This window comes from Neurospora tetraspora (assembly GCF_033439725.1).
Source record: "Neurospora tetraspora strain CBS 560.94 chromosome Unknown B0H65scaffold_1, whole genome shotgun sequence".
NCBI lineage: Eukaryota > Fungi > Ascomycota > Sordariomycetes > Sordariales > Sordariaceae > Neurospora > Neurospora tetraspora.
In genome coordinates this window covers 1,310,047-1,579,696 of record NW_026944383.1, presented here as the reverse complement: position 1 = coordinate 1,579,696, position 269,650 = coordinate 1,310,047, and the positions used below count along the sequence as shown (strand labels likewise).

The following is a 269,650-nucleotide window of genomic DNA, read 5'->3' as shown; positions in this document are numbered from 1 at the left end:
GGCCATCACTCCTCCATCCCAACAGCATTCCAATCATCATCATGGTCCCCATTCACCACCACACTCCCCGCCCCGGTCCCCTCCTGATCATGAACACAAACCGTCTTCCGACGACCAACAAGCCCACCAAGAAGACCAGCAAAAGGTCCAAGACCAAATCACAGAACCAGGACAAGACCCAGAACAACAAGAACAATCACAACCCCAGCAACAACAACCCCATAAACAACACCAGCCCTCGCCATCAACGTCAGAACCATCACCAACCGACCCCAAACCCTCAACGGAAGCCAACAACAACAACAAAGGCAAAACCGCCCTAAACGAGTTCATCACCCGTTCCCGCTCCTCGACCCTCTACACGCCCTCGGACAACGAGCGGGATGAGCAGATCCGCATCGCCATTCTGATGCGGTGTCTGGACATGGAGGAGCGGTTTCAGGTTCAGGCTGCGAAGTATTGGGGTTGTTTGCAGTGAAAGGACGAGGTTACCTTACCGGAGGGGGAAAGGGGAGAGGGATGTGGACTGGATGTCGGTGGATGTTGGTGGATATGAAGTAACAAGCAAAGACCGCATTCTTGGGGCTTCTGTTAGCAGTTCAGAGGGTGACGAATGGTAGGTAGTTCATGTTTGAAGCGAAAGAAAATAGTTTGGACAGTCTCGCTATTTGTTTTGCGTTGTTGTCACAATAAGAGTATTTCTAAGAGTAAATATACATATATCTTCGAATTATTGATCTCGATTCTTTCAGGTGGCTGATGAAGCCACTGGCACCTCTTGATGTATAGGTTGGCCCCTTTTGTATGATATCCTACCGGCACTCCTCCGAAACTCGATGATAAACTACATGATACACCTGATTGGCATCCTAACACAAGCCTGCTAACGCCAGAAATTTCTGAAAACCCAGCTGCTGCCGCCCATTTAGTGACGTGCATCCGGTCCTTTGACTTTACTCTCCTGTAGAAGGACCTTACCAGAACGCCGTCCGATTCCTTCCCTATCATCCTCTGCCGCTGCTGCTCTCCCATTCGCCATGACATGTGTCAGCTCACCAATCCGAATGTTCACACGATAACCGGTGCCAAGCCCATTTGCATCTGCCGTCCTCGTGGGAGAGCATTTTGACCCTCCTTTGTCAGCTACCGCCGCCGTTGCCATTCCAGGGCTGCTCTCTTTTGACGCCTCTGTTCTTGCCACACCATTCAAAGCCCAATTCTTCTCATCCTGCGTCACTGTTTGCCAGTCACATCGTTCGCGGAAGTCGGCGCACCCTTGACAACCGCTGCCCATATATTTGACACAGGGTATCTGTAGCCGCCGGCAGCGGTCACAAGGAGGTTTTATCGATGCTCCACGCTCAAGTTTCTCTACAGCTCGTATGACGGATCGGCTGACAGCGTAGCGTTCCAAAGCACGGAACCCCCAGGACAGTTGTTGACGCGCTGGATCTTGCGGTACCGAGTTTTCCATATGGATCGAGCCAGTACGTTGCTGAAGGGGAGCCAATGTTCCATGCGGCGTCGTCGTTGCTGGTGACTGGACGATAACAGCCGGCGTTAATTGCGACTGCGAATGACTAGAAGATGCCAAACAGGGACTTGAGCCAGATTTTCCTGTATTATAAGTTTCCGCTTGTTGGGAAGCTTGCTGGGAAGCTTGCTGGGAAGCTTGAGACAGAAACTGCTGCAGTAAGTTAAGCCGGAGATCAGGATCGGGCTTCCGCTCTCTGTGCCGTGTCGGGGGCTGGTCCAACTCTGAAGAGTGCTGAAACGTATAGCGAGCTGCAATGGCAACCCTGCGGCCGCCCAGGTGATAGTTCAGTTGGCGTGCTTTGGCAGCTATCTCGTCTGCCTTTTGGATGATCCTGTGAACTCGGTCCTGAACTATATCTAGCGTGACCGACTCGATTCTTTCATCCTCTTCCAACGGTTTGGGCGGAACTAGGCTGAAACGATCCAAAGCACCGGACGTGATAAGCCGCCAGTCATCCTCGGTGATTTCGACGTCGACGTTTACGTTTTTCATGGAGAAGCGACAGGTCCGGCCACCACTCTTTATTGTGGAGAGATTGAACTGGCCAGGGTTCGAAGCCGCAAATTCGAGGATGTCCAGCCAGCTAGGCTTGTATGGCTGATCCAGTCCAAAAGGAATCTTGGGATAAACTGTGATTTCACCTTCAAATAGACTCTCCATAGCTCGTAGTAGACGAGGTGCATTGAGCTTAGCCCCTAGGTTTGCAGCAAGGCTTTCATGTCGATTGAGGACTCCTTGGATGCTTTTAGCTCCGGAGCCTGTACAGCAGAGTTCTCTTCATACCTTCATAGTCGTTTATAAGGGATATGACCTCGTTGAACACGCCGTTATCCCCACGAAGAAGTTTGAGGCTTGATGTCTTGATTCCGGAAGCGGAAAGGTAGTTGATAGGTGTAGCATTACCTAGTGATAATCAGTAAGGCAACAGGGATTTGAAATAGAGTTTCAGGACCCAATTCATCGCCAAGTGTCGGCTCAATGGATACTGGTCCTCTTCAAGTACAACATACCTGACTGTGGCGGCCGTGGTTGGGGTATGCGGTCAGGGCGAGCAAGGCCGGGGATGCCGTTGTCGTCTAGGTCTCTCTTGCGCTTAGAGGGGCAGGGCCCAGGGGGAGCATCCCCCGATTTCCTGTTGTGTACGCCTGCCGGCATCTTGCGGCGTCACAGCAGAACCAAGCAAAGGAGAAACTGTTTTGACTGGACACCGTGGGTCGAGTTACTCCCTGATAGTGCGGCTTGGGTGAATGTTATATATCTTCACCGGGTTCTGTCTTGATTCCGAATCGAACTTACAGATGTTGGCCTGGCCGTAGCAGGGTAGACTCGGGGGCTGCCCCGCATAAACAGGGCAAAACTGCGGTGAACTGCTGTAGTGTAGGTAGTGGTATCAGGGAAATCGGTGGTGGAAGTGCAGGTGCGTACAGAACCATGCGTGATGCAACCTGGTGTAGGAACCCGACAGCTGGAGGTTTGATAGTCGAGAGCAGATCGTGAGGTGAATGAGGCTATGCTTCCCTTGTGTTCGGGATTTGATAGCAGTCGGGGAACGAGCCAGGGAAACTTGTAGTCAGTGGATAGAGGGGCTGAGTGGTCAAGTATCCGACAATGAAATAGTAACACCGACTTTGCGCGGTTATCCCGGGCAAGCTTGGAGTTTGGTAGGACCTACTTTGGCCCGGCGAGCGGATATCTCTTGCGTCTTGGTTCAATGGCTCTCGGATGTTGCCGAGAGAAATCGAGTTTTTGTCAAAGCCCCTGGACTTCCAATTAGCAGTTATTCCCGTTGCTCAGGACCAAGAACCGAACGATGGCCAGCTGAAGTATTCCCTCAGCGTCCATGTTCATTCAAAACCGCAGCAGGTTACTGATATGCTGGGATTTTGACAAGCTCATCCAAAGAGACCAACAACCATTGCTGCTGCAGAGTTACTGAAAATCGGGGAACTTATTTAAAACGATCATGGGATGTGAGCGTAGTGGATGAGCAGGCGGGTCGTGTCTTCTCAGAAAATCAATATCGGTACTCATGGCACCCATTATTTCACAGTGTTTTTTTGGCGGGGTGATGACAACATCTGAAGAATGAAGAAAGGATGAAGAGAGATTGAGAAGTGAAAGGTGAGAAGTTTCAATCAAAGGTCGTGGTTGGATTCCAGAAGAGAAGCTGAAGGGAGCTTGGGCCACTCAATCTAGCGAGTCGCATCGCCAGTCCGGGGATGGAATTCTAGGATCCACACTACCCGCACTTACATCCGGATGGCAGCCCCACAGCGGGGTGCTTGGCAAAGCACAGTTGTGGAAGAAACTCAGCAGCAGCGACGGGAACGAGACTGGAAGCAGCAAGGCGTCACTCCAGCGGATGGCAGACGCCAAAACGCGACTGACCCAGACTGACCAACCCCACGACATCGCAACACCTTGGATCAACAATCGCATCACCGAACGACATCACCAACATCACAAACACACTTGACAACCCCAAACGGTCTCGGTTTTTAACCACTTCCTTTCCTTTACCACATCCGCCAGCGCAACACACAGCGCATACCGAACCAATTTCACAAACAAACAAACAAACAAAACAATGACAGACAGAGGGAACAGGGGCGGCCGTGGTGGTGGCGGCTACCGGGGCGGTCGCGGAGGAAACCGTGGAGGAGCAGGTGGTTCCGGCTCCGGCGCCGGTGGTGGCCAGGGAGGAGGAGGTGGTGGTGCTCAGGGCGGTGACCGCGGCGAGCGCCCCAAGAAGGAAAACATTCTCGACCTCAAGAAGTACATGGACCAGCGCATTACTGTCAAGTTCAACGGTGGACGTGAAGGTACGTCATATATCCGAGTCCTCTCAACAAGCTTTTCTACAAAACAAGCCACAGCCTTGTTTGTTGTTGTTTGTCCTTCTGCTGACACTAGACCCCTTCTTGTCTTCGACACACAACAGTTACCGGTACACTCAAGGGTTACGATGCGCTTATGAACTTGGTTCTGGATGACGTGCAGGAAGCTGTTAGAGGTAAAGTTGTTGCCTGCCTGCCTCCCTTCTCTGCCCGGCGCATTCGTTCTCTCTTGGTCAGTCGGTTGGTCAGGTCACTAACCTCCCTTGTGTCCCACAGACGAAGAAGGCAACGAAACCACCCGCCCCCTTGGACTTGTTGTCGCGCGCGGCACGCTCCTTGTGGTGATCAGCCCCGTCGACGGAAGTGAGGTGATTGCGAACCCCTTCGCGCAGCAAGAGGAGGAAGCTTGAGCAGAGGGAAACCCTCTCGTATGGAGAAAGAAATCATGAACCTGGACCCATCTTGATTTGAAACATCACACCAACCTACGAAATCTGAACGCCGTCCGTCACCCTCGCAAACCGAATGACGGCAATGGACGAGATAACGACTTGACGAAAGGAAAAGGGGCGGAAGATAAACTCCAGGACAGAAACCTGGTACGACTCAAACATTGTGACATGATTTGCGCCCCTTTCAAAGATGGGACGGTGCGACATGGGACATTTTGGTTGAGCTGGGTGATCAGACACCCAATGTCGAGCATGAAGGAACTCAAATCGGCCCCAGCTAGCAAGGATACCCACCAGGGGAGTGTGAGATGGGGAGGTACATGGAGAAAAAGAAGCCATACAAAATTGCCCCGGAAGGCAACACATGCCCGTCCAAGAACGTCCCTTGGCTCCAGGAACCGTCTAGCAGCCGTGCATTTTCCCATCAAGCATCTCCGAGTGGAATTAGAACGCTTGGGCAGATGGCTCGGAAATGGGCACGTTTTCTGAGTTTGTTTTCTAGTTCGCTGTCTAATATGATCTGCTCATCGCTGTTAACCACTTTCCATCTCTTAGTCACATTTCCCCTTCTCCTAAATCCCTCCTCTTCGCTTCCCTGGTAGGCCAAGCTCGCTTTGATCGGGCTGCCACATCCATTATTATCGTCAAGTCTTTCACTTGAGCTTCGGTCCCAAATCTTGGCCGTGGCCAAACACGTGGAGCCCAGTGAAATATTACGGCAACGCAGATGAGCACGACCGCGAACTCTGCTCCTTCTTGCTTCGATATCTTGGCAGAAAATGCAGTCTGAAAGGCTTTGGATGCTAGATGGTAGCCCCCGTCGTGTTGGGTTTACTTTCCTTTCCAAGCTCGCCATACGCACGATCCAACATCTGTCGTATACTCCTGTAGCTGACCACGAAAACCGTGGCATTGTCGCGACTGGTGAGCAAGATCTGTTCTTCGGAGCTGGCGTCGAGCTTGCTCAAGCAACTAAGGTAGTGATTCGTGTCGAGCCGAGCCTTTCCGTCGGCATCCACTTGGTGGAAAACATAATCCCTGAATAGCTTTAGGAGGAGGCGCTCTCCGGTTTCCGACCAGTTGTGCACTCCGCAGGAATCACCCCGCTCATTAACAACAGACAGTTTGAACATGAGGCGGGCAATCCTGCCATTCTCCAACTCCCTCATAAGATGAAATTCTTTTTCATCGGACTCCTGCATGACAAAATTGGCAAAGTTCGCGAGGTGTGTTGTCATTCCGCCAAGAAGGGTCTCAACCGTCTTGGTTTCCCCTGGAGCAGAAGGCTTGATGAGCCATTCCAAGACTCCCTTCAATTGTGTCGAATAGCGCGGCGCCATGGTAGCCAGAGCAGTGTCAATGTTGCTGAAATTGAGCGTCGGGGTGTTCGTGGCCAGAGCAAGAATGATTCTACCAAACTTGACAAAATCCTCTTGTTGCAGCTCCTCAATCGTTTTGCGATTGGGGCTGTCATGATGCAGTACATCGAGGATTGAGCACGCCGCAAGCCGAATGCGGTTGTTTTCCCAGATGATCTTGCTCAACTCCAGACAGCGGGCGGCCAGCTTGGCATTGTGGATGGCCAACAGCGCGTTTGCTATTTGGCACACATAGCTCCATAAAACGTTTTCAGGAATCTTGTTCGTATTCCGTAATCTGTTGTGGCCGTTGTTTGGTGGAAAATGATGGTCGTAGAGTGTTTCCGAAAGAGGGTGAAAGTCATAAACGAAGATCAGAGAGCTGTCGCCAAAGAATTCGGTAGTAAATGCTTCGTGTACGGTAACAATATTTGCGTTGATGACCTTTTTCCACTCCTTGGTAACGTTGAGGATGGCCTTTTCGTTGGTCAAGCGGTAACCTGCCAGAGCCGGGTTAGTGAAGTGTTATTCGCAGAGCCGGAAACTGGGCATTTCATTACCTTCGATACGTCTCAAGGCGAAGTGTCTCCCATTCTTGTTGTTCTGTGCTTTGTACATCCAACTAGGATAGCCAAAGCAAGTGGAGTTCCTCGTAGCCTTTGTATCGAGAGGGAAGAGCGAGTGCCAGCGATCAAGATTAGGAAGCCCGGAATCTAAGGCGGTTAGTGACCGATCTCCATTGAAGAGGTTGTGGACTCACTTGGTAGTAATTGCTGCATATGGAACAGTTTCTTCTGCAAGTTTTCTCGCCTATCCTTCGGGATGAAGAAGTCGTACGTAGTTCGCTGATAAGGTTGAAGGCTTGGACGATACAGCTCGGATGGTGGTTGATAGAGATGGTAGTTAGGTGGATGGACAAGCCCATTGCCAAAACCCGCGGGCTGATATAATCCTGCCCCAGCACCGGCCAGATTGTTTGGGTCGTTTGCGTATGGGTTGTATTGGCCCGTTGGCGGCATAGTTTGACCCAGTGAACTTATCGAGAAGGGGTCGCTGTAAAGACCACCGTCCTGAGTGACGTTTTGTGCCCCATTCTGCGATATCTGCCGACGACTGTGAGCAAAGGCCATCTGCCAACATTCGACATATGACTTACCGTGTTGCCGACATCGTAATTTTGCGGGGTAAACTCTCTGATAGCCGCTGGATTGAATATGGTCGAATCACCCGGTTGTTGTAGAGTCGGCGTGGATGCTATGGCCGAGTTAGACATTGCTTGATCATCCGTGTAGGCCTCAGAACCGCCCTGGGACACTTACTGCCAACTCCCCTTGGGGTGAATGGGGCAGCACTCGCAGCTTGGGAGGAAAAAGTGGACTTCTTTCCAGCTGGTTGCTGCTGGTTAGCTGGCGTAAAGGATGGGGATTCGACATTGAAGACTCTTCGATTAGAGTTGCTATCGCAAAAGTCAGAAACAAACAAGGCACACCGACAAACATATCCGCTCCATGACGTTGCAATCCCGTTCCAAAACCCAGGCGCATAACTCCCCGCTAACACAGCATGCAGAGGTAAACAGAGTTGGGATAAGACTTACAGGTCGGCCTGTGAGCCGGATGCCTTGTTCTGGTCATGGTTGAAGGTACATCCAGAATCCTCCCATCGGCAATGTCCGTAGATAACAACATTGCGGCAGAGTGTTTCCTTGGTGTCTTCAGGAGCAAACCGGTTAGCGGGACACGCCTGCGATAGAACGACGACCGAGACCGGGACTACGTTGAGGACATACCGCGGTTCTTTGCACGCGGCGACCCGACCTGCCTTCGGAGGTCGCCCGAGTTATATCGCGTTGCGGCCATAGTGTAGACGGACTATTTATTGTATTGGACTAGCAAAAGGGATGAACGAGCCCGAGACCGGTTTTACAACGCCTGCAGCAGAGCAGCTTAGCAAAAGCATATCTAGCGAGCACGGAGAGGTGGATATACTTCTTCACCCTCACGGATCTCTCCCATATTTCGGACAAGCCGACACCCATAGGGAACGGCGAAGGCGCCGGCGCAGAGTTATGTGGCAGCAAGCGGTAGCAGCGGAAAGCTCGAGATTTCGGGTTTTAGGTCGACGATACGCTGGCGAGGTTGGCGATGGACAGGGACGTATGTAATCGGATCGGATGGCACGCGATGGGCCAGTTGGAGATGCGCCACTCGCCGAGGGACAAAGGGAAGTGCTGGTTGGCAGATGTCGTATGCAATCCTGCTTTGAGGACGAGGGAGGTCCGGTTGGCGGCGCTGACTTTGACGAATCGAGTCCAAGGGGGTAAGATTCGGATGGTTTTGACAGCACGTTGCGGAGCAAAGACGGCGATGCGTGACCGTGACGACGGGAACCTGAACTGCTGGCCCTCGAGTGCCCACTCACATCTCCAGCATCAGCGAAGAAAGCTCTGAGGAACTGCAACGCGGCGGCGGGCTGGCGGGCTGCGGGCTGCGGACAGGGCACGGCAGCCGGGCGGGAGTCCAGACACCAGACAGCCATCGCTCCCTCCCACCCCACCACACCCACCTTGGCGACCCTGTTTCCACCAGGTTGCCTGCCCTCAGTTCCACTCGGCCCCCCATTCCCGACCGCTAAGAGGAAGGTTCCACCGCCGACAGCTGCCGATATGCGACTATCAGATCTGTGCATGATTGATTATGGACCTGCGTTAGGCACATAACCGTGGCCGCTGACCTCATCTAACTGACGTGGTATCTTTCACGCTTCATCACAGCTCAACGCGCAGACATACATATGTACTGTACACCATCAAGGTTCACCATTCGACCTCTTTCCTCCTTGGTCCAAGTCCCGCTTCTTCTTTTGTCTTCTCTTCTTCTTTCTCTCTCTCCTTTATTCCTCAATCGATATCGACTCAATTTGCAGTCGCGATCACGACCAGAGCTATACGTGTCAAGTAGCTTTCCCGACAACCGAGCATCGAGCATTAGTACCGAGGCCAGCTTGCTTGAAATCTGCTCCGTTTGATGCGCGGTCGAGGAACCAACTGATTACCAAACGACACAATTCGTCCACGATCCAAACAAGTGACGGTTTAATATTTTAATCACACTCCAGCTATCTACGCGACCGCCGAACTGCACACAATGGCAGGCGACAGTGCGGTGGACATCGGCCAGCTCTCCCCGGAACAACAGCAGGCCTTGCAGCAATATACAGATGTTACCGGGCAGGAGATCACGGATGCTATGCCGTTACTTGAACGGTCGCAGTGGAATGTTCAGGTAAATATCGACTAGAGGCCCCGGCTTTTCGACGCCTCCATGCACGCGCTGGGACTGACATCTGGCGCAGATAGCAATAGCCAAGTTCTTCGACGGCGAAGGGCCCGACCTGGTTGCCGAAGCCCAAGCAGCACAAAACGAAGTTCCTAGGGTTGCGGGTAGGCATGAGACATTACACGAAACCGTCTGGTCGGATATCGCGCACCAGCATGGACTACACGGCGCGAATCGAACACCACCCGCCCCGCGTGTGGTGCCCCCGAGGCCCGTCACGTACCAAGCCCCATCACTGATTTCATTCCTCTTGTCGCCTTTTCGGATGGTCTTACGGGTCTTTGCCAGTCTGTTTCGCCCTATACTCTACATACTGTCCTTTATTCCGCAGTCTTTGCGGCCCCATGCTCTAACATCATCACTCCGGAAATCCCGGCGGAGCTTGCTTCCCAAAGAAACGGCTGGGCGATTCAGACGGGAATTTGAGGAGTATTATGGCACGCATGATCTGACATTCTTTGACGGCGGACATGCCCAAGCTTTGGACACCGCAAAGAAAGATCTCAAGTTCTTGTTGACGATACTGATTTCACCAGAACACGACGATACCGACTCATTCATCAAAGATACGCTACTCGACCCGGAGGTGGTGGCCTTCATCAACGATCCCGCCAATAACATCATTGTTTGGGGAGGAAATGTGCTGGACTCTGAAGCTTATCAAGTGTCCATGGAGTACATGTGCACCAAGTTTCCGTTTTCATGCTTGGTATGCCTGACGCCGAAAGAGGGAAGCACGCGGATGGGAATCGTGAAGCGTATCGCTGGGCCTGTGTCTCCGTCCGTCTTCATTGCCGGTATCCGGGGAGCGATTGAAAAGTACGCGCCTGATCTTGACAGTGTGCGCGCCGAGCGCGCGGCACAGGATATGGCCCGTAACTTGCGATCTGAGCAGGATTCGGCTTATGAACGGTCGCTTGCGATTGACAGAGAGCGAGCACGGCAACGGCGGGAGGCAGCAGCTGCTGCTGCCGAGGCAGAGAGGCGCGCACGAGAAGAGGCTGAGGCAGCGGAGCGGAAGGAAAAGCTACGCCAGCAATGGAGGAGGTGGCGTGCTACGACTATTGCCCCTGAGCCTGATGTCTCGGTGAAGGATGCGGTCCGTCTGGCGCTTAATATGTCGCAGTCGTCCGGAAGGGGGAGAGTCACGCGGAAGTTTGCCCCTGAAGCGTCACTGGAGGATGTTTATGCATTTGTCGAATGCTATGACTTGCTCTATCCTGAGAACGATGAGGAGAAGGGAGATGTGGAAGAGAGCGTGGAGAAGCCTGAAAACTACGAACACAAGTACGCGTTCCGGATTGCGTCCGTGATGCCAAGGGAGGTTTTTGAACCTACCGCGTCGGTTACTATCGCTGAAAAAATGGGCAGAGGAGGCAACTTGATTGTGGAGGATCTTGTTGATGAGGAAGAGGAGGAATGACAGCCGCTTAGTCGGGGCTGAGAGCTTGCGGCATCTTTGTTGGCGAAGCTTTGTAAAGTAATGTGCATAAATGGGACCCTGGGGCCTTATCTTTGTTTAGAGGGCTTGTACATTCGGTTCCAATGAGTAGGATTTTTTTAAATATGTAATCCACTGCCTGAACTTCCCATGACCGAAGGCCAGTGTGCTCTTGTGCGAGTCAATGCAAGGCTGGACAAGTTGTGCACTCAGATGTGAGGTTCAAACGGTCTTGATCACAAGCAGCCAAGATCAAAGGACCCTCCTTGTCTCCATCACAGGCGCAACCCACTTGTACTGGTACCTCTTGGCTGGGCAATGAAAAGAGCCGATGTAAGTACCAGATACCTTGCCCATAACTCCGGATCGACACCAGATCGACAGCTCACACAGCTCACTGACACGACATTCTTCATGGATATTTGTTACAACTGCGTAGCGGACACCACCGGTACAGGTCTCCAATTCCACCCGAGATTATTCCCAAGAACGCCAGAACGGCTTTGGGGAAGGCCTTCACAGGCGATGAAAATTCCAAAAGCTTGGTTAGCAGGCACGGCAGGCAAACTTTTCCTGTAAAAAGTTTGAATATTTAGTGACTCCCTCTCGTCTGCAGCCAAGTAAAAGAGGTGGATCGATACGACCGTACCGCTTTAGTACTATATTAGTTTAGTAATGGTTGGTTTTAACCGTTTATGGTGTAGTTGGCTAAGGCCTCTATACCGCCTTGTAAAAGACGCTTGAAAAACAAGGTTGAACCCCGTATGAGGTCAGCACCTGGATCTATTTGGACTTATACGAAAATTACTAGCCAAAATACGTCCTAGTCTGAAAAGATGAACGCCTAAGACGAATATTTAACCCCTTTAAGCGGTTTGAATATATTACTATTATTTAATTTATTGAATATTAATAGCGGAGAATAATATAGTAGCTTTAATAACCTCTTCTTATAATCTTTCGATAATGTTCTTAAGCCGCCTAATAATAATAATAAATTATTTAATTTCTTAACCTTCGACGAAAATGAAAGCCAGCCTTCTAATTTCCTACCCTTCGATGAAAGCTAATTTATCTACCCGGTAAACTATAATTAGATTAACTATAGTTAACTGTCTAAAATCCATTATAATATTATAACGGCCTCCCTAAGTAATACCCAGCCGCCTTAGAGTATAGTATAAAATAGTATACTATCCTTACTTCGTCTTTAAAAGAGGAAGCGGCAAAGTAAGGCCTAACCCCTTAAGAAGAAGAAGCGTATTAATTAGACTTCTACTATAATTACTAGTGTAATACTTTAATTCCTTAATTTTAAAAGGAGGAAGATATTTAATTCTATTTAGTAGAAGGACTTTACCGAAATTTAGGAGGAGGTTAAGGAGAAATATAGGGAAGTTTGGGACGAATATATTTAGATTATATAATATGTTAAGATTAAATTTAATATTAAATAGTAGCGTTACTATAATTAGAAGGAAGTTTTTTCTATATTTAGCGCCTTACTTAATGCTAGTACTAAATTACTTAAAATATTTACGTAAAATTAGGAGGCCTTTCGTAAGCGGAAGAATATTAAGAATTATATGGTCAACTAGCTTATAAAGTAACCCCTTAGTAACGCGGATATATATTCTAAAATATTCTTTTGTACTAAGGTTTCTAGGAACGATATCGCTAAACTGGGAGATTTGTAGGTAAATAAATTGCTTAACGATAGTATTAATTTTAATAATAATAATAGTAATAGGGGGGAGTAAGGTTGTCACAGGCATTGCCTGCCTGTTCCTGTATATACTGGCTGTCATGTGACATGGTGGCTCTGGGTGGGTCCATGGGGTGGACCCACTGCTCTATGCCTTACATAGTTCTCGTGCGCACACAGGACTCTCTTCCTGTCCCTCGCACAACAATCAAAGTCTTAGCTCAGTGCTTGCTCGCGCCCCATGACACTTTGTTGTGCCTAACCATCGCGTTAAAGCGCAACAAGTGATTTCGGGTTGACCAAGCGTAGTAAGAGACTACCGCAGTAATCTGGTCTTCGCGACATCACATTTCGGCGATCAGAGTAATCGTCAGCAATCAATCAGAGCGTGTCCGACACCGGTCGACACGAAGCGAGAACCTCAATCAAGCACCAAGAACAGCATCAGCATTGCAAGCGCAAGTATCGCAACGGAGCGACACTCAATCTTTCCCTTTATTTCGTCACTCGATCACGACAAGATGTCTGGTCCCAGTGAGCAGCAGGCCTACGCCGGTCAAGTCGACTTGCGTGAGGTATTCCCGGCGTTGTTGGATGGCTTCAAGTGGCTCCAACTCGTCTGCAAAGAGGAGGCGACAGGCCTCCTGGTCTCTCGTGATTTCGCCGAGAAGGCTAGAGCTTCGGAGGAGGTGATGAAGCTTCTTCACTACTTCGACGTCAAGCTCAAGGATCTTAACAACGAGGTCCACGCAGCTAACACGGCGAAGGACATCGCCGCAACAATAGCTAAGAAGGAGGCAGAGGAGTTCAAGTCACGCGTGGCCACCCTCGAGAGCCTCAAGGCCCAGATGGCCACCCAAGTCAATCATCAACAACAGAAGTACAACGACGTCGTTAGAGAAAACATAGCCTTGCAGAGGAACGTCTCATCCCTGCAGTCTGACAACGACTCCTTGCGCGCTGTCGTCACTCAGAAGGAGCGCGACGTGGCTTCAGCCGAGCAGCAGTACACTGATATGCTGGCCGCCTCCAGGGCCCAGAACGATACCTTCGCGGAGGTGAATGCCAGCCTCAAGGAGGCTCTGGCTAAGGCTAGTCAAGCCAAGATCCTGCGTGAGGAACTGGATTATACCAAGCAGAAGCTCAAGGAAGCTCAGATCAATGCACAATGGAACGCCGAATTCAACAAGCCCGCCGAGGCGGCCAGCGACAAGAAGTCCACTGAGGCGACTAACAACAAGTTCCCCAAGGGCACCAGCCCCTTCGTCGGTACGGATGAGGACGTCTGGTCAGACATCTACAGCACTGGCGACGACAAGCCCGACGGCGCTGGAGGTGCCAACGGTCGCGGATACGGAGGTGGATTCAGTGTTGGAGGATTCGGCGCAGATGGTACCGGCCGTGCTGACGGTGGCGGCATGGGAGGAGCTGCTGCTGGCGGCACCGGCGCTGGTGGATTCGGCGTTAGCGGCATGGGAGGAGCCGGCGAATCTGCCGGCCAGAAACCCGGCATGGGTGGAGGATTCGGTGCCGGAGATGGAGGATTTGGAGGATTCGGCCCTGGCGGTCCCGGCGATCCTGGTGGCCCCGGTGGTCCTGGTGGTCCCGGTGGCTTCTTCATGGGCCCCGGCGGAACTTACCATTTCGTTCCCGCCCCCTCGGCCCCCTCCGACTCTTCTCGTTGTTGCGATCTGACCAAGGACCCCGAGTCTTTCACGGGCGAGGACACCGACACCTTCAAACGCCACAATCGTTTTGTCGCATGGTCCACAGCCATTCGCACCCGTTGGGAGGTCGACGGACACAACTTTCCCAACGAAAAGACCAAATTGTTGCACGCCATGGGCTGCCTCGGTGGCGAGGCCCATGTTACCATTGCTTCAAGCATCCGCAAGATCTTGGACAACCCTCATCACTCAGCTGCTTGGGACTGGCCTACTGGACAGGCTTTCCTCGACCATTTAGCTTCCCGTTTCCAACAAGGAGACGTGGTGGCAGTCGCCGAGAAGGCCTTGGCGCAGCTCAAGCAGGCCAGCAAGTTCGGGAACTTTAGCGACTTCGAGGCACAGTTCACCATGTTGGCAGACAGGTGCGGTTACGATGCGGCTACAAAGGTGCGCATGCTGAAGGACAAGGTCAGCAAGGACCTCCGTACTGCAATGTCATACCAGTACAACACCCCGGACCGTAATGATTGGGACGGCTGGGTAAAGCTGTGCCGCGGTCTGTCCAAGTCTCTCGACGACGCCGCCTTCCGTAACGGTGGCAATCAGGGCGGTGGCAACAGCAACGGCAACAACGGTGGCGGCGGCAACAAGCTGAAGGACCCTGATGCCATGGAAATCGACCGCCTGAAGATCAATGAGATCGACCAGGATGTCATCCAAGCTCGTTTCGCAGCCAAGCAGTGCATCAAGTGCGGCAAACCAGGCCATATGGCCCGCAATTGCCGTAACCAGATCAACTATGGTGGCAAGCCCAAGGTCACCAACGCCAACAAGAACCAAGGAGGCGGCGGCAACAAAGGAGCCCAGACTGGTGGCGCCGGCAAGCAGCAAGTCAGGTCCATGGCGGACACCTCTGCTCCGACGGAGACCGCCGAGACGGCTGCCCCGGAGACTTCCCAGCAGGGAAATGGCGAGCCCTCGGATTAAGACGCATTCGAGGGCCCAACGGGGAACAGAGTAAGGGTAAGAGGGAATCTTCAGGTAGTTCTGTCAAGAACATGAGTGTTCAGCAGGCTCTGGCTTACTGGAAAGGCGAGCCTTTGTCCATAGAAAGCTTAGATGTTTGTAGACAGAATGCCACCCTCTTATCCACTTATCTTTGGTGTCCCCAGCGTGGCAGTGAAATTAACTGTGTATCTTTGGTCGACTCTGGTTGCACAGGGAAGGCCTTCATCGATAGAACCTTCGCAGAAAAAGCATGCCTTTGGCTGCATCAACTCGACAAAGCACGACCTCTACATCTGGCAGATGGCGGCTTCAAGGAATGGGTCGAGCATTACGTGGAGACCACCATGCGAATTGGTTGTCACAAAGAAACGATAAGACTATTCGTAGCAGACCTGGCACAGGAGCATCCTATTATTTTGGGTTGGCCATGGTTACAGCTACACAACCCAGACGTCAACTGGGTAACCAACAAGGTCACCTGGAACAAGGGATGTGTTGGGAGCTGCATCGACAGGGCCAAGGTCATGAAAACCGCGGCAATGCCGTTGCCAGAACCAGAACTCCCAACCCCTGAACCAGAACCTCCGATCCCGACTCCGGAGCCGACGGTTGATTCGCCCCCGGAGGAGGAAGAAAGGAGAGTGGCCAAGGCGATGAAACGACGGTCAATCATCAACTCAAAGAAGCCTCAGCCATCGGTAGCGGACTGGGCATCCATCTATCTTACCGAAGCACCAGAGGGTAGCCAAGCAATGATGATGGAGGCACCATCATGGCCTGCAGCGGCCGAGGACTTCGAAGAACCATTCGGTCCAGACAGGAAACCAAGTAAAGTCAGGGCGATAGTGGAGGTCCGAGGAGGCCGCAGGGTGTGGACCATGGCGAGGCCGGAGCGGATTGGGCACGCTTACTCCCACAGATTCGACGCGGCAGGCCTCGAGATGGGACCTCTTGACCTGAAGGACTTCAAGATCGTCAATGCCGAGACCTTTACGCTTACATCAAAGATGAGGGGGGTACACATCAGCGCCACCACCTGGGCAGAACTTCAGGCGGCCCAAAAGGAGAAACAGCGCGTGGCTATGCCTACTCTTTCAGAAGACGCATGGCGGGAAATCATGCAGGGGAACGGTGAGCCCTACAAGAAGTTCTTCGAGAACCCTGAAGTTCACGAGTTTATCGACGTCTGCAAGGCTGAAGCAGCAGGCGAGCGGGTCTCGGCTACCTCTTTCAGGCTAGGGGAGACACCACGGTCATTTGTGAACCGGGTGTGCAACCTGGACGAGGCGGAGGAGCCGGCTAAGCTCGAGGAGGAACGGAAGCCCACCCCGTTGACAGACATCGATCGCATTTGTGGCATCACAGAGGAGGACGTCCAGAAGTTTATGGAGAAGTCCACAAGGCCGAAGTACACCCCAGAGGAAGTCAAGGCCAGGTTTTTAGACGAATACAAGGATCTCTCTCATGTGGCCAACCCCAGAGACGCAGACATCATTCCCGAGCATAGGTCATATGACCACAAGATCGAGTTGATACCAGGAAATGAGCTGCCATACTCGAGGGCGAGGCCAATGTCACCGCAAGAACTCAGGGTCATCAAGCAATGGCTTGACGATAACCTCGCAAAGGGATTCATTCGACCCTCAACGTCCGACGTTGCCTCCCCAGTACTGCTTGCACGCAAGCCAGGCGGTGGTGTGAGGATTTGCGTCGATTACAGAGGCATCAATAATATCTCTTTGAAGAATAGATACCCGTTGCCGTTGATAAAAGAGACTCTGGACGCCATTTGCAAGGCGAAATGGTTCACCAAGGTGGATGTGATCGCGGCATTCAACAGACTGCGCATGGCGGAAGGCCATGAATGGCTGACAGCCTTTATTACGAGGTTCGGATTGTACGAATCATTGGTGTGTCCGTTCGGATTATCAGGGGCCCCAGCATCTTTCCAAAACTTCATCAACGATGTGCTGTACGATATCCTGGATGTGTATGCCACGGCGTATCTCGACGACGTTTTGATCTTCTCGGAGACGTATGAAGACCATATTAAACACGTCAGAGAGGTGCTGCAACGGCTCATTGATGCAGGGCTGCAGATCGATATCGATAAGTGTGAATTCCATACTCAGCGCACGAAATACCTGGGTTTGATTATCACACCAGGGGGCATTGAGATGGACCAAGAGAAGGTGGAAGCTGTTACTCATTGGGAAGCACCGACATCTAGACGGCAGCTGCAGCGGTTTCTAGGCTTCGCAAACTTCTACCGACGGTTCATAGCCAAGTTTTCCTCCATGGCCAAACCTCTGTACGAGCTCACAAAGAAGACTGTGGAGTGGCAATGGGAAGACAGGCATAACCGGGCATTCGAAGCCCTGAAAGCCGCATTCACAACAGCCCCTGTACTGAAGATCTATGACTGGGAGAAGCCAACGGTAGTCGAGGTCGACGCCTCGGACTGGTCTTCGGGCGGCACTCTGTCACAGATGCATGACGACGGGGAGCTCTACCCGGTAGCATACTTCTCCGCCAAACATACGGCAGCTGAATGTAACTATGATATCTATGACAAGGAGCTGCTAGCCGTGGTGAAAGCACTGGAGGAGTGGAGGCCAGAACTCGAAGGCGCCGTACAACCCTTCGAGATCATCACGGATCACAAGAACCTGAAGACCTTTGGCACCACGAAGAAGCTCACGCCACGGCATATGCGCTGGTCAGAATTCTTGTCACGATTTAACTTCACGATCAAGTACAGGCCGGGGTCAACGAACGTACGACCGGATGCCCTGAGCAGGAAGCCAGAACACGTCCCCAGGGACATGACAGACGACAGGCTGCAGGCTAGAAAGAAGCCACTGATCGACCCAAGCCGCTTCGATGAGTCTTTCGGGGATATTATGGACACAGAAGGCGAAGGAGGGGAGTTCTACGTCAATGTTATGTCGGATACAGGAGAACCTCTGGTGATCTGTACATTGGAAGGGGAAGGAGAAGGCTACGATAGCGAGGACGGGGAGGATACTGGCACTGACACTGGTATTCACACCGATGACCTGATCCTGAGGTCCTATAGCAACTCATCGATGATAGCCGATATCACAATGGCCATCAAGAATGGTAGCCGTTGGCCGAAGCACCTGAAAAAGGTTATGCGCATCCCCTTTGCCGAATGTTACTTGGTCAACGACAGGGCCATCTTCAGGGACAGGGTGATCGTACCACCTGATGATGAGAAAACCCAGCTGGAGCTGATTCACAGGACGCACGCATCAGCACCAGGTGGGCACCCCGGCAGGGACAAGACCTTGAACATGATGAACAGGACGTACTGGTGGCCCGGGTTGACCACAGCGGTGAACACTTACTGTAAAGGGTGTCTTTCGTGCTCGAAGACCAAGCCGTCTAGGACTGCGCCTGCAGGCTTCTTGAAGCCTTTGCCGTTGCCCAATGCTCCCTGGCGGGACATCTCTGTTGACTACGTGACACCATTGCCCAAGTCAAGGAGGGGAGGCAAGGGACCAGCGTATCAGCACGTCGCGGTGGTGGTGGACAGGCTAACCAAAATGCGGCATTTCATTCCTTGTGAGGGCTTGACTACGGAAGAGCTGGTGGAGAAGTTTATTGACCGCATTTATACCCTCCACGGTCTGCCAGATACCATTGTGTCAGATAGAGGAGTGCAGTTTGTGTCTACCTTCTGGAAGCAGTTGTCAGACAGGCTGGGTGTTACGCTGAAGCTGTCTACGCCATACCATAAGCAGACAAATGGCCAGACCGAAAGAATCAACGCCGAAATGGAACAGTACCTTCGCACCTTCGTCAACTGGGCTCAAGACGATTGGGTAGATTGGCTAGCACTGGCCGAGTTCCAAGGGAACAATCTACAGTCTGCAACCACGGGGGTTTCACCGTTTTTCGCTAACTACGGGTTTCACCCTCGCATGGGGACAGAGCCCACGAGGCCACCACCCCCAGACGTATCACCAGAGCAAAGGAAGCAGATCTTCAAGGCAAATGAGATCGTGGAGAGGTTCAAGACAGTCTGGGACAAGTTGATCGCATTGTCAAGACAAGCGCAAGACCGGTACGAGGCGGCAGCCAACGTGAAAAGGACGGACGCCCCCAAGTACAAACCAGGCGATATGGTAATGCTCAACATGGAAAACTACGCCACGGGCCGGCCAACAGCGAAGTTGTCACCGAGATTTGAAGGACCTTTCCGAGTGATGAAGGCGGATTCCCACTCATTGGAGCTGTCACTGCCAACGAACATGAAGGTCACCCACATTGTCAACGTATCTCGAGTCAAGCCTTACGAGGAGGGCCTGCCAGGGCAGGCTGGGTTGGCCACAGATGTAAAGGCAAATGAAGGAATGGTGGTCACCAGAACGGATGACTTCGTGGAAGAACGGCGCTGGGAGTTCGAGGCATTGCTGGACTACCAGAAAGTCGAGGGCAACTGGTGTTACCAAGTGAAATGGACTCACCACCCTCCTGATTGGCAACCTGCGGCGAATCTGGAAGGCTGTGATGAGCTAGTCTGGAAACTTCATGATAGTCGCCCAGAACTAGGCCTCCCTCACCCTATCTTCAGGAAGGGGTTCAAAACATGGCAGAAGGCCAAAGACAAAGCTCCTGCCGAGAGCTCCCAGGCGTCACCAGGGCTCCCGTCACCAGCACCAGCTCCGGATAGACCGGTTCGGCGGAGCGCAAGACTGAACAACAAGTGAGAAATCAAAAGAGTTTCAGCCAAGCACGAACCCCACCATGAATCTCTAGACGTCTCGGAAGAAGGGTCACATTTGGTGATAGTTTGGCTGAAGTTTGGCTTATGAATGAGAGTCTGGGCGCCAAGCCGCCTCCTGCCTTGGCATGCGGGTTCGTAGCCCCCGATAGGGCGCATCTACGAGAACTGGGAGGAGGAACACTTTGGCAACGAAGATGTAAAAGATGGAACTTAGAGGATTTTTCGGGCGAGGGGGCCTTGTTTTGAAAGGGGGGTAGTGTCACAGGCATTGCCTGCCTGTTCCTGTATATACTGGCTGTCATGTGACATGGTGGCTCTGGGTGGGTCCATGGGGTGGACCCACTGCTCTATGCCTTACATAGTTCTCGTGCGCACACAGGACTCTCTTCCTGTCCCTCGCACAACAATCAAAGTCTTAGCTCAGTGCTTGCTCGCGCCCCATGACAAAGGTAATAGAGACGATAATGATAATAGAGATGACAATGAGGTTTAAGAGGTTGCTCTACTTACTATGAAGAAATTTATTAAGGTGTAATAATATCGGAAGGATATTAATCCTACGTAAACCCCGCTACTAGAAAGGAAGATTCCTTTCGTCGATGTAAGTTTTAGTATTACTAGTAGCAGCGGTAAAAGTAAGAAGATGGGTAATTCTATAATTGAATTATTTATTTTATCGATAGCGAAGGCAGTAGCCTTGCTATAAGCCCCTAAATTAGTGGGATTTAACGATATAGCCCTCGCCGTCGAAAATTTATAATATAAATTCGTAGAGTTAGAGGAGTAAGAGATAATGAATTATATTAATTATATTATAAAATATCCCTTCTTTATTGGTATATAATTGAAGTTGAGTAAGAAAATAAAAGAGGAGTATATTAACCGCTAGAAATATTAAATTGAATAGAATAGAATAGAATAGAGTATTAAGGTAGGGAGAAGAAGGGAGGGGAGGAGGGGTAGCTAATTTAATATTTTACTAAATTATTATACATAAATGGATTTATTATACTAAAATACTAGATTATAAATAATTATACAAATATAATAATTTTTAATCTCCCCTCTACCCTCCCCTCCCCTCCCCTCCCTACCCCTCCCTATACTTTATCCTTCTGCATATTATATTATTTCTTCTTCTTTTTTAAGTAGTCTTATTAATTATACTATATTAACTATAATACCCTCTATTTAATATAATTAGAGTATATACCCTTTATAACCTATCGCGCCCTTACTTTCGCTTACTTCATCTACTTTTACTCTTATTTATTCAATTAGCAGGATAATCGGTTATACTTTAAAATAAAATTATAAAGCGTAGTCACTGCGTATACGATTTATTGCTAGTTATTAAAATTGTCAAGCTGCAATACGAGCGCGTATAACCGTAGCACGACGAGTGTGTACAAAATGATAAAATAACTAAAGCTAAAGAAGGAAAGAGGGAGAGGTTAAGAGCTAGGTTCGGTTGTATACCTTTATATGGGATGAGCCCAGATTCTACTAGCCTCGACCGCCTTCCATATTTAATTTAATAATACATATAAATGCGATATGTAGGTCGCGGTGCTAATTAAATAGGCGCGCATGTTAATACCGTTGGTATAGCCAATTAGGGAGCGTATATTCTTAAAAAAGTAGGTCTTATCCTAGGACGAGTAGGGTCGTAATACTTATATCTAAAGTCGCGGGACTTATATCGTTACACTACCTTCCCCCCTGAATTGAGGTTCAACCCCAGAGCTGAAATAAAATAAAATAAAACTACCCAAAAGAAGAAAATTTTTTACTACAAATAGGAATCGAATATTTCCTCTAACCTCACTTCCTTGCTATCGCTCTTCTCCTTAATCTTATTTTCGAACTATCCTCTAATTTATTATTATTAACGTAGGGTTTCTTCTTTCCTACTAACTACCTAGTTAAACGCTTAAGTAGGCCTAGTATTGTTAAATTTACTTTGTAATATTCTTTTAATAATTCAACCGTATTACTAAAATTATTTATTAGCTAGAAGCGAGGGTCTGGGTCCTAACCCTTCTATTCTACCTAATATTCTAATTTACTTTTCGTAATCTTTAAAGAAATTACCCTTAATACTTCCTATTCTTTTTCATTACCGACTATCTCGCCTATTGGGTTCTTATTGCCTTATCCTAGGAGAGGGTTATTTAGGTAATGCTTTAAATGGTTAATATAATATATAGTCGCGCCTCTTCAACCCTCTAAGACTTCTAATTCGTACGAATAACCCTTTATTACCTTAATCTAGTATAGGATACGTATTTATTACTAATCTAATTTATTATTAGGCTGATCTATAATCTAATTTCGATTAATAATAAAATTTGGTCGCTAATACTAAAATCGGGCTCCCGCCTATACTTATTGGCTTATACTATCTATTACTATTAAACCTTTTTGATACTTTCCCTAGCTACTACGTAATATTATTTCAACCGATCTACTAATTAGTAAACCTCTTATTGGTTAATTTCCTTTTAGGTAGGACGAAAATATACCTAAGTCTCCCAATCTAATATATTAAATATTATATATCCTATAATCATTTCTCTAGGTAATAGTCCGCCCAAACTATTATAAGGAAACCTTATTTATATAATATCCAATATTAGGATAAATTTAGACCAATTATTATAATTATAATTAATACATAGTTTTAAATATTAATCGATATACTAATATAAATTTTCGATTTGCTCCACCATCTATAAGTATCTTAAGGTAGCGAATTTCCTAATAATATTCAAAAGGGTAGCTACTTCTTATATTATTTAGAATATAAATTAGGGACTCCTATTGTTAATAACTTCGATTAGTAATCCGAATAATCGGTATAAACCTTAATAATATAAATTTGCCGCGTCCTTAGCCGTTACCGTATCTTTATAAAGAATACTCTAATTAACCTTCGTAAATCGATTTATAATAACTATAATTATATTATAGCCGTGATAATCCTTTAATATGGATTTAAAATCGATTATGAAGGACCCGAAAGGTCTATACTCTTTAGCTAATAGGATAAAATATAATAATCTAAGTATCTTATCCCAGGGGGCTTTAAATACATTATATATTTAATAATTATTAATATACTTATCTACATGTACGGTTATTATTAGCTACTAATATTGTTTATAAAATATCCTTCTTATTTTACTACGTCCCGGGTATATTGTAATTACTAGGCAATAAATAACTTTAATAAATTTAATATAGAAATTATCTTCTTCGGAGACTATTAGCTTATTATTTCTCAATAATAATCCGTCTTTAAATAAAAAGGGTAAATCCTCTTCCTATACTTTAATTTAATAAATTAATAATAATTCGGTAGTGCAATTAATGTAAATTAATTAATCTACTAAATTATAATCCACGTTCAATTCTGCAATTACCACCTTATCCTCCCCGTCCGAATTAATTAATATATTCACTAGTTTATCGCTAACGAAGGTAAAGAAACTGTTATCGGCGGGTTTAAATATTCGTAAGGTAAATTAATCTTCCTTCTTATTTTTAACGGTTTTTAAGTCCTCTAATTTATGTAATAGCGTATTAACCGCGACGTTCTCTTTGCTTAGCTAATATATTATTTTAAATTAATATTCAAATAAAATTTCCAACCATCGGACTTAATAGTTATTAAATACTCTCTTCTCACTAAAATATTCGAAAGTTTAATAATTTATATAAATAGTAAAGGGTTTCGTACCCTTAAACTCTAATCTCTATTAACCGATTCCCTTTATTATTACTATTAATTCCTTATCATATACTAGGTAGCTAAACTCTGTAGAATTTATAGTTCCGGAGTAGAAGGCTACTATTACGCGAAGCGATGCTTCACAAGTGATGCTAACACAGAATGATAGAGTGAGCAACTGATTGCTGGACAGAGCAACAGTATGTAACGGTTGACGACAGTCTTATCAAAGGAAGCTGAAGACAAGCACTGTCGAGAGCCTCAACCTAGGACCTCGCACACGACTTCACAGAGTGTGAGTAAAATAGACGTTAGATTGATATGATATGAATTGATAATCTAGTTAACCTTAACGGAGGTTGATAGGGAGAGCACTCTTATATGACATGTCCTGCTCGATAGAGCAGTCCTACGTTCAATAGAGCATATGCCAAGACAGAGTGGGACATTCAGGCACCTGCCTAGAATATCTCATAATAGCTACTGGGTACTATTTTTAATCCTCCTCTTAGAATTGGCTTATTACTCCTACGTAAACGCCATTACTAATATCTATTTCGATTTTAATCTCTTTATTATAATTAAAGTAAGCTAATACCGGCGCGCTTAAAAAACTCTTTTTCAAAGAAATAAATACTTCCTTACATCGTTCGTCCCATTTAAAGGCTAAATCTTTCTTCGTAAAATTAGTAAAAGGTTTAACTTTACGGTTAAATTCTTAGATAAACTTCTAATAAAAATTATAAAAACCTAAGAATACCTATACGCTTTTTACTATAGTTAGAATCTTCCAATCCTTAATAGCTACCACTTTCTCCAGATCTATAGAAATATTATTAATACTAATAATAAAACCTAAGAACTTAATTTTAATTATATTAAATTCGTATTTCTTAATATTAATTTATAACCCCGCTTCTTTAAAACGTTGTAGCACTATATCGATATGTTTATTGTAATCTTCCTACTTATCGGAATAAAATAAAATATCGTCGATATAAGCGCTATAAAAATTGTTTAAATATCCTATTAAAACCTTATTAATAAATCTTTAAAAGGACGAAGGTCCGCTAATTAATCCGAAAAGTAATATTTTATACTTATAAATACTATAATGGGTCCTAAAATATTTAAATCTTCGTAATTGGGGTATATTCTAATATAATAAAATACTTATTGAATATTTACCTTCGTAAATACCTTCGCCTAATTAATACGAACTAACGTTCCGTTGATTAATAGTAATAGGTATCGTTCCTTCTTAGAGAATACGTTAAATTTTCAATAATCTATACAAAAATGCAAACTACTATTAGCCTTAAGTATAAATAGGATAAATACTACCTATAGTAATAAATTCGCTTTAATAATTCCTTTTTAGAGGTTATTAATAATATATTGCTGATACTCCTCTAACTCTTCTAAAATTATTTTATATAACGAATTATATTCCAAGTCCTAGGGGGACTTTCCTTCTTTGAATTCGATTTTATGGTTAATTTTATTTTTAAATTCGGGTAGCGTATGGGAATCTTTTTTACTAAAGACGTTAATACAGTTCTAATAATGCTTAAATAATTTCTTTATAATTAATTATCAATGCTCTTCGTCGTCTTCTAGAAAGATTAGAGTCCGGAGGGATTTAATAAGGCTATTAATTTCGTATAGACTAATTTCTTCGATAGCTTCGCTATATTTAATATAATAATTTATTACGACTATATTAACGAACGTATAATCGCGAAGGCACTTCTTTATCCACCTAAACTTTTATTCTAACTGATAAAATCTTTACTAATTGTAATAAGAATATAAATTTTTATTTTGATAATAAATATCCTTTACTAATTATTTTATCTCCGCAATTTCTATAACCGAAGTATATTCGTACTTAATACTGTTAAATAATTATTATTCTATTTAATTAATTTCCGAAACCAATTCTCCGTTAATATAGTATATAATATCGTAAATCTCCTTTAATTTCTATTCCGTGGGTAATTTACCCTTTAAGGTTTCTATATTCCGGCTCTCCTTTACTATTTCTTTAATCTCCAAATCCTCCTTCTTTAATAATTTAACCTAATGATCCTTCTTCTTTATAACCTTAGCTTCTAATATTTGAATACGTTCTTTAATAGCTTTCTCCTTCGCTACCCTATCCTTCGCTTCCAATTTATTAGCCTTAACCGCCGCTACAATCTCTACCTTCAATTCTTTGATACGAATATCCAATTCCTATTATTTAATATATACTTTAATAATCTCCTATTCCTTATCCTTAATTATTCGAATTGTAAATAGTACGTTGTTGGCTCTATGCTTATCTTCTAAAGCTATAAATTATTCGTACCTTTTAATGTTTTTTTTAAAAAAGGGGTCCTTTAATAGTTTAGGGTATTTACCTACTTTAATATTTTCATCTACTAATATTTTAAGTAACTTTTTTAGGAAAATAAATTAATCATTCCGATAATTAGGTAAAACGTCATTTTCGTACAATTATATTTTGCCGATAATTATATCCTTTATTATATTAAGTAAAATAATTATCTATTAATTTAAGAACTTATATCCTTATACCCGAATAATTTTTAATAGGGCCTAGGTAATTATATCGGGTTTAATTAATTTATAAGGACAAATATATCCCGGGGGAAAATCCGTTTTTTATTTTACTTTCAAATATTTAATTAATTTATTAATAAACTTTTAACTTACGATAATATATATATTTATTCCCGTATCAATAAACGTATCAAAAGTAAAAATAAATAATCCATTATAAATTATAATATATTTACCGAAGAAAGTTCAGCCCTTTCCTAAATAATTTCGTAAATCAAATTTATTAGTATCCTTTTTTCCTATTAACATACTAATTAACACTTCGCCTAGAAGGGAAATCTTCTTCTTTAAGCGTTTTAATTTTCCGAATCCTTATCTTTCTTAATAATAGTATCGGATGCTTCGCCTTCGTCCTTGCTAAATTCAATCACTTTATTAGAAAATTCGATTCTTATAATATAAAGTTTAGCGTTGGCTGTTTTATAGAATTCCTTGCGGCGAAAGTATTAAGAAATTATATAATTGGGTTCGTAATAAATAAAATATTTACCCTTAATAAGTAATTTACGGGTTTCGTCCTCGGAAAGCTTTTTATAAAGGAAGGACGAACCGGATAGATAATTACGAAGGGGGCTAAAAGTAATATCTTTAGGAGGCTTCTTATAATTACCGAATAATTTATTACGGCAGCCTTCTTATCCTCGGGTTAACTTATATAGAAATTCTTATTAAAACTTTAAAAGAGTTCGGCATACTATTTATAAATATAATTAGTATAGTAAATAGTTTTAGTATAATTATAGAAGTATATATAGTAATCTTATAGCGGAATTCTAATTTCTATTAAGAGTCGGGAATATTATAATAATTAATAAAGTAGGTAAAAGCCACCTTAAAATCCTTAAAATAGTCGATAGTATGTATAATTAACTATTTGTACTCTTTATAAAATTTTTCGTCCGTATTAAAATTATAATAATTCAATTACAAATAATTAATTAATTCTTTAATAGTTTTAAGGCGTAACTTATTAACGTCGGGACGAATAGAAAGATAAAAATATTTAAACGCTTATCCCGTCAACTTCGAAATAACGTTGCTGAAAACGGCTTTATTATTTATAAAATAATCCGCGTTAGCGTAGAAGCGATAGGTCATTTAAAAATACTATATATTGAAATCCAATTTATTTCTATTTTTATTAAAAAAGGTAAGAATATTTACCTTCGCGGTTTTACTTTTACGAAATCTACTTTTAAAAGAAAATATATTAGAAGGGGTATTATTTTTACCGTATTTATTTTAATTACTGTAATTATTAATATAGAAAATAGAGGGAAGATTATGAGGATGGTTATAGTCGTCGTTGTTATTATCGTCGTTATTGTCTAGATTATAATGTAACGGATTAATAACCTTTAACTCTTCGGGAATTATACCTATTAGGGTAATTAAACGAATTAAATTAGCGACTTACGCTTTAAAGTGGGTAATTTTAATATTGTATTAAATATTAATTTAATTAATTTCGGCCTTATAATCTTTATTAATAAATTCAATTTAAATGTTATAACGTTTCTCTATTAAGGCTAAAATAAATTTAATATATTCGGTAATAAAGTTAATAACTTCTTTAAAAAACTTATTAACGTTTCAATAATCGTAATAGAATTTATTATAAATTTTATAGAAATAATAGACCTCTTACTTAAATAGCTTCTTATTACCTTTAATTATAATTAATTATTATTTAAATTCGAATATTTAATTTAAATTTATTAGTTCAGCTTCGTTTTAGCTAATTCTAAAGCGGGTATCGACGTTTACTTAATATTCTTTAACTTTCTAAATAAAATATATAATCTATTTATTTATTTTAAATATAATATTATAGGTATAATATAATATTTAAGCGACTTCTTTAATAATATTAATAAAAGCTTCCAAGGTATATATTCTAGTACTAAATTTAATTTATATAGTATTAAAATTTTAACCTAAGAAGGTAAAAAATTATTAGAAAATTAAGGGACTATTTTAATTTTTAATAGCGAACGATAGTTAGCCGTCCTAAATAATTATTTTAAAATTAATAATACGATTACCCTAAGCGTCTCTATTCTTATTATCTAATATATTAATATAGTTAGTATTGTTTTTAATAATTTTGTTTACTTATAAAATATAGTAGCGGTTATTAATTAACGTGTATAGTTTATTTATCTAAAAAATTAAATTATTAATTAAATTATCCTAAGGGACCGGCTTTTTAAAGAGGTCAGTTATAATAGGGGAATAGGGTTTGGTAAATAGGTCTACTATTTAATTATTCAATTTCCTAGTATTAATAAAGATACGGCGGATTTAGGAATTACTAGTAGTAAAATTATCGCAGCGGGAATCCGATAAATTGTTAAAATAATTATAATTTAAGTAAATATAATAATAAAGGACATTATAATTAGTTTACTACTTATAGGGTAGGACGTATTTACGGACTATAGTTAGACTTGGGAAGCCTTTAATAAGGGACTCCTTGTAAACCTATTATTATTATTTACGTAGGAATTTATATTAAGGGTTAAAGGGAGAATTCGTTTTAAAAATGTATTTATTATATAGGAAATTATGTTTTAAATTGGTAGCGAATTTTCGTAGGTTTTTAAATTTAAGGTTGTAAACGATTTAAAATTTTTAAATAATGTAGGCTAAAGTAGAAGTACTAACTTTTATTTCTATAATAGTACGGAAAGAATTATTATTACTTTCGTAGTTAAGGTTTTCCTTTTTATTATCTTCTTATTTATAGGAAAATTCATCATCTTTAAAACGATTGTTATCGTCGTAATTAGCGGTATAAGTATTGTATTTAGAATTATAAAGATATTTGGTATTGGGGACGAAAGAACGGCCTAATAGCGCTCCCTAAGCGTAATTAACTATAATAATTAATTCTTATCGTAATTAATAATCGGGTTTAAAATTTGCGATATCGGTAAAGTAATAAAATTCAGGGTTTAAAAAGTCGATGAAGTGACTTATTGGTTTCTCAGGTTCTTAGGTTCGATGGGGATTTTAGTTACCTTCCTAAATAGATGTAATTAATTTTAATTAAATATTAAGCTGAAATACAGGCGCGTATAACTATAGTATGACGAATATATATAAAATAATAAAATAATTAAAGTTAAAGAATGAAAGACGGAGAGGTTGAGAGTTAGGCTCGGTTGTGTACCCTTATATAGGATGAGCCTAGATTTTGCTAGCTTCGACCGCCTTCCTTATTTAATTTAATAATATATGTGAATGCGATATGTAGGTCGCGGTGCTAATTGAATGGGCGCGTATGTCAATGCCATTAGTACAGCCAATTAAGGGGCGTATATCCTTGAGAGGGTGGGTCTTGTCTTGGGACGAGTGGGGTCATAGTACCCATGTCCAGGGTCGCGGGACCCATGTCGTTATAAAAATTATATTCGAAAAGCGCAACCCTTACGATTTTCTATCGTTTTTTTTTTTTAAATAATTAAAGACGTACTTTATAATAATACGAATACGAGTATAGCGTAAATTATATTGCTCTTTCGGGTCTTTTAGCTATATATTTATATTCTTTTAATCTTAAAGATAGTATTTAATATTTAAAAAATGAATTACGGTCTTTTGTTATACGCTAAACTTTGTATTTATTATATAATACTAATTTCGAAGGATGCGAAACGAATGCGAGAAAACTTAATCATAAAGTGAGGTATTATTTATCAACCCCTTTACTCCTGCCAATACGTATATAAAAGAGTAATCGAATTTAACGGTAGCGAATACGTTCTAGGTTATTTAACCCTTTCGGTTATATTACCTTAATTAATTATTTCCTTTAATAAATATAGTAACATAAGTGCCGTCGATCGTACTAATATAATTGTTAAAGGTATTTAAGTTAGAATTTAATTCGATATTAGAATTTAGGTAATTATTTGGTGGCAATTATATATACGTAGTGTATAACTGTTTAAATTGAAGGAGTATATCGTTTATAATAGCGGATACTGTATTTTAACTAATTTGGAAATAGTACGAGGTAGTTTGTTAGTTTTAATAATGTACTAGTATATATAGAAAGATTATAACTTTCTAATATAGTATTTAATATCGATTAATTACCAGATTAATATTATTTTGAAGCTATTGTACTAGTATATCGAAAGTACGTTGATCTATTCAAAAGAATTGCTAGAATTGTATTAGCGAACTATAGTAGATCTTATTAATTAACCGTCTAGTATAGTCTATACTATAATATATAGCTTTGGGAGCTTTTCTCTTCTTATTGTAAAAGATAATGTAGATAGCAATTATTATTATAAATACGAATATAGTTCGGTTAATATAACTCGGATTTATATCGACTAATATTGACGAATACGAATATATAGCGGTTATAGTATATTAAAGTTTCGATAATTAAAAACACAAAGTTCGAATACGGTTTAACCAATATAACGTTTATTAATATTGTAACCCTACTTATATTATATATTTGGCTAGGCTTAGTACCCGAAACGCCTAAAAACTTGTAAAAATACTCAAATTTACTTAAACGTTTGGGTCTCATCTACTTTTAGGATTCTGGCAGAAAACCGGTCAAAAATACTAAAATTCTAGGGGATTCTAGCGATCTTTGGCCATTTCAGGAAGGTGATATAGCCCGCATTAGCGTATACCTCTTTTAAATACCCTGGTTCAAGTTTGAGCAGTTTCTTCGAGTTTCTTGGTACCTAGACTGGTTAGTCTAGAAAAAAAATCGAGCTTGGCACCAAAACCCCCTGTCTCCCTCAAACTTTTTACAGAAAAAGTTTGAGCCGATCAGGGCCTTAACGCCGACATATCCATACACCTAACCTCGAGGTATCTCAAAACACGTAATAACAAGAGTTGGTAATGTATCTTTACCATCCACTAACAGTCCAAGCTGTCACTGGACCCTGAATCCCTCCCAACTGCAGATAATAGCCGCGCGTTGTCATTGTAAACTTCGGTTTCCCTGTGATCCCCTGACCCTCGTTACCCCCCTCAACCCCCGTCTGCAGGCTTTCGTCTCTCTCTGTTGGTCGCAACAATCCCCGGCCTTGTCTTACTCACCTGCCTGGCTGGGAACCCAGCAGTTGCATCTGCTTCGATAGTTCACCACCATTTTCATTGAGTTGCGATATAAGTTTAAGACGACACCGACTTGTCTCTCCGCCGCGCGGCCGCCCCGTTACCCAGACACGAGACACACATTACCGCGGAGTTAGACAACCTTCAACTACAATCGCCCTTACTCGATACCCAAGGCCCCGCCCTAGCTTGGGCGCGATTACGACAAGCAAGATGAAGAACTTCAGCATGAACAAGGTGCTGAGCAGCATCAAGAAGAAGCCAACATTCTCAAATGGTAAGCGCTGGTCAGATTGCGCTCTCTGCGCTAACGTCTTGGTGATCGCGGTCGTTTTGCGACCATCACTGCGGGAGCAAAATCGACCTGACTTTCCCCTTTACCTTACGTTCTGAAGCTTATCTCCCTTTATAGCAGGAAGCGGAAGTGGAAGTGGGAGTGGAAACGGAAATGGCGACGACGCGACACCCGATCCGACTGGTGATGGCCCTGAGGCGACGGCAGCCCGTTGTGTGGTAGGCTGCTCCATCATCCCATGAAACACGCCTGCCTTCCAGAAAGCTCAAGCCGCTGACTTGGGTCGTTTACCTTGATAGAAACAATTCTGCACGTCCGATAGCGGTAATTCGGTACGTTTGTTCTAGTCGCACTGTCAGTCGCAAATCCAACAGCATGTCCGGGTGGGGAGAGATGACCAGGAGCTCCGAGAGCTACAGATCCGATCTACCCCCGGCCCCGGCTCCTACACGCACACATACAGCCGCACATGTCAAGGGTCAACATCTAATATGAAGCAGGGTGATGAAGTCGCTTTTCTACCATCGATCGTCGAAGCGGCCGAGTCGTCGCCGGCCGCCGCCGCAGAATGCGCCCGCTTGATCCGGAAATACCTACAACGCGACTACTGGTCTAAACCCTCATTGCAATACAACGCCATCATGCTCATACGAATCCTTGCCGACAATCCGGGTGCGACCTTCACGCGAAACATGGATAAGAAGTTTGTCGATACCACCAAGGAGCTGCTCAGGTCGGGGAAGGACGGCAATGTTCGGCAGATGCTCATGGAAACACTGGACGCCTTCGAAAGCACAAAGGGCTACGATGAGAATCTGCAACTGCTTATCGAGATGTGGAAAAAGGAGAAGGAAAAGGCATACAGGGTCTACGGCGTAAGTGTCCCCCATTCACGGACACTCGGTAGCAGGCACAAAGTGATACCAAGCACATGCACTAACACAAACCACGCCCTCTCAGCACCGCTTTTCCTCCCCCCCACCCCAACAGTACAGCCCCTACCTATCACACCAGCAGTCACTTCCAAACCAGCAGGAATACTTCCAACGCACTCACCACACCCCGCGACTTCCGGACCCCGTCGAACTCGCCAACCGGCTCGAAGAAGCCCGCACCTCCGCCAAGCTTCTCGAGCAAGTAGTCGCCTGCACGCCTCCTCAAGAAATCCTTTCCAACGACCTGATCAAGGAGTTCGCGGACCGATGCACGAGCGCCTCGCGCAGCATCCAGGAGTACATGTCCGCGACGGACCCTGCGCCCGACAACGACACGATGGAGAGCCTGATCGACACCAACGAGCAGCTGCAGCAGTCGCTCAACCACCACCAGCGCGCGGTGCTCAACGCCAAGAAGCAGCTAGGCATAGGCTCCCCCGGCTCCGAGAGCGTAAGCAGACCGGGCTCGGTGGCGCCGGGAGTGAACGAGCAGAGCCGGCCTCCTCCGGCGGTGGCGGGCACGAGTTATAATAGTAGGAACGAAGGCGTCCAGGACTGGTTGGCAAGTAGTAGCGCGGCTGCTGCAGGCGGAAGCGGAAGTGGCCAGGGCGCTTCTGGCGCCGGCGCCAGCAGCAGCAGTAGGGGGAAAGGCAAGGCGGTAGCTACCTCGTCTGATGATAACTGGGGTTTGAGCGACTACAAGTACGAGCCCATTTCTGCGTCCGGAGCTGCCGCTGGGCCTTCGAGATCGCACACGGGAACGCCGTATCGCGACGAGGAGGACCCGTTCAGGGACCCGTTCCAGCCTGATTCCTCGGCGTCTTCGATGCGGCGAGTAGTCCAACCGTCGACGTTGAACACGACGAATGTGGGAAACAATGACGAGAGGTTGTCGTTTGAGCCATACCACCCTGGATTTGGTGGCGGTAGCAACAACAACAACAACTTGAATAGCACGAGCGCCGGGAAAAGCAACAATGACAACTACAGCTATAACTCATCGTCGGCCTACGATTACAGAGGAAATGGAGGAGGTTCGGGGTCAGGCGCTGGCGCTGGCGCTGGCGCTGGGAATGCAAGCAATTCGATACCAGAACCTGTCACGCCGGTTAGTGACGATGGGTTGTACGGTAGTGGAGATGTGCATCGCTCGACTGGGGTCCAGAGATGATGTGTTCAACGGTACCAGGGCTGCTGGCGAATAAATAGATGATGATAGCTACCCTTTCCTCTGCCCGTCGTCATCGATAGGCTGGGATCTTGGGGGAAAAAGCTAGGACAAGTTGGGAACAGGACGCGGCTCTGGGAGGAGAGCACCGGACGGAACGAGGGAACGTGGTGACGAGCTGGGTTAGGTCGTTCTTATTATTCAGATCTCTTCGATCAACCAATCCTTACGAGGATATTGCGCTCTCCATCTATCGCTACATCTACACCCCTTATATTGTCGACTTATACCCATTTTCCTGTCTTGCTCCGTCCTGTCGATCTGGTTTCATCTTCTGCCAAGAATTGCCTGCCTATTGGAACCCGAGCGCAAGTTTCAGATCAACGGCCTCGATCCTCCCGGGTCTTGAACCCTGATACTTGGGAAGAACTGATTTGTGTCGAATGTTTGCTGGGTCCACGACAGCATGACGCCTGAAGCTGTCCATTCTGCTGCGGGCCAGCATGAATTAAAGCAGCAGGAGCGCTGGGATTTGTGGACGAGTTGAGAGCAACCCAACGTTGCTGTTCTTGCATGAACGCATCGTGTTTGTCCGTTGGGCTGTCGATAAAGTTGCCGAATGGCCGAGCGAGGACGAGATCCCCTTTTCTCGGCGCATTTGTGGTACATAAGGAGGGGAATTCGATGTCCGAATCTGGTCGGTATACTCTCGTGTGGTGACACGAGCTCGCTTCTAAGCGAGGATATGGCACGAGAATACTCTTGTTGGCTTTCCTTGGCTCTTTCAGTCTCCCATTTTTCTTTTCCTAGAGTCGTTTTTGATCGACCTCGTCCTCTACCCTCTGACTTTTGCTCTTGTATTTGCAGGCAGACGGAGGAAGCAACACGTCACATCAAGTGGCCTCGTTGACCACTCGTCCCTTCTCATCACACGTACCTGGTCCGATTATGTACCGCTAATTCTCATTCAAATCGGATTTATTCCCCACACTATACTAGCCAATTACATCTGGAGAGAGGCCTTCACGGCGACGCCTCAACGGGGCATGCAGACCTCAGCAAACCACATAACTGGCCTGGACAGGAGGGGATAAATTCTATTTGAATGAGAATTAGCTACATGAGTCAGTCGATAAAAGGAATCCGGTGATACCACAACACCCCTAGTTTGCTTGTTAGCGCTCGGTTTTTGAGATTTACCTCCATACCCTGTCCTAGCAAGGAGCTGTTTGCCTTGTACAGGTACGAATGTAGATGAAAGTCAGATTCGGCTGCGTTCAAGGCGCGGCATTCGAACTACCACCCAGGGATTGGGCATGTGCAATGCGATCATCCGCTGTCCTCATCCTATCCTCACGGCGTTCCTTTTCCATGTCAAGCGCATCCCATTTCGGCACATCTCCCCTGTCGACATGTCCCAAAGCCCCGTAACTTTATCTTTGCTTCTGCGCCACTGCATTTGTGCTTGGTGACTTGAAGTCGTCCTCAATTCTTGTCCTCCCATACGAAGTATCGTCTAATTGCCGTAGTAGTGTCGTTTGGGAGGCCCGCAGAAGCTGAGCCATTTGGCAGAACGGCAGAAACCCCGAGGATCAACAACTTGGGCGCAGACGAAGCAAGGAGATACTGAGACACTGCACACCACTGCGAACCACAGAAGACGGCCTTTTCCTTGTCCGGTCAACGTTGTCGGGTACCACGTCCACATGCTTCTTTCACCAGCTCTCTGAACTAGCGGAGAGAGGACTACGGAAGTGATGTGAAACTGTGATGAAGTCTCTGAAGAGCTCTCGTCGACCAATGATTCAGCTTGGTGGGGGGGCTGGATGAAGGAGTGTGGTGAAGATACTCCACTGTACATGAGTGTCCTGAGTGTCTACCTACCTGTCGATCGAATCGATCTTGGTATCCTAGCCCCGATCCCCATGATCCAGAGAGTTCTTCGAAAATCGGACGAACCACGAGCGCCTCCGCCAAAGCAATAGCGTCGTGCTAGGTCAAATTGAGTGATAACCAAAGGATCGTGGCTTTGCAGTAGTCGAAGGGGTCATCTCGCCAAAGGTCCCGATGCAAGTCGCATGTCTCATGGATCAAACAATCCGGTTCTTCTCCGCATATGCTTTTTGTCGCTCCACAAGAATTCGATGTTTGGCGACACCTGCCAACACGGCACATTTGAGCAACGTGATAAGTTGTGCCCAGCAAGTCAGCAACCAGCGAGACAGCAGGTTACCCCTCGGGGCTATGGTAGCTCGCCAGTTGTCTTTGGGGAGTGCTTCGTCCCGGATTCTCAGCCGCGCGAATCCATCCGCCAGGCGACACGTATGTAAATTGACGATTCCCGCAAAACGCCACGATACTGGGCGCCGAGCAAAGAGGCTTGTCCTGTCATGACTGGGCTCGTAAGTCTGGAGGACCGCTTCCGAGACATGTAGGAATGCCTTGACATGCAGATTGCTAGATGCTGTGACTAGCTTCTTAACAGAGGTGGTCGGGTTTTGTGCTCTTGGATCTTTCGGGGTCGCTCACATATCACCAGGGTACCTGTCGCATGGTCCGTATGTGGAAAGCCGCGGTACAACCATGAGAAGGGGACCGGGGATGGTCAAGAGCTAGACCAGTCCCTCCCAAATCGTAGAGGGGCGGCCGAAGCCGGGGAACGGGAGATGTGAACTGGGGTCTCGTCCAATGTAAGCCCATCTGAGACAAGCCGTATCGTCAGGAACTGTCGGATCGGTCGGTATTGTGGGGAGACGTGAAGAGGTCGAGCTAACATCCGGTCAGGATAGAACCGACAGTCCGGGTCTAGGCTTCGATGTATCGCATCCGCAGATAACAGGTCAGCAACGTGAAGCGTATGTAGAGGAGTGATCACACCTGTAGATCCTCCTCTTCTCTTTGGCCCAGTGGAAGGAGACCGGGTAGCGAGCAGCAGCTGTGCCTGGATTGAGGTGGGTCGTGGACACGAGATAGTCGAATGACCAGACTGATGGATTCTCGTCAACTCAGGCGTTGAAGTTGCACAGAATGTGATAATATGATGGGAAGAAAGCAGAGGGACGGAAAAAGCTGATGTGACGGTCGACGAGAGGCATGCTGTCTCTCCCGAGGTGCAGTGACGTGTTGTCAGTCTGGGTTCCAACTTCCGGAAGTCACCTCATCCTGTCAAACACAAGTTTGTCACGGTACTTGCCTCCCCCCGGTCCCCCAGTCCTTCCCAATCGCCTCTAGCCGTTGTCCTCGTCCCTAACAGGCAAGCACGAGCCCTAGACCCCGACCGGCCCCTTCCCTTTCTGTCAGTGTCACTCAGTGCACGGTAACCACTGTCCGGGACTCGCCGATCACAACGTTTTGGTGGCCCATCTCTAAAATTTCATGTCACCCCAAACCAGGGGCAGCTCCGATGTCGACCACTCGCTTGACACTCCCACCTCTCACAGCCATTTCTTTTCCGCAAACATTGTGAACACACACCCAGCTTCTTCACCACCACGGTAGTCGTGTTCGAGTTACCCAAATCTGCCTAATCTCGACTTGGTACCCAAATCTCCATACGTGGCTTGGGCTAACGACAGGGTTCACAGAAAAGCGTTTGCATTGTCGATTGACATCTGCTGGGTGTTTCATGTCTTTTCTTCTTCTCCTCTCGGAAGCTGGCAGGATGGCTCAACGGTCGAAATGTATAATGTCGGGCCACCCCCGTCATACACTCGGTCTGCCGTTAGGATGAAGTCAACCAGAGCCTCTCTCGTGGACCGCTGTACATCTCTCTCTGTCTAGACGACATATGCTTCCCTACCGCTAACCGCGACTGAGGATAATCTTTCTTCTTCATCACTTCTTTTAGTTCAGTTGCCCAGATGGAGGAGCCATGCAGTACCCTCGCCTTACCTGGGCTCCCCAGTCACGTCACTTCTCTGAGGATCAATAATCTATGCACTGAGGTGCTATTGCTAATTTTTGAAGAGGTAGGTGTGCTCTCTAGCCCATGATGATTCGGCATGGTGTATACTGACTCTGACTTGGTAGCTTGATCCCCGGGACGTGGTAACAGTCTCTCGCGTCTGTCAGAGATTCAACAAGATTACGACGCCGATCATTTACCATACAGTCCCCTTAGAACGCCTCCTTGACGAAAGACATGCGAAAGATATATTGTCCCGTCGTGAGGAAAACGCGTTCACTCATACTCAACGGCTTCTCGTCGGAGGTGGCATCAAACATGACGACATCGAATATGGCGACATCAAACAGGACGACATCAAGCGTTTCCTAACCAACACAAAAAAGCTTCAGTCAGTGAAGTACACCTATTCGCCTGGTCGTGGCGTGGAACCTATGTGCCCCTGGAAACAAGTCTATGACATGGGAATCCACCTGAGGGAGGGCAACGCAAGGCTATACATTGACAACTTCACACTGACGAATCCAATCGATGAAGCTTGGAAGGCCAGAGGCTTTCCTCCGAAAGCTGACATCAGCAAATCTTTGGTTTCCCTCAGAATGGGCTCTACACAGGTGCCTCATTCTGAATCGGCTTTGCAGATTCTGAAGAAGCTTCTTCTGAGAACCCCGTTACTGGAAACATTCCACTACATTGACAGTCGAGCTCCGCGAGTTCCAGGACGACAGTTTACCTTCGAAGAGAATCAGCGTTTGCCACCATTTAAGGACCTCATGTTGAAAAACTACAACTGGAAGCATGACGCAGAGGAAGTCAAGTTGCACTGGGACTTTTCTCGAATCAGGTCTCTTGCGCTTCTTATGATACCCGTCTACAAGTTCCTCCAATCGGTTCCTTTTTCCGCCCTCGCTCAACTACAGCACCTTCATGCCGAGGACTACAGCGATCCCATCGAGTTTCGGAATAAGCCGCTTGCAACCGAGCAGTTATACAACCTTATCAAAGACCACATAAGGGAACTGCATACCTTGGACATTGCTTGCATCATTCCAACCTTTTCTATCGACGCACTTCTGGTTCATGCTAAATCTTTGAAGAGCCTGGCCTTTCGGGATCATGCTGAATCCAACAATCCACTCCAACACCGCCGTGTCTTGAACGCCGAAAATCTCACCATCCTTTCAAGGTCTCTGAATCTGCTAGAAACACTCGAGATAGACATTGACCACACAACGTTCCCGGAGGCATGTCTCTTGGTCCTCTGCCAGTTTCCCCGTCTGCACACCCTCGTACTACATACACAAACAGTTATCCGGCCCGTTTCCAATCACCGTCCTGGCCAAGACCCGGATCTCACGAGGGCCTACGACTGTTTTACGATACTTGTTAGGCAACGACCGGGACCAACCAAATGGCAACGCGTTGTGATTAATGTGGGTGGTTGGCGAGAAAGGGTTGTAAATCCTCGGGCTGGCAGAAGACCTAGGATAGGTCATAGGGAGACCTACACCTACTACGGAGCATGTGTTTCTCAGCGTTTTTTTGTCCTGGAAGAGTCAGCGTCCGGCGAAACGGACCTGATCTACGAAGAATTGCCACCAAGGGATGAGGGTTTGACTCACTTCCATGGTAACCTTAGGACCGGGAAAAGTCTTGCGATCAAAGTTGAGGAGGACTCATGACTATACATCTTTACTACGCCCGGAAGCAAACAACTCACGAGGTTCCTAAGGCCTTGCCTTACCCCATAATTTCCTTTGTTTTCCCCCTCCACAACCGAGCAAGAGCTGGGCGAGGACATGAAGGGCCTCGGAATTCTCCTTACACAATGCTGCTTCCTTTTGTCGTCGGTGGTGGCCTTCTTCGCATACGGCTGTGGAATAGAGATATTGAGATACCCAGGTTTTGTGCATGGAGCTCGGGTTGTCTGCCCTACGATGTGGATAAACCTTCCTTCCTTCCTTTTCTTCATATCCGCAATTCTTGAATCAAACAACTTTCATTTTCTCCGGATTGTTCTTCGAGACCCCTTTTACATTACCACTGTGGTTCCGATCTGTTGACCATACGAGATACTGTGAGCCTACAAAATTACGAGCTTTTGCAGGCTCCGGCCATGACTGCCATGTTCTGCGTATGCAGTGTGTAGAATCACCTCGACGTTCGTCGCATATCAAAGCTGAAGTGCTCAAGGCAAGTGTTCAAGCGACCACAAATCCATGAACATTTCAGATTCTCATGTGCAACTAGGGTTGCGAGATCTCAAGAGGACGAACATGACCCCGGCTTTCTATGTATTGCTAGTGTCTCAGTCGTGGATGGGGAAAGATTATGTCAAAGAGTGCCATCATTGGACGTTGGCATGTGACAATGTGACTTGATACATTGCTACAACCCAACTTACCCAAGGTACCTGCGCCAGTTCTTCCTGTCTACAGCGTCCTCCGCAGTGCTAGTCGGGATCTTCCAAGTCTCTTGGATATATTCAGTGCGATAACCTGGAATCCTGGCTTTGCAGTCAACTATTTAACAGCTGATAAGTGTGAACTGTGAAGGACGCCTAACCGGAAGCTAAAGAGGGAGAAACAGAATCTTCGCGAAGACGACAAGGGCCCGTTTTTATGTCCACCAGTCCACCCGGCCAGTCCACCCGACCAGCGCACCCGACCAGCGCACCCGACCAGCGCACCCGTAAACGTTCCCTAGTTCCCTACCCAGTAAGAGATCCCCCCAGTCCCCCAGTCGGCCAGTCCCGAGTCCCACTGATCCCACAAGGACCCCTACCCAGCACGTACGATCTTGACATGCCAATGTGACCAGGGGCGCAGGGGGGGTCTGAGATATTTGTCGTGTCGTGTGCCGGTGCGTGCCGTGCCGTGCCCTTGCCCTACGGACTTCCGGTCTAGACAAGGGGAGGTGTGGGAATAGCTCCACCGACCACCTGTCCACCGAACGGACCACCGAGTAGAGAAGTGGATGTGCGCGACGGGCATGCCCGGCGAATCGAAATCAAACGTTTTCTTTTGAGTTTGGTTCACATGTTGGAGTGGTTGTCTTGGGCAAGCAAGGTCGGGATAGGTATCCATCCGGTGGTGGTCGTCGGTATTTTAGGAAAGTTAATATTCGGTGGTCTATGTATGTTCTTGTCAGCACGCTTTCCTTTCGCCAAGAGGAAGAAATGAAACATCTATCACGCCATGGTTAGGTTATATTAGAAGTTCTTGCTCGTGGATGGGAAGCCGAAGCTGTTTGGAGGCGTCTTGAGTGCCTGGGTACATAGTAGTCACTGGTTACTTACTTGTATTCGTGGGTTCGGGTTGTAAGAACCTCGCTTCGAAGTTCTTCAAGTAGCACGTAGTTACCATAGCCAGTGACTGTGGGAACGAGCAGAGAAATGCATTAGTGTGAACCATCAGAAGCATTTTTGAACCGTCTCCGACATAGTTTTGCTTGCTCTGTGTATTTTCAGCTCTCCTTGTCGCCGGGCAGGATGATTGTGAAGCACCGGGGTGCGGGCGTCTCTCGATCATTGTGCACTACATCCATTCCAAAACGAAATTTGTCAGTTAGAGTAGAGTATCAATAAATTGCAAGTGAAAGAGCGGCGTGCTCATTCGTATAATCGCGCAATACTTGTTCTTGAGGTGGAAGAAGTCAAGTGTTAGTTTTATCGTTGGAAAGCATCGGTCTCGGTACGTATTATCAAGGGACCAATTGTTTGCATGTATACAGTCTCATCCCTTTTCGCACCGTGCATGCAGTAATTTTCCCTTACGCCCCCGGTACCATGACGTTTGTGGTGGTTCCGTGAGTAGCAAAATGTGGAGATTGGAAAATTCTTTGCCATGCAACGGGTACATCCGCCCTTCCGCCCCGAGGACGGGGAGCCCAGCGTTATGTTTTGGATTCACGCTAACTGAACGCTTGGAGCACCACCCTCCGTCCCGTTTCTTACAGGCTGACGAGGGTTGTAATGAAATTTTTGAGCCGATCAAGCACATTGCGATTGCATGGAAACGTCCCCTCTTTCTGGGACGATCGCACACCCCAAGTCCACTGCAGTCGCTCAATCTGACCCGCCGGTTACGGAGATTGTTGACTTTCCGTAAAGGCCCCAAGTATTTTACAGCATGCATTGGTTACATTACATGCTCGCGACATTTTCAACAGTTACAGTACCTCAGTTGCTAGTTGCTTCTGTCTAAAGAAGCATATCCTGGTAAAAGTTGCACTCCACGACTCTAAATGTTCGTAGAATTTTTCCCACGGCTGATTAATGGCAGGTAGTAACGGTCGCCGACGCATCCGGCACAACTCTCGCAGCCACGTTATGTATCCTTCCTCCCCATTGCTTCCCAATCCTATCCCTGGCGAGCCTGGCTCCAAGTACCAACTTAAAGGCATAAAGACAAAAGGTGCGTGGGCGTATTAAGGAGAACAAAGCTTACTAGTTCCCCACTTCGAAACCCTTTTCTTTGCATCGAACCATCCCATGTCGATCGACCCGCGACCGGGTAGGTCTTTGTCCCTTGAGCTTGAATCGGGAGCTTTCCCCTCAGTTCCAGCTGGACACCCCCACCCATCCTGCTGCCAGTAACGAGAGGATGATGGAAGTGGACGGTAAAAAAGAACTCATTGACCGAGCGATGCTTTCGTCAATAAGGGCAGGCAGGCACAATGAGTTTTGCATCGGATGCTCCCGTCTATGTGCATAGTTGCGGGCAGACGGGAAGGAAGCGGAAAGGAAGCGGAAAGGAAGCGGAAAGGAAGCGGAAGGGAACTCTCGGCCGTTGTCCACCCACCAAGCGGCAGACCCACAGTCGGGAGGGGCCACGGGACCGAGCCGCGCCAGGCAGACAGGATTCAGTCCGCGCGCGCCTCCCTAGGAACTTGGCCTGTAGCCAAAGATGGCAATACTTAATCAGACAAACATCTTAGCTGTAGGTAGTATATTTGTGGAAACGGGCTGGTCGAACTGATTGATGGTGGTGATCATGAGAAACGTCCAACTGCGTCATGTCAGCTGCCAACCTAGCCGCCAAGGTACCTAGCAAACATCAACGACGACATACAGAACAAGAACACTTCCCTACAACCTCGAACCTCAACTCAACACATAATAAACAATGTTGTCACTTATCATCTTCCTTCTCACGTACTACCAAGTAGGTAGTCACCCCGTTTATTTCGTCACACCAACCTGATCTGACCGCCACTTACTCGCGGAGTTGCAGAAGTAGTGGCCCAAGGGGGTCGACTAGAGGCAGGTATCCGTCATTCCGTCCACAGACGGTACAGAACCCGTGTCAGTGTGCAGGATCTTGTAAGGGTTTAACCGCTTACCGTATCAGAGATTCAGGGGTTCCGGGGTTAGGTAGGGTATGATGGAAACTGTTTTGCGTGTGTGGTCACCCGGCACTGGGCGGGCAGGTGGACAGCTACATATCCTGAACAAAGTTTGTTCATGCCATCCAGGTACCGTACAGAGAGGGAAGAAAGGGGGGGCTGGAGATCCCCGAGCAGGGGGCGGCACCTGGGGGGGGGCACTGGGGTGCATAAAGGTTTGCAATGGCTAGGAAGCTTAGAGAACATTCACTACAAACTACCTTGATGGTGGAATTCACCAAGATGGGTAAGTAGGAAGCATATCTGAAGTGCGGTGGAAGTGAAGCACAGCATTTGGATAGGCAAGACGAGAAAGGAAGACGGATGCACAAGATTATGCCCTCCAAGGAGTGCACCACATACATACTCGTCGTGTCGTGTATCGTGGAAGGAAGGGGTAGGGGAGTGAGGGTTTGCGTTCTGCCCGTGGACGGTTCCGTAAACAAGAGCATAGTCTCAAATAGGGCATTCCTTCCTCTCTGGAGAGGAGGGAAACAGTGAGGAGTGGAAGCAGTGTTACCATCACACTCCCGGTTCTTATATGACTGAAGGCAGAGTCAGAGGAGAGTCTTTTCTCATGAGCTTGGGTATAATTGTTGGTACTCAAAGCATCTAGCAGCTTGCCTGTTCGTTTGTCTAAGACAGACAGTACCGAAACGGACACATACGGTTGCTCGCATGCGTTTATAGTAATACGAGGAACTTTTGCGGCCCATTGGTCGCCACATATATAGCTTGGTCGGAGTTACTGGTGAGCTGGTGTGAACGGGATGTTGGCGCGCAAGAAGGCCTTTTGTGTGATATTACCTAGGCTGCATCTCTACGACTTGAAAGTTGAAAGTGGTGCTGATGATGATGATGACGATGGCATATGTCTCATGAAGATCTAGCACTGACCCGTAATCCTACTCTTCCCTTCTTCAATTAGCTCGACATATGTTTACCCAGAAGCATGGAACACAAGCCGATCTCCACTTGGGCGAGCCATTCAAAGACCTGTAGAACATGACCGACTCACGAGGCAGGAGTAGACGACGTGCCTTCAACGCTAAATTTCAGACTTATAGATAATAGCTCAAAGGCGCTGAGGATGCGATTGCAGTAAAGAAATAACTGATAAAACTGCCTCCCACCGAAAAGCATGCTGCCGACCATGAAATGGTGTACCCGTTGCGCGCCATTACAAAAAAAAAATCGAGTACAAAACGTGTAATATACGAGACAAACGACGAGAGCCACCTAACACCCATTTTAGCCTTGAGGCAGCCGGATCTTTTCAAGTACAAATCCACCCTCCCTCTGCTTATGGCGCTTTGTTCCCGAGTCGTGCGTGAAAGCAAAGCCAACCAGAGCCATACAAAAAGCAACCTGCTGCAGACCTTAACCACAAAATAACACAATGAGATCAGATCATCAAGCTTCCCCTCTCGCTCCCGCTCAGCGGGGCGATCATCACCCGAGAACATGGAAACCCAATGTCTTTCAAGCTACACCAAAGGCCTGACCCAGGCCCTCTAGGCATCGAATTGGAGCCGCTCTTAGCTGCGCCTGTTGAGCCTGCCGAGCATATCACGATCAATCCTGTTCGTGTCTCTGTGGGAGTCGTTCTCCAAAAATCGATCCAAGCTCATTGGGTTCGGGGCGTTGGGAGGAAGAATTCCAGGACGCGCGCTTGGCTGTGACGGAATAGTCGGCGCGGGGTTACCGGGGCTATTCCTGTGAGGAGTAGACGTCCTATGTGGCTCATAGCCACCCTCAGGATATTGTTGATGGTAGGTCGGCGGTGTTCCATTGCTGTGGTTGGAAGCTGGGGACCTGCGCCGGGGATCATCGTCGCGGGAGTTGTTCGGCGGAGGCAGCCGCATCGCATGTTCCTCATCTTGTGGGCGAGGTCTCCGGCGACTGGCATCTCTGTCATCGAATGGCGGGTAATGGAGACTAGGTGACTGAACTTGTGGTGGGGGAGGGTACTCTGATGCCGAGTGCGGATAGCCACGAGGCGGCGGCGGTTGCGGCTGTGGCTGCGCGGATGAAGGCAGAGGCTGACCATATGCTCCGTACAATGGCGTTCCAGGAGGAACACCGCCTGCCACCGCCGCTACGGGAACAAATGCCGTCGATGGATTGCTGCTGACAGGTTGGAAGATGCAGTCGATGCGCAGTTTGTCGCAGTTGGAACACTTGCCATTCGTCGTATTCTGGTACCCACTGCAACGGATCTGTCGAGCCAAAGAGTTAGCAAAAAGTTTGTGGAAAGAGGGGCAGTGGAAACACAATGTCATGTACTTGCCTTCCTCTTCCGGCAATACTTGCACGCAATCGAGGTCCGTTGACGCGGAGCAGCTTGTTGCGGCTGTGGAGGCGGGGGCGCAGGAGCACCAGGTCCGTATGGGTAGTTGGGCGCCGGAGGATAACGATACTGGTACACGTCTGCACCATATCCGCCGCCACGTCCCTGATGTGGCGGACCCTGCTGGTAGTACGGATCCGACGGCATGCCTCTGTCTGGGTACTGTCCCCTTTCATCATAAGGCCTTCTGTCGTCGTACGGCCTTTGATCTTGTGCGGCTTGAACTGGCGGCAGTTGGTACTGCGAAGTCGGCGGAGCGAATCCACCCGCCGGCGGATTCGGATTCGGCGGGGCGTATCCGGGGGGATGAGTCGCAGACATCGGAGGATAGCTACCGGAAGGCGGCGGATTTGGCGAGCCGTACCCATTATTCGGTTGGGCCCGTGCATCTGTCCAGGCGCCTCTGGGGTCGCCTCTGGGATCGCCTCTTGGATCTTGGGGGTACCTCTGTCCTGCCGCGAATCTTTGATCTGGGTAGCGCTGGTCGTGGGGATAGCCGTTGGCCGGAGCTGGGCCCGGGCCCGGGGCCGGGGTCGGAGCCGATGGGTGCATCGCCATGTTGGTGGTCGTTAATGGCGGCAAGGGATACTGCGATCGCCTCTCTTCGTCGTCACCCGGAGGCGAAGGATAGTTGGACTGTTCAGGTCCGTCTCTCGAAGGGTAACCTCTACCCGCCATCATGAGCCGGGTCAGTGCTTGGCTTTTCGAATCAAAGTCCGCTTGTCCGATAATGCACGGAAGAGCTTTCGTGTCGAAACAGAGCTTGATTGTGGCTACTAACGACTGTATTAGTAGCTGCGAGGAATGCGGTCGTGCTAGGCACGTTGAAGAGCAGTGTTGTGCGACGTAGTTGGCGAAGGTAGAAGCAAGTTGGGTGTTGGACCTGCAACCCCGTAACCCAAGTGGCGTGTGGTAAAGGATAGCAATAAAGCTGGGTCAAGCCGTCAAGGACAGCACATCGGCCGTCGCGCTTGTGTGGCCGAGGGAGTTGAAGTGCTTTCGTTTGGCAGAGAGAAAAATACCTTGGAAGGTGAACTGACTTTGTGTGTCCAGGCGCGATGACTTGGTAGGTACGACTTGTTGGTGACGAAAGGATCGTTCTGTCCTCAATCGAGCTCTTTTCAGTCCGACTCTTCACTTGTTTTCCTCTCGCCCCAGCGCAGGCGTAAAACGCAGGTGCAGGTAGGGACGGGCCGGGGCCGTGACCGATGACGATGCGCCGAGGTCCCAACTCAGTATCACAGTCGAATTAAGGGCTTGTCAGAATGGCTATTCTGCACTGGCCGATGGTTCGTTGCGACACAGATGGTAGCGAGAGAGAAGGAAAAAAATACGACGTAAGGAAAAAGTGGTGGCAGCGAAACGTGGCCGGTGACCGGTGTCTGTGTGGTTAGGTTTCTGCTAAGTGGAAGTTGCGCGCGGGTTGAAGAGGGAAAATTTGAGAGGTTGGATTGCGGAGGGATGATGGAAGAAGCGACGGAGCTGATTATTATTTCAAAAGGACTCGCCCGGCTTTTGACGGATTGGCATGGTTGCCCGCTGTGTTGGGTCACAGGCTCAGACGAAGACCAGTGCCACGGCAGCTTCCATTCCAACCCGACCGACGGTGGACTGGGTGCTTAGTGCCCGCTAGTGCCTTTTTCTGAGCTCTAGCGTGCAGGCTACCTGCGTTGCATGCGATGGGGCAGGTAAGCCGGACCGTTTAGCTAGACGTTACCGTATGGTAGCCAGGGAAGGTAGCACTGCAGCGCAGATACGGCAGCAGATACGGTGTGTGCAGTCATAATTGTATGTAAGATTCCGTATCCATGCAGTAAGTATCTCCAAGGTTCTGTCAAGGAGCGGGGCGGTACGTACCGCCCGGCCTAGCATGCACTGACCTTGGAACTGCGCGCTGCCCCTGCTGCTGACGCGGACTGGAGCAAGACCTCAGAACGGGTAGGCTGGCAGCCAATCTTGGCCCGCAATTCGCATGCTGCCCATCCAAGGTTTACTGTGTAGAAGACACTGTACAGTTATTGTAACGAACTCCACGCTCAGTCCACACATAGACACCTGTCCTTTCTTTAGATGCTACTGCGGCAAGTTTAGGGCGCCCGTTGAAAGGTCAGCCAGAGAGTTTTCAAGGAGTGGAAGATGAAGACGGGACTGAACCGGAATATGGGAAAGGGTATCAACTTGACCGATGTGTGAAGGCGGGGCGGGTGCTGCGCGCCGGGACTGCCCGTTTCGAACCGGGACGCCCAGGCGGTCCGATGCCCGCCGCGCGTCATCCGAGTCACATCGGACAACGACCTGACACGGGGACCAGGCGATATTTCGCGTGTCGTCCTAGGAGCATCGTGCTAATCCGAGATACCGACCGATACACCGCAAAATGATGGAAGCCGTAAATGCCATTCACGAAGCGGCTTAGGTTGTAGGCGTCCAAAGAGTGAGGGGAGGCTCAAGTATTCTGTTTTCCCATGTGACAACATGTTAAAGCTATGTTTTGGATATCTTGAGGATTCGTGACGATACGGCTTCACTCCTCAGGATTATCAGCAACAGGTTGTTATGACTTTGATGGTACCCCGTAATCGTACTACTCCACCAGACTGGACCCACGGGTGGGTTCTTTTAGAGGGCCCGCCCCGCCATACCCGCCCATCCTTAGCAATCTGGAAGCGACAACGGCATAATGCCCGATAGGTTCTCCCTCCACTCACTTCCGTCCTCATCTTCAGCCTACCGGAACGCCAACAGCCTGGTGTGGTTTATTATAGACATGATCGGAACGTAAAGATTCGCGGTTAGCAGGTGGTTGCAGATGGGGCCGCAGCTCCTCGCTTACATGTTAGTCGCTTTTGCCAAGAAATCGGGTTCTCCTCCTTCCAGTTACCAAAGTCCCACCCAGGGGCAGTCAGCATCTCTTGAGATACTTAGCACGCAGTCACCTTCACGCCCCGAAGCTACTATAGCAGTTATCTTGTTTACCCATTTACCACTGACAGTACGCGAGAGATAACGTGACGACAGGTTTGGGCCTGGGATACCGAGGACTCTTGGATAATATACTGCATCGGAGTACAGCTCGTATACCTAGGTACCTCGACCTTACATGTAGGTAAATGTATCTACCAAGGTCTGACAGTGAGCACCAATCTGTTTTCCATGTTCCAAGAACTTGATCATTCCGTACAGCGGTATTCCAGGCATCAAATCTCGGCCCGTTAGATCGCGGTCGATCAACCGGTACCAACAGCAGGCCGGTATACACTTCCAATGTCAATCTTACCTGTACAGCTCTTCATGCGACTTGGTGATCATGATCGTTTGATATTAGCTGATAAGATTGGGCAAATCCAAGTAAATGTGTCCCTACATCACTCCCATCATGCCTTTCTAGGATCAGGGTTCCATGTGTTTAAGACTAACCTTTATGTTCGAGCAGGGGAGCAGAATCCACGTCCAGGCAACAATTAATAGTCTACCTAAACTTGCGATGTGCTTAATGCGATATCCTCCAATTTCGAAAACAGCGAGGTCTGCTAACTAGAGGCAGGGAAAATTGGGCGTTAGTTGACTCTGATTCGGAATCTGCGTCGGGACGTCAGACGTGGCACCAACAGTCTCGGGAATTTCACTGTCGTGGCCCGAGACACGGAGGCGCTCATCCATTCTCATCAGAAACACACATCCACCCCCGACCCAGTCTTGGTGGGAAACGGTGTACAAAGGCGCAAACGGACCGTCAGACGCGCGACTATGTAGGTACTTCACTGTCTTCGTACGGCCTGGTGGTCAAAGGAAGACGGGCCCTCCAAACATTGCCATGTACAGCGTCATGCGGTGTAGCCTCGAGACAAGTGGGAGACAACGGCAGACGGGAGCGGCCGGGACATGAAGTACAATCCACACTCAACACCGTGAGATATGCATCTTCTCGGGATAGTGGCTTCGGTTGGCTGGTTGGCAAGTTGGTGGGCTGGTTGCTCGCTCTCCCCCCTCTTTTAGGGATGTGGTTGGGCCGTCAAAACAGGTAGTAGGTCACACCAAGGGCACAACCCCTTGCCCTCGGGGATGAAGATGTCATTAACAAAAAGGCCTGGAAGATTGCGCCCAGATGGGCACTGTCTCAAAGCAGCATTGCGAACGGCTTTGAGCCGTCCTAATGCCGCAACCGCCATGATTTCCAACACACCCGACGATCGCAAGTGCTCGAGCAGTCCCCGAAGATTCATTTTGATGACAGAAAACCGGACAGCGCTGGATAGCCCCAAGTTGGGTGGTAGATGGGCGCGGACTCGGACAGGCTAAATAGGGGCAAATACTCCATTCGATATGGCTTTCTGATGCTCAGAGCAATCTGGCCGGGTTGTCCTTGTCAGTCCATTCGTCTGAACGTACAGGTATCATGGAGCCTGACGCTGAATGCGTGGCGGCCCAGAGATGGAACCAAAGGGAAATGTGGCCGATAAGCAGTGTATGATCTCACATAACATGTGCACCGAGCCGACTCGAGCATGCCTTGTCGAAAGGCAGCACTCGATGTCCTCCGATTCGCGAACTCCCGTTTCCCGTGACTATAGTGCACCGGGTTCACCCGTCTGTTACGCCGTCCTGTCAAGTGAAGGGAGGCGCCTCTGCATGGCACGGTCGCAACTCCTGTCGATCCCAGCAGAACCAACCGAGTCAGAAATGGTGGTACGCGTCCTTTGCTACACGGTTCCCAAGCTCGAACCCCTCATATGGGGCCGTCACTAACCGCACAAACACCCTGTTGACCTCGAGTCCTGCTCACTCTTGTCTTTTCATCGTTGAAGTCCGCTCTGCGAGTTCGCTTCGAGTGTCTCTCCGGAGATTGTAGTGAAGAGTCTGGTGAAGACGAGGTAATATGACAATTGAAAGCGAGATTAAGAAGGGATCACCATCGGATTGTGGCTTTCTCTGCTTTTCGCTTCCACTTGGTAGACCTACTGCACCAGCCCCCGATTTCTTCTGAACCATAGCTCCTTCTTAACGAGTCAGATTCTCAGTAACAGCTTTGCCGCACCCCAAAGCACCTGCCGTTGTTAACCCTGAAGGGTTTTATGGCGTTTATTGCGCCGATCAAAATTTTCATCTTCTGTCACTGTCTTCCAAAGACGCAACCAAAAGTGAAAAGAAGTTATTCAAGGGGTTTCGAATCAAGATTCAAATGTTCACTTGACAGGTCCTGCCCGCCAACTGCACATGCCCTGTGACGAACTTCCAACGAGGCCAACAAGATTTCTTCGACTTGACACCAACGCAACGGCAAGCATTCCAGCTGCTCAAGTCAGGGTAGCCGGCATTTACAGCAGCATAGCATGCACAGGCGGGAAACTTGTTCACTCCCGCATGTTGAAAAATGCTGCCGAGGATTTGACGACAGCGACGTTCTTCCGAACACAACACGATTGGATGCTTCTTACTCCGGCCTTTTACACTGGTTTCCAGCGCACTGGATCGCCTCAGCGGCAACGGGCAAGCCACTCGCCCGTTATGGAATCAAGCCAGCCCACGCTAGGCAAACGATGCTGATCTCGAGGTCAACGAGACATTATACTTCACATCCCTACTTCAACGTATGCTACACAATTTCTTCGCTCAAGATATATCTTTGTGATGAAGTGAACTGGTAAAATTGGTAACATGTCCCTATTGTATTCCCAGATCCTCCCCCTTAGCATCACCCCCCGTCGCCTATTTAAGAGCCATGCCCTAGGATGCTGATATCCACTAGCCCCAGATTCAAAACATGACATCCTTGTCAGAGAATCCCAACAAGCCGCTTCGCATCTCCACTATCACGAAAGGGGGACCACAAAAATGCAAGTTCCAGGCTCTTTTTCGATACGGGGCCGTGTGTGCATCGGCTTTATTATGCCACCTGGTCTCAAGACAAGGTGGGTGTGAGAGTTCTTGGACCTCCTTTTCCGGTGTTTCCTCCCCGCTCGAGGATACCGACGGGATGTCAACATTAGAGGCTGCCATCTCTGAACTCTCCAAGCCATTGTCTCGTCGCCGTCTCCAGATTCCCCGCCATAAAGTAATCGCGGCCTAGGCCGGTTGGCGTCGCTCGATGCCTCCGCTGCAATGCACTCATTACATGCTGCAACGCTTTCAGGGTTCCAGAGATGGAGGGGAGCCACTCAGGAATGGCGCAAGATTGCACTACCAGAATTGGATGACTTTGGTTCCCGCCATCGGTTCGGGCAGGCCGCAGACCCTCTCCAAGAAGTGGGCGCGCAATACTTACCTACACTCCCTGCTAATGTCATGCCTCCCTTCCCGCACCCCGTTGTTGGCCCGTCTGCTGGATCCATGGGGTCATGGGGACGGGTTCCAGGCGGGTCGTTGTGCTCTTGAAACGGTTGGCTGAATCTCGGTTCCCAGATCTTCACAAAGAGAATATTATCTCACACAGAACCGAATTCAAGTGGTAAGGCCCAGATCGGCTCAAACTTTTTATAGTAAAAGTTTGAATATTTAGTAACTCCCTCTCATCTGCAGCCAAGTAAAAGGGGTAGATTAATATGACTATACCGCGTTAGCGCTACATTAGCTAGGAGGTAGCCAATCTTACTTCTTTTTAGTATAGTTTACTAAGTTCTTCACACTGCCTTATAAAGGATGCCTAAAAACAAGGTTAAACCCCGCATATAGCAGCATCCGACCTCCATTCGGGCTTACACGAAAAACACTAACCAAAACACGTCTAGATCCGAAAAATGAGCGCCAACGACTAATATCCTACCCCTCTAAGCAGTAACAATATTATACTATTATTTAATCTATTGAATATCGATAGCGGGGAGTAATATAGTAGCTTTAATAATACGCTCTTACAACCCTTCGATAATATTCTTAAGCCGCCCAATAATAACAATAAACTACTTCCCTTCCCAACCCTCTATAATGGCTAAAGTAAGAGCCAGACTTTCGATAACGAAAGTTAATTACTTTACCCGGTAGACTACAATTAAATCGATAATAATCAACCGTTTAATATCCATTACAATATCGTAATGGCCTCCTCAAATAATACTTAACCGCTTCAAAATATTGTACAAGATAGGGAATCCTTATACGCTATATTACCCTTACCTCGTCCCTAGAAGAGGAAGCGGTAACCCAAAGCTCCAACCCCCAAGAAGAAAAAACAGCGTATTAATTAGACCTCTACTATAACCGCTACCATAATATAATAATTCCTTAATTATAAGAAGAGGAAAATATTTAACTCTATTTAGCAAAAGGACTTTATTAAAGTATAGGAGGAGGTTAAGGAGAAGTGCGAAGAGGCTTAGGACGAATATATTTAGATTGTAAAGTATATTAAAACGAAGTTTAATATTAAATAGTAATGGTACCGCAATTAGAAAGAAGCTCTTTCTATATTTAGTATATTATTTAACGCTGATACTAAGTTTCCCGAAATATTTACGTAAAATTAGGAAGCCTTTCGCAAGTAGAAGAATACCAAGAATTATACAATTGATTAGTTTATAAAATAATTACTTAATAATGCGGAAGTATATTCTAAAGTATTCTTTCGCACTAAGGCTTCGGGGAACGATATTGCTAAACCGGGAAATTCGTAAGCAAATAAACTATTTAATAATAATATTAATTTCGTTCATATATAGTACCTATTACGGCGCTCGGAATAATAGTAATTATTATAGCGGTTATATTAATATTAAGAGGGTTCTACTAATTTTAAATAGTAAGCTATATATTAAACACTATTCTTATTATTTAGGCAAATACGTTGCTAATAAATAGCGTCCTAGCAAAATCTTCTTTCTCTTGTACGAAACGTACAACTTTTCTCCTTATAATTTTTTCTTATTTTATAATTGTAGCGGCTATAACGGTAGAAAATTCTGCAAGAATTCCTTTTGTAGCTATTTAAGTAAGTAGGCCCTATTATAGCTATTATAATAATTATTCATCCTAGTTTATTGGATTTATCATAATAGAACGTAATGTAATAAGGATAGTACAATTAATATAGGTACTAGTTATACAGTTTAATTAAGGTTCTATAAAGAAGGAAAGTTCTATTTAAAAAGCCGCTCTACCGGAAATGCGAGGTTTTAATAGAGGTTGTACAGATATAGCCACGGCGCCTCATAACAGCTCTAGTCGATGATTAGAGCGCTACAACCCGGGCCTTAGCCCTATAATACCGCGTATATAACCCGCCGCTAGTTCTCTAAACTATATTCGAAAGGCGTAACTCACACAATCTTCTATCACCTTTTTAAATAACTAAAAACGTACTCTATAATATTACAGATATAAGTATAGTGTAGATTATATAATTCTTTGGGGTCTTTTAATTATACGTCCATATTTCTCCAATTTTAAACATAATATTTAATATTTAAAAAGGGAATTATAATACCTTATCTTACGCCAAACCTAGCGTCTATTACGTAATATTAATTTCGAAGGATACGAAACGAACGTAAAAAAGCCTAATTATAAAGCGAGGTATCGTTTATCGACCTTTCTATTCTTGCTAGTACGTACGTAAAAGAATAGTCGAATTTAATGGTAACGAATACGTTCTAACTTATTTAACCCTTTTAATTGTACTATCTCAACTAATTATCCCTCTTCATAAACGTAATAATATAAGTACCGTCAATCGTACCAATATAACTATTAAAGGTATTTAAGCTAGGGTCTAATTCGATATTAGGATCCAAGTAGTTATCTAGTAGTAATTATATATACGCCGTATATAACTATTCGAATCGAAGGAGTATATCGTTTATAATAGCAAATACCGTACTCTAGCTAATCTAAAACTTGTACGAAGTAATTTATTGAGATTCGTAATGGGTCAGAACGTATAGAAAGATTATTACCTTCTAGTATACCGTCTAATATTAATTAGTTTCTAGACCGGTATAGTTTTAAAGCTATCGTACTAGTATATCGAAAGTATATCGATCCATTCGAAAGAATTATTTAAACTAGATAGCTGAACCGTAGTAGATTTTATTAATTAACTATCTGGCATAGTCTATACCATAATATATAGCTTCAAGAGCCTTCCTCTCCTTAGTACTAAGGATAACGTAAATAGTAATTGCTACTATAAAAGTAAAAGTAATTCGGTTAATACAACCCGGATCTATATCGACCGATATCGACGACTACAATTATATAGCGGTTATAGTATACTAGGGTTTTAACAACTAGGAATACAAAACTCGAATACGATTTAACCGATATAACATTTATTAATATAATAACCCTATTTATATTATATATCTTGGTATGGGAAACGCCCAAAAACTTGTAAAAAGACTCAAATTATTGGGTCTTATCTACTTTTCAGGATTCTAGTAGAAAATCTGTTAAAAACAATAAGATTCTGGGCATTCTAGCGATCTTTGGCCATTTCAAGAAGGTAATATGGCCTACATTAGCGGGTGACCTCCTTTCACTACCTTAGTTCAAATTTGGGCGAGTTTCCCAAAGTTTCCGCTGCCCAAACTGGTTAGTCCAGAAAAAAAATCGAACTTGGCACCAAAACCCCCTGTCTGGCAAACTTTTCCCAAGAAAAAGTTCGAGCCGATCTGGGCCTAAGATAGCCGCCATCAACAACCGGACCTGTGGAAGGGGGCCTTTCATCATTGTTACGAACAAGAATAGCGCTCATCGCTCAGACGGAATGTCTACAATTGGCAATCAATCATCCTGATCCAAGACGGACCGACAGCGTCTCGACCATGGTGGGCCCCAAGGTGGTTCAGACCATGTCTCTCCGTTCCCCGGCCCCCTTTTAGGCTCATCCCGCTGTTGTCATCTTCTTCCGGAGTCCGAGTCTGGCCTCCTGCAAGGTCCACTTTCTTCTGCACCTTGATACCGTTTTGACAGAAGTGTCATGCGCATTTTACATCTCAACCCCCTCACCCGCTCACCGTTCTGCAGCCACAAGTTTTGTTTCCCATCCAACATCAATTACGTCTACAGCGCGGTGTGCTCACAGGATCAAACTGGACACTGGCGGCGCCTAAAAACGGTCCTCTTAGGTGTTGGTGTAACGACGCCCCGGCGGCCGAGCGCATGCACCTGTGTTTGCTTACGATCTCATTTACCGAGACATGCCCAAAGTGAGACGGGAGGCAGGTTTTTACCTAGCAGGACGCTGCGTATGGAGAGAGAGACTTGGAGCAGCAAGTGGAAGCAACAAGCAAGGCGTCGGGCACCACGGCAGGGGTGTGTACTGTACATAGTGTACCCGTAATTTTCACATGTACAGTACTGTACTGGTAAACAATTTCGGTATGCGCATTTCAAATTGGCGTGTTGGTCGCTTGTACCAAGGTATCTTGACTGTTCTCCCGGTGTGCTTGCTCACAGTCCCCGAGTCCTTCTTGACAATGGAGGAAATGCCTTTACCGGTTTCCTGGAACCGCCTTCACCGATTGCAGAATGTTGGTGCGTTCTGTCATGTGTTAGAAATGAGAAGAAATGAGCATACGCTGACACCCCGCAGCGAAGGGCGACTGAGGGGAATTTACGCATGCTGGCAATTTCTTCCAGACTATTTGTTGATTCATCTCACCCTTCTCGACACCATAATCCGTTACCCATGGCGTCGAATGTGAGTGTCGATGATCTAACTACATTTACGTGAGGAAACAAGAAATCTCATATGCCTCACATTGAGCGCCTGAGGAGAACAACTTGAACAAAGCAACAGAATGTGCTAGGTTGAAGGGGAGCCGCCTTACTTATGTCAAGCACTTTGAGCTGCAACCAAGTTTGGCCTGTTCGAATGCCGGAAAGATGGAATGCGAAATGGACGGGGAGATGTTCCGGTTGCCAGATGACCACCGCTGTGGTTAACAACCGCCCAACTTCCTCCACAATCGGATTTTTGAATCTAAGGTACCTATGACCTAATCTATTTCTCCGTTAGACGACCAGCATCCTTTGCCGTGGCTTTCACCGTGAATGACGACGGGAAACTTCACCGGTTGGGTATGGCTGCTGTTACAGATCTACAATTCTACATTGCGGTCATGACACTGTGTATATGCGAACAGCATGTCTCCCGTTCGGTCCCGTAAATCGGGATACGTGGCCGGGATGGCAGTGAGCACGATGACGGGGTGGACCACGAGCTTTGGCCGGGAACCTGGGTATGAAAGTTATGTGGAATGCAGTGAGTTGACGACCGATGGAGGTGAGCACTTGCCCAGATCTCATATTCACGACATCTCACCTTTCCTCTCGATGGTCAGATGGCGGCCACCAATGCATAGAGACCTAATGGTGTTGGTGTCGCGGACATCGTCGAAGGAGAGCCAACACAACTGTAGGCAAGCGGCACAGACCGAAACAAAGCCCGCCAAGTTTGGCCGCGGGCGCGAGACAGAGTTGCTCTCTTCTTCCCCGTCACGGCGCTTGTCTGGCAGCCGGAAAAAGCGGTCTGCATGTCTGTAACCGGCTCAGACTGACCCAGCTAGCAACCCATCGCTTCTCATGTCCCCGGTAGGTCTGCGGAGGATCGCGACTCTCGAGAGTGGAATTCATTCATGTCTTAACAAAAAGTCAGGTCGCCGTCAAACTGATAAGCGCTGGCAGCAATGGCGCGTTGATGGGCATCAGTCATCACACATTGAGGGAGGGTTAGGGGCGATGTAGTTGGAAATAAACCAGACAAACCTGGCTCCTGGTTGCTAGCGCCCTTCTTGGCAGTCACGTGGAAAAACACTCCTGTACTCCACCATTCTTCCGCTCCTCAATCTGGCGGGCCTGGCGGGAACACCGAAAAAAAAAGTGTGTCGTTGCTCGTTAGTGCACCCACTTCCTCCGTCCTCGACACCCAACCGCGAGCATCGTATCACGGTTAGGAGAGGGTGTGGCGTCAATCTTTTCTTTTTTTTCTTTCCTTTCCTGTTTTCCAATCTCTCCTTTTCTGGAGACGACCATGGCCGATCTCCTTTCCCGGTACCTGGGGTCAGCCTGTCAGACCTCGTTCCTTCTCCCCGGGGTTGGCTGGGCGAGCTGGAGGCGTTCAGGCGAGAGCATTCCGCCGTCTGGTTGATGCACTTCATTTGACTGGAGCTTTCAAGTCCAGGGCAACCCCAGGTCCCGTCACGGTCCGCCCGTCCACGCGTGGGTGCTCTTCAGACTCCATCTCCGTCTTCCTCTCCGTTTCGGCGAAATTGAGAGCATCTTCTCGCCTAAAGTTGGTCTGTGTCATGTGCCGAGTCGGAGTCCTGTCCGATGCGTTACTATGTGCTGAAACAGATACTGATTGGTGATCAAGCTAGGTATCAGGTAGACACAAAGACCTGAGAACGGCACAGCGTACCAACAGACCGGGAATCATTTTCTGCGTGAGCAACAAGCCACCAACTTACGGCGTCTTCTGGTTGGCGTCCGGTCCGTGTTCCAATGCCGTACCAACCACCGTCGGGAATTACGAAGCTCAGCCAAGACAAGACAAGCCATGCCCCTAAAACGTTACCCAACATGGAGCCCGAGTTGGCGCTGTGACCTCCTCGAAGACCTTTTGTGCGGCCCACGCTGGCGGGGATGATCGAGCACCACGAGGTGACAGAAAAGTTGGGGTTCCCTGTTGGGCCACGTTGCATTGGGGGCCACAACTGTACCTTCCCGTTCCGCTTCTTCCCGGGCGTGCTGCATGTCCGTCATTGCCTCTTCTCTCCCAAGATGGAGAATGTACGGAAAGGTAATTGCCGTATCGTATTTACGAGCAACGTAAGATATGTCAAGAGGATGTACTTCGTAAAGCTGCCCTGGATGACTCGAAAGCAGCGCAGCACTTTACCGCAACACGCGCGGCTCCTGTACGACGACCGTCACCACTGCCATTCCTTCTCTCGCACGCCCGGCCACACACAGCAGACGGGCTATGAGGCCATTCTCTGAGCATGCTTACAAAACAGGTATCTTTGCAACCCAGAGATTATTGCACCGGCCGTGATCCAGTGGTCAGAAGACTGTCTCCACGCGCCCCATGCGGAGGGATACAATGACCTTGACGACACCAGCGAGAAAGGCCCGATTTCGCAATTGCTCGCAGAAGCCGAGAACCTCAGCTGCGACCTGGGATGATGCCACCGTTCGTGGGGCTGTGTCGCACACTACTGCAACCCGTCAAAACGTTAGCACCCTGCGAGAGACATGATTGGAAAACCCGGCAATGAGCGTTATCAAATTTCTGGTTGAGCTTCTGGTGAAGACCACTGCAGGGAGAACCGCGTTTGGACGTGCGGTAGGACGGAACGGGTGAGAAAAACGGGCGGGTTCGCCCGCCGTCCAAGTGACGCGGACAGGATGCGAGTCCATGCACATGGGAATGTGTATCGCCGAGTTTTGGGGAAGGCAGTCAGTCCCTGAAAAGATTCTTCTCGTCCCCGCCTCTTTATACGGTGGTCGTCATGCATCAAAAGTGCGCTACGCCGTACAATACACACTCCTGACACTCAAACCCCATGCGACGGATACCAGAGCACCAAATGTGATGAAAGCCGTCAGCACAGCTTGGTCACATTTTGTGAATGTCATGTCCGACAACCTTCGGCTTCACACAGGTTTCCTTGTCGCACTTTTATATTTGAGCAATTTGAGCCCTCACTCAATTCAGGTCGACGAGTCACAAACCGGTCGCTGTCCTTCCGGCTTCGTCTTTCCAGGTTTGCAATCGATCCAGGTAACAGAGAGCGAACGTCGGACTGTACAGTCGTACGGGGATTGGCGCTCGTTTGCCTAGCTAATGCTCAACTCGAGCTGAAAGGTGGAGAGAAGACGCCAGTCTTCTCGCCCACCTGACTGAGGCCGTCTAGCGATGGATAGGAAGGAGAGCATGAAACTGGCGAAATGGTACGGTACCATTTGATGCGCAGCCACGGCAGTAGATTTACCAGGAAGCGCTCGGATTAGGGAGGCAAAACGAGCAGGACCTATAGGGGGAAGCAATGCACCTTCTATCCCCATCCTGAGCGGACCGGACGGGCCCGTGAACTGTGACCATGGGCTAGTGTGAGGAGGACAGTTCCATCGATTGGTAGGGCAGAAGCAGAGTCTCGCAGGCAAATGGCGGTGTGCCTCCATTTCCGCCTGTCCATCACCAGCATCCATGTAGTTTTTTTTTCGCTCGCCATCAGTCATTCCGCCATCGAACCTCTGGATTGATCTCCAATGCCGTATCGGAAAGAAAAAATCGTCGACCACGGCTGTGAGAGGAACAGAAGAACAGGAGGATCCCAGGTGCAGTGAGCGCATGCAGTCTACCTAGTGCATGTTGCTGACTATTTCTTATGTAGGTGGCCAGAACAGAACATTTTCTACTAACATCCTCGGCAAGAGGGGTCAAGAGAGGCGATGGGGCAGGTCTTTAACAATGGGGATCCTGGACTCTCACTCGCATGAGCGACTTTTCGACGCATGGGGAGCCCAGTCATCTCACTGCTCATGAAGCCCAAGTGAAAAAATCCCGTCGCAAGCCGCCCACCCGTCCGCCGCCCGCCTGTTTTCTACGACTATCGTCTTCTGGCTAGAGGCTGGGTACCCGCCTACCCGGAGGTCGCCTGTGGTTGCACCGACTGGGAGACGGGCTTGATGCGGCATTCTTATCACAGCAGGAGTCTGGCACATACCGATGCGCTATGGGGCGTCGCGGGTGCCATCTTCAGGCCTGTCACTCAACCAAGGCAAGCGAGCGGCAGGCCCGAAATGTGAGATCTGACAGCTCCCGTTGCGCCGTCCGGGGCGGGCGCACGCGGGAAAATAGAATCCATGGCTATTTCCTTCTCTCGTGGTACCCAAATCTGGTCAGCATGAGACCAGTTCGCTAGCCTGGGAAGCACAAGAGGTCGGAATGGGCAGGATGAGAGGCACATCTCAATGATCAAGCCTCTGATGTTCAACGGACTAATCGATTAGGTACCCTCCATCAGGTTTCTGGTGAAGCCCAACCGAAACTGTGAGAGTGTGGAAGGACAAGAACACTGCAGGCGTCCGCGCAAAACTGTGCTACCCAAGAGTTCCACACCACTCGCAGGCACAATACAGACCTTGGTGAGTGCGGAAATGTGGCTGGCGTTGGGAAAAGGTTCAGCGGTTCGGCTCGAGACGACGAAGAGGAGAAACACTGGGAAACGAACGTCTTGCGCTCCCCGTCTGACCTCTGCGACAGGGAGACCGCATGTTGGAAACGGATCCCGGCCTCCCGAATTCGGTCTTCCGCCTTGACCGCTCGCTCGCCCAAGGCAACCGCATGTATCCCTACAGCGCATTTGCATACAGCAGGCGCGTATCGACGCCCATTATCACCCAGATACCTATCTACTGGTGTATTTCGGCAGGTGTACAGACGGCCAGCGCTCTGCAGCAGTTGGCAGGTAGTAGCAGGTGCAGAAGCAGTGAGGCCTAAACGCAATGGAAGCAAGGCGGCTGATTGTTTACTAGCAATCATGACCTAATCAACCACTTGCGAGGCCTGCCTATCATGGTCTCCGTTGATGGCCAATATGCTGCAGTCCTGGCCATGCTACTCTACTTTTGTCATCTCCCATCCTGCAAGCTGTCAGTCTTGGGACACACGTTACGGCGCGGTTTGGGCACGGCAAAAGAACGGAACTTTGCGTACATCCAAAAAGGGCCACTGGTCAGTTCCCCGTCTGCTGTTTGATTCTGTTCTCACAGGTGCTACCCAGCAGTGTGTAGGTTGTCTTTGAGCGAATCCTGCAGTCTTCCCGCCCTCTCCTCTCGGACTGGATGCCACACACTATACCTACAGCATACAACCCAGCGAGCCCTCTCAAATAGTTTCCAATTTGAGAGGTGGGTGAATAGCTCTGGAGGCAGTCTAGACCGACTGTAACTGGAGCAAACGAGCCAAGATGGTGTTGAGGACAAGGTAGCTCTGCCTCGGCTAGCTTGCTAGCCACACTTAGGTAGTGTACCACTGTTAGATTTTACGGCACGCTTCTGCGGTCCTGTGCGTTCAGTGCCAGCCAGGGTCATTCTCATACACTGCATTGTGCGTGATGCTTTCTGTTCCATTATCAAGGCTTGCCAGAAGTGCAGGAAACAGAGAAAACTGGATGACAGTGTGACGGATTGGGACTCGGAACGGAGCGGACACGGTTCAACCCGTATGCACATCTTGCTGATACGGGGAAAGACCGCACGTCCCTTATATTACGTATGACTCGGATACGTAGTGTTCGCTAACGAAGCTTTTCAACAATACTTGGTCCAACACGTCCGTCCTAAAGCGCCCTATAGCGTGCCGAGCGTGCCTATCAAGGCTCGAGCCAGGGTTACCGAGATCAACTGGAGAACAGCGTAACTCCTATCGCGAGGAGATATCAGGGGCTGCTGGACCGGATTCCAGTACTTAGGGGTTAGCGATGGCTTGGGTGGACCCTTTTGCCAACCCCCTCTTATAAAAAAGGGAGAAATTTTTGTGTAGGACAAACTTTTAGTTTAAGACAAGGCCCGGTTAGTACTATATAGAATTAACTATTAATGCCGCGTAAAGCTACTATTTATATTGTAAAATCGGATAACATTCTACACCGCAATACATACCCACTATTCATAAATCTCATCGTAAAACTATAAAATAGTAAATAATTTATCTATTTATAAATTAATAGATGAATTATTAAGCGTTTAATACGTATAGTACTTATAAATTTCGATAAGTACTTTAAAGAGTTGGGAAAAGCGCTTACTAAATATAGAAGCGCCCGTATATATTTCAATACTCGCGAACGTTTTAAACGCTTTAAAATATCGCGTAAGCCGCCGATTATTAGAAAGATTACTACTATTATTAAGGAATTATATACTTCTATATTTCACTATATTAAATCGTTAATTAAGTATAATAAATTAATTATTTCATTACGCTTAATAGGGAGGCCCCGTATATTAATACCCATTAAAGAGGATACTTTCGTATCATATATAACATTCTATTTCCAGGGAAACTTTCCTACATTATATTAAATAATTATCATAGTGGTAAATTAATCATATTCGTTACGTAGAGTTTTAAAAACTTATAATACGATGTAATTACTTAATTTCTTTAAAGATTACCCTAAATTAAAAATTACAATTTACTATACGGTTGATATTAAACAGCGGTTTTAAGAATTAAATAAAGATTCCGTTAATAAGTGGTTTAATAATTACAAAATTATATTTAAAAAAATACAATATTGATGGTAGTAATATTTAGAATTGTAATAAAATAGGTGTAAAATTAGGTTATATAGCAGGCGGGCGCGTAAAGATAATTATATTAAGAGAATTATTTGAGTATAAAGTAAGTTAATACAATTAAAAATATTACTTTACTAATTAAATTATATAGAGATAAATATTTACCGTTTTTCTTTATTTATTTCTAATTAGAAATTAACGATATTATTAATCAAAAGTCGGCTACCCTAATAGTTAGAAAAAATACAACTGGTAAAACTATCCTTATTTATATAATCTTTAAAACAGATTTAATAAAGGATTTTATTATTAACAATTTCGACGATTCTATACGGTTCGCTAAATTACCAATTAATTTTTCGAATACCGACCTTACTCTCAATTAATTAAAGTATTTTAATTAATATTCTTTCTATTTATTCCTTACTTTTACGAAATTAAAAGAAGAGGATAGCTATAAGTTAAGCAATAAAGGGTTTTCTTTCTAAAATTAGTTCGGGTATAATTAGTATAGAATTAACTATATTAATAAGAAGTTCGAAGATTTTAGTAATAGTGTCAGTTTAAAAAGGTTTTATAAATTAATCTACTATCTATTAATTATCGACGGATTTAATAATTATTATAGTATAAAAATTGAATAATATACTAATACCTTCGATATTATCCTAATAACTTTACCTCTTTATTTAATATATATAATATAATCTCGTAACGTTAATATATCTTCGTTCTTTAAAATTCACTATTAAAAAGTATTAAGGTAGTTTGTTCAACAGGGCGAATTCAACTTTACTCACGCTACGTTTATTAAATAGTTTAAAATTAACTTCGTCCTTATATTATCGTTTCGTCCCCTTATTAATTATATTATCCACGACCTTTTAACATATCCTTGATAATAATATAGCTATATATAAAATTTTTAATAGGTTTTTTTTAATATTAGGACGTAACTAATTAACTATACTAGAATCCTATTATAAATCCGAATAAAGTAGCTTAAGAAATCTAACCTCGCCCTACCTTCGTTATTTCTTAAGGAAGACCGCTTTCGAAAAACTACGAAAGTTATTATTTATATTAAAAATAAATATTATTATATATTTAATTCTCCTACGCGTATTTAATGTTACGCCGCTAAAGTCGTTATTTATAAAGCGCCGTTAACGTATAATAATATGTAAGAATATAACCGTTAGAATAGAGAGAAAGCAGCTAATTTCGAATATAAAATAAAGCGGCGGGTATATAAAATTCTTCGAAAGGGCGAATTTTTAAATCTTTTTAAGGAAGAACTTAACTAGAGAATTATAGAGAAGTAACGTAAAGAATAACTAATTAATAAAAAAAATAATTAATAACCGTTAAGGTATATAATAAGAAAATTTAGAAATAACTATATAATAAATAAATTAAAAATCTAATTAATAATAAAGGGAAGGTTATATAGAAAGTTTACTTTAATAATTAGAAAAAAGAGCTATTAAAAGATAACTATATACTGGTTTATAAAGAGGATATATTTAATAACAACGAGAAAGAGGAGAAGGAGGGGGGAGGGTTATTTATATAGGATATATAAGGTATACTAATACTAAAAATCTTTAAAAGGGTATAGAATAACCCCTCTTACTTCTTTTCTAATAATTCGGTTAATATTAATTTAAGTAATAATCTCTCTACTATTCAATACCCTTCTACTATTTAATAACCGCTAAAACCCCCATCTTCCCCTCCCTATCCACTTTAATAACCCACTATTAAAATTAATTTTTAAATAGCTGCCTATATTAATATACAAATTATTAATTTAATAAAGGAGCCTATTCCTAAATTTACTACTAACGTTATTATTCGTTTTAATATATAGATAATTAACGCTATATTTAAAGACGAAAATACCTTTATTAATAATAAGGATGAAACTATCCTTAAAGTAATATACGATAGGGAGGATGATAAAGAAGAAGAGGAAGAGGAAGAAGAGGAGGAAGAATATACTTTACTATTACTCCTATTAATTAATTACTAATTTTTTAACTTACCTACTACGTTAAAACCTTCCATACGAGTTGGGCTATTAATATTAATACTAATTGTTAACACCTCTACTCTATTAAAACTACAGTCTTTCGAATTAATACTATATTAAGGGGTTATAAAGTACGTTGAGGGTACTATAAGACCTCGTATATAGGTATAAAAGTAAACTATACGTATTAAAAATATATTAGTAAAAAGGGAAATAGTCGTAGAAGAAATAGTACCTATACTTATACTTATATTAGTACTTATATTAGTAGAAGAGGTATTAATATTTGTACTAACGCTAGAAAATAATAAAGATTGAAATTCTTTTATTTATTCACTTACTACCTAATTAAGTAATATACTAGACTTTAAATAGCTTTAAACGACGTTATATTAATATATAATATAGTACTTTATTATAGGGATGGGATAATTTATTAGTAGTTTACTATATAGGTTGTCCTAAACTAAAAGTTTATTCCACACAAAAATTTCCCCCTCTTTTATGAGAGGAGTTGGTAAAAGGGTCCACCCAAGCCATCGCTAACCCCCAAGTACCCAATCAAGCGAAAAACAAGACCCAAGGAATCGGCCCTAGGAACAAGGTAGCCGCATGAGTGTTTTCGACTGCGGACCGACGCGAGGGCCCATGCGATGCAGCTAGTGGGGACCGAACGATCCTCTTTTTTTCATCGATCACTCAATCCCTTGGCAGGTGGCCTTTCTTTCTTGGCTTCGTTCGCTTAGCTCCGCTCCGTTTCTTCGTTGGAGCTCAGCTGACTTGCGACTCGCTTCGTACCAAGCTTCGCAATGGAAACGGAGCGGTATTAAGGTATACGTAAATACGTATGTTAACAGGTATCATACGACGGTTATTTCACGTTTTTCTACTCGAACGCCTTTCGGTTTCCACACGGTACGTACCACACATCAAAACTCTTCACAGCCTCCCCGCGGACCTGAGGACCCATCGGGCGGGCAGTACGCAGTTCCCAGATTGCTGGAAACGCCATGATGTTCTGACAGACAAGACCACCTGATATGTCATGGTTGCTGTATGCGAGATGTCGGCGTTCGCAACTCATCACATCAGTTCACACCATCATTCTTGGCTCTTTGAAACCAGAAGTTAATCAAGCCAAACATCCTCTCGTTCATCATGCTAATATGGTAGTACAAAATACCTAGTACATACGCATGGTTCACTGCGGCGGGCTGCCGAAGTTAGCAAAGCAGTTGACAATTGCTTACACAGAGGTTGCCGTTGAGCTAACCTGTATATGTCACCACCAAACTTTCCCACATTACCAACGAGATTGACCCCGAGTGAGTAGCGCGGTGAGTGCAGGATCATGAAATAAAGTCCACCCTCTTGAGGTAAGCACTAGGTACTATTCCTTGTCTAGACCCCGGTCCATTACGTGCTGCTGATATTTCCCTCTTACTAATTGGGGTAGTATCTGGACGCATACAGCGACTTGCATGGATCTAACTGACTGCTAGGCGTGCTAGTGAATCCCATTTGTCGGTTCTGTTGGTTTCATTGCCGCTCCCGGCGCCGGGAAGAAAGGGTTCGGTTCGTCCTTTTTTTCCCCTTCGGCTTCTCTTCCATCTGACCTCTCATTGGTTGGATCACAAGTTTTAAGAGGTTACCGAGAAACTAACACCCCCCCTCCCCCTCCCTCCTCTAGCTCGATTCGTAGCTTTGTCCGTTTTTACGAACTGCTCCGGCTTTACTCCACACAAGTTACCAACGGACGGGGCTGGAGGGTAACATTCCAACCTCAACTTGTGTTTCCTCCTTCCGTGTGCCGTGCCAACGGGGCTTACGAGAGTGGAAATTCTGGAATAACGACTGCCTAGTATTTTGCATGGATCGGATCATAGCTACCGTGTTCCCTGAAATCCTTGTGTGCCGAGAGGATGCGATTTCTTCACTGGTAAAGAGGAATACCGTCATACACTTTTGTTGTGTGAAGGTCCTTCCCACTGGATCACCAGTCAACTCTGCGCTTGGAAAACTCCAGCAGAAGTGTAAACTACGGAGTACCTACTCGTCAGGGCTAGAAACGCCGTTCTGACCCCGTGCTTGCACGGGGTCAGGCACATTGATTCGCAAAAGTTTAGTACTTCCATCGGCAGCCAGTCTCGCCAGTTTAGGAGGGCGCCAAGGTACCCAAATCCCGGCAAAGCTTGGACCATACAAGCGATACTTCGGTCTTGCACCCAACTTGGCGTGTAGGCTGGGTATTTGCGAATCCATTTGCATTTGCGAATCAATGTGCCAGACCCAATGCGCAGCATTGGGTCTGGTAGGCGTTTCTAGCCCAGACGAGTATGGAGTATGCCTTTGCCCAAAGCTCACTGGCTCGATCTGGCGCTGCCTCCATCGGCTACTGCGTGTAAGCAACCGATGTGAGCGCTACAGCGGCGCCTATGCACAGCCATCAGTCGGGATCTGGGAATCGTGTTTGATTAACCCTCTTTTTCATGATGATGATTAAGTGCTAATCATCTTGCCAGTCTCACCATGTTCCGCAAGGATCGGAGTATGGTCCAATTCGAGAGTACCTTGCAGTGCCAGGAATTAAAATACTACTCAACCCTCAATGGGTGACTCCTGTCAAAGATGTGACGGATAAAAGTCATCGGACACGTGCGCCTGGAGTTGCACTTTGATCTTGCCGACCCTACATTACATCTCCCCTGGAAGCTGGAGGAGCCTCGAGCTTCTCTGCGGCCCTTTTGAGATGCGACTGGCTGGGGGGCTGGGGACTTTGGACCCAAGAGGATCGAACGCATCCCAACGGCCGGCCACGCCGTCAGCAGGCACCGCAGGCCAGCCAGAATTTTGGGTGGAACCGGGTGCGGCGGGCGGGCGGACGGACGGACGGGAGTCAATGCTACCGTACTACCGTATTGGGACCACGCTAATAAGCTAGTGTTCGCAGTTCCCTACAGGTTAACATGGTGTTGTGTAGATGGCCAAAGGTTGTGTCACGCCGAAAGAGTGATGATGCGCACCTTGTTCCCTACTGGAAAAGATGAGCTGACAGACCTGAGCTGACTACCCGACTATATGTATTAGCTTACATTTACCGTCATTTCTTCCCTCTCCATTCTCCCCGGAAAGTTCATCCCTTTGGTTTCCTGAATCTCTACAGCTTGCCGCTTCCACTTCTCCCAGATAGTGGAGTAAAACGAGATCGTGCAGCCAGATGACGGCGTTTCTCCTCAACAGCAAGATGACCATCGAAATCCCACAAGACCATGGAATAGGCGCGAGTGCCGTTCCTGGTTGAGCTGGTCAATCCAAACTTGCTCTGCTAGAGGAGCCACCTATCTGCCCTCCTCCTACCGACACACTACTGCAGCGATTGTGTTTCATCTGTTGGAGAAAAAAGTGCTCCCTGATGTCTGATCACTCGGGTCGGGCGGGGGTGGGGGATCCCATTGCTAGGTAAGACTGGTACATCAAGTCCGGGAGCTCTACAATTGGGTGACGGATTCGGTTCACAGCTCCGCTACACGTCTCCTTCACACTTGCGATGACCGTTGATCTTTTGGTCCCTTTTTTCCCAAGTCAATCACGTCGCCGGTGGGAACGGAAAACGGTACAGGGTTGTGGATGTGATGGAGAGAACTGTATTGGGATCCATGTCCGTACCGTTCGCTATGAGAAATGGTAACAGTGGAATACTTGTTAGCGCTAGGTTAGAAGTCTGACCTTAAATCACCGCCTAAGCAGGCACGTCGGAGATTGTTGTTTTATGACAACGCTTTAACTTTCACCAGCCTCCCTCTCGGAGTCCAAACGGTGGCTGCAGCCTACAAGTAACCAAGTTCATCACATTCTGCTCCCAAGATCTCACCCGGGAATACGGTTTAAAAACCATGGTGCTTCATCGGTTATTACCTGCCTATATCATGAATTGCTTACCATCCTTCATTCTCGCTTAAACTGCCAACCCGTGTCGTACGCGCATTGACACTCCCCGGGTCCTCCTTTCTCGTGGCCAATAAGATCCGAAGCGGCTACTCTAACCGTAGAAGTTTCTACGGATAAGGTGGCTCACCACATATTACGTTTGGTCTTATAGCACGCTGCACCATTACGGCACGGCAGCAGAAGGTGTCGAGAACATGAAGATGTCATAGGTGGACTACATGATGCATCTAACCAACTGTCGAGCGCCCAACTGTAGTTTGACGTGGGATGGATAAGAAACTGCGAAAGTTTGCGAGTGTTTGTCGGCCGCCGATGAGATTGTGAAATAGAAGCTCGAGAGTGTCATAAATATAGTAAAGAATATATTTACGTCCACAACGTAGTAGTGTATGCTCAGGATGCGTGCGGGGTCGGCTCGTTTTAGAAGCCGAAGCCGCAGAAGTCCGAGATAGAAGGGGGGCTTTCTAGTCCGAGGTCTTTTACCAACTCCCAAGTGTGACGACAATGAAGTGAACCAACAACCAGAAATTGCAGGGCTGTTGGTGTTGTATCATCATGGAGTTTCGGTTGGGAGGATTTTCATTTCATCCCGTACATTTGATGCTACAGAGTGCAGACATGCGGTCCTTATACGGAATGGTAATGCGGTAACATACAGTACGGAAGGCGCTAGTTTGAGTTTGTTTCACACTGTCTGTCATCTTTCTGTAATTTACCGTAAACTTACGGTACGTAACCCGTACAGCGGCGGGTCAGCGGCAGAACCCGCCGACTCCACCGTGCCCGCTTCCAGTTCTTGATCCGGCTTCGTCTCGACGACTTCACGACGACGACTTCAGACACACACCCTGCTACGCTAGGAGGCTGTTATAGCTACCACACGCATTGTCAACCACATCGACGTAAACCAGACTATCGACGAGACTACTTCACCTACCATGGCTTCAGAACAGAATAAGGAATACTTCAAGTAAGATACCCGAGGTCCCTGTTTGCTGGGTCAGGTTTGTGACTCAGGTCTATCCACCCACCCTTGTCTTCATCCTCAGGATGCCCTGCAGCTGCTGGTTCACAATTGGAAAGGAAACTGGCAGAAGTCATGATGAGCACGCGCGGATCTCTCGGGAGCAAAGACCATCAGCATGGGCAACCAGACGCTAAAGCCATATCTCTTATAGTAACGAAGCTGCAGCGTACGATGCAAAGCACGCAAAGACCCTGGACAGGATTGTCGAGGAGATCCAGGCCAGACTTGACTTTATTGGAGTCGACTGGGTAGATGAGGACGCCGATACAGGAAGCGTGAGGCTTCTGGATTATGCCTGCGGTACTGGAGTTGGTGAGTTTTATCCTTGGTGGCCGACGTGCTGGTTCTTGGAATGTCAGGGTATCAAGCTGTGAGGAAGACCGGAGAAGAGTCTTGAGTGACTTGGATATCTGAACGGCACAGTTGTGGGCTGGGCGTATTGGGGATGTCTGAGAAGCTAGCTCTCGGGTCTTACCTCAATGGCTTAGGGTTGGAGTGATTCTATACCCGCCCGACCTCTGGCTATCTTTTGCGCGACATCGCTAATCAGACGAACTATTGTAGTGTCTAGAGTGAGTTACTCCATTGTGATTGTCTCGCCATGGTTGAAGTGTGCAGAGTATTGCCTTAAGAGATCAGGTGTCCGACACGCAGTTTCGGTCTCCTTCATGTGGAAGAGTTTCAACATATTCACCACGTCTCTACCGCACCTATGATCACGGCATGTGGACAAACATCTAACAACGTCTCTAGGCTCTAGCTCCTTATACCACACAATGTGTCGGTATCGATCTCTCAGAGAACATGGTCGCTCAGTATAACGCCAGAGCTGAAAACCAGGTACGTACTGTGTTATCCTCCTATTTTGACACCGCCCGTAGGCAACGCAGAGCGTGGAACTGATCTTCGAGCCCCGATAGGGCCTTGCTCGCGACGAAATGTATGCCTACCAAGGCAACCTTCTAGACCCAAACGATCCCGATCCCAGGGAATTTTCCGGCTTCGACTTCCACCACTTCGACATCGCTGTGGTCGGGTTGGGCTTCCACCACTTTGACGATCCCGCTCTTGCGGCACAAAGGCTGGTCGAGCGGCTCCGGCCGGGCGGTGTTCTGCTGATCTTGGACTTTTTGCCGCATGGCAAGGTCGCTGATGTACGTCTGTTTCTCTTGACCTCCCTGTAGTTGACGTGGGAATATGCATGCCCGATGCGATGCACAAAAACTAGTAAGAAGCTAACAGATGTTGATAACAAACACAGGAACACCACGCTGCTTCGCATACGATCACGCACCATGGCTTCTCCGAGGAACAGATCAAGAAGATCTTCGAAGATGCTGGCGCCGGCAAGGACTTCGCGTTGGAGACTATCGGCATTGCCTTTAACCGTGCCACGGAACAGAGGCCCGAGGAGGTCCGCAGACAGGTCTTCCTTGCGCGTGGAACCAAGGACTAAGAGGAAGGAGGGCTTCATTTGGGAACACCATGTATGATAAGATGTGGTTGATGTTGAGGCTTAAATGTCAAAGTCATTTGCAAGACACCACTGGTTATCCTTGAAATTTTTGTGATATGAAAACTTCTCAGACGATGTATAATGACGATACTCAAGCAGAATTTTAATCAAGTTTATAAATACTTGCACGCATCTGGAATGAAGACAACGAACGAGTCATGCGGTGGCATATGGAGGATTGTTGGTAAATTTACCACCCCGACGCTGTCATCGAAAGCAACCAAAGCATGCATTACGGACAAGGGAAAAAAAGGAAGGAACAAAATAGTGAAACGAAAATCACAAATGCAAACGCTAACGTTGTGATAAAAGACAAATCTCAATTTCAAACCCAACAAAGGGAAAAAAAAAAAGATGGTCTCTCCCGCCGGGAATTGAACCCGGGTCTCGAGCGAATCGAACTAATGTTCAAGCTTAACAAGCTCACATACTGACCACTACTTGGGGGTTAGCGATAGCTTGGGTAGACCCTTTTACCAACCCCCTCTTATAAAAGAGGGGGAAATTTTTATATAGGATAAACTTTTAGTCTAGGATAAGGCCCGGTTAGTACTATACAAAATTAACTATTAACGCCGTGCAAAACTACTCATTTACATCGTAAAATCGAACAACATTCTATACTGTAACATATACCTACTATTTGTAAATCTCGTTATAAAGTTATAAAATAGTAAATAGTTTATATATTTATAAATTAATAGAGGAGTCATTAACCGTTTAATACGTATAGTACTTGTAAATTTCAATAAGTATTTTAAAGAGTTAGGAGAGGCGCCCGTTAAATATAGGGGCGCCCGTATATATTTCGATACCTACAAACGTTTTAAACATTTTAGAATATTATATAAGCCGCCGATTATTAGAGAGATTGCTACTATTATTAGAGAATTACATACTTTTATATTTCGCCATATTAAATTATTAATCGAATATAGTAAATTAATTATTTCGTTACGCCCAATAGGGAAGCCCTATATATTAACGCCTATTAAAAAGGATGCTTTTATATTATCACGGAGCGTGAGGGCACCGTTGGGGGTAGGGTAAGATATACGTTATTATACGAGGGAGAGAAAGGGAAGTGTACGTAGTGGACTAGCTATATAGGCGGGAACTCAGCAAGCTAGTCCGTGCGCGCGTACGTAAGGCTGCACGTAACTAGGATATATAATTAGTACGTAAGTACATAGCTCTAGGCCATAACACCAGCTCTAGTATAGCATATATACAAACAATATAGTATAACTACATTACAAGCTAGCCCTATAATATTATCCCCTCTTAAAAAAAGCTCGTAAAACTAAAAAAATCTATATATATATAAAATAATACCTTTTATTACTTCAATAATTCCATTTCAACCTTCTCCTCTATTGTTAATTCTTTTAATAGTACGCTCGGGTCGACTTCAAAACCCTCCTCGTTGTAATTTACGAAATAAACTTTTAATATACGCCTAGACTAAATATCTATTAATTTCCTTAAAATCCTCGCGAAGGCTACTTCCAAGCCCTCAATTTCCTATTTACCTAAAGTACCATCGAATAAGTATAATACTAATATAATTATAGCGGCGGTAATTTCCCGTTAAATAAGGCAGGCGGAGCGCCGCCGTAGGGGTCCTAGAACGGCCGGTGCTAATATTAGTACCGGGTTATTTTAAATAACGGTTAGGGTTCGAAATATTAATATATCCCAGATATCCGGGGGTATAAGTAAATTAGGGGATTCGTTATAAAAGCGTTAAAATATTTCCTTATAATTAATAACGTAATCTTTAGGCTCCTAAATTGGCTAATTATTACTTTTCTATTTAATTCGATAGTACTAGTAAAAATTGCCGCCGAACTAAGCATAATCGATAATCTTTTCGAAGTTCTATTCTTCCTATTCCTCGTAATTATCGGGTTTAATTATAACCCGGCCGTCGTTTACCTTTATATTTAACGATGTATTCCAACCGGAAAGACCTTTCCTAATTTATAACTATATTATAAATATATAGAATACTAAAAAATACTTGATATTTATCGGGAACGCGAAATATATTATATAATTTTTAATATACGCAACGCGGAAGGGGCCCTCCTATTAAAAGTAAAATTTCAAATATAAGCGCCCGTTAACAAAGTTTATTATATTTAATAAAGTTAAATCGCCAAAATAATACCTAGAGAAATCGACGCGTTTTTTATTAGTATTATCCTCGTATCGCTCCTATATATATTAGGTTTACTAAATTACAAAGTCCCAAACTCTTTAGAAGCGGTCCATTAATTCTAACGCTTTATAGTATTCTTTTAATTAAGCCGGTAATAAATTTAGGAGAAGTAATATATAGGGTTCAATACCTATTCTCAGATAGTAACTATAATTAGTAAAAAAAGGGTAAAATACCCGTTAATAAAAATATAGCGTTATTATTAGTAAATTCTATAATTAGTAATTATTTAACCTAGTCCGTTTATACCTAATTAATATAAAGTCGTAAGAACTATTCTATCTCTATATTAATCCGCTTGGTTTAAATATTAATTGAGGGGTAGAAAGCGGACGTTAACTTACAGATAATTAATAATCTCCTATAAAAAATAAATTAGAAACATAATATAGATTAGGTACCCCTATTTAATAGTACGCTATTTAGTAAGCCGTAAATCGAATAAATATAATTAATAAAGCGATTAATAAGCTTTTCCGCCTCTAAAATTACCGTTAGGATATAGTACTACATTTTAATTAAACAGTCAACGATAATAATAATATATTTAAAGGTTTAGCCAAAGTAAGTATTACTTAGTAATAGGGTAACGTAATCGATTATAATATCCTTCTATAGCGTTAGAAATACGGCTATAGGCTTAAAATAATTAGCGGAGCTTCGTTTTACTAATTTAATTTTTATATAGGGAAAGTATCCTTTATAGAAGATCCTTATATCGTTATATATACCCTCTTAGAAGAATTCATATTATAAGAATTCGTAAGTAGCGTTACAGCTAAGGTAACCCGCGCCCGGAGAATTATATTAGTAATTAATTAGCTAGAATTAGAAATCCTTATTATAAAGATCAATAATAACTTTATCCCGCCACTTTATAATACTATTAATAATATAATATTTAAAAAAAAGCCTACTAAAAACCCTTTTTAATAATCAATAACTATTAGCGTTTTACCCCGTTTATTAAATAAGAGATTAATTCTTATGAGAAAATAAAAGTCTTATAATTTGCCCAAATTAAATTATCGGTCGATTTATTATCGAAGTCATCTATACCTAATAAATAAAGGGAAAAATTAGCCGTAAAGTCCTCGAAATAACTATATTCGAACTATAAGGAGTTTCATGAAGTCCGTTTACGTATTACAAATTTATTATTTTCTACGTCGTCGGGGCGGTCGTTTAGTTTGCGGTTTAGTACGTTTAGGCGGAAGTTTTTAGAACTTAATATATATTTAATTAGGAAATTAAAACAGAATAAAAATTAGGACTACCACATATAGCGTTAGGTAAGTTATTTATTAGTTATAAAGGTTTATAAGTTCTTATAATTTATTAAAATATCGAATAGTTATTAAGCTCCTTCGAACTCCGGCCTCTATTCCTTTAAAACTTTAATAATAGCTAATAATTCTTTATTATAAACGTTATAATTATATTCTTAGGAAGTATATTTAGTTAAGAAGTAAACAATCGGGTAGAGGATATCGTCGTTATTGTATTGTAAGAGGGTACCGCCAGCGGCCTAATTAGAAGTATTTATTTCGATAATAATCTTTTTAGTCTAATTATAGATTTTAAATACGAGGCCCCTGGTAAAAATTTTCTTTAGAGATTCGAAAGCTTTTTAATAATTGTTATTCCAAATCTAAATTGTATTTTTCTTAATAAATTTGTAAAATAAGGTTACTATAGTTGAAAGATCCTTTATAAAACACCAATAGAAATTCGTAAAGCCTAAAAAGGATTATAGGGACTTTTTAAACTCGGGCGCCTATTAGTCAGTAATTACTTTAACTTTCTCTAAGTCTATTTTAATACCGCTCGGCGTAATAATAAAGCCTAAATATTTTATACGTAACGTATAGAATTTATACTTATCGATATTAATATTAAGGCCCACTTTAATAAACCTTTCGAATACGTTATTAATATAGCGCTCGTAATTTTATATATTATTAGAATAAATAAAGATATCGTCGAAATAAATAGTTATATAAACGTTAAGGATATTATAAAGGATATTATTAATATAATTTTAGAAAGCCCTTAGGGCGCCTTATAAACTAAACGGTATTATTAAAAATTTAAATAAATTAAATTATATAATAAAAACGGTTAGCTATTCATAACTCTATTTAACGCAGATATGGTTAAAAGTAGTAATTATATTGAATTTAATAAAGATTTTAACATAGCAAATCGCATTAAGGGTCTTTTTAATTAATAGTAAAAGGTAACAGGATTTAAGAATTATATTATTAATATTTCTATAATTAATGTATACGCGTACTCTGCCGCTTAGCTTCTTAATAAATAAGACCGCTATTAATACTTCGGATTAGGATGGCTTAATAAATTTCTTCTTAAAATTATTATTAATCTATTTTTTAATAACGTTAAATTCGTTAGAGTTAAAAGCGTAGCCGCGAGAGGTGGGCAATATAGCTCTCGGACGGAATTCGAACTTGAAATTATAAAATTGAATAGAAAGAAGGACTTTAATACCTTTTTATTTAAATATATTAATATAAGACTAATGTTATTTAGGGAATTTAATTTAGATTTAAGCGTTAATTTTAGGAAATTTATTAGCCTTTTTGTAAAACTCTATAATATTTTCCGATATAATCTTATTAATAGAAACGTTATTAATTACAAAGTAATCATTAATAACCCTCTTATAACGGGGAAAATCCTCCTCTTTACTAGTAAAGTAGATAAAGTTAGCTACCCTTATCGTACGGAGCGTATCCTTATTTCTTTTATTAATTAAAGTATTGATTTATTAATAGAAATAATTACTAAAGAATCGTTTATACTTCTAACCTCTCCCTTCTAATACTTCCTTAATTATATCTTCTATTAAACCGTTATTAATATCTCTAATGTCTAAAACTCCTCCCTCCTCCTCTACTTTATCCTCCTCAATTATTTTCTTAATATCTTCCTTTATATTAATTCGTATTATATAAATAATTTAGAATCTATACTTTTCAGCTAGCTAATTAAAATTTGATATAGGTAATTCCCTTAATATTATTAGGGTTAATAAAACCTTTAAAGATATCACAGAATCTAACCAGTATACAGTAATTAACGTTATTAGTACAGACTCCTTTAACTACCCAATAGGGAATTAGAGAAATACGGAGGCCAGTTTAAAACAATACAACGGCGAATATAAATACTTATTCCAATCCGCTAGGGATCTTACCAATAAATATAATTCCTAGGCAATTAATAACCCAACTCTTAAAGTAATTAAACTATTAATAAACGGCTCTCTTTACAATTACAGAAATAAATAAATAACGTATAGACTTTTATTATAATAATAATTCCGGTTCCCCTTCATCGGGGACTTCCTTATAAAAAGGCTTTCTATATACGGGACGCATACTAACTACCTTAATAGGAAATACATACTATTTAACTAGTAGTATATAACAAAAGTAAATTAAAATTTCGTAAAGGAAGTAACTATACTATTTGTAAGCGGGACCGAAACGAAGGGAATCGTTAGGCTAATCGATACTAAGAATATAATAAACTAACTAAAAATAACCCAAAATAATAGGGTTATCCTTAATTAAATCGTAAATAAATAGGTCGATAACTTCGTAATAAACGCCCACTTATATTATTAACTAGGAAAAGTAAATAATACTAGTTTTAGCGTAACCGTTAACGAAGTAAAGAAATTTAGGGGTCGCTAACTTAAAATAAGAGAATTAGTAACAATAAACGAAATAGCGGTTAATAAACCCAAAAGCAATACAACCGCTATTAATAAAAATAGAGTAATACAATTTACGCAATCTATAGGATAAGTAAATAGAAAAATTTAATAAATTAAAGTATTTGTAACAACTATCTATTAAAAGTTTATTTATTTTTATAATGAAATGGGCCAAAACAACACAACAACACAACACAAAACCAACTATATACTACAACAAAAGCTTACTATAAATAACCGATCAGGGCTATAATACTAGAAGTCATAACTAAAATAGACGAAGTAGTTAACGCTAATTATAGATAGAAAGGTTAAAGTTTGAAGTTTAGAGAGAAGAGGATTAAAGAGAGTAAATGAATAGGTCGTGAATAGTTTTAGAATCCAAAGAATAAATAAATATAAAGCTCACTACTCGATAGTTAATAAATAAAAGTGACCTTTTTCCTCAATAGAGAAGTAAAAAATCAAGAAAACGCTGAATTATTAATAAAATAACTAATTAAATATTTTACATAAAGAAATAACGAAAAGTAATTTAAAATATTTAACTAAAATATATTAAAATATATTTAAAAAAAATATTATTATTTCCTTATTATCATCCCTCTTTATAATCCTTTTTTTTTTTTCGTATTAATCCCCTTTTTTTTCATTATCCTCCTATTCTTGCATTCTTCTTCCATCAATCTTCTTTTTCTATCGACAACTTATTTAATTTTATTTATCAATTATAAATAAATAATTAGCCATCCAAACAATCCACATAATCAATTATCTATCAATCTCCTAATCTTTCCTATAATTCCTAATTAATATTAATTAACCAGTTCCTTTTAATCTTATAACCATACTCCTAAATAAAATACATTGCAGAAAAATCGTGAAAAGAATCAGCGCAAAAATCATAAGGCATACCACCCCAAATCAAAAATATTTAGCTATATAGGGATAAGCCCTTTATCTTCCTCCTCCTTATCCTATAAATTAGGGCTTTTAAACGCAATTTAGTTAGGAGGTTATATATTTCCCTAATTATAAATAGAATCGTTTTCGTCGCCTATAACAGGACTAACGAAATTAGGCTAATAAACGGGGATTAAATAGTAGTAACCACCGGGGCCGGGGGTACCGGGAGCTAGAGTACCTATAGCCAGGGTAGCGCCTATAACATTAACCTAATAGCTGCCGCTATTATAGGAGCGCTATTAACCGTAACCATATTAACCCTAGGCGGGCTACTAGCCACCAGTAGCGTTATTACTGGTATTATTATTATTGCTACTACTTTTATTCTTATTCTTATTCTTATTATAATTAGAGGGCTTAACTTCCTTCTTAAAATTAATACGAAAACGCTATTCGGCTGAAAAATAACCCTTCTTACCGTAGCGGGTACATATTCTGTTCTTTATACGAAATTTAAAAACCTTATTATTAATTATATAAAAGAATTGAATATCGGAAGCGGATATAACGTTAAAGTATATAGCGTTACCGCCTTAATTAATATTAAATTTAAAAGTAAAGGCGTTAGTACTTGTAGTAGTACCGGTTTTATAGAAGGGGTTAACATTCTTCTTATACTAATTTTTATTTTTTAAATTCTTAGCTAAACTACGGGCCTTAATAAACTATTTCTTATACTTATTATTAGCAGGCTAATTACTCTAATAAATAAAGGTAATACAAATACGTTCGTTAGTCTTCTAATAAAAATAATAAACCTTTATACTATTATTAAAATTATAGCAGTCGATAAAGAAAATAAATTTGTCCTCGAAATCCTACTACTTTATTCCGTTAATCATTTTAACTCCTCTAACTCGCGGCGAAAATAAACGACGACGTTAACATTATTATATTTCTTATCGAATTCGTTAAGTAATTCGAAGGTTATATTCTATTTAGCGGGCTTACCGGTAAGGACCTTATTAAATTCGGTTTCAATAACTTCGAAGGGGGGGCTTTCGATAGAGCGGGCGATTAATAAAAATTTAATACGCTCGATAATAAAAGTTTTTAACTCATTAACCTAAGCTAATTTAATACAGAAACGCTAAGCGTAATATTTAATAATACGTTCGATAGAAGTACCTTTACTATTGAAAGCAAGAAATATAATAATATACAATACCAACTTATAACCGCTATCGTCGTTGGAAATTATTATCTTAGGATCCTCGGGGTCCTCGTCGTTATTAAAGTCCTCGTCGGTAGGCAGAATAACTTCGGCCTTAGAGGCGGCGATAAAACGTTAATGAAAGTCGTTAACGTATTTAAAATACTTATCGCGTTATTTCTTATATACTTTCTTCGAATTTACGTGGAAGTCGGCGAATTCTTATTTCAAAACAATAATATCATAATTAAGGGTATTAACGACGTTAGAATAAATATCGCGGATAATAGTAAACTCGTCAGCGTAATTATTACAAAGGTTATAGATAGCCTTATTATAATTCTTAATTACTTCTTATACGTAGAGGAGGGTTTAAATTTAGATCGTAGCGATATTATTATTGTAACGTTTAACGTCGTATTAGGCGGTAATAAACTTAGCTTTATAAACTTCAAATTCTTCCTATACTTCTTAGGTTTAAATACGGGCGGTAACAATCTCGTTATAGAGAAGGCGGTTAAAGGCCTTAAAAGTTATTTAAAAGATAAGGAATTAAACGAAGCTAAATGTATATTCGGTAGTAATATCGATTTAAACTGCTTAATTGTTAAGAGATTCGAAGGCTTAAACCACGTTAGAATAATATTCTTAGTTAACCGGATTTAAAATAGCGAAGGAACTGACCGTAATAATAATAAAAAATTATTAGTTACCGGGGGAGCGTATAAAACAATATCGTTAAATATTAATCGCTAAATTAATACGCTGGGTAGGTAAAAGGGAAAAAGAGAGTACGAATTACTTAATAGCGATATTCGGCTTAATAATTTACTTAATTCGAAATTAGGATTGCGACGCGGGGTTTTAATTATATAAGGACGAATCTTAATTACGAATCGACAATATTAAATTAGCGACGTCGTAACGATTAAAATTGATTATAATTACTCTTCCCTTAAATAAACGCGCGTAGCGTAATAATAAAATATAATAAACTATTATAGAGCGTAAGGGCACCATTAGGGGTAGGGTAAAATATACGTTATTATATAAGGGAGAGAAAGGAAAGTATACGTAGAGGATTAACTATATAGGCGGGAGCCTAGCAGGCCAATCTATACGTGCGTACGTAAGGCTACATATAATTAGGATATATAACTAGTACGTAAGTACATAGCTCTAAGCTATAGCACCAGCTCTAGCATAGCATATGTGCAGATAGTACAGTGCAACTACATCACAGGCTGGCCCTATAATATATATTATATATAATATTCTACTTCCGGGGAAAGTTTCCCGCATTATATTAAATAATTATTACAGCGGTAAATTAATTACGTTCGTTACATAGGGCTTCAGAAATTTATAACGTAATATAGTTAATTAATTTCCTTAAAGACTACTTTAAATTGAAAATTACAACTTACTATATAATCGATATTAAGCGGCGATTTTAGGAATTAAATAAAGATTCCGTTAATGAATAGTTTAATACTTACGGAATTATATTTAAGAAGTATAATATTAACGGTAATAATATTAAGATTTATAATAAAATAGGTATAAAATTAGGCTACGTAGCGAGCGGACGTATAAGGGTAATTATATTAAAAAATTAGCTAAATATAAAGTAAATTAATACAATTGAAAATGTTACTTTACTAATTAAACTGTATAAGGATAAATGCTTACCGATTTTCTTTATTCATTTCTAATTAAAAATTAACGATATTACTAATCGAAAGTCAGCTACTTTAATAATTAAAATAAATATAACCAGTAAAATTATCCTTATTTATATAATTTTTAAAACGGACTTAATAGAGGATTTTATTACTAATGACTTTAATAACTCTATATAATTCGCTAAATTACGAATTAGCTTTTCGAATACCGACCTTACTGTCGATTAATTAAAATACTTCAATTAATACTCCTTCTATTCGTCCCCTACTTTTACGAAATTGAAGGAAGAGGATAATTATAAACTAAGCAATAAAGGATTCTCCTTCTAGGATTAATTCGGGTATAACTAGTATGGAATTAATTATATTAGTAAGAAGTTCGAAGACTTCAATAATAGTATCGGTTTAAAAAAGCTTTATAAACCAATTTACTATCTATTAATTATCGATAGGTTTAATAATTATTACAATATAAAGGTTAAATAATACGCTAATACTTTTAATATTATTTTAATAGTTTTATTTCCTTATTTAATATATATAATATAACCCTTCGACGTTAATATATTCTCGTCCCTTAAAGGCTATTATTAAAAGGTATTAAAGTAATTTATTTAGCGGGGCGAATTTAATTTTATTCACATTATATTTATTAAAGAATTCAAAATTAATCTCGTCCCTATATTATCATTTCGTCCCCTTACTAATTATATTATCCCCAACCTTTTAATATATCCTCAATAGTAATATAACTGTATATAATATTTTCAATGGGTTCTCTAATATTAGGACGTAGTTAATTAACCATATTAAAGTCCTACTATAAATCCGAATAAAGTAGCCTAAAAAATCCAATCCCGCCTTACCTTCGTTACTCCCTAAAGAAGACCGCTTTTGAAAAGCTACGAAAATCATTACCTATAATAAAAATAAATATTATTATACGTTTAATTCTCCTATACGTATTTGATATTACGCTGCTAAAGTCGTTATTTACGAAGCGCTATTAACGTATAATACTATATAAGAATATAACCGTTAAAATGGGGAAAAGGCAGCCAATTTCGACTATAAAATGAAGCGGCGGGTATATAAAATTATTCGAGAGGGCGAATTTTTAAATCTCTCTAAAGAAGAGCTTAATTAGAAAATTATAAAGAAGTAACGTAAAGAATAATTAATTAAAGAAAAAAAACAATTAATAGACGTTAAAGTATATAATAAAAAATTTTAGAAATAACTATATAATTAATAAGTTAAAGATTTAATTAATAGTAAAAGGAAGGTTATATAGAAGGTTTACTTCGATAATTAAAAGAAAGAGTAATTAAAAGATAATTATATACTAATTTATAAAGAAGATATATTTAACGACGACGAAAAGGAAGAGGAGGAGGAGAGAAGGTTATTTGTATGGGACACATAGGGTATACTAATATTAGAAGTTTTTAAAAGGGTATAAGGTAACCCTTCTTACTTCTTTTTTAATAATTTAGTTAATATTAATCTAGGTAATAATCCCTCTACCGTTTAATACCCTTTAATTATTTAATAACCGCTAGAGTCCCTATTTTCCCTTCTCTGCCTACTTTAGTACCCTATTATTAAAATTAGTTTTCAAATAGCCGCCTATATTAATATATAAATTATTAATTCGATAGAGGAGCCTATCCTTAAGTCTATTACCGACGTCGTTGCTCGTTTTAATATATAAATAGTTAACGTTATATTCGAAGACGAAAGTACTCTTATTAATAACGAAGACAAAGTTATCCTTAAGGCGGTATATAATAGGGAGGACGATAAGGAAGAGGAGGAAGAAGAAGAGGAAAAAGAGGAGTATACCTTATTATTACTCCTACCAATTAATTACCATCTCTTTAATCCGCCCGCTACACTAAGACTTCCCATATAAATTGGACTATTAATATTAATATTAGCCGTTAACCCCTCTACTCTATTAAAATTACAATCTTTCGAATTAATACTATATTAGGGGGTTATAAAATACATTAAAGGTATTATAAGACTTTATATATAAGTACGAAAGCAAATTGTACGTATTAAGAATATATTAGTAAGAAGGGAGGCGGTCGTAGAAGAAATAGTACTTATATTTACACCTATACTAATATTTATATTAATAGAGGAGGCACTAGTACTTGTACCAGCGCTAGAAAATGATAGATAAAAATTGAAATTCTTTTATTTATTTACTTACTACTTAACTAGGCAATATACTGGACTTTAAACAGCTTTAAACAACATTGTATTAATATATAATATAGTACTTTATTATAGGGATAGGACAATTTACTAGTAGTTTACTATGTGGGCTGTCCTAGACTAAAAATTTGTCCTATACAAAAATTTCCCCCTCTTTTATGAGAGGGGGTTGGCAAAAGGGTCCACCTAAGCCATCGCTAACCCCCAAGTATACTACGGAAGACTTGTGGATGTGGACATCCACCGTAGCTGATTGATGGTGGTGGACCGGAACATAGCCTCTATATACCCACAGCGACATAGCCCTGGCCATCTATGCCAACGACATCTCGATATTCATCCCTCGCTCCCCTTCCCGAAACCTAGGGGATTTTAAACTTTTTTTAGCTTATCCAGCTTTTCGTCATCTGAACACAGTGTCAGTAGATAAATGGCGTGTTTGACGAGAACTTAACAGACAAGGATGTCATGGCCATCCAAGCTTCAACCACACCACACGTTCAGTTATCAGAGAGAAGAAGACTTACCCTCAAAGTCAACATGGAAAGCACTACCCAAAAGGATAGCAGGTTCATCAATATTGTGATGCTCATAGCTTTTACATCGATCCTGTCAGCTTCCTGAAAATGTGACAAGGTAAGGTATCAATGGACAGATCGCACTCACCTCAAAGTACCAACACCACCGGCTTCCAGCAAAAACGAAGGTCCCTCATGCAAAGACAACCCAGTCCATCGCTGCGCAAAAGCACGAAGGATGTGTCCATGGGCAACAATCAACACATCCGCACGATCCGCATCAGGATCTCCCTTGGGCTTGTTCAGAGCGGGAGTGTGAAACCTCTCCCTGATGTCCTTGATGAGACGGTCACAGCGCGCGTTGACATCTGCGGGACTCCTGCAAAGGAACGACGAGATTTCCAGTGGTCAGCAATCATACTCCAAAAGAATTACGAGACGCAAGGTGAAACATGAAAGCAGTAAAGGACAACTCACTCTCCTCCAGGACATCCATCCCTCCAAATATCCCAGTTGGGATCGAGGCCTTGCTGTTTCCTCTTCTCCCTGATTTGCGGGCTAGTGATGCCCTCGTAGTCACCGTAATCCCACTCGCGGATGTCCTCAGTGACTTCAACCTTGGCATCGCATGGAACTGCCTTGGACTCGCACTCGCCGTGACGCGCCCATGGCAGCGGGCCTTGGAAACCGAGGTTTAGAAGCTCAAAGGTGCGCTGGGCTCTTTTTCGGGGAGATACGTATCTGTGTGTGTGTGTGTGGTGTTAGCTGGTGTACTGGCCAGTGTTGGCATCAAAGATGTGTTTTAAGACCGCCACGGGCAAAGTCAGCTGAGGAGTACCCGACTGCGGACTGGCTGGTTACACCAGTCGTTCAAAGCATCTTGGCCATATGCACATTCTGGCTCGTCTTTCCTTCTGCTACTTTCAGTGCAGTAAAGGGAAGTAAACCGACTGGGGCATTGTGTACTTATGTATCACGTACAAGAGGAGGAGACGGGAAACAGGGGAAGATCACTCACACATGAGCCAGCTTCTTGGGAACAATGAGGCGGTCGTCACCTATAAGTGCTTTGCCCGTTGCCTTGACACGCTTCTCGCCATTTGCTGTGAGCGGGATGTCGGTCGATCCCGTGTGACGGCCGTCGAGTGACCATTCCGTTTCACCGTGCCGAATGATGAAGACCCGGGGTGTTGCCATGCTTGAACTTTCCGAGTGTTGAGATCTAATTGGACTTGGTTTGTTTGACCCTGAATCTCGCCGATGGGAGTACTCGTGGAATGTTAAAGAGTGGTGTGAAGATAGTGAAACGTTGCTCAACGATGAAACCGCCGGAACAGCCGGGGGAAAGGGATGTAATGTTGCACTGAACAGACGAGGTAGAGTAGTACCTTGAAATACAGTCTTTTGACCACAAAACACTTTCAAAAAGCATCCAATCTCTCTTTTCGGTATCGTGACTTTGTGTGTTCGTCGGTGATCCCTCGCTGTGGTCGACAAAGTTGGCAATAAATCACAAATCAGGGAAGCACGAACACACCAATCCGCATCATCCGCTCCCATGTTCCCCGCCATCATTACGCCATAATTCCTGCCAATGACATCGCGCCCTTTGCCGATCTGGTAATTTCTTGAAATCGACGAAAGGGAACCATCCCGAGCAGCACTGCGCCAGTGCGCACTGGGACTTTTCAGCTTGTGGATTAATTGACAAGGCCATCATCAGTTTCTCAACATCAAAATTGGAACGAGTGCAAGGAGGTAAAGTTGAAAGACAAAGGGGAGAAAACAAGTTGTGATCCACTCCGCAGAAGAAGTGCAAGTTACGTAAACGGAAAGTAACGGGAACTTTTCACAGGCACGGACACAGTCCCGTCCCACCGGCCGCCCTTGTCCGACAGAAGAAGAAAAGGACGCTAAAACATGACGGGAAGTAAAAAGCGGCCCGCTCCATGAACGGCCCGTGGAAGCGGGAGACGAACGCTCGGTACGTAAGTTTCCAGTGTAGGATAATTGTTACAATACGCAGCGTGCATGGATAATGTGTAATAATACATGGCTCTTCGCTACACATACCGTCGCGTACGTAAACGTCCACGGTTATCTCTCCGTCACGGATGGGGCTGCACGGATTTTTTGATGGATCTCGAATTTTACATGTAGTGTAATGCTCGTAACTTACCACTTATTCTCATCAAATATGAATGCACGGTAATCACGGTTCACTATTTTCTGCCTATCGTATTTCTCTGTTTTGTCCACTGCATTACCCAAATTCACGATACAAACAAATCAGTGACGAATGGCGACGAGCAACACCACTTTATTTACCACTTAACCTCCTGATCATTCAGAAAAACATCATGTAACAAATCGAGTACCCGATTTCGGACTACCCGCGAGCGCCATCTTCTCTTCCTCCTCTTCCTCCTCTTTCCCGCTCCCACTCCCTCTCGCGTTCCCGCGCTCTCCTCATTCTCTCCTCCCGTTCAATCCTCACACACTCAAGCCTTAGCTCATCCGCCTGATACTGATAATGCAGTCCCAGGCGTCGCATCGTCTCTAGAGGAGACTGGTTTGGGTCGAGACACGCGAGAATGGAAGAAGGGCCAACGCCGCCAGCGTCACCCCACGCCATCGCCGGCCTGCTCCCTCCCCTTCCATCTTTTACAATGCTCATACACTCGAGCCGCAGCTCATCCGCGTGGTTCTGGTGATATTGCATCAGGCAACGCATGATTTCAACTGGGGTGTTTGGAGGAAGACAGGCGAGGATGGAGTTGGGAGGGCCGGGGCTGGCACCACCACCGAGAGAGAAAGATCGGTCGCTGACGATGTGCGTCCTCTGCTTCTCCCTCTGCTTCTCCCTCTCCTTCTCCTTCTCCTTCTCCTTCTCTCTTTCCCTCTCCCTATCTCTGTCCGGGTCCGTGTTGTTATCGATTTGCTGCTGTCTTTCGGGGCGAATGTCTCTCGATCCGCATCCGCATCGTTCGCGGGTAATCTGTGCGTTGACCACTGATGCTACGGCAGGCGGGAATTGTGGTTTGTATACACCCGATGGTAGTGCTTGCCTTGTTGGTGTTGCTGCTGCGGGTGGAGGGCTGAGGGGTGTGTCAATACCTGGTCTGATAGATGGAGAGTTCGGTGCATTGGCGGGAGGAGTGGTATTGGTGGTAGGATTGGTAAAGACAGTAGAACTTTCGTGCCTAGCTTGTGGTTGCTGATTTGGGCCAACCGTGACAGGTTCCGTCACTCTAATATTCTGCTCTCTTTGTGGTGGTTTTTTATTACGCCGTGGCGGCTGTGGCGGCTGTGGCGGCCGTGGTCTTAGTTCTCGTCCGCCCTTCTGGTGTTCCGGCTCCGGCTCTGGATGATGTTCAAGCCCTACCCCGATCCCAGCTTCAGACAGCAAATCCGACACTGATTCGGTATCCGATCTAGAAGCATCCTTGTCTGCGTGATGTGAAGGTTTACTGACAGCTTCAGAAACTGGGGCGGCCAGATCCTTCCCGCTGCCTGTTTCTTCCTTTCTGCTATCTGACGTGTTCGCAACAGCCGGGTTCTCTGCTTGTTTATTTTGTGGGTTTTGTAAAAAATCACCGCCATTCTCTTTCCCGGTTTTCTGAAAAGAGCAGCGACCGTTGCCGGTGTGGCGGTGCCAGCAGTTGCCACACCTCCTGCCAGAACCGTAGACGCAAAGCTCGAAGGGCCCTTTGCCAGCTAGGCATTCTTTACAGGGATTTTGGGCTCGTTCACCCGTAAGCTGAAGATAAGCTGCTCCAAGCTGGTGCTTTTCCGTAAGGTCTATTGTGTCCTTGTTCTTCCGTAAAGCAATCTCGCGTACCGCCTGTATCAATGTCAGGCTACTTAGCTCCGGATTGCTCATTGACTTCGTCGGCTTCTCTTACCTTGTATTTTCTCAGCTCGTTAATCCTCGTACTACTTAAACCAAGGCTTGCATAGATATCTTCAAGATCCTTGTCTGTGATAATACCTTGCGGTGGCTTCCAGTTCCTTGAAAACTTGGCGTTATTACCATTATTTTCTTCCGTGGCGGTCTGTAAGGGGTCCTGGAGATTGTCTTGGGTATCCATTTTGTCACGCTTTCTCTTAGCGGGCCGGTTGATTGGCAACGTTTCAGCGATTTCTTCTGCCAAAATTTCCATGCGCGGAACATTGGCGCCATCATCCTGAGGAGTACCCTCCGCAAGATCCTCATTGAGTGAAGCCATTGTCATACGCCAATTGTATAGCCTAACGCTTGTGAAGTGTTGTTCACGGATATGTAACTTAGTACATTGTAGAACACCGTAATTTTGTGAGGTTGAGAAAGTTTTCGATCGTTTGGAAAAGGAGTGTCGCACACCGGAAGACTGTTCTCAAGGTTGGAAAGACTGGTATATATCAGTGATTTTGGCTCAGGGGTACGTGAAAGAAACTGAGCTCAGGACAATGTGAGGAATAGACCAGATGTGTAGCCCTCCTTCGCAGGATCTAGAATAAACACGACTTGATTGGAAGTGAGTGATGACTTCCACAAACGTGTTGCAACACTATCAAGTTGTTTCAAGCGGCAAAACAGAAAACCATGCTCCTTGGGTCTTTCTGTCGCCATCGCAGTTTACAAAGCGCCCTGCCATTCCATATTTCGCTCAGAAAGACGAAGTGTCTTGGAGTGCTACCGCCTGGCCTACCAGGGGCCTATGGAGCCACAGGGCAGTTTCTGGCTTTCCAGTAACAAGACGGGCTTTCCATCACTACCCTCGTTTTCATCGTCTACATGCACTCATACATAACTCTTTCAAAACGCCTTCCAGATGCCAGAACCATTGCCTCCCTTCAAGAACGCCATTGTGTATACCTTATCCGCGCCCACTAATGCAAACCAGCCAGTAAAGGGAAAACAAAAGAAAAGCAAATAATCCAAGAGAACAGGGGATCTCTTCGAACTCCCTGGACCAAAAGGATCGACCGGCGGGTCGGAACACTCACTCATATCGCGCCTGTCTGACAACCTGTGCTCCCCACTCGCGCTCGCGCTCGCGCTCGCGCTCGTGCTCCTGGCGCATCTCCTTCTCGAGTCTCTTGGCTTCCATGCGAAGGTCGTCGGCCAGATCCTGGTGGTATTGAGCAATGGAACGCAACACCTCGGGGGAAACATTTCTGGGCAGATAAGCAAGCATCGGCTTGATGGTATCATGGTCGAAATTGTCGTTGACGTTTGCTTTGAAGGGGGTCGGGCTGGGAGCGTAGTTGTTGTCTCTCATGACCACGGGAGCTTGGCTGAGAGCATAGTCGTTGTTTTCGAAGTGTCCCGAGCTAGGCGCATAGTCGTTGTTCGCATTCTGTCCTTGAGTAGGAGGAGCCGGGGAAGCGTACTTGCTGAAGGCTAGACTTTTTAGCCAGTGTTCTGCAGCCGAACCAAGCGCCGTGCCCAGGCCGTGAATCGGCGGCTTGCTAACTTGAGTTTGACTCGTTATTGTGGGAGGGGTGGCTACAGGTGTAGGTTTAAGGAGAGGCTGTAGAGGCTGTTGGTAATGAGCGGGCAAGGGGATGGGCGCTTCGAGTTGGGTAGCTGTCTTAGTAGCCGCCTCAGTACAGACTTCGATAGTCCTTCTTCGCTTCTCGACGTTCTTTTTGGTGGTAGGTGCCGGTAGGTTGGGCTCCTGGGGGGGGCTCCTGCCGCTTTCGATGCTGACTCGGTAGGATATCGTCACTGTCGGTATCCATCAAAACACGATGCGTACAGCAATTTCCGTAACGCTTATACAGGCAATTTGCACATGCACCATCGCCAACCTCCGGGTGTTGAATACAACCGACGAACGGCCCTGTACTGCTCTTACACAGCTCACATTCTGCAGCAACTATTTTACTATTAATCTATACAAACACGGCATCCAAATTTTGGCGCACTGTCAAGTTTACCGACCCGAGATTTTTGCGGAGAATAATGTCCCTGGCAGGCTGAAGAAAGAGTGTCAGCATTCGAGCATGTAGGAGAAGCTGAGGTGTCCAGAGGCAGTACTTACATATTCCTTTCGCATAATCATCAGGTTCCTCCCGATCTTGCCGTTTCCTTTTTCAAAGTTGGTCAAGGCATCGTGGGCATACTTTGCCGTGATGATCTTGGAGGTGAGGGGCTCAATGACAACTGTAGCGGACGGCATCGCTAGGTAGGTGTTGTACTGCTAAGGGTAGCGAAAAATATTGGCAACTCTACTAAGATAGCGTGCTAACGTCGCTTACTGCACGCACGTAAGGTAGTGATGCCCGACAAGGTTACAGAGGCGCGACTGAACGCAATCTGATGCTGCGGTGATAGTTTTCAAGACCAAGAAGCTGGGTTTTGGCCTGAAAGCTTCAAGTCCAACGCTCGATCTCGAATTTCAAAGACAAAGAAGTGAAATGCGCCCAAGAAAATCAACAGATTGGACTGGGATCAATATGACTGTGGTGGTGACGCAAAGGTGACTCCCGTCGGTGATCGCAATGTGAGGTAACTAAGCGGGGCAGTTGGTTGTAGGGGAGTTAGATGCTGCGAGATAGTACCTTACCAGTTCTGGAATTTGGGTTGTGTAACGTTCGCGCTAGGTGTCAGAGCTGTCGGCTGCATGTGCTCGTCTGAACGTACAGTATCTGCACACAAAAGATGGGGGGAGTTCTGTACCTGACAAGGGTTACCCCAATTGCTGTTGAGACGATAATCCTTGTGTATCATCGCTTACACAATATCCAAATGTTATCACTTCCATAAGCTGAAGCCAGATATTAAAATTTGTGGCGTGTAAAGCAGTCTCGAAAGACGATATTCTTACCCAACTACTGTGTTAGCCAGCAAGCTTGAAGTACAGGGTAGGCGGGGTAAATCAGTCGACTAAACCGAGGTTGGGTCTTGGGGCGGACGAGCTAGACGAGCTAGAGCAAGCTATGCAACATCCCACCTCTTTTTAACCTTTCAACAACATCAATCCAAATCGCAAGATCGGAACGAAGCTACTAGCAGCTAGAAAACAGCTTTCAATGCGATACCTAGCCACTCTCCGAGCTCAGTAACCTCCGAATCCCCGCAAAAACACATCGCCCACCATGGCCACCGGACCAGCAAAGCGAGCCGCCGCTTCAGCGCTCAACAAGGCCACAAAAGCAGCAAAAGCGACCGCCCCGAAGCACTCACCACTGCGACCAGCGCCGACATCGCCAACAGCAGCAGCGAAGCCAACAACAGGAGTAAAAGCTTCAAGCCCTCTATCACAGGCACCTCCGCCTCCGCCAGCGACCGCAACGGCCCCAGTATCATCATCACCACCACCTCTACCAACAAATGACTTGACAAAAGAGGGATCATCCGGGGGAGCACCACCACCACCACCTCCGGGAGGAGAAGGAGGAGCAGGAGGAGGACATCAACAAGGAAAAGGAGGAGGAGAAGAAGCGCCACAACAACAGTCCCGTCCTCCCTTTCCCAAATGGAAGGCCGCCGTCTGGACCTTGGCCTTCACGGCCGTGACTGTGACCGGAACGATTTATGGTGCTGGTCTTAAGACGCAGAAGGAATGGAGTGAGGTATGTTCCCTTTCCCTACCCACAATCCCATCCCACCCCCCGTTCAATCATGACCCAAAAACCCAAGAAGCTAACTAACTCTGGGGGTAAAAAAAAACAGGAAAAACAAAAAGTCCAAGAAGCCACCGCCCAAGACAAAATCGAGATGCTCGTCAACCGCCGCGCCCAGCTGTTCAAAACCAAGATCGAGATCGAGCAGAAGCTGGCTGATGTCAGGGAGCGCATGAGGCTGGAGAAGGAGAAGGAGGAGAAAGAGAAGAGTGGTGCGGTGGCGATGCCGAGGAGGTGATGTGGCCGCCGGCGTTTCGTTTCAGACAACAAACAGACGACAAATAACGGCAGAAGCGAAAGGAAAAGGGGATGTAAGGCTGGCTGGTTGGGTTCATGAGTGGTGGGGGATCATCATTCTCATTGTTTTCGCCTTCCGAAGATCCGGTTTGGGTGGGAAATTTACGTCCGTGTGGAAAGAAAGGGAAAATGGATTGCCGGTATAAGAAAGTGAGAAAACGCAGACGACACGACTGGGACGGCGTGGAGGGATATGACAGATTCTCTTGAATTCGTCGCGTGGGCCATGGCATCTGACGGACGGAGTGGTCTCCCTCATCCATGAACGGACCAGTACTCGGGAAGGAAGGAAGGAAGGGGTGGTCGCAACAGTCTTACCCATGTGGTGGTGATGACCGGGTCATGTCGAGGCACTGGCGTGATATGGCGTCGGTGTCCGCATCACTAAAACCCCGATTCAGAGCTGGATGTTGTGGGGAGTTCGACATCGGTACGACGACAAGGAACAAAATACAGAAGCTCGACTGGGGAAAAACAGCACCGACCCGAGCATAATGCGCAGTGGATAGACATGTTTCCCCTGCAACACCACGCATGGCTTTGTAAGAGCACGGGGGATTCTGAGGTCCGTGTAGACGGGGACGAGGGCAAGTACAGAAATTCCAAGGGACAACAGACCTGAATAGAAATGTTTCATGCCCATGCGGGCCAGAGAATCTCCATCGCATCAAGCCACGATTGAAAACGAACGAGCTCTACGATTTGAAGGGGGCAATGAAGCCAATATCGTATCTCGCGTGTGGACAACAATGCAGTGGATATAGACAAACGAAGAACAACATGTATCATGTTCATGAAGCAATGGCCACAGCCCATACTACCTAGAAACCATTACTGCCAACTCCGCCTCGCTAGCATGAAAACCTAATGCGAAATTGCCTCGCGCCGAATAAGCAAAGGCTACGATATGCCCTACTGGGTTCCGTCGGCACTAGGAAGGGGAATCGCGCGGTAGAGCAAGATCAAAGCCGAGTGTGACTCTCCACCGCCAGCCAGAGCAGTGATCTTTTCCGCCTCCACTTCAGAGACCTTGTCATCATTGAACCACCACCACTTGCCGTCCTCCTCACCGACCTTGCCAGTGACGGGGTCCTTAATCCCTGTCTTCTTGACGTAGGCCGTATAATGTCCACTGTCGGCGCTGGCACCCTGATGGGTGATCACACCGCGAAGCTCATACAATCCAGACTGGTTGGCACCTTCGTCCTTGAGAAGATCTTGGTTGATCAAGGAGTAGAGCTCCTTCTTGGCAGCGAGCACTTCAGCTTCCTTCTCGGCCTCGAACTCGGCGTCTGTCTTGAAGGTCTCCTCTGTGGTCATCTCCACGTCACCGCCAGAAGGCTTCTTCTCGTCTTTCTTCTTGTCCTTGGATGATGATGAGGATCCCTGGGCGTTTTCACCGTCGATAGGGTTCATCTTTCTGCGCTTGCGTGCCCTTTCAATATCGTGCTCCTCCTTGCGCACCTCGCGGACCTTGTCCCTGACAGGAATAAGAGCCTTCCTAAGCTCGTCTGTGCAGAACTCGACCACATCAAGCTCGTGGGGGAATGTGACCTTGCGCATAATCTTGGCCTTCTTCTGAACCTCACGTTTCCAGAAGAAGCGCATGAAGTGCACGGTTAGATACTTGGGTAGCCTGGAGATTTGGGAACGCTTAGTGTACGTCGCTTCCCTATCCAGAACCTCCGACTTCTTCTCGAGCTTCTCCACCAAACCGTTAACAATTCCATCCCTAAGATGATTGGTCTGACCGTCGATATGGCAGTTGAGCTTGAGGAGACGCTCCTTTGAGGTTTTTGATTCCTCTCCGGCTTCCTTGGCGCCAGGTTCGTCGCACTCGAGGACGCTGGTGAGTTCAAGACCCATGTACTTGTCGATGAAGGATGCGTCTCTGGCGGCGTCACCCTCAGAAATCTTGAGCTTTTGCTTGAGTTGGGTTAGGATTTGTGACCAAGCTTCTTCCGCATCCTGCTGGGCATAACCGTGGCCGTCTCTTTCCCTCTCGGCAAACTGGGGGAAGGCGACACGGAGAGCATTCAGAAATGCGAGCGGAGGAATGCCCTCCTGTGTTTTCGACATCATATCGTAGAGGTTTCTGAGCTGCGACGTAGGGTCGAGCATTGATTGTTCGCCCTTGTATGACTTCAGAGCGTCGTTAAGCTCGGGGATGGAGCGGAGAACCTGGAGCGTCGAGTTGAGGTAGCAGGTGTTGCCGAAATTCTGGAGACCAGCCGGAGTCGCTCCCGCTTGTTGTGCCGCTTCGGCCTCGGTCATGTCCTCAACAAACTTGACCTTCTCGGTTGGTCGGACGATTGCGCCTCCACCCTCACCTGGGGTTCCCATCATCATGATCATCTGGCCGGGCTTCAGGCCCACCTTGCTCATATCGGTATCATCTTTGAGTTGACTGCCCTTAAGGAGCACCTTTTGCCGGTCGGGTTCGACGCCAGTCAGGCTGTAAAGCTGGTACTTGAAGACTTCGCCGGTCGCGGAGGTATCGACATCCACGTCGTATTTCTTTCCTTGGTGTTTCACCACCACTAGATAGAGTTAGTCATACAGCCCGAGGGGAAAGCCGCGTGTTTGTGCCGTGAAAGGTCAAAAGGGTAAGAGGCATACCGCTGATTGTCGACATATTTGTGTTGTTGTCCTGACGATCTTGGATGGAGTGTGAAGAAGTTACGGGCTTCCTCGTCGGCGACTTTGGTTTCGATGTATGGGAAGGCAGACAGCTTGGTGATTTGAAAGTTGTCGAAGGCGAAAGAAGACGGGACAGCGCGGGGCTGGCGCAGGGGCGGGATTGCGTAGCTGGCCGTGCCTGGACGAGCTTAGTTTATGCATCTAACGGGAAAAGTGCAACAAGCCACCTTGAGAACATGCTGGGCAACCGTGATGCGGCCCACTCAGATGGTCTGAATCTACCCCACTCTGTCCACATTATCCACCTGGCTGTCTCCACCTATCCACCAAGCCCGTCTCTAGGCTGGAGCTGAGCGCTGGCCTGCCCTGGCGAGCCTGGCCGGGCCAGCAGCCCAGTGGAAGCAGCTACGTACAGGTACCGCACGGGAGCGTCACCTTGCGGCGGGAACCTCAAGACCATACCGGACTGGTCCAGCACCCGACATCCAACCAACATCGGCGACGACGGCGACGAGCTTCACCACCACAACACAACTCCACGACACAGACCACCTGTACAGCACTACTTTTGCTGGTCGGAAGTCATCCAGCAACGGAGGGGAACTGGCCGCGCAGCTAGGAAAAGCACAATGGTGAGCACGCGCATCGACGGCGACTTGACCGCTGCCCCGACTATTCCCAGCCTTGTTGGTCTCTCTGCTCACACACGCTCAACCCATAGTCGCAATCACTACGTCCCTACCTCCAGGCTGTCCGGAGCAGTCTGACGGCCGCCCTCACTCTTTCCAACTTTGCTTCCCAGACCGCCGAACGACACAATGTCCCCGAGGTCGAAGCCCGGACTTCCCCTGAAGTGCTGCTTACACCCCTGACGATTGCGCGCAACGAGAACGAGCGAGTCCTTATCGAGCCCAGCATCAACAGTATACGCATCAGCATCAAGATCAAGCAGGCCGACGAGATCGAGCACATCCTGGTACACAAGTTCACCAGGTTCTTGACACAAAGAGCCGAGTCCTTCTTCATTCTCAGAAGGAAGCCCATCAAGGGCTACGACATCTCCTTCCTGATTACCAACTTCCATACCGAGGAGATGCTCAAGCATAAGCTGGTGGACTTCATCATCCAGTTTATGGAAGAGGTTGACAAGGAGATTTCCGAAATGAAGCTTTTCGTATGTCAACCATCTCCTCTGCCATAAGTTATACAGAACTGACACATTCCTTAGCTAAATGCGCGGGCGCGTTTCGTTGCCGAGTCCTTCTTGACACCAGTAAGCCCTTTTAAAGCAGCCCTCACAATGAGTGGCCATGCTAACAAGCCTCTTCCCAACAGTTCGACTAAGCGAGTATTCTGGACATCATTGGCGTTGCGTTTGCTGTTTCCGGGCCTGTATGGAAGGCTACTCCGGGATTTTCCCAACGTGAAGTCATGTTGGACGCATGTGGATGGCGCTTTTGGGAGGGCAAAGAGGAACACAATGGGATTACGAGCGCACCCAGATGCCATGGCACCAAATAATAACTCTCTACCGATACACCTCCGCGGGTGGAGTTGCCAACTTGTGCATAATCTACACCATCCACGCGGGCACAATTTTCATAATTCATTCTTACTACCACGTATCTTGCTATTCCCTCTCTGGTCTACACCTGGAAGTGCCGATCGACCTTCTTGGCCAATTTGCCTGACACTCAGCTCTTATTCTGCTTTGGGTGGAAGACAGTTGTCGATTGCCCTGCGCTGGAATGCGTGAAAGCAACCGCATTGCGGACATAACTTTGCATGATAACATGCGTCTACACTGTCCAAACACTCGTCCATGGCACGCAAAGGAGATAGACAATCAACCGGCTCAAGCTGCTGCGTGGACAGTCAAGTTCACCGTTACTCAACGACTTCCGGAAGACACACCGGTAGGGAGCGCGTGAGGAGTCTTGGACCTCTGATATCAAGCTACTAGTACTTCTGGCTGCTGACTGACCAAGGCCTCTTGTTGAATGGGAGATTCTTGTTGATGAATGAAACTTGGCTCACCCAATTTTCATCTGATGGAAACAGGCGGTATTGTGGTAACGTATGGCGCCCTTGGACAAACCACAACTGGACAGAAGTTGACTGATGAACCAGATTGTAATAGGAATCAACCTAGTTCCAGCCTAGTGTCAGCTACCCGTTTCAAACTTCAACGTGACTTGTATTGGCAGGCAAGACAATAGGCAGACACATGTCACTCCCCCTTCGCAAAGGCTCACCTTATTCAATCGTTTGGAATCTTTGGGCGGCATCCCCGGTCATTTTTCTTACTTGCACCCAACACCCGCAGCAGGTCCTTCGTCGATGACCTTTGAGCTTGCTGAACAACGAGACTCACTGACCGTTGTTTTTACTTACTGTCACTAACGAGCCTCGGGGGATCTTGGTTCTGCCACTGGAGGTGAAGGTAAGACCGCTTCAGATTCCGTTAGATTCCCAGGTTTCCAGTCAAATCTTGGTATCTATCCTCAACACCTTGACCCCCAGGGTCTTCGTCTGAACTCCTGGTTACGGGCGAATTTGTCGGCCAAACCTCCCCTCTAACACACGCAGCTGGCAGGCACTGGTAGGTTTGCGCAAGGCTTTCGCGTTCAGCCTTTCCTTACCCAACTTTCCTCATCCACTCTTTTCCCCCTCCACCAACCTGAACGGTCACAATAAATATTCCTCAGCAAAGACACTCGACGCAGTACTGGAACTTGTACTTGTCCTCTTCCGACCGATTACCTTACGCTGGATATTGGACCCTACAAGTTCGTTTGCTTATATCGTCCATGCGATTTCGCCAGGTATTCCACCCTCTTGCATACCTTGATCGACCCCGCACACCGAAACCGAACACAGTCGATCAGCCAACTTTCTACCATCGCTACCACGGTCCATCACCTGCGGTAAAAGATATTCAGGAGACTTGCTGTCGTCTCCTGTGCGCCTAGAGGTACCGCCACTGGTATGTGCAACCGTTAACCTCCATATCAGATTCGCTTCAGATGTTCCTCATATCCCCTCCTCCTTTCCGACCGCTAACCAACTGTCCTGCCACATAGGTCTTAGCGACACGGCCACGTGAAGTTCACCATGGCGGACGTCAAACACATGACGCCCAAACCTTCGGGCATGGCCCGGAACGCCGTCTCCAAGATGCTTGAAAAGGGCCGCCACAATATGGTGAACTCGTCGATCCAGTCTGTCGATTCCGAGGATCACGAGGGCCATGGTGGCGTGTCACTGTTGGATGACGACTCGCAAGAGGATTTCCCCGTCCAGCCTATCCAGTCTCCGCAAGCTGTTATGGCTCAAGATATTGACGCTACCCCCAAGGCCAGCGTTGCGCAAGGGAAGAATGGGAATGCTCCCAACACGAATTTTGCTAAAGAATTCCGCAGAAAGGATACGAAGGTATGGTTCCAAGGGAGACATTTTGGTGTATTTTGGTCTGATCGGTTTCACTAACTTCCATCACAAAGCGTACTGGTACTTTCGAACAAAATGGCAGCAATGGAAACAACAGAGGCAAACAGAACGGGTTCACCAATGGCCACACCCAAGGTCGTCAACAAGGAACTCCTGCTACCACTGGAGCTGCCTCTTTTGTCCACCAAGCTCCGATGGCCTACGCGGTTCAGTATCCCCAAGCAGCGCAACCCTTTCAACCAGTTCAACCTAGCCCGGCCCTGGGCAATGGCATACCACCTAATCCAACAAACGATGCAATGGCGGGAGGTCAACCTGTTTGGGCGTCATCAAACAACCACAACATCAATAAACAGCAGGCAGGTATCGCTTACCAGCACATGGGTATTGCTCAAGTCCAGTCTGGCCAGGGCTTCGTGCCCAACGGGCCTGGCGGCCACCCCGGTGTTAGTTCACCCGTTGGTCAGGCTGGATACCCGGTTGAATATGCGCCCATGGGCCACCCTTATCCTCAACATCAAATGGCCCCAATCGCCGATTCCAATGGTCTGACACCCTTTCTCCATAGTTCATGCATTCCAACTAATGGGTCTAACGGTCTTCCAGCCTTCGCTCAGTCGCCTCATGCCCAGCCCGTCGCGGGTGTCACCCAGTTGGCTCCTGGCCAGTTCTACTACGCCTATGGTCCGACGTTTGGAGGTCCAGGCTCCAATGTGCAGCCCCAGGGCGGCCAGCAGACCGGCGATGCTCCCAGGAACGAAGACAACCATACCGCAAATGACCCGCAGACCGACCTCGGCCAGTCTCAGGCTACAAAGACCCCTTTGCACACGAACAAGACTTCCGTCACGAACCCTTACAATCAAACCGAGCCACGTAACTTCGCCCCCCGCGCAGATTCACTTCCTATCCAACCCCCGCCTCCTTTCATGATTGGCACTGCTCATGCCCCTAACACCAACGGCACTCAAGCTGGTGTCGTCGCCGGCTCCGGGATTGATCCGTTCTCTCCGGCGGGCAACGATGAGCGGGCTATTGTCAGAATCCCTAACCACCATTCAGGGTATGAGACCCCGAACGAGAACTATGCGGTCATGCCACATATGCCCATTTCTGGCCCTCCCCCTCCAGAAGTGCGAGCTGCACGCTCAACGCAGCTGAACAGGCTCACCGACGGCCCGTCTGGTCTCCCTACCGCGGGGGTAGCCTTGCATCCTGACAACTTCCCTTTCATCGAGAGTTGCTCCCAAGCTTCGGCTTCGGATGCTGGAGTTGTCAAGATAAAAAACGTAAGTTCGCACCTACTATCTGTGACGAGACTAATTCTAATCGAGTGTTTCCACCCAGATTCCTTACATGACCACTCACCAAGAGATCAAGGCCTTCCTTGGTCGTAACTCCAAAATCCTGAACGACGCTCAGGAGCCTGTTCATGTCATTATGGAGCGTATCTCTGGCAAGACGCAAGAAGCCTACGTTGAGTTCTTCCATCAAGAGGATGCTATCAGAGCTGTCCAGCGCTTCAACCAAGCTGTGCAGAGAGGTCGTCCTCCTCGTATTGCTGATCGCCCTGTTGATGTGGAACTGTCGGGCCAGGCCAGTATGATGAAGGACCTCTTTCCTTTGGCGGCCGGAGTTGTTTGGAGGGGCGCCGAGCCTGAAATTCAACGTCCAGTTGAGGGCAAGCCCTGGAACACTTTCAAGGGCTTTGTCACGACCGAGGAGATGGCTATGCTGGTCAAGCTTGTTGAGATGCCTCAGCGCGTGAGTTACTCACCTCCCACGTTCCTTCGGGTGACAAACAGTACCGACTGACAATGCGTGCACAGGCTCAATACCTCAAGCACTGCCCCCAGCGCCCTTATGAGTGCATGATCTCCACCATCAGAAAGCTGCCTTGGCAAAAGTCAGATTGCATCACGATTCACCAACGCTGGGCCGTATACAATGCCACGATTCGTCTCATCGAGCTGCTTCACAACACCATCCAGCGCAACGACCGCGATAGTCACATCGCCCTCGACCAACGTCTCCTCAAGCGTCTGGTCAACACAGCCATGCTATGCCCTGGCTTCAGCGTCCTTCAAAAGGACAACATCGCCTTCACCGCTGGCATGGACGAGATGAAGCAGCGCGAGTTCAACCAACCCAGGTTCCCCGATCTCTGGACCCACCAGCTGTCGATTTGCCCAAAGCCTGGAGTCCCGCTCGATGTTCTCGAGTGGTACATTGCCATCATCCGCGAGGAGACCACCCGCTTTGTCCACCTCAAGCCTGTCAGCGAGAGGACCGACATTCTCAGCAAGGCCGCCAAGATGGACAGCAACGGCTACTTTGGCTTCCTCTGGCATGAGATCGGCTTCGCTGCTGGCGATGAGTACGATAACATGACTCTGAAGCAAGCCATGGAGAAGGAGATGAGAGCCATTGAAGAGAGCATCAAGCGTGCGCTCTATTATGGCTATCAGCCCAGTGCCAATGGCAGGCTCATGCAGTTGACGGCTGCTTAGGCTTCCGTGGTGGCGCTAAAGAGACAATGACGAGGAGTATTGTCGGTATTCTCCTATGACTGGGGGGTTTGGAACCACGGCCGTTGTTGAGGATTTGTGGGATCCATAATCTAGCTCGGCGGTATCATCATCGATCATTGTTTCTCATCTTCCTTCCAGCGGCATGCGTTGCTAAAGGGGATCGCAGTATTATCGGCATTATCATCATCAGTCCACCACTACCAGGTACTCATATCATGACGGAAGCTTAGCGGAATATCGGACATTCTCGAAGGAAATATGCTAGCAAGCCTGTGGGGTTTCCATACTTCTTCATCTGTACTGGGATCACCGGCTTGCCTGTTATCGGTCTTTTTCCCATTTGGTTTCCTTCCACGAGCATTAAGATACCCAACATCGCGATGGCGATATGCGCGTCATTTGCTTTTTATTCTTATTTTATCAGCGACCTTCATTTACGATTTGGTAGTCTCCTCTATCACTTCTGCTTTTCATCATCACTGAACGAACAACATTTGCAGCTGGACATTCACTGCGAGTTTAGAGAACAGGATTGTTGGTGGTCGGGTCGGCTTAGAGAGTTGTTTGTATTTTAGAAATTAGATATCAAATGAATGGTAGTGCATCCCACAATGTGTTCCTGTGCCTGTGAGCCGGCAATAGTCATGCCGTGATTGTGAACTGTTGAGTGAACGTAACAGTGTACAGAGCAAGCCCTGGATAAAATCAAAACAAACCCCTTTTTACCCCTGCTGTTTTCTGATTGCCTGATAAGGGAACTGGGTGGGCCTGCCGGTTGGGATGATGACGACAACCCGCTGATCCCGGGCACTGGTTCAGGGCCGGATTTTAACCGCACAGGGATGTGGAACTAGGGAATGGCACGAAGGCGGCAGGCGCATTGACTGGCAAAAAAAGTCGGGCGAACCATTCTTATCGCTGATAACGATTTTGCCGTTGCGGTCCCTCAATTTCCCCAGAAAAGTCCTGACCCGCGACTGCAAACCACACACCCGGACACCACCCGCACCCTCTCCTACAGCCAAAGTGGTACCTTTACGGCCAAAGTCGAGTTTGAACACCACTCCTGGATCACGGCGTCTTCAATTGCTGCGCAAAAACTTCAGACAAACGCACACAAGCGCCCATCATCCCGCTCTCTGATCGCCAGACTTGTTCTGGCTGATCACTGAACCCATCCACAGAGGAGAGAACGTCGACAAAAGGATCTACTTCACAATGGAGTCACTGCCGGCCACCAGGAGGGTATCCGATCCCTCCGACCAGCACTCCAAGAGCGACCACATCCCGCTCGTCGTATCCCGCGAAACGGGCGACATAGTACCAGAGTCACACCAAGCCGATCCGCTAGTACGGCCAGACAAGACCGAGGCAACACCCTTTGCAAAATCATGGGCGCACTTTGTTGCAGGAGGGTAAGCAAGAACCACTCCTTCACGCACTTGCGCCCCGTCAGCCAAGAAGAGCTCTGAGCTTAACACTCGCGCGCACATAACAGAATCGGTGGTATGACAGCCGCAGCCTTAACCGCCCCATTAGACGTTCTCAAGACCCGACTCCAGTCCGACTTCTACCAAGCACAACTCCGAGCCTCGCGACAATCGCACGCAGGAGTGCCCCTCAACCCGGTTCGCGCCGCCTGGTACCACTTTAGCGAGACCGGCCAGATCCTGTCGTCTGTCTACCGGCAAGAAGGCCCCCGCGCCCTGTTCAAGGGTCTCGGCCCCAACCTCGTCGGCGTCGTGCCCGCGCGCTCCATCAACTTCTTCACCTACGGCAACGGCAAGCGGCTGATCGCCAAGTACTTCAACAACGGACAGGAAGGCACATGGGTGCACCTCAGCGCGGGCGTGCTGGCGGGCATCGTGACCAGCACGGCGACGAACCCGATATGGATGGTCAAGACGCGGCTGCAGCTCGACAAGAACGTGGCGGCCGAGAGCGGAGGCGTGACGAGGCGGCAGTACCAGAACAGCTACGACTGCATCCGGCAGATCCTGCGGAACGAAGGGCTCCGGGGCCTGTACAAGGGCATGAGCGCGAGCTACCTGGGCGTGGCCGAGTCGACGCTGCAGTGGGTGCTGTACGAGCGCATGAAGACGGCGCTGGCGCTGCGGGAGGAGAAGATTGTGCAGAGCGGGCGCCAGAAGACGTGGTGGGACCACGCGGTCAACTGGACGGGTAATGCGGGCGCTGCGGGCGGCGCGAAGCTTGTCGCGGCCATCCTCACATACCCTCATGAGGTCGCCCGCACCCGTCTACGACAGGCGCCCATGGACCACGGCAAGCCCAAATACACGGGCCTGATCCAGTGCTTCAAGCTCGTCTTCAAGGAGGAGGGCATGGCCGGTCTGTACGGTGGTATGACGCCGCACATGCTCCGGACGGTGCCCAGCGCCGCCATCATGTTTGGCATGTACGAAGCCATCCTGAGGCTCCTTCATACCCCGTCATGAAGAACCGAACGATGATGCGAAAATCACGACGATTCAATCCCGGATTTGTGACGGCCGGACGGATGTTAACGAACCAAGAGGAACGGGGAGACAGACAGACAGACTCGGCCCCTCTATACTTGTCCTCCGACGTTCGCAAGGAGAACGAAAACGAGGTTGTCATATCAACACCTCAGATGTCAGCCAGCTATGTACGAATATTTTACCTTTCACGATGACGTCTAAAAAAAAAGCGTAGGCGTTACAAGCAACCCCCTTCTTCTCTGCCTGCTTCCCGCTTGTGCCCGGCAATCGACACATCAACAACCGGATCCTAATATCAACCCCCACTCTTCAAAAATTTCCCATCATTTCTTGTCTTCTTGTGGACACAACCACAACCACAACCACAACCGAACAAACAGCAGCGGCCAGGATCAGCGGGAGAGAAACAGGCAGAAGAAGAACCAAATATCAGTGTACGATAGTGTTAGAAGAACGACCAGGGCTGGCTGGGAGGGATTTTCGTTCCATCGGTCGGTCGGCTTGGTCGGTTGAGGATCGAGCAAGCAGAATTGGAGGGACAGTGCTATCAAAGAGCCTGAGGCTGGCTAGGTTACCATACTTAACCAAAGGCCTTGGTGCGGGTACCTAGCTGGTGGGAAGATTAAGGAACAGCGAAAAATTACTAGGGATTATAGGGATTAGAAGAATCAAAGTCAATTGCAGATATCTTGATCAGCATCTTCATTACCGTGGTTGTGATATGTAGGCAAAATAACCCAAGATATTCATTCTCGACGGCTAACATCATATCATCACAGCCATCCTCCTTGATGTCGCTAACCTTTTAACACATGTACACTTTGAGAATCATTCAAGGGAGGTAGCTTTTTGCCTGCTCTCCTCCATCCGATCTTTTCACTCATAAATACGGACAAGCCATCCTCTTTCACTTCCCTGCAAGCAAACTGCGGTAAACTTTCAACCCCATAATAATCACGACTCCTCATCACCATCACCCACCACCAGCTTACACAAAGCCTGCGTCTCAGCCCAACCCCGCGGAGGACGTTTGCGCAGTTTCCTCGGCGTTCGCACAGTCGTCGATTGTAGCTGTCTGTTTTGCGACTGGTGGTCCCGTTGCGATTGTTGCGGCGGCGATGACGATGATGAGGTTGTGTAATTACTAGTATTGGTATTGTGGAGGACAACAACGCTATGGTTATTACTGGCTAACGAAGAAGAAAAAGCAGAAGACAAGGTTGATGTGGACGTGGACGATGATAACGACGAAGGGGCGCTGCCAAAGCGCGGACGCGGAGTTGTTACTCCCCAGCTTTCGCGGAAGAGGAGTCACCATGCGTTACGGTCCCAGTTGGGGTCTGGTTTCCATGGGAAAAAGGTGGGAGATATCGTTGTTAGCCAAGTTCACGATCGATCGGTCTGGAGAAGAAGAGACACAGACGGGAGGAAGGCAGGAGGAGGAAGGAAAGAAAACATGGAACTCACCCTGCACAAAAGCAGCCAGCACCTTACTCCCCGTTTGCAAGAGCGGGTGTCCAACGACGATCTTGAGGAACTTCTCCAAACCCGCCCTGCGGCCCTCGATCACGTCGTCGCTGAACCGGTTGGTAAACACCTTGCCGGGAAGCGGGGGAATCGTCACGCGGGCGCTCTCCCGCTCCAGGATGTCGCGAAAGTACTCAAAGTCCGAGTAGCGGCGGCGCACCGTCGACTGCCGCAGCTTGAAGGCGGGGATGTTGGTGCGACATACGATCTCGTAGTCGGTATACATGTGGCGGCCGATACCGTGGGTTCGGGGGTTGCGGACCTATTCGAGGGTGAACACGTCAGTTGGGCCCTGTCTGGTGTATTTATACTGGTGGCCATTGTCGAGGATGGAAGTCCGACCAAGTGTAGCCGGGCCGTCCATGTGATAGAGCGAGCCGACCGATGGGGTGAGACTAGAACTAACCTCAATCTCCAAAAAGTTCTCGGGCGGTCCGTAGATCTCATCGAACGACTGTTGTCGCGTGTCCGGTAGGGACTGCATGATGGGCCGGTGCAGACGGGCAGCAGCAGCCGCTGCCGCCTTTGCTTTATCCGACTGAGAGCCCGTTGGGCTGACCGGGCTGGTGGGCGATGTTGGTGAGGTGGGAGAGGTCGCGCGCGCACCCGGGGCGGCGGACCCGAAGTTGCTGGAGGACGCCGTTTTCGCGGTTTTGGAAGGACGTCGGTTTTGTGGTTATTTTCGAACGCAGAGAGCTGGTTTCCCGGTTAAGATGGCGGGAATCAGCTCGAATCTCCTTGCTGTAGTCGGCGCTGGAGGTGTTGCTTTGTTGCTTTGTCAGAAGAGGACTTGGGTGACAGATGGATGAAGGAGCAAGGTGGCTTGGGCGCAATGGATGTGGTCGTCGTACGTCGATGAAGGTGGAAGAACTTACATGATACAACTTGGAGAGACCAGATTCGAAGGTGGGGGGTTGTCGATTGACGTTGGAGGGAAACGAGGTTACGAGGGGAAGCTACACCTGGAAATACGAGCTCACGAAGCCGTAACCACGACGCTATGAGGGGGAGCCCAGGCTAAAATGGGGACCCATGCCAAAGGTGGGGATGGGTTACCGTAAAATACGTTACACGTTACAATACCCATGCACCAGGTCGAGCCTCACTTGCTGTATCTAGTAACGTCGAGAATGCCTGCTTCATATCAACCATTAGTATCACGAAGAGATGGGGATTGAACAAAGCTAGATGATATATCATTATGTCCATACAGGCGCCGGCTGAGCCATTTTGACCAAGTGGTTATTTATAGGACCCCTGACTCTACGTATGTAAAGCATGCAAGCATCAGCCCGTATCGCATTCGCGAACTCTCCTCCCAGACATCTCTATAATCTACTGATTGTGTCATACTCACATGTCTGAGAGATCCATCAGGCATACTCTTCGTTCTCCCCTCGTTGTATGGCTCTGGAGTCGCCTGACAAGCTGTATAAAGTGCGACAAGGTTTGCATGAGCTTTCCAAAACGAAGGAGTATAGGTCGGCGAAACAATGATTTCCTCACCTGCGGTCCCGATCTCAAAAGAAAATGTAGTTCGTACCCTAAGCCCTGCATGTAAGGGCGGATATCTGGGTGTTGGCCCGCTAGGAAACGCCCATCTTCTCATCCAGCAGAAATTTCTCGGCACGCCTTGGCTTGAAGACGTGCTCAAGTGGCTTCAACCGTCAAACGCTCGACGAGACGATCAAGGGAACGTTCGATCTGTAAGACCCCTCACTTCTTGTCGGCAAACTTTTGATGGATGGCCTTGATCTGTTCGTCGAGGTTGAAGGTCTGCAACTGGTTGATATGTGCCTGGCTCCTGCCATCGGGATTTCCGTCGTAGCTGTGCATAGCCACCTTCTTCCTTCGAGCTTGCTCTTCCTCGGATATGGGCTGACCAGTTACTGCATCGAAAACATCGGTACGTGCGCTAGCCAGACGCTTGAGGTTGTTGGCAACGTCCACAGTTGAGAGGTTAGTTGTAGCAAATCTCGCGTCCGCCTTGGCTTTCTGTTCCTTCCACCGTGGATCAAGGAGTTCAACTAATCAGGGTGTCAGTACATCATTTCATGCGCAGGGATAGGGACATGACGGCTTGCTTACTTCTCATATGCTCATCCAGTTCGTTAAGGGGAATTTGCTGTTTGCAGTTAGGGCACAAAGCCATTTGTGAACCGAACTTGTTGGCCGCGCGCTGCGCTGCACGAGGAACATAGTTATCCTTGATCTTCATCGGCGCCAGTCCACCGGTTGGCTGCACCCGTGCCCTAGCCTCTTGTTCCGCCCGCGCTCTCTGGGCCGCTTCCTCCTCTTCTGGTCTTGAATGGCTCCCAACAGGTAGAGCGGTGCCGTATGCCTGCGGGGCATTGGGAGTATTCGGAGATTGGTATTGCTGTTGCTGGGCTGGTTGAGAAGGTGCCGCTTGGACTCCGTATTGTTGCGGGGGGTAAGCGTTATAGTTGGTGTCCTCGAAGGGGAAGGCCTCTTCGATCCGGAAGTTGGAGCTGATCGACATTTTGTTCTTCTCTTCTAGAGAAGCATACTGGAGGTCGTTGAGCGTCGTGGGAGGGGGCAAGTTAGCCTGGTCGTCTGATTCCGAAAAGACAATGGTCTCAACGACGACGAAGTCATTCCAATCGATACGAGCGAACTCGATCTTCTTCTTTTCCTCCTCCTCCTCTTTCTTGGCCTTTTCAGCCTCCTGCCAGATCGCATACTCTGCCCTTTGTTTCGCACGCGCCAGCACGTGGTACTTGTCGTCAACGTTCCGCTTGAGTTCGGCGATGCGTTCTTGTTGTGCCTGCTTGCCTTGTCCGTTGACACCGCCTTCGCGCAGGAGAATGGAGTACTGATCGACCATGCTCTGGAAGAAGTTGTGGAAGGTGTGGTTGGGTATCAGGAACTGGAACTGCGGGTTGCTGGCCTCACGCTGGGAGAGCTGTGTCATGAATGGGCGACCATTCTTTGCGACGAACATGGCGGTTAGTCGCACAATTTCCAAGTCTTTCTGGCTCATACGAGGCATACGGGCTGAGAACTGGAAGTCGGGCGGCTTGGGAGGGCCCTTTGGCTCTTCCTTGGCTGGAGCTACGGCAGCCTCGCCGACGCGACCAGCGGCAACGGCGGTGCCGCGTCCGGCCTTGATTTCTGATTTTCGCCATTCGTAGTACGCGTTGTACGGATCGCTCGAGGTCATCAAGAAGCTGAATTTCGGGTTCTTGCCATGGTTTTCGCGAATGCGCTGTTCGAGTCCGAGTCCACCACGCATAACATATCCGGCCGTTTTCTCGATCGCCTCGCGAATCTCGCCCGGTGGCGGGATGATAACTCCAGGCGGCGGCTTGATATTGTCAAGTGAAGCCGCCGTTGCGGAAGAGTCGCCATTCGTAGTCGCGGCCATTGTGTCGTATAGATGGCCGATAATTCGGGAGAAGGCGATGTGACAGTCGGTGTCGACTTTTGGATGATGATGTTTTTCCAAAGAAAAGATGGCTTTGCACCTTGTAGGGCGGTTTGACCAACTGTAATATGATTGGCCCGTGCGCGTCAATACCCACCCCGATTAAGTCCTGGCCTAGGCCGCCCAGCGCCGGTCAGAGCCTTACTGTACAATTGTACTTGCTACGTCTTGGTCGCGCTAGCCCGGTGTTTGTGTTGTACATGTCACTGATTGAAGAGTGAATCTTCAATGTTTTCTACCCACCAGATATGTTTAAACTTCCCGCCATCACGCTTCGTCTATGATGAGGTTAGGGTTAATGGTATACACGGCAGGCCAACCGCCGCTCACATGCGTCGGCGTAGGAGTATAAAAAGAAAAAGAAGCGCGGAACCGACCGTCAGACTGCAGTTCAAATTGGATCCAAGTGTTGGACCTGTTGGTGAGCTGTCAATGCCAATGGCGCCCAGAAACTGGGGGAGCTCGGCCTAAACGGCTGGCCAATGGCTTCGCTTGGTGGAGCTCAAATGAACTTCGACGCACGACGGGGGAGGGGTGCCAAGGCCCGGGACAGGGGCTGATATTGAGGCCACTTAAGCTCCATCACTGACCCTGCCACTTCCACTTCTCTTCAGGCCACTGCAGTGTCCACCTCAGCTTCAGGCAGAGCCACGAGATTCCACGGGTCCATTTGCGAGCGTCACTTGTTCACTTGTTCACTTTAGACCACATCCTGGGTTTGTGCCCCTTTCATAAGCTACCCTTTTTTTCCTCTTCCTCCACTTCCCTTCTCCAGCTTCTCACTGCATCAACAAAGGTCCAAGGCCAGGACGGATTTCATCAGGCCCGGGTCGTTTTGCACTCGTCTTCCCTTTCCTCTTTTCCATTCCTATTCTCTTGACTACCATTACTTACTCGTTCTTCCCCACGCCCAGTTTCCGATCGGCCCCGGAAAGTTCCCATTCCGTCTCGTCGGAACTACCCTGCATGACACGGGCAGCCCTTGTCCTAATGACAGTTTAACCTTCTTCGACTCTCGTTAATCTTTATTTTACGATCCCACCCACCGAAACCTTCTACAAGTTCCATCTCGATCCGAATCCGACTGCCGTCCTCTCGATAGTTGCGTCAACATGGCTCGCTCCGGCAAGAAATCGCCGGCGCCGCCGCCGGCATACGCCCCGGCCTATGCCCCGGCCTATGCCCCGCCGCCCGCCTACGAAGCCGTGCCGACCTCCGCGGCCGTTTCCAAGAACAAGAACAACAAGAACAAGTCCGCCAAGGTCAAGGACGACTACTCGTCCGAGGGTGTCCAGGACAATGATCCGTTCTTGCTTCCCGGGTCCGACTTCACGCTCCTCACTATCATCACGATTTTGTCTGCCATTGTTCGCCTATTCCGCATTTACCAGCCTGACAGTGTCGTGTTTGACGAAGTCCAGTATGTAGCCACCCTATGGGAGGATATTGTTGCTCGCTTGGCAGAATACTGATTAGATGTCTGCAACAGCTTCGGCGGCTTCGCTTCCAAGTACATCAAGGGCAAGTTCTTCATGGACGTCCACCCGCCCCTCGCCAAGCTCATGATTACCCTCTTCGGCTGGCTCGCTGGGTTCGACGGCAGCTTTGACTTCAAGGAGATTGGAAAGGACTACATTGAGCCCGGCGTTCCTTATGTCGCCATGCGCATGTTCCCAGCTATCTGCGGTATCCTTTTGGCTCCTACCATGTTCCTCACACTCAAGGCAGCTGGATGCCGTAGCACCACTGCCTTCCTGGGGGCTGGTCTTATCATCTTCGGTACGTCTGATAGAACGAAGAGCAATCGGACAGGCTACATGACTAACAAACCGGTTCTTTACAGAGAACGGCCTTCTTACCCAGGCCCGGCTTATCTTGCTTGACTCGCCCCTGATGATTGGAACCGCCCTTACTGCCCTCGGCTTCACTGCATTCACCAACCAACAAGAGCTGGGACCTGCCAAGGCCTTCACACCAAGCTGGTGGTTCTGGCTGGTCATCACCGGTCTTGGCTTGGGAATCACCGCTAGCATCAAGTGGGTTGGTTTGTTCACCATTGCGTGGGTTGGTAGCTTGACTTTGATTCAGCTCTGGGTTGTGCTTGGCGATTACAAGCATGTTTCCCCTCGCGCGTTCACCAAGCACTTCATGGCCCGCGCTTTCTGCCTCATTGTCATCCCTCTTACTTTCTACATGGCCATGTTCGGAATCCACTTCTTGTGCCTTACCAACCCTGGCGACGGTGACGGCTTCATGAGCTCCGAGTTCCAGTCGACTCTGAACTCGAAGGCCATGCAAGATGTCCCGGCCGACGTTCTTATGGGTAGCCGTGTGACCATCAGGCACGTCAACACCCAGGGAGGCTATCTTCATTCGCACCCCTTGATGTACCCCACTGGCTCAAAGCAGCAGCAGATTACTCTCTATCCCCACAAGGATGACAACAACGTCTGGCTCCTTGAAAACCAGACTCAGCCTCTCGGTATCGATGGTCAGCCCATCAACGGAACTAGCGCGTGGGACAATCTCCCCGAAACCCCCTATATCAAGGATGGCATGATTCTCCGTCTCTATCATCTGCCTACCCACCGTCGTCTCCATTCTCATGACGTTCGTCCTCCCGTTACTGAGGCTGACTGGCAGAACGAGGTGTCGGCTTATGGCTATGAGGGCTTCGATGGAGATGCCAACGACTTTTTCCGTGTTGAGATTGTCAAGAAGGAGTCTAAGAGGGGCGTTTCTCAGGAACGTCTTCGTACCATTGACACCAAGTTCAAGCTGGTGCACATCATGACGGGCTGTGTTCTTTTCTCCCACAAGGTTAAACTTCCTGATTGGGCCTCGGAGCAACAAGAAGTCACATGCGCCAAGGGCGGTTCGCTCCCCAACAGTCTTTGGTACATCGAGTCCAATGACCATCCGCAGCTCGGAGCTGACGCCGAAAAGGTCAACTATCGCAACCCTGGCTTCTTCGGCAAGTTCTGGGAGCTTCAGAAGGTCATGTGGAAGACAAACGCCGGCCTTGTTGAGTCTCATGCCTGGGATTCTCGCCCCGAGGCTTGGCCTATCCTCCGCCGCGGTATCAACTTTTGGGGCAGGCAACACCGCCAGGTTTACTTGATGGGTAACCCCATCATCTGGTGGAGCGCTACTGCCGCTGTTGTTATCTATGTCCTTTTCAAGGGCATCGCTATTCTCCGCTGGCAGCGCAGCTGCAACGATTACGCTAATCCCATCTTCAAGCGATTCGATTATGAGGTTGGAACCTCTGTTCTTGGATGGGCGCTCCATTATTTCCCCTTCTACCTCATGCAGCGTCAGCTCTTCCTGCATCATTACTTCCCGGCCTTGTACTTCGCCATTATTGCCTTCTGCCAAGTCTTCGACTTCGTGACAGCCAGGATCTCTCTCGTCAAGGACAAGGTTATTTTCAACAGACTCGGCGCCGTTTTGTTCCTTGCCTTGTCGATGGTCGTCTTCTGGCTGTTCTCTCCTCTGGCCTACGGTAACCCGTGGACCAAGGCTGAATGCAAGAGGGTCAAGCTTTTCAGCACTTGGGATTTCGACTGCAATACCTTCCTGGATAGCGTAAGTTCTATATTCCATCAAACCATACCCCCAAGACATATGCCCGACAGAGGGTAAAGAAATGATAGCCGGAGCCACTGGGTGTCTCATCCCTTGGGCAGGCGAAGGCACGATGGATAGCCTCAACTTTCAGTAAGGCTTCGGGCAGGAAGCGACAACTTACCACACTCCAAAGATTTGGCTGAAACAGCAACGACATACCCTTGGATACTAACACACCTCGCTTGATGATTAGTACGACAATTACTACGGCATTACCCCCACCAGCCAGAAGCCTTCCCAGACCCCAGTTCAGGGCACGCCTGCGAGGCCTGCTGTGGCTAACGCGCCTCCTCAGGCTCAGAAGCCTATTGCGAACCAGGAGCAACAAGCCGCCAAGCAGGAGCCTAGTGCCAACCCGGTGGGCCAGCGCATCCTCTCTCGGGAGGAGAAGGTTGAGTATCGCGATCAGGATGGCAACCTTCTCAACGCGGAGCAAGTCGAAGCGCTCAAGGGCAAGGTCGAGTTCAAGACCCAGTATGAGACGAGAACACGCGTCATCGATGCAAATGGCAACGAAATTCAGCTTGGTGGAAGCGGCACGCCTAAGGTTGTTTCGGCCCCCAAAGCTTCTCAGCCCGTTGCGCCCCCGCATCCGGATGTTCAGGGTACGTAAATCTACCGCCGTATGCTGAAACCTTGGGTGTCAAAGTACTAACGTCAATACTTCAGGCGTTGAGCAGGAGACTCCCAATGTTCCTGCTGCCGAGGAGGTCGTTCCCGAAGCCAAGAAGAGCGTCGACGGTGAGAAGGAAGCCGAAGAGAAGATTGCTAAGCCGGCCAGCGAGAGCAATGAAGCCACCGCGTCGCAGGACATCGAGCAGAGCGAGGACGTCAAGGCCGCCCAGGAGAAAATCCAGACGATGCTTGAGCGCATTCAGAAGGTGGCCGGCAATGTCGATAACCTGAAGAACAACGTCGCGGAGAAGGCTGGCGACAAGGTCGAGCAGGTCGAGGAGAAGGCCGAGCAGGTTGTAGAGAAGGTGCAGGAGGTCGCTGAACCAGCCAAGGAAAAGGCTGAGGAGAAGGCCGAGCAGGTTGTAGAGAAGGTACAGGAGGTCGCTGAACCAGCCAAGGAAAAGGCTGAGGAGGCTGCCGAGGAGGTCGCCGAGAAGGTTGAGGAGGCGACTAAGCAACCAAAGGAGAAGATTGAGAGTGTGGTTGACAACGTTAAGGAGAAGGCTGCGGAAAAGGCTGAGCAGGTTCAGGAGACGGTCGCCGAGAAGGCTGAACAGGTTCAGGAGAAGGCTCAAGAAGCTGGAGAGAAGGCCCAAGAGGTGGTCTTGGAGAAGGCCGACCAGGTCGAGAAGAAGGCCGAGGAGGTTGGAGAGAAGGCCCGAGAGAAGACCGAGGCGAAGGACGAGCTCTAGATCATTGCGGTGACTACTTGAAGCCATACGCATTTCTCAGATCCCATCTTTTCAACCATATCAAATCTATGTACAACATACATCAGGGAAACTCAATCTTCTGTAATGAAGGACCAAAACAAAGGCATAGAGATGGTTGGTTTAGCCAGATAGAGAGGTGGGAGTGAGGCAAGGGGCGAAAAAAAAAAGAGAGATCTAGAAAAACGGATGTGGGAGTAATGGGTAGCTCTATGGTTCACCTCCCTCCACACACGCACGCACATATAGCTTGACTTGCTACTAATTTCCTTACTGTCAATCAACGATGTACATCTACTCAGTTCACAATTTTGTCTCATTAAAATATTTATCGGTTTAACTCTGTTCCAGGTAGATGCCCCAACGGCCCAACCCAAGCTTAAACAGTATAACATTAAGGTCTGGTCAGGTCCGGCCGGTCGGACCTTTATCAGTCGCACAAAGTCGATCCCGGACAGGCGGGCTTACCTCCGGAGTCGGACTCGGACTCGGAGTTTGATGTCCAAACCCTCAGCCGCTTTGTTCGGAACGCCTCCGAACGCTTTGGCCCTTCTGTGTCTGAGAGTCTGAGACAACGTCCCTGGAATCCGGATGGGCGCCATGTGTAATCTCCGGTACTCGGGTCACGTAGAAACAAAAGGGAGTTGGCTGTCTTCGGTTTTACTACTCCCTGAGACAATGGGGTTATCCGTGGGTACCTCTATGAAGTTGAGGCAGCTCCCTACTGGGAGGGAAGTGGAGGTCTAGCGAACTATCCGGGAACGGTATTTTGACATAGTTGGAGTTTGGTGAAGTGGACTTGTAAAGCCTTTGAAAAGTTCTGATGCTTAAATGTATAACGTTCTACCTTCGAGGTATTATGTAGGTAGTTGGTTGACCATCATTGATTGTCCGAACATTTGGAAATGCGGACGTTTCGCGGGGTACGATAGTTAATTTGATAGTCCAATAACAGTCGTTAGCGGTTTATCATCGTGGTTTCTTGGGATTATTTGAGTACAGTTCATAAGGCCCTCCTCCTCCTCTCACCACGGTTGTTGAAAGTTTATCTGGCAAGTCTGGCTGCCCTGGTTTCGAGTAAGGCGTAGACGCCGATTGGGAGGCTGTATTGGCAGGCTATCTATGTTCACAAACTTCGCCATGGGAAGTGGAAGTGGAAGTCCTCGTGTGATGAAGCGAGTATCGAGTATCAAGTCTTGAGCAAAAATGATACCAGTCTGTCTTCTATCGATCCACGGCTTTGTGAACCGGAACTGCCTTTTCAGTATCGAGACTATGTAGCGCGTGGATCTTGTTCGCTCGTTAACCGGCTTCCTCTTCCGCAATGGTGGTGATCTTCCTTGCCTGCCTGCCTTCCAACTTGGGTTTCGTCTTTTATATGTCCTGTAACGTGAAACGAAACGAATCGGACGAATTGAGAGAAAGGCGGGGACAACGTGCTACATACTCGTCCTAGCGTTATGGACGTTGTTGTAATGGGTCATGGTAGCGCTGTAAAGTAGCACCAAGCACATCACTTTTGTGGTTCCTGTTTCGATGGTATTCCTGCTGTTTTTTTTGGCGCGCCGGAAGGATGATCTGCATATCGTATCCAGATCGTATCCAGATCGTGTCCAGACTTTGGGCCGCTGCCAAGTCTAGTTGTGAATGGAACGTCAAGATGCCGAGATCCTAGTTAGGATTCGTGTTGTAACTCGTGTTATACATGGTCTTTTGGCTTTTTCTCAGACCATGGCATGAGGCGCTTTCAAGCGCCTGATGTACTTGGATATCTTGATATTCCTCGGCACTTGATACTTATCTAGCGATTCCGAATAGGGAATGTGGTTGTTAGACACCAGAATCCTCCACCGATCCCCGAAGACAACGATGACGGATGATGGAGCTGGATTGTCGCGAGATATAACCGCCCAGCCGCCCTGGCAGGGTGGGATGGGGTTTTTGTTTCTCTTGTGCCTGAATGTGTGCAAGCAACAGTGCGGCAACAACCTGGACAATGTGACCACAGACCAACTGTGACGAGTGCCTCGTTGCAACTGCACCGCCTTGGAAGTTGAGCTATCCTGGTCGTTATGACGCCTTTGGATGTCGTCGAAATCCAGGGGGAAAAAAGGGGATCAATCACTGGGATCACTGGGATCCCAAAACCGCGAAAATAGCGTGACCCTGGATAAAAGCGCAGATCCAAGGAAGTTTATCTTGGGCGACTGAGGAAGCGAACGGATAAACCGCCCCGTCCAGGGCAAAGTCCACTGATCAGGTTTACTGATGCTCGCTCGCTGCATGTAACCAGCCTAGTCAGTGAGGCTTACTATGTTGTGGGTCTCATTTCCCCGCAACAGCGTAACGCAAGGGGGTCAAGGACACGCAGCTAACTGCACCGCACTGCGCTGCACTGCGCTGCACTGCGCTGCACTGCGCTGCACTGCACGATAAACCGGCAGCAAAGGATCAAAGGGTCAGGTACAGCGGTCGTCTCGTTCGTTGGGTCCGAACATTGACATGGCTTGTGTGAGGTTGTTGGGAAAACAGCAAAGGGACTTTGTCATTTACGGTTACTACGGGCGGGAGCTCGAGACGAGACCAAACGCACCACGCACGGCCGGCACTCCGTGATTGAGTGGATTTTGTCTGGACCCATCCCATCGCAGGTGCCGCCAGCGCCAGGGGAGGCCGAGATCCCCACCGGAAGCCCCCGGTCAGGATCTGGGAGCTGCTAACCAGTTCGGGACATGGTGGACTGGGCCGGAGATCCCTCGTTCAGGAGCTCCTGGCCACGATGCGAGCGAGTCCAGGACGGCGGAAGAAAAAAATGGAATCAAAAGCTGAGCTCTCGGCACCGACGCTTCAAGCATTTTGGTACCTTGGCCTGACGCCATTCGCCCGTGGGTAAACAGCGCATGCTGCAAGGAGCCAAGAACCGACTTGGCTGGGAAACACGGAAGGCGCCAATGACAATTGTCTTGCAACAAACGCAGTCACAAATTAATGACAATCGCTAGCCCGGCCACTACCTGGAAGTCGCAGACCACGGATCCGTACCTACTCCGTACTAGTACCGATACAGCCCGGTGGATTCGAGATTGCAAAGTGGAATGCTGGCTGCAGCGCTGCAGTGCTGTTCTGCGCCATAACGTTCGTTATCCACGCGCATATCCCCGACAAACTTTCCACTTTCCACTTTCCACTTTCCACTTGGACTTGCACTTGGACTTTCGCTCCATCTGCTGCCACACACATCATCCATCATCTGTCATCTGTCGCTCATCTGCCATCCGCTCCCTCCTGACTGCTTGTTGTCCGTCCTTTTTCGCTCCATTCTTTGCTCCTTGTCCTGTCCATACCAACAACACCCGCAGCCGCCGGACCCCAACTACCTATTCCAACTATTAATTTTCGCTTCCATTCCGTCTTACAGATTGCCATACTCGGCTTGCCATTAAGCGACTTTTTGTCTACCGAACGACGTTATACAAGCCACCAACCACTAGACACTCAATTTCCCGTACCGACTCCATTCAGCGCACCACGCGACTTCCCATCCTTGCGACACTCCCGTTTGCTTCATATAGCTGTGTGCGCAGCATTCCTCGACCGACGCAGGCCCGGTGCGCCCGTTGCACGCAGCGATAGAGTCGGAAAGCATAACGCCGCCGCCTAGGCCCTTCCCTGTTGCTCCAGCTTCTCCTTTACAGGACCCGCCAGTCCCTGGTGTGGTCCTTACCAACACCGATAAGCTGGATTCGTAAGTCCCCTGCCCTCTTCTAGACTTTCCACTCACTTGCCCTCGAGGCTCTCCTCGATGACATCTATCCCTACAAGATCTCACATGGCTGCCGTCTCCACCACTAACGGACTATGGAAAAGCTTTGTCACTGTGACGGGCTGGTCCTCGCACCAGATGCCGATACCGGCCAACGGACGCCTCTCCAAAAGCCACACCCGATCTCTCTCCAGCATCCTCAGCCGAAACAGCGCCTCGAGGGCCTCGATTTCCGATGCACCACCCGAACTACCATCCGTAAGCGAGCCAGCCTCTGCCAATGCAGCGCCGTCGACCCCTCGCCTTAGACGACCTTTCTCCCCGCAGCCCATCGATAATGAAAATGAATTGACGACCCTCCCCGATCCCCGAAGCCGGGCTATGAGCCCCGCAAGCGGAATTTCCATGACCAGTCATCACCATCCCGATCTCGACCAGGAGGTGGCCACCCTCAGCACGAAACTGATTAACGCAATCAACCACCAGACCACCTTGGATGATAACCTATCGCACACCAAAATGGAGCTAGAGCAGGCACGCGACAAGATCAGGCAACTCGAAAGGACAGTGGAAGAGCAAAGGGAGATGCTGGCTGGTGATGTTTGGGTACGGAGGAAAACGGTCGAAGCGGAAAAGACAACTCTGCTGGGAGTCATTGCCGAAGAGAAGCAGGCTCGTTTGGATGTGGAACAGCAAAAGAAGAAAATCGAACAGGAGTTGGAGAACCTAACAGCCGCCCTATTCGAGGAAGCCAACAAAATGGTTATTTCCGCCAAGGAAGAGGCCAGGATCGAGCAGGAGATACTGCAACGGAAGAACGACCAGCTCAGGGCACAACTCGTGGATACCGAGGGATTACTCAAGTCACAGCAGGAGCAACTAGCCGAGCTAAAGCACCTCATGGAGGACATGAGCGCCGAGAAGGACGAGCAGATACCTCCAACCGCGCCTTCTTCTCCAGGTTTCAGCAAGTTCCTTGAGCTACAAAATGAGGAAGGCCTTTCCGATCGCTTACACCATGGCCAGCACAACCGCCAACACAGCGTGGTCGAGCCCATGTCTCCTTCGTATCCTACCAGTTTTACTCATCTCTTGAAGCCCGTATTTCGTACCGACCTAGCATCGTACAACGACTTCAAAGATCTCATCCGCACATCCAAGAGGCTCTCTGCCCAGGCCCAGCGCGCACCCACACCCTCTACCGGCTCCGCACTCACGTCTCTTGGCCTGGGCTTAGGATCGGTAGGTGCTCATCTTGCGCTCGCCAATGTCTCCAGCACCTCTCTTTCGACCATCGCAACTGCCCAATCGACCTTCTCCCAAACTTCCGCTACACCCGCATCGGTCGTTACCGCCAGCCCTGGCGCCGCTGCCATCCCTCTTCCGGCCTTGAAGGATACCAAGTTTTACAAGAGGACCCTAACCGAGGACATTGAACCAACACTTCGGCTCGATACCGCTCCAGGGCTTTCCTGGCTTGCCCGGAGGAGTGTCCTTGCAGCGATGACTGACGGCTCGCTTGTAGTAGAGCCAGTCCCAGCTGCCACAATATATAGCAGGTTCGGCAGGATCTCGAGGCCCGAGTTGAGCCCGTGCTCTCTCTGCGGGGAGTCCAGGCCAGAGGAGGAATTTCTTCGGAAACATCGATTCCGGATCAGCGAAACCGGTTCCGCGCAAACTGGATATGCGTTATGCAAGTATTGCCTGTCCAGAGTCCGATCAACATGCGATTTCCTGGGATTCCTTCGCATAGTCAAGGACGGTCACTGGCGAGCGGATGACGAGGATGCGGAGAAGGCAGCATGGGCCGAAAGCGTACGGTTACGGGAGCAGATGTTTTGGAGCCGTATTGGTGGTGGTGTGCTCCCGATCACCCATTTCCAAACAAGCCATAGTCGGGCACCCAGTCGAGCCCCTAGTCTTCGGGCTGCCAAGAGCCCCAGGACGAGTCTCGACGCTGACAAGGATGGAGATGAGAAGCCCGCTGCTGTTGAAGTTGAACAACCGGCGGTATCCGTGGCGGAGGTGGCACCGACGATCGAAGAGGAGAGCTCGGAAACGGAAGTTCCCGAGGTGCCTGAGCAACCCACTTCCAATATTGCCCCGGAGCCTGTCGACCAACCCGAGACCGCGGAGAAGCAAGAGGCGCCTGTAGAAGAGGTTGAGGTGCCTACTGCCATCAGCGAAGTGTCTGAAGAGAAGGCCGAAGTCATTGAACAAATGGTCGAGGCTCCTGCAGAGGACATCGAGGGACCTACCGAAGAGGCCAAGCTAGCTTCGGAGTTGCCCAAGACCCCCGCTAACAAGTTTGAGTTCCATGAAGCGGAAATTACCCAATCCCCGCCATCCACCGAAGATACCCCCAAGCAGCCTGTCACCTCCGAGGTCGAGCCAGCAACTGAGGAACCAAAGGAACCCTCTGTGACGATACCCGGAGCTTTCACAGCTTAGATTCCCAAAGCCTCTGTGATGGCAAGACGCAGAAGTGCTACTACTTTATCGCTTTGAAATTGCTTTTTTTTTCTTCGCTTCTGTTTTTATTAAGCTGTTTTTATTAAGCTGTTTTTGGTTCACACATTTTGGAAGGCGCAACATCGAAAATATTGGGCGTTCCGGTTCAGGCTAGTCGTATTTTTTTTTCTTGCTCTTTTTCATATCGAGCACACTTGTATGATATGATACCGAAGCCGCATGGGGCGGCGATTTCTCTCACACACACCCCATCAAACATACGGAGAAAACGGGGGATTTGGATTACAAACCTGATAATGGGTGGGATGGAAATTCTTTAAACCACAAAGATGAAAGGGATGAAAGGCTGGGGGGAGCTGCTTCTACACGTACGCCACGCCATGCCACTGGCAGGAAATGGAAGGATGGAAAGAAGGATATATACAAACTTAATCGGGTCATTCAAAAGCCACACACGCTCGTTCCTCGCATGTACTTTTGCCTTTTTCAATTTGTCGTTACTTATACTTAGTTTGGGTTTAGTAGGAAGGGAGCAGATATGAGGGCAGGAGAACCAAGAGATAAAGTGCTCGTCCGGGAACTAAGCTAGGCACATGTGGTGAAAATAAACTTGGAGGATCCGAGTGAACACACAGATCAGCCAGTTTTTACACTCTTCAGCATAAATCATGAACCGTCCTGGAATAAAAAGGTTTCTGGTTCAGCAGTTGTCAAATGTTTTTCATTTACAAACTGAACAGCAAGATGTTGACACAAAAGTGCATACTAACCTTTTGTAACCTAATCGGCTTGTACGTCTTATTCCTCTCATCGTTAATACCTAGGTAGTTGTCCGGACATGACCGCCCAACTCCTTGCGCTCTTGCGGAAATTGTTCCGCTCACCGACTCTCAGACTTCAGAGTCAAACCAAACTCAACAAAAAAGGAAACCGACTGGGTTAAGTAAGGAACATGTACCTACATACATACCCCTTTTCTCCATTCCCTATAGCCCCTGTCACGATGTCGCGTGGCCTGCCTGCCCGCCATTTTCTTTCATTTATTTCCTCCAGGGTCTTTCAGTTTTGGCTAGCTCAGCTCAGCTAGGCACTTAGTCAGGTACTAGTCTCGGGGTCCCCACTTGATATCGTGAACATCAGTGGGACTTGATCGGAGCTCAATCATTGGCGGCGGTGTAGCTTTTTTTTTTTTTTTTTTTTTTTTTTTTTAAACGTGTAGATGAAGGAAGGAGTTGTTGTTTATGTATTAACCTTTCGAGAACCGGCTATAGTATTTAGTCTAGGTACAAAACCCGAGAGAGTCTAGAACTAGAGAAACCAAAAGTAAATTTCTGAATGATGCAAATGCATTAACTAAAAAGCAGTAAGAGAAGCGAAGATGGGTATAAACAATGTGCCTTTTACTTGTAGATACATGCGAAGAAGACGTATATACGTATGTCCGTCGGTTTGTGGTCTGGCACATGGAGAATAAATACGGTACAGGTATGTATCCCTGGAATATGAACCAGAGAGTGTTTGTAAAATCTTTCTTCCCTCCTCAGTCATTACTTTTTTTTCACGTTCCTGCCTTCCTTCCTTCCTTTCTCCGTTCCCATCATCTCACCCCACAGGCACTTAACACCCAAACCACCTCAACCTCAACCACCACCTCAAACCACCATCAACCACCCACCCGCTCTCAAATCTCAATCCTCCCACCCCTCCCCGCCATCCCCTCCCCCCATCCCAAAATCATACGGATTCCACTCCTGCCCGGGATAACTCGTAGCACTCATCATCGGCACAGCATCCAAATCATCCTCCTTTTTCTTATTCCCCATTCCCTGCCCCGCCGCTCCCGCCGCAAAATTCGCCCCATTGTTCTGATTCATGATGTAATCATCATCATCCGAAAACACAGGAATCTTCTCCTCTTGCTCCCTGAGCAATTGTTTGCGCTTGGCTTCTTCGAAGATGGAGCGGTCGGTTAGGGGTTTGATGTGGATGCCTTTGGGGTTATCCGGGGTGGGGTTGGAAGAGGGGGAGGAGGAAATGAGGAAGCCGGAGGCGGTGGTGATGACGCCGTTTGAGGAGTCGGGTTGCGGTTGTTGATGGTGGAGTTGCTGCGGCTTGCTGGGTTCGGGGGTTTGGGTGGGGGAGGGGGAGGGGGAGATTATGATGGGTTGTTGTTGCTGCGCTGCTGGGACTGGTGCAGAGGCTTCTGGCTGGGGTTGAGGTTTGGGTGACTGCTGCTGCTGCTTGCTATGCTCGACCTGGCTTGGAAGAACTGGCTCCTCCTTCTCATCCTCCTCTAATCCGACAGGTTTCCCGTGGTTGGTTTCCCCGTTTTCGACGACAAGCGCTTGATGAGCTGGAGCTGGCGCAGCTGCTTTCTCGACTTCGTCATGAACATCTTCGACAGGAGGAGCCATGATGATATAGCTGTTTCCCTTTTCGGGAGACTCCTCACGGATATCACTTAAACCATCGACCTTCTTTTCGAAGAAGCCAGCTATTGAATCCTCGTTCTGAGACTCGAGCAGAGCAGGCTCATCCTCCTCCTCATCCACAGAGTTGCGCCTCTGCAGTAGGACAGGTGATTTAATCGACTGTCTCGGCGTCGCATCATATATATTATTCTCCCCAACATGCCTATCCGGCGACCGGTGCACATGGACCTCCTGTGCCTGCGCGCGGATGAAGCTAACCGTGGTAGGCGGCGGTGTCATAGGCCCATGTTCATCCAAAAGTGGTTCCGGACTAACTGCCCTAGAGTCACTGTCCGTGGCGATTCCGTTCCACGGATGATGGTGGTCGTCGTTCTCACCCTTCTTGCTGTCCTTATCGTCATCACCACCATCCTCATCAATCCTCAAACCAAAAAGTCTCTGGGCTACATTAACTGGTTCCGGGCTGACGGTCCTGGAGTCCGGAGGAAGAGCCGCGGATCCGGAACGGGAAAGTTGCTGCTGTCCTCCTTCGGGAATCTGCGTCACTCCGCTGTCGTTCGAGATGGGCGAAATCACGTTCATCGAAGGCGATCCGTTGCTGGGCTGCAGGGAGGACATGGCGCTGACTTGGCTGACTTGTCGTTGGGGGATGAAAAGACCCGGGTTAGGCTGTTGCTGCTGTTGCTGCTGCTGCTGCTGCTGCAGTGGTTCGCTCACGGGAAGCGGTGGGTTGAGAACATTCGCCGCGTCCGGATTCACTGGAGAGAAAGGCGTGTTCGGGAGGGGATAGTTCGGCGGAGAGGGCGATGGCTGCGGCGGTGGCTGCTGGAACTGCAACTGAGGTTGAGGAGAAACGTTGCTAGCCTGTCTTGATGTTCCGATAAACGGCGGAGGAGTAGGCGAGATGCTTGGAGGATGCTGTCCAGAATGCTCACTGCCCGGCGGAGGAGATGATGGGTGTACGGGAACGTGGAACACTTGTTGAGGTCCTCCATGAGAGGTCGGCGGTGTAAAGAAGGGGGTGCCACCAGCGGAAGAAGGCGTGGCCATGGGCATGCTTCCCGGAGGTCCAGCCATGGGTACGCTTCCTGGAGGTCCAGGTGGCGGCATTGGGCCACCGCCGGGATGAGCATACATAAAAGGTTGACCGGGAACAAACCCAGGAGGCAACATCTGCGGCATTCCGGGCATCCCCGGGGGAATCATCTGCCCTGGCATCGGCATAAAATAGCCTTGCGGCGGCTGGCCAGGAACGTTTATGAAATACGGCATCGGCATGCCCATGGGCGAAGGAGTTTGTGCCATCCCCTGGTGTACAGAAAAATAACCGGCTGGAATGGGCACCTGGGCATACCGAGGCTCTTGACCTGGAGGCGCAGATGTCGCTGGATTCTGGTCTTGACCTTGGCCTTGGGCTGGAGGCTGACCTGGGCGAGGGGCTTGGCCTTGAGCAGCAAGCTGGACTTGTTGTTGTTGGAACCTTTGAAACATCTGGGCCTGCGCATGGGCCTGAGCTTGCGCTTGGAAAAACTGCTGCTGAGCGAAAGCCTGAGCCTGAGCTTGACCTGCCATCTGGTTAGGATGCAACGGCTGTCCTGGCACCGGTCCCTGCCCCTGGACCAAACCTGGGGTTGGGCCTGGCTGTCCCTGAACCATTTGTTGCGGCTGTTGGATTGTCTGGGGCACAGGTGTAGACTGATTGGGAGCGCCAGGAGCGGATGTAACAGGTTGACGGGTAGGCCGGGTAGGCTGCTGCGATGACTGCTGCCCAGGTGGGCGCATGGCCAGATCTGCCTGTGCCGGTGGGCTAGGGGCTTTGGACGGATCCTGCCTCTCATGTTGATACTGCAAATGCGGGCTTGACCGTCGTTCTCCCAGTCCCGGTCGTGACTCTTGCTGTTGTTGCTGCTGTTGCGGCTGTTGCGGTTGTCCCGGCAGCTGGCTTTGAGGAGGCTGCAAACCTGGCTGCCTTTGTGCTTGCTGCATCTGAGCTTGGTTCGGCTGGAACTGTCCTTGGTTGGCTTGAGGCGACTGGGGCTGAGACCTTGGTTGGGCCTCTCCTTGCTTGGTATTGCCGCCCCGTTTCAAAGCGCTCATGAACGACGATTTCCCTTTCTCCTGAGAGGTTGTTGGCGGGGTCTGTTGTTTAGTCCCTCTGAAAAGCTTGGAAATAGTGCTCTGCTCCTTCTCCTTGGGCGGAGGGGCTGTAGTCATGACATTCCGAGGGGGGAAACCGGGGCTGGGTTGCTGAGGTCTCTGAGGTTGTTGTGGTTGTTGTGCCGGAAAGCCAGGCCCCATAGTTGCCGCGTGAGATAGTGAATGGCCAGCGGGAGGGATGATTTGGTTGGGAATGCCTTGACCAAGGCTCTGCGGGCCAGCTGGCATAGGTTGTGGCTGTGATTGTTGCTGGCGACCCGGTCCTTGGTTTTGCTGGTCTTGTGCACCAGAGCTTTGTTGATCCGCCCGCTGCGCAGAGGTGGGAACATCGGGAAGAGACTTTCCGCCTTGGGATGCCAAAGTGTGCTGAGAATCCAAAGGGCGTTGGGTTCCCAAGCTTGACGGGGGTTGCATGCTCGGCGGACTCTGGGGTCGAGGAGGTTGAGGATGTTGAGTTGAGGAGACCGAAGCCCCCCTTTGGCGTTGCTGTTGTTGTGGCATAAGACTTGGAGGGATCTGAGCTGAGACGACCCTGGACCCTACCGGCTTTCGCGCAGGCAACTGATTTGGCTGATTACCGTTCATGCCGAGAGTATACGTGTTGGGTAAGTTACTGCCTTGAGAGAACGTCCGGGCGTGGCCTCCGTTCGTTGCCGCCGGAGGCGCCTGTCCATTGGTGGCGGGAGGTGTATTTTGCTGGGGACGAGACTGTTCTACTACGGATTGAGTATCTGAAGGTGCGGGAGAAGCAACTGGCGGGCTGACAGGACCTGTAGAGACCACATTTTGGCCATTATTTTGACCCTGACGAGTGTCGAGTTGCTGCTGATGCTGTTGTTGCGGCTGAATCTGTGGACCTCCATTTTGACCCTGCAACAAAGGCTGAGACTGCTGCATGTTAATCTGGGGTCGTTGCTGCCCTGGTATTTGCCCTTGCATCTGCATCTGCTGCAGCTGATGCATGCCTGGATGACCTTGTTGCATGAACTGCTGATGTTGAGGAGGAAGTTGACCAGGGAAGATCAGCAACTTTCCATCAGGACCAACTGGGAACTGTTGACGATACTGCTGTTGTGGGAATTGCCCTTGCCCAGGAGGTGGCATTGCCATTTGTCCTCGTCCCATACCTTGTAGCGTCTGCCTGGGGTCCATGAGCGGCTGGCCAGCCCCGGTACCTGGCACTGGCTTTGCGTCCTTGTTCTTAAACATGCCAAATATTCCACCAGAGGCTTTTCTAGCCTTTTCAGATTCGGCAATAGAGGCAAGAGACTGATGTTGCTGAGGGGGAACCTGGCCCGAAGTCTTTGGTCGCAGAGGATACATTGGGTTGGCGCCACTCATAGCAACGGGTTGTTGTACCTGATGCTGACCATGAGCTTGACCCTGCGTCGTAGGCCTAGCTGACTGCGCGCTTCCAGAAGGTCGGGAAACATCCTGCTGCGATGACCGGCTGAACATGGCCTTAAGGCCCATTCTACTTTTCTTCGGCTGTTGCTGCTGGTGCTGAGGAGGGGGTGACTGTAGTCCGCCATTCACGGGCGTGGTGCTGCCATGAGCAATGATGCTTTCCTTACTTTGAGGAGCCTCCGTTGCGCCTGCGGCACCTAGCGCACTGAACATCTGGGCGCGTCTCTGCTGCTGTCCTCCTGTTTCGTCCGTCATGACACTGGCATCGGAAACTGCGTCACTTGTGACCGGAGTACCCGCCCCAACCCTGTTGCGGAGGCTCGAGAAGATACCCGAGTTTCGCCTTGCCCTGTTCCCATCGGCAGCTGGGATCGGACCGGGTGCCGGTAGGTCATCCACGTCCGTATTTGTCTGTGACAACGACTTCCCGCGCGGACGCTGCTCGATGAGATTCCCGGAGTTGTCCTGGCCATTGAGTTGCGGGCCTTGGCCGTTCTGGTCTACCGGCTGGATTTGTGGTTGCTGCTCTGCCTCTGGAGCCCTCTGGCTCCGTGGCGATGCCGGAACGCCCGTCTCTTTGTCGAAACCATAGAAGGGTTGCTGTGATGCATTGCTAGACGAGTGTCGGTGACGATTCGTGGGCTGTAGTGGCTCCGACAAATGAGACTCCTGCAAGTTCCAGTTTCCTTGCGGGAACCTTCCTGCCAAGTGAGGAGGAGGCATCATGACAGGGAGGGGAGCCCCGGGTGCTCCCGGGGCCGATCCGGGTTGCCCCTGGGCGTTGCCTGGTGGACTGGGTTGACCTGGCTGGGCCTGGACCGGCGATTGACCAGGCACGGATCCAGTACTAGGAGGTGATGGGAAACCATTGGGTAATGGTTGTCCTTGGATTTGCATTTGACCCTGCGCCGGACTTTGATTTGGACGATACATATTTTGGATGAACTGGCCTGGTGGAGGTGTTTGGGTCGTGAACTGGCCGTGCGGTGGTTGTACACCACCGGCAGTCTGGTTCGTAGCCATGGAAATGGGTTCAGACACAGTTTGCGGGGTTGTGACAACGGTTTGTCCACCTTGTTGTTGCCCTTGTTGATACTGGGTTGAGTTTCGCGGGGTAGCGTCGGCGTCACTGTATGTGTTATTGTTGTCGCCGGCAGAACCTTCGATCTGGAAGGGTCTCAGTAGAGATGAAAAGGTGGATGCTCGAGAAATTGGAGGCAGCCCTATAAAAGATGGATGTCGATTCGGCGCATTGGTATCATCAGGCTGTGGCTGCGGCTGGGACGTTGAATACGACTGGGAATGCGACTGCGGGGCGTGGCCCTGCTGCTGGTGCTGCTGCTGTTGTTGCTGATATTGCGGTTGCTGTGGGTGGAAGTAGACCTGCTGCGATTGGTTTCCAGCCGAATGCGTATAGTATTGGCCGTGAGCTGCCATGTGAGAGGTGAGGCCGACGATGTGTCGCGTGGAGGTGCAACTTCTTGGTCAGTACAATGTCAGCAAGGCTCTCCTGGCTATGGACGAGCACAGATAGCGGTGGAGTCCGAGTCAGATCGCTGTGAGACGACAACGCAGGTCGTGTAACTGTCACTGTCGTCTTACTTCTCGATGTTCAGACTATCACCAGTTTTTACATCCACGTCCTTCTCCCACAATTGCTTCTCGGGCGTTCCCCCCAGCACGCGGTTTCCACACTCGATTCGTTCCCGGTCAACGGCACCAGCAGCCGAGGAGCTTGGGCCTAGAGGTGATGATTTCGGTAGAACTGCACTCGCGCGTGGGGTAGCTTCGTTCTGGATGAACAACCCGGACTTTGAATTTGTGTTGAGGTTATGATGAGAGAAGTAGAAGGAACGTGTTGTTTGTCGGTTGATCTGGTGTCAATGCTGCTGCTGAGCTCCGACTCATACGGTGTGGGTGTATGTGGTCTTGAGAGGATTCCCGATACAAGCTCAAGTCGGCTGTTACGGTGGCTAGCGATCAACCCTTGACATCAGTCAAGGCTCGCGTCTCTGGGATTGCGGTTATGTTGATTGATATGTGTCTTTTGGCAGAGGTTCGGCAAGGTGAGAGATGGACGTAGAAGTGAAGAGAGAATTGCGCGTCAAGGTCAGGAACTGCTGAGGCGGGAAAGGTGAGAGACAAGTCACAAGGCAGACGCGGTCCGGCCTGAAGATTTCTGGAGACGCTGCAGGTGCTGAAATTGCGGGAGCAAGGTCTCCTGGTCAAAGTCCACCCCATCGTCTCTTTCGGACAGGGGTCCGGGAACTGAAGCACCAACACGCCGTGCATGCCCGTTAGGGTCGACAGGGGCCTGAAGGATTCTCTGGGCTTGCTGGGCTGAGATGGGCGCTTCATCCCTTCGGTCCAGCGATATGTTCATGGCGGATGAGATCCCCATGGCCTTCTACGGTCACCTTCCGCTATGGCTCCCATGGCCTCGTAATTGCAGTGATGATACAGCATCCGCTACAGTTTCAGGCAGTGAAGATTGGGCATTCCAAGTAAACATTGCAGTTAGCGAGCTGATGACAGGATCAGAAGAGGGATACATAAGCCAGGCTTGCCAGGGTCATAGCCGAAGCGGGCAGGCCAGTGTGTGACAATCGAAGTGCCCTGCACGAGCTGGAACGCACCGGTTCACTCAATGGACAGTCTGATAGGAACGTGGTCTAGGGAAGTTGGGGGAGCACAACGCTGGGCCACCATGCTGGGCTACGGGAAATCTGCCAGTCTCGGCCCTACAAATCGACTGGAATCTGGAGAACTGGATTCCGTGGACGTCTGGATGTCATTGTGCAACTGGAATGCGGCACGCCATGCTGCTCATCGTTTCGTGATGGAAGAATGGAAGAGGAATGGAAGTCGACCGCTGGGGCTGTGGAAGATCGACTGTGACATCTGAGGATATGATGCATGTAGTGGCTGGCTGGCTCATCAAGGCAAAGAATTTCCCTATAACTTTGTGATTTGCACCATCTTTGACATCCAATCTCGCAATGGGCACACAAGCTTTCTGCCATCACTATCTCCCTTCATACATGATCTGTATTGTCAACAAAGCAGCCTCAACACCTCCATGGAATTCCATGTTACATATCAAACCGCCCCAATATGATAATACATCGCAGTAGGCCCGTAGTATGCCAAACAGAAATTCGGAATCAACCGCGTGGTAGAAATGGCAATCCGTTACGTGTCAGATGTATAGAATGTCTGCGGTCCGGATTGCGTGCTCTGTCAGAATCCACAACCCAGTAGGCCACGCCCAATCGAAAAGAGTTCATTAGATGGGAGAATAGTCCCAGTAATGCTAAAAGCCAAATCAAGACTAAACCGAAGCAGAACCACGTGCCGACGAAGATGAGACGGAAACCTAGAAGAAAACCTTGTCGCCGGTTCCCCTCAACTTGCTCTTTCCCTTGCTGAGCAGACCCTTCCCGGCCTTGCCAGCTGCAAAAAGAAGTTCTTTGCCTTTGGTCCCAACCTGCTGGCTAGAATGTGCGAAGCCCGAGTGCCCGTAGGGCAACGATGGCGGCATTGGCATGTTGGTTCCTGGCCGCCCGCCTTGCTGAAGTGACAGAACCTCTCCGCTTTGCTGATTATCCATTGACATAACAGGTATCGTCAATGAGTCTTTGAAGGATGACGTAGCGTTCGAGTGTTCGGGATACTTGGATTTCATAGCCAGGAGCCACTCCTCCAATCCGGTGTCGATAGCGGCAAATTGCAGTCGGGTTTCGTTGTAATGCTTGAGTCGATCCGATGATGAAGGCATATCCATAATTTGTCGAAACGATATGATATTGACCGGGTCTTTTGGTCCCGATGATCCACGGCGAATGGAAGCCTTCTCCCCAAAAGCGGGATGCTGGTCTAAAGGTTGAGGAAGAGCCTGATCTTGAGCCAAGGAGAGCGCCCGACGGCGGGATTCAGCCTCATCTGAGCCAGCAGAGATGGGAGAAGCCGGCTCTAACATTGACCTTGATGGAAGCGTGCTGACTTCTGATACGTCATGAGATATCCCACCCGATGCTTCTGGAGCCGGCTTGTTCTCAGTTTCGGTCGGAATAGGAAGCGACTCGTCGGCATTCGACAGCGTGAGTGCCATTGTTTCTCCGATCTTTTCTGCAGCTGGCGTCGAAGAAGCCAAAGAAACACCATCAGGGCCAGAGGTCCGGGACTTTTGCTCGACATGGTATGCAGGATCCACTTCAGGAGCGTTTGAGGCGTCCTGCTCGGACGGTCCTTCCCAGGAAAAGCGACGCCGCAACTCAAAAGCCCCAGCCGTTTCCCCAGTCGGATCTTGCTTGGACACCGAAGTAGCAGCACCAGATCCAGAACTTGTAGAGGTAGCAACAGAGAGAGGCGCTACAACAACAGCCTTTGACGTGCCAGCCGCCACGGGTGTAAGTGTATCTGTTGCGGCTGGTTGCGTGGTAGCCCCCAGTTTGGTTTGACTTTGGTTGTCCTCGCTCGCAGCAAAATAGTCACCGTAGACATCTCCAAAATAGCTGCTCTCCCGGGTAGCATCTGCAACAGGGTGATTTGGTGTTGTCGATGACCGGGAAATATCCAGAAAGCTGCCAGATATCTCAGGGTCACCCAAAAACTTGGTTATCTCATCCCTGAGCAGGTCACTTTCTTTGAGTGGAGAATCGCCGGGTGTATTCAAGGTCGAGCCACCACCCATGTTTGGCGAAGGTAGCACGTGCAGTGGCTCGGCAGACTTGCTCCCTAGCAAGCCACGGTTAAAGTTTAACGGCGCAGTCGGAGTTATGTCCCGGTGTTTTGAAGGTTCCATTGTCGGTGCAAGACTTGCGTGAATGTCCTTATCTGAGGTGGGTGTTGCCTGAGCAGCTTCTCTATCAGACGTCGAATGGGAGGATTCGATAGCTGCTTCACTCGTTTCGCTTGGGTCGTGCTGTTGAGACTGACCGCCGTTTGACGCACGTTCAGCATCAGCATGGGATTTGGCGACGAGTGACGCACTTGGAGGCTGGGGAAAGTTGCTCGTCATGTTCGAAAAAGTCTCGTTACGAGCAGGCGGGGGAGTTTCTCCTGGCGTGGATAATGTTTCGGTTACCCAACCACCTGGAAGGCGCGGGCGAACAGGCTGTTTGTCCATATCAGATGAAATCGTTTCCTGTGGCGTTTCCATCGTAGATGGCAGTTGTTGAGGAGCGTTAGCAACTGCATGGGATTCATTAGCATCGTCTTGGTTGTACCGCAGCCCAACAGACTCGTCAGGCGGTGATTGAGAGCGAATGGCTTTCTGTGCCAACTGCGGTGTTGCATCAGACACTGCCGCACCCCCAATAGAGGTAGAAGGTGGTGGCGCTTGTGCGGTAGACATAGGTTCGGCGACTGGCAGTGAGGTAGGCGCCACACTGGGATTTGCCGGTGTAACGATACCGTTTTCCGAGTTACCACCCTTTTCGGCACGTTCGTCTGTAGAGATCCCTTCTGGTTCAGGAGCCTTTGCTGGGCTAGAAGGGTTCGAGATGTCTGGAATGGAAGCCAGTTGAGGCGCTAGAACCGAAAACCGAGTAGAAAACAGATCTTCTCCGAACCCCGACAAGCGTGTCAGATCCGGCAGTTTGGGACTTGTCGAGAACCGCCGAACCTTGTCCTCTTCTTCTCCAAAAGCGACAGGTTCGACACCAGACTCCTTCGACGCAGGCCCGGCGAGCATTCCTTCGGCCCCATACTCGCTGTTTCGCTCCATCACTGGAGCTAGACTTGGCCTCCGACCCCACGAGTTATCACCACCTTCATTGCCTGCTGCACTACCTCGACGTTCCTGGTGACCTGGTCCCGAGTTTAGGCCCGCAGTGTGAGCCCCGTTACCCAGCTGTCCCTGGTTTACGGATCCCGAAGATTGCAGCCCCGCGTTGTTGTCCTCGCCCATTCGTCGATATCTATCAGTAGGTCGGGGAAGGGGCAGCGGCTTGTTAGGTGATACCGGGGACCTGGCGTTGGGGGAGGCTGATCGAGCGTCTGACCACGGTCTTTGCGTTGGGACGGCCCAAGTGGTAGACCTGGATTGGCGGGTCGGGTCAGTCATGTCCGGTATCTCGCGAGGACCCATGCTGCTCTTGCGCGGTGGAAACTGTGTAGAGGCCGGGCCGACATTCTGGGGCATCGTAGCCACGCGCATCATGGACGGAAGAGCCTGTTTACCTCCAACCACGGGTGAACTGGTCGGAGGCGCATCGAATTGGGGTTGTCCAAAGGTGCCCGCTCTTTGCAGAGCATTCGGTGTCGCTGGCGTGGAAGAGGCGGCTACCATCTGAGCGATACGGCCCGAGGGAGCAGCTGGCGGTTGCTGAGTTTGTAGATGCAATGCTGGTGTATATGGCTTGTACTGCTTAACAGGCTGCCGAAGGGCGGATGGAGGTTCCTCGTCAACATCGTCGTATTCATCGCTTCCCCAATCATCACCGTCGTAGTTCTGTGGCTTGAAGTTGGCCCATTTTTTCGTCTTTGAGCGGTTGACGTTGATTTGGTATTTGTTGTTCGAATTCGGAGCGCCGGGGTTTCTGTGTGTGGTGTCGGATGGGCGTTTAGCAACTGCGGGCTGAGAAGCGACCTGCTCGGGCATCATGGAAAGGGGCAAGCTAGGAGCAGGGCAACTAACAGTGGGTTGTTGTTTGTCGGGAAGATGTTCCCGTATGTCCCGTCCATGGCATTGGCCGTTGCTCTTTATGGTGATGAGCGTCGCTGTGGCATGCGCCGATATGTACAGCCAGGTGTCGAGGTGGCGCTATCGAGTCGGATGGAAGACGTGGGATGGAAACCGAGTGTCAGACGATTTCAAGGTAAACTAGCCCTCCTGCAGCCTGGCGTATCCCCTAATTTCTTGCGGGCGAGATCCTCGAGAATCCGAATAACAGTTACGAAGGTGTGTTTCGAGGAGCGTAGAGAGAGGCAAGGCAGATGCCCAAGATTAGGTCGGTGGTGGTGGATGGTGGTGGATGGTTGGTCGGTTGGCCGGCCGATTAATTAGTTGAAAAGTAGCGCAATAGATTGATAACCAGAGGGGGAAATGGATGCGCAAATGCTTGATGAACTGTCGCAAAGGAAAAGTCGAGGGTGGAAAACGGCCGGATGGGAAGATTGAGAATTAGAAGGGAGACTGAATTCACGATTCCAAGTTCAAGTGGAATTAGAAAAGACAGACATAAAAATGTTGGAAGACTTGGGCTGGTAGTTAACCAGATGACATCCATTCATTCCCCTGCTCTTTCCCGTTGTTGAAGATTGTGGTCCGGGACCGCGGCAGGGGCAGGGATCAGCAGCCCAGCAGGCATTGGAACGTCAGGCGGGCGTGGGGCGAGCTTTAATGAGACGGGCTGTTAGACTCTCCACTAATGGCACTAACTGAATGCCACCAGACTTAGCCGCAGATGCAGTTAGAGATTCAATTACGGAATCTTCATAACTCGTGGGTCCAAGCCGCAAGGGAAGCTTCCTTTTTTGTGTCTACGAACTGCACAAAGTAGTGTAAGTGTTTGATATTGGTGAAGCTTCAGTTCAAAGGGAATAACAAAGGCTCTAGAAATGATAGCTTGGGTTTTATGTCGCATCTTTTGTTTATCTGCTAGATCCTGGACGATTACATGCAGTCCGAATGTCAGTACTGTAAAATACTCCTGAATGCGTCATCATTACGCGAACCTGCTATGAGACAAACCATCAACATTCTTCTTCCACCCATCTGTCATTGCCAAATGTGTTAGTTCTACCAATTTAGCAGCCTGATTTAGCTCCGAATTTCCAACATAACGTACTGTGGTTGCGGCCGACGAGAGCCTCACTCGATGCCAATGGCGTATCACCCCCCTTGCTGACACTGACAGCAATGACAGGCCTCTGTTTTCTGGTACCGCTCCAAGCGCCTGTCGTTCACTCATGTACCCCCTTCCCCTTGTCCATGGGCTTCAGTGGATCAAGAATGCAGCAGCCCAGGAACAGAGGCCATTCAAGCGTCTTAGCCCCATTCCGGTAGACCACATCATCGTAAACATGTTGACATGGTCATATCGCAGAGCTCGGATAACTTGCAAATGCTCTCCTTCTTGGGCTTTGGGGCTTGAGTACTCCCAAAGAGTGGCGAAGAGGACAATTGAACAAAAGAGTCGCAGTGCCGAGGCGTCGATGTTGTTTTTTTTTAAAAAGACAGGACTGATGGACCAATCAACTGCAGTACATGCACATGCTTAAACACAGTGTCGTATTCAATCAGCTTTGAGTTCTTGCACGGTGAACTTTTCCTGTTGAACTGCAGGGGCCGAGCCACACAGCGTCACGGGCCCTCCTGAAACCAAGTAACCACGTTTTCCCTTTATCGAGCTCCCGTCGCTGATGACAACAACGGAGGAAATTCCTTGTTCAACATCGACGACCACGACACCAACCATTTGATTCGACGACGACAACGACGACGACGATATCGAAGCCACTCATTCATAACGCCATCGCGAGTCCTTCTTGTAGTGCCTTTCATACACACGACCTTTAATTAACACACCCGACGAGCCGCCGACCTCCTCGCCAGCCGCGATCCGTCCATTTCCACTTTGCCAATCCATAATCTCCTCCGCACACTTCCAGCCTACAAGTCGCATCCGCCCCCGGTCGCGACGCTCTGTCCATCTTGACGCAGTTGACGACGTCTCAATTCCTGTCTTACGAGCACCGACACTTTATCGATAACGACGTCAACCGCGTGTCGGTCGCTTAGGGGTACACGCGCCCTCTACGGCCAATTCCTTGCGATTTGCTTTTGGAAACGGACGGTTCTTCGCCTTACTATATACCAACACACCTCTAATCATGGCTGTCTTTGCCATCAACGACCGAACGGAAGAGTTCCGACAGATTGTTGCGGCTGCCCAGCGTCGGCAGGCCGCAAAGCCAGGAAAGCAGCGACTTCTCGATACCGCTCAACAACATGCTGCCAACAGCGATGCCCAGCCAAGGAGGTCCGAGTTTGCGAGGGGGGCTGCAGAGATTGGAAGGGGCATCTCTGCGACAATGGCCAAGCTGGAAAAGCTAGCACAACTAGCCAAGAAGAAGACTCTTTTCGATGACAGGCCCGTTGAGATTAACGAGGTGAGCTCAGCTATGCGCTTGATCTTTGCGCCCCAATGCCATGTGCGGCTGGCTAACTGTCATGCTAGTTGACTTTTGTCATCAAACAAGACCTGTCTTCGTTGAACGAGAAGATCAGGAACCTGCAAGATCTCTCTAGGCGTCTCCACCCGAAGCCTGACCAAGAAGGGGAGAACAACAAGAACATTCTCCTGCTCCTACAGGGCAAGCTGGGAGATGTTGGTGCCAATTTCAAGGACGTGCTCGAGATCAGAACCAAGAACATCCAGGCGTCGAGGTCGAGGACCGAGAACTTCGTTTCGTCAGTAGGCCAGCACGCACATGCCTCCCTACAACAGTCTGCGTCACCACTATATGGCACACCTAGCAGGGGAACGCCAGCCCCGGGGCAGCAAGATCTGATCTCGCTGAACCCGATGGGAGACCAGCAGATGCAGCTCCAGATGTTGGAGGAGGGCCAAAATACCTACGTCCAACAACGAGGGCAAGCGATCGAGGCCATTGAGTCGACCATTAACGAGTTGGGTTCCATTTTCGGACAACTGGCGGCCATGGTCAGCGAACAGTCTGAGATGATTCAAAGAATTGATGCCAACACGTAAGTTACCCATTCATTGTCTTGCTTGGACAGACCAACACAGTTCTAACCCACGATGCAGAGAGGACGTGGTAGAGAACGTCGAAGGCGCGCAAAAAGAACTGCTCAAATATTGGAGCCGTGTTTCAAGTAATAGATGGCTATTAGCCAAGATGTTTGGTGTTCTAGTAAGCTAAATCTCCTGTCCCTGTTACGTATGTCTTGCATGAAATTCTAACGCTGTGCGACTCCGTAGATGATTTTCTTCCTTCTCTGGGTACTAATTGCCGGATAGACGGCAGTTCCGGCGTCGTTTCTGTAATACTATACTTCTTCTTTATAATGCATGCAGAGGCGTCTCTTGTAGACTTTATGCATTAATTATACAATTTCTCTTCCTCAGGAATCCGGGTTCTCTTTGCATGTGCTTTTCCGTATCCGTTCATTGTTCCAAGACTTGAACTTCTACAACGTTGGAGGGTACAGGGCTCAACATGTCGTCTGTCACGCTCGTATCTGTGAAAGGTGGGTGGGGGCACCTGATCATTTATACCTACCTCGCTGAGGAAGCTAGACTTCAGCGTAGGGATCAGGCTGGAAGTTCACTCTCGGTTCATTGACGGACATCTCTCTGGTCGACGGAGCTTAACCGACGGAAATCGGCTATGCTAAATGCCACCAATAAGAGCAGTAAATCAGACCAAGCATTCCACTTTTCCGGTCTCTGGAACTGCAATCAGTTCGAACAGCTTCGATACCGTGGAAAGCTTTCCCCTTGAGCCCCGGAAAAGGTTAGGGGACACGATCCACTCACCGTTACCACTAAACTGTGGGGGTGGGGGATGGCTAAACACCATGCAAGGTCTCACTACGACCTACGACACGACAGAGGGGCAGTCGTTCCTCCGAGGCCAAGTTTAGCGGGGTAAGGTGAGAGACCGTTCGTTATCCGTTGAGCTTCCTTGCCATGTTGACGATAATTGTCGCTGGAGCTTCGGCGAGCTGGTCGATGCTTCGCCAACACGCTGTCGGATATCTTGAAGAAAACGCCGAACTTCATTGTGTCCTAACTAAACATGGAAAGATAGAAGTTCCGAGTGCCGGGTCTCACGAAATCCTTCAACTAATGTTGACCATGTTCAAGTCACACAATGGCGTGTCGATGTCATTACCCCCACCCACTTTGTCCATGAAGGATTACAATCGGAATCTGAAATCTAGAGATCACATACCTACTAGGCAGGCACAGGCAAGACGAAGGAAACGAACGAATGGACAAGGTAGCTTCCTCGAAGAAGAATACCCCGAAACAGATGGTACCATAGGTACCCCCCTCACTCTCCAACGCCGATTACCATTTAGCCGAATGTCCAATGCGGTTCTCATCTCGAGCGTAACTTCATATAGCTGATCAACAATCCCCTCTCACCATTCCTCTCATACTCCCCATCTTGGCATAATAACTTCTAGTGGAGTCCCAACCAAACCTGGCTACCCTGTGTACAAGTAGACGTTTCTTGTCTTCTTCACTTCCTGTACTCCTTCGTCGAAGCTGGACAGCAACAACAACGACAACATCACCGAGCTCTTTCGTGGTTAAAAACAGAACAAGAAAACTCACCACCACCACCACCACCACCGAAACCATCATGGCCACCAAAACCTTCAAGCTCAACACCGGAGCTGACATCCCCGCGCTGGGACTTGGTAAGATACCTCTCTTTCCGACCTCAGGAACACCAACCAATTCAGGACCACAGTTTCCCCTTACACACCACCAGAACCACCTCCCCTCCGCTCCGCTCCCCTCCCCTCCTAACAAACAAACCCACTAACTTAAACAGGCACCTGGCAAGGCGAATCCACCCTAGTAAAAGACGCCGTCGTCGCCGCCCTCAAAGCCGGCTACCGCCTCATCGACACGGCTTACTGCTACGGAAACGAGGAGCACGTCGGCGCGGGCCTGAAAGAGGCGTTTGACCAGGGCATCGTCAAGCGCGAGGACGTGTTTGTCGTGACGAAGCTGTGGGCGACGTACGCGAGCCGGGCGGAGGTGGGGCTGGAGAAGAGTTTGAGGAATTTGGGGTTAGAATATGTTGATTTGTTTTTGGTGGTATGTTTTTTTTTTTTTTTTTTTTTTTTTTTTTTTTTTTTTTTTTTCTTTTTTTCGTTTGTTTGTTGGGGTGGTGTGAGGGGTAAAGTTTGGGCAGAAGAGAAGTGTGTTAAGGAAGGTGCTAACGAGTGGTGGTGATTTGGGTTATGACAGCATTGGCCGCTTTTGATGAACCCTGAAGGTGAGTGAAATCATCAGAAGTTGGTATGGCAAAGTGGTTAGTTGGATGGATGGATGGCTGACAAACGGGAACAAAAACAGGCAACGATGACAGATTCCCCAAGCTTCCCAACGGCGAGCGCGACATCCTTCGCGACTACAGCCACATTCAGATCTGGAAGAACATGGAGAAGCTGGTAGAGTCGGGCAAGACCAAGGCTATTGGTGTTTCCAACGTATGTAATACAAACCCTACCCAGCCCTTTTCCATCCCCTTTTTCACGACCACCTCTGACTACATGATGGCGGTCGCTAACCCAACCCACAACAAAAACAGTACAGCAAGCGCTACCTCGAAGAACTCCTCCCCCACGCCACCATCGTCCCAGCCGTCAACCAAATCGAGAACCACCCGCAACTGCCCCAGCAAGAGATTGTCGACTTTTGCAAGGAGAAGGGCATCCACATCATGGCGTACTCGCCGTTCGGCAGCACCGGCAGCCCCGTGACGAGCGCCGAGCCGGTGGTTAAAGTTGCTGAGAAGCATGGCGTTAAGCCTACTACTGTGTTGTTGAGTTATCACCGTACGTTTACTCCCCTGTTATTATCCTGGGTTCAGAAAGTGTGCTGTTGCTTGGGAAATACACACGGAGGGAACAGAAGTGCTGACAAGACTTCTTACAAAATCACAGTTTACCGTGGAAGCACCGTTCTGCCCAAGTCAACGAACCCGGACCGCATTGAGGCTAACGCCAAGTTGATCGAGTTGGATGCTGAGGACCAGAAGCTTCTGAATGATTATTCGGAGCAGTTGGTTAAGGAGGGCAAAGTGCAGCGTTATATTTACCCACCGTTTGGGGTTGATTTCGGGTTCCCGGATAAGTCGTAGGTTGCAATGTGTTCGGAGACGACTTGTTGAGATGGTGATGTAATTTCCTGGGTAATAGAAAAATGAAAGGTAAAGTAAGATAGCATGTGATGGTGGTTATTGGGAGACATGTCTTTTGCTGTTGACTATTTTCTTGGATGTTTGCTAGGTATGTTTCTTACAATGTCCACAGTGCCTCTAGGAACCGCAACTCAAGCAAATCTCTGACACGTCTTCATTTATTTTATCCAACTGTATTCCTCTTTTCTGTACACTAACACCATTTGCCTCCATCCACTCTTCTACATATCAACCATAACTTTCAACACCAAATTCCCCTCATCGTCCTTCACGCTAGCCGCCATGTCGAATGCCTTGGGGATACTTTCCAGACCATTATACCGCTGCGTCACCAGCCTAGACAGGTCAGGCAGATGCGGATCACCGCTAGCCAACAGCTCAATCACCTTCGGATAGGCATTCGCATACCGAAACACGCCCAAGAGATCAACCTCCTTCAGCGAAGCGGCCGAGATGGGTAGCGTCTGGATGGGATTACCCATGCCGATGATCATGATTTTGCCGCCCGGCGCCGTCGCCTTTTTTTTTTCGAGCATATCATGTTAGCCGTTTTCTTCATTCCACACCTTAAAGGGGAGTTATCAGTTAGAAACGAGAGAATACTCACATAAATCGAACTCTGCAAACAACTCTCCACCCCCGTACACTCAAAAGTAACATTGACCTCCCCCACCTGCCTGCCCTCCACCACCTCAGCCGCCTTAACCCTCTCCGCCACCCCCTTCGCATACTCCAGCTTCTCCTCTATCGTCTCCGGCCTCTTCTCCGGCACGGGAACCACAACCGCCGCATCAGCAAACCCATTCTCCACCGCAAACTTGACCCTATCAGCCTGGATATCCGCAATCACCACTATCGCATCCCCCTTGGTGATGGACTTGCAAACAGCAGCGCAGAGCAACCCGACCGCGCCGGCTCCGAATACAAGGATCTTCGCCGCCCTACTGCTGCTATCCTTCCCTTGAAGCCGGCCCGCTAGTGAGGCAATCTGGGCCCTCCCCGCCGCATGCATAGCAACAGCCAACGGCTCCGCCAGCGCTCCCATGGTGTAGTCCACAGCGTCAGGCAACTTATGGCACCACTTTGCCGGGTGGGCAACCACCTCCTGCAGGGTTCCCTGTGCATGACTAAACTGCGGCCACCCCTTGGCTGAAGACCGAAAACGCATGGCGCGGCAGATGTTATATCTGCTTTCTTTTTCCCCAGAACCAGAAGCAGGAGAACATAATTCGCAAACCTCGCACGGCTGACCAACCTCCAGCGCAACACGGTCGCCTACTTTTAGACCGAAATCGGAGGAGATGGAGGAACTGGAGCCGATGGCGGTGATGATGCCCGAGGACTCGTGCCCGAGGGTTAGAGGCTCGTGCACTTGGATGTCCCCGTTGCGGAAGTGGGTGTAGTAGTGCAGGTCGGAGCCGCAGAGGCCGGTGGATTTGATGGAGATTAGGACGTCGGTTGGGGAGAGGGAGGGGAGGGGGCGGGATTCCTGTTTTTAGGGGGGGGAAAGTGTTAGTGTTTGTGTGTTTGGGTCTGGTGGTGATCTTGTCTGTGGAAATTTATGGGAGGACAGGAGATTGGCGAGACGGGGAGAGGAGAGTGGTGGGTTGGTTCGGTTGACTTGGGCCTTTCTAACTTACCACGCGGAGATCGCGGGCTCCGTGGAGGACGGAGGCTTTGATTGTTGTTGCCATTTTGTTTGCCTGAGAATTTTTGAGGACGTGGTGGTAGGCACGACCCGTACACTCGTACACACACGTATACAGAGTGAACGATGTGTACTGATGGTGGTTGCGGTGGTGAGCCCTTGAGTTGGTGTTTGCTTCCACAGTGAGACTGAGATGACGATGTAGTAAAGAGGCAGATGTAGCTTATTATACACTACCGTAACTTTGAACCTACCTACCTATACCCCCTAGCTCGAACCCTTCAACTAGTTGCGGCTATCCACTCGGCCATGCAACATTGGTGGAGAGAAGTCAACCCGGGAGAAGTTGATGTGCAATTTCTCCCTCGTAAGAAGGCCCAATTGCTTCAACGGTCGGGCAATTCGATAAAACGAACCTCCCCGAGATACCTGCCTGCTAGTCCCATCACACCGCAGGTTACACCCATCGGAACTCGCAAATATCATCAAAACAAATTACGAAAAAAGAGTCACCGGACGTCAGAACCTCGTGAGCCCCGGCTGCTACTGCTGTACTCCGTATATCGGCCTTACTTTTAGCGAATGACAGCATTGTCGTCGACAAATTGTACCGATGACAAAAGCCAGACCCGACCCGTTTGACCCGGTTGTACTTCCGTGGGGAAAGCGGGGAAAGAGGAACTTCCCCGCACCTCGTGCTCTTGTGTTAGCGAGGAGGGCGATCTCCACTTGTTCTTCCAGGGGAACGAACAAACCAAGCGGGAAATCATGGATGGTGAGGGATCATGGATGTTCTGTTTCTTCGAGCTGATCAGACGGTTATTCCAAAGCAAGGAAGGGGTTGAAGAATATTTAAGCGAAACTTTTAGTGGGAGCGTGGGATGATGATGGCCTGCTTTACGTGGGGGACACAGCTGGGTGGGCGTGGGAGGGTGATGATGGGGGACACATTGGACGTGCCGTCGTTACGACACTACCAAATTCTCGGCCATCAAGGTTCCTGAAAGCCCAATTGACAACTTTTGTATAACTTTTCAAGAAACCCTCGGATTCATCCTTGAATCCATCCCTCTCCTTGGACTGACTGACTGTTCATCCATTTAACAACACACAACCAAACCAAGATGACATCAACCACCACCAGCGTCGTCCAGAACATGTTCTCCCTCGAGGGCCACACTGCCCTCATCACCGGTGCCACGCGCGGCATCGGTCAAGCCGTAGCCATTGCCCTCGCCGAGGCCGGCGCCGATATTCTTCTCGTTCAGGTCGGTTCCGTTCCATCCTCTATCTCCGTCATACCCTTATTCCAAAGAAAACCAATCTCTAACAACCAAACCCACACCACAGCGCGACGAAACCTCCACCACCACCCTCAACGCCATCCGCTCCCTCGGCCGCCAGGCCACCATCTACAAAGCCGACCTCTCCTCCCCCACCGACGTCGCCTCTTTGGTGCCACGCATCCTCTCCGACGGACACACCATCCGCATCCTCATCAACTGCGCCGGCATCCAACGGCGGCACCCCTCCCACCTTTTCCCGGACGCCGACTTCGCCGAAGTGATGCAAGTCAACCTCAACACCGTCTTCACTCTTTGCCGGGACGTGGGCGCGCACATGTTGGGTCTAGACCCCCACCCCGTTACTTGCCGAAAAGGGTCGGTGATCAATTTTGCTTCCCTCCTCACGTTCCAGGGTGGGTTGACGGTCCCTGCTTATGCGGCGAGTAAAGGGGCGGTGGGGCAGTTGACCAAGAGCTTTGCGAATGAGTGGACGAGTCAAGGGGTGACGGTTAATGCGATTGCGCCGGGGTATATTGAGACGGAGATGAATGAGGCGTTGTTGAGGGATGAGGAGAGGTTGAAGAGTATTAGTGCGAGGATTCCGGCTGGGAGGGTAAGTTCATTTCATTTTGCTCCCCTTGACACTGTTTATTATTCTGGTGTGACGTTTTTGGTGGCTTGACTTGCTAACGTGATGGCTCCGGCCGTGTTCGGTGTTGTAGTGGGGAAGTCCGGAGGATTTCAAGGGGACGGCTGTGTATCTGGCCAGTAAGGCGAGTGGTTACGTGAGCGGCCATGTGTTGGTTGTTGATGGTGGGTGGATGGGACGGTAAGTTGGGAAGAATGTGTACCTGAAGCAACAGTGATGGTACTGGATGGAAAAGAATTGCATGATGATATTTGTTGCCTTTTCAAAAGTGACTAACTAGAACTATTCTGTTGTTCGAGTATGCTTACAAGTTCAAAACATCTGACCTCATTGATATTTACCCTCTTCTGACATGCATATTCCGGGGAGTTCATACCGTCACAGCTAAACTGCTGTTGTCCGGGCAGAGACTACCTAATCTCTAACCGAAGCCATAACGCTCTCCATCCAAGGATAGACAGCCGAGTTTGCCAGGGGGTATCCCATGTGCAAAGCACCAGTGAAGAAGCGAGCCTCCTTGGGCGAGCCGTATTCGAGCAGCATCATGGAATCTTCGATGGGCATCAAACCATCTTGGGTACCCTGCATTTAACCGTCAGTTGACTGTCCTAGACACTTTCAATAATGAAACGGTGAAGTGGATGGAAAACTCACATTGACCAACAAAAGCCTAGTCGAAGGCTTATCCAAAATCCCATTCTCCAACAAAGAGAACTTCTTCTGCACACCAGCCTTGAACTCCTCAACCGAGTTATACCCATGCTTCATAGCGAAAGCAGGCGTGAGTCTGTCGTCACACATCTCCAGTTAGCAAAACCAAATCACCACTCTAACCTCATCCCTCAAAAGTAAGTAAAAGAAGCAAGACTCACTGAGCAGGATACTCATGCCCATCCACCTTCTCCAACCACTTCTCATCATAAAAATAATGCACCCCCGCCCCCTGCGCCACCACGCCCGCCAGTCTATGACCATGCGTATGCGCGATCCTCACAGCATAATACCCGCCCGCACTCAATCCCCAGACCATGACCCTCTTCATATCAAACGCCTTCTTTCCGCTGCGATACTGGTAAGTACCCATCCACTGCAACAGACTCTCCCACAACCGATCCGGACTCTCCGGGTCCGTCGGATCAGCAGGACAATCCGCCGTCCCCGGGATCTCCACCACCACGACGGCCCACCCACGAGCGAGGAACTCGTTGCAGCGGACCGTGTTATCGGGGCGGTACCCGTCGAGGCCGGTCATGAGGATGACGGTTGGGTAGCCATCAATGTTCACGTCTCTTCCGGGAGCAGAAGAAGCAGCAGAAGCAGCAGGACCAAAAGAAGCCTCAGAAGAAGCAGAACCGATAGTAGTAGAAGTACCAGCAGGAGGAGGAACCCGCACATAAACGGGAATTTTTTCCTTTTCCCTCTCACCCCCCTGTTCTTGCTGCCTTCTCTTGACAAACGGCACTTCGACCTCCTCCAGGGGACTTTCTTCCCACAGTTTGCCCGCTTTCAGGTAGACCTCCTTCTGCTTCTGCCAGGCATCCCACTTCGTCTGGTCGTTGACTTTCGGGAAGGAAGTGATGTAGGGGAAGCGGGCGATGCGGTAGAGGCAGCAGGCGCGGAGGTAGAGGGCGGAGGCTTGCTCGCCGAGTTGTCTGCGTCTCTGCTGCTGCTGCTGCTGCTGCTGCTCCGGTTGGAGAGATGGGGGGTCAATGTTGTTGTTGAGCTCGGCCACGAGTTTGTCGCCCTGTGCAACCAGCTTTTCGGCTACCCCCGTGGAGAGGAAGGTTCTGGTCCACTCGGGGGAGGTCATGTCGTTGAGGTTAGCCTTGATGAGGGCGTCGAAGGAGGGGGCGAAGTCTTCGTAGAGGCCGTCGTGGAAGGGGTAGAGGGATTTGGAGCACTAGATTGAGTAGTAGGTGAGTTTAGCATTGTGTTACCTTGGTAGGGTCGCGCTTGGAAAATGGCGATGTGAAGAGACAAAAACCATTGTGGTGCGGTGCGCAATGCATAGGCTATGGAAGCGATGTGTAAAAGCAGTTGAATTGACTTGAGGTGACGATGGTACTGTTTTGTTTCCCCCTCACCCTCCCTCCGATGCTATGATGATCCCTTTTGACACCGTAAAGCAGAAACCGAAAATAGTAAAACACACAAGAATGAAGAAGCCAAACAACCAATGGCACAGAGGAAACTTACTGGGAACTTCCACTTGGTCTCCCACAGCGCCTTGATCCCATCATGATGGGGCATCCTTGCCTCAAATGCCTCGTCGCCCATGAGCCAGTGTTCGGGAGTTTTGCCTAGTCCGCCCAAACCGCCACAACCAGGCGGAGCCTTGAATTGCATCCCGCCGCGTCCCGCCGAAGAACCCTGCTTCTGCTCCTGCTGCTGATCATTGTTGACCTGATGAGGAGACATGTTGCATGAGTACCCAAAGGAGCTTGATGAAAAAGGAATCTAGGGCCACATAGGCCGTATGAAAAGAGAAAGAAATGCCGAGAGAGGAAGTAATCAAAGAGATGAAGCCTCTTTAGAGAGCAACGCGAACGACCCTCTGCTTGGCGAAAAGAGGAACTCCGTCCTTGGATCCGGCGCGGGCCACGGCCGTAGAGATGCTTCTTCTGCGGCGGCGAACGGGCGAAGTGCCAGGCTGCTCGCGAACCCTGAGTGATTTGGTGTAAGTTGGGAGGAACAAAATGTGTTGTAGATGGTGGGATGGGTTAAACTAACTGAGATTGAAGAAGAGCAAGGCGCACGCGCGTGATGGAAGCGTGGAGATCTTCGCCCATTTTGACTGATGGAATGTGCTTCTTTTATAGATGGATAATGCTGTCGCTTTGACCAAGGTTGAGACACTCGCTTGCAGTTGCTGCGTGTGTGCGAGTGGACGGGCAGTTGGGGATATCCGATGTGCTTTGTATGTGCCAAAATGTGCTGGCAGGTGTAAAATGCCGGCCGGGTATGTATGAGTTCGGATGGGATGAGGATTGGTGAATGGTATATGACTTTCACTGAGCGATGCTTTGCGGGTCTTATAGAATGATTATGAGATGGAAGAAGATTCAGAACAAAGAAAGTCTAGTCAGCCGACCAGAAACCCGGGAGGGGGGGGGACCAGATGAGTTATTATACCGGATTCTGGAAGCCCGGTGTGGGGGAAAAAGCGAGACACTAGAATGGCTTGACATATTACCAAGACGGAAAGCAGGGAGGTGGTCCCGTGGTGGGTGTGTGTCTCCCTCATGGGGTACGATGCCGAAAGGGATATCCCCAGTCTAATGAGATGGTCCATCGGGGAGATCCCGTTTCTCCCTTCCTGGGAGAGGGCCCGGATAGATCCATCCACAAGCAAACCAAAACCAGGCGTCGCCCGGCGGGGACGCCGAAACAATGCACACACCATCTCACAATATGGTAAGCCTTGTAATACCTCACTTGAGACGTACCATTGACATAGCCAGCAGCTGCTGCTGTTCCCCAGACTGGATGCCGGAAACTTGAGCAAGCATCGCACAGCCGACTTGCAGAGCAGCTGGAGAGCCCTTGAAGTCTAAAGAATCCGAGGCTTCTAGCGCGGAAAGGAGCGAGTGGACCTGGCAAGCCTGTTTTGAGGAAACGATGGAGAAGGAAGAAAAGGTTTGAACCATTCCGGATCCAATATCAGTCTCGGGTTTATTAGCAGCCACTATACCACCGGGGATTGGCCTTGGGCGACTGGATTGGCGACGCTGTGGTTGGCTCCGAGAATCACATGTCAGATGATGACTGACGGTGAAAGATGCAGAAGTGGAGAAAGCCCAAGGGGTATGACGATCTCGCTTCATGGTCGGGCAGGGGGGTGGGAGATAGCCGGGTCGGGGGTTCCTGGGGTATTTGCCAAGGAATCTTGGAACAGCTGACCCAAGTCAATGCAAGCTCCGGTGCATTGACCAGCCGGATCGCAGGGTACTGTCACGGGGGGATTTACAAAAAGAGGGTCTTGTTACGTGATAAGTTCTTTTTTGTATTTTCTCCGTACGAACCTTTTACGAAGCCTGCGAACGCGCTGTTGATAGCTGTATTTTAATGAATTATATACGCGTACTGACCTAGCCAATTATATCCAACCCCAATATATTATATATAGCGTAGGCCAAATATATATATATTATATATACTAGGAAAATTATATTAATTGAATTAATTGTAAAGAAGATGAGAATGAGGAAGAAAATTAGAACTTTTAAAAGCTTAGGGCGGCTAGTCTTAAATATATAGGAATCCGTCCCCAATTATCCTTCTTATTAGGCTTTACTAAGTATTTAATTTCTTCGTATACTTAGCTACTTTCTATTTTAAATAACCTCTTCCTTCCTATTTTCGTAGGCTTCTTTTGTATATATATTGATACTTTCTTTTTCGAAGGCTATATATTAGGTAAGTGCTCTATAGTATGGGCTTATTAATTAGGGATTGGTATTGAATTTTAATATATCCCCCCCTTTACTTCTTTTTACTATTAAGACCTAATTAGGTCGAATGATTTATTTATTTATTTTACGAAGGCTTCGTTATTATTTTAATGCTCCTTATAATAGTAGTTGGAGTAGCGGCGGTATTATTTATATTATATTCCGTTAAAAATTCCCGGTTTAATTCCTTTATAATTTCTCTTTCGAGGTCTGTTAGGTCGCTATCCTATATTAAATTAATATAAATTTAATATATAAGTAGTATAATATAACTAATTTACTTCTTCCTTATTTAGAGGGGGGGTAGGCGTATATAGAGGCGATGGTAATTCGAAGAAATCGGCAGCGGGTTTTACCTATTCCGGAATATATTATAGAGGGTTTATAGGAATTTTAGAATTATTAATAAGAGTACTATTTATTCATTTAGTATAAAATACTTCGAAATTGCAGCTTTCTTTATTTATTTAATTTTAAAAGTTCGAATTAAGCGCTCGCTAGACGGTTCGAACTCCCGAAAACTATTTAGTAGATTAGAAACCGTTTTAGGGAGGTTAGGTTGGATATATAGTTAGTATATATAATACTACTATATTTGTATTTAATAGTATAATTATTTATATTGCGTCGCTAAGGAATACTTATTAGTAATAATATTTGTAAATTCTAATCTAATTTTAAATATATAAGTAAACGTTCTCTTAGTATAATAAATTCTTACTTATATTCGCACTTGGGGAATTGTACGTCGGATTACTTATTATTAGTATATATAGTGTATATAAATTGAACTAGTATTATAAATAAATTAAATAATAGAAGTCGTTACTATATATTTTTATAAATTTATTATCGGTATTTTTCAATTATTATATTAAATGAGCCTATTTTATATAGATTTATATAAATTTACATTATTCGTTTGAAAGTACCGGTAATAGCATTTAATAATATTACTTTTTATTTTAATAAATTTTAAAAGCGGCTATATTACTATCAGCGGGATAAAATATAGTCAATGAATATACTAAATCTAATTATATTAATAGCGTATACATATATTGAATATAAGGGTTAAATAATTGCTTCCTTATAGCTTCTGTCTTTACTTAGGTAGGGTTACTAATAAAAGAATTAGAGTTAATTACTTAATATTTAGTTATAATATATTTCTTACGAAATATTAGATTCGTAAAGATGTATTTCTATTTTCAACCCTTTATAATTTCAATTTCGTGATTAATAGTCTAGTTTAGTATATATATTTAATAAGTAGATAAGAAGTAGAATTTATATTCTAGTATTATATTTAGACGTATTAGTAATACGTTTAAATAGGATTAGGTTATAGAAAAAATTATATTGTTGGTACGGGTTAATTGCGTTGAAGGTTATTTTCGTAAAGAATTTAGTTTTATTTAGTGGAATTATTTATTTTAATTCTAAATATATATTGATTATCCTTTATTAAATTAATTTATATTTTGTATATTAAACATAAGCTGTAAGATAATTAAATTTGAATTTAATTTAATATTACGATATTATATTGCGAATTGCGAAGGTATAAAAAGGAATAATTGGAGTATACGAAGTACGAAATTTTTTTTTTTTAATATTGTATTAAATTAAGTTTAGTATGTTCTAATATTTGAAAAAAGGGGGTATAAAGAGAAAGAAAGCGGGTATATAACTATTTTATTATACGTTTTAATTCCGATATAAGATGCGATATTTATATACCCCTTATATAATACTTATATAGGGGGAAGTTGTTGAATTTTAGTATTTTAGTTAGTTAAAAGAGTAGAGAGGAAGAGAGAAGGAAATTTTTCACAAGAAAGAATATAGGTTTTAGACTGTTTATAGAATTAGCTTCGTCCGAACTTCGAAATTATTTCGCTTATCGACTACTAAACGGTTATATATTTTTTTATTAATATTAAATTATATTTTTCATTCCAATTTTTAGTAGTATATTAATTTAGTATTTCTAAGTGCTTATATCCCTATTTAAATTTTATTTATAAACTTTTCCTTATTTCTTTCTTAATACTATTTTACTTTAGTAGTAGATATTTTATTTCAAATTTATATTTGCTTATTCTATTTAATTAAGACTAATTAATAACGATAGGGTAATTACCTATTATAAGTTTCCCTTAGACGCCTCGTCCTAATTTACGTAGCTTCGAGGAATTTATTAGCGTAAATATAATAGTTTTCTACGAGGCGAACTTAGGTAATTTAGGATATTATTATAGTATATATATTTAATATATTCTAATTTGATAATATATTCTTATATATATTTATTTATTTTAGGCCTAACTCCTTATAATAACGTTGGATAGCTATCTCCTAATAGGTTCTATTCTTAGTGAGATATTTTAATTGATATATAAATTTATAAAGTTTTAGGATAATAGGTGGAAAAGGATGTTGGAATCCTAATTTAAGATTGTAAGTACCTACTATATATTTATTATTATAATAGAATATTAGAATTTGGATTCTTAATTAATAATATTACCCCTTGTCTCTATAGTTATTATTACGGATAACGATTACCTTCCTAATTTGGCCGTCTAGGTTTCCTCGATTAACGATTTTATATAAGTATTTTTAAGAAATTTAAATTTCATAAACCCTTATTATAATAGTTTGGTTTATTCTTACGCTAAGGCGCCTTTTAATTGGTTGTATTCTTTCGTGTAATATTATTGGTTATATTAATATATTTAAGTATACCCTCTTCGAGATAGTATTTTTTATTCTTTCTTCCTTTTTCGTCTTTATTTTTAGTTATTTATCGATAACGTTAGATTATTTGTGTGTATTCCCGCTTCGAAATTTATATGCGTAATATTTATTAATATAATTTAAATTTACGAGAATGTTAAATTTGTTATAGTTTAGCGCTAGTTTATTAATCCTTATTAATGTAATACGAATTTACGAAAGTACTAAGCTAATTATTTGTTTAGCGCTAATTAGTTATATTATTTTATTTTTATATTATAATTTTATTTAAATTTGTACGATTACTTTACTATTGCGTTTTCTTCCTTTTTAGTATAATAATTAATTAATTCCTTTTTTCTTTCTCTTTTTTTTTTCCCTTCTTTTCTTTAGCTGCCGAATTATTTAATTACCTAGCGCCGTTATACGTTCTTAGGTACGTATGTTTAGTATATGTTATATTGTCTTTGAATAATAGTAAATCTTATTTTATATATAATTATTTTTACATTTATAAATTCATTATTATATTAATATAATATAAAGTCGATTACTTGAAATCTATTAGTAATATTATCTAGCGCTATTATATATTCCTATATACGTATATTTAATGTATATTATATTGTTTTTAAATAATAGTAAGTTTCACTTTATATTATAAATATGTTTACTTTTATAAAATTATTATTTTATTAATATAATACGAAGTCGATTAGTTAAAATTCACTAGTAATATATATTATAATAGATAATATTAATTTGGTTATATTTTCCTTTAACCCCTTTAGCGGTTGTACTCCGGCTTCTTTTGGCCGCCGTTATAGCCAGCTATTATTAACTATAATTATTTAGCGTAATTGTGACGGCTGGCACCACCAGTCGTCATGGATTCCATTCACGGGTGGCTTCCATTCACGGGTTTGGTTCAGATGGTTCAGGTTCTGGGCTTGGCCTGGCTCCCTCCCAGAGTTCAGGGTATAAAACCCAGTCCTTCTTCTCTAGCCTTCCCTTTTGGGGTTTCCTTCTTTCCTCAACTTCTTGTCTTTAGTCCAAGTTAGCCATTAGGGTAGTATAGTCCTTGCACCCGTACCCATCCCTGGCCACGCGTGACAGTAATAGGCGTTTATAAAACATTTATAATAAGTATTAAAATTATTATAAATTTTATTAATAGAAGAAGTCCGATTTAGCCGAGGTTAAAATTAAATCTTTGGAGGTGGTAGTAAGTTCCCTTTATAATTTTTATTATTATCATATTAATATATATTTAATATATAGAATAAGGCCGACGAAGTCCTTACTCTGGCTATAGTTATTAAGTATATACTATGTATAAAGTGTAGTGCCGATTGTATTTATATTATTCTTTTTGCCGTTTGTAACCAGTATTAAAATTCTGGCTATTATAATAATTATTACCTGGCCTTTGCCTTCTTTATTATAGTTTATTGCGTTTAGAATGCATTTCTCTACTTACGTATTAGAGTATAGAAGAAGGAGTGGTGTGCTATTAAGGTTATTATTATAGGCCTCCCTTTTATAGAAAGTTATATAGCCCCCTTTGTATATATATTTTAATTTATTAAATAATAAAAAATATTTCGATAAGGTTTTAGTACTGATGTTTTTATTTATATAGAGATTAATATTGTATTGTATGCTGGCCCCGCTTTCCGTTGTATAGAATAGGAAATTTAGTAGAAAGATACCTATATTGTAAAATATGTTGCGGTTATTATAGAATCCGTTTAAGCTATATAGGCTATTATTGAGGACGAGTCCGAATTGGATGTAAAATTATTTTCGTTTTTTAATTTTTAAATATATATTATTTATATGTGAAAGTTTTTAGGTGGTTGAGTGAAGGGTAGTTTCGGGATGGAGTTTTAAATTATTAAATAGATTGGTATTAATAGGGAATTAGAAGTGAAATTGGAAATGAATTTGAATAGAAGTTTTTGGGAGGTGGAATTTTGAATTAATTTTAATAAAAACTATTTTGAAGTAAAATTTTCGATTGAATTTGGCGAGAATTAATAATAAAATCGTTATTATAAAAAATAAGTTATTACTTTCTAAAAAAGTTCAAATATATATTAGTAGTATATAAAATAACTTTGCGTCCTTATAATTTAATATGAGTGTAAATAGTAAAAGCCTAATATATTTAGGAAATTTACGATTTTTTCCTTATTTATATAAATATATATATTATATATATATATATTACATATATAGTATATATATTCCCCTGTATATATTTACATATATGTATAAGAGTATTTAGAATAATAAATTTAAAATAGATTTTAATTATAATAAAAGAATTACTATTGGAATTATTTTTAATTTTTATATTGTATATAAGTTATATAAATAAGTAGGAATAATAAATTATATTATTTAAAGTATATAAATATTAAAATTTAATACGTAAGTTATATATGTAATATATATATAGTATATATATGCTCTTATATATATTTATATATAGATATAATAGTATCTACATTTGTAAGTTTGTAATAGATCTTGGTAATATTGAAAAATAAGGATTAAAATTATTATAAATTCTTATATTATATATAAAATATATTATAGTAAATTAATTATTTTATTTAAAGTATATAGATAATAGAATTATATATGTGCTTTATATATAAGTATATATGAGGTATATATATAAAATATTTTATATTGTTAGATAATGGAAATTTAAGTTTAATATAGTAAAAGTAATATTAGATTAATAATTAACCTAATGATAATCATTATAAGAAATTAGTTACGTAGGAGGATTGTCCCGAGTCCGATTTATATATTATTATCGGACTAATTTGGATTTACTAGAGGTTAAATCTATTTATTTACTCTTAGGACTTGCTATTACTAAATCTAAGTTAATTAAATCTAATTCGAGAGGTGAGTTTAGTCCTAATTAAGTATAACCTCAATTGGGTTGGATTTGACCTTTTATATATATGGCTATATATAAGATATATATATAGAGGTATTTATATTATTTAAAGGTTTATATATAAAGTTAATATAAATGTATAAATATTATTATTTATTATTATACTATAAAGAATTTAGAAAATATTGAAGAAATAGTAAAATTGAAGTACAGCGGATTAGAATTTATAAGATATCAAAAGAATAGTAATATTAAAGTAAAGTAGATTAGAAATATATATTGTTTCAATATTTGAGATGAAATTTAATAGCTTTATTTTTATTTATTTATTAGTTTATACGAAATATAAGGTCAGTATATAATATAAATACGTAAATTTACGATAGTTAGGATAAAAACGGAGTAGATCGTTGAGTTATTTACTAATTTCTATTTATAAATTTATTTCTTTTACTTTCCTTTCCTTTTAATTATTTCCTATATTATAATCGGTAAGGTATTTAACTTCCCTCCTTTAAGGACGTTTTTTCTAACCTTTAATATAATTATTATAATAATATTACAAATTGCTTTCTAAACCCTAACGTAAATAATCAATTATTAGTATTAAAGTAACTATATTATTTATATTAATATAATCCTTAATATTCTATACGTTTTTTTTCTTTTACTTTGAATTAAAACTAATTTTAATTTAAATATAGGATATAGTAAGCGAATTAAAATAGGAGGAATAGAGCGTATCAACGAGTAGCTAAGGAGCCTTATTATTAATGAAAGTTGTAAGTATTAACCTCTTTCTACTTAATATTTCACTCTTATATACGAAATATATACTAATATTATAATAATAGTATACCGAAATATTTTTAACATAGTAAACCTATACGATTAATTCGGATACTTTTATAACCTGGCGTAATATTCTAATCCGGGTTGGAACCCGGTTAAAGTTAATGCTAGTAAAGTTTTTTTCCTTTATATATATTGAATATATATTAATAAGTTTTAGCCAGTAAGAAATTCGAATTAACGTAAGAAGATACAGATGTAGCCTTGAATCCGAAGTATATTATTTCGAAAATTAATAATAGTATTTACCCGGTTATTATTAATAGTCATAAATAATACGGATATTCTTTTACCAAGAGCCCTACAATATAAATTACAATATAGTAAATATATATTAAAATATATTTAAGAATTTTATTAATTTTCTTTTAATTCCGCTGGCATCTTTATATATAATATTACGGATTTATAGCTAAAACCGATAGAGGCCCCTATACTTTAGGTAAAATTCAACTAGGCTGTAAATATATATATTTTTACTTATATTCCTTATATATTAATTCTATTAATAGTAAGCGCTCTTAGTACTTTAATTCGATATGTTTTAACCCGATAATAGCGTACCGTAGTCTTTTACCGCGCTCTAAAATCCGCTTAAACTATATAGGGGATTGCTTAAAAAATAAAAAAGATTATTTAGCGTAATTAAATTTTTAAAAATATTTATAATATACTTTTTTGATATTATATAAGTCCCTTCCTATACCTACTATATATATATATATAATATTAATACTTCCTATTTATAGACGGAATATAGCAAGGGCTTATATTATAACGAATTTGCCCTTATCCTATTAAGTAAACCCCTCTTAAACACCTGTCCCTTATATAATTACATTAATCCTAAAATTATTATAAATCCTCTTAATTCGTATATATAATTAATATATATATTAATTTATAATAAAATCCCCCTAATTTACTTTAAATTAACCGCTCTCTTCTACTTTAGCCTAATTTCCCCTTTCTGCCCTTTTAACCTAACTTCCCCCTTCTGTTCCCTTAAATTAATTAGAATTAGGAGGAGGAGTAAAAGGAATAGGGAAAGGAGGGTAAAGGTTAAGCGCTAGAAAAAAATTTAGTTACCCCTATTAAATTTTATATTTTAAAGGAGAAAATTGCTTCCTTAATTATTAGGTATAAAGAGGGTAGTTAAAATAAAATAGTTATTCTTCCCCCTCTCTCTCTAATAAACGTTCAATAAAGCTAAAAACATTACTTAATATATTCTAAGGGTTAAGAAATATAAGGTAAGTTTTTATTTATTATTAAAAATAATATAGGGAATATATATTAATAGTATTTAGGTCCCTACTATTTATAAACCTAGGTAAACGAAAAGTAATAATAAGAGAGCTACGTTTAATAGGAATATTAACTTATTACTTATAAAGAAGTAAGGGGAAAGGGAGGGAATTATTGGTAATTATTAATTATATATTCTATATATAATAGTAGAAGAATAGAGAGGGACCGGATAGGGAATTGGGAGAGAGCGGAGAGAATTAGGGGAGAGCGGAGAGAATAGAGGATTTAGACTAGGAAATGGGATTGCGTTGTTTTATAGCTAATATTGCGTGCGTTGTCTTATACTTTATATCGCGTTGGTTTGTATCGTTTCGTTAGAATATTATAAACATTATCACATATTATATATATATAAGACAATGTATAAATATTCTTTCCGTTTACATATATACGTAATATGCGTGACGGATGCGTAATTGTAATTTATATTTATGAACGTGCCTATTAGGTCTGTACAGCCGGTACTTTCGGCTTAAGAAAAGTGGAGTATGCACGGACCTTTTTGGTGCCCCCCGTTACCCACCCCGGATCGCATTCCCTGGCAGCCCTGGATGAAGCCGTCTGTGAGGATCCAGGAACACCGCCTACAAACCAGGGGCACATCCGAAATGAAGAGACAAGGTTGCAATTCATCAACAAATGGGGACGTAAAAGGGTCTCACATCCCAAGAGGAAATGTAGAGGTGCTGTTGCTGTTGATCGAAGGTCAAGATATCTGGAGCTTCTGTTATTGTTGCATAAACCGAACCGCCGCCCATGTGCCGATTAAAGGATGCCCGATTGACTTTGACTGCTGCCGCCATGGCCAAGGCAGCCGAAGTGCCCAACTTCACCCACCACCTGTACGCCGTATACACACCTACTTGAGGGTCAGTGGATATAAGAGGTCCACGAGGTCTTACAAGAGCGGTAATGTGGACGTAATGCGATCCCTTTCGAGATCCTCAGAGCTACTACCTATGTCATCGTCAACATAGCGACGGCCAAAGATTCACCATGTCTCGGGTGGCGTCATCAGCCGACGTCGTTTGTGCCGGATCCGAGTACAGCTGAAGGAAGCTTCGACAACAAACGAATCACACTCCAAGCCGCATCCGCAAAGAGGTCAGCATTCCATACTGTAGTCGGGAACAAAAGAAGATGATGATTTCGAATTTCAACAGGTAAGGGCATCCTAAGCTTTGCTCTTTGTGCTCTGATAGTAATGTGCCATTTCCAGACCCGCTCTCTTGAAGCCGCACTTGACGTAGAAGCCCTCGTTGGCTTCGCTGCAGTCGAGAATGGCCTTGTAGCAGCCCGTCTTCTGGGCGATGAAGTCCAGCGCCTGGATCATACGGAGACCAAGCTTCTTGCCCTGCTGATCCTTGGCGATGGCGATGTCCTCGATATGTCCGACTGACGCGAGATTGTGGATGCTGTTTTACCGAACATGTCAGTCAACTGCTGATTCAGAAAGACAGGGCAAACTCACAACTTGCGCTCAACCAACAGCGCGCCGGTGCCGACCACTCTGGGTGGGCTGCTGTTGGTGTCCTCAATGACGAGGATGAAGTAGCCACCGTCCTGTCGCGAGATCCAGTCGTAGCGGTCCTGGAACTGCTCCTTTGTGATGTCGCCCACCGTGGTCAGGACGCGAAGGCAGTCGAGGAAACCCGTGTCATAGTCGGACGGGCGAAGCGCGCGCAGCTTGTAGCCCTCGGGCAGGGCCGATTGCACCTCGGGAGAGAGGAGATCGGCAGAGAACAGTTCTTTTTGTTCGGCCATTGCGGAGGTATGATGATGTTTGGAAGTCGTTTCGTTTGGATGTCGTCGGTCTGTTGTTGGTTCTCGCAAGTTGGCGAAACGATTGGGAGCTCGACGAGAGAGAGAACAACAGGTGGTGGATTGTTGACTTGTCCTCTCGCTATTCGCTTATTTGATGATGTTCAGCGGGCGGGAGTAGCCGAAGCAGGCAGTGGTGGGGATGGACTCAACAACAACAACAACAACAACAACAACAACAACAACAACAACAACAACAACAACAACAACAACAACAACAACACGAGGCACGGGACTGACACCAGCAATTGCAAACCCGGCAATCTTTACAATCGTCGTCTGAATGAGTAAAAGGTAAGTAGTATCGCAAGCGCCAACAAAGAAATCAAGTCGGCGGCGCAATGGGATGTTGAAGCTTTGGGTTCTCACCTGCCAATGCACCTCACTCAGCTGTACAGTCGCGATGGACCGCTAGAGGTATCGGGAGCTGACCTGCTTGGCGGTTGGCCTGTAGCTGCCCCGCGGCCCCCGCCTTCTCAATTGATGGGGCATACTTCAGCCCTGTTTCATGCCACCAATAATTTCTTCGGATCAATGGCCACAACAGCAGCTCTACGGGCCGGCCATGCTAACGGGAGTCTCTTAAGACATGCGACTGAACACAGAAATACATAAGAGGTAAAACCAAGCAGGGGGACTGCAGATTATTTTCATCCCATACGGGACAGTTGCAGAGTGCAGATGAGCGGTGTGTGTTATCTCGAACTCCCGTCATTCTCCTCTTCAACGTTGAACGTCACGTCACAACTTCGACAATGGTATACTCGTCGCCACTAGCCAGACGGCGATTTTGTAGCCCTGACGAGTAAGTGGGCTGACAGCTAAACTGTTGGGAAAGGACTGAGGGGCAAAAGGGGTGCCCAAAACAAAGAAAAGCCTCAGCTTTCAGTTATTGCTTGGCTCAGATCTACCTCTACTCTGTTCGACTTCCCTCCAGGCTCCAACTGTTCACGTAGCAGTGTTTCTGATGCTTCGACTAACATCTATATTCAACGTGCCAGGGGTCCTCGCATGCTCGCCCCAGACATGACAAACCCTACCGTAACAATGACTAACATGGTCTAATATCAAAAGCTGCCCAACTTCCAGGAACAGGTTACTCTGATGTCGTGCAGCGCGGGGTTAGGCCTCGCTTGACAGTTGCAGCTGCCTTACTACTGGTTAGAAGAAAGAATTGGAGGGTTCAAGGTCGATGACCATTGATGCCCTCTGATGCTATCAACAGGCAGATGACCGCCATCTGTGCATCACATGCTAGAACCTGCGCTCCCGTCTGTTAGTCTCCCCTGTACCCGCATCTTTATCCCCATCACTGTTATCCATTGGACTGATCCACCATCAAACGGAAACTCTTTCGTCCATGCCGCCACCCGACCATCTTGTATAATGGGGCCCTGGGGTCACCGGGGTAGGATGTGGATGGCAGGTACCTTCGACTCATAGCTTTTTGGCTATGTTTCAGGTACTCGCCCCCCATCGACTGCCTTGTCGTTGACATGTCATCTCTTTTTATGCCTGAACAAAACATCTTGTTGATTCAGCCCATCTTGCTCACATATACCTAGAGTTCTGTCATTCATTCATCCCTATCTGCACGTCTGTTTAACCATCATTTTTGTTTGTTAGCCCCTTTGGTTGGGTGACGGCCATGGTTGTTGGAGTCCGATAGCACGATAACAAAACTCGAGCACGATAATCCATACGCACACCACAACACTCGGCCAAAACCTCTCCTCGATAACACTCATACACGATGGATTTCTCTTCGTTTGATGTTGAAGACACCGAAGATTATGAGGGAGCTAGGTTGGCTGTCGTCCCGGACGACTCCATCACGTCCCAGCTCCAGGAACTTGCTCCTTCGAGTCCCGGAAGCACCCTTCTCCCTTCTCCCGTGGCCCGGGCCGTCAGCTTCGCAACAAGATCAACCAGTCTTGCCCTCCGGGTAGGCACCCTCTTGACCGGCTATGGCTTCGACGCTGCCAAGATGACCACCTTATCTAGCTTGGAGATGGGCCGTTTTGTCCTCGAAGGAATCCTCGGCAGGGCTGGCAGAGACGCGATTGCACGTTCTTCTTCGGAACATGGGAGAAAGGAGGCCGAGAATATGCTGGAAAAGAGCTTGGAGAACCTACACCGGACCATGAGTCAGATTCTCTTTTGGACAACAACCGGCTTCCATGTGACGGGAACAACCATTGCCATGTTCTCCGAGTCCTCACAACTTCTCCTTTCCACCTTGGACCAGTTCTTCGGGTCGACTGACTCTTCTCGCGCCATGGCCAGCATCATCACGCTTATACGAAGGGAGTTTCAAAATCCAGCTACTGGCGCACAAGGCGAACAAGTGGGAGTTCTGGATCTGATGCTTGGACTCTGCGGCATGGCATATTTGCAGAGATGGTGTCGACGATCGCTTGAGGAGGAGACGCGGGCGCTTCAGATCGAAGAGGTCATCTGGGATGTCGTGGTTCTCAGTGATGGTATGCGGGTCGACGTCCGCGAGGAGAGTGTTTATGGTGTACATGACGGTGAGTTCACAGAGGACTTGTCTCCCACTAGCGGCAGCGGCGCACACGATAGCGAGGAAGATGCAGAAGAAAGGATCAAAAACCAAATAATCAAATCACTCGGCGACAACGCCAAGGTTTCCATCACCACCAAGATAAACACCACAAAAACAATCACCGTCGACATTCAAGGACCGATACACGACATACCCGTCTCCCCGCCACCTGGAGTTGAACTCATTGAGGAGAGCAGAAACACCCGTCAAGTCTCCCCACAGACACAGGTTGCGGCGGACCACAGCCCACATGCCTGTCGTGTTGTGTACCGGCTGAATCGCAACCAGGAGAGAAGGTATTCCATCACCAAGGAGGATGGGGATATCAGCCAAGTAACCGGATACGTCGAGCAGCTGGGCGACACTGACGACACCATGTCGCAGGCCTCATTGCCAACAGTTGACGCCTTACCTCCGGTACCGACCAAGTCGCTAGAACACACGCCAGATTCTGCTATTCCCCGTCCTGGCTCTTCCGCGTCAGCTGCCTCCAGCTCTTCCAAGAGTCGCATCCCGTCACTTCAAATGCCCAAGAAGCGGAGCGAGAACGCGGCAAACCAGAAGCGACCTCGAATACCACCCACAGCCTCCTCGTCAAACAAGCGTCAGGAAATGGCAGCATCGCGGGCATCTGGCAGTCGCTTTCTGTCGTCGAGAAGCAGGGAGGATGCCGAGTCGAAAAGGAAACCAGTCGAGAAGAAGAGCGGGTTTCGGAAGTTCTTTAGCAGAGATGATGCCGATTCGGATACCCCGTCACGCAAGAAGAAGTCAAGTCAAAGTTCTAGCAGTACAAGGTTGACCAAGCCTGAACCTTCAAAGTACAAGTCTGCTTTACCTAGTCCTGTCCGGCCTTCTGCTCCTCATCGTCCTTCGGCTTCTTCCCGTCCAACTCCCCGCCAGTCTTCCGCTTCGATCCCTAGGATAGAGGAACCTGGGGTATCTCCGAAGAGCAGCTCGAGTAGCCTCGGGAGGAAAAACGTTGAGAGGTCTTCATACCTACGGCCTCCATCGCGGACGAGTTATATTTCGGTTCATGAGAGTCGCCGCGACTCAGTATATTCGCAAACCGAATCGTACTCCATCTCTCACTCCAGGCCTTCCTCGCCGTGCGCAATCGAAACTGACGACGAAGATGTCGGCTCACTGGTCAACCCTCGATTATCCGATCCTGCCCTCTCCCACCCGTACGGCCTCCCATCACCAAGAAACCCGAGACGGGTAAAGTCAAGATACACACCGAGCATCTATACCCTCCCACACGAATCAACATCGTCCCTCATCCCCTACCGGGATCCGCACAAAAGCGCGTTCAGCAACACAGAAGCACTGCGAGAACTGCGCCAAGCCGGCATGGTGGAAGGCATATTTCCCAAATACCATCTCCTCCGCAACATCACCCGCTTCATGCGTTTCGCCTCGGCCTCGTACGGCTCCAACTTCCTCAAGATGCTCGGCATCGCCAAAGAGATGCCCATCCTGCGCGCCTTAGACACCGAGACCCACCACGAACTTCGCTCCTTCGCGCACCACACCGAATCCGACGCCGGCAGCATTCTGCTCTCCTCCTTCGTCGACCCTCAAGGCGGATCCGACGGGACCGGGTCAACCAACACGGGCGTGCCCCTAGTGCACTACATCAGTCTCGACCACGACTCCAAAGCCGTGGTGCTCGCCTGCCGCGGCACTTTGGGCTTCGAGGACGTCCTGGCCGACATGACGTGCGACTACGACGACCTCGTCTGGCGCGGCAAGGCCTACAAAGTGCACAAGGGTATCCACGCCTCGGCCAAGCGTTTACTGTATGGCGGCGACGGCCGCGTGCTGTACACGCTCAAACAAGCCCTGGAAGAATTCCCCGACTACGGCCTCGTGCTCACCGGCCACTCCCTCGGCGGCGGCGTCACGGCTTTGTTGGGCGTCATGCTCTCGGAACCTGCTCCCGGGTGCAACTCGACCTCGTTCGTCACGTCAGCTGATCCGCACACGCACCTGCTAGGCGACTCTTTGCTCAACGGGTTTGCTGCTACTCAACCGCCGAGGCACGTCTGCTTACCCTCGGGCCGGCCCGTCCACGTGTATGCATACGGCCCGCCGAGTACCATGTCTGCATCGCTGTGCAAGGCTACAAGAGGATTGATCACCAGCATCGTCAATGGAAACGACATGGTTCCTTACCTATCTCTTGGAGTGCTGCATGATTTCCAGGCGGTCGCGCTGGCGTTCAAGACGGATAATAATGAAGCCAAAGTCGAAGTGCGCCAGCGGATTTGGGAGGCTTTCCAGACGGGGATTGCGGATAAGTGGTACGGGGGGAATCAGTCGTCGCAGTATTATCCTGGCAGTGGTGGTGATGCATCATTCTCATCGTCACCACCAGGTGCCGGCGGTGACAGAGGACGCAACACGGCCCCCGAATTCTCAGACGACGACCAATGGGCCTACGCCGCCCTAAAAGTGTTGAGGGCGAGTATGATGAGCCATAAACTTTTGCCCCCAGGGGAGGTGTTTGTGGTGGAGAGTACCAGAGTGCTGAGAAGGGATGCGTTTTTGTTGGATGGAGAGGAAGGGCATTTGGGGAGGCCGGCGCAGAGGATTGTACTCAAGTATATTAGGGATGTGGAGCACAGGTTTAGGGAGGTCAGGTTTGGGACGTCAATGTTGACGGATCATAGCCCGGGGAAGTATGAGGATGCGCTGAATAAATTGAGGGCGGGGGTTATGGATGCTGCTTGAATCTTTGGTTTTTTTTTTGCAGAAGGGGGATTTTGGAGGGTTTTGGGGGATGGGATGGATATATGACTTGATATGACTTGATGATTTTTTTTTTGGCCGGATCAATTGTTTTGCGTATATATCACGACTGTTGAATGACACGACACATATATAACCCACATAAACAGAACAGAATAAAGTAGGAACATGATATTGCAGGGTGTTTCAGGGTGTTGAATGGATGTGGGTTTTGCTGCTTCAACATGACTTGTTTCCTGGGTCGTTCATGATAAATTAACACGCTACTTCCAGACGCACAAGATATCCGGGGATGGTGTCTCCTCCACCCCAGCTCAGCCCAGCTCTCGAACGAATCTCGGCTACTTTCCCCTCATGATCACCCGCAATTCATCCAGAAAACCAACTTCTCCCGCTTCTCCCAGACTGAACAGACCACGCAGACCACAATGGCGGAGATGGACCATGTGGGACTCCGCCTTGGAGCGGCCAATTCGCGAATGAGGGGACTTGCTCGGCGCGCCTAGCACGGCGAACCGGCTCTTTGTCCGGGCCACTGGCGTCACGGTTAAATGGGGATAAATAGGAAAAAGGTAACCCTCCACATGGAATGAAACCTGCATCCCCACATGGTCTTGTCATTCGGCTTCATGGCCCGAGATCCAACCTGTTATGGTGGTGGTGATGATGATGGAGAAGACCACCCAAATATCCGGCTCAAGTTAAGATATATTCCTCTTTTTCTCCTCCAGCCTTCGCATCATCTCATCCAAACTTTGTACTCATCTTCTTGACTCCATTTACCCCAGCGGTTCTCCCCCCGCATTTCCTTACCCCGCACAGAAAGGAGTTACCCCAACTTTCCCCCGCGACAAAACCGTTCGTTTGTTTACCTACCCCACCCTCTTACACGGGCGAAGATCACAACCAAAACACACGAACAAAAAGACAACAAGTCAAAATGGCGCCCCTAATCACAAACATCTACACGGCCGACCCCTCCGCCCACGTCTTCAACGGACGCGTGTACATCTACCCCTCCCACGACCGCGAGACCGACATCCAGTTCAACGACAATGGCGACCAATACGACATGGCCGACTACCACGTCTTCTCCACTCCGTCCCTCGACCCCCAGGGTCCCGTGACCGACCACGGCATCGTCCTCAAGACCGAAGACATCCCCTGGGTCTCCAAGCAGCTCTGGGCTCCCGACGCCGCTTTTAAAGACGGCAAATACTACCTTTACTTCCCCGCGCGGGACAAGCAGGGCATCTTCCGCATCGGTGTGGCGGTGGGTGACAAGCCCGAGGGCCCGTTCACCGCGCAGCCGGAGCCGATCAAGGGGTCTTTTTCGATCGACCCGGCTACGTTTGTGGATGATGATGATGGTGAAGCGTACCTGTACTTTGGTGGACTGTGGGGTGGCCAATTGCAGTGCTACCAGAGAGGAAACAACGTGTTTGACGCAGAGTGGCAAGGGCCCAAGGAACCCACGGGCAAGGGCGTCAAGTCCTTGGGAGCTCGCGTGGGCAAGCTGACGCAGGACATGCTAGAGTTTGCGTCAGACGAAGGAGGTGGAGTGCGCGAGGTGACCATCCTGGCGCCCGAGACGGGCGAGCCGCTGGATGCGGACGACCACGAGCGCCGCTTCTTCGAGGCCGCGTGGATGCACAAGAGGCGGGGGAAGTACTACTTTTCTTACTCGACGGGCGACACGCATTTCCTGTGCTACGCCGTGGGAGATTCGCCGTATGGGCCGTTTACCTACGGTGGAAGGATCCTGGAGCCGGTGCTGGGGTGGACGACGCATCATTCTATTGTGGAGTTCCCGGAGAAGAGTGATAGGTGGTGGTTGTTCCATCATGATTGTGAACTGAGCAAGGGGGTGGATCATTTGAGGAGTGTGAAGGTTAAGGAGATCTTCTTTGATGGGGAGGGGAGGATTCATGGGGAGAAACCGGAGGGGAAGTACTAAAATGGTGATTGGGAGGGTGAAAGTCATCAGGCTTGGATAAGTACATATTCTTTTGTATCGTAAATTGCATTCGGACATAGCCAGGTTACATGAGGCTCGTCAACTCACGACCGTATGCTCGAAGGGTTTCGGGTTTACATGGTGATTTCGGCCATTAGATGGTCATGTCCTGGTGAAAAAGGCGCAATTGATTGTTTCTCAGCGAAAGTTACTGAGAGTGTAGCTTGTCTTTCTGTGGTGTGATGAACGGTTCGGTCCCCGCTCGGCGTCACATCGCCTTTCGTATTGACTTCCAGCCACAGCCACCGTGACGACAGTAGCGCGGTCTCTGACAACGAGTTGGAAAGAACGCAGGAAAGCGTCGGCAAGAATGAAGAACCGAAAGGAGAGACAACCCAGAAAAGGAAGTGGCGCCGCAACCGCAGAGTGCTTATCAAAAGACCACGAGATGTCTGCCGCTACCTCAACTCCTCCTCCAAACAACTTATGCTCCCAAACAACATCTCACCAAGAACTGTGGGCTGCATGCCTTTTTACACCTTCAACCCTGCCTATTCCTCGCCTTCCCGGATCTCAATTTCGCGAGTTTATACGGTACTCGAACCCCAAGGCACCTCATCTGGGATCATAGCCCCGTGACATCTTGAATCCCTCGGTTTCTCTTCTGAAAGGAACTGCAAACAACTACATACATGTGCCTTTCGCGATCCTATCCGAATAGGGCTATGCTATGGCCATCGGCAGATCGGCTTGCAGAAGCACTAATGTGCTGGACATCACCAGGCCAGCAAATGCATCCATCATGCCATCGAGACTCACGAGTTGAAATCCAGCTCATCGTACTCATTCTCACGCTCACGTTTAGCAAAGAGTTGACCAGCTCAGAGCCCCGAGAAAGAATCTATCATGGTCTGCACAGATACAAGGGCTTCCATATGGCTAACAAGTGCCCATGTCTTTAGACGGTTCAATCTCTCATACCATGCTTGGAACGGATATCGAGACCTCCTTTTCATCGCGACGAAGCAAAAGGTGTAATGGCGGTAGCCTCTGCAGCAACCTCGCGTCTACTGTGGCGTGCCAACTCCAACAGCAACACTGCATTGCCTTTCGAGTGCCAGGTTTGATGTGCTTGACATCCGATGTCAAGATTGCCTCAGCCACACCACTTGAGTTTCGAGGAGTTTGGATGCTTCCATATCAAAACTGAACAATGTCCGTTCTTCACGAGTTTGAGAGACCTGCAAACAACTCTCACCCCGGCAACGCTACAAAACTTGGACGATGCCAGACATCTCCAATTTTGATATGTCTTTTCTTCTCATCTAGGTCTTAACTCGCATGCCATGTTAGTTACATCTGCCATCGCGTTGCTGCCCGCAGCTTCACCTACACCGTCAACGGCAACGGCAACGTCAACCTTGCCGGGCAGCCACCATGACGCCGCTCTGAAGCCCCGTCAGACAGATTTTTGGCGGCCAGGAGACTTTTGGCCAGAAGATTTCCCCCCTGATCGTTGGCCAGCACAAGACATTGGACAAGGCTGGGGCGCAGTATCTAGGCCATGTCATGTATGTGAATGTCCAGTCTCTCTCTCTATACCGCTGGACAATCTAACAACTCCCTCTAGGCCAACCAATTCTATTCCTGCGCTGGTCCCTACATGCGCGGGGATCAAACTTGCCAACACAACACCGTCGTCAATACCTGGGGAATGACGGCGGGTACCTGGGGTTGCTTCTGCGAGCATGCGAAGAAGTTCTTCAAGTGCATGTCTCAAGCCGAGAATGACGACCCCAATTGTTGGAATGATGGATATGGCGGCGACGGTGAGTAGTTTTGTAACATGTTAGCCGCGAAATGTCAGCTAACATCACTCGTCCAGGTTGGCAACTGGATTGGTACCATAACTGGTGTGGAGACACCCCTCCGCCGTCCGTGATGGCTGAGATGTCACAGCCGTAGGTTCTCCTTACATTCTTGCTGTCTCCCGTCTCTAATGGCTTTCCATTACCTTTCCATCTTCATTTGACCATCTCTCTTCTTATCGATGTACTCCTGTTGGCGTGGGCTATTTTCTTAACTTTGTGCTGACCAACTCTTAGACAAACCGTTAACGTAGGCTTCACGTAAGTTATTTAGACCCCCTGGCCTATTCAACGTGAACAGGAGTTACTGACATCGTGTGGAAATAGCACGCCTGATGTTGTATATGCAATCAGTCAGGATCACCCACTCGTTACTCTCGATGACCCGATCTATAAAGGATCGGGATCTCTTCTTTCCGGCGAGTGTACATCGACGGATTTCACTCTTGTGAGCGCGGACGGGGGTTACACCATGTACTATGCCGGCTTCCAAGGCTGTAACGACGACCGGCCTCAGTGTTGCCCGTGGCCAGTCGCTGCGACCTCTGCATCAGACGCATTTCCTGCCACGGTGAACCTTGAGGTAGAGCCAGAAATTGAGATAGAACACAAGCGTGGCGACAACTATCCTCAACCGGCTCATGGTTATCGGGCGAAATTCAAAGACTGCCCCGATGACTACTATTCTGTTTCGGGTGGTTGCTGCCCTGCGTAGGTATCCCTTGACCCTTTATCTTCTTCAGATTTCTAACAGGATGAACAGCGGATACTACTTCTTCACATCAGCCATCGGTGGCCAAACGCCTTGCTGGAGCCCTCTCAGTAGCGCAGCAAGCGTTCCGCCCCTAACCCGAGCCGTGGCTGCATATGATGCGATTACCACTAGTGGCAGCGTTAATGGTAGTGATGGTGATGGTGGTGATGATGACCCTAATGAGGACGATTCAACACCTACGTCAGCCGTCAACAACGTGGTCTTCTCTGTCCACTACCCCGTCGACAGCCACGATGCCCTTTCTCTCGGTGCTTACATCGGCATTGCCCTTGGTATCAGCGTAACAGTCAGCGCGACTTTCGCAACCATTCTCTGGTTCTGGCTACGGCGGAGAAAGCAGAAGACGGCAAGGTTGAGAAGAGCTATGCAGCAAGCTGACAACGACAATTATTACCCTGGTATCTGGGACGGCCCCTCCCACGGCTCAGATGAACAGTTGTTTCAAGTACCTGCGCAAGAACTCACCACGTTCGGACAAGACGGAAAACCGACAGCAGTAGACCGCATGGCCTCCAGAACCGGAAGAACTAACAGCGGATATGCCGCTCAACAAGCTCAACATTTCCAGCAGCAGACCCAGCAGTCATTCGGCTTCCATGCTGTTGGCACACACGGACACAACAGCGGCGGCATGAACAATGACTTTACTCCCGGTTTCCCCCTTGCAGTCCATGTCCCACGCCGCGTAAGCTCAGCCGCCGCCGCCGCCGGTGGAAATTCGTCCTTGCCGCCCATCCCGCCCATCTCATCCACTAGGTCGCAACTTCCTCTCATTAAGAAGGACGAGAATGCCTGGGGTGTGGACTCTAAAGGCGGACAAGGGCACGTTGACTCCAAAGGTAGAAAGCCCAAAGGCGGCCTTAACGGTAGGAAAGAAGAAGAGCCCTTACAAAATGCGGGTGGTGCGTCGGAGGGTGCAGCAGGGAGTTCTTCTTCTCACAACGGAGACCAACAGCAACGGCAATCCCAGCACCCGGCTGCTGAACTTGAAGGGCATCCGGTTGCTGTTCCTGGTGGACACGGGAGTGGCTATGGGCTTGATGAAGTGGAGGGGAATGATGAGCCGCCTCCTGAGTATAGGGAGTTTTAGGTGGAGTGTTTGGTGTATATAAAGTTGGAGGGAGGCTCGGGAGAGATGTAGGTCGTTGTTCGTGATACACAGGTTTGTTGTGTTGATTCTTTACATAGCAAAACACATAAACACCAGAGTTGATTGATTCCCTTTGTACTCTACCGCTGTCGCCAACATGAAAGTAAAGGAGTCTATCGAGAAAGATGGCTGGCTGGCTGGTAATGCATATGTCATGAACAGCCTCGTCTTGCACATTGCATGTTTCTTGATGCTCAATTGCTTTTATCATAGCCTATAAAAAGTATAATCACACTGAGTATATGGATAATGTGTGGATATCCTCACGGTTACGATGCTATAACAGACCCGTGATATGCCGTCTTAAGACCCCCATTAATATACCTAACTTGTTGGAATCGTAAGTCAGCCTTACCCATGAATTTGTAGGTATGTTACATCAATAAGCAGGCTCCGTTCGGTGAACAAAAGTTGCAACCTTTTTATTTCTTCCGGACATAAGGCTGGAGGATGTAGATCATGTCTTCCGCTCGTGCAGCGAAACACGGTAAATGCTGTGTGACGTGGCTAAATGGCAAGGTTGGGTGGGGACAGGGAATAGGAGAGGAGGAAAGCTCACCAGTCGGATGAGGCATCCAATCGCATCAGAATCCTAAGTGCTCAGCTGGAGTTTACACATTGGCGTTGAACACATGCAATGAAGGCAAGGGAGCGGATGTAGATAGATCAAAGAAGAGACCATGAGAGGCGAGACAGAAGGGAGAATTGGATGTCGCCCTGCATACCTTATATATGTCACTTTCAAACCATTAGCGTAGCCTTGCTCCAAGTCATTTCCAACCTCGTCTCTCTTCCACAAGCAACTCATGGTTAAAGCCTTTAACTGACAGAAGCAGAGTTCCGTGTTGAAGAGTCTATAGGTAAGGTAGGTACCTATGTGATCTAGGCTATGTCTCAGATTTGGGGGAATAGAATCAGTCAGCTGGTAAGAGGACCGGCGGTGACTGAACAAAAATATTGTGTTGACTCCGAAGGCTGCTTTGGAACTGCAAAGACTACCTCTATTTGTTGAGGTTGACTTACACGTACGGGTTGAATAAGGTAGTTTTCTGAGCTTCGTCCGGCTCCGGTCCTTCTCCGGCGGTGAGACTTCCGAAGACTTGCCTTTCTGATTTGTTTCTTTTCCTCTTTCTTTGTGGAAAAGTGACCAGGTAGATTTTTTGATGTCTAGGTTTGGGTGGACTGTAGTGTGTTGGCCTTCTAACCCCTTGTGACGTGGTTCAAGAGAACTTCGAAAGTCTTCGCTTGGCACAAGGCAGGCGGAGTTGGCGAAGGGTTGCATTTTGTAAGTAATATGAGAGCCACAACCCCAAAATGCAAGATATATGCCTAGCTGGCAGTTGGAGGCTTGCATTCCGAAGTCGGTATTGAATTTTTGAGCTATTCGGGATATGAAATATAGTGGGATTTGGAAAGTGATTCCCATGATACATATGGGGCGGGCCGTGACCCGAAGCCGATCGGGAGCCCGCATGCATCGCCGCAAGCCGGTGAGGCCGGTTCCTGAAAACAGCGAGCTTCGTGTACAAGAAACTCTGGTGGCTGAAGTGATGAAACCGCGTGGCTGCGTCTTACGCCGGTTGATAAGTTTGCTCGCCTCAAGACCCAGATGGGACAACTGGCAAGGCTCTATCGAAGGTTCTGTGACCATCTAGTCACAAGTGATTACTCGCAATGTCGCAAGTCGATGGATTATAATTATGAAGACCGATTGAGACCAACAATGAACTTGGTCTTGATCGATCAAATTCCCACTCGAGAATGGTTGTGTTGTCGTTGAGCTCTCAGATCAAAGTATGTATAGTATAAATCATATGCCACGGGATGAATCCGTATGGTCACTCATACCTGTACTGTTGATATGCGCGTTTGTTGATTTTGTACAACGACTGACCGCTAGCCTGGCTGCCTCTTGAGCTATCCTGGATCGATGCTGCCGCTAATGGTTCGCATGGTTGGCCAAGCTATGAAGTGTCAAGGGCGTAACTATCTTGACGTCGAGTTGAGAGTTTCGCTGAAAGACGGGTATGGTGTTGTGGATTTAAGGAAGTACCGTTACACTAGTTCTTGAAGGCTACATGTATAAGCCGCAGAGGAGGGGTTGATGGCCATTTTATAGGAAGAGAAGGCTGAACAACATCCCGCAGCTCGATTTGGTCTGTACCCTGGACTTTTTGGAAGGTATTGACATCCCTGAGTACAGTAAGTTGAATTGATCAACCATGCAACTTGGGAATGGTTTCAATGAATGGACTTTCAGCTGGAAAGATGTGCAAATTCTACTCCAATTGTCTAGGTTTCAACTCTTATGCCAAGCCACATTTTCAACCCGTTTTCTGCATGTACCTCGGAAATACGTACCTACCTCGTACCGACTTGCACCTTCCACAAAATATGCACCTTAAAAGGACTCCCTCTTCTCAGCCGGCTCTTGAGAATGGCGATCATTCTCGCCGTTAGTTATAAGTCGTCCAAACTTCTACATTCTTGGGAGGTTGAGAAACGGAAAGTTATCGCCATCCATATACCGATATCATCATCAGGCGCCGAGCTACACCATCATGGGGGGTTCTTAAGATCCTCAACACGATACATCAACTAAAGGTAGTTGCCTCCGGGAAACCCAGTTTTTTGCTTTGATTTGAAGTTCGCGATGAGGCAGACGTTTGGCACACATTGCCTAATTGCCGAAGACCCTCTCCTTTCCAAACCTTGAACTGCCTGAAAACAAACAATACTAGTCCAGAGACCCTCCTTATGATCATTTTCCAACCGCACACGTGCTTCTGTTAAATAAATTGAACGAACATGGATTCTGACAACTCGCCTCATCCAGATATATATATGCAAACTAGGATACCTCGAGATCAACTAAGCCTTGAAGGCTCGGAAGAGATGGATATCCCAGCTAGGATCCACCTACCATTAAGTCCCGATGTCTCAGAAATGTCTGTTCCAAGAACTGAAACAAACACTCCTACGCCAATGTCAGAGTCTACGTTGCCCAAAGGTTTTTATTCCCATGACAATTGTTTTCAATGAGAGAGTTTACGGCTAACAAGCATACAGAAGAACCAGCCAAAGAAGTTGTAGAAGTCACGGACAAAACATCGTCTGACAAGATAGCATCAGCCGTTACGACATTCCCAGTCCCGACTGCCCCTGGTGATGATGATGTTGCCAAGGAGCCATCACCGCGTCCTTTATCACAACAATCAGCTCTTCAACCCAAAACAGTCAAACATAGGAAGCCTATCACGGCCTATGTCAATCTACGATGGGTGAGAGACGCGAGCGTCCGAGACTACGTGCATCGGAAGGACCCGGTGAATTGTGATCAATGCAGATTGGGAATACATGGCGATGATGTCGCCACAGACGGGATAGTGCTTCGATACTCACAGTACCAGAAGGAGGACACTCAGCTCGATCCCCCCTCGTCCTCAACGGCGAACGACCAGGCAGCAGCGCTTACTGTCCCAGCACCACGTAAGTCATCCTACCTATTTTTCACCCCTCTGACTCCACTTCATACGTCCAAGGACAAGTGAGCAGAATAAGCTGACACATCTCGCCTCACCAGAGTACCTCAAAATCGACAAACCCCGAAAATTCTTTACAAAAGGCCGCATCTTCAAAACCGTGTGGTTCGAGCCCTTCGGCGACTACTCGGCCTCCCTCCGCGCCCGACCCGCCGAGCTCGCCTACCACGAGAGCTGCCCCGAGTACAACAACTTGAACGAAAAGCCCTACGGGCGGTTCCGGTGGTTCGTCGTCATTCGCAAACAGCTGCACCACTCGCTGTGCTTCGCCATCGTCAACGGCGGGGCAAAATCTATAGCCAAGAACCGAGCGAGAGGCGAGCACTTGGCTGTGCTGTACTCTACCAGCGTGCCGCCACCGGAGCCGGACGCCGAGGAGGGCATCGTGTTTGGGCCGCTCGCGGTCATAATGGAGGAGGGGAAGCAGAATATCAGCCCGTTGGCGAGACTGGATTGTAGTAGGGTGTTTACGGTGGAGGATGATTTGAAGGTGATGAAGATTGGGAGGGTGCATCCTGATTTTCACGAGAAGCTGGATCAGTACTATTTCGAGGCGTGTTTTAAAGAGCCGGTGAAGCAGCAAGTGCAGTCGAATGGGACTTAGAGATGTCGACTTTGGCTCGTATATGGTTGATCTTTCTTTGGGCTCCTTGGTTATTTTTCTTCTCTACACTTTCACGGTTATGTTTTTACAAGGCCCACTCAAGAATCTCCTTTTCTTTGCAACAGTTACAGTTTGGTTTCTGTTTCGCCACGACTTGGGATTGCTCTGGGACATGTGTCAACTTCAGCGGATGGCGAACAGCTAGCACTGCATTTCCCCCTCTTGTTGTTTTCTATGTTGTCCTTTGCGTTATCTTTTCTTCTTGACTGTTGCAGCTTCACTCTTATCAATAGATCGCGTTTCTTCTTTAGACATATCACATGTCTAGTTATCACATCTCCGACCTGTCTCAATTCAGTGAGGTTGTCACTTTTCTTCCATAGAATACTTCCTCACCTCCCCTTCATCCTCCCTCAATAAGGTTTTCCATCCTTCTCCATAGCGGCACAACTGAACACGACGGCTCGCTCAGCTTCAGAGGATGTTGACGAGGCTTCCATGGGGGCAAATCCTCCATCCACTATCACACCACTAGAATACCGTTGCTTCCGAAGTGTGGCATACGCGGTATGTGGCCAATGTGCACAGCCTCCCTGCAATGTTCCCTCACCATTGCTCAGACCATTACGCAAGGAACGCAAGGAATCATCCAATAAGAAACTGCAACCAATAATACGGAAGAGCAACGCAACAACTGGACGCTCACTCTTGAGACTTGTTGGTAAGCTCGTAAGATGTCTATAAGAAGCCAATGGCTTCCAACGATCGCCTCCCGTGTTGAGATTTCCACATTGCTCGTCAGCTAGTCAACATAAGCTGTGAGATCGTACAGGGACAATTATATCACCAATAGCGCAATAACCGAAACCGAACGTTTTCCCTCGGTCATCCTACGCATCCGCCACCACACCGTTCCCGTCGAGATGATTCCGAATGACAGCTGAGGATTTACTCCGACGGACGCCATGAACGCTGACCGGGATCGTTCAAGTATACGCTATGCGAGGGAAACGAGGGAAGCGCGGTATCGTATGTAGTAGTCCTTCGTCAATTTGATAGTGCGGAAGGAAAGGGGACTAGTAAAGCTGCAAATGCAAGTGCCGTGCCCTGCTAGCTAGCAAGGGCACTTGGCAAGGCTTGCAAGACACCTCCCTCCTAGGCTTTTCTTGAACAGGCTAAAGAGATCGTCGACCAAGACACAGCTGGGCAGCTGGGCGAACAGAGAGAAAGAGGGGAATCAAAGTGCAAGAATGGTTTTCGACCAAACGATTCGTTTGGCCGGGATAAGATAGTGTAGATTTGGCACCTCTTTCTGTGGGGACGACATATGTATGGCAGGCAGAATGGAAAGGTATTCTGTCTGTCAGTCATGGACCCAGCACCATCGATCGAGCTGGATGTTCCATGCAGCAGTCTTGATTGAGGACGGTGAACGTGGATGGGTGGCCTGACGATCAGGTTACACCTGCTTCAAGCCCTCCTCCCATACAATGCCGAGGTTATCAATGGTCCGTCCCTTACACCCTTCACAGTTGATATCCTTTTCACCGAATGACGAGAATCGTGCAAAATTTTCGCCGAAGGTGTTAGAGCTTGTGAACCGTAGCAATAGGCCACAAGCGACCCAATGGGATGTTCGTGGAGCACATCCCGTTTCTCACGGCAGGACACCAGAGCAATTCCCCAAAAGATGACCATTCGAGGCGACAGGCCGTCGTGAAGACCCATTGGAGATGTTGTGCGAAAGAACTCCCGTCATGATTCTCGCGCGAACAACCCCCAATATCGACCATCAGTAGTTGAGGCTCGCCTCAGGGACGCACAGGACATGGCATATCCGTCATCCTCATTGCCCCGAAGCCTTCATCGTCAGCCTGTGACTCCCCCAGGGGCAAATCTCCGACAACCTCTCATGAGATGAGGCTCCATAGACCAGCAGTAGTTGAGCCTCAGCGGTCCTCACGACTGGACACACCCCCATCCATCATCCCCCAAAAGCCTTCACCGCCAGCCAGCCAGCCAGCCCCTCCGCCCCCCTTCCCCATCCCCAACAACCTCCCAACAACCTCCCAACAACCTCCCAATCTCCCCATATCCCATCCACGAGGCTCTTCTAAAAATCCTGCACCCCCGTCTCCCCCTCTAACACCCTCTCAACCCTCCTTCCCTCCTCCCCATCATCATCACTAGCCCAATCAGGTTCCTCCTCGTCAAACCACGCCTCCTCCTCTTCCCTTCTCTCCAGGGTATCCAGCTCGTCATCGTTGTCCACCAGCCCAGCGTAATCAAAATCCTCATCTCCACCGCGGACGAACCGCTCGCGGAGGAAGGCGGTCCATTGCTCTTGACCTTCTTCGCGCGTTTGGGCGGGGGTGTCGGTTCCTGTTAGTGGTGCTAGTGTTGTTGCTGCTAGACCTGTATTGGTTGTCGTCGTTGACGCTTCTGGAGGGGGAGGAGGAGGACGCGGTGTGGTCTGGTTGGTGTTGGTATTGGTCGTAGAAGAAGAAGATGAAGAAGGCTCGCCGAAACCGGAACCAAAGCGAGGGAGTGGTTGTTGTGCTGGGGTGGTGAAGGTGGCGAACATTGTGGAGGTGGTGGCTGTGGAAGGGGGTGTTGGTTGTGGTTGATCCAATGTCGGTATTGTCTGAACTGGAGCCTGCGTGACGGTTGTTGTCTGGCTTTGCCATTCCATTTCTCCTTCGGTTATCGTAGGCGTCGATGCTTTCTCACCGCCGTTAGAGTCAGAACTACCACCCGTTGCTGTCGCCGCCGCTAGCCTGGCAAGCTTCTCCTCCCCTCGTAGCAGAGAGCCCTCTAACACGCGAGCGTAGCCTTTCTCCTTGCTTTCTGCTTCTCGTTCAGCGGGCGTTTGGAACCGCCGAATGAGGGAGTCGTATAAGATTGGATCTGTGTACAACAGCAGCGTCAGTTAGTCATTCGTCGGTGATGATATTAGTTCGGACTGTTCAGGCTATAAGATGGACGAGAGCTGACCACCGGGAGGGCACCGAACATCCCACCTCTTTTGAGTCAGGGATAGATAGTCATCGACTTATCCACGGGTGTCTAGCTTCCAAGACAGGAGAAACGTCGAACAAAAAAACGTACCAGCGAGTTCATGTTCCGTAGATCTGAAGTAACCTGGATTCCGTTCTAGGTACTCCCTCCTCCGGTTTCGCGTTCGTATCTCCCGAGTTTGCGCCGAAGACCTGGCCGGCCGTGGACGGGGCTTTGCAAAAAGAGAATCATCATCGGTATCTGGATGTCCTGTCGAGCCGGGCGGCGGTGGGGAGTCGAAGCGAGGTGACATGGTTAAGGTCGGTGTTGTATTTGTTGATGATGTGGTGAGAAAGATGATTCAGTGAGAAAGTTCACCGAGGATAGCTGTCTTTGGGAATTTGAACACCCGATCTTTCACCGAAAACTGAAAGATCAATGACAAGTCTGCGCGGATGGAAAAATTTGGCAGCGTTGGTGAAGTTAGATTATGTTGACGATTTATGATTGCCAGAAGTTAAGGAAGGGTTGTGTCAGATGGGAAGAGCAACCGTGATACGCTTACAGCTTGTCTTTTCAGCGGGTGGTGTCTGTGTTTGAAGAGAAGATAAAATGAAAGTGATGCAAAATGATGAAGTGACGTCGACCGACGGGAGGGGCCATCGGTGTGGGGCCGAACGGCCGTGGGGTCGGGTTCCGTTCATCACCAAGGGCGCTGAACACTCAACCAGCCATGTGCAAACCTGGACAACCTTTTTAAGACAGAGACGAATTCAGTAGATGGGAAATAGGACCTGTGTTTGGAATTTGAAAAGAACAGCTCCCGCCATACTGTGTACAGTTTTTGTCAATTATACCTATTTCCGGCAACATGAGTAACCGTGGGTGTGAGCTGGACTGGTCGTTTTGTCGCAACACCCACTCTCTTGCAAAGGCCACCAGCTCACACCCACGGTTAAGTCTGATCTGCGTGACAGCAGCAGCTGTAGGGGGTTGACATATGAACATCACAGAAAGGAGGTCATTGACCCGAATGATGCCAGCACTCCCTCGCATTTGATTCGCTGATATGATTTACAAAGCCATACATGATCTGGCTATTTCCATAATGTGCAAGACCCTCGCTGTTATTGAAGCCTTCCCGCCCACTGCTGTCCCTCTCTCCGTTTTTTGTTTGGCTCACTCGCCCTCACGGCTCCTCCGATTCTCTTGCTCAGCAAGCCCCAGTGCACCCAATTTCCGTTCCATCAAATTCCGAAAAAGTTCGAAAAATCATACACTCTCAAACACAAAGCCATCCATCTTGACATCTTGACTGTTCTTCACCGCCCAATTCCACTTCTTAATCCGAAACACTGCACCACCAGAAAAAAGATCATCATCATCATCATCAAGATAACTTGATAGAGGAAGCACAAGGCAATCCCTTCAAGTTCAGCGGTCGAGGAAGAGGTCGTACTAAGAGTTCAAGTCCACCAAGTCAAGGCTTAGCCATCTTGTTCTCGTTCCACCCAACATCTCGGATTCCACCATCAAGTCCAAACAACGCTGTGATCTAACAACGCTGCGGGGTATCATCATGCATAAGTGCAGAACATAGAATGCCCATAAACGCCAATATGCTAACCGTAAACTCATGATCATAAAACATGAAAACAACGACAAGGTCCAGTAAAGGCATGCCGAGGGTGAAAACGGTACTTCGTAAAGTGTCATTGCCCTGATACCAGAGGGCCATCTGTGATTCCTGTGATCCTGGAGTGGATAACCAGCCTCCATGAACCCAATTCATCGCTCGTACGTTCAGCTAGCCACGAGGGCTACTTACTGATACAAAGCTTAATTCATGCGCACGAGGATCAGTTGACAACTGAGGCCAACTTACTGCTCGCAAGACGCTATTTCATGCCCAGGAGGTTCGCCTGGCCGCTGGGCCAGTTTACCCATCCCAGACTACTTTTTGTCAAGGAGGTTCAACCTGTCGATCCCGACGGTCTACTATTCCGAGACTGTTTTCAGCTCACATTTAGGGCTGATGTTTCCTATGAAGAAGAACAATCAATCCCCAGAGAGCTATGCCATTCCCAAGGAGAGGTCGTACTAACACCACGGTGCAGTCAACATCATTGGGACCAGCAACTGCTCTAAGAGCAGCTCAGAAATGAGCAAAACAAGGGGGAAGGAAGAAAAAAAAAAGGGAAGAAAAAGAAACGAGAAAACGAACTGACCGGCCCAAAGAAAGAAAAACAAACACTGGCAATGCCCAACGCAGACAGACATCGACATCTAATAATCGCCCAAAGACTAGGCAGCCATAATACTCCGGCCTCCATCGGCGGTAGTTCTGTTGCGGATACGCACTTTGAGCACGCCGTGGGCCAGCCTCTTAACCGTCGCATGTGACGTCGCCGAAGTGGGAGAGGGGGGTTTCTCGGTTCCACTCGAGGTAGCGGTGGCAGAGGTTACGGTCTCCTGGTGTTGCTTGTCGCTAGCCGATTGCGGACCCAAATCAAATAGCTCCAGCTGGGATTGTAAACCTTCAATACCACCATCAGGCTTGGTTGCAGGTGTCGATGTAGAGGGAGGTCGGGGAGTGGCCTTCTGCACTCCCATGATTGCGCTCGGTGCAAACACCAGCGCCTCGCCGACTCTCAGAGCCACAATCTTGGAGAAAAGCTCCATGGCAGGATCGTCATAGCCCAAGGCCAATGTGTTGACACCAACATTATCGATACCCTCATCATCAGCCCTATTCTGGTTCATCGCCAAGGCCTTTTCCAACATCCTCCCGCCCTTGCTCACACCCGCCAAGTGCTTGGACAGAGCCCTCAACCAGTCGGGACTGGTAAACCGATGCACAATTGTGACGCTGCATAGGTCGAGGAGCTTGGGTGAGATTGTGGGCTCCTGGGTCGAGATGATGACACGAGTGCCCAGATGGCGTTGAAGGCGGATGGTCTCAAGGAGGCGGTCTGTTAAGGTGCGACACTCAGCGGAACCAGTGTCCGAGCTCATGTATTTGTGAGCCTCATCAAGCGCAATAACACGCCCGATGCTGTTGCAGTCCTGTTCAAGAAACAGAGACAAGCAGATGTTGAACAATGAACAGGCCATCTCTGCGGTCACGCAGGGACAGGAAAGATCGACAATAGTAAGCATACCAGGACGAGGGGTCCAGTCGTTGCCTCTACTTGCTCTGGTCGATTTCTTGGATTTTGCTTCACGGCCTTTTTCGTACGCCTTGGCATGTTGCTCAACCATGAAGCTTTCCAAAGTGTCAAGCCGCTGTTTTAGCGGAGCGAGCTGTTGGTCTGTGAGCTCTTGAGCAAACATGTTGCGCTTGAAAGCGGCATAGTCGAAGGAGCCGCCCTTTTCTTGCTGCTCAATGCGCAAATCACGCAGGACACGGTTGACCACATGGAGGTACAACGGCATAGAGGCACCAGAGCTGACTGCCATCAGGTCGAGCATACGCTTGGTGTCCAGATCCGACTGGTTGAGGCGAAGCTCCTCGATCATGACGTTGGCGAATCTGCTGTATAGCTTGCGCATCGTCCGGATGTTTGTTGGTGGGCATAGTACGCGCACTTGAATCTTTGGATTAGAGGACAGCCAGGCCACTTCGCAAGGGGATCCACCGGTGTCAGATATGAAAGTGTCATAATGGAACACAATTCCAGTCAGCGGATGCGGAAGGACGTTTGCCTCGCATGGCGCCATCGCGTTCTCTAGCAGGCAAGAGAGCGTGTGGCTCTTGCCGGAGCCTTGGCTGCCACAAATGAAGAAGCTGGAAGGCGCTGCGATATTCCAGAACACGCGCGGATCCGGGTTGGCTGGCTCCTCTGATTCAAGGGAGCCAATATCTCCACCAAGCAGACCATACTGGGTAAACGGTTTCTGACCACGGGCGGTTTTGGCGATCGCATTGGCGTACTTGCGGACTGGCTCTGTGAAGAGCGGGGTGGTCGAAATCTCATTGAGCTCATCCAGGTCTAAGCGGTGTTCAAGGAGACGCAAGTGAGCCTTTGGGATATGGTCTTCGTGCACACTTGTCGATTCGTAATCGCTAGTGGCATCGCTTTCTTCATTATTACTGTTTTCCTGATCTGTGCTGACGCTCTTGGATTCTGATCTGGTCGCGGATGTCGAACGGCGGTCCTTGTTAGGCGTGTTGGTACTAGGAAGCACGACTGAGGCAGATTGAGAAGTCGGCTGTTGCTTAGTCGAGGCAGTACTGGGGCCCGACAACGTGGGAGAAGCTATCTGCTGGGTTGTCACCATCTTGGGCGAACTGACAGTGCCAAACGAAAATTGAAATGGGGTAGGAACAGAAATAGTCGAAGAAGGGGTAGGCGTGGACGGCTTCGGAGGTGTCGAGGAAAACGAGCCGGTAGACAAGGGCAGAGAACCGTTGCTTCCAAAGATGCTGGGAGTAGTGTTGTTGGCCTTGACGGTGCTAGTTGCCCCAGTGTTGACGACACTGTTGTTTCCGAAGAGACTGACAGGATTTTTGTTGGTCCCAAATAAACTACCACCACCAGTGCTGTTGCTTCCAACGATGCTGCTAGTAGTGTTGTTGGTCTTGACGCTCCCAGTTACGCCAGTCTTGACAACACTGTTATTGCCAAAGAGACTGACAGGAGTGTTGTTGGTCCCAAATAAACTAACACCACCAGAACTGTTACTTCCGGAGTCGCTGCCAGTAGTCTCCTTCGATTTGGAGACAGCAACCGTGCCGTCTGTTGTTCCGAATGTGCTTGATCCAAGAGAAGATGGACTGGCAACTCCCGCACCACCTAGGGATACAGTGAATCTTCTGCCTGCCTGATAGTCTGCCAGTCTGAGCTCTTCTGTGGAGTACTTCCGGTAAGGTTGTTGAACTGCAATGTGTTGAAACGACACGATCGAATTGTAAGGTTGATCGGAAGATGAAAACTCCTGAAGAGTAGAGGGAGCGTAAGGAACAGAGGCTGTGTCAAGCGGAGATGTTGAGCTGGAGGGTTGCGCCTGAGCATGCGTGGGAGGATGCGTGGGAGGGGGTTTGGGAGCCATGTTGACGACTGACGACCGTGATCCGTTTTATATAGCCGATGATGCTTTGCTATGAAACGACGCCTGGATGAAAGAAAACGAGGCCGCGGGTGAGTGAGCGAAGACAAACGTAATCTCGGCGCATGAGAAAGACGGTTGAAATGTATGAGGCCAGAGAAAGAAGGGAACCCACATCAACAAACAAAATATTGGTGTTGTGAGGGGAGGTTGTGGGGTAGTTGGGAGCAATTGTGGGGTGGTGAATAGCGGCAGAACTCCTAGATATCGTGACCCCACATGCGGCCACCCCCCTCAACGAGCTATATATAACATCATGACCATAAATCTGACAATATCGAAAATTGGCCACTTTTGTAAGGATTTTAACCATTTGAAATGTTTATTTACTCATTTTCATACTCTTTGATAACTTGCAGTATTTGTACAAATACTCTATATACTTCCTATACTAGGTTTACCTCCTTCATTGCCCTAGCAACCTTCTAGCGCTTAGGGGGTTACTATAACACTTCCTAAGCTTTAATAATCTCATCTATACGTATAAATTTATTATTACCCCCTTCTTTAACCTTCCTTTTAATTCTAGGCTTCTAGGAGGCCAATTAAGTCTATAAATATTAAATTTAGTAATCCTATATAGCTATCACAATATTCTTATCATCTAGGGCCTTAACTACCTTAGTAAAAGCAGTCCTAATATCCCTATCACCAACGTAAATACCTCTCAATATATCCCTAGACTTTTAGGGAGTCTTGTAAATGTAATTATCCTTTAATACCTCGTCCTTAAGTAGTATTTTAAGTAGTACTAGCTAGGCAGGTAGGGCATCGTTATTAAAGATAGCTTTAAGGTCGTTAATAATAATAAATTTATTTATTAACTATATCCCTATCTTCTTAAAGCTTAACTAAAAATTCCTAATACTTACCTCCCTTCGTAAGGCTTCTTAATAATATTTAAAGAACTATTATTTATTTACTAATACAAATATTAAAAGGGAGGCGAAATCTTTTATTAAATCTCTAAAATATAATTTAATAGTAGTAAATATAAACTGGTTAAGAGGTTAGGTTTTATACGAAATATAAGGAGGTAAAAAGAGGAATTGGACTTTATAACGGAAAGCTTTTATAAAGAAATCGTCGATTAAATAGTTAGAATACTTATCGAGGATTAGAAGGCGCCAATCGTCGTTATTTAACTTCGTTTCAAATAAATAAACCTCCTTCAACTATTACAAAACTATCTAGGCATTACTCCAGCTAGTAAGAGAATTATCGTACTTCCAAGCCTTAAATTCGTCGTCTATATCGGGGAACTATTATCCCTAGAGGTTGGTACTAATAAAAATAACGATAGGAATTAACCGCTTACCCTCAGTAGTCTCGCACTCGATTATAAATACTTAAATTATTATATTAGTCATTATTATATATATTTTATTTATTAGAGTACTCCCAAGGACCTTCCCTTCCTTACTTTCTAACTCTTAAAATCTATATTCGTCTATATTAACAATATTAGCTAGGACAATAGCCTTATTTCAAATCTAAGCTTTCAGAAGGTCGAAGAACCTCGTAAAAGCTTCCTTAATTAATCCTCGAATTCGAGCGGACTTGAGCTTGCTCGAAAATTTAATCCTAATATTAGGATTTCTCTTCAAGAATCGATCTATCTACCTAGCGCCTAGGGGGTCGAAATCATCGCCTCGTTTAAAGATAGATGTCGCGAAGCTAGCAACTTAACAGTGGTTAGGAGCACGCCTAGCCTTCTCTTCATTCAAGATCCAATCGCATAGGAAACTTTCTTAGGTTAACAATAGCCTCTAGTAGTATACTTTCAAATCGCGCTTACTTTATCAACCTTTAGGGCGACTGGCGATAGTGGACCAAAGAATCCCATACTTCTTCGAGGCTGCACGCTAGGAAAGTCTATCGCGAATAGCATCAAACGCTTGCTCAATCAAAAACGAGGTCATTGCAATAAAAAGGAGCGGAATCGGGCTTAATTTGATAAAATAGTGGTTGTTCTTAGAAGCAGGGTGGTGATGTTGAACGAGGGGAAAACGCGGTGTGGATGTGGCTGCATGTGGGGGGTGGCCGCATGGGGGTCACGACTTCTAGACCTAACGTTTTCCCCACGAGGAAGGAATGCCGGGAGTCCGGGTGGGTTTCCCAGGCAGCAATGAGTACACCTTCCTATATAATTTCATTGAACGGTTCACATCAAACCAAACAGGGCTCCTTGAAGGCATTCAGAAAAAAAAAGCCAGAACTCAAACATAACTCGGAAGGCTGTTGCGCTCCAGCTTTGGCACATTCATCTGTGTTCTATGCACCATCCCATGTCGCGGGACGTTGTCTGGTTCCTTGCACACTGCAAACAGGGCTGAATCAGGTGGGCAAGTGGGTACGGGTCGTTGCTCACAACCATCCGTGCCAGACATGCAATTCTCTGTTGTTTCTTGTCTTTTTCATTTCATGCTGATCACCGTCCCAGCTCTGCCGGCTTGGTTGAAGAAAGAACAATAATTCTGAACGAACGAACGAACGAACACCACAAGAAGCAAATCCTGGGCTGGGATTTCATCGGTCCGTACTATCAATTACCCGTCCGCCCAAACCTGCGGTGTGGCCCCAGGGGAACGCAATAAATGAGAGGGGCCGAAGCCAATTTTGCTCACTACAGTCTATCGAAATCTGCAACGCTAGTCCCCGGCCGAAAGTGAATCCCATAAGCACCTGCCGTCACCGGTTGAGGCCGTCTTGGCCCTATGGCCGGGCGCAGAGAGAGGCCCGGTGGGGAAATGAGACATTTGAACCATTAGTCATTTGTGGTGAAATCGGGCAACAACCCGAGAGGAGACCTCCTCCGGCTGGCCGCATCTGAGGAAGAACGTCGAAGATGTCCCCAACAACGCCAACCACAGAAATCAACGCGCGGCGCATTCTTTGCATTCCCATTACCTATCAGCGGCTCACAGCAGGTATGACAGACAGCGACGTCGTGACGGCAAGGCTGGGCTTTGTACGAGTCTGCCGCGACTATGCCGTGACTACCTGAGCAGCTGAGGGGGTCGTTCGGGACATGTTCATAGGCGGAGTTATCTCATGCTCCCACTCCTCCGATTGTATGCCAGATCACAACCCGACCATGGCTGCAGCCCGCTCAGGTTTCAGGCTTCCAGCGAATGAAGGGCGGACGGCGACGGATGGCATGGCAATTGCTGCGCGGCGGGGATGCACATCTTGCCTGTAGCTAGCCTAGACCGACGGCGCCAGTACGTGCATTTCCACTGCATCGGTATGTCCAATGCATCCTCCATTTCTGCTGTCATTTCATGGCATTTCGTCGGTGCGTCAGACAACAGACCGAGGACGAGATATGAGGAGATATGCTACCAGCCACTACCAGCCTACCAAACCGGTTTACACACTGCTGACATATTTCACTCACCTTGTCCGTTGCAAGTCGTAACCTAACGCAACTTCCACACCCTGTCCGGATTCCAAGCATGTCTACCCAGGCCGGCATGGGTCCCCGCCGACGGTCACTAGTATTATTATTAGGTGCCGACTATTTAGTGCCATTGATTTGCAAACCCCCCGCCGTGAAAAACATGCACGAAGCCCAGACGGGCTGGACATGAGCAGCCCAGACCGTTACCTAGACTTGGGGTATATCCGTCTTCAACACAACCGGCTTTGCTGCCACTGGATCTGGGGATTCCACGACGATCGACCTGTTGCCAAGCATTTCCACTCCTTATCGATTTGAACGAGACCAACAGCACCTGCACCCCCGGATTGCCGACTGCGACCTTGCGAGCTTGCGAGCTTCCGCGAGCTAGAGGCAGATCCGTACAGGATTGAAATCCAATTCTATCCTATCTATTCGCGCCCCGTATTGACTTGACTGGAACCTACTACGTCCCTACAACAGCACCTACCTTTAGCTACTTGCATCCTCTCCGCATCTGCTTCACACCTTGCAGCTTACTAGTCTTGCAGCAGCTTGTGAATCAGATCATCCGAGTTGGGCACAACTGAAGGGCACCTCATCCGCCTGGTTGGACAGAAGCATATTATACGCCGTCTGTTCGTTCCTCCCCTCCCCGCCTCTCTCCTTCCCCTTTTCCTCAAAGTTCCCTCGCTCCAGTCTTACCGACTTTTGCGTGCGGAGCCGTGCTGTGCTGTCCCAGTTGGAACAGCCCTCGTCGAAACCACGGCCTTACCACAAACCCACGGCGTTGCTGCGGCTCGGCGGCCTCGACGGACTGCAGCAGTGCGTTGGGTCTCTGCGCTTTCACACTCGCGTCTGCACGGCGGAATGGTTGATCTCAAGTCAAAGCTGCAAGCCAGGCTTTTCAGGAGGAATTCTGGCGTCCCCTTGCTCCCGTCCAGCAAGAGCTACAACGGCACCGGCAACCATGGCAGCATCAACAGCCCCAGCGACGACGCCAAGAGCGACAAGAACCTTGCATTGGAGAGCGTGCGACCAACATCGTCAGTATCTGTTGATGCCATCACCGACGCGAGCGGAAGAGGAGGCCGGGAGCCGAAGCGGGTAGGAGGCGGAGGAGAAGCTGCTGGCAGAGCGAGAGCGGGATCAGGAGCGGGAGTTGGAGCCGCAAATGCTGCACCCGGGGAACACAAGGAAAGGGTATCGCGGTTCCTTGCTCTCTTGCCCGGGGCGAGCCACAGCGCAAAAACAGGATCGCGACAAGCCACCTCTCCGAAACAACGTCGGCAAAGCATTCAGAGCGTTACAAGCGAGACGCCAGGTGCTACAACCGGCGACCAGGGAGAAGACGGGAGACTGAAACAGCACGAATCGAACACCGACGACACCAATGGCGACTGTCTCAACAGAGGCGGCGGCGACAAAGACGAAGATGCGGATCTCCATGTCTTTCCCCCTGCGACTGCTGGTGCTGGGTCCGGGCACATTGACAGCGGCAGCACCCGTGGCACTGACAATGACAGCAATGACAGCAATTGCGACACAGGAAGCCCCCACGCGAAAAGTGCCCAGAATGCCGACAATGCTGCCGCGGCAGGTGCTGCAACCAATGCAACCAACGCTAAATCTGCCAGCGGCCAGCCACCTGCAAGCTCTGTAACGAATCGCACTGCCCCTGCTGGCTCCGACTGGACACCCGCTAGCGATCTGCGGCGGGTCTCAATTAGCAGCGCAAGAGTTTCCAGCCTTGCCAGCATCCACGAGGATGATGACCTTCCACTTGCGCATACCGCTGCCGGTGACGAACCTCTACCGCCTCCGACAACATCCACAAATTCCACACCAATTGATGCTGCCGCCCTTGATGCCACCACTCCAACAACCACAAATCCAAATCCCATTGAAAATTCCCATCATCAACAGTCCGCTGGCGCCGCTGCTCAATCTGCCACTGCTACCACCGCTGTTTCCGATATTGTGCGCAGGATCCGCCTGATTGACCCGGCTGTAAATTTGTCGTCCTCCCAGCCTCCGACGCCTGCACCACTCGCTACACCTGCCGCTGCATCGCCGTCCATTCCACTTGTCACGTTCAATTCGGTCGCGCCTCTTTCGCCGACTGGTACCGTACCCCTTAGCCCAAGTGCAGAAACCCCCTCAAACGCGACCTTTCCCTTTTCGACCTCGACTCCTGCCAATCTTAATTCCAATCCGCCGTCTACACATCCCACTGCTACCCCGGGTAGCCCTACCACCACGCGCTCCTCGTCGACCGCTCCCACGCGGCCCTCGGTCCCACCGAGACGTCAGAGTCTTTTGCCCAGTCGCCAGACGACTCTCATTCGAACGCTCCTCGACGCGAACCAGACCGATGAACTCGATACCGGCGGCAACACCAACCATAACCTTCTTCCTATAAGCGCCGCTATGGTGACGCGAAAGATCTGGGTCAAGCGGCCGGGTGGCTCCGCGACCCTCGTCACTATCAATGAAGAGGACTTGGTCGATGACGTGCGGGATATGATCCTCAGAAAATACGCCAACTCCCTAGGTCGCCAATTCGACTCCCCCGACTTGATCCTGCGGATAGCCCCCAGGGAGTCAAGACAGGAGCGTGTCTTGGGCCCAGAAGAGCCAATGGCCCGGACCTTGGATGCATACTTCCCCGGAGGCCAGACAGTGGATGAAGCCCTCGTCATCGACATCCCGCCCCGTCGTACACCAAAGGAATCACCCAGGGCCGGCCCTCCGCATGTTCCTCACGGCTTGCCGACGTATTACGAAGAGACACTTAGACCGTCGGAAGGAGGTACCGATTATTTTGGCCCTGGCGCTCTCGCCCATCTACCCTCCGGCATGGGTGGCGGCCCTGTCACGACTGCCCCTGTTAATGGCACGACGCAGTCACATCCTCATACCATATCCGTTTTGGGAACAGGACACATACCCCAGGTACCCTCTCCCGGAGGGACACTACGGCCCCGCCAGTACCTCCAACGACCAGACCGCCCTCGCCTGGGTAGGCAACATACATCGTCGCCCACGATTCTCAACGTAATTGGAGCCGGAGGTCACGCCGCTACGATTGCAGTGGCATCGGCAAATCATGGTATGCAGCAATCCTCTCTTTCCAAGGTTCAGCGATCAAGGACTCATTCCGTTGCCTCGTCAGAACAATCTACGACCGGTGCCGTTTCCGGTCCCCCGGCCTCAGCTCCGCATGTCCCTCACGTTCCTCCGGCACCACCCTTGCCTACTCCGCCACCTGCTGCGCAAGAGCCGGTCCCGGCTATCCCGACACAGCACCCGGTCACTACTCCCCCAGCAAGAGTGGCTTCCCCTCGGCCTACGACAGCAATGGCAACGAGACTCAAGAAAAAGAAAGCCACTCCAGACCACACACCGCTGCCAGCTGTGATGCTCAGTAGTGCCGTTCCACCAATCAATGTCTTGATCGTGGAAGACAATATCATTAATCTTAAACTCCTTGAGGCTTTCGTCAAGCGACTCAAGGTCCGGTGGCAGACCGCTATGAACGGACGAGAAGCTGTCAACAAGTGGCGCAAGGGAGGCTTCCACTTGGTGTTGATGGATATTCAGCTGCCTATCATGAGTGGCCTGGAAGCGACTAGGGAGATTCGAAGGCTCGAACGCATGAACTCGATCGGTGTGTTTTCCAACAGCAACAGCAATGGAGGAAACAATGGCGGCGAATCTGGTGGCGATCCTGACGTAATGCCCGAGGAGGACAAACTTGAGAATATTGAGCTATTCAAGAGTCCCGTCATCATCGTAGCTCTCACGGCCAGTTCGCTGCAGAGTGACAGGCACGAGGCCTTGGCGGCGGGTTGCAATGATTTCTTGACCAAGGTAAGCCTACCCTGGAGCACGTTGCGATTTATCTACCCTGGTGCAGAGAGTGTCAAACAGTTGCTGACTGAAGGCGTGATATAGCCCATCACCTATATTTGGTTGGAACGCAAAGTCATGGAATGGGGCTGCATGCAAGCCCTTATCGACTTTGACGGTTGGAGGAAATGGAAAGATTTCGGGTCCAGCAATGGCGAGGACAAGAAGGATAGTGCGTCTAAGGACAGCAGCGGAACAGCCTCTAAGAAAGCCGTCGCCAGACCCAAGAGGAAACCGACTATGCAAAAGGAGCTTACAAGCCCACATCACACAGCACAAGCGGCGCCGCCCTCAGAGGTGTCACCTATCACCCAGACGAGTCAGATTTCGAGCGACGATAAGTGAGATGCCTGACGCTGACCCTGACTGACGTTCATCACTACACATTTTTGGCTTTGGTTGGTTGTATCATATACCCTTCACCTGGCGGTATCTTATTCTCTCTTCTGGATTATAGTTTCGTTTTACTAGATGGAATTTTTTTGGTGGGAACAACGACTTCGATTACAAAAGGACAATGAGGAGCATCCTGGCTTCATCAGTGGCTGGTACGCAACGAAGTAATATGATGGAAATATCCGTTTCGATCGGTTAACCTACTCAAGAGACTTGAGGCCAGACCATTCGGACCATCGGTTCTTGGGTGAGGTGCAAGGCGGGAGCAAAGAATCAGTGAGGAAATGGAAGTTCCAGCTCAAACAAACAGACAAATTCGGACCGTGACGCGGTCCATATCTCCTCATCTTTACCTGTCCTGTTTGCTTTTGTTTTCAAAATCAGGGGGTAGCGTGAAGTACACGAGGCATGCATATGAGGCGTCGCAGCGGATTAGGTTGGCGGTGGTAGCGTTGGCTTTTTTGCTATATTTCTTTTCTCATCTTCTACTATGGGACTCTCGCCTTGGGCACCGAACACCGTTATTTTCTTTGTTACAGTGGCGAGATGAACAGCAGAAGAAGTAATGTACGCCGGCTAGATACATCAACCACCTAGCAAGTGAGCGGATGTCTGTCCGCCTTGCTTAGGATTGGAAGGGAAACAAGATGGTCGAACATGGAAGACAACAGTTGGGAGTGAAGACATAAACTTGAGTTGTAGCGAAGGATATACAATGTGGGTATATTATCAATACCAATCAAAAACATTGCCTCTAGGTCGTAAGGATGCCCAATTTCCAACGTGTACGTGTTAATATATTGCCCTTGCGGCAGTTGATGAAGCCGTATCTGATGTTGATGTCGAGGGACACCCGTAGCAATGACCCTAACCCTAAGGGGAACAGTGAGCGTGAATCGCGCAAAACTCGCAGAGCAACCGCGAATTGCACCCGCCCATTGGCTGGTCAAGCTCTGAGGAGGGGTCGGGTGGGCCAGCCTTCACCGGAGCTTTCCATCGACCGAATGGGACGAGTCCAGCGCAATTGAATCCACCTGTGCCGAAATTTTTCCCGCTTTCCCTCACTGGGGACAACAAACCTCTTGTTTCCTCCCACCCAACCCTCCTCACCTCCCACACATTCTTCCAATATGCCACCGCGGATACCCAACGCTCCCTCCTCTCTCCTCCTCCAGAGCAGCGCCTGCAGCGGTAGCAGCAGCAGGTGTACAGCTTCCAGGTTGCCGACATGGGCCTCCTCGTGCTCATCTAGCTCCCCTCAGTCCTCCCAACCAACAACACATCAGCAGCAATGCTCGTCGTTCTCCACGACCGCGCCGGCGCTCGTCCAGTCCGTCCGTCGCCAGAAGATGTTCGCTTGGTTGGATAAAAAGGGAAGCCAATACAAGGAACACACCAGGCAGGGACCGAATCTTCTCGGCAGCAAAGGCCGAGACGGTCTTGATGTGCCCTTCCCCAACAACCCTTACTTCAAGAGTCAGCCCGTCCTCTCCGAGGGCTCGCGCGAGATCATCTACAAGGATGTCATGGAGCTGGGTCTGCCTATCAAGGCCGTGTCGGCCAAGTACAACGTCGACGTGCGCAGGGTTGCGGCCGTGATTAGGTTGAAGGAGATCGAGAAGCGCTGGATTAAGGAGGTAAGCTCATCATCCCCCCTCTCCTTGCTACGATATCACACCCCGTCCTGTCTCCGTCTCCCTGGCTGCCCGGCCGGCCGGCGGCGGCGGACCTTGCTTCATATGATGAACTACAAGAAAATTCGATTAGTCTTGAAGACATACCTCATGGTTACAAAGCCTTTTTCAACTGAACGAAGCAATCCCATCCACATCGTTGTTCACACATTTTCTCGTTGGCAAAAGAGATGTTCGGCTAACCCAGTCCGTGTTTGCTCTCATATAGTACAAGCCCCTGGCCCGCCCCTACGCCAGAGCCGTGATGAAGATGCTTCCCCAAACCGTCCTCGGCGGCCCGGACCAAAAGCCCCACGAGTCCATCAACGACGTGTACGTGCACAGCTACACGACGCAGCAGCTGTTTGTTCCGGTCTCGGAGTCGCGCGAGTTCACGCGCCAGGACGCCGCCAAGGCCTTTGGCGACCACATCCTGCCCGTGGACAAGAAGCTGCGCGTTCCCGAACTCATCGAGTTCCAGAAAGATTTGCTCAAGGAGGTGCCCCTGCAGGAGGCGAACCAAAAGTTCCTCAAGGCGACGGCGGCGAGCGAGGCCAGGATCGCCGAGGCCGAGGCCAAGCGTCGCCAGGCGGCTGAAGACGCCATCACCCGCGTCAAGACGGACCGGTTCGAGTTCCGCTTCCAGGAGTTCAACGCGGAGAATGTCGGCCACGACGGCAGGGACCGCAACGCTGTTGGTTGGAGGTACGGTGTTCCCTTCCATGACCGCAAGCGGTCCCAGGTCAAGATCCCTACCAAGGTGGAGTAAGATCTCTTGGTTTTGTGGATGTTGTCTCAAGTTGTGGGATATGATGGTGATGGTGAGGGGTTTTTCGTTGCCCGTTCATTCACAGCAGCCTTTTTTTGGGGGCTTAGCACTCGAGCTCTTCACTGAGTTCCATGTGATGTGTGATGAAACGAACGGGACTAGTCTGCGGGCGTTGAGAACTGAATGAATGATGGGAAGTCGATGAGGGTCGATCGACATGCACGCACATAAAGACAGAGAGACTTTTGAGGTGGAGAAACACAGCGTCCACTGGTCATCATGTCTGTGCTATGTGTTATTCCCATGTAAACTTATTGCTGTCACAAGGCCACCGACGTTTTTTTTAGCAGTGTGGACCTATTTATTGTATCATTATACCAAGCCAGCCAGTTGCTTTTTGCTTTTTCTTTCAATAATCAGTCATGTGGACATGAACAACAACTTACACTGCTGTCTCGAGTGCTTGCTTGTCTTGTCTTCTCGCGTCGATCAAAGATCCGGGAAATATGTATGTATCATTCCTATCCGGAACCATCGGGATGTGGGATGACATTCGGACCTCATCTCATTTATGCCTCTCAGTGCAACTTCAGGGTATCTATCATCCTCCTTTCTGTATCTCTTTAGCTGAAGATCCAAGTTAAGGTAATCAAATGTCCCTACTGCCCAAAGTGATGGAGAACGGAACGGACCAAAGAAATGGTATGTATAAAAGCAACGATACCTGCCTAGTGTAAATATCCCTAGCCATCGCAACGTGGGATTTCTTTTTCTTTCACGTCGCAATGCCGTGATGTGACATTCCTACCTCACTCATCTCATCTCATGTCTGTCAGAACACTCACAAGTCCTTCAAGTCGGAGTGTCTCCCAAATTCCATTCCGAAACCTGTCTGTCCACTTAAGTTCAAGTTTTAAAATGGACTTCCACTTCACCAAACTTCAGAACACCCACACGTGAATCAAAGAACACGACGGACATGGCATCCTACAGGTAGGTAGGTTGGTAGGTTATCGTTATGGCCTGGCCTTGATATTATCCATCCTCCATCCAACAAGCTCTCTTCATTATTAGTCTTGTTCAATGGACGACACCAGTGTCTTTTCATGACATATGAGAATGCACCTACCTACCTGCCGAAGCGATAAGAACAAGAAAGAACAGAATTGGTATTGACGGAAGCAACCAACTAATGGTTTTATTTTAACCATATCTATCTCAGCTGTCTACTTATCTGCCGAGAGTTCATTTCATCATACTTACTGACTTGGTCAAGGTTTCGGGGTAAGTAGTATTGGCCAAACATAGCACATACATAGGGAATAGAATACAGTGTGTCCAAGTGTCAGGAAACAAACAAATCCTCGGCGAGCAAATCAATCACCAGTCTTCACAACTCAAAGGTGGTTTCCGCGGCCTCATCAGTTAGAGTAGGTAATGCCATTCATTCTCAGAACTAAGAAGTGATCTCATCCCTCTAAAACAATTACTTCCGCGATCCTGAGTCCTCCTAGAAGGTACGTACCCAGTTGCCGCTGTAGAATTAACCTTGTCCATTCACGGACATGTCTATGTATGTAACTTGTGTCCCCATCTCCATTGAACAACCGCTGCTCCCAGCCCAGTCAGACTAGAGCTCCTTTTAACTCGTTCTTGTGGATATAAGTGGATGCTGCTCCTACGGATGTTGTATCATACCCAATATCCGCCGCACATTCTAACCCCGGATGTTCTTGGTGACAACACTTGGATGAATGAAGGCCGTACGGACGGATACAATATCAAATGCGCAGTTTGAAATCCTGTATCCCAATCTTCCGATATCTACCCCGTTCAGAACAGCCCCAATTAACTGGGACGCAAAAAGTAAAACCAACAGCCGGTCTGGTTCCTATCCTTGATTCTCTCCCTTTGTCCTTTGGACTCAACCAGTTTCCTCCTCTATGAGCAGAATCCATATACCTTCCACTCCCAAATGTGTGTGTGCATACGCTCTAATTCGACAAAATTGAACGGGGTATCAATAACAAATGTCCTTCAACCGAGAAAGGGAAGAGAGGTAGCCTGAGCCTTCCTTGCCGTGCCATGCACCCTCTAGATAGAAACGGGTAATGAAAAACAAAAGAAAACCATTCTTGACCTTCCGTTCACTTCAATACCCAGAGTGCTTCCAACCTGACGATCCAACGACGACTGGTGACCCAATCATGCCCACCGTCCACTACGATCCGCCCTAAAATGATGACTTCATGTCCCAGCCAGGCGACTGGGCTTCTCTCCGTTGCCTCTCCTCCGCTCTGATGGTCCTGGCGATGTTCGCGTTCTGTGATCCGGCATCCAACCCCCCGACGGCTCGTCCCCTGCTCAAGTATCCGTCTCCATTGCCGTCCAATTCCATAGGCGTAACAGGTCCAGGGCTTCCCAGCGGCACAAGTCTGGGAGACAACGGCTTATGTGTCTTGAGCATCGTGGCCCCCAGTTGGATGTTCTTCAACGCCGCGTTATCGGGTATCCTGGTCGATGGTGACATACTGGAGGCGTTTGAGTAAAGTGCCATTGACGCCTGGGCCACCATGTCTCTCTGATACTGTTCAACTAGGCGTTTGGCCTCGGAACCTGTGCGCAGATGGCTGTTCTCCCGGAGGTATTTTAGTTGGGGTTCAGAGTGAGCAACCCCCGCGGCATCTGCTCTTGCTGAGGGCCTCCTGTGCTGGTTCGAGTTGCTGGCCATCCGGTTTTCGTAGTTCGTAGGGTAGTACTTCCCCATCGGAAGGGCAATGTTGTCGTGAATACCGGACGGCATGTAGGAAGACACCGGCGTATGCAGACCAGCTGACCTCGTGGCGCCAACTGAAGAACTCAAGGGAGAGTAAGACCGATCGTTTGCCATTGTCCGTACTCGAGAATCAGTGAGGGGGGCAGACAAGTGCGTGGTTTCTGCCGCTCTATGTAAGGCTTTATGGCGTGCCTTGCTTGGATCAAGAGTAAAGAATGGGTGAGTTCGATGAACTCGGGTAGCTGGGTCCTCGTGATTGGGAAAGTAACCTCTGCAGGGTATTAGCACGTATTTGCCAAGTGCCGAACGAAAGTGCAGCAGAAAGAGAACAGTGGCCTCATTACAAGACAGACATACCCTTGAATATCCCCTCGAGCGGAAAGTGGTGATGGCGGTGTCTCAACAGGAGCGGTACTAAGTCTCCTGGTGGGCGGTAATTCGATTGCGATAGGCTTGCTCCGAGTTACGACTTTGGATGCATCCTTGGACTCTGATATAAAAGTAGTGGTTTGGGATTTACTGTTAACTTCTAGGGAGAGGATTATGTTAGCTCCATGAACCCTAATGACATGGACCACCTCTCTGCACCCTTCTCACAACCTCCGCTATGACGCAGGAATTACATGGGGTGAACAGTGCAGATACTGGGCTCGATGGCACTCATCCCATCGCACTACCATTTCCTCAGTGGGAAATGACCGAACTTTTCGAGTCATGCGCTGATGCCAGGGCACCTGCTAAAGCAAGGGAAGGGTTATGCAGGGACTTCCAGGGTGGAAGAGCCGCTAACGTCGTGCCCAACGGCCCAACGGCCTTGCAGTGTCGCGAGCATCGTGAGCTTAAGACCCCAGATTCCCGCGCAAGTTCCAGCTCACACCCATGTCGATCCCACTAGGGACATGGAGCCAGCGCTGAAGGTGAAGCCTGAAATACTCCGTGACGACAGGATTCAGGGCCCTAAAACCAGCCCACCCGACCAGTGAAAAACCAAGGCATGAAGCGGCATCGTTTCCGTCGCCAACCTCGGGAAAAATGTATGTAGGGATCGGAGGGAATGATGGAAATATTCCAGAACAACAGAACTTACCTCTGGTACCGAAGAGAAGGGCGTCTCTGGCAGACGCCACATATGACGGCGGGATCTCCCGCACGGGCGTGTTACCCGCGGAGAAGGCGAACTGCTCGTCAGACAAGGGGCTGGGAGATGCGCAGGAACCGTGTGAGGAACCGGACAACGTTCTCCGAGGCATGTTGGGCCGCATGATTTTGTGACGGGGTGAATGATCATTTCAACGAGCTTCCAAGAGTTGACATGGCGGAAAGGCAGCAATTCTGGTGCTGCTTTGGGTGTAAGAGATATATTCGAGATCGGATTTGGCTTTGTACGCAGCTCGTGTGCTTTATCCCGATTTTGAGGTTGTGGAAATACGTTATTCGCCGACTGCAAGGCGTTGGGTAGATGAATGGTGAGTGACAGCCGCCAATATGTTGCCTGCTACCTACAACGGAGTAAGGTCGGAGATAGTGGAAGCTTGGACCAGCTGTTGCGCAATGTGGTGTTTGCGAGTCCGGGTGCTACGGCGAAGAAAGTCGAGATAAGGTAGCCTTGTCAGGTGTGTGCTTTCCGTTTGCCAGCTGATATTCTCCCTTCTCTTGCGTCAAACTGTCCTGCAAATGCTGGTCGGTGGAATTAGGCGTGATGACGAAATCCCAACGCTCAAATATGCACGGGTTGCAATGATGTACTGTTGGTCTTGTTTTCTCTCGGTCTGGGCGGTTACCAGTTGGTGCTTCCTTTGTAAGCTGCTGTAGCTGTAAAGAAAGGTCCGGTGTAAGTGAAAGACGGAATGGCGAACTTTAGGTTGTGTTTCAGGGGGATCTTGGGTGCTGTGGGATGGTCGCTGGAATGCCCCTCGGAATGCGCTAGAGGGTATCGTGAACTGCTGCAACGCAGCCTTTGCTGGGATCAAGCCCGTCAACTGTGCGAAGCTGCAACAGGCCAGGCCTGACAACCACCACCCTTTCAGAGAGCGCTGAAGAAGGCTGCTGCATGCCCTGTGGTGAGATGGAACCGGTGGATGGTTTGGTTTGCGGGCGCAACGGCAAAAATGATCGGAACGTGTTATCTGAACGATTTCTTTTCTGTCGCAGGTCGAAGAGAAGAGGAGAAAGAAGGCAAATGCCGTTGGGCAGCCAGATGAGACGGTTTTGTGTTGTTCCCGTCTTGTAAAGAGGAGTCCCTGACAAAACTTTTGGGAGGATCATCCCCCATAACTTCCACCTGAGAACGGGCAGCCCACCAACCGATAGACTTCCACTTGTCAATCATGTGGAAATGGAACCTAACCCTTTCTTTGAGAGCAATTGCAAGGAAGGAGCGAAGGGGGCATCTCCACTGAACTGGACGACTTGACGACCTGAGTGGATAGAAGAGTGCGAAGTCCCTCATTTTAGCGGGAACGATCTGCCCAAACGTCGAGGTATCACACCTGTAACAAACGCTACTTGAAGCTTCCCTTCATTCTGAACCCTGAATTTCCAGAGATCATCACACATTCCCTTGTTTGCAAACCTTCTCCCGACAAGGGGTCCGGTTCTTATCTCAGATGGCGACAAAAGGGGAACTATTCAGTGCCTGACAAAGACAGACATCATCCTTGCGAGCTCCCGTGGAACTGAGACGATCTTGAAAGAAGAGCCCGCTGACGTTCAGAAACCGATCAGCGAGGATACCGAGTCTTCCAAGACAGGCCTTCATCCGCGAAGCTGCTTGACTCTTGTGGACGCGTAAGCTAACGCTTCGTTGACAATCAAGTGCTGCCTGTTGGCCGCAAGAAAAAATCTTGTCAACATGGATGATGGGATTGCTACAAAATCCGATGGTGGTAGCCCGGGATTCCCATAGAGGTAGCCAACTATTACAGTGCTTAATACCTGGGTATAGGGCACACAGTACACAAGTGTAGGTGATCCAACGTTGAAACACCACCAACGATAAGTACACCACCATCTCGCTCTGGGAGCTTTGGAAATGGAACACACCTCAATCAATCTTCCCGCTTTTCCACCCCTCCCTGCTCCCCAACCATGCTGATCGCTGCAAGTCTCGTACGACAGGCTGTGGGAACCACAACCACCACTTCCGGTTTGTGACAAGCTTGCAGAAAGAAGCCGCAGCAGCAGCAACAGTCGTGAGTTGTGAGTCGCAAAGTGGTACCGATTTGATAGTAGAAGGGCCTATAGTGATTGGGTGGCCGTGTGTTCGGTTTATTTTTGACCGAACCTTGCCAGACTAAGCAACATGTGAGAAAAAACATGTGTGGTACACTGGTGGTTATCTAACCTCAAATGTGTGGATTACTGTGCAACCCCATTTTCCCTATCTATCATTCACGTTGTACGAGGCCGTCTGTTCTGTCGTCTGCATGGAATATGATCAACCGCTTCTATGATGACCTGCGAGTATATCCGAAGCCTTGACAACGGTACCTCTTCGACAGTTGGTAGTATGAGTGTTCGGCAGCTTGGACGCCTACTCACGAGTCGGGACCACGAGGTAAAATAAGAAGGCTGCTGATGTCGTCTCGTGGGGCCCGTTGTCTCTCGTTCCCAACCTTTTGGAGGTAGCCGCCGTGAACGAGCTCGCCGCGTGAAGGATCTAGTGTAGGACAGTCAGCCAGTCAGTGTCCACAATACGTACAGTGTCTTGATCCTGCTCTGTCGCTGTGGTCCACAGCGGCAGCATCCGCTGGGTAAGCGACTGCGCTACAGTTCACATGGTTGAGACGACGATTTCAATGATAGTCCTTGCGTGGGGTGCCCGCGTGGTTCTTTCTCTGTTACTGAAGCATGATTAGCAGTGGGTTTGTCTTTGTTCAAAGAAGTTCATCCTTCTGACAAAACATAGGGGAAAATGTGTATGTACATCAGTCTGATACAGACTGTACAATAATCGAGGGTCGTTGTGATGCCTCCCAGGCCCTGCACCACACCATAGCGTTGGGGGTATTAGCTCCAAGCCTCCAACCCCAGGTTTCCAAACCCGCCAAGCTTGCATCGCCAACAACACCCAACCAGCGAATCGCCTCACGGGGATCGGAGGCCGTCAGGCGCGTTTTTCCAAGTACACAACCCCTAACTTGTTGGTGCCCCTCCCCGGATGGGACGGCGAAACGGCCGGCGGGAGTTGGGTGCCGATCTTCCGCTGATCCTCCTCTTTTTTTCCCTGTTGGCTTTGGACCGTAGACCGTGCCGAACGTTGCTTGCGTGCGTGTTGTGCGTGTGCCGTGGTTGCTTTGTCGACTGTGGTGTGCCAACCATCATTATCACCGCGTTGGAAAAAGATGCGAAGACCCCTACGGGATAGAAGAAAGGAGGTACCGGGAGGCATGTAAGCGATCGGGGAGTCGGGGCTCACAAGTCTTGGTTGATCTTTTTCTCGGCAGCGCGTATCTCGCATCTGAGATGGGTGAGACCGAGCCCTTTGCGAAACAGCTTCGGGCCGGGGTTGCACCCCATTTGATGAGGAGGTTTTGGAACAAGCCCAAAAGTTGAAGATCGGTGCCCCGGGGTTCCTTATAAACCTGGAACTGGCCTGCCGTGTAAGTGCTAAGTTGACCCCGCCAGAAGCTGCATCGTCGCCGTCGCTCGAGGGACCGCTGCGTGGAGAAAGTTTGTCTTTACCGCTGCCCATTCTGGCTTTTGAGAGGGCGACGACGTGAAGCGGTAGACGGGAGCTTTGAGATCCATCCTTTTGAACGAATGATTCTAGAGCACACGGAGATCCTTTGACGTGTTGCTCTTCCTGGCTGTTTGTTCGGATTGGGAACTTTTTTGTGCTTTTTTCCCTTGACTGCTGCAGGGACGCCCCTGGCGTTGACCCTAGTGGTCCCTGACCCTGAAGCCCTTGCCCGTGGCGCCTTCGGGCAGCATTCCCGAATGCTTTTAGGGAGCGGGGGAACGTGTTAGAGGTAAGATAGCCGATTCGGCATGACGTCACTGCATAACCGTACGATTATGACTTCTGCTCACGAAGCAGATCTGCGTCCTGCCTGTGTGATCCATAAAGATGGGTTTGCTTTGAGACGAATCTCTGGATGGGGAAAAGCGGAAGCTTGTTGAGCTTTGGGCGGTGACAGGAAGTGTACGGGCTGCTGTTAAAGCTGATTGATATTTCTACTGGTGAAATGATCAATGTGATGAGAGTAAGAATGGATGAATTAATGCGAGCGCAAGAGACTGCCTACGTCGCGAAACCAAAATCCTGAATCAAAATCCCGTACCAAAATCATATGGTGCCAAAACGCCATGTACCTTATCCCCCGGGTATCAACCTGTTAATGTATCCTTTCACCATCGGTAACGCCAACCTCAATTCTTGTCCTTCACAACCGTCCAGCTATCTTCCTAAACAATGGCGCGAGAAGTAAACCGGCTTCTGGTCTCCCGGTGCTTGAGCCAGTAGGCAAATGCAGAAACAGCGATGACGAGCCAGAGAAGCATGTTGACGAGGTCCACCCAGACGGCATGCTTCATCCGACGAATATCGTTATTACCCTCAGGCTTCTCATGGATGTAAATCTGTGGGGTGTCTGTTAGTTTCTAGACCACGTTTAGATAGCAAGAATTTGGTGGGTAAACGTACGCCCGCGAAAACGCCAAAGACGGCGACCCAAAGGATAAAGAGGATCAAGTCCCACACCCATTTGAAGGCGAACCGGAGGATGAACGGGATGCAGAACAGAATGGAGCTCAAAGCTGACAGACCGCCAACGACCACGGCAAAGACCTGAGGATTACCCCTGTTAGCGTGGAATTCGAACTTGTTGAGGGCACATTCAATGTTGACACACCCAATTCGCATCCGCGTACTTGTCGGCCTTCCTTGCGCGATCCAGTTCGACGCCATAGAGGCCACAGACAGTCAAAGCCATAACAAAGGCTAGAAAGTGTAGGGTCGAGAAAAAGAGGTAGCTTTTGCTCGACGTTAAGCCGGCTCCGAACGCCATTTTGGTGGAGATATCGGTGATACGGTGCTGTTAGTTGAGGGTTGTGAAAGTAGCGTCTGTTTCTTTTCGTGTTTGTCGTCGAAGGGTCGATGAGGAAATCCTTGCTTCGTCCAGGCGAAACTCCACTTGGAAAGTGGTCGAGATGGCTTTAGGTATGTAAGAGCCCCAGGTCGATTTATGGCCTGACACAATCGAGCAGGTCGCAGTATTGGTGATGCGAGAATCTGGTTGTCGAAGCAGTGCAGATGTAGATCCTCGAGCCGGTGGTGGATGGTGGATTGTTCAAGTTTGGTATCGCCAACGAGTGCGTGTTCGAAAGGATATATGCTCGCTTTGCCAATGCAATCGTCATCCAATCTGGAATCAAATTAACTGCACACAGTGAGATTGACAAGATATGAAGCTTGTTGGAAGTAGAGGTAACATGGAAGACCACAATGATCAGGTTTGGTGGTGCGGAAAGAGCTTTTGTCTTTCTTTCTTTCTTTCCCTTATCAGCTATGACGTAGGTAGTAGGCTTTTACCGGCTTTTGCTCTCTTTTTCTGGCAGGCACTGCCTTGCCGCACCGCAAAGTGCACCGCAAAGTGCACCGCAAAGTGCACCGCAAAGTGCACCTGGACTGTGCCTTCCGTTGTTCACACAGCGCTAAGTGCCCGCTAAAATTCGACTGGAATGCAGACGCTCTCACCTTCTGGAACATGATGGATGTTTCAGTGCTTTTTGGCAAATGCGACGGACTCGGCTGATAGAGATGGGAGCCCGGAATGGAAGAATCGAGTGCCGGCATACACAACATGATTTGGACGTTGGTCGCGAGATTCCGAAACCTTTTCAGTTGCAATTGGCTTCTTTTCTTTCCATTCATCTCCCGCGCCATCGCCCAACATCTCATCATCCCATCATTGTCGTTTTGACGTTTCAGATGATCGTTGCTCCTGGGTTGGGGTTTAACCTTATTCCAACTGCAACCCATCCTCCCTCATGTTTTCAGACTCCGCCAGGATAGACATCGGAGACAAGATCATCATGGGCGATCGCGGCCGTCTGAACTTGCGTGCTGTCTACTACTTCACGTTCAGGTCCCAACGTTCGCATGTTTTACTACCGACTTCAGGCCTCAACGTTCTGCCTCGAGTTGAGGGGTTGCTGTTGGAGCCTCGGCTCGCCGCATTTCCTCTTTGGCGACAGCAACAACATGAGATTCGCACTTTCAAAGCCGGCCGGCTCACACTCGGCCATTCTGCTACGGGCGTCTCAGCTTGATGGATACAGTCCGCATCTGCGATCACAAGGACCGCTAGCTATCTCATGTGAGACGCGCAAGAGGCTCGATTAGGAAGTCGGTCAGGCTTCCTTTGACAGCATCATCGGAATGCTGCTGTGTTTGGCAGACAAACTGCGGCTTTGAGCAAAATCCCGCGGGACGATATTGACTGCATGAAAACTGCAGTTGTAAACCCTTGAAGTCCCTCCATTGGCAGTGTGAGGCTCTGCGGACTGCAAGCATGACGGCGCTCTTGGAACGACCACCTGGTATCTTATATAAAGGGAGATCATCTCGCTCGAAATGGTTGACTTCACTTACAGGATAGGCTCAGTGGCCGGTTTTTGATCTTCAAATATTTTGCTATAGCCGACAAACCTATATCTTCAACGGCAATGTCGACGATAACGATCATGGTTACATCGAAGGGTGATGAAGGAAAGTGAACGATCGCTCCAGATTTGATAAGTAGTATTTGAAGGAAATTGGGGTGGTTTTACGACTACGTGCTCTACACTTATACGTGAGTTATTCTCATCTAGAGGTTGCGTTACCATGCTAACCAAACTGCAGATGGAAAAGCCATGGCCTGGGATCCCTAACATGGACAGCATGCGCCGATAACCCATCAAGAACTGTCTCAAACGGTTTTCCATGAACGGGTTATTCTACCCGATTCGACATACAAGCGCCTGCTGGTACACATGCATCCGGAATACACAAGGATATTCATAGAGCAGCACAATAAGATTGACTGACCTACACCGTTCGTGTTGTGAATAAGAGACGTCTGAAGACACTCAATGGTTCAACACGATCTTCGCCGCGATCAAAGGCATTTCTCCATCTGAGCAGTTACATTTATCAGTTTGGTCCCGTGTTGGTTGTGGACAACAAGGTCTATCAATAGGTTTAATCAACGGCACCCTGCTTCAATATCTGACCACAAAACTAAGTTTACAATTCACAAGATCTCAACAGTTCTCTCTTAAAAAAAGGTGGTAGGACTCCCAGATATGCGAAGTTTGCTTCTGTTGTGTTCATTGTTTGGTGCGCTTTTGCTTTAGAACAACCTTTACTGACTTAATCTGATTGGACAGAATCTTTTCCATGGAAATACAGACTCGGTCAGACTTGTCACAATGCGCTTCAGTTTAAGCGCATCCCGGCTTCAATCCAACGTGCTCGATACCCGCGGTCTAGCTATGGATCATAGCGATGAAGACAAGCGTGGTACAGAGAAGGGGGCTTGGATTTCAGGGCGAGAGGCCATCATTAGCCTCCGGTCACGTCCTCTCAACGACTGGGCGATCGAAGCGAGAGAGGAGTATCAATGCGTCACTCACCTCCAGCAGAGGTCCAATTAATCTCAATTATGCTCACGAGTATCCTATTCTCGGTCGGTGAAGGGAGGCTTGGCCGGGTTTGATGCCGTCGTCAACGAATAGGTCGACGATTCCTGCAACACAGCTTTCAGTCAATGTGGAAATTTGAGCTTCACCGAACAGCTCATTTACCTCTGGAGCAACAAACGCTGGCTTTTTTTTCCCACAAGCTGCGCTGTCCAGTACGCCCTTCGCCATGACCCACTCGGCCTGAAGCTTTTACCACGCCTATTCCAGGGTATTCAGACAAGACTCCATGAACCATCAAGGCATTCATCGTGGCCATGCAACTCGCCTTGAGCTTGACGGAGGACAGAGAGGGAACCTGGCTTGTCGCGTGAACAGAAAGCCATTGTATAGGCTTCCCCTTGGGCAACTTGAGATTTGGATATATGAGCAGGAAGCAGGACGCTGATGGGAATGGAGACCACTCGACCTTGTCTGTCTATTGATCTTCGTTCCATCATCCATCACCACTCACTTCGAAGAAAAAACTCCCATCCTCAAGATGCCTTACAGTAGCAGCAACAATAGCAAGGTAGGACTTGACCTTCCCAATCACTCCGATACACCAGACACTAAACGACTTTAGGGCTCATCCGATCTCGGGGAGTATAAGCACTGGTATTGCTGCTCGTGTGGTGCTCCCAACTCGTCCTGGGTTTCGAAATGCTACGAGCCCGGCTGCCAGCACGTCCAATGCACGAGTTGTAAGAAGGAGAACCACGTTGTCCGTGATACGGCATTCCCTTCCTGCTCATCTTCTTCAACAAGGCGCTAAGCCTGAGATGATGAGGATACCGCTTCGATTTATACGTAAATTAAGCGGCAACTCGACTCGGCCAGGGCTCATCAGAGGGTTTCGACTCCAATGTCACCAACGCTTTCAAAATCTCACCCGGCGCCCTCCGAGGCTCGCTTCTCATCAGTCATTTCCTTAAATATTTCGAGTCATGGAGGTTCCCTATCTCTAGATCTCATTTTCGACTCACGTCAACCATCGATATCACGGCGGCGCTCAAATTCAAGTTTGGAGTTTTGCAAGTTCGGTGTTTTGACATGGAGGAATAAAAAGCGGTTAAGCTAGGAATTTAATTACAATAGGGGTATTTGGTGGCTTTTCTGTTCTCGCCTGTGTTCCTCGGGTTTTGTTTCCTCATAATCTCATGCTTTGGATTATGACGATCATCCAGCTGGGTGGCTCAACCTGATTTTCTTTCCCTTTTCCTATCCCCTTCCTTCGGATTTGTTTAATTGCCTGTGTCCTCAGCGCTAGATTTGCATTAGACTCGATACCGCATTCAATTTCTCCAGTTATCGCCTTCGTGTTTAGCTGCTGACTTTTCTTTGTCGTCCGGTTTCTCGCCATTTTTGCTCCTCGACTCTTCTTGCTTGCTGCGCTTTTTACTAAAACTTGCGGTTCAGACACTGATTATCGTTGAAACTGTGGTCAGGACACTCATTTTTCCTATTATCAATTTCCAAAATTCGCCAAAATAGACCTTCATAAATCGCCAGTTACACAGAAGCTCAAGCACAACTGGGTGTTTACCAATAGACGTACCAAATAAATGCGACATGCTTTGTTGATGATGGCAAGCCACTTTAGGCGTCGCTATTATCAGCACGCAAACTCACCACAGATGGTGCGTCGGAGGTTGATGGTATTGATTGTCACCAACCTTGATCGGCCAAGATCTGTGTGGCTTATGAGACACTCGCTGAGTTGATGCAGCAAAGCTTAGCGACCACACCTATCCTATCCACCTGGACGACAGCCCGTCAAGAGAAAAATATTCAGACGCCGAGTCATCTAAGCAGGAGGCCCGGCCCAAGGCGGGCAGGGAGCCGGCGCTCACTATATACATCGGCCAGCCATCTTCTCATCCCTTGACGGCAGATTAAGCCCCCCCCATGGCCTCTTTTCCCTACCAGACTTGTCTTCTAAAGGCCAACTGTCAGGCACATTGGCAGGATATGCTCAGGCTCAAATCGAGGGATGATCAACTCATCAGGAAGAGCTCCGAGTGGCCATACACAACCAAAATGACAAGGGGTCTCCGGTGAGGGCAAAGAAGGCAACCACGCTTTTCCATTACCCATTGGCTAACTATCTCGAGGCGATCTTGAGGCAAGTCTCTGGGCTCAATGGGCTGATCGATGGGATAATTGGAACAAACAACCGGTATCGGACAAGAATTTGGATTCAGAGCCTCAAAAATGCGCCTGCCGGACGCCATTCCCTCAACATCGCACGACAACTGGAACAAGCCACCAGGCACTCGACCGCAAAGCAGTTTTCGGGAGAATATCGGAGCGGCTTGAAGTCAATCCGTGGGCGTCATAGCCCCCCAAAGTATCCAAGGCATCCAAGGCAAACATATCACGCCCCCTGTTTTCACCGATTTCTGATTGATCGGTTTGTGACACCCCAGACTCTCAGAAGTGGATGAAGCTACACCATTCTGAGTGAACTCAAGACAAAAGGGTCGGAGAACTCAGGACAAAAACTGTCCCTATTTTGCAGGCTGACAAGCATTAGCTACCTTCTAAGCATGATGGCGTCTTCAAACAGTTGGTTTAAACCAGAAACTAAAGATCGAGATACAAAGGCGGGAGAAATGGGGAAGAAGAAAGAAAAGAGTGGTGATGTACCCGCCAAGACCTGGATTTGAGCCTCATAAGATACGTACCCGGGGCAGTGCACCGAAGTACCGAAGAAGGCGAACTACCTATAGGCCAATTTAGTCGAGAAGTCCGCTAACGGATACCTAGGGCCTATCTTTAGGGCATTTTCCTGGGAATGGAAACAATAACAGCAGAAGCCAGGCGAAAAACAAAGGAGGATAGTCCGCGGACCATTTTCCACCCTAACAGCCAAAAAACGACCGATCGAGCCCAGCTCTCAAAGGGGAGCAATTGATGATGGTAATTCGCACATTTCCACTCACCGCTGTTCTGCTTGAGGATTCTCAACGGCAGTCGGACCCGAAAAGGCTTCCAATGACGATGACCGGCACGATCAAAGTGAGGGATTCCAAGATGACGGTTGGGGGCCATCTGATAGCTGAGCCTCCTTGGGACTTCGTTGCACTATCCCACTTAGGTGCAAAATGCTAGCAAACTTGTTAGTGTATTCGCTCGACATCATCACTGAAAGTGCAGCTTGGTAGGGTGTGATTGTGTGGGTTTTGGTGGAGCTGTCAAGTGAGGCGTGGACTCATTCATTCAGCTTTGTGTGACCACAACCACCAAACAACATCATACTGACTGACAGGATCGAGATCTCATCTTCTAACAGACACCGCGATCCAATCTTCAGGCGACTGACCCTATACTGTTCAGGATCACGAACATTGCAGCGGAGGATAGTCACGAAAGGAGCATTCAACCCAGCTCTAGCTTCAAGTCTTGGCAAACACAAAAGGATCCGCCAGCACCTACTCAGTGGACCCTCACCCGTCATACACAAGTGGAAAGAACAACACACATATACACTCACACACCCACTCGGACGCCATCATATCTACCTGTATCAACTTCCGAGGTCATACTCACCAAAAGACCCCAGCTTCGAAATAGGATATAACCCAGCACTTATCAACCCCACCTTCAGCCGACAAAATGAGTGTCCCATCCCCCACCACAACCGCCGCCGCCGCCGGGTCCGGCTCCGGCTCTCCCCACCCAAGCCAACTCCCCGGCCCGACCCCGTCCTCCTCCGTCGGCACCCTCCTCCTCCCCTCGCCCCCCTTCATCTCCGCGCCCGGGCTCGCCAACCTCCGCGACATCGGCGGCTACGAGATCCCCTCTTCCCCTGCCTCCGGAAAGAAAAAGATGGTCCGGAAGGGTGTAGTCTTCCGCTCCGCGGACCCAACTAAGCTAACAGACGAAGGCGTGGCCGTGATGCAAAAGCTGGGCATCACGCACGTGTACGATTTTCGGTCCAAGCATGAGTTTGGCAAGACACCCGGGACGGAGCCGAAGGAGTGGGAGGGCGCGCAGAGACATTATGTGCCGGTGTTTCCGGGGGTGGATTTGAGTCCGGAAGCGCTGGCGGTTAGGATGAGGCGGTTTAGGGATTATACTGATGGGCCGGAGGTAAGTCGTCTTTTTTATCTGTTCATGACCTTTTCTTTTTCTTCTTGTCTTTTTCGTCTCTTTTCTGGGCAGGGTGGGTGGGATCTCGGGGAAAGGGGGAGGAAGGGAATTTAGGTGGGTTGAGGGTATGGGAATTGGGAAAGGGGTAGACGTTGCCCTGCCGCCTGGAGTTATCGTTTCCACAGCTGGGGCTGGAGTTGGGTCAACGAGGCTTGCATCACATTTTGTGAAGCTTGTGAAAAGCTTGTGTGACGCTACAAGTAATACCCAGAGGGTAGAGGGGAGTTTGCAAACCCAAGGAAAGAGGGCAGGACGCACTGGGCGGATGACACAAACTTGTCATGAAGCCATGATGAAAGCTGTGATGATGATGCACGTCACGTAGGTTGAACTGCTGTGTTGGCGTCTGTGGCATCTCATTTCCCGTCGTCTCCTACCGTCCTGTCCTCCCTTATGACCTGCATATGTCACTTTTGCACCTTCGCTCTATCCGCAAAGGCGGCTATGCAACAGCAAGCAAGGCACAATGTGCGACTCTGCTTCAAGAACCTTGATGGATAGTGTATTCTCCGACGATGCTTCACCTGCCCTTTTGCAACTTGTCTGGATAACCAGTTATTTTTGCACGAACGCCCTAGGAGGCCGGAGCAGCGCCCTTCTTCTTCCTTTCTTCGTTCTGTCTTCCTTCTTCTTTCCTTTTTTTTTTCCCTTTGTTTTTCCTCCTTTTCCCCCTTATCTGTTTCCTTTATCCTTTTCTTCTCGAGGTATCCCCAAGCCAAACCACACCCCCTATCAACCACCACCTCTAACAACCGTCACACAGGGTTTTGTCCGCGCCTACTCGACCATCCTCGCCGGCGCCGCCGACCCCAAGAACGAATATGCTCCCTACCGAACCATCTTCAAGCATCTAGCCTCCTCTACGTCTACGACCCCCTCCCCACTACTAGTGCACTGCAGTGCCGGCAAAGACAGTAAGTCTCTTTCTCTTCCTCTCCATCTTCCCACCTCGCTACTTGCCTCCCCTTTTACCCCCTCCCATCCTCCCACCTCCCTCACTCCCCACCACCAAACAAACTCACTAACCCCCTCCCCCCTTTACCCAAAAAACAGGAACAGGCCTCTTCATAGCCCTCCTCCTCTCCCTCCTCCACCTTCCTCCCCCGGTCATCGCCCACGAGTACTCTTTAACCGATCTCGGCCTCGCCCACCGCAAGTCCGCCATCGTCGACCACGTGATGCTGGACCCGGCCTTTGACGGGGACCGGGCAGCTGCCGAGAGACATGTTTCCTCCCGCAAAGAATCGATGTTGGCTACGCTCAAGTACATTGATGAGGAGTATGGGGGCGTGGAGAAGTATGTGGTTGAGAAATTGGGTGTTACGAGGGCGGAGGTGGAGAGGATTAGGGAGGTCATGGTTGTTGATGTGGGGGAGGGGGGGTTGGTGGATTGGAGGGGGAATGCGGAGGTTGTTGAGGGGGTTTATCGTTGATGAGGATAGGGAGAGGGGGGCGTATGTGAGGGTTTGATGGTATGGATGAGTAGTGAGTTTTGGGGAAGGTTTGAAGGTGTGAGAAGACGGAGTGTTGGAAACTGGTGCTAGAGCTTGGGTGATAAAAGGATCTATATACGTTTAGAGCATACAATTACAGCATATAAAGATGTCAAGAGCCATACAGAGTGTGCTGGATGGAGTTATGCAGCCCGCAATCTCAAAATAGGCCACTCGTCATGATCATCAGCCATGATAAGCCCTCGTCCACCTGAACAGAAGGGCCTCCAGGACCGCACCTCAAATCCGCGATATCGGTCTAAGACTAAAGTGCGTAAACTGCTCAAGTTTTGTAAAGCCGTGAGGCATAATCTCTTCTTTCACTTTTTCCAGTTTCTTGCCTTTCCTGGCTCTCCTTGCTTCCTCACATATCCATAGCTTTTCCATAACCTGAAGCCCACACGAACTCGTGATACCGATCCTCTCTACATGCAAACCAATGCTCAAACACTACACCTCAAAAAAATCGATACAAAAACACAAAAGCCTCCCCCGCCGTACCTCGTGTTATGCCATTCCATGCCTAATGCCCTTATGCATGCAGTATTTTGCAAAGACTGTACACCCTCTTTCAGTCCTTGATGCTTATGATATAACCTATTAATCAACAGTCAGTAAACGTGAGTTGAAAGGAAGGGAATGAAGACATACCTCCACAAATCAATACTCACGACACTTCTCCAGAATCTAGCTTCTGCTCGCCAGACTCCTGAAACCAGGACTGCGCCTTGATCCATTCACTGGATCAAGCATCTGAGCTGTTACCAGAGTTCTCCTCCGTCTTCTCCTCCGACTTCTCTTCCCCTTCCTGCGCCGCAGCATCTCCATCAACCGAGGCGCCATTCTCCTCGGGCTTCGCAACCGCAGGAGCGTCGGCCATGGGACCGCCAGCATGGCCGTCGCGCTCCATCATGGCCGCCAGGCGCGCCGCTCTACCTTCCTTCTTTCTGGGAACGGGAGCCCGTCCGTTCTCTTGCACGTAGAACTGTCTGAGCAAGGTGACGGCCTCATCGCGTCCCCAACCACCTTCTACCTCATAGCCTGGCTCCACATTACCACCATCGCCATGCAGCTCAGGCTCGAAGAGAGATGTGGTATCCTGGCCAGGCTGCTCGCCCACCGTCTCATTCTGCTTGGACTCATCGTTTTCATCACCAACAGGCTCAGGCTCCTGGCCTTCAACTCCACCAGTGCCGATGTTCAGAGCGGAAACGGGGCGACGCTCCAAAGCTGGTCTCGCGATGCCCTTGCCGTTCTGGGGCGCAGGCGACGGAGGGGCTGAAGCCATCGAGACAGGAGAGTTCTTATGAATGCGGAAAACACCACCAGTTCCGCCAAACTTGTCGTTGACAGCACCAAAGTAAACCTTCTTTATGCGGAGCTGGCGAAGAAGCGAGGCGCACATGACGCAAGGCTCGACGGTAACGTAAAGGGTGCACTCGGAAATGACTGATCGGTCGACGCGGGGGGCGGGGTGAAGTTTCTGGCCGTAGGGGAAGAGATGGCCGTCACCGGGGTCAATGTCGCCCCAAACGCTAGGCTCATCGTGGTTGCACTGGTGTTGCGCGTTCTTAGGCTCAAGATCAGCGTCACCGGAGTAAGACAGCAGAGCGCAGATGGCCATAAGCTCAGCATGCCGAGTGCCATTGCGGCTGACGTTGGTTGCGTTCATGCCCCTGGCGATGACTCGGTCCTTGTAAACAAGCACACAACCGACGGGCGTCTCGTTGGTCTTGAGGGCGAGTCGGGCCTACAATCAGAGTCAGTTAGCAAGCGCAACACATGAAGACGAGGGTATTCAAGTAGCACGGGAACATACCATATCCAAAGCCTCCCTCATGAACCCAGCGTGCATAGCCCTTTCCGCAGCCTCTTCGGGCGTTTCAAGTTCCGCCTCGAGTTGGGCTGCGCTATCAGTGAAGCCCTCCTTCAGCTGACTAGTCTGCGAGAGCTCATGGTTGATAGGGACAGCGGGGGAGCGGACAACCGGGGCCCTGGGAAGAGAGTCGACGATATTCCAGCCGACACTAGTGCTAGGGCCATGGCCATGAAGCACATTGGTCTTGAGGAGTTGTCGAGGTTCCGCATCACTGGCACCGTCAGCGGCCGCGGCAGGTGTGGTGTTGTTATCCTGGGTGATTTCCGATGGCTGCTGAGTCGCAGGGACCCAATCCCCGGAACCGACGGCACCGGTTGCGGCAATAGCAGCGGCGTCAGTCGCAATGCTTAGACGTTCCAAATCTCCGGTGAGCTTGTTCTCAGAATCGGCGGAGGCGGCGACGGTAGAGCCGGCCTTGACGGGGGCCGCATTCTCCTTGGCAGGGGCAACTAGGGGTAGGGCGGGAATGACGTTGGGAATGGGAATCTTCTTGAGCGGCTGCTGTTCCGCTGCCAGCGTGGCCGTGGCCGATGACGTGCGGACCATGTCGGGTTCCGTGTCGGGCAGCTTTGAGCTGTTTGCTTGTTCGGGCGTAAGCGACAAGAAGGAAGCTTGCGGAAGAGCGTCAGAATTGGCAGCAGAAGCGTCTTCGGATTGATTCTTGGATTGCGATTGAGATGTGGTTGCGGGAGTGGTAGTGACAGAATTCTGATCTTGGACGTCAAGCTGATGTTGAGGTTGTGGTTGTTGTTGTTGGGATTGCTCAAGTTCGGTACGCGGGTGTTCTTGTTGCTCTTCACCGGCGGCGGCTTGCTGAGGTGGGGGCCCCTCAAGCAGAGGGATGTTGAAGTTGCCTGAGAACAAACTGAAGGCCGGTCGGAGAGTATGGTCGAGGAGGAAAATGGTGAGGGTCTGGAAAAAAGCGGAAATGCGCTGGCCAGTGGCCGCGACCGCGTCCAGGAAAGTATACGCCATCCTGGAAGGTGGAAGCAGCAATCGCAGAACAACAACAGCTGCAGTCGCAATCGACCTTTCTTTCCGTTTTTATGCCTTGTAGCAAACCACTTTCTCGACGACGATGGGTTGGCCAAAAATAACCAAGGTGCAAGCTGCTTCTTCCTGTTTCAACCCTCAACTTCCTTCAGTCCTTCCTTCCTTCCTTTTCGTCTTTTCCAAAGTCTACGCTTGCCGACGGTTCCTTGCACGTCCTTCAAATTTTTCTCTCGACGTGATTTCCACCACACCTTCTATTCCTTCCTCCCTGTAATAATGATGTTTAACCGTTAAGGATAAAGAGAGGCAGGTAAACCTGTTGAACACCAAGTGACGCCAACGAGCTGGTAACACTCAGTCAAACTTGATGCGCAGAGAACGACAAGTTTGCCTCAACAGCAGCACAAATAATACCGCTGCTTTGCACGAGTGACAAGTTGTCACCTTGCTCTGACGGCTGTGCTTGAGGCGCAGTGGATGGATGCTCTTGTTGGAAAAAATGCAGCAACTCGCTTAATCGGCGTTTGGTTGTTGGTGATAATGCCTGCTGGTGCAGCGGTTGGAAGGAGCGACCTGGAATCCTGGATGAACGAACGAACACCTTTGAGGTTTCTCGGGAGCGAAACCCTTTCAAACTCTCCGCGATTCCCGTTGATCAGACCCAATCTCCAATATTGCGGTTCCGGGTCCGGGCTCCGTTACGCCGCTGTGTGTCTGTGTCCCGTCTTGGGGTTGTGTGTGTGAGGCCAACGATGGGAACTTTGGACGACTGACTTTTTCCTTCCGTCCCGTGTCGGTGGAAGTATCGATGTCTGTCTAGTATGTATGTAAACGGCGAACTGCGGCCACCAACAGAACAGAACAGCTCAGCTCCGTCCAGTAGTCGACAGTGAGGTGTCGCCAACAACAACACTCTGCAAGCGTTTGGTGTTGTTAGTTTCTGTTTTGCGCTCACTCATGCAAAAGGCCAAAAAAAAAATGAGAGACAGACAGGACAAGGATTGGTGAGCGAGAACTTTTTGAGTTTCAAGAAAAGGCCCACTCTGATGACCGGATGGATGTATCAAACCTCTTACAAGTACCTCTGCTCACTCTCACTCCATCCAAAGAAGACCATCTTCAATACTCACTGCAGGAACACGTCTATTTGCAGAATGCAGACTGCAGGAAACGGGAAGGGAAGAGAAGCAGTAGAAAAAAGCGAACGGAAGGAATGGGACCTACATTGGCTTCAATTTCTGTCAAGACCTCTCGCTCAGAAAGGTCGATATGATATGCCTGGCTAAAGATCGGTAGACGTTGCCGCGCTTATACGCCACAAAACGCCGCCAAATAAAGATGGATGGATATGGCAGCGGCAGAAAAAGTGTAAAAGAACGTTTCAAAACCAAACAGACACAAACTTCAAGTCAAAAGTGGCCACGACGGGGCCAACATCAGACTTGTGTTGCCGTTGTTCATGTTGTACCTTCTTTGCGACTTTGCATGTGCTGCAGACTTTTGTTGGGCTAGACCTTGAATGGAAGGGCGAACTGACTCCACTTTCTTCGTCTGATCCATGTCTGTGCGTTTACAAACACCCCTTGCACTAACAATTTCATAAAAACAGATCCTTATCAGCTTATCAGCGGCTACCACAGTTTCCCTTGTCCACGTCCACGTCCGACGTCACAAACATCACGAAGTGACTGCTACGACGGTACAAAGCAGTGCTTCATCAAGTCAAGTTAAGTCAAGTCAAAAATCGTACTTTTAACATAACAGTTGTAGAAACCGCGGTTAAATTTGACTCGTGTTACCCAGGTTTGAATTGTTTTGTTTACTTGACTTGTTCAGAGCGTAGATAATCTGGCTAGGAACCGCCAGAGCAAAACGGTTTCCCGGATGAGACAGTTCCTATCTTGCGGCGAAATTTACAACAACCAACGAAACAACTCAGCAAGTCAAGCGACCATGAGTCGACTTCACCAACTTTTGGCGAGATTTGCCGTGTTGAAATCGAGCCAGATTTGGCTTGCTTGCGTCCGGCTTGCCTTCAATGTGTGAAGCACCGAAACGGACTGCTACGAGGTGCAAGTTTGTGGCATTCAAGAATCACAGTTCACCATACGAAGGGGACATCAAAGTATAATTTACGACGGCCTACAAAGGACCGACTTGTATTGATGAATCGACTGATGACTGAGTAAGTCATCCCAGATCGAGGAGAGTGAGAACCAACACTGCCCAGTACTACTACTACATATATCCTTGAAATTGAACCCAACACATTTTTAACAAGTCCTTGCCTCATCCCGCCCAGTCCGGGCTTCTCTCATCACCAGTTCAACATCAATCAACCCAAGTCAACTCGCTTCGCAAGCCGTCATTTAAAAGCACCATCGTCCTCTCTCTCTCCAAAGACAGAAAGAGAAAAAACGACAACATGTCTCAAGCTCAGAAAAGAAAGAAAAGAACAGACTTTCTGGGGTATCGTGGTAAAAACGCAAATGCAGCACACCGCTAAACAACTGAAAAACAAACTGAATCATATGCTTTGCATGCCATGAAAAGAATCTGACAATTGGCAACAATCAAATCAGATCAGATCACATCAATCTTTGTCGCCAACTCCAGCCTTAGCCGGGGTCATTTAGACCATGATCGATCGTGATCCCGACACCATTCGGACAAGGGCCGAATTCCTCGCAACAAGCGTTTTCGCTTGTCGTGAAATTGAGGAGCCGAAGAGTCCTTGGACTGAGGAACACCTTGTGGTGTCGGTGTCGGGATCGGTTGACCATCGGGATGATTGTCGTTGCCAAAGTGAGAACAATGACATGCTCGCAATGAACAGAGTGTTGAGGGGGTCAAGATGACCGCCCCAGCTGTTATTGTTGTTGCTGCAGTATGACCGCAAAGCAGTTACCACGAGACAAGAGACGAGACCAAGTACGACTAGCGGGAAAAAGGAGGATTGAGAGGAAGATGACGCGGAGGTACTGTAGCTGGAAAGCTTTTCTCCAATCTTCGCGAATCCTTCTCCGTCGCCGCTTTCTCGTCGGCCTGGCAGGATGGTGGTGGTTGTGGACGACGGTGACGAGGCCATCGTTGTCGTCCTCAGGAGGGTCGAGTTGGAGGCAGCGCTATGGCAAATGCCGCAGCTGCTGACATCTCGGGATGTTGTCGGGAGGTCTACCGGGAGACCAGCAAATCCTTGCTTCTGTCGTTGAGCAACAGAGCTCTTGGATTTGACTGGTGACCTCAACCTTGAAGACCTTGCAGCCGTCTCGGCGCGAGACTGTTGTTCAACGGATGATGCGTGTTGGGTGGTGGCAAGTACACCGGCATTCACAGATTGCAAAGCAATCGGCGACTGTTGTAGGTGCGTGCTACCGGCGTTCATCACAGATTTGTGACTTACGTCATGAGGTGCATTTTGAACATTCAGCGCCGGGGAGAGAGGACGTTGTGTGGGTGGAGAATCTGGAATAGGTAGCGTTCCTGGGCCAATCACTACAAAATGTTGATCAGAATTCTGTAGGATTACCCTGCTCTCATTGCCTGATGCGAGTTGGCGACGGCGTTGTTGTTGTTGTTGTCGTACAGTCAGTTGACCAGGGGTCTGTACAGCTGGCGATACGTTGCTCAAGGTCTGTAGGTCTCCGCTTCCATGGAGTCCGCCGTATACCTCAAGTGGCAGTCGTTGGTGACTTGTTATTACTCCGGAGGATACGGATGGCGAAGATGGACTGGAGCGTGACTCAGTCCTGTGGGCAACGACGCTGGCATCGCCGAAGTATTGCTGATCGGCGTATCCAGAGTTGAAGGGTGCGTAGGACTGCTGCTGGCCAAGGCCGAGGAGCTCCTCGTCGAGAGAGAAGTCGGCAGGTGGCGAGTAGAGGTTGAAGTCGACATACTCGGTGCCATGAGGAACGCCCGGGTTTAGGTAGGGCAGAGCCGGAGCGGCCGTCGAAATCACCGGTTCGATGGCAATTGCCGGTGAAGGGCGAGTGTGTACCGGGGTCTCCGGAGTGAATACCTGCGACGGAGAGGCGGCGGATGAGGAGCTGGTGCTCTGGTAGAAGAGCTCCTGGGAAGGAGCGAACTGGTCGAAGGTACCAGAAGCAAAGTCGGGGAAGGCATCCTGGTCGAAGTTGAAGTATTGGTTCCAGAAGAGGTCATCGACGTTCTCGGTTCCTTCAACAGAGGGCACGGCGAATGCGGCGGCGTCGAAGTTCTCAAAGTTATCGGTGACGAGCAACTCGGGAGTGGTCTCGACAACTGGAGCAGGCGGCGGTGCTTTTGCTGTCTCCTTCTTCTGCTTCTTGGTGGGCTTCGGCTCGGTCGCAGCGGGAGATGTGTGCGAGGCAGCCCGCTTCTTGTGGCTGGGATCGCAGCGGACCTTCCTCTTCTTGCACGCATCGCAGGCCTTGATGATGCGCATGAGGTGGGCATGGTCCCTCTGCTCCTTGGTCTTGCATCCCCGGGAGGCAGAGTTGGTGACATCTCGGCCATCCTTGGTCATGATCCGCATGCCAGGGTGGTTAGCAAAGTCGACGGGCTGCTGTCGCGAGCTAGGAGCAGTCAACTTCTTGGTGGCAGAGGTCGAAGAGCGGGCCTTTACTATCCTGGTAGCGTCGTCGAAGGAGGCTGGGGAAGTGAAAGAGGCCGGGGACTGGGTCCATGCGCTCGAGTCGGAAATGATTGGGGAGACGTTGAAGCTGGATGCGTAGCCAGAGTCGACGAACTGCGAAGAGCTTGCTGGAGAAGCAGTGCTAGCGGAGGCAAAGGAAGTCGAGGGGACGGGGTAGAACTTGAAGTTGAAGCCAGTGCGCTGCGAGTAGCTGAGGAAGTCCATGGAGATGTGGGCACGCTTGTCCTTGATGGATGCAGGACCCGGGATGAAGGCGTTGATCATCTCGTCGAGCTCGGGAGTGCCCATGGCAGGGAGCCAGGTGAGGGCCTCGCCGAGGTTGGCCTGGCAGACCGAGAAGCCCTCCATGAAGGCGTTGGCCGAGTTGGTTCGAGACATGCCCGCCATTTGAGCCAGAGTCTCGGGGGTATCGGGGATAATTGTTGATGACAACGTGTCGGAGTTAAGGTAAGCAAAGTCTCGTGACTGCTCCAGGGTGGGCCAAGTCGATTGGCTTTCTTTGGTGAATGGTTCTTTGGTGAGAATGTGTGCCAGCTTCTGGAAAGCTTGAATGATACGGTTGAATCAAGGTTGTTTTTGGCCAAGCGATACCGATGGGTTTGCTTGCTTGTCGTGGGTGTGGTAACTTGAGATTGGTGGGGTGCCGGCAGGGCAGTAGGGAGATCTCCGTGATGCTTGACGGCGACGGGGATGCTCCTCGACTGCTGACGACGACTGCCTCGTTAACACCGACGGCTTGTGCACTGGACACTTGTTGAGTGTCGAAAGACGAAGGGGGTTGTCTTGTCAGGGGCACCTGTGGTTGGGAAGCCGGAGTGACTGTGTGCTCTCAATTCGATATCGATGGAAAAAGGAGGAAAAGAGAAGAGCAAGAAGGAGTAGGCCGATGGAGTCAACGCCGATATTTCACTTGGACCAACAATGCGAAAGCAGCAAGAAGTGACCACGAGAGGGCGCAGCGAAGACATGGGGAGGGAACGGCCGTCGGCGAGCCTGATTAGGCTTAGCGCGCTTCGGCCAGCTACTTCTTGATCTTCTTTTCTTGTACGTCTGAGCCGCATCGCAGCTGCGTCAAACATAAGACGACCGTCCTCCCCTGTTGAAAACTCATGGAGGAAGTCTGCTTCAAGTTTGAAATCAGGTCGTTTTCTACAAGATGTCGAAGAATACGTACCACTTTGATCCGTTTGTGAAAGATCTCTTGGTCATGTGTTGAATCTTGATGTTGGGTCCGGCCACACCAATGCTACAAAATATTCCAGCAGCCAGCATTCCATCGACCCAGCAAGGGGGTTGTGGCAGCGGCCTGCATGGTCGAGCACGGCGAGCGATTCTAGGTGGGTGCAACGCTTGATGTGTGCCTAAATAATGTGGAGCGAAAGGGTTCAATGGGATGTGCATGTGCGTATGAGTCAATTGAACCTTGTTTTCAAGGTAGCCGACGCAGCATCTTTAGAGAGCAGATGGCTTTGATGATGATGATGATGCTGTGAGAAGACATTTTGGCGGTTGGGAACCCAGCAGACGGGAGCTCTCCACCTTTTTTTTATGATTCATACCTTCCTGTCTGACATGATGTTCACTATGGGATGGGATGGTATCATCCAATTGACGACTTTGCGTCGCTGTCCCTACTTTAAATATTCCAATATATCTTTCCACCCAGTTCTTTGCTTCCTTCACTTGAGAGTGATGATGTTGCTTCACACAATCAGGCTGCCTATCTGCCTGGCAGGGCATCTCTCGAGGTTGACAACTTCAATCTCCCTCGTCCGTTTCGTGGAGAGAGTGGGTACGGTGGGGAGCGGCGCCAAGCCAGGCTTGTCTCCATTTCCTCGCTTTCCTCTTGAAATGATTGGACAGCTTGCAAGCTTCCAAATGCTGGGTTCTTTTCGGGCAAGGGTCCCCCAGAGCTTACCCACAATCCCTGCACCGACGAGCATCCTTCCTCTTTCAGTTCTCTTCCTCGACCATCCAAGCAACCAACCAGACAAGACAATTCCTCTCACATCGCTCGGATAAGGTTGGACAAAAGAAAGCTTAGTTGAATCGATGACTCTTCAGCATCTCCGCCAATTGCCGTAGTCTGCAATTCACATCAATGCGACGCCATGGGAATTGTGAATTGGGCTGTGTCCATACACTCCCACACACACCCATATGAGAGTGGTGGCTGTGTGTGACTCTTTGACACTCCAGTGCAGCAAAGAACGAGGAAAACTGAGGGGGGTCTCGAAACCACCGATTGATAACAGCGGCTAACAGCCACCGCCAACTACCAACCATTACCTAACAACTAACAGCCTTGTCGGCTTGGTGTCCAGCATCGTCCACTCCCCATGTACATGTGTGTGGGAATAGTGGTACTCACTGCCCTGCCAGGATAACATCGCCCGTAAGGCTGTTAGTCCCATTCTTAGTTGGAACTTGGGAACGAACACGCGGGTCTTGTCAACGGTCTCCAGCTAGCATCTAGTATTGGCCACCTGGGTTATCTAAATGTCTAATGCCCTGCCTGGACAGAGTAAAGATCCATGTGCCTCCTCGAAACCATCCTCATCATGTTATAAAATCATTATAAGCTCGGCTGCCCGAGCGAGTGACTCGTTACGTAAACCAAGCCACTTGTTGTTATGTACTCTATTAATTCAGTTCATCAGCCCACAAAGTCCGACGCTGACAATGGCTGCGACCAAAAACACCATAGAGACCATGGACCAAAACGACAGCATCCTTGCTGAGCTGCTCCTCCCTGAGGCGTGTACTGAAAGTGAAGATACAGGACATCGAACAAGCGTTTATATAAATCGAGGAGTTGAAAAACCATCATTAAAATTTGGAATAAATGACGATGGAGCGAGACACCAACCAGTGTTGCAAACACAACCGCGATAGGACCGGACGCCGAACCGAACCGAAGAGGCAGGAGGGAAAAGAGAATTAGATTCTTGAGTCGAGACAAGGGTGATCTCCGCCTTTGACCACTCATTACGCGATCAAGGACATCGGCAACAAACTTGCCCTTCCCTCCTCAGCAACCTCTTCGACAGATTGGGATCCAGATCGAAACAGCCACATCCCAAACACCCCAAGGGCAATACACACAGCCGATACCAACGGCATATCTTCTGCGGCCCGTTTGATCAGAGAAGACGATGGGGCGGTGGTGGTATTCGCATCCGAAGACCCCAAAGGAAGTAAAAGCAGCAGGATGAGATAGTGCGCCAATGCGAGACAGGGGAAGTTGAGGTTGAGGTTCGAGAAGGAGAAGGACTTTGCTGATTTGAGGATGAGGGAGAACGTCGTTGGGGAGGCGCATTTGGCGAATGACTTTTGGGGAAAGTGGTGGTCTCTGAAAGGTCCTTTTGAGTGATCCTTAATTGTGGTGGGGGAGGTTGAGTTCTCATCGCGATGACGAGTGAAACCTTGTTTTGAGGTTACTTGGTGAAAAGAGTGTTCAGACCGTGGTGTTGGTGCCGTTCCAAAAGTCTGATTACTCGTAGAGCCGGCGTAGCTGCTGCCGTAGATGCCGTAGGAGTTGGATGTGTAAGGGTTAGATCCATGACAGTTAGGTCCGTAAGAGTTGGATCCGTAAAACGATGGAGGACCCAGCAGTCCGTTTCCGAAGCCTTGCCCTGTAGTTATCGTCGATGTACCAGACGTCAAACTGGGAGCAGGAGGCATCATGGTACCGTAATACCATGTGTCCAACGGACCAGAGGCATCGCAGAGTAAGCAAGCGTCGTTTTGGCATTTTGTGCAGCTCAGAGCGAAGGGTCCTTCGAAGGCGCCGCAGCATTTACATCTACGTACTATCTTCTCGTTGACAAAGGGCTCATGTTGAGTCCTGTAGTGTTCCAGGAAAGTGATATGATTCGGGAAGCGTGCGTGGCATTGATACGATCCGTTATCGGTGGGCGCCACTGCCCATGAATCGATGGCTCCTCGTTTGCATTCCCAGATGAGGTCGTTGGTGAGTAAACCAAGTGGTTTGTCAACATCTCCAACCGAAGAGGCTGGCGAGGACAGCATCGGAGAACCGGGATAAGAGTTGGGAAATGGTGTGTATGGCTCACCAAAGCCAAGAGGGGCAGGATATGAGGGGCTATAGGCTGGGCTATAGGCTGCATTGATATTGGTCGGGGCGTCTTCTTTGGACAGGAAGAGACCTCCCCTGGAAGTATTGACCAGCGTTGGACTTTCAAGCACGATGTCGTCAGGTAGATGTTCGTGGTGGTTCACGATCGGCTGGTTAGGAAACCCGACAGTGTGGCTGCCGACTCCGACAAGTTCGTTCGGACATTGCACTGGGGAATAGAACACTGGCGGACTGATGGGGATATGGAGACTTGGTGAACTTGGGGATACTGATAGTCTTGACCGTCTCAATGCCTGGTAGTTGGCTTCGAGTTCGGCGTCATCGAAATGTGTACACTAACGGTTTGACAAACAAGAGTCAGCCATTCTATGCCATCAACTATGGGCTTGTCTGTTGGATGGGACAACATACTTTGACTTTACGTGTGCGACATTCTCCGCAAGCACCAACGTATGTCCGAATAAATGCCGTTCTCAGTCTCTGGGGTTCTTCCAAAGGTTTGGTGCGGTGGCCTCGCCTCTTGCGCCCACAGTCCTCGACTCCTCCATCCGAGCCTTGTGTTGACGCTGGGCCAGTACTGCCGATTGAACCAGTACGAGATCTAGGTCGTCTTTGGGGTGTTGGAATTTCTAAGTAGGGACTGTGACCGATAACGTTCCGTCTGTCTCGTTCTCGCTGCCGTAGAGCTTCGCTTAAGCGCCCCGTACGTTTGGATTCTTCCTCAACATCCCGCATCTGGTTGTAGGCCCTTTGCGCTTCTGGGCTCTGGGGAGGTTTTCGTGATCCCTCAGCGCCCTGATCAGGCTTGGATGAACCGCCCCTGAACATGGCGCTGATGAGTTATAGCTTGACTTTGTTCTGCTGTTGAGACGTGTTGAAATAGAAATGACGAGAACAGTTGTTGACTATACAATCGGACTGCTTAGCGGAAGGGCGAAAGGTTGGTATGAATAGGTGAGGAGATGAAGGAGGTGTGAGTGCACAAGGCTGCGACACGCAAGTGTCCCCCACCTGATGCTATTCGTGTACACAGTAGAGGGGAACAGACTCGGAAGCAACAAGCCACAAGGAGAAGAGAAGAAGGGTTTTCAAGACAGAGATATCGATAGAATAGTGGAAACGGGTAAGATTTGTGTGAAAAAGTAGACAAGAAGAAATGTTGAGGAAGAAATGTGCCAACAGATGGATAGGTGTGTGCCTCCTCAATATCTTGGAGAGCCCTTTCCGGTGAGAGTACGTACAGTACACGAAACAACCAAGGGGCTAGGCACACCCTCAGGCAGACACCAGCCTGTTGGCCGTCCGTGGAGAGTGCGCGCGACTGCGACAAACACAAATGAAATGGTCAAAAATGGCTCCTAGTGATGAAAGGTAGAGGGAATGAGAAGCATGGAAGATGCACATACCTCTGGATAGTCACCGTGGACAGCGTCCCTTCATTTTATAGTCGTCGTTGGTACCTCGAATTGGAGACTAGATTGGTAGGATGTAAAGCTTCGAGCCTCATTCTGCCCAATTGGGATTTGAACCCACCCTTTCAATTGGCGCAAAATGCTGTCCTGTCCTTCGCCTCTTTTCCATTCTTCCATTGCCCAGGACACTTGACAAGAGGCTTTACCATCCCTGTGCGTTTTCGAGGTGAATGGTTAGTAAAGCGCGCAGTGGAAGAGGCCAGTAAACACCCCGGAAGTGAGGCCAAAAGACATTTCCCAACTTCGGGCAACTTTGTCCTGTACAATGACAGAATCTGACAAGACCATGCCTGGATTGCACATAGACTCAGTTACCGGGCAAGCTGAGCATGGAACAGCTTCGTGGCTGTTCATGTTTACCCCTCATATGGTGATTGCCCCCCGTTGTATTCCTTATGAACGTTGACCGGCCGAGCCCTACAAGGTAGACGTCCCCTGGTCCCTCATGGCAAGCATATATCCGACGGGTAAGCCAAGCCGTTCATGAGACATTTTCCGATCGCTCATGGAACAAGTCGGCTTGGTTTGCAAATCGCCGTGAGGCGTATGCGGCGGGACCTGGCGAGGTAGCGACGAATTACTTTAATTCCAAGCTCAGCTGTGGGGGTCGCCCGGTTCCTTTTCGATGCTCAACCTGTCGTCGTACCCCGGCTCGAGTAGTAGGTACGGGTATGTTTGTCGTTGGTCTTTGGTATTGTCAGATGAACGCCATCGCCGTCTTCGTGCATTATATGCGGAGAGCAGAGGTTGAGGCGGGAGAAGGTCGAGAGAAGTACAGTTCAACCCTGGTTTAATTGTTAGCGCGGGACTTCCAGAGGGCTCTTTTACCTTTTTAGGCTGGCTAGGCGAGAGTTCTGACTTAGGAATTTTCTAGTTCGCTATTGCCCGCTGCGAATGGAGTCAAGTTTTGGTGCATATGTGCGGGACATGATCGAGTGTTGTGGTTTTGCGGTGGTTTGGACCAATGGGAGGTCCGGAATCCCGTATTTTCTCCCCTATCGAAAGAGGTTGTAAGAACCGCGCTAACAATTAAACCAGGGCTGATCTATAAGCTCGCCCCACGTTCCAGTTGACTTCAGAAGTTAGGTTGCCTTTGCCAAGAGGTTACAATAGGGTGTCACCTGGACGCTTTAGTGATGTTGTGAGCCCTGTTCCTGAATGCCGGATCCTTCCGGGTACCTGGTGATAGAAACGCGTCATTAGCAAGCTTGGGAACAACATACACGACGATGCTTTTCAAATTCGTCGGTGAAGTTATATCCATCTTCCCTGCATAGATTATTGACTTGTTCTCGTATCGCTCGCATATGTGCCCTTTTTTCTGGGGTAGGACATGCGCCGTCGCGTGCATTGGTTGGTTATTAAAGGGGTGACAGTTCAGGTACGGGCGACCAACTAAAGAGGTCCTAACTACAATCTCGACTACCTCGTTCCGCTTGATGAAAAGGTCAACTGGGATGCATATGTTGTCTTCTGACTTTGCACGATTCCAAGGGAAACTGTATCGATAACAAGGGACAAAAATATCAATATTGCAGGGGCAGGTCCTTGTTCCTCGCCATTGAAATGATGTTGCTGTGCCAGTCGGGGATAATGGTCCATTCCTAGGCACAAGGGTCGTCGACCAACTAGGCTTCCTGCGTCTCAAAGGGTGGAAGCATTTAGAGAGCCTGAAATATGATAGTGCAGCCTGGTCTCATGGAGCTTTGCTTAACGCTGGCTTCGCGCCAGAGATAATTGCGGCAGATTTAAGCCGGTCGCCCCGTTTCCAACAGGTCATATGCCTCTCTGCTCCAGGGACCGCCTGCTCGAGCAGAAGTGAAGCCGGGAAAAGTCATCTTCCGCTTTGGCCGTTCTTCGGGACCGGATCCTGTGGCTTCACGCCTTGATAGCTCACGGGTTCGTGGGACTATACGCTCTGGAGGGGGCTCAGCAGGAAGAATAGATTGCGGTACCTGGCCTGCTGCATGAGATTTTAGTGCTGCTTTGCGACCTCTTGTAGCCGGGTTTACGATCCGCACTGGAGCAACATGGTTGGATGAGTTGTCCACGGGCGGCATTGTTTTTGCAGGACCATCTAGTGGAACCGGAACACTGACGGCAATGTCAGTTTGGCGTTTGTCCTTCACACGAGAGTTGTGAAACGGTGACATTGCCGTATCGCCCTTCGCTTGAGGTTCCTTAGTTCCTGACCCGTCACTACGGCCTGCCTGATCTGGCACAGGTAAAGGGGGTTCCTTAATCTCTTGAGCCGGCTGTGGTTTGTGGTTGCGGACTGTGGCTGATGCCGCAATATCGGCCGAAACGTTGCCACTTCTGTTGGTAACAACGTTTGAGCTGCGGTCGGTTAATTCATTGCCAGGCGCTTGTTTATCCGTGAACGGTGCCGTGGGGTCGTCTTCAGGAGTGACGTTGTTGCTGTCAGGACTCGTAGCTACATGTGAGGTCTGTTCAGAAACAACTTCAGGTTGTTGTAAGGAAGCGGTATCAACCTCATCTCTTAAGACAGAGAGCGGTAGCGTCGATTTGGGCTTCTCAGTGCGTTCTGTGTTATTTTCCGCCATGGTTACCTTCGGGCTCTTTGGCGTAACGTGATTTTTCGTGTTGCTATGCGAAGTTGAGCTTTCTTCGGCCAATAAACGAGACTCTGCTGCCGGATGGCCAGGGACTGGTTCGGCTTGTTTGTGTATGTTGATGACCGGAGAGCTGGATGGAACGAAGCCAATCACCTCTCTGCTCTTGATGCTTTTCCTGGCGAGTTTGGCTAAGCGTGGACCAACAGGAACTTGAGGTAGCTCTTCGTCAGCACTTTCTGCAGCCGATTCAGGCTCATCGGTTTTGCTCCCATCATTAGACTCGGGCGAGGCTGGTCTTCGAGTGGTTCTACGCCTTCGTGGGTATCTTGATATCTCTTCGTCTTCTTTTTCACTCTCCACTTCGATGTGTACTTTCGTCTTGGGTTCGGGAGGTTCAAAGCTCTCTTTGGCATTGACTTCCTTTGGCTGAGCATTCCCTTTTCTCTGCGCAACGTGGGAGTGGTGGGATATCGAACTGGAGTCGGAGTCGCTCACTAAAGTTTGGCCTTTTTGCTGATTCTTATTCTTTGCTGGGCTTGTCCGTGAATCCGTAGCGGCGGCAGCAGCTGACTCGCCTCGATCTTGGTTTGCGACGGGTCGGTCTCTGTGGGACTTGGAGAGGATTTCAGGTCGTCCACTATCCCGGGATTTGTCTTTTCGTGGCGAATTGGTGTCGATGACGGGCATCGGGGAAGCGAAGGGGTCATCATCCGAGTCGTCGGGAACACTTGGGCAAGTTTCCTGTTGATTAACCGCAAAGTTTTCGTTTTTGCCCACAGTCCTAACACTTGTACGCTCCTCCATGGGCTCGGTTGCAACCTCATTACTAGGGCTTTTTGCTGGACGTTTGGCTCGCTTCGGTTTCTCTGACAGTACTAATAAACCACGCTTCTGTCGAGATTTGATCTTGAGCTCCACCATTGGCTCATCTTGAAGTGTCACTGGATCTGATTCATTCTGTGGTTTTTGTCGAGCTCCCTTGTCGGTAACGGGCTTCTTCACGGACGTAGTCTTTTTGCGTTTGTTCCCTTGCGTCTTCTCTGCAACAGGAGCGGCACGTTTCGACCTAGCCCCAATGACTGGCCTGGGAGGTGGAGAGGCATCTCTGCGCTGCTCCCGGCCATCCTCATTTTCGTCGTCGTCGTCGTCGTCCAGGATGATAGTCTGTTTATTCTTATTGGACGACGTCAAACGAGAGCGCGTAGAGTTACTACTCTTATTGTTGTTTAGCAATGCAGAGCTCTTTCCTATGCTCGAAAGCAATGTGCCCTTTCCTTTGGCAACTTGCGGGGGCTTGGAGCTGTATGCTGCTTCACTCGTAGTGGATCCAGTAAAGAAACTTGAACGTCCATAAGGCCGGGTATTGCTGTCCTCTGCGTGATGTCTCTGATCATCATGATTCGACGTCTCCTGCACGGGATCACTGTGGTCCTCTTGTGACACGAACAAACTCTCTTCAGGTGGTGAAATGCTCTTTTTAGCCGCTGGTGTCGGTCGTAATACGTTCGCAACTCTTTGAGTCGTCATGCGGTTAGGGCGCATGGTGTGAGCCGTTCGAGTGGGCGCAATACTTTCCTCTTGCTGCCGAGAGTCAAGCTCTTGTGGTGGAGAGGGTTCCCGTCTAGTCTGCACCTTCGCTACCGCAGGGCGTCGCAAGGGTGCCGAGCTCGCAGGTGCTCCGGACAGGGTCAAGGGCGCACCGAACAAACTCTGAGCATATCCCATTTTGCTCGGAGGTGTGTCTTCATACCGTCTCCTCTTTGATGGTCTAGAGCTGTCAGCGCCATCGTTGGGTTCGTCGACGCTGTGTCGCTGTTCAAAGGGCGATTCGTTGGATACGAGAGCACGACCGTGATGGCCTGTCGGGGTGCCAAGAAGCTGGTTTAGGGGTCGGTGTCGAGTTTGGAAGTAATCCTGTTGGGCGTTGTTCCTAGGAGTGACTCGGAGGGGCGTATGCGCGGGAGTAGGACGGGCTGGCCGTGACGCTATTATTGCCTGGCGCTGCTCCTTCTCTTTCGCGCGTTTGTCTATCAACTCTGAGAGATCTTGTTGCTGACGTGCCACACATTCGGCAACTTGGACGATGACGCCGCCCCGTTCCAGCTCAATCTCTTCCCCCTCGTCGAAATCCCAGTCGCGACGCCAGTGCATATCACCCACATAATTTCCGCGGTCATCGTGGACCATGACGCGCCTGTTGAAGGTGTGGTACTTGAGGCGGCCATCCTGCCATCTCTTTTGCTTCCTTTTCAAGTCGTGGGTGAAAAGGCAGAGGAATTCGAGCACCGGGGCAGTGCTGCCTGTCTCGTTAGCCCCAGCAGCCGAGCGCCCGGAGGATACAACAGATGCCATGGTGCCTGTCGATGGGCATGTCGCAAGGGAACGATCGTCTTATCGTCACATTACCGATTGTGTCTGGCGTTCGTCGAGTGGTGGCAGATAGCCCGACTGTCAGTCCTAGATTGGTTGAGAGAAACAGCCCGTTCGGGAGAAGCGCAGAATAATCAGGTCTTTGTCATTGAAGGCAGGCGTCGTCTAGCCTCTGGCAGCTTCCACAGGGGCAAGGCAGCTTAGGTAGGCAGGTGGGCGCGACGACGGGTAGCTTCAGCAAAGGAAGGCGCGTTCAAGCGCGCAGTCAGGTGACTGCAATCTGTTGATGCAGAAAGTGCAGTGCTGTAAACTGCCCAAGGGGCACTCCAGGCACCCGTTGCCAAGAACGGGCCACTGCCCTGACAATTCAGGGCCGGGGATGGGGCCCCGCATGCCGGTCTGGCATCCCCCTGTTTCGCGCTATGGCAGTGACGCTATTCTGGGGCCCAGTTAGCGCTGTCCCAAGTTCACCAGATCTTCTCATTATTCCCGTCTTGTGTTACCAAGGAGCAGAGGCTGTGTTTATGCTGTCGTTGGCAGCACTGCATGAAAGCCAAACGGCTTCGAGGCATTGGAAAGTTGTTGACGGAAGTTTCGACACATGATGTTGCTGCCCGCAGCCCATTGATGCAACTGCATGGCGGCGCCCCCTCATTTCCACGGCCCGTCGGCCGGCATCGTTATGACTTTCAGGTCCCTCTCTCTTTCCTCTTCTGCCAGCTCGTGTTGGGCCACACCAGTCAAATCGATGTCGAAGAACAGGATGACGGGACATCTGAGATGCTCGTATATGATACCTACTGTACTAACCGTTGCTGCTACCTAGAAGTCCAGAGTCTCCATGGGCGACTGACTAGTCATAGGTGTTCACCTCTAATTTCCTATTTATCCTATGTCCAATTTCGTTACTAATTTACTTGCTCCGAGCTACCCTCTGGGCAAAGGGACAGCCTTTCGACCCAATTCAACACTTGCTCTTACCTTCTCTACGAACGATACTACCCTGAGACAGTCATCAACCGAGTTTTCTGGCCAAGCGTTACGTACAGGTAGTCCTGCCTGTAACACCCTGGGTTTGTCGCGAACAACATTTCCGCGACAGGGCCTCTTTCCTACGCCCATTCATCCTCCGACAAGGACAGCTACATCGAAAACCTCTTCTCCAAGAAGCCTCGATCTATCACCCATTGATCGGCGGATCAGCATTGGCTTCGCCTTGCATCTTGGCTGCCAAGCATCCAATCCAGACTTAGACGGCAGCAATCGAGGTACACAACAAAAGGTGTCCCAGTCGCCCGCCTACTTTCGCACTACCCAACAACCAAGATGCAGTCTGTGCAGCGCCAATTCACAAAGCTTCGAAGCAAAGGCCCCGGCAACAATGCTGCGGTCTCTGTTTTACTGAAGGAGTACGAAGATGCGGACCAGCTCCTTGCAAGGGTAAGCTCAACAATGCTGTTCTCTTCTCCTAACCGGCCACCTACTGTACTGTCGCTGACTTGCCTCGTGATCCAGCTACTCGAAAACTCCCGGGCCTGGAGGGATGCCTGGGCCTCGCTCATCCACCATCAACTACAATTTGTCGTCGAACTCGAAGGCCTCTACGATCCCATTGTCGGCGCCTCCGATGGCCATGGCCGCGAATCCGTCCCTACCCCCCGGCTACAACTCGAGCGGACATTCAGGTTGAAGCAGGCCTATGGCGAACTCAAGTCCGAGCTGGCGGAGGAAATTGGCACGATCGAAGAGCGAGTGGTTCGACCGGCTGTGGAAGCACGGGATTGTATCGCGCCAATTCGTAAAACGATCAAGAAGCGAGAGAACAAGAGGCTGGATTACGAAAGGGCCCAGGACAAAGTCAGCAAGCTTCACAAAAAACATACAAGGACTCCAAAGGAGGAAGCTTCTCTGGCAAAGGCTGAGGCGGAGATGGCCCAAGCGGGTGATGTAAGAACTCAACTTCGAGGCAACTAAACTTGGTTCGATGTCGGCCATGCTAACTCTGCAAGTAGGAATTCGCCATTGCAGATGAACACCTCCAATCGACCCTGCCGCCCATCATAAACGCTTCCTTCAGCCTGGTACCTTGCCTGCAAGCAGCCTTGGTTCTGATCCAGAACCGCCTGTTGGGACTATATTATACAACCGTTCACGGCTACTGCATGGAGTCCGGGTTCCCCTCACCTCCGCCTCCCATGTCCGAGGTGGTAGCGGCATGGGAAGCCGCCTTCGTTCCCGCTCGGGATGATTTCGAGTCCGTCAGCATCGTCGCCCGCGGCAAGGCAGCCCATTCACCCATGGCCCTACAGGCCCCCGAAGGCCCAGGCCGACGGATTTCGGCCATGATACCCGGGAGGAACGACATGCGTCGAGTCACTTCACCAATGCCATCCACATCCAGTGCGTCAACATACGGCGGCGGCGGCGGTCATCCAGGACGCAACAATCTTCGCATCCCCTCTGCAGGTGGTTACCCCTCCCGCACCCCGTCGCCCGCGGCATCCGATCGATCCTCGTACGCCTCCAGCCCGCCGGCCTCCTCTTATTCCGGCTACTCCGGCAGCCAAAGCCAGCCAAGGAGACTCGAGTACCTGGCGCCTACCGACTTCACCACGGCTACTTCCCTGAGCGACCGAGGCCCGGTAGACCGCACCACGCTCGAGAACAATAGGCCTTTTCCGAGGTCTCCGTCGACTCCGTCGATGTCGATCAACAGGGCCCATAGCCCCCAGGCTATTCGAAGTGCTGGCAATAGCAATGGCAACGGAAATGGAAACGATTACTTTGCTCTAGCGGTCGCCAAGAAGAGACCTCCTCCCCCTCCACCGCCGAAGAAGATCGCGAGCCAGCAGCAGCTGGTTGAGTATGTGGTTGCGCAGTACGCGTTTGCTGGGCAGGGCGCGGGAGATCTGGCGTTTAACGAGGGCGACAGGATCATGATTGTCAAGAAGACGAATACGGATCAGGACTGGTGGGTTGGTGAGTTGAATGGGAAGAGGGGCAATTTCCCGGCGAATTATTGTAAGCCGGTGTGATTTTGTTGGTGCTGTTTACTTACTGCGGAGCGGGATATCCTGGACCGCGAGCGCGTGTTTTTGTTTTGAAAGCGAATTCAGGGGGGTAATTGACCTGTGTGATGGGCACAACAACTTTCTGCTATTGCCCGCATGAGGAGTTGAGAGGGCTTCGCCGAAGCGTGGTTGATCGGTAACTCATTTGTATGATTTTGTAAACTATAATAGTTCAAGGGGGAAACGAGCTGTAACGGAAACGGGACCACGCGCTGAGGTTTGCAGAGCACATAGCATAGTGTTTAATCAAATGAATCATGTACTACAATTAACGGACCGACAATACTCTCATCTGCCAGTGTTCCTATGACGATAATCCCGAGTCTTTCCCTTCACCATCTTCACCTTCATCTTCCCCAGCACAATCCCTCACTCGTCTCTCACTTCTCCTCGTCCTCCTTCAAACCCGCTCTCATCACCCTCTCATCCCCCCCTCAAGCCCCCTTAGAACCCTCTCCGCCCAATCGGCCATCCCACCGCTCCTCCCCTCCCTAACCCCTTCAGCATACGACACTCTCCCCCTCCCCCACTCCAACCAATCCTCCACCCTAGCTCCCCTATCCCACTTATCACTATCAAATAGACCAACACTAACATCAATCACATCCTCCGCCTCCTCAGCGTGATAAAACACCGTGGCTCCGCAAGTGGGACAAAACTCCCTCCAGACTCCGGGGGAGGATTCGTACCTGTTGAGAAGACCCCGAGGGAGGGTATTGAAATCTCGACCACCTTCAACAACGGAGGCAAAATGGATATTACACGTCGGCACAAAAGCCCAGCACTGAACTTCGAAGCCAGAGGCCAGGCGGCAGGATTTGCAGACGCAGGCGGCGGTGAAGTATCTGGTGAATTTGGTGTTTTCGTCTAACGGAGGGGTTCTGGCGGAGGAGGAGGTACACTGCGGTTCAGGCCCGCGAAGCCACCACTTCTCGTCATGAGGATTCGAAGTCACGCTTTCTGGCTCCACGGCGTACGAGTACATGACGTCTGGGTAGCCGCGGTGGGGGAGGGTGCTGGCTTCGGAGGGGCGGGAGAGGGAGAAGGAGATGCGTTTGCAATGGCAGGCTGCGTGGAGGACGTGGTCGAGACCGTTTGTGTTGTTGGTGCTTGGAGCAGTGATGGTGTGGAGGATCTTGGTGGCTTTTTGGTTGTTGTTGTCGGATGTGGATGTGATTATGGTTGGAAGCCAGAGAGATAACCCCCAATCTTTGGTGTCGTCCACCTTCTGGTGCTGCCAGTTTATTTTGATGCTTGGATTATCTTTCTTGGATGATGTGATCACGCCTGTTGCTACCGCCCACTCAGGTTGTTCTTTGTAGCTGTCGTCGTTGTCGTCGTCATCACTGTCGGAGTAATAACTCGAGCGCTGGAAGACGTGACAACCACATGTTGAGCAAAAGTAGTAACTTGTTGTTTCAAGGTTTGGGTGGTCCGGGTCCGAGTGATATGTCGTGAGGCCGTCGACAGAAGCGGGAGCTGATGAGAGGGCAACACAGGATGTGAAGAGTTGCCCGCTCAGGTGTCGGCAGGATGTACAATGGCAGAGGACGATGTCGGTATCCACGTGAGAGAGGGTTACTGTTTGTTGGATGGAACCGCAAAGGCAGGAGATGGTGGCATTGCTGCGTGCTTTGGTAGACATCTTATTGTCTGTGAATCAGGTGGGGAGAATGAGTGTTGAAGTTCTTGGTCGGGAGCTGTTATCAAGTTGTAGAATGATGTTGCGTTATGCTTCGAATATCGTGGGATGGAGTATTGTTTAGTTGAGAGTGCTGTCCGGTTATGAAGAGTTTCTGACGGGTGGTGTACTCTTATACATGGGAGGCTTGACCTCATAAGATTGATGAGATCCCAATGATTGCTGCATTGTAGCTTCCCCCTATGTCGGCTTCCGTTTCAAACAAGGAAGGAGAGAGACAAGTCGTCGCTCAAAGGGCGCAAATGACATCGATACTGCGGGGCTCTTTCCGTCTTTGATCCCTTGTATACATGTAGACATGGCTGCCACGTAGAGGCAAGTACCACTTGCACAACATGCCTTCCAGATCTTCACTGCATCGTAATACAAACACCTTCCTTGTGAGTGAAGGCCACCGGTTCTTGGAGCGAAAGTGAAGAAGCAAAGATACAAAATGTGTCTTGATGATGCCCTTAGGAGTTTTGGTCGACTGTTCCTTCCGAGTCCATCATGCCAAGTTCCAGTCCTCACCGCATCCAACTTGTCGACGTAATCAGTTTGAAGCACTGCAACGAACTCAAGACCCAGGAGTTTCATGAATTGTTTATTAGGTATCTTTGGTATCTTCCACCCGACCTCAATCATGGGCGTATCATTTTCCGCCAGCCATTATCTCACAGCCCCTATCCATTAACTGTTACAGACGCCCTCATCACGACGTTCATATACTTGTATCCATGTTTTCATATCCAAACATCTCCAAATCATCCATTCATTCATGTTGTTCTCATCAATGATGGGCGCCCTTTTCGTTGACGGCCTCAGCTGGGAACTCAGTCGCGGAGCCTGGCCTCGATCCAGATGAGCTGTCACCCTTCTCTCCAACCAGCACCGGCCCCGGCTCAGTGGTTCCTTCGATCGACCTGACAGGCTCATCCCTATGCCAGGGAGCCTTGCCCTTAGCAACGTTGACCATCCAGGTGGGGATGATGCTGCCAAAGTTGGGGGCCCATGGGTCCTTGAACTCCTTGTTCTGGGGAACAATGCGACCGCCAGAAGCCTTCTCGATGATCCAGACGAGGGTGTTCATGAGCCCGTACATGAGGATACCGCCAATAAGACCGTTGGCGATGGAGTAGGTGAAGGCCATCAGGGCAATGCACACAAAGGCGGGAATGGCATCGCCCATATACTTCCAGTTGATATCCGTCACAGCGCGGACCATCATAGAGCCGACCAAGATAAGGACGCAGCCGGTGGCCCACGGTGGAATCGAAGCGAAGATGGGGGCAAAGAAGATGGCGATGAAGAAGCAGAAGCCAGTCGACATGGCTGTAAGACCTGTCTTGCCGCCCTCACCAATACCGGCACCGGACTCGACGAAGGCAGTGACGGGGGGAGTACCGAAAATAGCACCAATGGCGATACTGACGGAGTCAACCATGTAACTGTACATACAAATGTTAACAATCAACGACCAAGGTACAATCCAGAAGGCAGTGAGTACGTACGCAATGGTGGAACCCTCAAAGTCACCAGTCTCCACATCGACAAGGCTGGCATAGCGAGCCATAGCATACATAGTACCGGTGGTATCGAGAATGTCGACGTAGAGGAAGGTGATGAGCGCCAAGCCGAACTGTCCGCCGTGGCCCGAAATATCCCACTGCTGGACGTTGAGGACGTGCTTGATCCGGTGGAAGCCGACAACCTTCTTGAAGAAGTCGAAAGCATCGTTGCCGACATCGGTGTAGGGAAAGTAGGTAACCGCGGTGGTGCGGGGCCACGAGATAACAGAAACGAGAATGATACCGGCGATGATGGCACCCTTGACGCGATACATCAGGAGCATGGTCGTGAGAACACCGCCGCAGAAGATGCCGATCCACATGGTAGGGTTGCGCATCTTGTCACTGGACGGGCATTCACCTGTGACGCTGTCGCGAGAGGAGGGGTGGCAACCAGCAAGGTCGAGGGGCGTGTCGGTACCGCCGACCACGAGACCGATACCCTCGGAATAGGTCATGCCGATGAGGGTCAGGAAGAAGCCAATACCGACACTGGTGGCCAGCTTGATGGACCGGGGGATAGCCCGAGCCAACCACTGACGCATACCAAGGAGTGCAAGACCGAAGAACACCCAGCCTTCGACGAAGATGGCAGTAACGGCAACCTGGTAGGGAACAAGACCCTGTCCGTTGAATCCGACGACGGTGTAGGCGAAGTAAGCGTTCAAACCCATGCCTGGCGCAAGTCCAATAGGCCTGTATCATTGTCAGCAAGCCAACACCTGAACTCACATCGAGAACCATAACTTACAGGTTGGCGAGGAGACCCATGAAGAAAGTAGCGAAAGCAGCAATGGCAGCGGTGGCGGTGATGAGATCTCTCTTGACCTCAGCCTTGCAGATAGCATAGGTCGGGTCATTGATACACCACCTATCAACCTTGGGATCTGCCGTGCAGACGCAAGTTCCTCCAGTGTCGGAGACGATGCTTCCGTTGACGGCAATAATGTACCTGCCACAAGCGTTAACAACCGCACCACAGATAAATCAATATCGAATGTGTTGGAACATACGACATGGCGAAGAAGGTCGCAAGACCAGCACGCATCTCGGTGAAGAAGTAGGACCCCTTCCTTTCTCTGGGCTGTTGGCGAAGTTTTAGCAAAGAGGCACGCGGCCACTCATTTCCCAAAAACGGCGCTCACATGTCCAGAGCCATCCAGCTTGAACCACCATCCAACCTTGCTGGTGGCAACCTTGCGGTTGAACGAGTCAACCCAATCACCAACTTTTCCCATCTTTGCAAGTTACGGCGAGCTGCGGAATCTCGAAGACGGTATATGCTGATGTCGATGAGACGATGTAGATGATCGGCCGAGGCGAGCACGGACGATTCGTGTGGTGTTTTAGCTTGGACCGGTGAGAGATCGATATGGCGGAGAGAGGATTATGTTGGTCGGTTCCCTTAACTGACTGAAGAGTCGTTGAAGTGGAGGAGGATGGTCGACCTGTTAACGGCGCACAAAGCACGTTTGCAATGAGCGGTTGCCGAAGCTTTCACCAAACCCTAGCGAGGGACGCAAGAGCATTGGTGAAGGAAGGAGAAATCCTTACGAGTCGACCGAGGCCTGGAGGTGGGCGGCCCATCTTTATGAATCAAGACTGTGAGGTACGGTACCAGATGGGGATGGGCGCTTCTAGCCCTGACGAGTACTTGCGCATGCTAGCCCGACCGGGGACGAGTCCGCGCGTGTGGGAAGCCAAAAATCCCAAAAGGACGGGAAAAACCCGATAAAAAATTTCTTATCTCTCGTCCCAAGAGGGAAGAGATGGGATGGCTGGCCACTCGGGCCCAGTTACGCATGGAGATGGTGGGTTGCGATGGAGTTGTGATCCTTGGCGAAGTGGGAACCGGCGATGTTCGAGAAGTGGAATTGCATGGACGGCATTGGCCCGAATCTGCGGGCCTTGCAGGCTCATGAAGATGAGAGTGAGACAGGATGACGGGAATAACCTTGTCCTCGACTCCCCACCTGTCCGTCCCATAATGTCATGCAGCCAAACAGCACGCGCACAAAGCAAAAGTTCAGCGAGGGCTCGACGGGGACAAGACGGGCCATAAAGTCGCCTCTTCAATTCAAGCCCTCCAGTGCCTCTCTTCCGAGTCCCGGCTCGCCGCCAGTGGGACGCCGTAGCGACCGTTTTTACCTGGAACGTCACAGATCTTCACAATGAGGATGATCTCTCACAACCGTCCCGAGGTACACGTGTAGGGCAGGAAGCCAAGATCTCAGCTGCGTGAGGGGAACCTTGCCCGTACAAAATATCATGAGTTTGGAGACTGCCCATCAACGATTTCAACCCTCACAGGCTGGAAATTGCGGTTTTGATATGCCTCGTCTACCTACACGCCAGAGCTGTTTCACGCCAATGGTAGCGTATTGAACTGACTTTTGATATCATGTAAGAGCGCACTAGGGGACCTGGCCCCGGGAGCCCTACAATAGGCCATGTAACCGTCGACTAGCAGGGCTCTCAGCGACCGACCGATATGAGATTCCGCTCGAGATAGGAGGAACAGCCTGCATTGGTGAAAGCTCCCGCTTCAACAAGCAGCGTTACATGGTGAGGCTTACCCTATTTTAGCTGGATTATCATAACATCGGTCCATCGCGCGCTTTTCAGACTCGAGACTCCGTGGCCCGGCAGGTGGTAGTAAAAATCGGGTGTGCAAGCCGTAGTACTAACAGCACCAATGTGTGCACATCCCATTTTTACTACCACCTGCCCGGTTATAAAACACCACCGGGCAGTGGGCAGCTCGTCGTCCGTCCTCGGTATCGATCGTCCTCGTCCCCTCAGGGGTTCGAAGAAAGAAGAGGGGCCGCCTATCTTTCGCCAAGGCTGACCTGCATGCAGACGCCATGTGGGATGGCATTCGACGACATGTCACGGTCTGTGGTCTGGATCTGGACAACGACGGTTTCCCGATTGGCATGTTGACGACTCCTCTCCGCGAGAAATGAGGCTCTGACAAAAGTTAGTAGGTGCAGAATCGAATTCGTAGGGAAATCCCGTCGGATTCGGTGCTGTGTCTGTTGCTCCTCCTAAGGTAGCTATCAAACCAAAGCGTCCAGAGACACCACACCACGCGGCAGGATCGTTAGTGCCTGTTTAGCCCGTGGGGGTTACAGCAACTCACAAGCTCACAGCATCAGCTTCTCCAGGTCAGCGGCCCTTGCCGGTTTGCAGAATTGGTCGTCGATGGGACGAGCCCGTCAAAACACCAAGACGGGATTGATAAGGCGAAAGAAGCACTCCATCATCAAAGGAGACAGTGACGTCCACAGCGTGTCGCAATGAGGCGAATGCCGACTTTCTTCAAGCACGGTCCCAGGCGACGACGAGAGGTCGATCTCCCAATTAACGTTGCCTGCAACACCAAGCCAGCCTATCAGGAACCATTTTCATATCTCAAAACACCAACTGATATGATATGCCAACGTATACTTGCCTGAACGGGAGGTTTATCATATATCTCATTTTTATTCCGCACGCCGGCCGGAGGAGAAACCCGACGCTGCGTTTTTTGCCTGGCGGTTTGCGGCCTGCTCCGATGTCTTGTATCAAGCCTCACTGGGAAGAAGGGGAGTGCCGAGCTGAATGAGAGTCCCTTTATCAGCAGCGACCTGAGGAATCACGTTCTCGAACACTGGAGATTCGAAGTGTGACGGTGATATCCCACAGCACTGCTGCATATTCCATACGTCCAGTAGGTAGGTACTGAGATGCGGTGCAGTGCAATCGCATTGGGAAAACCATTCAGCCCTTTTCCTTGCTCCTATCCATCCCTCGCCCTCCCCAGATTTCTGCGTCGCACGTGTACTTTTCCTTTTTCATGCTCTGGCTCGTCTGGAGATGAACATCCCTCTCCTCCTTCTCCATTGCGAATTACCTTTTTTACTAAGCGGTAAGCACTACCGAAAACGAAAAGAATTTCAGATTGTGATCTCCGCTTTCCGCCTACCGTCGGCCGGAGTCTGGAGTTTTGGACACGAACTGGACATGGATGGAGTACCTATCCATGAAGAAATGCTTGTGGCTTGTGCCGAAGGTTGAAGCCTAGCCCTGTCCTCTTTTTCCAATTCCCCAAGCACGGGAGCCTCTACAACTGTCTGGGTTCCGTTCTTCTTTCGGCCTTCAGGTTACGACCGTCACGGTGCTTCAGGTACTTCGGAGCCCGGCCTTTTCTGATATATTCTGCTAGAGAGAAGAAATCGGTGTCGCTAGGCAGCTGAACGAGAATCACGGGACTACCTCTATTTTGAACACTACAGACTACAGTAGTGGGACGGAGCCAGTCGAGTTTGAGTTGGCAGCGGCGGATTTTGTGGGTGGGCGACGACGAGTGCCCTGACGATCGGGCCCCGGCATCCGCTTCGGAGTGCCGGGAGGTCCTGGCTAGATAAGAGCGGAGGCGGAAAAGGGGTCGGTCGGTCCAGGAACGAAAAGACCGCATGTAAAAGACGACGGCTCCGTAAAAAAGCCTACCGCAGTCCGCAGTAAAAGAAGTCGAGAACTTCGTGATCCTCAATCGAGTTTCGGCTTCCTACTACGTAGGCCGTTGTTGATTGAGAAATTGAAGTAGGAAGAAAGGGACATCGTTACTGGGTTGTTCAAAAGCCCAAGCAGAATGGGTTTTCACTCCATTTTTGACGTTAGACAGCCCTCCCTCAGAAGTCACAATTTCGTCCCAACCCGCTGCCGGTTTTCTCCATGATAAGGAACGATAAAATTGGACGGGCGGATCTGAGGCTCGTGCGCGGCGTGCGCCCGTGCCGTTCCGCTGTCACTCAGGTCCATCTTGCCGTTGCCTGCCGCGGTCGGGTATTCTTCCTCCTACCTGTACCCACTAAAAGATGGATCCCTCCAACCTCGTCGTCGTTGCTTGGGATGCAAGCGATGACATCTCAAGTCTTGGTCAAAACATAAACATAAACAAACCCCTGAAACCCCTTGTTGATCCGTTAGACAGGTGCTTGTCTTCTTCTTCTACACTGCGGGAGTTTCATTGCTTCAAGGTTGGATATTTCTACTCGCGTCGTCGTCGTCTTGTTGGTGTGCTGCGGCACGAAATCCGAACTAACGAATTATCATGACATCTGCTGTCCAGATGGTTGTAAATGCTATTTGTTGCCTACATTTTTCATTAACCTCGGCTAAAACTATTTTACTTCGTCCTGGATCTGAAAAAACAAATCGACTTTTCTTTTGCTACCATGCATGCAAATGAGACATCAGGCAAGCCTTCATTCATCGAAACCACACATGAACCTCAAGAATACAAGGACAACAAGAACGCAAGAACACAAGGTCAACGATGACCACAGTACCTGAGTACTATAAACATCCAAAATGCGTCTACACTCCCACCTCACCCCTCTCACCATGCTCCTCACCCTCACCCTCCTCCCCTAGTCCCTCTCTTGCTCAATAATCCGCGACACCCCCAGTATACGCACCAGACCTGACGGCACAACCTACGAAGACTGGTACTGGCCCGACGACACCCTCCCCTACCACGAGATGGAAACAAGCTACACCCACTGGCGGCAATTCCCCGAACATCCCGACGGAACCTACCCAAAGGAGGATTGGTGGCCAAATATTTCAGAGGAGACTCAGTACCGTTGGCTCCGCTCGCGGTATCTTAATAGAGACCTTGAAAGTGAAGGTGATAACTATTCCTTGCAGCTATTGTATAGACGGTGGGACATTTTCTCGGTGACCCGCGGGTGATATGGAATGGGAGATTTCGGTTTTCAAAAGACTCATTAAAGAACAGGTAGGGCTGGTTGTTGCTGCCGCTGCTGTTCCAGAAGCAGAGGACACGCCGCTACCGCCAATGTTGTGGTCGTCTATGGGAGGCGAAGACCAGAAATTTTGGTATGATTTGCTGTCAAGAGCGGCATGGGCTAACAGGAAGGATGCGGTCAGGTTCTATGTTGAAGAGCTGGGTGTTCCGTCATTTTCTTTTCCGTTTCCAAAGCTTCCCAGGGAGGACACTCGTGAGAGTTGGGCGGCTATGGATGAGGAAGCCAGGGAAGAGGAAGCGGAGGATTATGCCTATTACAACGTTATCCAATCCCCACTTGAGAGCACCTTCGGGAGGGGATCGGTTAAAGCGGCAGAATACCTGCTTAACACCGGGCTGGCGGGGGAAGGAGAGCTGCCGTGGGAGGGCTTAGAGGAGATGGGGAAAATGTGGGACATTTCGAGGATAGAAGGGCGGAAGGAAAGGGTTGATGAGATACTGCAATTACTGAGAGCACAGTATTTGGTGCGTCCTGGGACGTTCGACGTCGGGATTACGGCTGAGGTTCGGAGTCAACAAAGGTGCTGGTTGAGCGGTTGTCCTAGTCTCGTAACCGTGCTCTCTGGGAGCAAGTTTTGAGAAACAGGAGCTTTCCCATCTTCACCCACAAACAGCGCTGTATGATCATGAGATTGGCATTGTGAAGTAAGGCGTTGCAAACGAGTGCTATCAGAGCAACTCAGCGGTGATAGAGCAACGATTCGATACCAATCCGATCTTTCCTCATGGAACTTTGCAGACATTCGGTCCTTAAACAAAGTGTCCCAGAGGCCATGGCAATTTGAAGGGAGCAAATCAAGGAACTCGGAAGACGAAAGGAGAACGAGCCGGCGACCAGGGAAAAGAAAGACAACAGACAATGGGTGGAATCTGTTGTATGATATCATCTCGCAACGACATTCTCTGGAAATACGGGCCACCTCAAAATTCAACAGTAGACTGAGTGATGACAGGACAAAAGCACCCAACCTCATCGATGAATGACAGACTCGTAGCCGAAATGCAGACTAGGTAACGTACGGTGCCCTTGTAAACGAACGATCACAGACAATTGTTTGACATATTCAACCTTGACCAGCAGCAAATATCCAAATGCTCATGAAACTCCAAGGAAATGCTCACTCATGATCTGGTTGCAGTCTCGCCGACGCGCCGATATATGCGGCACAACCTTCTACCACCCACTGGCTACACTGCTTTGATAATCTGCAGTCAACATACTCCTCGGCTCCCTACTGCTGCCCCAGCCCTCGTAATCAGATGTCACATTCTCGTCGAGCTTAGAAGGCAACCGATCCCTGTTCCTCCAAGTGTGAAATAATGGCGACATGCTTCTCGAAGGCGGAGTCAATGGGAACTCGTAAGCCCCTGTGGTGCTCCATCTCGAGGGCGGTCTGGAAGGTGGTCTAGAATGCGTAGGCGTAGCAGGGGACAGATTCAATGCCATCAGATCTGTGTTGATGGTATCCGTCGTGGACCGCGGATTTTGGCTGCCGTACACGGGAGATGAGCCACGCGAATAGGTGGGCTCGCTTGTGACAGTCTCAGACTCCTTCGCTGGCGGAAATTTGGAAGCAAGTTCCAGCGCCATACCAGGCTTTTCATCCTCGATGTCCTCGAGTTCCAACATCATCATCGGCTCGTTGTTAGATTCCGGTCTCTCATCACCTGCATTTCCAAGGTGGACGGAAGAATAAGGGGACTCCCAGTCCTCCGGATGAGCTCTCCAGACTTCACAGAGATCAGTAGCGGTGGACGTTCGAGTTTCATTGTTCAAGGCGTTAAGGCTGGCCTTGCTGAGGATTGTCTTCAACCTTGGGCCTCTGGACTCCTTAGGTTCGCGAGGCGCCCGTGATCTTCTTGGGTACTCATCGATCTCGGGCTCATCGTCAGTGCTAATATTAGGAGGGGTAGGGGCGCGAGGTGGTGAAGGCGCACGCGGAGGGCTTGGTCGAATGATCCGGTGGGTGACGGGATCAAACCGCGGGTCGTTGATGAAGTCATAGTCGCTGTCTTCGGTGCTGTCGTAGTGACGTCCATGAGAGGACTGGTCGCCATCTGGGTGAAGTCCTGGTGCCCGCATGGGCCAGGTTGACGAGTATTGGAGAGAAGGCGGCTGCCCAGCTCTCGATGAACCCCTTCGAGCCATACTTCTGGGTACATCTCTAGCTGACGATTCGTATCGCGAGCGGCCTATGGTGGATTCGGTACGCTTCGAGATTGTGCTTTCCTGCTCAGAATCCGAAAGTGGATCTATATCATGAGTTGGTTAGCCCGGCCATAAAAGACACCGATTTCTGAACTGTTCCGGCTTACCAACAAAGCGACGTGGCTCAGCAAGCTCAGAGTACCTTCTCGGGTGATCTTGAGGCGAGGCAGTTGACGTCGCAGTTTGTCTCGATAGTCTGGATGACACGGATGAACCGCCTTCTGATCGGCGTTTCTCGGTGACAGGGGTACCTCTTTGGTAGCGACCCGAGACAGATGACACACGATCTTCGATATCTCGAGAAAACCTCGTTGTATCAGAGGTCAAAGAGCCGCCTCGGGAGCGACTGGACACGGTTGAGCCGCCACGGTCTTCCAGTTCCCGTGATAACCTTTTAGTGTCCGATCTTGAGGTTCCGCGCTGAGGGCGCCTCGAATTGGAACGCATGCGTCCTTCCACATCCCGGGAGAGTCTTCTTGTATCAGAAATTGAAGGGCCACGATGGTAACGAGCTGAAACAGGTACCACAGGTTCCTCCATTTCTCGTGACAGTCTCTTTGAGTCAGAGGTAATGGTTCCAGCCCGCGAACGAGTCGAGATTGTCGATGATGGCTCTTCCATGCTGCGAGAAGACCTCTTGGAGTCAGATGTTGAGAATCGTCGATCACGGGCCTTGTAATCCCGTACAGGCGTCACAGGCTGGTTTGGCTCATCCGGGTACTCTTCGATGTACGGATCCACTGTCCTCCTGGGGGCTTTATCCTTTTTGTTGACTTTTGGTTCGACCTCTCTTGAGATTGATCTTCTGGGCCTTTCCGTGGTCATGGAAGCTTGCCGCGTGTGATGACATGTGTAAGAGCGTGAACGCTTATCCTCGTGGTCAGACACTGTGCCGTTGTCGTTTTCAGAATCCAGAGTGTCGTCGACAGACAGTTCCACCACGGCTTCAGCACCGCAGCCACAATGCATTCTACCACGGAGCTTACTCCTTGGTGACCTCCTTCTGTGGGGACTTGGCTCCTTGAAAGACTTCCTTCCACTTCTCGCTACCTCGGGACGCCTTCTACGGCTACCATGATGGTCATGCTCGTAGTACCCCTCAAGATCATCGGTGGGATAGCTGGCATCGCTATCCGCAGAGTCGTATTCGGTAGTGACGGTGGTCTCTGCGTATCTGTCCATTTTGACCTTCTATGTGGTTACGGCTCCTGGTAACGAATGAGCTGAATGTTCGAGGGTTATCTAATAAGAGCAGAGCCTGTGGTAGACATACTGGAGGTAGTGAACAAGGATTCGGGTTGATGTAAGTCGTGAGTGCTGAAATTTGTCGTACGAGTTGTTTAGCTGTATGCTGTTGACGCCTGAGTGGCAATCAGTCAGATAGCTGTGGACATCATGGCGCCGAGTAGCTGGTAACAGCTCAAAGTGAAGATGATCTAGCGAGGAACGGGAGGAGGGACAAGGGATCTGGGACGATGTTTGTGCAACAATGCCAACGAGAACACAGCTGAAGACTGAAGATGGACTGGCAAGGAAGCCTTACAACTTGAAGAGAGTGTTGGAAGAGGAGCAGGAGCCTCAAGGTTGTGTTGCACAAGTCTCGGTTGTGAAGAGGGAGTGATCTTGACGACGACAAGAGAGAGGACAAGCTGGAAGGAACTTGAAGAAGAAAGATAAGAAGCTCGGGGAGCCTGAGGCAAATGGTGGAAGGTAAGAAGAGGCAGGGGTAGCTTCCAACTTTGGGTACTGTCCACGGCTCCTCCTTCCCTGTGATGATCTCGAGTTGGGAATGCAGATGGCAGGTGCCAGTCAGGACGGAGACCTGCTCCATGTTGGAAGGAATGGAGGGGACGCTTCTGATTCGGCGCTTTCCTTCGGCATGCAGGCTAGCAAGTACTGCGGTACCCGCCGTTGAAGTCGCAGTTGGGAAGGAATCGGGAGGGAAGTTGACGTGGTGAAACGATACAGGCCCAGTGAGGTCCTCACAAAGTGGTCAAAGTTACGGCCTGGTTTCAGGTAATGACAGAGCGGGAGTTTGCGACAGGTCAGCTTCTCCCGCTTTCCAGCTCACAAGCGCGACCCCTCCGTGCCCCCTCCTCCAACCAAAACATCCAATGTAAACAAAGCGCCCTCCCTCCTTTTCAACTGCAAGTAACTGTTCGGAGGTGCCGTGCACGGTACTTGTTTCTACATGGATCGGATCGGGTCCTTCTCTTCTTCTTTCTCTCTGAAGTCCAAAGATAACCTTCCATTGAAAGATAGGGCCAGTCTGTACCAGAGAGCAGAGCTGCAAAGGAACACGGCATGCCGAGTCGCGGTACAGTGCATGTGCTGGTCCAGGGTTGACGATCTTGATCGAACGTCCAAGCAGAGCAGAGCAGCGATGCTTTGCGGCCCGAACACTGTCGTCGGTTGGATTGGGGTCATCCATCATCCGACAAATCGAGCGAGGGGGGCAACTTGCCGCGATTGTCGAGACTTTGAAGAATCCAAAAGTCAATCCAAGACCCAAAGGTCATGAGGCATCATCACTCCCCACTTTCAGAAACCCCTCTTACCACCTTGGCTAACTCGTTCCGTCCAAGAGGAGGAGGCTCGTCAACCAACGTGATGATGACCTCTCGGCGTCTCGCACAGTCGCAGCAACGTTTGGAAAGAGTTTAGTGTGGGGGGTTTCGTGCAGCTGCACCTTTCCAAACAGGGCCATATCGAACCTTAACACATTCGCAGGGTACAAAGAGCCATCCATGTTAGTGATTGATAGTACCTCGCGCTTCGTGGTCCCCTCTCACCATCAACAACGGATGTTACGATAACGCCTCATCTCACGAAAGAAGGCCTGTCATCCGCTTATTCACCTGACCACATCCACGGAGAGTTCCATAATCACGAATTTGCAATTGCCAAGTACTAGCGTCTGTTACTGTCTCTCAAAATACCAAGGTCAAGAATCATTACGGAACAGCCGCAAGAGCCCCAAAGCCAACACAACTCAAAGAGTTAACAGCTAGAAGTATGTTACCGGTATTCCACAAAATGCCTTGTTCCCTTTCCTCAACTATGCACGACTTACCTCAATCACCACCAGCGACCATGCACCCACTACATACTTGAGCGATCATAACCTACTCCGGAGGACCTAGTAACAATCTCTCCGGGAGGAAACCCTCGACGACCCATCTCCAAATACAGAAGGCGGAGGAGGTCCAAACCTCCCCGGTGTACTCGACGGTAAAATCCAACGGTCCTCCTGTGGAGGAGGAGCCCTTCCAACCTCAGAGGCAGAAACGTATCGGACACCGCTTAGAGGTAAGCTCCGGATGGGAAGGCTTAACGAGGACCGTTGTCCTCCATGTCTCCGTACCGCTGAGGCCGAGGCAGAGGCAGAGGCAGATGTTCCAATTCCAATCTGAGAGATGGAATCCTCTGGCGTGATCTCTCCGGTCCCGAGCCGGGGTTGATACGATCGCCGATTGTTGCTAACTCGTGAGGATTCTGACGGTTTGTACAAGTCTGTTGGACGTACGGTACTCCTGCTGCTGCTGCTGCTGCTGCTCGCGTCGGAGAAAGATGATGAGATGGAAATGGCGGCGGGATCGGTGGCGATCTGGGAACCGTTGCGGGTGCGGTTGCGGTTGCGGTCTTGCTCTGGCCAGCCCCTGGAAGGGGAAGGGAGGAGTCTAGCTTGGTTCAACCGGTTAGTTGAATCAGCTGTAGTAGTAATGCTGCCAGCTCTACTCCTGGTAAGACCGCTGCTCTTCATCATTGAGCCGGAACCTGAAGCACGAGAACCCGAAGCCATTGAAGACGGTGCAGAAGGCAACAACAGCCGCTCCCCACCATGCGCTCTGGAACCACTAGGCCTAGAACTACTCGAACACCATGACGAACTTGAACCCATAGCCGGAGCCGAACTCAAAGAACCAGGACCAGGACCAGGGCAACTGGGCCCCGACATCGCGCCCCTTCTTGTTCTCAAATACTTGTTCACACTCGGAGAAGCTCCTCCAGTTCCAGTTCCAGGCTCGGAGGACGACACTTCTGATAAACTACTAATCGGCGACGACGGCTTCGAATGACGAAGGCTCGCCCTCGTCGCCGTCGCCGTCCTAGCCGCGGCATTGGAAAAGTCTGAACAGAAACTGGAACTGCAGTTATGAATAGAGGATCGCGGGCCTATGGTAGTAGAAGAAGAAGAAGAAGAAGAAGAAGAAGAAGCGGGATTGAGAAGTTTCTCCCTAGACAGAGACAGGGGCTCCGTGGCTGTCGTTCTCGATGTCGTCGTTGTTCTCGTCGTTGTCGTTGTGGTGGTGGTTTGGATAAGCCGCTGCTCTGTATGACGCCGAGTCTCGACATGGCGGTCTCCTTGGGGAGTTTGGTAGTCGTCGATTGTGAGGCTGGAGACTTGTTGGATGAGGGTTTGGTAATGCCCACCACCACTACTGGCACTACCCCCATCAGGACGGGGACGCAAGGGGAGGGTGAAGGTGGTGGGTGAGTAAGGGTTTGTGATATCTTGGGGGAAGGGTGTCATGGTTGCGGTGTTGCTTGTTGGGCGGTGACTTTTTGCATAAGTGTGAGATAGTAAGTAAGTATTAGTGTGAGGTTGAAGAGAGGCTGAAGAGAGGCTGAAGAGAGGTTGCAGAAAGGTTGAAGAGAGGTTGAAGAGAGGTTGAAGAGAGGTTGAAGAGAGGTTAGGTTAAGAGAAGTGCCGCCTCGCTTTGCCGACGAGGCTTCTGTGGATAGAGAAGATCAATGTGCTGGAATATCAACAAGTGGGTTGCGACAGTGTGGCCCTTTAAATAGGTAAACGATTGGGGGTATGTAAAAGCCATGGCTCTTCGTGTCTCCTGTGTCTTAGGTGACAGGTGAGTGTTCTATTGTTCCATATGGAAACCTTTTTGATCTGAGGAATGGCCCAGGATAGACGAGGCAACAACCAGAATCCTCATGAATGAAATTCTCCACTGACAATAAGTGCGCAAAGAACAGGCTGGATGTGGCTGCGTATCAATCAAGTCCATTATGACCAAAAGATCTTTGGTCGCAACCAACTCATATGTGACAAGTATCGCGTCAGAACTGTTCATAAACTAGGAAGCGAGTTGCTTCCATTGTCTTCGTGGTATTAGTAGTTCTATGCACGGTAAACTTGAGAACATTGTGCAGATGAAGGCAAAGGCGTCACTTGAACTTCGGACTTTCAAAGGCTCGAATGTTCTTCTGGTCCCAAGAATAGAGTTCATGAACGAGAAAGAGCAGGAAGGCAAGCCCAAGAACTCATGGTCACTCTAAAGCAGTTTCGATTCTCCGCTAGACTCCAGTCCCAGATGCTTTTATGGAACGAATACCAGATAGCGCGGTACCAACACAAGACCTCCCGAAAAGAACTAAGCTTACAACCAACCATCCGCCCAGCGATGGATGAACGGAACCGAAAATGACACAAAGCAATAGTTGCAGCGTGCAGTCCTCCTACATAATAGGTAATCTTCACCTGCCGCTGTCCATCTTTAGCCTCTTTTCCGGACGCTCCTGCACCTTGTCGCTCTCCGCAGCCTCGCTACGATCCACCAACTCCTCTCCGAAACTGTCCAAGCTAGTCGCATCGTCACCGGAGTGGGAAAGGACAAGAGATTCTTCACTTTTACCGCCACCAATAACCTCCCTAACGATCCTCCTTCCCTCGTCCATCTCGCCGTTGGCAGCCCCGCACGACATGCACTTCCACTTGCCGATCTCGGACAGGCGCTTCGTCCCGGGAGGGGCCTGTCCGTTGACCAGCCGGCACTTCTTGCAGATGAGGACGATCCTGTTCTTGGCCGCGGTCTCGTCTTCACCGATAAGCGTGTCGAGAATGCGGTCGTACCAGTGCGATTCCGTGGGCGCCGCCATGGCGGCCGCGGCGGGTGGGTATTGGACGTGCGGGTGAGAGGGGGAGGCGCGAGGGTTGGTTTCGAAAGCGTTCGGGGCGAACTCGGCGGACGGCTCCGGGCCTTGGGGAGGCATAGGAGAGGGAGCTAGTTGCTGCCCACCAGGAGTACCGGGTTGCGGCATGTTGGGGCCGACAGCGCCGGGGCGAGGAGGGCGCTGAATGTTGGCAGTGGGAGGCGGCGCGATGTGGGTGCGTCCTGCTTGTCTGCCCTGGGATTTCTTTGACCTTTGGGCGCCATCCTCGTCGTTATCGTCATCACCGCCCTTCTTACTGGCACGCCTCATGATCTTGTTCTCCGGTCCGCCGTACTTCTCGAGCAATTCAAGGGTGGAGTCGTAACGGGTCGCTTCCTTAAGTTTCTGAATGGTCTTGGTTCGCTCAGTCTGAAGAAACTCAAGTTTCGCATTGAGGCCGTTGATCCGGTAGTCGAAGAACATGGTCGATAGAGTGCGAACGAGGTAGATGATAACGGGACCGCCGGCCATTCCTGTCCATTCCTGTGGACCCATGTTGTTCCAGCCGATGACGAGAAGCGCTACGATGGCGTAGACGAGGTAGGCGAAACCGAGATAGAGGGTCGCAAGGACCTTCACTCGCCGCGCGGTCGATCGGACATTATCGAGTCTTGTCTGCGTGACTGTGATTCTTCCCGAGAGCGCCGAAAGGGCCTTTTCGAACTTGGCCGGAGATGAGTCCTCCTTCTGTTCACGTTGGTGTCAGCTGAGTCTGGGTATGAACCTTTACCCCTCTCGGTGAGTTGGGCGCATACCTTCCATGGCCATAGGGAGACCATGTTGCTTGCTTGCTGAGGGACGATGCTTTTGACGAAGTGTTCAGGTATCCGTCTGTTGTCGCGGAGTGTCGTTGTTTTCAGGAAGAGGAGGGGCGGTCGTCAAGATAAGGAAGGGTTCAAATCTGTCGCAAAAAAGGATCGCTTGTAGGGTTGTTTGACGGAGGCTCGGAGTTTACTGCAGTTGTAATTACGGGTAGCTCCCCGAATGAAGATTGGCCAGGGATGGCGAAGGGCAAAAGATGGTGAAAGTCAAAGGGACGAAAAAGAGGGTTGAGAATGGAAGAGGTGGTTTGTATGTGGCCTCAGGGGCCTGTTGAATAGCAGCGTCCCAGAGCCGCCGTCATCAAGATGGTGGTCGATGTGGACAATCGTGGATCGTGGACGGCAGCAACACGGAGACGTCGAACACTGCCCGCCGTGGACAGCTGGAGATGAAAGACTTGGCCAGAGCTACGTAGGGCCTAGGGTGGAGGGTCGCGTGCACGGTGACGTCTGCGGTTTGCGGACACACTTACAACGGTAGTGCTGGCTAGATACGTAGCGATCGCTGCTTGGGTTGTCGTATTCTGTTAGTGGAGTGCGCACTTGTACTGCGACATCTTGAAACGTTCGGTACTTGACTTTGGGCACAAATCATGCATCTCAAATCATATGGTTGGTGTTGGGCTCTTGGGCGATAAAAGTAAGCACAAGTTGCTTTCTTTGGTTATATATATGGGATCCTGACTGATGTTCAAGTTTTGCCCAGTGACCTCCATCCAAAGATGAATGAACCGTTGGAGGCGTGGCACGTGCGATCGATCCCTCTTGTTTGGTTTCTACATTCAACACCCAAACAGGAAAGTCTCTTAACAGCCTTTCGACTCTCCGTCGGGTATGAAGGATGGCCATTTGTGGACAACAGGATCAAATTCAACGGCCAGTGTTGTCGTCGAATAACGCCATCTCTTCATATCCAATGTGAGGCTCGATAGATGCAAGTCATTGCAACTTGGCCTGAAATGAAGCTGATCCAGCTGCCAAGACTTGCACTTGAATGGCCCGAGCTCCTGATGATTACGCAGTAGACTGCCCCTGCCCAAGAGCACTTGCCTGCCGCTGCCCTGTGCTGCCCCTGACTGGAGGGGAGGGACGGCTTGGCAATCGCCTAACCGGGGGGTTGCGCAACACACTTCCCGCTACAGTGGCATCACAGGCCATGCCCAAAGTCCATTTCGACCTCTTCTTGTCTTTGAAACAGAACGACTTGGACTTTGTTCCGGAACATCATGATACAGTCCAGGTACTAACATGTCGACCTGAGAGCACATTGTTATTATACTTGACCCCTTATTATCTCACTTGTTGCTGTTACACACTGCGTTCTAGCCCCATGCTCTCTGGCGCATCCTAATACCTGCCCCAACAGTTTGCCCTTAGGTACCTCTACCTGTGTCTGTACTGTACATTTAACTTGCCGTTGTTTGCGCGTACATTGGCAGCTCCTGAAGTCTTCCATATCCTACCTCACCCTTTGACCTGCCACCAAGCAGACACCCGCGAAGATTGATCGCCGTCAACGTGTCAGTGCGCCTTCGCGCCTCCTTACCTAGAGCTCCGACTTAAAACATAACGCGGAACGTTACCTACGGTAGCTGCGCCTAGCCCCGTGGCTTTGCGATCTTGGATAGAATAAAGACATCATGTTGCAGGTACGCATGCCACCTCCCTTCTCGACTATCTACCCCACCGGTATGGCCCAGACAAGCTCTAACATGTCGTGGTTTTCACAGAGAATCAAGGGTGCCATCGACCGCACCATTGCGGAAGAACAGGCCAGGGCGAAAGCAGCCCTCGAAGGCGGTGCCCCTGGTAGTTCTCACGTACGAAATTCGAGCTCGTTATCGCGAACCACGAGTGCTGTTGGGACACAAGCCTCCAGAAGACCTCGACCAAGCCAAGATATGTCCGCCGATGGAACCGCCGCCACTTCCGACCCTGCCGTCTTCGAGGCCGCCTTCGTGATCGACGATACAGACGAGACCAACACCCCGTCCCGTGTCGGCACACCTGTCTCGACAGATAAGGAAGGAAAGGGCAAGGATCCCGCAACGCCGGCCAGCAATACCGAACCCGTCAAAGAAGGTACCGACCCGCTACAGAATGGAGATAGGTCAAGCGTCAACAGGTCTGCCGCAGGGCAGACAGCAAGATCGGGGACAACCACACCTTCTACCACCGCTGAGCTCTCGCCAGAGATCCGGGTAAGGTTGAGAAAGTTGGATAAGCTAGAAAAGACATACCCAGGTTCGTGCTCCTTTGGTACTGCAGCAGTGTAGGACGTGTGCGCTAACCAGCATGACAGAGCTTCTACGATCTTACCGGATTGCCCACGGCCGTGCGACTTCCATCGAACCGTTCGAAAAGGCACTCAGAGAGAATACTCCATTGACTTCGATTAAGGATCCCGAAGCTTTGATCGAGTACCTAAATCAGCTGAACCTAAAGGGCGACATGGTTATGGATGAGTTCAAACGTGTATCCGGCGAGAAAGACAGCTACAAGAAGAAGGCAGAGGAAGCCGACAAGGAGGCTGCTGCGCTGAGGGAGGAGATTGCTGCTCTCAAGGCCGCGCAAGCCGAAGCTGCCGCAGCGAAGGACGCCAAGGATGCAGAGACTAGTGCCGAGAAGACCCCGGGTGACAAGACCGACGACAAGCAAGAGACACCAGAAGCCAAGGGCGGCAATGACAAGGAAATCCAGGAGCTACAAGTTGAGCTAAAGACCAAGACCGAGGAGGTGGAAAAGTTGCAGGCCGAGGTCGACACACTGAAGGAAGAGCTGGTGACCGCCAAGGACCACAGCGCCGGTCTCGTCGAGAGCCTTGAAAAGGCCAGTAGCGAACTGAGTGAAGCGAGAGATGCTGCCGCAGTCAAGACTTCGATCGAGACGCAGCTTGAAGCCAGGAAGGCCGAGATCGAATCGTTGACGGAGCGTCTGACAAAGACGCAGTCGCAACTCAAAGAGGTTGAGACCCAATTGCAGAAGGAGAAGGAAGAAACCGCTACGGGACTAAAGGAGAAGGTTGCCAAGCTTGCTGCTTCGGAGTCCAAGAACGAAGAGCTTCAGTCTGAACTTACAAAGGTCACCGAAGCCAAGTCCACTCTAGACGCAAAGATTGAAGGCTTGACTTCGGAGATTGAGACCCTCAAGAAGGCCAAGGCTGAAGACGAGGCCAAGATTGACGAGCTTGAGAAGAAGATCAAGTCCACCCCTGCGCCCTCTGCTGCCCCTGCTGCCGCCGTCACTACAGCACCCCCCACGCCTTCTACCCCTACGCAACCCGCACCCGGAAACAAGAAGAAGAACAACAAAAAGAAGAAGAAGGGTGGTGCTCCAGCGACACCAGCGGCTACATCTTCTGAGCCTGCCGCCACTGAGGATCAAGCACCCGCGGAATCCACTGAAGGCACTGCCACGGCAGAGCTCACGGCGGAGCTCCAAGCCGAGCACGCGCGCTTGAAGGACGAGCTTGCCCGCTTGCAAGAAGAGCTCGCTGACAAGGACCAGCGCATCGAGCGTCTTGCCAAGCAACGCAAGACTGAAGAGGACCTCCGTGAGGAGATTGAGAACTTGCAAGATAGTCTCAAGGAAATCGGTTTCGAGCATGTCGAGACCAAGCAACGTCTGAAGGAACTCGAGCAGGAGAAGAAGGAGCTGAAGGCCCGAATCGATGAGCTTGAAAAGGAGGTAGAGGCAGCTGCTTCAGCCTCTCAGACCAATACCAAGCTTCAGTCAGAGCACGAATCCCTCCGTCAAGAGTTTGACGATCTCAAACAAAAGTCGCAGACTCTCCAGTCGGACCTCGCCGCCGCACAGCAGCTCGCCCAAAGCAGGTACAAGGATCTCACTGACCTGCGCGAGATTCTGCAAAAGGCTCAACCCGAGCTCAAGTCGCTTCGGCAGGAGGCGGCCACCCTCAAGACGGTGCGCGAGGAGCTTGCTGCGCGGAACGCGGACCTTCGCAACCTTGAGAAGCGCGAGAAAGACCTGAAGGCTGATCTCGTCCGTGCCCAGCGTCTCGCCGCTGACCGTGATGGTGAGATCAAGGCTCTTCACGACAAGGTCGGTCAAGAGACAAACGCGCGCCTCAAGCTTGAGGATGAGAAGCGGGTTCTTGGTAGGGACCTTCGCAGGTCTGAGGCAGAGAAGATTGAAATTGCCGCCCGTGAAGAGAAGACCGCTCGGGAGCTGCAGCGCGTGCAAGAGGAAGCCAACAAGCTCCGTCCGCGCATCCGCGAGCTGGAGGAAGAGGTTAACCGTCTTCGGAAGGAGGGTGACATGATGCGGGAGGAAGTCCAGCTCAAGAGCAGCCAATACACAAGTGCCCAGAATCTGCTCGGCAGCATGCGCGACCAGACAGCCGAGTTGAGCATCCAGTTGAAGGAGGCACAGGGTCAATGCGAAAGCTTGGACGAGGAACTTGCCGAGACGAGGAAGATGCTCAGCGAACGCACCCGCGAAGCCGAAACGATGCGTCGTCTTCTTCAGGATGTGGACGAGCGTGCGGACAGCAAGGTCCGTGACATGCGCGCCAAGATGGAGGCGGCGGTAGAAGAGAGGGATCGCATCGAAGAGGAGACCAGCGCGCTCGCTCGCCGCAAGTCTCGAGAGACGGAGGAGCTCAAGCAAAAGGTACGTGATCTTGAGAGAGAGGTCAAGGGCTTGGCAAGTGAGAAGGACGAACTCGAGCACAGGGAGAAGGAGTGGAAGAAGAGGAGGGATGAGCTGGAGAGCGTTGAAGAGAGATCCAATGCTGAAGTCGAGGAGATGCGGCAAACGGTGTCGAACCTTAGGAGTACCCTCGACGCTAGCGAACTCCTCGTCCGGGAAACGGAGAAGAAGAACGCCGAGCTCAGAAGAGCCGTGGATGATTACCGGCTCAGATACGACAAGGTGCAGAAGGAGCTGAAGACGGTACAGACCAAGCTGGCAAGCATGGCCAGTCTGGCAGGCAGTGGAAGCAGGGGCTCCGTGGACTCGGCGAGGTCAAACTCGATCGGGTCTGCGAACGCTACGCCCGATGCTATGTACCTGAAGACCATCTTGCTGCAATTCCTGGAGCAGAAGGATAACAGGTTGCGGGCACAGCTGGTGCCAGTATTGGGCAAGTTGTTGAATTTTGACAAGTAAGTTGCTTCCGTTTCTTGTCGATCCCCCGTCATGATACTAACAACCTGTTCTCACAGGACGGACGAGCAAAAGTGGCTTACCGCGGTACAGCATATCACCATCAAATAGTCGATGGTAAGATCATTGAATAGTAATCAGTAGTGTCACTGGATAATATAAAAAGCAGTAATGGTTCCCCTTTTCGAAAATGGGAGCACAAGCGTCAATCTCTGTCAACAACTCTATTCTCGTTCTAGAATGTGTCCACTCCCATTATTCCCTCTTTGCCTCCTCTGCACTTCCTTCCTTTTCATCTTCCCAAGTTTTCCTTCCTTACCTAGAGGCAGATACCTCTAGCCATGCCACATATTTCACCCATCTTTCCCGTCTCCTCACCAGAACCCATCACTCCAATCCGACTCCCCATCAGAAAACCATCCATCATCCCTCCCACTCGAGCGTCGATGACCAGAGGAACGCGACGGAAAGTCCCAATCCTCAGCAAAAGGATCACTCCTGCCACCACCACCGCCACGCTCTCTCGATCCGCCGCCAAAACCCAGATCAAACGGGCTCACATACCGAAACGGTATCTCGCGGCGACTCTCCGACGCTCTCGGATCTCCTCCGCGCATATCCTCGCCGCCGTGGCGTGACGAGGGACCACCCGGTCCTGAATCACGGCCATAGTCACGGCCATAGCCACTGTCACGGTCATGGTGTCGGCCAGAGCTGCTTGAGCCGCTAGGGGCGTAGTAGCGCTCGTCGTCTCGGTGGTCCCGGGCTTGGTCGCGGTGGGAAGACGAAGAAGAGGGGTGGTTGCGTCCTCCTCCGTGATGATCATTTTGAGGAACGCGGGACTGGGTACTAGGACCACGACCGTAGCCGCGGTCGGACTCATCAGCGTCGTAGTCATCGTAGCCTCCGTAGCTGCGGCTACGGCCATGGCCGGGGTCACGATGACTGCTGCTGCTACCGCCAGGGGCTCTGCCGGATGAGCTGCAGTAGTAGTTGTCGTCGTCGTCGTCGCCGTCGGAGCTGTACCCGAGGTAGGCATCTGCTGGGAAGGAACGGGCGCGGTCGTCGTGACCGCGGCCGCCGCTGGGCTGGGAGGTTCTGCTGGGTGCGTTGTGGTGCGATGAGGCTGGGTCTGGAGAGAAAGTTAGTTGGGGTTACCTAGTGGGTTATTTGTAGAGGTTTTGGGAAATGGAAGTGGTAAGGGTGGTAAGGGTGGTAAGCGTGGAAAGGGTGGGAAGGCTTACGTCTAGACCTGGAGTCATCGGGTGCGGCTACCTGGCGCCCGGAGGGGCGGTAGCGGGAGCCTGAGTAGGACATTTTGACGTGCGATCTTGTTCTTGTTGTGAGGATCTTGCTTGGTTCTGTACGTCTGGTGGATGGGGTCTGTTTTGGAAAGTTTTTCTGAGGGGGAGGGTTTGAGATTGAGCTGCTTCTTATACTCGCCACTGGCGAATTTTCACGAATTTCTAGGAGCTGGTGAAGGGAATCCATCGTGACTGTTGTCGTTGTCATTCTTCTGTCGGTATCACCACTTACGTGAAGGGGCTTCATGGAGCGCTTGCTAGCCTGGTAACTGGTTCGGTGATATCCTTCACCATATCCCCATATTATCGGACACCCGAGGGATCGCATACAGGATGACTCCCTGGATCTTCTCTTCACGTGGCACGATGCATGAATGGATGAAGGAGCACGTCAGGTGGACCGTGAAGGCTATCGGACTACAAACAAATCATGAGGCCCGACTTCGGCAGAGGAGGCAATGGATAGCCATGTTGGTCACTCGCCAGGTGACCAACCGTGTGAAGGGGTCCTTGATTTTGTCGCGAAATCTATATGAATTCAAGATCCAAGAACTCCCCATTACCAGCCCATTCCAGCAACTGACGGAGCGAAGTTCACCATCAGCACAAGCACCCACATACGATATATCCGACATTATCGCGAGAACACATCATATCAACCATGGGCTCACGCAGACCCCCGTCCCCCGACCCATACTGGCAGGAGGAGTTCGATCCTCGCTGGCCCAACCCAGACCAGGAGATGCTTCGTCGGTCTCCCCTGCCGTTCAGCAACTTACCAGGACAGTACGTCCAGTCCCTCACCCCCCAATCCCACCAAAACCACCCCAAACCTCCCGTCTACAAGTTCCCTCTAACCTGAAATCCACGTAGGCAAGAGCGCCCCCGCCCCTGGACTGAAGAACCCGACCTCTACCGCCCACGGCAAGACCCCCGACGCCGCTCCCCCGAAAGGGACACAGATACAAGATACCGTCCCATCCGCTCCCAACCACTCGAATACGACTTTGATCGTTACGGTCCTTCCGGCTCTAGTGAGCGAAGAAGACAACCGTCGCCGTCGCCAGCTCCGACTTCGAGAGCGTACCGAAGCCAAGGGTCAAGAGCCGCAACGAACGATGATGTTAGATCCCATCATCATAATAACCATTATCGTGGGAACAGAGTGATGAATAGGGAGATGGAGAGGGAGATAGAGAGGGAAAGGGATAGGGAAAGGGAAATGGGTAGGAGAGAAGCTTTGCGGGAAAGACGGAGAAGGGAGGAGGAGTATGAGAGGGGCCGTCGGGATCGGTCTTCTGACCATGGAGGTGGTCGGAGGAGAAGCCGGGCTTCGCGATTGTTGGACGGCCTGGAGAGGCTTTTGAAGTGGTGAGGAGGTGAATTGGGTGCCATGGATGGCATGAAGGAAGGAGCGTTCTTTCGATAGCTGGGTAACGAGGAGTGGCGGTCGCGGAAGCGCTGAAATAGAATGGATGGGAATCAAGAATGGGGATAGGAAGGGGCAAAGTTGCCCACATCTACATTATGCACTGATGCTTGGTGATGGGTTCCTGCCTTGACAGTCTTTTTTTTTTTTCGTTTTTTTTCCAGTGAAGGGGGAGTCTGACCTGGCAAGAGAAGCTCTGCAATGAGATAAAGAATTAACTGACTCACTGCAAAACTTGGGTGGTCTAAGATAGGGCGCTAACTCTCCGCACAGTTCTCGGCAACCTTCCGTTGACGCGGCCTTGGTATTTCATTCTTCCAGGTCCCGAAACTAACACTCCGGTAAGTCCAGAGATAACATGCGCCAGATGCTGAGAAACAGACGAGAGCGTCGTAGGCCACAATATCGGGACCGCGCGGTTGTTGTTGTTAGATGGTCATGCTTGCATATGGAACCAAAAGTCAAGTCCTTTGTCTTTCGTTCAGCGTTTGACGGGCCGTTTCTACGAACACACCCCACGGCGGTTGGCGCTCGGTCGAATACTGCGATGCTCTCAATGAAAGCATTGGGGGGACTAGCCAGGTAGCTTGCCGCCAGCCCTCTTCCACGTGTCCGAGATTGTATCAAATGCAAATTCGATCACTGAACAATAGCGTCAGCCACGTATGACGACTTTCGGTTCATAGATCAGAGGAGCGATTCGCTGGAAGATCACAGGGTTCCGTAAGTTTTGTACGAGTTATAGCACACCTTTCCCATTTCGAGAAGCTTCAGTTTTTATACAGCATGACACAAAACACAACGTTAATTTATGGCGCTAATTGAGCCTTTGTGAAAGTGATGGATGGTTCTTCTGATCATTTTTCCTTGCTGTAGCGAGATGTTGAAGGAGTGTCTCGTGACGATGTCCAACCATTGCGGCTTCTCAGACCTCAAGGTCCTCACGAAAGTATAAGAACAGCGACTTCTCAGACTGACAGCTGTCTGACGGGACATTGACCACGCTTATAGTACCAAACACCTCAGAAACGTCGTTATTTACGTTCCTTCACCGCCATCAGATTCGTTTTCGGCTGTCTCGCCAATCCACCTCACAGCTATTATTACCAATGGACCGGTTAAGACCTTCCCAACCCCAATCCACACATAATTTCAATAATGACACAAGATCTACGGCGTTCTTATCCAGATATTCACGTGACGACGACGCTCTGACGTCAGTGTCCAGAAATATCACGACGCCGAGAGGACGGTATCACCAGCCCGATGATCAAGAGACTCATGATCAAAAGATCAAGAAGGAGAAGGCATACCTGGAGTGGGAAGCGGAACAAGAGGCGAATCTTAGGTACACAGCGTGCGATATCCAAGCTTGTAAAGAAGAAGCTGACCAATAACTGAACTGTACAGATGGGATCGAGCCTCTTCTCACACAGCGACAGCACAGCAGAGTGTATATGCAGAGAGTGCTGCAGACACAGACGTAACGGTAAAAAATGGAGATGGTTTTTCAAAAGCTGTCCCCAGCATACTGTTGTACGATGGGCACCCATCTAGGATTAAGCGCAGCGGCGATTCCGGACCTCGTACCCGACCCCCAGCCATTCCAAGTCAGACCGTTGCCTATGTTGAAGGAGTCGACAGAAATCGGTTGCGGGGAGGACCTCTTTCAGGAAACACCTACGGATCTCACAATGGGCCAAGGTATGACCTGGCTATCTCAACTCTTATACCACTGCTTGCTAACAAGAACTTGAGATCCAGAAACCACGGTAAAGCGACATCAGGCGGCTCTAGCTATATGTCTCGGCACTTGCAGGAGAAATTCTTGCGATAAGCACAGTCGTTGATATGGAAGACAAGCGTCTATGGGACAATTGGGATGACTTCACGGAAAGCGAGGAAGCAGCTATGCATGATTATATTTGTAATGACAATAATGGGAGGGTACTATAGCCATCAACGCAGAAAGTCCAGGATATCCTCACTTCACCCATCGAGTGGGCTTGGATCGGCTGGGGGAATATTCCGCTGAAAGCATTGGTGGTAGTATTACGGAAGACGGATTTTGATCAGGAGAGAACATTCGGGAATTTAGGAGGACATCGGACAGGGTGGGTTTGGTATTTGTCTTACGCGGCAGTCGGTAGGGACATTATGGAAACTGTTGCCGGATGTTTCTATGGGCTGGTTTGTGCTATTAGCTGAGAATGGGCGATAATCTGATCGTTTCTAGGATTGTGACTTAATGAACTGCAGTTGAAGGACGTAGAATGACTGTATTTGGAGTGTCAAGTGCTCCGCGCTCATCGGACGGCCTTGGTGAAGTGGTGTTCGGTGCGGGCCTGGGATATGCGTCGAACTGGCCGAGGGAAGACATGGTTCCGTGGAACTTGATAGGGCTGGCGGGAAGGGCATTGAAAGTAGTCGGCTCTATGGGATACTATCAGTACCTTAGCTGGAGGTGGGGAAAGGAGCCGAGGAGGAATGATGTTGAGGGTTGTGATGGCGTGAATGGCCCAAAGAAAGGAAGATCTTCAGCACCCGGAGAGCAAGGAGCGTTGGGTCTAGCTCGAAACGTCGGGGCAAGATGAACACGAAGGAATTGATCCGTATCATTGACGAAGAAATAAAGTCGGGAACACTGGTAACCCGACACTCGTGCTTGTTTGTCAACTGCTGCTTTGCCGCATTTTGGTTCGAAGGGAGAACGGTTGGTTGGCCCGGGGGAGGAGCTTCTGGAATAAGATAGGGCGTTAACTAGCTTGTCGCACATCTTGGTTGGCCCTAGTTAGTGGGGTAACTCCAACGCTGCATTTGGGCGACATTCCGTCATCGCGGCCTCGGCATGCCGTTCTTTGAGGAACCAACACATAACGCGGCGATGAATGACGAGATAACAGGCGCCAAGTCATAATTAAGACGATGAGAACATCAAGTGCAGCGCCATTGGAGCCGCGCGGCTGTTCTTGGACGGCCAAATCAACTCGAAGACACCAACAGCCAAATCCTTTGTGTTTTCGTTCAGCATTTCACCGGCCTGAGAAGTACACACGATGGGAGATATAATTGATCGAAAATAATAAAGTTATTCAGTAGATAGAACTTGGCGGGTATCTCCCAGGATAAGTATAAAAACTCTCAACCATCGAGCCTTGACCATTTTGTGTCGATCAAGCACTTACATCCATCCACAACCACCCGAGAAGTTAATCCTTGTGCGCCACATCCCACGAACTTCCGTGGAAGCAACGCCAACATACCAGAAAGAAGTTCAACAAACGCACGACCTATAGGCTCCAAAGTCAACTTCAATGGCAGACCCAAGAAGCGGACGCGCCTACTCTAGTAGAGGCAAAGACAGGGCGAGGATCCCATGGTATGTTTATGCTGTGCCTGAAGGATTGCCGGGTCTTTGACTAACAACTCTCATCTTACACTTCAGTTACGAAAGAGGGTCATCGAGATCACGATCACATTCATATGATCGCGAAAGCCCAGACCGACGACGCAGTCCCAGCCCCAGACGAGGGGGCAGCAACAACCATGGGAGAACTTGGTCAGATTCACTTGACAGCTACGGAAGCAATGCTTTTCATCAGCAGACTCCGAACCGTGGTCATGCTAGGCCGGACAATACACTAGTCGAATATATTTCTGCGGGTGACCTTGAAGAACTGACTTCGCAGAGCGCGGATAAAGAAAGTTATCGCCGGACCGCAGTGAAATTTGATCAATCAGTCACAAAGCGTCACCGGGATTATGGAACGAATTCTGGGGAAAGCAGCTTTAAACAGTTTGCAAGGGATAAAGAAATTGAAGACGGCACAAGATTCGCTAATGAGAGGCGAGAAGAGCGTGAGGAAAGACGTAAAGAGATGTTGAAACAGGCAGAACAAGATCGCCGCCGTCAGCAGAAGCATGTGTACAAGGCAGGAGGATACAGGACCCATCAACGCATAGAGGACTAGGCAATCCTTCAATGTACCCATCAAGCGGACATGAAATTGCGTCGAGGAGTTGGATAGTCAAAGCACAGTTGGCACGATGACGAAGAGTGGGTTGTTGCGGTCATGGAGTATTGCATACGCGAGGGGAGGTTGGATGACGGTTTCTGTATTACGGCCATCTTGGAGCCGTTAAGGTGGTCGTGGAAACAAGTAATGAATATTTGTAAGCGCTGGTTCGCTGCTATCAACTGAAGATGGGAAATTAATGGAAAACCATTGGGGTTTGAAACTTCGTGAACGCAATACCCCAATTGTAGAATCGTTGGAATACCCCAATTGTAGAATCGTTGGAATACCCCAATTGTAGAATCGTTGGAATCAGAGGTCAACCGTGAATTTCAGGAAGGTTGGCTTCTAGAATCTTGCCATGTCGAAGGCAAGAATTGCATAGCAATATGACTTCCATCCGGCTTGTGCCTTTCGCCACTATGCCGAGCGTCACTGCAAGATGCGGAGGTTCAGTGGATAGTCAAACCTTTTGGACAGAACTCCTCGACCAAGGTCTACCCTTCTGTCTCTGACCATGATGATATCGACGAGTTCCATAGTGCTATGAGCCATAGCGGGAAATACGAAATGGTGAAGGTCATACGTGACTGGGAGGAATGGACACTCGTCCAAGATGTGAAGCCGCACGCAAACACTACGATGAATGCAACGCCTTCCGATAGAAGCGTGAACAGTCAGTTTCGAGATAATGGCCATCGAGTCATTGCCCTCCTCTTACAAAATATAACAATAGGTGTATATATGTCAGAGAATGGCTGGTTATGCCTGGACAGCACCGATAACTTAGAACTTCGGCGTATCTGTAGGCCGTTGACCGCAGAACAACGAAAGCCCATTTGAGTTTTTTTTGAATCCAACAGCCCGGTATCAATGGCGAGACGTTACGGATATTCAGGGTTCACGATACCCACTCGTAACCGTGACTGGGATGAGTACCGTTCCTCTCCCGATCCGTACAGAAACACCAGGACCGAGTCCCTGTATAGCCCCAGCCGGCCGACAGTGGGCTACCGCCAATCCCCGAGTGCCTTTTATTCTCCGCAGCCGAGACGTCCTGCTTATGGAACGTATGGCCGATCATCCTTCATCGAAAGTCCTACAGGATCGCGCGCCCCAAGGAGAATCGACGACTCGGATTACGACGCCGACTATTCCGACCAGTGGAGCGGCAGCGCCGCAAGGGGTCCTGCGCGATTCGGTGGTTATGGCTTCAACGCAAGACTGCGAGGCTCGAATCTGTACGGCCGTTCCAGGATCCAAACTGCTCCACAATCCTTCACGTACGACAACTCGGGGGCTCGCGGCTCAGAAAGCGGTTCCGATTACAGCGGCGACGTGAGATATGCCCGCCGCGGGCGCAGTCCGGTCCGTAGGGGGTATTCGCCTTCACCAACTCGAATGCAAAGGTCGTTCTGGAGTAGTCCGGATCGGGATCGAGGATGGAATCGGTCGGTTCGAGTGTTTAGGCCGCCGTCTCCTGTCCGCAGGAGTTGGAGACCATCGCCTCCCCCGCGCCAACAGAACAATCCAATCGGCCGTCGGTCGTTCAGAGATGATGACAGCTTCGGAGGCAGAAGCTCTAGAACCTGGAGAGGCTATAATCCGTCACCACCGCGGAGGAACAGGCTATGGTCGGTTTACCACTTACACGAGAGATTATCCGGTTCGATCGCCAGGGTCGACAGCTTCTCGCCGCTCTGCAGGTGGGTGGTCAGATTATTTTCAGCGGACAGGGTCAAGTCGGTACCGCGGGTACTGGTGAGGGCTTGATGTCGTGAATGCCGTTATCGCTCGCCGAGAGAAGTTGTGTGCTTGTGACATGTGATGCTTTGATGTGAAGGAATGTGTAGGAGACTATTAATTGGACCGGATTGGGGGAGTCGAGCGCTGTGGGAAGATCGTGTCGCGACGAAGGAAGATCATGTTATTGAGGAATGTTGGCCGTTTGCGATGAGCGTTGCACATTTGGGTTTTCAGTCGTTGGAACAAAGTTAGGAATAAAAGAGAATCGGTGTGTTGATGATAAATTGCTACTGAAAGATGCAAAACTAGAAAACTGTGATCGGGAACGAAGTGACGTTGGAAGTGGTTGCGATGAGGGGTATCACGTTTATAGTGGGGCGTGCCTTCGCGCATGCTTATCATGGAGATAAGATTCAGATAAGATGCAGATAAGATAAAGTTGTTGCCTTACGTCATAGCATGGCTTATCGGTTCTGTAGGCGCTTCTGAATGCCCTCACTTTTCCCCGAAAGTAAACAAACATATCTACGGTGAGTATCAGACTACCTACATATTAATCCCCGACATCCCGGGCAAGCTTTGAATGTGAGAGTTTCTGACTTTAACCAGAATCCAGCGATTCATAAACGAGTGACCGACTTGAGTTCGGGGGTCACAACAATCAAAATCCAATGATAAAGCAGCATGGGCGGCACCGGTGCTGGGAAGATAGACAGACACGTGTGTGCGGATGCTTTCTACATTGTGCTGGACATAGTAGGCCTAAATCAAATGCCTTGGGTCATCGAAGCGATGCGTGCAACTGTGTCTACGTGGCAGAAATTACCCCTTTATCATCATGGCTATTCATCATCGACGTGAAGGGATGTTGAATGGAAGACAACGACCAGTGTAAATTGGCCCTTGAAAAATTTGATTATGCGATGGGAATAGCTTCATCTCTTTCGCAGCGCATCGAAGGGTGCATACCAGACAGACCCCTTTCGCCCCGACCCAAAAGTGCGATGGGGGCTTCGTTCACAATTGGAAAAGAAGGAGAAAAATTCAGGGATCACATTGACACTGTCTTCAGCAAAAAGTAATGGCGACAAAAATGGCAAAAAGCTCAGGCGCCCAGGTAAGCTTGTGGAACGAACCACAATGCTCCAGCTGCACCCTACGAAAACTGTACCTTGGACACCGCGTGCCCAGCAATGTTTTCATCAACGGGAACCACTGCGCCATAAGACCACAGGGCCCGTTGTGGTATTGCGGTCTGGTACCCGACCTTATATTGGGCCTGCAGGCTGTGTCGGTGGTACCGGGCGGTATGCAGGTGCCTGTCAGGGTGCTTGTGGCAGCTGGCAGGGCATGTTAGGGGGCTGCGCTCCTTCCTCAACCACCCAAGTGCCAAGGGAAGGCGCGGAGAGCGCCAGAAGAGGGGGAGGGGCACTCAGGTTTGAAGTTCAGATGGAAGGATGAGGATGTCGGCGGGCTACACTGGAGGTGTTTGGGGCATCGTCGTCGCCGCCGCCAGTTTCCAAACTTGCACGTCCATTCATCTTCCCAGACGACTGTCACGATGCTGTCCGGAGCCCAATGGCGGTGTTTGGTCTTGCCTCGTCAGACACGCATGGGGAGGAAAACTCTTGGTGGTCATCGGAAGACTGGGGTTTTGTGGGCAGGAGATCGTGCCAGACGACCATTGAAGCTCATAATGGTCCTTGCAAATCGAAAGAAGCATAAACGTGTTGAAAGCTCCGGCTCTCAAAAAATCCTCACAACCAGAAGCAAGACAAAAGAGAAATGAAGCACTGCAACGAGCTTATCAAAGGACATTAAAGAATTTTCATTTTGTGATTGCAACACTTTGCAGCTTCGTTCCTGCCATACAACGCTTGTCCCTCCACACTTGGGGAAGGTACTCTGCTCAATGATTCTATTTAGGAAACCAGAGCCCATGTCTCTGTCTGCCCCTGGTCCTAGCTGCTCACAACCCTCCTCAGGGATTGGCACCGCCAACTCCTTCCCTTTCCCTTCACAACAGTCTGGATGGTAGCCTACAGTAATGATCGACATCACGGAAGTATCCGTTCCCCTCTAATGGTTGCAAAATCATCTTCAGTTGTGGTTCACTATTCCTCTCTCGTATCTCACATTGGATGATATCAACCCTGCTCCTCACCCAAGCCGGCATGAACACCTCTAGGCACCCACGTCGTCCCCCTCCTATCAGGTTGCACCGGGACATACGCTCCTCTCCGCAGCTTTCCTGGATCTCCCCGGCCACTTCCCAAAAACTTTCCAGGTTTCGAACTTCCTTCCACATCAACTGCCTTCCCCTTCCCCTTCCACCTTTTGCCGCTCCTTCCATCACCATCCACAGCATCATCGTTCCTTCCCCCATGATCCACTCCCCTGTTTGTATCAGCCCCCCTTTTCCCAATAGCCTCTATCCCGTCCCCCAACCGCCGCAGTGGCACTTCCTCTTCTCGTCCCCGCTCCCGCCCCCAAACTTCATCTTCCTGGGTCGGTTGGTGTCGAAACAAAGGAAAAACACCCATCGGCACAAAAATAGGCAGAGGAGGCCCCTTCCCCTTTTGCCCTCTTCCCCGTCCCCTCCGCTGTTCCAAGCCTCTCTCAAACTCGGACTCGGACTCGGACTCCGGTGGAATTGGCGGTACCCAATCCGCACCGGTTCTGAGTGTTTCTAAGAGTCTACCTGCTTTCTCTACGATTCCGTTTGCTAGGCCCAATATTGGTCTGACCAGAGTGGGAGGAAGACAGGGGCAACTGGCCTCCTCGTTATCGTTGGCGTAAGGGGAGAAGTTGTTTTCACTTCCTCCTCGTTGAGAGGAAGTGGGTTGGTTTAAAAAGTTGTTTGACACACCTGGGTCAGTAGTGGGATGCCATCTGTGGGGTGATGTCGCTGATGAGAATGGTGATGGTGGTGATGAGAGCTGTTGTGACGATGTGTACACCCCTGTCTCTGTTTCAAACTCGCTCGTTTCAGGGCTTGGGTCGTTGTTATCTTGGTCATTGTTGAGAAAGGTAGAATAGGCGACTGAGATTGGTGAATCTGGAACTTGTGTGTAGAAAGACTGTTTTGAAGAACCTGAGGAGGAGGAAGAGGAAACATCCCTCTGTCCGAAAGGTTGAGATTCCATAGTGGAGGAAGTTTGCTTTGGGGTAGTTTAGTTCGCAAAAGGGGGAGGCGTTTATTCTTATCGGGTTGGTATAATATCAAGGTCATCATGGGAGAAAACCCCTTGTTTGACTCATATGCCGGAAATGACCAGTCAAGACACTTCTCAAAAAAAGACCATTGAGTTCGAAATGATAACCTCCTACTTGTTTTAAAATCACTACTAAGAATCATTCTTGATTCCTTATGGCTCAGTTAGACAGTCTCGCAATGGGATGAATAATAGAAACAGTTTGAACACATGATGCATGACGGTGATGGGACCAACAGAAACGGATATCTCGAGATCTTCATAATAATGGCGGGCGATATTAAATACGCGCAGGCCAACTGTCATTCTCAGGTATGCTGTCACTTAACTCCCAGTGCTGAGTAAGGTATTCCGGACAAGACTGGAGCCATCGGATATCTCTTTCGAGTGAAACAACACGTCCAGGTACCAGAAATGACAAGTGTCTACCAAGAGAACATTAAAAGCTTAGTACACTTGGCGCACACCCAAAAACTCCCCATGCACGCCCTCAAGTACACCCCTTCAAGACACTTGGCCACGAAATGTCCGAACAGTTGATAAATGCACCTTTGGATAGATAACTCCAGCATATAAGCTTGGGTCTAGCTCTTTTACGAAGCTTTCAATTTCTTTTAGTGCACTGGTCTTGTGACCTGTGAGCGTTGCATTTAGTTCCCACACAGCCTCCATGCCACGCTCTATTTGCCCCCTATCTCCATGATCAACACTTCACTACATGTAACACCTTTACCACCTATGCAGGCTGTGTGTGAAAAGTAAATGCAACGGGTTTAGTGCACTGGTTTTTGACCTTGTGAGCATTGCATTTATGTTAGGGCACGGGGCCATGCATGCACCTGCCAAGCAGGCCAAGCCAGACTAGGCTTGGTATAAGCTAGACTCCGAAGGAGGTACCTAGTGGATAAAGTACTGGGAGAGTACATATATTTCGAGTCGGCTATAGGCCTAACCCAAACTTATGCTACTTTATTATTAATCTATATATACATTGCACTATAGACTCTATTACCCTTATAAAGTAGTACGCTATTGCGAATCAAATATGTAAATTATCGAAAAATCGAAGGTATCGACTAGGATTAATCAAAAAAAAAAAAATTTTTCCAATCGCTTAACGACAATACCTTTGACTAATCTATTCATCTAACGACGATAGTACTAATTGAACTTTCAACTATTAAACTTAAAATTAGGATCCTTAATTTTATCAAAGCTAATTGCTTTACTTACCGGAATAATTAAAAAGTATTTAAATTCAACTTTTGGTTAGCTTATATTAAATTTCAACGCATTTTAGTACCGATTTTTAAATTTATATTATTATGTTATATTAAAATTTCGGACCCCGAAATTGACTTACCCTACCAAAGATCCCTAAATCTCTACCTATACCTCGTATTAAAATTATATTTATATATATTAATCCCCGCTAAATAACCAATAGGTTTTTAAAAGCCCAATAACTACTTCGTTTCTACATTAAAAGTTACGTTTACGCCGCCCAAATTACGGACGAAGATATCGATTTCGCTCTTTTACTCAAATTAACTTTTAAATTCAAAGATTAATTCCCTATTGGAAAAAAGAAATACCCCCCGACGTGGGTAAGTAATAAGGCTTCCCTAACCGGATTTTTTACTTATTAAAAACGTTAGAAAAGAAACAAAATTCCTTAAAAGAATTAATTATAAACCCTACAAGAGCCTGAAATATAAGCTACCTTAGTATATTAACCTACTAAACCTATGAAAGATTAATATTAATAAGAATAATTATAATAATGACCTATTAACCCTCCTATATTCTACTATTTTAAGTTCTATACTAATTAAATCGGATATAAATATTCCCCTTCTCTCCTAAATTTCTAAATTTAAATTGAATTTTAATTCCTTCTTACCGAAACTCCCCAAATTCCCCAAATTCCCTAAATTCGCTGGATACTTAAACTTAAAACAAATTCGATTAAAACTCCTAACCTTTAAAACCTTATTTATTCCCTATTTACTGGCTAAAAGAATATTAAAATAATTATTAAATAGATTTAACGACTTCCAAAATAGTAGTATAAAAAATAATAAAACGAAATTATTAAATATATTATATACTTAATAATTAAGTATTAAAAATTTAAAATTTAATAATTCTAAGAAGTTAAATATGAAACCTAATTTTAAAAGGATTAACGCCGTTAAATGAAATTTAAGGCCGAGTATTAAATTAAATTCGAGGCCGATTGTTAAATTTAATTTAAATTAGATTTATAATAAGCCGAATATAATTGCTAAATTTGATTTAAAGAATAATATTAATAGGCTGAATTCGAAGATATTTGCTACTAAGCCGAACTTCGTCATTAAACCGAACTTAAAGAATTCTAAAATTAAAAAATCGATAAAGACGGAAATATTAGGATAATTAGAAATTTAATATAAGTAGAGATCGTCTCCCTCGTAGTAAAAACGGTCGCCGAAACGATAATTAGAATAAATATTAAAACCCCTCTACTAATATCCAATTCTAATTCTAATTATACTATTAAAGTAAGGAATATTAACTATTTCGACTTATTTTTATCGTCCGTCGACGGCATCGTTTTTAACGGGAAGGTTAATAAATATATAGACGTTTATACCTTTATCAATAAACTTAAATATTAAATTAGAAATTTTAACGACAATAGCGAAGTTTAGGTTCGTCGAATTTAAACCTAATATTTTATAAGCCCCGCCCTAATTTAGTATAGTTACGTACTATTTAAAACCGACTATTTATTACTCGAAATAAGCTTTATTAACGCTATTTATACAAAACTAAAAAATAAATTCAAACCCGACTATTCAATTACGTTAACCAAAATTAAAAGGGCTAAGTTTATACTTTAAGATATATATTAGGGTAAAAATATATTAACCTTCGTTTAAACTATTATTCGTAGAATTAAAGGTTATAATTTCGATTTCTTCGGCCAATTAATCGCCGTCTTCGAAGCTTTCAACCTTGAAATTTAAATAAATTTAATTAAATTAAATTTATCATTAACTATCGATATATTAATAAATAAACTTCGGGAAAGGGAGAGTATAATTTGAGGATTGGCTTTTTAGAGGTATTATAATAGGACTTTAGCTTCGACTTCCTAATAACTAAATTAAAATTAAAGACAATTTGGATACTAAAAAAATAAATTAAACTCCTATAATTAAAATCGAAATACGGAAAACTGAAATCGAAAATATTAGAATTAAAGTTATTAGAATTAAAAATACTAAACCCCGATTTAAAGTTAAGGCTCGTATAATCAAAATTAAATTTATTTATTAAATTAAATTTAGGGCTAATATAATAATCAACATTAAAACTAAAATAATTATTTAAATAATCGTCCTTAAACTAACTTTATCCCAGAAAAACGCCGCTTACTAATACTACTTACCGTACTAAAAGCTATAAGGTAATAAACGGTATACTATAGCAACTTTAAATTAAGTAAGCCCGATCTATCCTACTAATCCCCTTCGGTCAAAAATATAATTAATTACGAATTTTCTACCTATAATATTATTATTAAAAGTTATAAATATATTAATCCCTACCCAGATACTAAGTAGCCCGTTAATTCATTATATTTCACCTTAATACCGGACTATTGATAAAATAATTAAAATTAGCCTTAAAATAAATCCTTCATAGAATTTACGGCCCCAATTCAAACAGAACGTTATTAAACTTATTTAAAAACTTTCGAAAATTATAATAAATTAATATAACATATCTACTTAATATATTTAAAGCGTTAATAGCCTAATCGACATAAGAATATTAAAGATCCCATTATCGATACCTTTTATAATATAAAGATTTTAAATATTATAAACGATTTAAAAAATAAAAATCCGATAATACTAAACTAGCGGAAATCCTAAAATTAAATTTTAATAAACGACGAGTAGGTATTAACTTTACTGGCCTTACTTAAAAAGTAAAACCGGTATTTATTATTAATTCGTCGGTAAATAACCGTTCGTTTATCGGTATAAATTTCAATTTTCGTTTTTATTTATATATACGGCTATAAATTACTCTAAATCTGTAAAAACTATAAGAAGAAATAAATATATACAGAAATATAAATTATACTTCGACTCTTATTAACTATAAAGTTTCAGAACGATATTTTCACTACATCGAAATCCGGAAACGTACTATACTAGTAACGGTCCGAAGGATCGGTTAGGGGAAGTACGTAACGTCAAAATATATTATTCTACCTATCTTCCTACAAAGTAATTTATTAATTCGAGATTTAGTAATTTAAATTTAAGCGTTCGCAAGTTTTGTCCGCAAAGTAACCATAGTTAATAATTTTAAAGCTAATATACTATTAGGAATAGACTATTTAGTGCCCGAAAAATTCGATATATATTTAAATTAGGGATACGCCTCTATCGAATCCTATTATAGGATTAAAATTCTAATTAATATTAAAAACTATAGGTAGAAATTTTATTTAAAAAGTAATTTCGACTTATTATATTAATATTCCCTTTCGTTCGACGAATTAGATAACAATTAATTATAATAAGAATTCCAAAGAGTAGGACCCATTATTTATACCGATTTATTAACGAAAGTTAACGACCTTTATATAAATAATAGACGGTACTTATTAGTACATTATAATTAGGAACAATATAAATAGCCCTATATAGATTTATAAAGGCGCTAAAATCGGGTATTTATCCTCAATCAACCAAAATACTTATATTTACTAATTCGAAGAAAATAAAGTAATAGAGGCTACATAATTGGCGGCGAATGGCAATTTATTTAAAATCCTTATATTCGAACCTTAAAATAATACTATCAAATATTTAACGGGTATTAAAATTTATAATAGAAGACTACAAATTACAACCAAAATTAATATAATTTTCAATAAATATTAGAACGTTTTTTAAAGTAAAGGATTCGTAAATTTGTCGGAAGACGAATAAATAAGGATCGAAATAAAATTAAATTAGTATAAAAATATTTCTAAATATTATAAAATATTCCTATTAAAGTCCAATGACCGTAAGGTATTCCGCTACATACTTTAAAAAATGCGCGAATTAAGCAAAATTACTAGAAATAAATACTTAGTACCTTTTTCGTTTCTAATCTTCGTAATCTAGTAATAAACAAAGAATAATAAGAAAGGAAAGATAGTAATCGATATTAAAAATTTAAATAGGAACGTTTTACTAACTTTATACCCAATAAAGTCCTAAAAAGAAATTTTTACTTACGTTTAAAATACAACTTTTATTACCGTCCTTAATACTATGGCTTTCTATTATTAATAATAAATCCACCTTTAAAACCGCTAGGCCTTTACTATTTCTATTTTAGAAAGCTAATATACTTATAACGTTATCGTTATAGGCTTTAAAATTTTAAACACTTACATTTAACGGTAAATAAATATCCTTCTTAAAAATATAATTGGTATTAGTTATTGCGACGATATTATAATAGTATTAAAAATTTTAGTAGAATACGAGTATTACTTAGAATAGGTATTATAACGATTCTATTAACGCAATATTTCTATTAGCCCATTAAAATCGTTTTACGCTTTCCCATTAATAATTATATTAGGCCGTATAATCGATTCCTTTAGCTTAACTACTTTAAAAGAGAAGTTAGAAGCTATCGCCAAATTTAAATTTCCTAAAACTTTAAGAGACTTAAAAATCTTTATCGGATAAATTGGATATTAAAGGTATTACATTCCTAATTATAGTTTTATTATCGACCCCTTCTAATAGTAGAAAATAAATTTACTAAAAATTTATCGACGTAAATTAGCCCTAGACTCTATAAATTAAATTAGAGAGCTAGCCCTAAACCCTAGAAGTTAAACTATAGTAGATTGAAAATTAGTAAAACTATTACCGAAAAGCCAGTATAGTTATAAAATATAAGTAGTAGCCGTCTTATTCGCCCTCCCTACTTGAAAAGAAATTATATCCTTCGAAGTAGTTAAATAGATTTTATTAAACCTAATTAAATTCTACTATTTTAACTTAAATTGTTTCCTATACTTCGATTATAATATATCCGCTAAAGGGATAGGAATTAAAATATACTATATCGAAGAAAAAGTATTAAAGAATATTATAAAAAATAGTGAAGTCTTAAAATACCTACCTTACATAATAATATAGCCAATTACTTTCTTATTACGTACTCTATTTTAAACTGAAAAACGATGTTAGGCAATAGAAATAGAAGTATTTAAATTGGTTTAAATACTATTAAAGGCTAAGTATGAAATTAATATAATAAAAGCAGGCATTTATTATTTTACGAACCACTTAGTAATCTTCAATGTAATTAAATAAATTAATATAACTAATTCTACCGCCGCGAATATTTTAAATAAAAAATTCGTCCGGGCTATAGAATTTATTAATTTCTTTAACGTTTAGATTTTATATAAATTAAATATTTACTATATCGTCCTAGACGCTTTATTAAAGTTAGATTTAAAAAATAATATTACCGACCCTCGAAAGCTAAGCGGACTTAACGTACTTCCTAACGATTACGACGAATATTAAGTAATATTGGCCGAACCGCTCCTAAGGATCCAAGTCTTCGACGACTTTATATAGGATAAGCCTTTTTATAAATTAAAGATGTTAATAAGCGCAGTAATCATTGTAATCGAGTTCGGATTTAAAAGATAGTTAATATAAGGTTACTATAAGGATCCAAAATAGCGCCCAATATATTAAACCGCAGTAGCGAACGCTAGATTTAGTAAAGAGGTTACAGAATTACCGTTTCAAATTAAAAACGAATTCCTTTAGAAAGTATACGAAGATTTATAGAGGTTCATTATTTTTCGTAATACTTTATACAACCTCTTTGAAATTCTATACAGTTAAAACTATTAAGGATACGATGAAATTGCACTTTATTTATTCAATTTCTATATTAACAAAGGTTCGAAGAAGCTAAAAGACTTTTTTAGAATATATCCGAAATATCGAATAAATAATATAACTAAATATAAGTTATACGGTAATTTATAGCCGTGATTAGGTCCGCCCTATCCTTATTCTTTTATTATAATAGACATTATATTGCGCTTGCCAACGTTAAAAGACGGAAATTTTAATATATACTTTATAGTAATTTGTAAATTTAGTAAGGAGATTATTATTATCCCCGGGAAATTAACATAGATAGTATAATAATAGGAGAAGGCTTTAATAATAGTTTTATTATCCCGAAATTGGGGGATACTACGTTAAATCCTAATAAATAGGGACCCCAAATTCGTTTCTACAATATAGAAAGGTATTTGGGAATATTTAAGTATAAAGTTATTATATTTAACTATATATAAACT

At 48.2% G+C, this 269,650-nt stretch overlaps 60 protein-coding genes across 60 annotated transcripts in view; 29 read left to right on the top strand and 31 right to left on the bottom strand.

The window, feature by feature from the left end:
* The window catches only part of B0H65DRAFT_448670 (uncharacterized protein), an 851-nt gene extending 164 nt beyond the window's left edge, over window positions 1-687 (top strand). Inside the window, exon 1 of the mRNA XM_062825912.1 lies at window positions 1-687. This exon is cut by the window's left edge and continues 164 nt beyond it. Within this exon, the coding sequence (XP_062685885.1) occupies window positions 1-478 (478 nt within the window). The 3' untranslated portion in view covers window positions 479-687.
* Window positions 688-925: 238 nt separating this feature from the next.
* B0H65DRAFT_413850 (uncharacterized protein) lies at window positions 926-2,692 on the bottom strand (the record flags this gene model as incomplete). Its single annotated transcript, XM_062823874.1, has 3 exons — window positions 926-2,232; window positions 2,321-2,440; window positions 2,548-2,692. 3 exons carry the CDS (start codon window positions 2,690-2,692, stop codon window positions 926-928), a joined length of 1,572 nt encoding a protein of 523 aa, XP_062685884.1.
* A 1,337-nt stretch (window positions 2,693-4,029) lies between these two features.
* Window positions 4,030-4,833, top strand: B0H65DRAFT_15395 (uncharacterized protein). The gene is made up of 3 exons (XM_062821121.1): window positions 4,030-4,359; window positions 4,479-4,550; window positions 4,651-4,833. The coding sequence occupies exons 1-3, from the start codon at window positions 4,125-4,127 to the stop codon at window positions 4,782-4,784; spliced, it is 441 nt and encodes a 146-aa protein (XP_062685883.1). The 5' UTR covers window positions 4,030-4,124; the 3' UTR covers window positions 4,785-4,833.
* Window positions 4,834-5,629: 796 nt separating this feature from the next.
* On the bottom strand, window positions 5,630-8,043 carry B0H65DRAFT_414293 (uncharacterized protein; the record flags this gene model as incomplete). Its single annotated transcript, XM_062823907.1, has 7 exons — window positions 5,630-6,684; window positions 6,745-6,897; window positions 6,945-7,278; window positions 7,341-7,438; window positions 7,504-7,640; window positions 7,782-7,896; window positions 7,974-8,043. 7 exons carry the CDS (start codon window positions 8,041-8,043, stop codon window positions 5,630-5,632), a joined length of 1,962 nt encoding a protein of 653 aa, XP_062685882.1.
* Window positions 8,044-8,713: 670 nt separating this feature from the next.
* B0H65DRAFT_448660 (uncharacterized protein) lies at window positions 8,714-9,558 on the top strand. The gene has a single exon (XM_062825911.1). It carries the CDS (start codon window positions 8,978-8,980, stop codon window positions 9,209-9,211), a length of 234 nt encoding a protein of 77 aa, XP_062685881.1. The 5' UTR covers window positions 8,714-8,977; the 3' UTR covers window positions 9,212-9,558.
* On the top strand, window positions 9,331-10,945 carry B0H65DRAFT_417587 (uncharacterized protein; the record flags this gene model as incomplete). The annotated part of the gene is made up of 2 exons (XM_062824097.1): window positions 9,331-9,468; window positions 9,539-10,945. 2 exons carry the CDS (start codon window positions 9,331-9,333, stop codon window positions 10,943-10,945), a joined length of 1,545 nt encoding a protein of 514 aa, XP_062685880.1.
* Window positions 10,946-32,192: 21,247 nt separating this feature from the next.
* On the top strand, window positions 32,193-34,144 carry B0H65DRAFT_15260 (uncharacterized protein). Its single transcript, XM_062821099.1, has 2 exons — window positions 32,193-32,727; window positions 32,813-34,144. Exons 1-2 carry the CDS (start codon window positions 32,344-32,346, stop codon window positions 33,956-33,958), a joined length of 1,530 nt encoding a protein of 509 aa, XP_062685879.1. The 5' UTR covers window positions 32,193-32,343; the 3' UTR covers window positions 33,959-34,144.
* Window positions 34,145-37,545: 3,401 nt separating this feature from the next.
* Window positions 37,546-39,564, top strand: B0H65DRAFT_15129 (uncharacterized protein). Its single transcript, XM_062821081.1, has 2 exons — window positions 37,546-37,923; window positions 37,985-39,564. Exons 1-2 carry the CDS (start codon window positions 37,816-37,818, stop codon window positions 39,539-39,541), a joined length of 1,665 nt encoding a protein of 554 aa, XP_062685878.1. The 5' UTR covers window positions 37,546-37,815; the 3' UTR covers window positions 39,542-39,564.
* A 5,218-nt stretch (window positions 39,565-44,782) lies between these two features.
* B0H65DRAFT_504567 (uncharacterized protein) lies at window positions 44,783-46,272 on the bottom strand (the record flags this gene model as incomplete). The annotated part of the gene is made up of 2 exons (XM_062827928.1): window positions 44,783-45,463; window positions 45,535-46,272. 2 exons carry the CDS (start codon window positions 46,270-46,272, stop codon window positions 44,783-44,785), a joined length of 1,419 nt encoding a protein of 472 aa, XP_062685877.1.
* A 10,253-nt stretch (window positions 46,273-56,525) lies between these two features.
* B0H65DRAFT_437844 (uncharacterized protein) lies at window positions 56,526-58,229 on the bottom strand (the record flags this gene model as incomplete). Its single annotated transcript, XM_062825338.1, has 2 exons — window positions 56,526-56,627; window positions 57,996-58,229. 2 exons carry the CDS (start codon window positions 58,227-58,229, stop codon window positions 56,526-56,528), a joined length of 336 nt encoding a protein of 111 aa, XP_062685876.1.
* A 2,217-nt stretch (window positions 58,230-60,446) lies between these two features.
* On the bottom strand, window positions 60,447-61,308 carry B0H65DRAFT_14980 (uncharacterized protein). The gene has a single exon (XM_062821062.1). The coding sequence runs from the start codon at window positions 61,073-61,075 to the stop codon at window positions 60,554-60,556; it is 522 nt and encodes a 173-aa protein (XP_062685875.1). The 5' UTR covers window positions 61,076-61,308; the 3' UTR covers window positions 60,447-60,553.
* Window positions 60,797-61,620, top strand: B0H65DRAFT_584292 (uncharacterized protein). Its single transcript, XM_062830892.1, has 2 exons — window positions 60,797-61,267; window positions 61,327-61,620. The coding sequence occupies exons 1-2, from the start codon at window positions 61,122-61,124 to the stop codon at window positions 61,481-61,483; spliced, it is 303 nt and encodes a 100-aa protein (XP_062685874.1). The 5' UTR covers window positions 60,797-61,121; the 3' UTR covers window positions 61,484-61,620.
* A 7,958-nt stretch (window positions 61,621-69,578) lies between these two features.
* Window positions 69,579-71,391, top strand: B0H65DRAFT_448626 (S-adenosyl-L-methionine-dependent methyltransferase). The gene is made up of 6 exons (XM_062825910.1): window positions 69,579-69,791; window positions 70,000-70,160; window positions 70,413-70,420; window positions 70,602-70,688; window positions 70,769-71,002; window positions 71,110-71,391. The coding sequence occupies exons 1-6, from the start codon at window positions 69,760-69,762 to the stop codon at window positions 71,302-71,304; spliced, it is 717 nt and encodes a 238-aa protein (XP_062685873.1). The 5' UTR covers window positions 69,579-69,759; the 3' UTR covers window positions 71,305-71,391.
* A 12,115-nt stretch (window positions 71,392-83,506) lies between these two features.
* Window positions 83,507-85,445, bottom strand: B0H65DRAFT_448623 (histidine phosphatase superfamily). Its single transcript, XM_062825909.1, has 5 exons — window positions 84,900-85,445; window positions 84,359-84,622; window positions 84,030-84,260; window positions 83,891-83,958; window positions 83,507-83,770 (listed from the first exon to the last, which is right to left on the bottom strand). Exons 1-5 carry the CDS (start codon window positions 85,439-85,441, stop codon window positions 83,736-83,738), a joined length of 1,140 nt encoding a protein of 379 aa, XP_062685872.1. The 5' UTR covers window positions 85,442-85,445; the 3' UTR covers window positions 83,507-83,735.
* A 658-nt stretch (window positions 85,446-86,103) lies between these two features.
* On the bottom strand, window positions 86,104-88,110 carry B0H65DRAFT_554146 (uncharacterized protein; the record flags this gene model as incomplete). The annotated part of the gene is given in 4 exon segments (XM_062830000.1): window positions 86,104-87,098; window positions 87,114-87,367; window positions 87,479-87,725; window positions 87,787-88,110. 4 exon segments carry the CDS (start codon window positions 88,108-88,110, stop codon window positions 86,271-86,273), a joined length of 1,653 nt encoding a protein of 550 aa, XP_062685871.1. The 3' UTR covers window positions 86,104-86,270.
* A 569-nt stretch (window positions 88,111-88,679) lies between these two features.
* Window positions 88,680-89,675, bottom strand: B0H65DRAFT_554145 (uncharacterized protein; the record flags this gene model as incomplete). Its single annotated transcript, XM_062829999.1, has 3 exons — window positions 89,509-89,675; window positions 88,891-89,372; window positions 88,680-88,739 (listed from the first exon to the last, which is right to left on the bottom strand). The coding sequence occupies exons 1-3, from the start codon at window positions 89,606-89,608 to the stop codon at window positions 88,680-88,682; spliced, it is 642 nt and encodes a 213-aa protein (XP_062685870.1). The 5' UTR covers window positions 89,609-89,675.
* Window positions 89,676-90,579: 904 nt separating this feature from the next.
* B0H65DRAFT_14892 (uncharacterized protein) lies at window positions 90,580-91,920 on the top strand. Its single transcript, XM_062821051.1, has 2 exons — window positions 90,580-91,444; window positions 91,545-91,920. Exons 1-2 carry the CDS (start codon window positions 90,968-90,970, stop codon window positions 91,731-91,733), a joined length of 666 nt encoding a protein of 221 aa, XP_062685869.1. The 5' UTR covers window positions 90,580-90,967; the 3' UTR covers window positions 91,734-91,920.
* Window positions 91,921-92,704: 784 nt separating this feature from the next.
* Window positions 92,705-96,042, bottom strand: B0H65DRAFT_437838 (uncharacterized protein; the record flags this gene model as incomplete). Its single annotated transcript, XM_062825337.1, has 4 exons — window positions 92,705-94,332; window positions 94,476-94,575; window positions 95,175-95,624; window positions 95,965-96,042. The coding sequence occupies 4 exons, from the start codon at window positions 96,040-96,042 to the stop codon at window positions 92,705-92,707; spliced, it is 2,256 nt and encodes a 751-aa protein (XP_062685868.1).
* A 1,504-nt stretch (window positions 96,043-97,546) lies between these two features.
* On the top strand, window positions 97,547-100,392 carry B0H65DRAFT_414525 (uncharacterized protein; the record flags this gene model as incomplete). Its single annotated transcript, XM_062823920.1, has 4 exons — window positions 97,547-97,867; window positions 97,936-99,171; window positions 99,230-99,646; window positions 99,712-100,392. The coding sequence occupies 4 exons, from the start codon at window positions 97,547-97,549 to the stop codon at window positions 100,390-100,392; spliced, it is 2,655 nt and encodes an 884-aa protein (XP_062685867.1).
* Window positions 100,393-101,631: 1,239 nt separating this feature from the next.
* Window positions 101,632-102,869, top strand: B0H65DRAFT_415701 (mitochondrial carrier protein RIM2; the record flags this gene model as incomplete). Its single annotated transcript, XM_062824000.1, has 2 exons — window positions 101,632-101,828; window positions 101,912-102,869. 2 exons carry the CDS (start codon window positions 101,632-101,634, stop codon window positions 102,867-102,869), a joined length of 1,155 nt encoding a protein of 384 aa, XP_062685866.1.
* Window positions 102,870-104,204: 1,335 nt separating this feature from the next.
* Window positions 104,205-107,805, bottom strand: B0H65DRAFT_416711 (Pre-mRNA splicing factor PRP21 like protein-domain-containing protein; the record flags this gene model as incomplete). The annotated part of the gene is made up of 5 exons (XM_062824050.1): window positions 104,205-104,233; window positions 104,361-104,682; window positions 104,827-105,049; window positions 106,141-106,447; window positions 106,509-107,805. 5 exons carry the CDS (start codon window positions 107,803-107,805, stop codon window positions 104,205-104,207), a joined length of 2,178 nt encoding a protein of 725 aa, XP_062685865.1.
* A 1,056-nt stretch (window positions 107,806-108,861) lies between these two features.
* B0H65DRAFT_14679 (Dolichyl-phosphate-mannose-protein mannosyltransferase-domain-containing protein) lies at window positions 108,862-112,908 on the top strand. The gene is made up of 5 exons (XM_062821018.1): window positions 108,862-109,285; window positions 109,355-109,644; window positions 109,709-111,453; window positions 111,689-112,100; window positions 112,165-112,908. The coding sequence occupies exons 1-5, from the start codon at window positions 108,978-108,980 to the stop codon at window positions 112,860-112,862; spliced, it is 3,453 nt and encodes a 1,150-aa protein (XP_062685864.1). The 5' UTR covers window positions 108,862-108,977; the 3' UTR covers window positions 112,863-112,908.
* Window positions 112,909-116,478: 3,570 nt separating this feature from the next.
* B0H65DRAFT_14653 (uncharacterized protein) lies at window positions 116,479-119,269 on the top strand. The gene has a single exon (XM_062821015.1). The coding sequence runs from the start codon at window positions 116,683-116,685 to the stop codon at window positions 119,092-119,094; it is 2,412 nt and encodes an 803-aa protein (XP_062685863.1). The 5' UTR covers window positions 116,479-116,682; the 3' UTR covers window positions 119,095-119,269.
* Window positions 119,270-120,803: 1,534 nt separating this feature from the next.
* Window positions 120,804-126,134, bottom strand: B0H65DRAFT_414845 (uncharacterized protein; the record flags this gene model as incomplete). Its single annotated transcript, XM_062823947.1, has 1 exon — window positions 120,804-126,134. The coding sequence occupies one exon, from the start codon at window positions 126,132-126,134 to the stop codon at window positions 120,804-120,806; it is 5,331 nt and encodes a 1,776-aa protein (XP_062685862.1).
* Window positions 126,135-128,310: 2,176 nt separating this feature from the next.
* On the bottom strand, window positions 128,311-131,915 carry B0H65DRAFT_14638 (uncharacterized protein). Its single transcript, XM_062821014.1, has one exon. The coding sequence runs from the start codon at window positions 131,716-131,718 to the stop codon at window positions 128,488-128,490; it is 3,231 nt and encodes a 1,076-aa protein (XP_062685861.1). The 5' UTR covers window positions 131,719-131,915; the 3' UTR covers window positions 128,311-128,487.
* Window positions 131,916-133,794: 1,879 nt separating this feature from the next.
* Window positions 133,795-135,591, top strand: B0H65DRAFT_14311 (t-SNARE). The gene is made up of 4 exons (XM_062820961.1): window positions 133,795-134,228; window positions 134,297-134,826; window positions 134,888-134,993; window positions 135,062-135,591. The coding sequence occupies exons 1-4, from the start codon at window positions 133,950-133,952 to the stop codon at window positions 135,098-135,100; spliced, it is 954 nt and encodes a 317-aa protein (XP_062685860.1). The 5' UTR covers window positions 133,795-133,949; the 3' UTR covers window positions 135,101-135,591.
* Window positions 135,592-136,454: 863 nt separating this feature from the next.
* Window positions 136,455-137,966, top strand: B0H65DRAFT_417582 (NADP-dependent oxidoreductase domain-containing protein; the record flags this gene model as incomplete). The annotated part of the gene is made up of 6 exons (XM_062824096.1): window positions 136,455-136,512; window positions 136,650-136,918; window positions 137,072-137,099; window positions 137,180-137,313; window positions 137,415-137,661; window positions 137,770-137,966. 6 exons carry the CDS (start codon window positions 136,455-136,457, stop codon window positions 137,964-137,966), a joined length of 933 nt encoding a protein of 310 aa, XP_062685859.1.
* Window positions 137,967-138,106: 140 nt separating this feature from the next.
* B0H65DRAFT_14289 (chaperonin 10-like protein) lies at window positions 138,107-140,066 on the bottom strand. The gene is made up of 4 exons (XM_062820957.1): window positions 139,933-140,066; window positions 139,667-139,807; window positions 138,634-139,515; window positions 138,107-138,544 (listed from the first exon to the last, which is right to left on the bottom strand). Exons 2-4 carry the CDS (start codon window positions 139,718-139,720, stop codon window positions 138,248-138,250), a joined length of 1,233 nt encoding a protein of 410 aa, XP_062685858.1. The 5' UTR covers window positions 139,721-139,807; window positions 139,933-140,066; the 3' UTR covers window positions 138,107-138,247.
* A 732-nt stretch (window positions 140,067-140,798) lies between these two features.
* On the top strand, window positions 140,799-141,793 carry B0H65DRAFT_417087 (2-deoxy-D-gluconate 3-dehydrogenase; the record flags this gene model as incomplete). The annotated part of the gene is made up of 3 exons (XM_062824065.1): window positions 140,799-140,942; window positions 141,025-141,573; window positions 141,683-141,793. 3 exons carry the CDS (start codon window positions 140,799-140,801, stop codon window positions 141,791-141,793), a joined length of 804 nt encoding a protein of 267 aa, XP_062685857.1.
* Window positions 141,794-142,023: 230 nt separating this feature from the next.
* B0H65DRAFT_504548 (Alpha/Beta hydrolase protein) lies at window positions 142,024-143,886 on the bottom strand (the record flags this gene model as incomplete). The annotated part of the gene is made up of 4 exons (XM_062827927.1): window positions 142,024-142,191; window positions 142,264-142,396; window positions 142,482-143,509; window positions 143,806-143,886. The coding sequence occupies 4 exons, from the start codon at window positions 143,884-143,886 to the stop codon at window positions 142,024-142,026; spliced, it is 1,410 nt and encodes a 469-aa protein (XP_062685856.1).
* A 253-nt stretch (window positions 143,887-144,139) lies between these two features.
* Window positions 144,140-144,398, bottom strand: B0H65DRAFT_504547 (uncharacterized protein; the record flags this gene model as incomplete). Its single annotated transcript, XM_062827926.1, has 2 exons — window positions 144,140-144,272; window positions 144,340-144,398. 2 exons carry the CDS (start codon window positions 144,396-144,398, stop codon window positions 144,140-144,142), a joined length of 192 nt encoding a protein of 63 aa, XP_062685855.1.
* Window positions 144,399-154,880: 10,482 nt separating this feature from the next.
* On the bottom strand, window positions 154,881-155,649 carry B0H65DRAFT_562492 (acyl-CoA N-acyltransferase; the record flags this gene model as incomplete). Its single annotated transcript, XM_062830204.1, has 2 exons — window positions 154,881-155,300; window positions 155,357-155,649. The coding sequence occupies 2 exons, from the start codon at window positions 155,647-155,649 to the stop codon at window positions 155,060-155,062; spliced, it is 534 nt and encodes a 177-aa protein (XP_062685854.1). The 3' UTR covers window positions 154,881-155,059.
* A 1,810-nt stretch (window positions 155,650-157,459) lies between these two features.
* On the top strand, window positions 157,460-161,005 carry B0H65DRAFT_416024 (uncharacterized protein; the record flags this gene model as incomplete). The annotated part of the gene is made up of 1 exon (XM_062824019.1): window positions 157,460-161,005. The coding sequence occupies one exon, from the start codon at window positions 157,460-157,462 to the stop codon at window positions 161,003-161,005; it is 3,546 nt and encodes a 1,181-aa protein (XP_062685853.1).
* Window positions 161,006-161,803: 798 nt separating this feature from the next.
* B0H65DRAFT_448531 (glycosyl hydrolase) lies at window positions 161,804-163,202 on the top strand. Its single transcript, XM_062825906.1, has one exon. It carries the CDS (start codon window positions 161,964-161,966, stop codon window positions 162,978-162,980), a length of 1,017 nt encoding a protein of 338 aa, XP_062685852.1. The 5' UTR covers window positions 161,804-161,963; the 3' UTR covers window positions 162,981-163,202.
* Window positions 163,203-163,973: 771 nt separating this feature from the next.
* B0H65DRAFT_14204 (uncharacterized protein) lies at window positions 163,974-165,236 on the top strand. Its single transcript, XM_062820948.1, has 5 exons — window positions 163,974-164,551; window positions 164,611-164,809; window positions 164,866-164,945; window positions 165,086-165,109; window positions 165,176-165,236. The coding sequence occupies exons 1-3, from the start codon at window positions 164,327-164,329 to the stop codon at window positions 164,943-164,945; spliced, it is 504 nt and encodes a 167-aa protein (XP_062685851.1). The 5' UTR covers window positions 163,974-164,326; the 3' UTR covers window positions 165,086-165,109; window positions 165,176-165,236.
* Window positions 165,070-166,758, top strand: B0H65DRAFT_14210 (uncharacterized protein). The gene is made up of 2 exons (XM_062820949.1): window positions 165,070-165,559; window positions 165,612-166,758. Exons 1-2 carry the CDS (start codon window positions 165,321-165,323, stop codon window positions 166,711-166,713), a joined length of 1,341 nt encoding a protein of 446 aa, XP_062685850.1. The 5' UTR covers window positions 165,070-165,320; the 3' UTR covers window positions 166,714-166,758.
* Window positions 166,759-167,222: 464 nt separating this feature from the next.
* On the bottom strand, window positions 167,223-168,752 carry B0H65DRAFT_14119 (uncharacterized protein). Its single transcript, XM_062820937.1, has 3 exons — window positions 167,797-168,752; window positions 167,499-167,655; window positions 167,223-167,365 (listed from the first exon to the last, which is right to left on the bottom strand). The coding sequence occupies exons 1-3, from the start codon at window positions 168,422-168,424 to the stop codon at window positions 167,329-167,331; spliced, it is 822 nt and encodes a 273-aa protein (XP_062685849.1). The 5' UTR covers window positions 168,425-168,752; the 3' UTR covers window positions 167,223-167,328.
* Window positions 168,753-169,668: 916 nt separating this feature from the next.
* B0H65DRAFT_562486 (uncharacterized protein) lies at window positions 169,669-171,301 on the top strand (the record flags this gene model as incomplete). The annotated part of the gene is made up of 3 exons (XM_062830203.1): window positions 169,669-169,783; window positions 169,846-170,212; window positions 170,316-171,301. 3 exons carry the CDS (start codon window positions 169,669-169,671, stop codon window positions 170,917-170,919), a joined length of 1,086 nt encoding a protein of 361 aa, XP_062685848.1. The 3' UTR covers window positions 170,920-171,301.
* Window positions 171,302-173,032: 1,731 nt separating this feature from the next.
* B0H65DRAFT_543786 (coiled-coil domain-containing protein-domain-containing protein) lies at window positions 173,033-174,229 on the bottom strand (the record flags this gene model as incomplete). The annotated part of the gene is made up of 2 exons (XM_062829251.1): window positions 173,033-173,826; window positions 174,028-174,229. The coding sequence occupies 2 exons, from the start codon at window positions 174,227-174,229 to the stop codon at window positions 173,033-173,035; spliced, it is 996 nt and encodes a 331-aa protein (XP_062685847.1).
* A 1,728-nt stretch (window positions 174,230-175,957) lies between these two features.
* B0H65DRAFT_13936 (uncharacterized protein) lies at window positions 175,958-179,183 on the bottom strand. Its single transcript, XM_062820907.1, has one exon. It carries the CDS (start codon window positions 178,966-178,968, stop codon window positions 176,221-176,223), a length of 2,748 nt encoding a protein of 915 aa, XP_062685846.1. The 5' UTR covers window positions 178,969-179,183; the 3' UTR covers window positions 175,958-176,220.
* A 4,115-nt stretch (window positions 179,184-183,298) lies between these two features.
* B0H65DRAFT_562476 (uncharacterized protein) lies at window positions 183,299-186,814 on the top strand (the record flags this gene model as incomplete). The annotated part of the gene is made up of 2 exons (XM_062830202.1): window positions 183,299-186,301; window positions 186,386-186,814. 2 exons carry the CDS (start codon window positions 183,299-183,301, stop codon window positions 186,683-186,685), a joined length of 3,303 nt encoding a protein of 1,100 aa, XP_062685845.1. The 3' UTR covers window positions 186,686-186,814.
* Window positions 186,815-187,743: 929 nt separating this feature from the next.
* Window positions 187,744-189,287, top strand: B0H65DRAFT_13842 (eukaryotic mitochondrial regulator protein-domain-containing protein). The gene is made up of 2 exons (XM_062820900.1): window positions 187,744-188,373; window positions 188,639-189,287. The coding sequence occupies exons 1-2, from the start codon at window positions 187,867-187,869 to the stop codon at window positions 189,176-189,178; spliced, it is 1,047 nt and encodes a 348-aa protein (XP_062685844.1). The 5' UTR covers window positions 187,744-187,866; the 3' UTR covers window positions 189,179-189,287.
* A 1,986-nt stretch (window positions 189,288-191,273) lies between these two features.
* B0H65DRAFT_13812 (uncharacterized protein) lies at window positions 191,274-193,546 on the bottom strand. The gene is made up of 3 exons (XM_062820899.1): window positions 193,042-193,546; window positions 192,312-192,483; window positions 191,274-192,225 (listed from the first exon to the last, which is right to left on the bottom strand). Exons 1-3 carry the CDS (start codon window positions 193,214-193,216, stop codon window positions 191,412-191,414), a joined length of 1,161 nt encoding a protein of 386 aa, XP_062685843.1. The 5' UTR covers window positions 193,217-193,546; the 3' UTR covers window positions 191,274-191,411.
* A 3,471-nt stretch (window positions 193,547-197,017) lies between these two features.
* On the bottom strand, window positions 197,018-198,160 carry B0H65DRAFT_13796 (uncharacterized protein). Its single transcript, XM_062820898.1, has 3 exons — window positions 197,807-198,160; window positions 197,599-197,742; window positions 197,018-197,534 (listed from the first exon to the last, which is right to left on the bottom strand). Exons 1-3 carry the CDS (start codon window positions 197,960-197,962, stop codon window positions 197,361-197,363), a joined length of 474 nt encoding a protein of 157 aa, XP_062685842.1. The 5' UTR covers window positions 197,963-198,160; the 3' UTR covers window positions 197,018-197,360.
* Window positions 198,161-204,063: 5,903 nt separating this feature from the next.
* Window positions 204,064-206,277, top strand: B0H65DRAFT_13711 (protein-tyrosine phosphatase-like protein). Its single transcript, XM_062820891.1, has 3 exons — window positions 204,064-204,713; window positions 205,537-205,687; window positions 205,827-206,277. Exons 1-3 carry the CDS (start codon window positions 204,237-204,239, stop codon window positions 206,204-206,206), a joined length of 1,008 nt encoding a protein of 335 aa, XP_062685841.1. The 5' UTR covers window positions 204,064-204,236; the 3' UTR covers window positions 206,207-206,277.
* Window positions 206,278-206,890: 613 nt separating this feature from the next.
* Window positions 206,891-209,367, bottom strand: B0H65DRAFT_13702 (uncharacterized protein). Its single transcript, XM_062820890.1, has 2 exons — window positions 208,086-209,367; window positions 206,891-208,016 (listed from the first exon to the last, which is right to left on the bottom strand). The coding sequence occupies exons 1-2, from the start codon at window positions 209,118-209,120 to the stop codon at window positions 207,012-207,014; spliced, it is 2,040 nt and encodes a 679-aa protein (XP_062685840.1). The 5' UTR covers window positions 209,121-209,367; the 3' UTR covers window positions 206,891-207,011.
* A 2,403-nt stretch (window positions 209,368-211,770) lies between these two features.
* On the bottom strand, window positions 211,771-214,161 carry B0H65DRAFT_416142 (uncharacterized protein; the record flags this gene model as incomplete). The annotated part of the gene is made up of 1 exon (XM_062824029.1): window positions 211,771-214,161. One exon carries the CDS (start codon window positions 214,159-214,161, stop codon window positions 211,771-211,773), a length of 2,391 nt encoding a protein of 796 aa, XP_062685839.1.
* A 2,554-nt stretch (window positions 214,162-216,715) lies between these two features.
* B0H65DRAFT_13495 (uncharacterized protein) lies at window positions 216,716-219,186 on the bottom strand. Its single transcript, XM_062820855.1, has 3 exons — window positions 219,115-219,186; window positions 218,285-218,778; window positions 216,716-218,208 (listed from the first exon to the last, which is right to left on the bottom strand). Exons 2-3 carry the CDS (start codon window positions 218,699-218,701, stop codon window positions 216,763-216,765), a joined length of 1,863 nt encoding a protein of 620 aa, XP_062685838.1. The 5' UTR covers window positions 218,702-218,778; window positions 219,115-219,186; the 3' UTR covers window positions 216,716-216,762.
* Window positions 219,187-220,894: 1,708 nt separating this feature from the next.
* B0H65DRAFT_13412 (uncharacterized protein) lies at window positions 220,895-224,619 on the bottom strand. Its single transcript, XM_062820841.1, has one exon. The coding sequence runs from the start codon at window positions 224,271-224,273 to the stop codon at window positions 221,094-221,096; it is 3,180 nt and encodes a 1,059-aa protein (XP_062685837.1). The 5' UTR covers window positions 224,274-224,619; the 3' UTR covers window positions 220,895-221,093.
* An 896-nt stretch (window positions 224,620-225,515) lies between these two features.
* B0H65DRAFT_13468 (uncharacterized protein) lies at window positions 225,516-227,552 on the top strand. Its single transcript, XM_062820849.1, has 3 exons — window positions 225,516-225,731; window positions 225,807-226,238; window positions 226,304-227,552. Exons 1-3 carry the CDS (start codon window positions 225,618-225,620, stop codon window positions 227,324-227,326), a joined length of 1,569 nt encoding a protein of 522 aa, XP_062685836.1. The 5' UTR covers window positions 225,516-225,617; the 3' UTR covers window positions 227,327-227,552.
* A 225-nt stretch (window positions 227,553-227,777) lies between these two features.
* On the bottom strand, window positions 227,778-229,417 carry B0H65DRAFT_584256 (Mss4-like protein; the record flags this gene model as incomplete). Its single annotated transcript, XM_062830891.1, has 1 exon — window positions 227,778-229,417. Exon 1 carries the CDS (start codon window positions 229,005-229,007, stop codon window positions 227,778-227,780), a length of 1,230 nt encoding a protein of 409 aa, XP_062685835.1. The 5' UTR covers window positions 229,008-229,417.
* A 416-nt stretch (window positions 229,418-229,833) lies between these two features.
* Window positions 229,834-231,849, bottom strand: B0H65DRAFT_437809 (uncharacterized protein; the record flags this gene model as incomplete). Its single annotated transcript, XM_062825336.1, has 4 exons — window positions 229,834-231,307; window positions 231,363-231,563; window positions 231,625-231,695; window positions 231,757-231,849. The coding sequence occupies 4 exons, from the start codon at window positions 231,847-231,849 to the stop codon at window positions 229,834-229,836; spliced, it is 1,839 nt and encodes a 612-aa protein (XP_062685834.1).
* A 4,182-nt stretch (window positions 231,850-236,031) lies between these two features.
* On the top strand, window positions 236,032-237,303 carry B0H65DRAFT_13233 (uncharacterized protein). Its single transcript, XM_062820823.1, has one exon. The coding sequence runs from the start codon at window positions 236,352-236,354 to the stop codon at window positions 237,003-237,005; it is 654 nt and encodes a 217-aa protein (XP_062685833.1). The 5' UTR covers window positions 236,032-236,351; the 3' UTR covers window positions 237,006-237,303.
* B0H65DRAFT_13222 (uncharacterized protein) lies at window positions 237,303-239,968 on the bottom strand. The gene is made up of 3 exons (XM_062820819.1): window positions 239,909-239,968; window positions 238,743-239,843; window positions 237,303-238,679 (listed from the first exon to the last, which is right to left on the bottom strand). The coding sequence occupies exons 2-3, from the start codon at window positions 239,815-239,817 to the stop codon at window positions 237,601-237,603; spliced, it is 2,154 nt and encodes a 717-aa protein (XP_062685832.1). The 5' UTR covers window positions 239,818-239,843; window positions 239,909-239,968; the 3' UTR covers window positions 237,303-237,600.
* A 1,453-nt stretch (window positions 239,969-241,421) lies between these two features.
* Window positions 241,422-243,249, bottom strand: B0H65DRAFT_13168 (uncharacterized protein). The gene has a single exon (XM_062820814.1). It carries the CDS (start codon window positions 243,167-243,169, stop codon window positions 241,775-241,777), a length of 1,395 nt encoding a protein of 464 aa, XP_062685831.1. The 5' UTR covers window positions 243,170-243,249; the 3' UTR covers window positions 241,422-241,774.
* Window positions 243,250-244,103: 854 nt separating this feature from the next.
* On the bottom strand, window positions 244,104-245,542 carry B0H65DRAFT_13153 (uncharacterized protein). Its single transcript, XM_062820813.1, has 2 exons — window positions 245,340-245,542; window positions 244,104-245,271 (listed from the first exon to the last, which is right to left on the bottom strand). The coding sequence occupies exons 1-2, from the start codon at window positions 245,361-245,363 to the stop codon at window positions 244,129-244,131; spliced, it is 1,167 nt and encodes a 388-aa protein (XP_062685830.1). The 5' UTR covers window positions 245,364-245,542; the 3' UTR covers window positions 244,104-244,128.
* A 1,359-nt stretch (window positions 245,543-246,901) lies between these two features.
* Window positions 246,902-250,866, top strand: B0H65DRAFT_13137 (uncharacterized protein). The gene is made up of 5 exons (XM_062820812.1): window positions 246,902-247,054; window positions 247,136-247,649; window positions 247,708-250,037; window positions 250,173-250,531; window positions 250,592-250,866. Exons 1-5 carry the CDS (start codon window positions 247,046-247,048, stop codon window positions 250,641-250,643), a joined length of 3,264 nt encoding a protein of 1,087 aa, XP_062685829.1. The 5' UTR covers window positions 246,902-247,045; the 3' UTR covers window positions 250,644-250,866.
* B0H65DRAFT_562456 (uncharacterized protein) lies at window positions 250,630-251,849 on the bottom strand (the record flags this gene model as incomplete). Its single annotated transcript, XM_062830201.1, has 2 exons — window positions 250,630-251,664; window positions 251,777-251,849. 2 exons carry the CDS (start codon window positions 251,847-251,849, stop codon window positions 250,907-250,909), a joined length of 831 nt encoding a protein of 276 aa, XP_062685828.1. The 3' UTR covers window positions 250,630-250,906.
* Window positions 251,850-258,154: 6,305 nt separating this feature from the next.
* Window positions 258,155-259,343, top strand: B0H65DRAFT_535323 (uncharacterized protein; the record flags this gene model as incomplete). Its single annotated transcript, XM_062829026.1, has 2 exons — window positions 258,155-258,619; window positions 258,910-259,343. 2 exons carry the CDS (start codon window positions 258,155-258,157, stop codon window positions 259,060-259,062), a joined length of 618 nt encoding a protein of 205 aa, XP_062685827.1. The 3' UTR covers window positions 259,063-259,343.
* Window positions 259,344-267,827: 8,484 nt separating this feature from the next.
* On the top strand, window positions 267,828-267,998 carry B0H65DRAFT_417934 (uncharacterized protein; the record flags this gene model as incomplete). Its single annotated transcript, XM_062824116.1, has 1 exon — window positions 267,828-267,998. A coding segment is annotated over one exon (171 nt), but the record flags the coding sequence as incomplete, so codon positions are not given.
* Between the last annotated feature and the right edge of the window lie 1,652 nt (window positions 267,999-269,650).

Excerpts from the sequence above, each read along its gene's own strand:
- B0H65DRAFT_15395 (XM_062821121.1), top strand. The coding sequence starts at position 4,125 with ATGACAGACAGAGGGAACAGGGGCGGCCGTGGTGGTGGCGGCTACCGG. Across the intron at positions 4,360-4,478 it reads GTTCAACGGTGGACGTGAAG|TTACCGGTACACTCAAGGGT; the intron begins GTACGTCATATA and ends GACACACAACAG. Across the intron at positions 4,551-4,650 it reads CGTGCAGGAAGCTGTTAGAG|ACGAAGAAGGCAACGAAACC; the intron begins GTAAAGTTGTTG and ends TGTGTCCCACAG.
- B0H65DRAFT_448660 (XM_062825911.1), top strand. The coding sequence starts at position 8,978 with ATGTACTGTACACCATCAAGGTTCACCATTCGACCTCTTTCCTCCTTG.
- B0H65DRAFT_15260 (XM_062821099.1), top strand. The coding sequence starts at position 32,344 with ATGAAGCAGGGTGATGAAGTCGCTTTTCTACCATCGATCGTCGAAGCG. Across the intron at positions 32,728-32,812 it reads AGGCATACAGGGTCTACGGC|CACCGCTTTTCCTCCCCCCC; the intron begins GTAAGTGTCCCC and ends ACGCCCTCTCAG.
- B0H65DRAFT_15129 (XM_062821081.1), top strand. The coding sequence starts at position 37,816 with ATGGAGGAGCCATGCAGTACCCTCGCCTTACCTGGGCTCCCCAGTCAC. Across the intron at positions 37,924-37,984 it reads TATTGCTAATTTTTGAAGAG|CTTGATCCCCGGGACGTGGT; the intron begins GTAGGTGTGCTC and ends CTGACTTGGTAG.
- B0H65DRAFT_14980 (XM_062821062.1), bottom strand. The coding sequence starts at position 61,075 with ATGATTGCTAGTAAACAATCAGCCGCCTTGCTTCCATTGCGTTTAGGC.
- B0H65DRAFT_584292 (XM_062830892.1), top strand. The coding sequence starts at position 61,122 with ATGGCCAATATGCTGCAGTCCTGGCCATGCTACTCTACTTTTGTCATC. Across the intron at positions 61,268-61,326 it reads ACATCCAAAAAGGGCCACTG|GTTGTCTTTGAGCGAATCCT; the intron begins GTCAGTTCCCCG and ends AGCAGTGTGTAG.
- B0H65DRAFT_448626 (XM_062825910.1), top strand. The coding sequence starts at position 69,760 with ATGGCTTCAGAACAGAATAAGGAATACTTCAA. Across the intron at positions 70,689-70,768 it reads ACGCCAGAGCTGAAAACCAG|GGCCTTGCTCGCGACGAAAT; the intron begins GTACGTACTGTG and ends GAGCCCCGATAG. Across the intron at positions 71,003-71,109 it reads CGCATGGCAAGGTCGCTGAT|GAACACCACGCTGCTTCGCA; the intron begins GTACGTCTGTTT and ends TAACAAACACAG.
- B0H65DRAFT_448623 (XM_062825909.1), bottom strand. The coding sequence starts at position 85,441 with ATGGGAGCGGATGATGCGGATTGGTGTGTTCGTGCTTCCCTGATTTGT. Across the intron at positions 84,261-84,358 it reads GATGGATGTCCTGGAGGAGA|GAGTCCCGCAGATGTCAACG; the intron begins GTGAGTTGTCCT and ends GTTCCTTTGCAG. Across the intron at positions 83,771-83,890 it reads TTTCCATGTTGACTTTGAGG|ATGACGAAAAGCTGGATAAG; the intron begins GTAAGTCTTCTT and ends CACTGTGTTCAG.
- B0H65DRAFT_14892 (XM_062821051.1), top strand. The coding sequence starts at position 90,968 with ATGGCCACCGGACCAGCAAAGCGAGCCGCCGCTTCAGCGCTCAACAAG. Across the intron at positions 91,445-91,544 it reads CGCAGAAGGAATGGAGTGAG|GAAAAACAAAAAGTCCAAGA; the intron begins GTATGTTCCCTT and ends AAAAAAAAACAG.
- B0H65DRAFT_14679 (XM_062821018.1), top strand. The coding sequence starts at position 108,978 with ATGGCTCGCTCCGGCAAGAAATCGCCGGCGCCGCCGCCGGCATACGCC. Across the intron at positions 109,645-109,708 it reads GGCTGGTCTTATCATCTTCG|AGAACGGCCTTCTTACCCAG; the intron begins GTACGTCTGATA and ends GGTTCTTTACAG. Across the intron at positions 112,101-112,164 it reads CCCGCATCCGGATGTTCAGG|GCGTTGAGCAGGAGACTCCC; the intron begins GTACGTAAATCT and ends TCAATACTTCAG.
- B0H65DRAFT_14653 (XM_062821015.1), top strand. The coding sequence starts at position 116,683 with ATGACATCTATCCCTACAAGATCTCACATGGCTGCCGTCTCCACCACT.
- B0H65DRAFT_14638 (XM_062821014.1), bottom strand. The coding sequence starts at position 131,718 with ATGATGCCCGAGCAGGTCGCTTCTCAGCCCGCAGTTGCTAAACGCCCA.
- B0H65DRAFT_14311 (XM_062820961.1), top strand. The coding sequence starts at position 133,950 with ATGGCTGTCTTTGCCATCAACGACCGAACGGAAGAGTTCCGACAGATT. Across the intron at positions 134,229-134,296 it reads GGCCCGTTGAGATTAACGAG|TTGACTTTTGTCATCAAACA; the intron begins GTGAGCTCAGCT and ends CTGTCATGCTAG. Across the intron at positions 134,827-134,887 it reads CAAAGAATTGATGCCAACAC|AGAGGACGTGGTAGAGAACG; the intron begins GTAAGTTACCCA and ends CCCACGATGCAG.
- B0H65DRAFT_14289 (XM_062820957.1), bottom strand. The coding sequence starts at position 139,720 with ATGGCAACAACAATCAAAGCCTCCGTCCTCCACGGAGCCCGCGATCTC. Across the intron at positions 139,516-139,666 it reads GAGCCCGCGATCTCCGCGTG|GAATCCCGCCCCCTCCCCTC; the intron begins GTAAGTTAGAAA and ends CCCTAAAAACAG. Across the intron at positions 138,545-138,633 it reads GTTTGCAGAGTTCGATTTAT|GCGACGGCGCCGGGCGGCAA; the intron begins GTGAGTATTCTC and ends GAAAAAAAAAAG.
- B0H65DRAFT_448531 (XM_062825906.1), top strand. The coding sequence starts at position 161,964 with ATGGCGCCCCTAATCACAAACATCTACACGGCCGACCCCTCCGCCCAC.
- B0H65DRAFT_14204 (XM_062820948.1), top strand. The coding sequence starts at position 164,327 with ATGTTAGTTACATCTGCCATCGCGTTGCTGCCCGCAGCTTCACCTACA. Across the intron at positions 164,552-164,610 it reads CAGTATCTAGGCCATGTCAT|GCCAACCAATTCTATTCCTG; the intron begins GTATGTGAATGT and ends AACTCCCTCTAG. Across the intron at positions 164,810-164,865 it reads TGATGGATATGGCGGCGACG|GTTGGCAACTGGATTGGTAC; the intron begins GTGAGTAGTTTT and ends TCACTCGTCCAG.
- B0H65DRAFT_14210 (XM_062820949.1), top strand. The coding sequence starts at position 165,321 with ATGTACTATGCCGGCTTCCAAGGCTGTAACGACGACCGGCCTCAGTGT. Across the intron at positions 165,560-165,611 it reads TCGGGTGGTTGCTGCCCTGC|CGGATACTACTTCTTCACAT; the intron begins GTAGGTATCCCT and ends CAGGATGAACAG.
- B0H65DRAFT_14119 (XM_062820937.1), bottom strand. The coding sequence starts at position 168,424 with ATGGTCACAGAACCTTCGATAGAGCCTTGCCAGTTGTCCCATCTGGGT. Across the intron at positions 167,656-167,796 it reads ACCTTATTCAACCCGTACGT|ATCACATAGGTACCTACCTT; the intron begins GTAAGTCAACCT and ends GACATAGCCTAG. Across the intron at positions 167,366-167,498 it reads TTGAAAGTGACATATATAAG|GATTCTGATGCGATTGGATG; the intron begins GTATGCAGGGCG and ends CTGAGCACTTAG.
- B0H65DRAFT_13936 (XM_062820907.1), bottom strand. The coding sequence starts at position 178,968 with ATGGCTCCCAAACCCCCTCCCACGCATCCTCCCACGCATGCTCAGGCG.
- B0H65DRAFT_13842 (XM_062820900.1), top strand. The coding sequence starts at position 187,867 with ATGCCACCGCGGATACCCAACGCTCCCTCCTCTCTCCTCCTCCAGAGC. Across the intron at positions 188,374-188,638 it reads AGAAGCGCTGGATTAAGGAG|TACAAGCCCCTGGCCCGCCC; the intron begins GTAAGCTCATCA and ends GCTCTCATATAG.
- B0H65DRAFT_13812 (XM_062820899.1), bottom strand. The coding sequence starts at position 193,216 with ATGCGGCCCAACATGCCTCGGAGAACGTTGTCCGGTTCCTCACACGGT. Across the intron at positions 192,484-193,041 it reads CCTTCTCTTCGGTACCAGAG|AAGTTAACAGTAAATCCCAA; the intron begins GTAAGTTCTGTT and ends TCCTCTCCCTAG. Across the intron at positions 192,226-192,311 it reads GCTCGAGGGGATATTCAAGG|AGGTTACTTTCCCAATCACG; the intron begins GTATGTCTGTCT and ends AATACCCTGCAG.
- B0H65DRAFT_13796 (XM_062820898.1), bottom strand. The coding sequence starts at position 197,962 with ATGGCGTTCGGAGCCGGCTTAACGTCGAGCAAAAGCTACCTCTTTTTC. Across the intron at positions 197,743-197,806 it reads AGTACGCGGATGCGAATTGG|GTCTTTGCCGTGGTCGTTGG; the intron begins GTGTGTCAACAT and ends GGTAATCCTCAG. Across the intron at positions 197,535-197,598 it reads TCTTTGGCGTTTTCGCGGGC|ATTTACATCCATGAGAAGCC; the intron begins GTACGTTTACCC and ends GACACCCCACAG.
- B0H65DRAFT_13711 (XM_062820891.1), top strand. The coding sequence starts at position 204,237 with ATGAGTGTCCCATCCCCCACCACAACCGCCGCCGCCGCCGGGTCCGGC. Across the intron at positions 204,714-205,536 it reads ATTATACTGATGGGCCGGAG|GGTTTTGTCCGCGCCTACTC; the intron begins GTAAGTCGTCTT and ends ACCGTCACACAG. Across the intron at positions 205,688-205,826 it reads CTGCAGTGCCGGCAAAGACA|GAACAGGCCTCTTCATAGCC; the intron begins GTAAGTCTCTTT and ends CCCAAAAAACAG.
- B0H65DRAFT_13702 (XM_062820890.1), bottom strand. The coding sequence starts at position 209,120 with ATGGCGTATACTTTCCTGGACGCGGTCGCGGCCACTGGCCAGCGCATT. Across the intron at positions 208,017-208,085 it reads TGAGGGAGGCTTTGGATATG|GCCCGACTCGCCCTCAAGAC; the intron begins GTATGTTCCCGT and ends CTCTGATTGTAG.
- B0H65DRAFT_13495 (XM_062820855.1), bottom strand. The coding sequence starts at position 218,701 with ATGTTCAGGGGCGGTTCATCCAAGCCTGATCAGGGCGCTGAGGGATCA. Across the intron at positions 218,209-218,284 it reads GTCGCACACGTAAAGTCAAA|TGTACACATTTCGATGACGC; the intron begins GTATGTTGTCCC and ends TCAAACCGTTAG.
- B0H65DRAFT_13412 (XM_062820841.1), bottom strand. The coding sequence starts at position 224,273 with ATGGCATCTGTTGTATCCTCCGGGCGCTCGGCTGCTGGGGCTAACGAG.
- B0H65DRAFT_13468 (XM_062820849.1), top strand. The coding sequence starts at position 225,618 with ATGCAGTCTGTGCAGCGCCAATTCACAAAGCTTCGAAGCAAAGGCCCC. Across the intron at positions 225,732-225,806 it reads CGGACCAGCTCCTTGCAAGG|CTACTCGAAAACTCCCGGGC; the intron begins GTAAGCTCAACA and ends CTCGTGATCCAG. Across the intron at positions 226,239-226,303 it reads AGATGGCCCAAGCGGGTGAT|GAATTCGCCATTGCAGATGA; the intron begins GTAAGAACTCAA and ends CTCTGCAAGTAG.
- B0H65DRAFT_13233 (XM_062820823.1), top strand. The coding sequence starts at position 236,352 with ATGGAATGGGAGATTTCGGTTTTCAAAAGACTCATTAAAGAACAGGTA.
- B0H65DRAFT_13222 (XM_062820819.1), bottom strand. The coding sequence starts at position 239,817 with ATGGACAGATACGCAGAGACCACCGTCACTACCGAATACGACTCTGCG. Across the intron at positions 238,680-238,742 it reads TGAGCCACGTCGCTTTGTTG|ATCCACTTTCGGATTCTGAG; the intron begins GTAAGCCGGAAC and ends CTCATGATATAG.
- B0H65DRAFT_13168 (XM_062820814.1), bottom strand. The coding sequence starts at position 243,169 with ATGACACCCTTCCCCCAAGATATCACAAACCCTTACTCACCCACCACC.
- B0H65DRAFT_13153 (XM_062820813.1), bottom strand. The coding sequence starts at position 245,363 with ATGGTCTCCCTATGGCCATGGAAG. Across the intron at positions 245,272-245,339 it reads TCTCCCTATGGCCATGGAAG|AAGGAGGACTCATCTCCGGC; the intron begins GTATGCGCCCAA and ends CAACGTGAACAG.
- B0H65DRAFT_13137 (XM_062820812.1), top strand. Across the intron at positions 250,038-250,172 it reads CGGAGGAGCTCAAGCAAAAG|ATGCGGCAAACGGTGTCGAA; the intron begins GTACGTGATCTT and ends GAAGTCGAGGAG. Across the intron at positions 250,532-250,591 it reads AAGTTGTTGAATTTTGACAA|GACGGACGAGCAAAAGTGGC; the intron begins GTAAGTTGCTTC and ends CTGTTCTCACAG.